This window comes from Loxodonta africana, chromosome 22 (assembly GCF_030014295.1).
Source record: "Loxodonta africana isolate mLoxAfr1 chromosome 22, mLoxAfr1.hap2, whole genome shotgun sequence".
Classification (NCBI taxonomy): domain Eukaryota; kingdom Metazoa; phylum Chordata; class Mammalia; order Proboscidea; family Elephantidae; genus Loxodonta; species Loxodonta africana.
The window spans coordinates 56,697,227-56,985,584 of NC_087363.1; the positions used below are offsets into that span (position 1 = coordinate 56,697,227).

General features: G+C 42.8%; 1 protein-coding gene across 2 annotated transcripts; it reads left to right on the top strand.

Annotated features, from left to right (window-relative positions):
- The first annotated feature begins 27,808 nt into the window (after nt 1-27,808).
- Nucleotides 27,809-169,641, top strand: SHQ1 (SHQ1, H/ACA ribonucleoprotein assembly factor). Of its 2 annotated transcripts, XM_003409997.4 has the most exons (11): nt 27,812-28,114; nt 31,653-31,717; nt 33,423-33,545; nt 34,298-34,458; nt 43,118-43,230; nt 48,746-48,873; nt 59,834-59,988; nt 62,426-62,479; nt 64,803-64,926; nt 86,490-86,610; nt 162,132-169,633. In XM_003409997.4, the coding sequence occupies exons 1-11, from the start codon at nt 27,972-27,974 to the stop codon at nt 162,676-162,678; spliced, it is 1,734 nt and encodes a 577-aa protein (XP_003410045.1). In that variant the 5' UTR covers nt 27,812-27,971; the 3' UTR covers nt 162,679-169,633. The 2 variants fall into 2 exon arrangements, with proteins under 2 accessions (XP_064131082.1, XP_003410045.1); XM_064275012.1 differs by lacking the exon at nt 33,423-33,545 and having other exon boundaries at nt 27,809-28,114; nt 162,132-169,641.
- The last annotated feature ends 118,717 nt before the right edge of the window (nt 169,642-288,358 follow it).

Sequence of the window (288,358 nt, forward strand, 5' to 3'; positions counted from 1 at the left end):
AATGAAAACACTTCCTATGAGAACCTTTGGGACACAGTAAAAGCAGTGCTCAGAGGCCAATTTATATCAATCAATGCACACATACAAAAAGACGAAAGGGGCAAAATCAAAGAATTATCCCTACAACTTGAACAAATAGAGAGCAACAAAAGAAACCCACAGGCACCAGAAGAAAACAAATAATAAAAATTTGAGCTATATTAAATGAAATAGAAAACAGAAAAACAATTGAAAGAATTGATAAGACCAAAGGTTGGTTTTTGAAAAAATCAACAAAATTGATAAACCACTGGCCAAACTGACAAAAGAAAAACAGGAGAGGAAGCAAATAACCCGAATAAGAAATGAGAGGGACGATACTACAACAGACCCAACTGACATTAAAAGAATCATATCAGATTACTATGAAAAACTATACTCAAACAAATTTGAAGACCTAGAAGAAATGGATGAATTCCTAGAAACACACTACCTACATAAACTAACACAAACAGAGGTAGAACAACTAAATAGACCCATAACAAAAGAAGAGATTGAAAAGGTAATCAAAAAACTCCCAACAAATAAAAGCCCTGGTCGGGAAGGCTTCACTGCAGAGTTCTACCAAACTTTCAGAGAAGAGTTAACACCACTGCTACTAAAGGTATTTCAGAGCATAGAAAAGGACGGAATACTACCAAAGGCATTCTATGAAGCCACCATATCCCTGATACCAAAACCAGGTAAAGACACCACAAGAAAAGAAAATTATAGACCGATACCCCTCACGAAAGTAGATGCAAAAATCCTCAACAAAATTCTAGCCAACAGAATTCAACAACATATCAAAAAAAGCAATTCACCATGACCAAGTGGGATTCATACCAGGTATGCAGGGATGGTTCAACATTAGAAAAACAATTAACATAGTCCACCACATAAATAAAACAGAAGACAAGAATCACATGATTTTATCAATTGATGTAGAAAAGGCATTTGACAAAGTTCAACACTCATTCATGATAAAAACTCTCAGCAAAATAGGAATAGAAGGAAAATTCGTCAACATAATAAGGGCATTTATACAAAGCCAACAGCCAACATTACCCTAAATGGAGAGAGCCTGAAAACATTTCCATTGAGATCGGGAACCAGACAAGGATGCCCTTTATCACCACTCTTATTCAACATTGTGCTGGAAGTCCTAGCCAGAGCAATCAGGCTAGATAAAGAAATAAAGGGCATCCAGACTGGCAAGGAGGAAGTAAAAGTATCTCTATTTGCAGATGACATGATCTTATACATAGAAAACCCTAAGGACTCCTCCGGAAAACTACTGAAACTAATAGGAAAGTTCAGCAGAGTATCGGGATACAAGATAAACATACAGAAAATCAGTTGGTTTCCTCTACACCAACAAAAAGAACATTGAAGAGGAAGTCACCAAATCAATGCCGTTTACAGTAGCCCCCAAGAAGATAAAATACTTAGGAATAAATCCAACCAGAGATGTAAAAGACTTATACAAAGAAAACTACAGTACACTTCTGTAAGAAACCAAAAGAGACTTATGTAAGTGGAAGAACATACCTTGCTCGTGGATAGGAAGACTTAACATTACAAAAATAAATGTCTATTCTACCAAAAGCGATCTATACATTTAATGCAATTCCAATCCAAATCCCAACGACATTCTTTAATGAGATGGAGAAACAAATCACCACCTTCGTATGGAAGGGAAAGGGGCCCCGGATAAATAAGGCATTACTGAAACAGAAGAACAAAGTGGGAGGCCTTACTTTACCTGATTTTAGAACCTATTATACCGCCACAGCAGTCAAACCACCTGGTACTAGTACAGCAACAGATACATGGACCAATGGAACAGAATTGAGAATCCAGACATAAATCCATCCTCATATGAGAAGTTGATATTTGACAAAGGCCCCAAAACAGTTAAATGGGGAAAAGACAGTCTTTTTAACAAATGGTGCTGGCATAACTGGATATACATCTGCAAAAAAATGAAACAAGACCCATACCTCACTCCATGCACAAAAACTAACTCAAAATGGATGAAAGACCTAAATATAAAATCTAAAACAATAAAGATCGTGAAAGAAAAAATAGGGACAACATTAGGAGCCCTAATACATGGCATAGGCAGTATACAAAACATTATAAAGAATGTAGAAGAAAAACTAGATAACTGGGAGCTCCTAAACATCAAACACCTATGCTCATCCAAAGACTTCACCAACAGAGTAAAAAGATTACCTACAGTCTGGGAAAAAGTTTTTAGCTATGACATTTTCTGATCAGCTTCTGATCTCTAAAATCTACAGGATACTGCAAAAACTCAACTGCAAAAAGACAAATAACCCAATTAAAAAATGGGCAAAAGATATGAATAGACACTTCACTAAAGAAGACATTCAGGTAGCTAACAGATATATGAGGAGATGTTCACGATCATTAGCCATTAGAGAAATGCAGATCAAAACTACAGTGAGATTTCATCTCGCTCCAACAAGGCTGGCATTAATCTAAAACACACAAAATAATAAATGTTGGAGAGGCTGTGGAGAGATTGGAACACTTATACACTGCTGGTGGGAATGTAAAATGGTACAACCACTTTGGAAATCAATTTGGCGCTTCCTTAAAAAGCTAGAAATAGAACTACCATATGATCCAGCAATCCTGCTCCTGGGAATATATCCTAGAGAAATAAGACCCTTTACACGAACACACACATGCACACCCATGTTTATTGCAGCACTGTTTATAATAGCAAAAAGATGGAAGCAACCATGGTACCCACCAACGGATGAATGGATAAATAAATTATGGTATATTCACAAAATGGAATACTATGCATCGATAAAGAACAGTGAGGAGTCTGTGAAACATTTTCTAACATGGAGGAACCTGGAAGGCATTATGCTGAGTGAAATTAGTCAGTTGCAAAAGGACAAATATTGTATAAGACCACTATTATAAGAACTTGAGAAATAGTTTAAACTGAGAAGAAAACATTCTTTCGTGGTTACGAGAGGGGGGAGGGAGGGAGGGTGGGAGGGGGCATTCACTACTTAGATAGTAGATAAGAACTACTTTAGGTGAAGGGAAAGACAGCACACAATACAGGGGAGGTGAGCACAATTGGACTAAACCAAAAGCAAAGAAGTTTCCTGAATAAACTGAATGCTTCGAAGTCCAACGTAGCAGGGGCAGGGGTCTAAGGACCATGGTTTCAGGGACATCTAAGTCAATTGGCATAATAAAATCTGTTAAGAAAACATTCTGCATCCCGCTTTGAAGAGTGGCATCTGGAGTCTTAAATGCTGGCAAGCAGCCATCTAAGATGCATCATTTGGTCTCAACCCACCTGGATCAAAGGAGAATGAAGAACACCAAGGACACAAGGTAATTATGAGCCCAAGAGACAGAAAGGGCCACATGAACCAGAGACTACATCATCCTGAGACCAGAAGAACCAGACAGTGCCCGGCTACAACCTATGACTGCCCTGAGAGGGAACACAGCAGAGAACCCCTGAGGGAGCAGAGGAACAGTGGGATGCAGACCCCAAATTCTCATAAGACCAGATTTAATGGTCTAACTGAGACAAGAAGGACCCCGGTGGTCATGGCCCCCAGATCTTCTGTTGGCCCAGGACAGGAACCATTCCCAAAGCCAACTCTTCAGACATGGATTGGATTGGACAATGGGTTTGTAGAGGGATGCTGGTGAGGATTGAGCTTCTTGGATCAGGTGGACACTTGAGACTATATTGGCATCTCCTCCTTGGAGGGGAGATGAGAGGGTGGAGTGGGCTAGAAGCTGGCAAAATGGACACGAAAAGAGAGAGTAGAGGGAGAGAGCGGGCTGTCTCATTAGGGGGAGAGTAATTGGGAGTGTGTAGCAAGGTGTATATGAGTTTTTGTGTGAGACACTGACTTGATTTGTAAACTTTCACTTAAAGCACAATAAAAATTATAAAAAAAAAATTAAGAAAACTTAAGAGTGTGGGTGGATATACAGTGTTTACTGTAAAACTTTTTTAAACTTTATGTTTGAAAATTTTTATAATAAAATATTGGGGGGTGGGCCCTCAATGAGATATCCACCAGAATAGCTAAAATTAAAAAGACAGATAGTACCTAGCATTGGTGAGATTGTGAAGCAACTTAAATGCTCCTACAGTACGAGTGGGTGAGTAAATTGTGGTCCAGCCACTTTGGAAAGCTGTTTGTCCGAATCTACTAAAGCTAACCATGTGCATACCCTATGACCAGCCATTCTACTCCTAGATATAATATATATTTAATAGAAATGATACTTAGTTATACCAAAAAACACAGAGAAGTAAGTTTGTAGCAGTTTGATTCATAATAGCTAAATACTGGAAGCTACCTAAATGCACAACAGCAGTAGAATGGATACGTGGTGGTATATTCAGGCAGTGGAATACTACCTATCAATAAGATTAAATAGTTTACTGCTACATGCAACAATATGAGTGACTCTCACTAAGCTAATATTGAAGGAAAGAAAGTAGACACAAAAGACTACGAAGTATCTGCTTCTATTTATATAAAGTTCAAAAACTTAAGCCAAACTAATTGATAGTATTAGAGTTAGGATTGTGGTCTCCTCCAGGGAGGAGGAAGAGGTTTAAAGAAGGGCCTCTGGGAGCAGTAATGCCCTCTTTCTTCAACTGGGTGGTGGTTACATGGGCGGGTTCACTTTGTGAGGATTTGTCAAGCTGTATACTTATGATTTGTGTGCTATCCTAAATTTAAAAAAGATTTCCATTTTTAAAACATTTGAGGATAATTACTGAGTCTAGGAGCTCGTGGTAATTTAAAAAGAAACCTAGCATTATTACCCAAGGTGGGAGGAAAGAACTTCCAGTTATGAAGGGACCTTAGACTAGAGGACACCTGCACTCCACCTTCCTACTGGGACCTTAGGAGGTGGCAGCTTCACAGGTATGCCCTGCACTCCACAGAGCGGGAACAGGAAGTAGAGGTGGACAGCTGAGGACCTCAGAGAGAAGCAGCCCCGAGGCAGCCTCACTGAACTTTCCTTGGCCTCAGAGTGGATCAAAGCACGGTCAACAATGCTATGCCCTCAGGAGAGCACTCAGTTTGCTGAGAGATGGAGCCTATCACATCCACATCCAGTATTCGCAGGGTCCGGGGCAAGAATACAAGTGGAGGTCCACTTTGTGTTTAAATATACATATGTTAAATGTATATACTTTGTATATAAATATAGTTTAAATATTTAGAAGTTATAAATCAAACTAACGACTATCAAATAACATATGTTCTATCCTCCTACTTGACAAATATGCGTTTAGAAGAATCTAGAAGGCCAGAATGAACTGCAGGCATTCTATGCTTGTATGTGGAGGTGGTAAAGAGCCAGTCTTCAGTCCCTGGCCTTGAGCATGTCCCCATTTCCCAAAACCCCTGGCACATGCATGGACAACCCTGCCCACATATCCAAGCTTCATCCGTGCCCTGCTAACAGCTGCCCCTGGGCCACCAAGCAGGTCTGAGAGTAGTACATACACCAGAGGTCATCCTGCTAACAGCTGCCCCTGGGCCACCCTGCAGGCCTAAGTGTACATACACCAGAGGTCATCCTGCTAACAGCTGCCCCTGGGCCACCAAGCAGGTCTGAGAGTACATACACCAGAGGTCATCCTGCTAACAGCTGCCCCTGGGCCACCAAGCAGGTCTGAGAGTACATACACCAGAGGTCATCCTGCTAACAGCTGCCCCTGGGCCACCAAGCAGGTCTGAGAGTACATACACCAGAGGTCATCCTGCTAACAGCTGCCCCTGGGCCACCAAGCAGGTCTGAGAGTACATACACCAGAGGTCATCCTGCTAACAGCTGCCCCTGGGCCACCAAGCAGGTCTGAGAGTACATACACCAGAGGTCATCCTGCTAACAGCTGCCCCTGGGCCACCAAGCAGGTCTGAGAGTACATACACCAGAGGTCATCCTGCTAACAGCTGCCCCTGGGCCACCCTGCAGGCCGAAGTGTACACACACCAGAGGTCATCCTGCTAACAGCTGCCCCTGGGCCACCCTGCAGGCCGAAGTGTACACACACCAGAGGTCATCCTGCTAACAGCTGCCCCTGGGCCACCCTGCAGGCCGAAGTGTACACACACCAGAGGTCATCCTGCTAACAGCTGCCCCTGGGCCACCCTGCAGGCCGAAGTGTACACACACCAGAGGTCATCCTGCTAACAGCTGCCCCTGGGCCACCCTGCAGGCCGAAGTGTACACACACCAGAGGTCATCCTGCTAACAGCTGCCCCTGGGCCACCCTGCAGGCCGAAGTGTACACACACCAGAGGTCATCCTGCTAACAGCTGCCCCTGGGCCACCCTGCAGGCCGAAGTGTACACACACCAGAGGTCATCCTGCTAACAGCTGCCCCTGGGCCACCCTGCAGGCCGAAGTGTACACACACCAGAGGTCATCCTGCTAACAGCTGCCCCTGGGCCACCCTGCAGGCCGAAGTGTACACACACCAGAGGTCATCCTGCTAACAGCTGCCCCTGGGCCACCCTGCAGGCCGAAGTGTACACACACCAGAGGTCATCCTGCTAACAGCTGCCCCTGGGCCACCCTGCAGGCCGAAGTGTACACACACCAGAGGTCATCCTGCTAACAGCTGCCCCTGGGCCACCCTGCAGGCCGAAGTGTACACACACCAGAGGTCATCCTGCTAACAGCTGCCCCTGGGCCACCCTGCAGGCCGAAGTGTACACACACCAGAGGTCATCCTGCTAACAGCTGCCCCTGGGCCACCCTGCAGGCCGAAGTGTACACACACCAGAGGTCATCCTGCTAACAGCTGCCCCTGGGCCACCCTGCAGGCCGAAGTGTACACACACCAGAGGTCATCCTGCTAACAGCTGCCCCTGGGCCACCCTGCAGGCCGAAGTGTACACACACCAGAGGTCATCCTGCTAACAGCTGCCCCTGGGCCACCCTGCAGGCCGAAGTGTACACACACCAGAGGTCATCCTGCTAACAGCTGCCCCTGGGCCACCCTGCAGGCCGAAGTGTACACACACCAGAGGTCATCCTGCTAACAGCTGCCCCTGGGCCACCCTGCAGGCCGAAGTGTACACACACCAGAGGTCATCCTGCTAACAGCTGCCCCTGGGCCACCCTGCAGGCCGAAGTGTACACACACCAGAGGTCATCCTGCTAACAGCTGCCCCTGGGCCACCCTGCAGGCCGAAGTGTACACACACCAGAGGTCATCCTGCTAACAGCTGCCCCTGGGCCACCCTGCAGGCCGAAGTGTACACACACCAGAGGTCATCCTGCTAACAGCTGCCCCTGGGCCACCCTGCAGGCCGACGTGTACACACACCAGAGGTCATCCTGCTAACAGCTGCCCCTGGGCCACCCTGCAGGCCGAAGTGTACACACACCAGAGGTCATCCTGCTAACAGCTGCCCCTGGGCCACCCTGCAGGCCGAAGTGTACACACACCAGAGGTCATCCTGCTAACAGCTGCCCCTGGGCCACCCTGCAGGCCGAAGTGTACACACACCAGAGGTCATCCTGCTAACAGCTGCCCCTGGGCCACCCTGCAGGCCGACGTGTACACACACCAGAGGTCATCCTGCTAACAGCTGCCCCTGGGCCACCCTGCAGGCCGACGTGTACACACACCAGAGGTCATCCTGCTAACAGCTGCCCCTGGGCCACCCTGCAGGCCGAAGTGTACACACACCAGAGGTCATCCTGCTAACAGCTGCCCCTGGGCCACCCTGCAGGCCGAAGTGTACACACACCAGAGGTCATCCTGCTAACAGCTGCCCCTGGGCCACCCTGCAGGCCGAAGTGTACACACACCAGAGGTCATCCTGCTAACAGCTGCCCCTGGGCCACCCTGCAGGCCGAAGTGTACACACACCAGAGGTCATCCTGCTAACAGCTGCCCCTGGGCCACCCTGCAGGCCGAAGTGTACACACACCAGAGGTCATCCTGCTAACAGCTGCCCCTGGGCCACCCTGCAGGCCGACGTGTACACACACCAGAGGTCATCCTGCTAACAGCTGCCCCTGGGCCACCCTGCAGGCCGAAGTGTACACACACCAGAGGTCATCCTGCTAACAGCTGCCCCTGGGCCACCCTGCAGGCCGAAGTGTACACACACCAGAGGTCATCCTGCTAACAGCTGCCCCTGGGCCACCCTGCAGGCCGAAGTGTACACACACCAGAGGTCATCCTGCTAACAGCTGCCCCTGGGCCACCCTGCAGGCCGAAGTGTACACACACCAGAGGTCATCCTGCTAACAGCTGCCCCTGGGCCACCCTGCAGGCCGAAGTGTACACACACCAGAGGTCATCCTGCTAACAGCTGCCCCTGGGCCACCCTGCAGGCCGAAGTGTACACACACCAGAGGTCATCCTGCTAACAGCTGCCCCTGGGCCACCCTGCAGGCCGAAGTGTACACACACCAGAGGTCATCCTGCTAACAGCTGCCCCTGGGCCACCCTGCAGGCCGACGTGTACACACACCAGAGGTCATCCTGCTAACAGCTGCCCCTGGGCCACCCTGCAGGCCGAAGTGTACACACACCAGAGGTCATCCTGCTAACAGCTGCCCCTGGGCCACCCTGCAGGCCGACGTGTACACACACCAGAGGTCATCCTGCTAACAGCTGCCCCTGGGCCACCCTGCAGGCCGAAGTGTACACACACCAGAGGTCATCCTGCTAACAGCTGCCCCTGGGCCACCCTGCAGGCCGAAGTGTACACACACCAGAGGTCATCCTGCTAACAGCTGCCCCTGGGCCACCCTGCAGGCCGAAGTGTACACACACCAGAGGTCATCCTGCTAACAGCTGCCCCTGGGCCACCCTGCAGGCCGAAGTGTACACACACCAGAGGTCATCCTGCTAACAGCTGCCCCTGGGCCACCCTGCAGGCCGACGTGTACACACACCAGAGGCAGTTCACCTTCAGGAGGACCACTCAGGGAAGAGGCATGCACCAACCCTGGAAATAGGCTCAGGATCATTTAGCTAGGGAATTATGGAGTCTTGGCTACCCAGAGTGTGTTCTAGAAGGGGGAGGGACATAGGCTATGGGCGAGCACTTTACCTTGGCACCACCTGAGGAGGGCCACAGCCAAAAAAAAAAAAAAAAAACAGTTACCATTGAGTCAATTCTGAGTTATGGTGACCCTGTGTGTGTTAGAGTAGAACTGTGCTCCATAGGGTTTCTAATGGCTGATTTTTGGAAGTAGATTGCCAGGCCTTTCTTCAGAGGTGCCTCTGGGTGGAATTGAACCTCCAACCTTTTGATTAGTAATGAAATGAAGAGCATTAACTGCACTACCCAGGGACTCCAGGGCCAGAGCAGGGCCCTATAAAAACATGAGGTCCAGCAGAGAATCCCCCTCAATAGAGTATAAGGCTAGTATAAGTCCTTGAACTCTTAAGGGAATGCCTCAGCAGAAATTAGAATGAACTATATAGCTACCAGGTCCCTGAGTGGCACAAATGATTTACTTGATTACCAACCAAAAGGTTGATGATTCAAACCCTCCCAGTGGTACTGAGAAAGAAAGTCCTGGCAATTTGCTTACATAAAGATTACAGCCATGAAAACCCTATGGAACTCAGTTCTACTCTGTAACACATGGGGTTGCCATGAGTGGAAATGGACGTGACAGCAATAGGCTTGGTTTTAATAGCTACAGAATGTGAATTTGAATGTCTCTGTAGACACTAACATGGAAAGGTGATCATGTCTGAGGACCACACAGGACAGACATTTCTGCAGGTGCCTGTGTCACAGAGAGGACCCCCAAGGAGCAGATGTCCTATCTGGCTCACTCCATCCTCTTCAATGCTGTGATTCTTTGAAAACTTCCTAAAAGTGAAATGACACCTTGGGGAGAATCAGGGGGGAAGAAACTTAACCTCTTGAAGTTATCCCGAAGAGACTGAAGACAAACTTTGAAGTGACTGAGTTTACCGTGAACCGTCTTGCAAACTGCAACTGGAGAGAGAAATTAAGTTCAGAAGTGGAAAAAATCAAAGTTACTTTTTTTGCACATGAGTTTTGTGGATTGGAAGTTCATACCTAATGTAGATCCTAACTGTACTAGTGAAGTACTCTGTGCTTTCAAGATCCATCTGTGTTGTAGGACTCTGTGACTCACAACTTACGCCCATCTCATCACAGGGATTGGGAGAGAACTCCTGAATTTGGGGCTAAATAGGATATGCTGGTGGAATGGGAGATGGGAAGATGATGGAGAAGGAAAGAAGAAAGTAGACTACAATTCTGTGTACTATAGACAGGTCACCCAAAGCTTACCTTCAGCTAGAAATTCTCCAAGTGTACTAAAATATGATTTTGATATTAAAATATATGAATTCTATCAATTTTTCCAGAACATATATGTTAACTAAAACTAGGCACCCTGAGAATTTTTTATTTGGAAATGAGCAATATGAAACAAGATAATGTTGAAGGAATACATGCCCTGCTCTGGGTTATAATGCACTAGTTAGCTCTAATAATTAAAACAGTACGGTATTGGCACACTGGAGTAGCTTGATGAAATGCAGTATTAAAACTTGGAAAAGATTCTGGCCAATTTTAGCCTGTTTTGTTCAGTAAAAATGCTTTTCAGATCAGCGTGGAACTATAGCTTTGGGGCAAATTTTAGATGGACTGAAAATTGAATTTAAACAAAAAACCATAAGGCAACAGAAAGGTAATAGAAGTAAACAGTTTCATAATTTTAGTTTGAAGATTGTTTTTCTAAGCATAGCAACTGTCAATGTTGCTTTTAATGGCAAGTAAATTGGATGTAACTCAATTATCTAATTATTGGGATTAGGTAAGTTATGGTGTTTCGATTCAATAAAATGTTACTGATAAGATTTTTCATGACAACATTATATTTAAAAATAAGCTATCAAAAAAAAAAAAACTTAAAATTTCTACATGTGACCTAAGCAATCCTTACTAATTTTCAAAGTGAAGGGAAACAGGTTTATTCTTAATAGCTAAACAATAGAGCCTGTTGCTGTTGAGTTGATTCCAACTCATAGCAACCCTATAGGACAAAGTAAATTGCCCTATAGGGTTTAAGGAAGCGGACTGCCACATCTTTCTCTCACGGAGCAGATGGTGGATTCGAACCGCTGACCTTTTGGTTAGCAGCTGAGCACTTAACCACTGTGCCACCGGGGCTCCTTCACTGCTCCATAGAATGAAATACTATTCAGCAATTAAAAAGGAATGAAGCATTGATATGTGGTAAAACATGGATGAATCTCAAAAACATTGTGCTACTGAAAGAAGCCAGACACAAAATACCACATACTGTATGATTCCATTTCCAAATGTTATATGAATCACTGAATGATTCCAGAAAAGGCAAATCAACAGAGAAAGAAAGTAGATTATTGGTTGCCCAAGACTGGGGGTTGGAACAAGAGCTGTAAATGGGCAGAAAAATTTTATTGGGATGATGGAAATGTTCTAAAACTGGATTATGGTGCCAATTGCCCAATTTAAAACTAAAATTCCCTGAATTGTACACATAAAATGGAGTAAATTTTATGAAATGTAAATTATACCACAATAAACCAAACCCAAACCCATTGCTAGCTAGTTGATTTCGACTCATAGTGACCCTATAGGATAGAGTAGAATTGTCCCATAGAGTTTCCAAGGAGTGGCTGGTGGATTCAAACTGCCAGCCTTTTGGCTAGCAGCTGAGCACTTAACTGCTGTGCCACCAGGGCTCCTATATCTCAATAAAGTTGTTTAAAAATTCTTAATGGAGAACTTGGAAGTTCAGGGATTGAAAGTTTTAGAGGAGCTTTTTTTTTTTAATGAAAGGAGAAAGGGAGGAAAGCGTGATTAATGATTTTAAAACAATAAAAAAATAAAACCGTGGCTATTGAGTCAAATCTGACTCATAGCAACCCTACAGGACAGAGTAGAACTGCCCCATAAGACTTCCAAGGAGCAGCTAGAGGATCTGAACTGTCAACCTTCTGATTAGCAGCCAAGTTCTTAACCATTGTACCACCAGCTCCACAACTATAAAATAAGAGAACTGGCTTTAAATATTACCGTGTCTGTAGGGGTATTTAGCATGGATAGACCGTAGTATTTTTGATGCCAGGGGAGGAAATTTATCTAGATTTAAACCCAAAACAGTGATCCTGCTTCAAACCACCCCATAGCCTTGAGTACTAACTTCTGTTACCAACGAGTTGCGTGACTCTCCCCAAATTACTTCATCTCTCTAGGTTTCATTTTATCTGTAAAAGTGGATTGTACTAGATGGTTTTTATAGTTCTGCTCAGCTGTAGAATTATTTTCCTTGGCATTCAACACCCTTAACAATTTACTCCAGACTTCTTTCCAATCCTGTTGCTTGTTTCTTTAGTTCTTTTATCTTTCACATCAGATAAGGTGACCTGGTTCTACCCTGCTTATCTGCATTTTTTTTCCCCAGAGCCTTTGCTCAGGCCCCAGACTTTCTTATCAGAAAGGAGACTTTTTCTGATTGTTCCCACCCCCAAACATCTCTCCATCTCTGGATCTCTCTAACATTTATTTGCATGCTCTTTGTCTTCACTGCTGTTCCACTTATCCATTACCACATGACGAACCTCCCCAAAACCTAGTGTTTTAAAACAGCAACTGTTTTATTATGCTCACAATTTTGTGAGTTAGGAATTAGGGCAGGCATGGTGGGGGTGGCTTGTCTCGCCTTTGACATAACTGAGGCCTCAGATGGGGTGGCCCACATCACTAGAGATGTGTGGGATGGTGCCATGTGTCTGAAGCCTTGGTTCTGTCTGTCAGCCAGATTTCTCTAATCTTCTCAGTGTGGTATGTGGTATCTGCTGGGACTTGAATACCCAAGATGGCTTCCTCACTCACCTGAATGCGCCTGGGCTGGTAGGGCTGGTACAGAAGAGGTTGACTAAGCATCTCTGTCTTTACACACAGCATCTCTATGTGGCTAGGCTGGGCTTCCCACACAGCATGATGGGGTCAGGGAAGGTGGACTTTTTACTTGGTAGCTGGCTTCCCTCAGAGCAAGTGTTCAAGAGTCTGCAGTAGAAGCTTCAAGGTCTTTTATGACCTGGCATTCAGAAGTCACACAGCATCGCTTCTGCTGCTTTCTACTGGCTTCAGGGGGTCAGCCCAGATCCAGTGTGGGAAGGGACTAACCAAGAGTGTGATTACTAAGAGTAATGGCTCATTGTGGGAGGGGACATCATTGGAAACTGGTGATCACACTGCCAATCCTTCTGCGTTTTATTTTCATGACTAATGTCTAAAGTATTTGAAGTTTGTAATTATTTCTTTCTTCTCTTATCTCCACTCTTCTTTCCGTCTTCCACAGCATCAGTGACAGAAACATGCTTTGTAGACAGTGGGCTGGACACAGAATAAACTCAGGGTGTCCCAATCCTGGCTCTCTCGCTCCATAGCCATGTGACTTGGGGCAATCTCTCAGCCTCTCTAAGTCCAAGTTTCCTCATCTGTAAAACAGGGATAATAGCACTTTCTTTAAAGAATGAATATGGGGATGAAATATTGATTTGGCTTGTGAATCACTCAGCAAAATGTTTCATATACAATAAGCAACCAATAAATAACCAGCTATTAGTGTTGATTGATTGTATGCTGACAGTTTTTGATTTAGGGGAAATGTTGTCCAGAGGAGAGGGAGGGACACAAGCATTATTTTCCAGAATTAAAAAATAAAAGTATTCCTTGGACTGTTTTGAAAGAGGCAACCAGATCTACAATGTCTGTTCAAGCACAAGGCAGTCTCAAGCTGGAGACTTCTGATGCCATGAAGATACGTTTGAATATTCTCCTTGTCTCTTCATGGTTATCTAAAGCAAGGATATACCTAAGTGGCAATGAGTAATGATTTAAAAAAAATCACAATCAAAAGGCTGCTAAATACTGAAATGGCCATGAAAAACAAGATTAAATAAACAAAACTCGTAACAAAAAAATTGATATGAAACAAAATGTCAGTGTTGGAAAAATAAGTATAAGTAGTTGAACGGGCTTCAGCAGAGCTTCCAGACTAAGACAGACTAGAAAGAAAGGTCTAGCGATCTACTTCCAGAAATCAACCACTGAAAACCCTATTGAAGTAGTGAAAATGTTTTTTCTTTAGTGTTTTAATATTAGGGAGAATATATTGTCTCACTTGTTTTAATATACCCGTATAAGCTGTGATTAATCTTTAGTCTTTGGAAAATGGTGCAGGCTCTGTTCAAAATGTAGTTGAGCAGCGTGTTCTGCTCTTAAACATAACGAACACCCTAATACCTTACAACATGTTTTCCCTTATTCAAAATAGGCGATTGAGAGCTTGACATGACTAAAGCCATAATGATGCTCTAAGGAATCTCTAAACGTTTTTTAATTGCACCAGCTGCACTGGTATCCTCCAAAGGGGTGTGGAGCTATCTCAGCTCCGGTGGCCTTGATGTCTCCTTTCTTTGTTCTCTTGAGAAGTGGCCTTCAGCCTGCAAACTGACAAGAAGGTTTGCTTTCTTGCTCTCTATCTCAGCCACAGTGGACTTGGCAAAAGAGCCCCACTAGCCGAGAGATTCTTATGAGAGTCTTTTAGCCTGTTATAAATATACTGATTAGAGTCCAAGGTGCCTGCCATGTTTATCTTTAGTTTAATAAAGAGTTTTTGTAGTTGTTTTGTGATGTATAAGACCATCTGTGGACTACGTGCTCAAAACATTAGGTAACCCTGATCTTTCCTGTATAAAACCCTCCCATCAACCCTTTAGGGCAGACAGAATTTGGGAGAAATTTAACCCCCTCTGTCTCTTGAATACCGGTATTCAATAAAGCCTTCTTACTGCTTACCTCCTCCTGTCTCAGTATTGGCCTTGTGGCAGGCGGCTCCAACCCGCAATTTACGGTAACACTATGGGTCATAATAGTCAGGTCCTGTTGTGCATGGTGTTGCCATGAGTTGGGGGACAACTTGACAGCAGCCAACAACAACAACTCAAAGGATGAATGAACACTTACAAAGAATACACAAAAACCAGATTGGAGAATGGAGGAAAGCAAACGGAAAATATCAAAAGAAGACTCCAAAGCTATGTTTTCATCATGTATGATTGATAATAAGAATGTAATTACTACCTGCATTTTAAACACTAGGGCATCTTATTGAAAGGATTTGTCCTTATTTAGGGAAAAGTGACTGATACCAACTTTTCTGGGAAAACAACATAAAACAAACCAGTTACGCTATTTTAAATTTACAGAGGAGCACTGGTAATGAGTTTATAGTACATATAATCAACAAGAAGTAGCTTTATCTTTCAAATTGCAGCCAGCCTATTTTTTTCCTACTCAGAGCTTATAGAGTTGCAATTCTTGAGCTTTTGTTGAAGTTTTTTTTTACAAGATTGGTTTGCTGCTGGTTGGCTGTCATAATCAGAAGGCATTCAGGAAGACAGAGAGCCCCGGGGATGTGTTTTTAAAATATGGGCAAAATCATGCTTTAAGATGCCTTGGTGAAGACATACCAGGAAATGATGCTGTTGAAAAATCAAGAAGGAGGCTGTAGAGTTAAGTCTGGGAATTTCAATATTGAAAAGAAGGTCAATATTCCAGCCTATTTGAAGGGCAGACCTGTGGAATTTGATGGTACCTTAGATTGGGGTTCCTGAGAACAGAAGCTAAGAAGGAGATCAGACAATTTGGGAAGATGCTCCTGAGAGCATCCTGTAAGAAGAGACGAGGCGGGACTGGGCGGAGGGAGAAGCTGGCCCACAATGCAATGGCAACTGAGGCCTCTGTCAATTCTACAGGGAGCTCTGGAGTCGGGGTGGTTGTCAGAGTTATTCCATATTGAGGCAATGGGCCAGGCTTTGGTATCCAGCATTAGACCCCAAGATGGGGGTAACACTGAGCAAGGCAGTTCTCTGTAGCGGAGGGCAATTCTCTGTGGGGAACACACCTGTGGGGCAACAGCACGTGATATCCCCAGCATTGAGGGGTCATCCAGGGCTTCCGATGTTGTCCAGTTATCTGCAGACCTCCTTTTAATTGAGATATACTTTATATACAGCAAAGTGCCCAAATCTTAAATATTACACCTATATAATTTCCTTGGATCAAGATATAGACCAAGATTTTCAGCAACCCAGCAGGATTCCTCATGCCCCTCCCCATCCCTGGTCAATAATCATCCCTATAAAAATCACTATTCTTACATCAATGACCATAGATTGGTTTCACTTATTTTTGACTTTCGTATAGATGGAAACATTTAGAGTGTATTCTTTTGGGTGTGGCTCTTTGACTTAATGTGCTTGAGTGATTAATTTATGTTGTTGTATATAGTAGTAGTTCATTCTTTTTATTGCTGTGTAGCATTCATTAAATGAATATACTACAATTAACTTGTCCATTCTATTTGTGATAAGTATTTGGACTGTATCCAGTTTTCGCTATTATGAATAATGTGTCTATGAACATTCTTGTACTTGTCTTTTGGTGGACTTCACCACTTATTTCTGTTATATATCAAGGAGAGAAATTGCAGGATGTTAGGGCACATATAAGGAGACCTGGTGGTGTAGTGGTTAAGTGCTCAGCTGCTAACCGAAAGGTCAGCAGTTCAAACTCACCAGCTGCTCCATGGGAGAAAGATGTGGCAGTCTGCTCTTATAAAGATTTACAGCCTTAGAAATCCTAGGGGGCAATTTTGCTCTGTCTTTTAGGGTCACTATGAGCCAGAATCGACTCAACAGTAATGGGTAAGTAAAAAAATAGGGAATATATATGTTTAGCTTTAGTAGATACTGCCAAACAGTTGTTCGGGGCGGTTGTACCAATGTATAACTCCATCACAATCTCTGAAGATAAGAGTGGGGCGTTTAAATCATTTCTGCAGGAAAGAATAAGAACATGTTCACTCTTAATCAAGAAACTGATTAGTTTGGCTAAGGATGACTAGACTATAAGTCCTTTTAAAAAAGTTACATAAAAAGTTGAGTCAATAAAACAAACTCTAACAGCACTGAAAAGAGAAATAGAGAGTTCCACAAATCCTGGTGGTGTAGTGGTTAAGAGCTATGGCTGCTCACCAAAAGGTCAGCAGTTCAAATCCACCATGTGCTCCTTGGAAACTCTATGGGGCACTTCTATTCGAGTCGACAAATCGACTCAATGGCAACGGGGTAAATGGGGGTGATTTCAATACACCACTCTTGATGAAGGACAGAGCATCTAAAAAGAAACTCAACAAAGATACAGAAGATCTAAAAGCCAGAATCAACCAACTTTGACTTCATAGACATATATAGAACACTCCAGCCAACCGTTGCAAAGTATACATTCTTTTCCAACACACACGGGACATTCTCCAGAACAGGCCACATTTTAGGCCACAAAGTAACTCTCAATAAAATCCAAAACACTGAAGTAATAGAAGGCATTCTCTCTGATCACAGCACCATAAAAGGAGAAATCGATAGCAGGGAGAGCAAGAAAAAAAAAAAATCAAATACATGGAAACTGAATAACACCTTGCTTAAATACGACTGGGTAATAGAAGAAATCGAAGAGGAATCAAAAAATTCCTAGAATCAAATGAAAATGAAAACAGTTCATACCAAAAGCTTTGGGACACAGGAAAGGCAGTGCTCAGAGGTCAATTTATAGCAATAAACACATCAAAAAAGAACAGGCCGAAATCAAAATGCTAGCTTTACAACTCAAACAAACAGAGGACAGCAAAAGAAGCTTGCAGGCACCAGTAGAAAGGAAACAATAAAGATTAAAATAGACATAAATAACATAGAGAACAGAAAAACAATATGGAGAATTAACAAGACCAAAAGTTGGTTCTTTGGAAAGATCAACAAAATCGACAGAGTATTGGCCAAACTGACAGAAGAAAAACAGGAGAGGAAGCAAATAACCCAAATAAGAAATGAAACAGGGGACATGACAACAGACCCAACTGAAATAAAAAGGATCATAACAAAATACTATGAAAAATTACACTCCAACAAATTTGAGAACCTAGAAGAAATGGACAAATTTCTAGAAACACACTACGTACCTAAACTAACACAAACTGAGATAGAAAATCTGAACAGATGCATAACAAGAGAAGAGATTGACAAGGTAATAAAAATGCTCCCAACAACAACAACAAAAAGCCCTGGCCCAGATGGCTTCACTGGAGAATCTTACCAAACATTCAGAGAAGAGCTCATATCAGTACTATTCAAACTATTTTAGAACATAGAAAAGGAAGGAATACTCCCCCCTATTTGTTCTATGAAGCCAACATAACCCTGATACCAAAGCCAGGCAAGATACCGAAAAAAAAGGAAAACTACAGGCTAATATCTCTCATGAATATAGATGCAAAAATTCTCACCAATAGAATTCAGCATCATATTTAAAATACACTGTGAACCAAGTGGGATTCACACAAGGATGGTTCCTTACTAGAAAATCAGTCAACATATTCCATCACATAAATAGAACAAAGGAAAAAAATTACATGATCATCTCAGTGGTTGCACAAAAGGCATTTCATAAAGCCAACACCCATTCCTGGACAAAAACTCTCAATAAAACAGGAATAGAAGGGAAATTCCTCAACATAATAAAGGACGTCTATATTTTTTTATACAAAACCAACTCATAGCGACTCAGTGACTCTGTAGGACAGGGTAAAACTGCCCCATAGGGTTTCCAAAGAGCAGCTGGTGGATTCCAGCTGCCAACCTTTTTGGTTAGCAGGGGAGCTTTAACCACTATGTCACGAGGGCTCCAAATGAGTCAGAATCGACTTGACGCAAAGGATTCTGTACACAAAATCGACAGCCAACATAATTCTCAGTGGAGAGAGGCCGAAAGCATTCCCCCTGAAAACAGGAATAAGACAGATATGCCCTTTATCACTACTCCTATTTAACATTGTGCTGGAAAGTCTTAGCTATAGAAATAAGGCAAGAAAAAGAAATAAATGGCATCTAAGTTTGAAAGGAAGAAGTAAAATTATTCCTATTTGCAGTCTACTGTACCCCAAACGAGTCAGTCATGGTTATAGGCCTGGGGAAGGTGGTAATTATTTCCTGGAGGCACTCATCAACCTAGGGCAGTGGTTCTCAACCCTAGGTGATTTTACCCCCAGGGGACAATTGGCAATGTCTGGGAATATTCATGGTTGTCACAACAGGGGGCTGGTATTGGCATCAAGTGAATAGATGGCAGAGATGCTGTAAACTATTGAATACCCTGCAATGCACAGGACAGCCGCCCACAACCAAGAATTGTTGTTGTTCTTACTAGGTGCCATTGAGTCACTTCTGACTCATAGTAAAGCTATGTAGGGCAGAACCAAACTGCCCAGTCCCAGCAATTGTCCAGACCAAAATACTGGAGGTGAAAAAACTCTGGGCTAGTGCAATCCTCTGAAGAAGGGGGCAGCAGTGAGCCACCAACAACACTCATTGCCTCTGACAGTGGTTCCCTGGCTCTGTAAAGGGCATCTAAGAAATATCAAACGGGACCTTCTGCAGATGCCTTGTGAAGTAAGCTTGGAATGCTGTTTGGTTAGCATTACTAGGTAATCCTGCACTTTATCTGATGGAATGGGACTTCCATCTTACAACATATGTGGCTAAGTTCTTAGTTATACCGCACAGTGATGCCATCATAAACTTTACTGGGGTCAACTGTTGCCATGTTGGATTTTCTTTAGAGCTTTACTGAGCTTGGTTAAAATCGGATATGGACTAAATCCTACCGAAATACCATTACTGCGCTATGTTACTCTCAACACTGTGCTCTTTAAAAAGCTTGGTTCTAACAACTATAATTTGAATGGGCTGAAGGATCGGAGCAAAAAACAAAAATAGCTGTGCTTATATATAACCAGTAATCAGTTGCCATTGAGTTGACTCTGACTCATGGTGACCTCATAAGTGTCAGAGTAGAACTGTGCTCCAGATGGTTTTCAATGGCTGAGTTTTCAGAAATAGGTTGCCAGGCCTTTTTTTGAAGTGCCTCTGAGTAGACTTGAATCTCCAGCCTTTTAGTTAGCAGCAGAACATGTTAACCATTGCCACCACCCAGGGACTAGGCGCTTAAATATGAAGGGATTTAAAAGACATGGGAGATATCTCTAGTGTAGAACTCACGGTCTACCTAGTCTATATTCTGTTAGGACCATCCTTTAAACCTCTTCTACAATCTAGTGTTGCTGTTGTTAGGTGCTTTCGAGTTGGTTCTGACTCATAGTGACCCTATGCACAACAGAATGAAACACTGCCCGGTCCTGAGCCAACCTTACAATCGTTGTTATGCTTGAGCTCATTGTTGCAGCCACTGTGTCAGTCCACCTCGTTGAGGTTCTTCCTCTTTTCCGCTGACCCCGTACTCTGCCAAGCACAATGTCCTTCTCCAGGGACTGATCCCTCCTGACAACCTGTTCAAAGTATGTAAGACGCTGTCTTGCCATCCTTGCTTCTGAGGAGCATTCTGGTTGTACTTCTAAGACAGATTTGTTCGTTATTTTGGCAGTCCATGGTATATTCAACATTCTTCGCCCCAATTCGAAGGCGTCAATTCTTCTTCGGTCTTCCTTATTCATTGTCCAGCTTTCACATGCATATGATGCGATTGAAAATACCATGGCTTGGGTCAGGCACACCTTAGTCTTCAGGGTGACATCTTTGCTCTTCAAGACTTTAAAGAAGTCCTTTGCATCAGATTTACCCAATGCAACGCGTCTTTTGATTTCTTGACTGCTGCTTCCATGGCTGTTGATTGTGGATCCAAGTAAAATGAAATCCTTGACAACTTCAATCTTTTCTCCGTTTATCATGATGTTGCTCATTGGTCCAGTTGTGAGGATTTTTGTTTTCTTTATGTTGAGGTGCAATCCATACTGAAGGCTGTGGTCTTTGATCTTCATTAGTAAGTGCTTCAAGTCCTCTTCACTTACAGCAAGCAAGATTGTGTCATCTGCATAACGCAGGTTGTTAATGAGTCTTCTTTCATCCTGATGCCCCGTTCTTCTTCATATAGTCCAGCTTCTTGTATTATTTGCTCAGCAAATAGATAGAGTTGAATAGGTATGGTGAAAGAATACAACCCTGACACACACCTTTCCTGACTTTAAACCACGCTGTATCCCCTTGTTCTGTCAGAACAACTGCCTCTTGATCTATGTAAAGGTTTCTCATGAGCACAATTAAGCGTTCTGGAATTCCCACTCTTTGCAATGTTATCCATAGTTTGTTATGATCCACACAGTGGAATGCCTTTGCATAGTCAATAAAACACAGGTAAACATCCTTCTCCTATTCTCTGCTTTTAACCAGGATCCATCTGACAGCAGCAATGATATCCCTGATTCCGCGTCCTCTTCTGAAACCAGCCTGAATTTCTGGTGGTTCCCTGTTGATGTACTGCTGCAGCTGTTTTTGAATGATCTTCAGCAAAATTTCGCTTGTGTGATATTAATGATATTGTTCTATAATTTCCACATTCGGTTGGATCACCTTTCTTGGGAATAGGCATAAATATGGATCTCTTCCAGTCAGTTGGCCAGGAAGCTGTCTTCCATATTTCTTGGCATAGATGAGTAAGCACCTCTGGCGCTGCATCTGTTTGTTGAAACATCTCAATTGATATTCCATCAATTCCTGGAGCCTTGTTTTTTGCCACTGCCTTCAGAGCAGCTTGGACTTCTTCCTTCAGTACCCTCGGTTCCTGATCATATGCCACCTCTTGAAATGGTTGAACATCCACCTCTTGAAATGGTTGAACATCAACTAATTCTTTTTGGTACAATGACTCTGTATATTCCTTCCATCTTCTTTTGATGCTTCCTGAGTTGTTTAACATTTTCTCCATGGAATCCTTCGCTATTGCAACTTGAGGCTTGAATTTTTTCTTCAGTTCTTTCAGCTTGAGAAACGCTGAGCATGTTCTTCCCTTTTGGTTTTCCATCTCCAGCTCTCTGCACATGTCATTATAATACTTTGTTTTCTCGAGCCGCCCTTTTTTGTCTTCCGTTCAGTTCTTTTACTTCATCAATTCTTCCTTTTGCTTTAGCCACTCTACATCTGAGAGCAAGTTTCAGAGTCTCCTCTTTCCTGTCTTTTCAATGACCTCTTGCTTTCTTCATGGATGATGTTCTTGATGTCATTCCACAACTCATCTGATCTTCAGTCACCAGTGCTCAATGCATCAAATCCATTATTGAGATGGTCTCTAAATTCAGGTGGGATATACTCAAGGTCACATTTTGGCCCTTGTGGACTTGCTCTAATTTTCTTCAGTTTCAGCTTGAACTTGCATACGAGCAACTTGGTCTGTTCCACAGTCAGCCCCTGGCCTTGTTCCGACTGATGATATTGAGCTTTTCCATCGCCTCTTTCCACGGATGTAGTCAATTTGATTTCTGTGTGTTCCATCTGGCGAGGTCCATGTGTATAGTCGCTGTTTATGTTGGTGAAAGAAGGTATTTGCAATGAAGAAGTTGTTGGTCTTGCAAAATTCTATCGTTCGATCTCCAGCATTGTTTCTATCACCAAGGCCATAATTTCCAACTACTGATCCTTCTTCTTTGTTTCCAACTTTCACATTCCAATCACCAGTAATTATCAATGCATCTTGATTGCATGTTCGATCGATTTCAGACTGCAGCAGCTGATAAAAATCTTCTATTCTTCATCTTTGGCCCTAGTGATTGGTGCATAAATTTGAATAATAGTCGTATTAACTGGTCTTCCTTGTAGGCATATGGATATTATCCTATCACTGACAGCATTGTACTTCACCACAGATCTTGAAACGCTCCTCTTCAAGTTGTCATTCCCAGCATAGTAGACTATATGATTGTCAGATTCAAAATGGCCAATACTAGTCCATCTCAGTTCACTAATGCCTAGGATATCAATGTTTATGTGTTCCATTTTATTTTTGATGATTTCCAATGTTCCTAGATTCATACTTCGTACATTCCAGGTTATGATTATTAACAGATGTTTGCAGCTGTTTCTTCTCATTTTGAGTTGTGCCACATCAGCAAATGAAGGTCCCGAAAGCTTTACTCCATGCACGTCATTAAGGTCGACTCTACTTTGAGGAGGCAGCTCTTCCCCAGTCATCTTTTGAGTGCCTTCCAACCTGGGGGGCTTATCTTCCAGCACTATATCAGACAATGTTCCGCTGCTATTCATAAGGTTTTCACTGGCTAATGCTTTTCAGAAGTAGACTGTCGGTCCTTCTTCCTAGTCTGTCTCAGTCTGGAAGCTCAGCTGAAACCTGTCCTCCATGGGTGACCCTGCTGGTATCTGAATACTGGTGGCATAGCTTCCAGCATCACAGCAACACACAAGCCCCCATAATATGACAAACTGACAGACATGTGGGGGATAATCTAGTACCTCTCTGTAAATTATCCATTAATTCATACAAGCCCTCCTAGAAGCAGTTTATGACTTGGAATTGTAAAACTGTCAGGGTATCTAGTCCTACTGTATTTACTATTGTCATAATAAAAGGGTAATTTCTTTCAAACTTCAAAATGTGTCATCTAGTTTGTATTCTAACTCCACGTATTTTTATTCTAGTTTTGTGATTTATATCAATGCTTCTACTATTAGTTTTATTTTTTCTCAAAACAAATTATCATCTCATTCAGATTTTTTTTAGTTATGATAGTAATAAGAAGGGTCATCATATGAACCACAGCCTCCACCAGCCTGAGCTCAGAAGAACTAGATGGTACCCGGCTACCACCACCGACTGTTGTGACAGGGATCACAATAGAGTTTCCCAGACAGGGTGGGAGAAAAATGTAGAACAAAATTCAAATACACACAAAAAAGAGCAGACTTACCTGTCTGACAGAGTCTGGAGGAACTCCTGAAACTATGGCCCCCAACGCCCTACTAACTCAGAACTGAAGACACTCCCAAAGCCCACTTCTTAGCCAAAGATTAGACAGGCTTATAAAACAATAACAGACGTGAGGAACGTGCTTCTTAGTTCAATCTATTATTCAAGACCAAATGGGCAACTCCTGCCCAAAAGCAAGATGAGAAGGCAGGAGGGGATAGGAAAACTGGATGAATGGACATGGGGATCCTGGAGTGGACAGTGGAAGAGTGCTGTCACATTGCCAGGATTGCAACTGACGCCACAAAACAATATGCATATAAATTTTTTAATGAGAAATAAAAGAAGGGTTAACTTTGGATAAAATACTTATGACAGAGAATGTTATCAGATGGAAATATGGTAATGCTATATTACATGAAAATGAAGAAAATATACAGTATGATTCCATTTGTGCTTAAAAATCTTTCTATATTTTTATGAATAGAATAAAATAAAAGCCTGAAAGGATGTACAATAATATAACAATAGTGCTTAAGGTGTAGTCTTTAAACTCTGTGTAAGATCTTAAAAAAAAAAAATCTTAGCACCCCCATAAATGGTTCAGAGAATGAACAGGGCTTAGAAACCGCCAATTCAGCAAGTTACTTCCAACACAGCTTAAAACTGTTAAGATCACACCATTCTAATTGTGTATACGCATGCCACCTTCTGGAAATGAGCAGTATTTCACCATTTAAAACACCAAAAATCCAAACCCGTTGACCCTATTGGATAGAGTAGAACTGCCCCATAGGGTTTCCAAGGACTGGTTGGTAGATTTGAACTGCCTACCTTTTGGTTGGCAGCTGAGCTCTTAACCACTGCTCCACTAGGGCTTCTTTCTAACAATAGAACTCTGAAATAAGGCTGAAATTGAAATGTTTATAAAAGCTAGACTTTTAATTTAACATTTATTTTGAACCTTGAAGGTCACAGTCAAGTTTGCCAGACTGGAAGAGGGGCTAATTTGATATAATATACTCGTCATCAATAAGTTAGTGACAGGAAAAACCTATTTTTAAAACACTGAAAGGTCATTCAAAAGTAAACCTTAAGGAAATGGAAGAACAAAAAAATAGTTACTGCAAACTTTGAATGACTCAATCGAAGATGAAAAATTTTGTGAAAGTTTCATTCTGTTCTCCCTCCAAACCAAGATTATCATGAAATGTTGAAATAATATTTTTATTCTAAAGTCATGTCTATATCCAGAAACACGAACACATTTGGATTTATGAATCAATATAGCTGTGTCTCAAAAAACATACCAAAGTCAAAAAAGCACATTGCAAAATTACATTTATAGTGTGATAATACACCCATGCATGTGAAACCGTAAGGTAACAGGGTATATAGAAATGTATGCCTAACTATGAAGAGGCCTGCAAAGATAGCGAAAGGGGTTATTCTTGGGGAAGCAGAAGGGAGGAACAAAGTCGGATGGCAGTCAAAGAAAATTATCGTTACCTGTAATATTCAATTTTTTTTGAAGGAGAATGAATTTATAATGTGTTATTTAACGTTAATTAAAAATACAAAAATAAAGAGAACTCTTGTTTGCAAGGAGCCCTGGTGGCCCAATGGTTAAGGGCTCGGCTGCTAACTGAAAGTTTGGTGGTTCAAACCCATCAGCCGTTCCATGGGAGAAAGATGTGGGAGTCTGCTTCCATAAAGATTACAGCCTTGGAAACTATGCAGTTCTGCTCTGTCCTGTAGGGTTGCTGTGAGTTGGAATGGACTCCATGGCAATGGGTATTGTCTGAAAAAAATTTTAAAAACCAACCCTGTTTTATGGTTGCAATTATCAGTATTTTGTGATGCAGCAGATGCAATATATATTCCTTACAAATAACAGTAGCACTGAACCATGTTGTCTGTTCCAAACACATAATAAAATATCTAAGACGTGCATAGCTCTAGTCTGTAAAGTGCTTTCGGTTTCATTGCTGAGAGTATAACTCCAATCTTAGTTAATTCTCTGGCATTAATAATTTAAAAATATCAAGGCTTGTGACCTATAGGAATGAGGTCCCATGGTAGATGTAAAGGTTCTAGAGAAGCTAATTTGGAATGATTTAGCCAGAGGCCTACCTCAAGGGACCTTTTGAGGGCCTTACTGATTCCGGGTTTGCATCAATTCGTTCTCAGTAGTGGGTTCCATTATTTACAAAGATCTGTATGATCTAAAGCAGGCGGATTTGGGCTGGAATATCTCAGAATGTGAAACAAAGAGGGTAGTATTAGAGGGAGTCTACTCCATAGTAGTTCGAACCTTAGCTCGGAATTTTGATTCCCACTGCACTATTACTAGCTTTGTGATCCTATACAAGCCAGGGGGTTATATGATAATACTGTCAGGAGGAGTAAATTAGTTCATTCTAATCAGTTTGGTTTAGTGCTGGCACACACTAAACATTCAATTGATGTCTGTTCCCCTCAATAATTTTTCCACATTCTAATTAATTTCAAGATTGTTTCTTCAGAATCATAAAAAATTGGAAGTTTAAAATGCTTTTACGGTTATCTCATTCACTGTGCTAGGAGATGTTTTCACCCCTTTTCATTGATATTTAAAACCAGGAAACAAGCACAATAACTGGAATATTCTAGTTACTTATTGGGGGAAAGTTGTTGTTAGGTGTGATGGAATAAATTTCAACTGATATCGACCCCATGTGACAGAGCAGAACTGCCCCGTAGGGCTTCCTAGCCAAGTGATCTTCAGGTACGCATCACCAGGTCTTTTCTGCAAAGCCGCTGGACGGGCTTGAACTTCCCACTCTTCAGTTAGCGTCCGAGCACATTGCGCCACTAGGGCTCCACTGGGAGAATAACAACAAATTAGAGAGACAGAGGGAGAGAGAGAAGGGGAAAAGTAAGACCAAGCAAAAGGGAATATGTAGCGGGAAAAGAACGTTGAAGAGATGAGTGGGAGAGGAGTTGGAAGAGTACGAGGAGCACAGAGAAAAGGGAGAAAACGCAGGCAAGAGAAGTAAGGAAAATAGAGACAGAAAAGAGGGCCTCTGGCAAAGAGAGAAAACGGACGGGGTGAAGACTACAGAGGGAGTGCAATTCATCGATGCAGGCACTAACGCGGTTTAAGAGTAAAAAGTTCTGGGTTCTGATCATTGTAAAACGCACATAGGTTGCTTAACTTCTCTGAGTCCTGTGCCCCCTCCCCCGGAGCTTCTTGTGCAGATTAAATGCAATCAGTGGGATGAAGGCTTTGTAAAAGAGAAAACTATTTACATAAGGGATTAAGAAGAACAGATGAAGCGACAGATAAAGACAGAGAGGGGTGGAAATAAAAAAAAAGAGAAGGAAGAGAGAACGAAGGGACTGTTGACAAGGCAGGCGAGAACTAAGGAAAACCACAGTAACGACGTTACTGCGGTGGCTGCTCCGCCCCATCGAGCGTTGACAGCTTGCCAGGAACGTTGTTAAAGCTTTACATGCATCGTTTTATACTATCCTCACAGCATTTCTACTGGGCTGGATTCTAGTATTCTCATTTTATAGAAGAGATAGCTGAAGTATCGAGAGGTTATATAACTTTCCAAAGGTATTACAGCTGGGAAGTGGCGGAGAAAGCATTTAAATACAGGTCTGTATAACTGCAAAGCTAATACTGTTAAAGTTCATCTCCAAAGCGGACTCTTGTTCTAGTTCCTCCACAAAGTTTACCCTCGGTTCAACTACGGCGCCCAAGTCCCACTCGCCACGCCCTTCTCTTCCGGGCCGTTCTGAAAGCTCCACCTCTTCATTAATAGCGTCCCGTCTCCATGGAGATTGGTGCGCGGTGGGACTTCCTGCCTCACGCGCTAGCACTTCCGCTTCGAGCCGGAAGCGCCTTGAATAACGGGCAACACTCGTGCGCGTAAAGGGTTCTCTTGATTTTGAGTGGCGAGAACGTCGTAGGCAACGGCGGCAGCGTGAGTGTGCCCGACACGGACACCTGCACCCTGAGCAGTGATGCTGACCCCCGCATTCGACCTCAGCCAGGACCCTGACTTCCTGACCGTTGCCATCCGCGTGCCCTATGCTCGGGTCTCCGAGTTTGACGTCTACTTCGAGGGGGTCGACTTCAAGTTCTACGCCAAGCCGTACTTTCTCAGGTGAGTTCTGGGTGTCTGGCCGTAGGGAGAACGAATTGGGGGGCTCATTCGTTCATCATTGGAAAATTGCGTATCGAGGGAGCATGGAAAAGGGAGGGAGGTGTGGGACGTAGCTCTTGGATTATTCCAGGATTTCCGCAGCTGCTTTTGGGGCTGAGGAAGTGGCTTCTTTAAGGCGTGCGTGGTTGTAGATGCTGCAAAATCTCTTTCCCTTCTTAAGTCCCCACATTAAAGAGATTTCGGATCCACTTTAAAACGTGGTATTTGGGACCCTGCCTCCTTTCCAGCTTTGGACCTGTCACCCTAGTTCTCGTCTCTCTCTGCCATGTTCCCTTATCTTCTCTGCCCGTTTGTCCTCCTGCGTCTCGTACGGCGACGGCGCTCGCTGAGGTGCTCGATGACTTCCCTATCATCTGACCTCGGTCTTTTTGACTTTCTTGAGTCCACGTTCTGTTTACATTTGTCTCCGTGCAGAACCGTAACAATGAGAGTGGTGATAGCTGACACTGATCACCTTCTGTGTGGTGGGCAGGAATGCGCTAAGAGATTTGATGGTGGTACTTGGAGATGGGCACTACTACTAGGCCCATGAACGGAGAGCATGCCAGATTATTATTTCTAAAACATAGTCAATTTCTTGTTCCCTCTTTTCCGACTAGGTAATATCCATTCTCCCAAGCTTTCTCATTCGCGTGTGGCTCTAGTTTACCTTTCCTCCCCAAATAATTGTGTAACACAAATCTTCGCCTCCAGTCAGGCTGGCTCTTTCACTGGTCCTGAACATGTTTGACTCGGTTTTTCACTAGGTCCTAACTTTAATCAGCGTGGTAGCATAGTGGTTAAGTGCTGTGGATGCTAAACAAGAAGTCGGCGGTTTGAATCCACCAGGCGCTCCTTGGGCACTCTATGGGGACAATTCTGCTTTGTCCTATAGGGTCCCTGTGAGTTGGAATCAACTCGACGAGAATGAGTTTTTTTTTTTTAACAAGCCTACTTGAATATACCGCACTCGCCTATTTTTTTATTCATTCCTTCAATGTATTTATTGAGCACACAGTATATGACAGGCTGTTCTTGGTATTGGGGATATAGCAGTGAACAAGACAAAGTCCTCCCTCCTGTAATGTAAATTCTAGTTGTGAGAGAAAAACATGTAGCTACAAATTGTGGTAAATGTATGAAGAGAAAGAAGAGAGTGTACCCATAGAGAATAAAAGGGGCCTGTGTTTCCGTAACCACTCCGTGGGAGAAAGGTGTAGCCTATGGGGCAGTTCTGCTCTGTTTTACAGCATGGCTATGAGTCAAAATCGACTCCAGAGCAACAGGTTTGGTTTGGTTTGTTTTTGTTTTTTTTTAAAGTGGTCACCTTTTTCTGAAGAGGTGATATTTAAGCCGAGACATGAAGAAGGGGAAGAAGGTGATGATAGTGGTAGCAAACATTTATTGATATTTTACTCTAGGCTAGTACTTTATGTGGATTATCGCATTTGATTTTAGGACAGTTGTACAAAGTTGGTTCTGTTATTTGTGCTACAGATGAGGGATCAAAGGCTTAGAGAGTTCTTAAGCATAGTCCTTGGTATCATAGAGACTGGATTCCTTCTTTCTGTAAAATAGAATTGTAAAATGAAATAGGATTGTAAAGTTAGATAAAAATTTAAAAATAAATCCACCTGGCTTAAATCTGTGAGTTTTAATAAAGACAAAGATACATGTGAAACAATTCAAAGAGCATTCTTTGTGCGGATTCATCCATCCCTTGGGTAGCAGAGGCTTGGAGGTGGGCACACCTGGGCCTGAGCACACTTAGCAGTTCTGTGACTTTGACCAAGTTGTTGTCATTGTTGGGTGCTGTCCAGTTGATTTTCCACTCCTAGCAACCCCACGGGAAACCCCAGTGGCGTAGTGGTTAAATCCTACAGCTGCTAACCAAAGGGTTGGCAGTTCGAATCCACCAGGCGCTACTTGGAAACTCTATGGGGCAGTTCTGCCCTGTCCTATAGGGTCACTATGAGTCGGAATCGACTTGATGGCACTGCGTTTTTTTTTTAGCAACCCCACAGAGCCCTGGTGGTGCAGTGGTTAAGAGCTACGGCTGTGACAGAGTAGAACTGCTTCATAGGGTTTCCAAGGCTGTAAATCTTTACCGAAATGGGTGGTCACATCTTTCTCCCTCAGAGCCGCTGGGTGGATTCGAACCACCAACCGTTGGCTAGCAGCCGAGTGCTTAACTGTTGCACTACTAGGGTTCCTTTTGGGCAAGTCATTTAGTCACAATTTCTTAATCTGTAAAGTAGGACTTAAGGAGTGTTTTTACATACAAGGAATGTGAATCTTGACGAAGTGAATTAACTTGCCTAGAGAAGGTTACACAGCTGATAAATGGCAGAACTGGGCCTCAGTTCAGATTCTGACTCAGAGTTCCTGCTTGGAGCCATCATCCCAAACTCATTTATCCATAAAATGCTCCCAAATGGATCTTGGTTTAGAACATACATTGTCATTCAAGGAACTGTTAGAATCAAAGGGGGTTAAGTTGGGAAGCACTGGGCCTTTTGGGGTCCGCCATGTTTTGAATTGTTGGAGTAGAAAGCAAGCAGGAGAGGAACAGGAAGAAAGCAGGCTAAAATTCAAAGTTTGGAATGGAATGGAGTGGACCTGATCTGCCGTGCTGGTGAGTTTAAGTTATCTAGTCCACGTCAGGCAGCCATAGAAGCTTTTTGGGGCCTCAGTGGAAGACCGAAAGCAGTAGAATCAGTTCATTTCCTTTTGTATGAAAGGGAAAAATCCCATATGAGTAATCATGAGAATTGAGAAAAAAAAAACTTTTGTTTCTGTTTTTTTTTTTTCTTTTTTAAACTAATAATTTGCCTGATACAGGCAATTGGTTTTATTTCTTCTTTGTTTCCCATTTTTTCACTTTTTATTTTATTTTTCTATTTTTGAAGCCAGTTAGTAAACTTTTGTTTGAGTATTTGCTGTGTTAGGTGCCAGGTGTACAAGTAAACCACTTGTTCATTAGAAGGGGTAAAGTACTATAACAATACCGATAACTAACATTTATCGTGTCTTTTCTTTTTAACTATCTGTTTTATTGGTGACTAGGGAGTATTCAAGGTTGCTAGGTGGCAAAAACGGTTTGTGATCGGCTGCTAGCTTAAAAGGTGGCACTTTGCACCTACCCAGTGGTTCTGCAGAGGAAAAGGTGTGGTGATCTGCTTCCATTAAGATTATAGCCAAGAAAACCCTGTGGAGCAGTTCTACTCTGTAACAGGTGGGGTCACTGTGAGTTGGAATTGACTCATCGTCAACTAACAACAGCATGGGAGTATTCAGAGAGAAAGATGGCGCTGTCTCTGATTTCCTTGGCCTGGGAAAGGAATCGGAGTTGTTTAGTTTGTAAAATGTGGAAGGAATACTGAGGAATTTTCTTAAAATGGTTGATAGATTCGCGTAGGTAAATGTATGCTGTCATTGATGATCACTTATGCTGCTTTGTAATTTAAGGACATCATAAGACCTTCCTTTACATCTGCAGATTAACCCTTCCTGGAAGAGTTGTAGAAAATGGAAGTGAGCAAGGATCCTATGATGCAGACAAAGGTATTGTGTTTGGAATGTTTTATGTTTTTTTCTTTGAATTCTTCATGTTGGATGAACTATATCATAATATTTCAGGAAATGATGGGGACCTTTAGATGTATTTCAAGTACAATCTGTCCCTGTCGCATTTTTCTGTTTTTTAATGTTGAGTGTCTGTTATCTGTGGATTTCTTAACAGTTATTATTTCCTCAGGCTTTTAAAATATTTCACAGTATCCTTCAAAGCAAAGTTAAATTAGTTAAATACTCTGGTTCTGTTTTTTCCAGATGTTTTATTTCCTACTTCCCCTACGTTTAGTAGATGTTTAAAAGTAAAAGTTGGAATGTGAAAGGCAATTGATTATAAAATTTGTGGTTGATTTATAAACTATTGAAAGGAATTTTCCTTTTATAATTTCAAACTTAAATTTTCATAACCTGCGAGAGGAACTGTCCGTAGATGGCACTTAAAGGCTGATTGAATTTTCTTCTCATGATTGATAAGCCCCTCATTTTTCCTGGCCATGGAGAAGTTTATTTTGCCTTTATGGAAGCCCTGGATTTTCCATTGCCGCTAGATCCAGAATAAGAATACCTTGCGTACTCTTTCTGGAATTTATTCAGTGAACGCTTATTGACCTCAGTGAACTAGGGTAAGGGAGGGAGGGTGGGAGGAGTTAAATGACAAAGTTTTAACCTGTAACACAATGTAGTTAATGTGATAGTGAAGTAGAATGAAACTGTCTTGCTGGGTAGTAAATATGCTTTTCATTCAGGTAGGTTGCATACTGAAAGTTATTAAATTTTAAAAGTACACAGGGGCTTAGGAAGATTGAATATGTGGAAATACTTAGGTCGATTTGTGTTTGATATATTAGAATGCACTTCAGTACACTGAGTGAGAGAAAATGTTTTAAAATGTAAGAGTAGTAAATAATGCAGTATGTCCAGAGGGGAGCCTAGGTGAGGTGGATAAACCTAGTCAAGGAAGGAAAAGACAAGCATAGGTAGAATTGGTTTTAAATCTGCCTTAGACAGACTTTGGGAATATATCGCTTGAGATACCGAAGAAATTTTACTAAGCCGTGATTGCTTTGCTTAAGATTTTGTATATTTTTCAAATTGGCTGTTATTCTCTGTTGGATTATTGTGTTGTTGCTGTGTGCTGTCTAGTTGATTCCAATTCATAGTGACCCTATATGACAGAGTAGAACTGCCCCATAAGGTTTCCTAGGCTGTAATCTTTTCAGGGAGTGGCTGGTAGATTCGGACCACCTACCTTTTGGATAGCAGCCTAACCGCTGTGCCACCAAACGTCCTCTCTATTGGGTTAGGTATCCTGATTAGTTTTTTTTTTTGGAGTCCAGAAATATATTTTATTAGTAGCTGTTAGTTCTAAGCTATTACCTTTCAAGCCATTGATTTTTAGAAGTTTTGACTTGGACTCTTAATATTACCAATTGGTTACGGTGATACAACATAAATCATTCCGCAGCCTGAACAGATTAATTTCTTATAGAGGTGGGAGCTGGATCAGTGTTTCTGAAAAACCCAGTTTGAACTTTTTTCTATCTTAATTTTTATTTACTAAATCTGTAATAAACGGATAATTTTGGAGCTTTATGAATTAGAATTATGTCTTACCAAAACATGTATTTCTTAGATATATTTGTGAAACCTTTGACTATTTTAATCTATCTGAACATAAAACAAACTTATCTTTAAGGAATTTTTACCATTCAATTGCCCAAAGAAACTCCTGGTCAGCATTTTGAGGGGCTGAACATGCTGACTGCTCTTCTCGCGCCCAGAAAATCTAGGACTGTGAAACCACTTGTGGAAGAAATTGGTATGTTCATTGCAGTTGGGGGGAAATAAAGGTAAAAAGAAATATTTGGAAAGCTATGTGTTTGTAGGGAAAAGGAATACAGTAAATTGGAAATTGGAGAAAATTCTTAATGTGACAAAATCAGGTGGTAGACGCGTGAAAATATTTCATTTGGTGATACATAACTTAAAGGCATAAAGAATCCTATTGAACCAGCAGGTCAATCACATTTTTTGACCAATTGGAACAGCATCTCTGCCTTTGGCAAAATATTAATCTCTCGAGCTAAGATCAGAAATATAACGTCTGATGAGTTAAATAAAGTGACCACCACCTAGATCAAGAAATGCAATGTTTCCAACACACTGGAATTTTGCCCTGTGTCTTCTCCCAGTTATTTCTTCCTTCCTCCTCTCCAAGGGCATCACTTTCCTCAGCTTTGCCTGCTTTTGAATTGTATGTATAATTTTTACATATGTGTTCTTTTTTGTCTTATTTCTCTGAGATTTATCCATATGGTTGCTGAGGTCTAGTTGCTTTCTTTGTTATAGAGTATTCCATTGTTCGAATATACCACTTTTATTTATACATCCTACAGCTGATAGACATTTGGGTTGTTTCCATTGTTGGGCTGTTACAGATAGTGGTGCTGTGAATCTTCTTGTTCTTGACCTTTGGTGCACATGTGCCTGCATTTTTTTTCTACACTACTTCTTAAGTAGTAGCTAGGAAATCTAATACTATTAAAAAAAATTAGTATTGAACATGTTTAGGTGCTTCTGAGATTTCTGAGGAAGGCGTAGAAGATGACGATGAAGAATTTGACTGGGAGATTGAACAGTCCCCCTATGAGGAGGTATCAGAAGGTGCTTTGAATCCACAGTGCTGCTATGGATTTGGCAACTTACGATCAGGAGTGTTTCAGCGGTTACAGGTACGTTGTCTTTCTAAAAGACCTCGGTCTCTGGCTATTTAAATTTCAGTTCTGCTTACACTTCGAGGTTTGTTACTCTGATCTTTTGTTTTTAACGTTTATCTCTGAACGTCCTTTCCTCTACAGTGAAAATAATGCTAGACACCTCTAATTGTTGTGACTATTTGCTCTTGGTGGAGGTTGAGTAGCATCTCCTGTTAAAACCTGCTTAATTCTCAGTTGGGCTAAAAATGAATGACGTTGCCTTTTCTCTGTTCTTCAGACAGCTTAGGAAATTACAGTACATTTTAGGCTATGTAGGGAGATCGAAATGAATGAAATGGATAGGAGAGATTTTACATTATTTTGTACATATGTCATTTCATCGAAGACACATCCCTTGAAATGTTGTATGAGCAAAGTGTTTGCTCAGCTGCTGACTTGGAGCCTTACCGTTTTTCCCTTCAGAAACAGCGATAAACAGCTCCTTTCACTTCATCCTTAACTGGGTAGGGAGCCCTGGTGGTGCAGTCGGTTTTAGTTTAACTGAATAGAGAATATTAAACTTGTTTCCAAAAGACCTGTTGCCATTGAGTCTATTCCTACCCACAGCAACCCTAAAGGACAGAGTAGAACGGCCCCACCATGGTTTTGAAGGAGCAGCTGGTGGATTTGAACTGCCGACCTTTTGGTTAGCAGCTGAACTCTTAACCACTGTGCTACCAGGGCTCCAATTCAGAATGTGGTATAGTAAGACATTTGTGACTCCACCAAGGAAAAATAAAGGTCCCAAAGCCTGGTCCAACTTCTGCCCCTGTTTAGATTTGTGATGCCAGGTCAATTATTTCACCACTGTTATGTTTCTTCTCATCTTTATAATGGGGATAAATTTACTCATCTACTTCTTAAGATGGTTTTGAAAATTTAATGAGATACTGCATGTAAAAACTCCTGGAAAAGTATAAGATGCTATAAAGACCCCTGCCCTGGAAAAATACAAAGTGCTCTCAAAATTCTTCAAAGGGAACAAAATTGGGATTCCGTAGGAGCAGATAATGCTGATGAAATACTTCCCTCAAAAGCCTTAGATGTTTTTCTGCTGAATTATGGTCTCCCCATATTCTCTCCCGAATCACAGTCCCTGGTGATCTCTGAGGTAGTTAGAATGGAGTCAGCTTTGTCTACAGCAGCCACTTTAGTGAACGGACCTCAGTTGTTTGGCCAAGAGCTCGTTTGTGGTCAGTTCGTTTTGGGCTTGCCGGGTCTAAAGCTGTAAACACAGGACAGTAAATGTCACACAGGCTAAGTACAGATTGTACATTCAGATTAAAAGTGTTTCCGGAGGCAAGGGAATTTGGTTTCTTAATTGCTGCTGGTTTGGGGGGAAGTTCCTTTTGAGGGTTTCTGACTGGTTACTGATAAGATGCACAGTGCCATAAGGTGAGCCAAGCCAAGTTCCTGTTAGGTGGAAAGTTCTTGCATTTCTATGGAAAGTGCTCACTAAATATGTAATATAGCTTTTTAAAAAGGTTATTATGAAATATTCTCTGTATCTTTTTGCATATCTTAACTAATACACCAAATACCTAGATAGCTGTCAGTTGGCTTAAAACCTAAAACGTTACCAGTATAGTCGAAGCCCCCGTGTGTCCTTTCCTGATTGCTTCTGTCTCTTTCCCCATCAGAAACGAACCACTGAATTTAATGTTTGTTATTCCTGAGCATTGAGCTGGATTGTCTAAAATCATTAAACTGTTCTTTAAAATTTAAACGAATGAGGTTTGCCTTTCTAAAACAATCTGAACGCATATTGCCCTTAATGTAGAAAAAAGTAAAGCTGTATCTCTGAGAAACTCTAAGGGGTCGTGCAACTAGTAATACCGGTAGTAAGTAGTGCCGGTTCCCAACCCCATGTGTAATTCCGGGATCACAAAACGTTCTGAAAATGAAAAGTTTTTTCATATTAATTTGCTGGCCAAACCTGATCTAAACTGATATGGGTCTTTTTTTTTTTAATCCCACTTAGCTTGCATATTAAAAAATTGTGCTGTGGAAATATTAATATGTTTGAATATGGGGCACTGCCCCAGGCTTCTGAGAGGTTAAATAAAATATGGGTACCACATTACTTTCCTAAACTCTCCAAGGTCTGGATTGTGAAGCTCCTTTGGCTCTAAGGGGTTTGGTTAGTGATGTGGCCCTGCAGGGTTTGCAGCAACAGCAGCTAACAGTTCCGGAGTATAACACCGTGCCGGGCACTGTGCGTGCATCAGCTCGGCCTGCCTATTTCCTTATGGCATCGTTACTGTTACCACTGCACATTTTCCCAGGAGACGAACCAGTACCCATGTCTAGTCTTTGAAGAAAATTGCATTTTTTTTGGTATGAATTAAATTTGAGGACTACAGTGTCCTTCATGACAGCTAGGAAATTATCAGGACTTACGAAACTCATGTGTAAACCAAGATGCTGAGAATGAAAGGGTGCCCTCTTTGGGGTATGAGATATCGTCACAAAAAAAACTTGCATAATTGATATTACTTGTAGAGTTCGTTACAACTACTGTATTGTGACAGTCATACCATGTGACTAGAAACTGGCCATTAACATGACAAGATTAACAATACCATTCTCCTGTGCCCCTGGGTAGTACAGACGGTTAACGCCCGTGACTGCTAACTGAAAGGCTGGAGGTTTGGAGCCACCCACAGGTGCCTTGGAAGAAAGCCTTGGTGATCTATTTAGAAAAATTCAGCCACTGAAAACCTTATGGAGCACAGTTCCGCTTTGACACGCATGGGGTTGCCATGAGTTGACTCAAAGGCAACTAGTAAGAAGAAATTGTAACAATTATTGTATAAGTAAGAGCTTTGGGAAGTGCTCTTCTAATTTAAAATAATGTGTTTAAAAAGCATCAACATTTTCTCAAACTGATGTTTTTCCACAGATATAGAGTTTCTGTAGCTCTGCCTTTGGACAAGATAATATCCATAACGTTTCTTTGACTACTCATACTTCATTAGTATTTTTGTAGCCTCTTTTTTCCCCCAAATGAAAAATAGCTTTAAATTATCTGATAATAAAAGCAATACATAGTCATTATAAAAATATATAGAAAAAAGAAGGTAAAACTCTTTCATAATTCTAATTCATAGTTATCTTAATTAAATAATTTAACTCTTTGTGGCCTTTCATACCTTTTTCAACCTTTTATGCAGGATTTGCTTCAGTAACTTTAGTATTTTATACTGATGATGAGGAGAAAATAAAAGTATTTTTGCGGAAACAAATTCCCTTTCAGCCCCCTTCTTCCCTCCTACCCTTCCCCCCCCCCCCCCCCCGCCCCGCACACTCTCTTCCTTTCCTTTCTGAAATTGCTGCCAGGGTGCCTCTGGAACCCTGCCGTGGCTGCGCAGAGCAGGGCTTTCCAGCAGACTCCTGGTGGCCATGGCAGCCAGCAGCAACAGTCCTGGAGCATCTGGGAGCCCAGCCAGCAGGCTCCTGGGACCACTGCCGCCAGCAGCCACAGGACATCTGGCTTGCTGGCCCTCTGCTCCCTTCATTGCACCAGGAGGCTGTTGTTTCCGGGAGACCCACTGACCAGATACACACAGGGTTCTTCATCTTCTCTCTGGACAGTCGCTGCCTTATCTGGGCCTTCTTGTTGTTGTTGCTGCTGTTGTTAGCTGCCGCGAAGTCAGCCTTGTCTCCTGGCAACGCCACGCACAACAGAACATAATGCTGCCTGGTCCTGTGCAGTCCCCATGATTGGTTGTGGATTGGACTGTTGTAATTCATACGGTTTCACTGGCTGGTTTTCAGAAGTCGATCCCCAGGCCTTTCTTCCTGGTCCGTCTTAGTCGAAAAGCTCCGCAGAAACCTGTTCAGCAGCAGAGCAACACACAAGCCTCCACTGACAGACAGATGGTGGCTGTGTATGCGGTGCCTTGTCCAGGAATCGAACTTGGGTCTCCTGCGTGTTGTTGTTGGGTGCCGGTGAGTTGATTCTGACTCACAGTGAGCCTATAGGACAGAGTAGGACTGCCTCATAGGGTTTCCTTGGCTGTAGTCTTTATAGGAACAGATTGCCAGGTCTTTTCTCCTGTGGAGCGGCTGGTGGGTTCGAACCACCAACTTTCTAGTTAGCAGCTCAGCCCTTAACCATTGTGCCACCAAGGCTTCTTCTCTTCTGCGTGGGAGGTGAAAATTCTGCTACCAAACCACCGTTGCCTGCCTAAACTTGCGTAAACCTGATTGAAATCCTGCCTGACTTTTACTTGAGGATGCCCATCTTCAAACAGCTCTAATAACTAGTAGCCGAAGCAGTGCTTTAAAAAGAAATCACTCTCTTCTTGCTATGGAAGTTTAGCATTTCTCTTCCTTCCCTTTAGTTAGTTGATGCCTTAGACAGAGTTCTACACCCCAGGCTAGCTTTGCTTTTCAGTTTGTTCCAGTTTCACTTTAGGGTCCACTTTGAACAGGGTGTTGCATATGGCTCTGCCTAGCACAAGCCTGGAGGGTGAGGCGGTACTCCCATTCTGCTTTGTACAAGTTGCACAACTCTACACGAAGGCTCTGAGTGTGGAGGCAGGGAGGGAGAGGAGGCAGAAAGGAAGGATAGCTGCGTTCTTACTGTTTTATTTCTCATTCCTGTAGAGCAGCAGCATTGTCTGTGTGTTTAGTATTGGATCTCCAGCTCCCAGAATAGTGCCTAGCACATAGTAGGCCCTCAGCCATTATTTGCTGAGTGAATGATTTAGTACTGAAGGCCGGGCACAGTGCTGGGGATGCAATGGGGAAGGAGATGGCGGAGACCCCTGCCCTCATGGAAACCATGTTCTGTTGGGGAGACAGACAGATGGTAATCGTGTAAACAAAATAATTGAGACAGTGACAAGGGAAGGAAAACGAGGGTGATGTGAGAGACCAGGGGTACCCCTTTGGCTGGGAGGCCCAGAGGAGGTTCTTAGAGGAGGTGGTATTTGCACTGAATCCTAAGCGATGAGAGGGTACTGCCAGTGCAGAGGCTCAGAGTTGGGACTGAATTGGCGTGTTCAAGAAATGGAAAGAAGTCTGGTATGTGGTGCGAGTGTATTTGAGCCAGAAGGAGAAGGACAAGGACTAGTTCATGCAGGGCTTTTATTTTGTGTGTGTGTGTTTGTGTGTCTGATTGGTTTTATTAGCATAAACCCCAAACCAAACCCCTTGTCATCGAGTTGATTCCAACTCATAGCGACCCTCTAGGACAGAGTAGAACTGCCCCATAAGGTTTCCAGACTGCCATATTTCTCCTGTGGCGTGGCTGGTGGGTTTGAATTGCCAGCCTTTTGGCTGGCAGCTGAGCGCTTAACCACTGTGTCACTAGGAGTCCTTCACCATCTGCAACCTGTACCAAACCTATTGCCGTTGAGTCAGTGCTGACTCATGGCGACCCTCTAGGACAGAGTAGAACTGCCCCATAGGGTTTTCAAGGCTGTAATCTTTAGGGAAGAAGACCAGAGCTCCTTTTTATTAGCATAAAGGTTTTTTTTTTTTTTTTTAATTGTGGTAAATATTTAGGTAACAAGACATTTGCCATTTCAATAATCTTCACATGTATAGTTCAGTGACATTAAATATGTTCATCATGTTCAGACGTCACCATGAGCAGGTGAGGAAGTGGGGCAAGAAGGGAAGAGTCCAGTTTGCATTGCACAGGGAGGGGATGCTGCTGGTGGACTGTACGGGAACTCTGAAAGTATTTCCCCATGGAAACATGCTGCCTGCTTGTTAAGCTCTTTGTATCATCGATAGCCCATTTCAAGTGTGTTATGGATTGAATACCTTGTGGATTGCCCTGAGACTCTTAACTACTATCAATGGTAGTATTTCTATAGGAAAATACATTCTAAGTCTCTAAAAAGTAAATTGCAAAGGAACTTTTGGAATGCAAATTTTTATGCATCTGGGAACAGACAGTAATCTAGTTTTTGCCCAGAATGTTTGTTCTTAGAAGTGTTAAGATGTTTTGAATGTTTCAGTGACGTCCAAAAAGGCCTCTGGATGCTTTCACTGTATTAGAATGCGTTTAGATGAAATATTGCCAATACAGTAAAACCTGCAAAAGCTGGAACCCATGTAAGGTGGAAACCTGTCAGAAAGGAAAACCAAAATATTTTCCTCTGAAATGAGTGATGCAAAAGTGGTAAGACTGCACCTGTCAAAGATGAGAAACTTGTGAAACCTGGGAAGACAAAGACAGTCCCATCGATTTTGGCTCTCGTAGGTTTCACTGTGTTACTTGATGTCATGGAATGAATTCTGCTTCCCTCTCACCCGGCCAAAAATGTGTGTATCAGTGTCTCAGTTTGCCTGGGCCATGATTCTCAGTATTGTGTGATTTTCCTGTGTGTTGTGAATCCTGCCTCTCTGATGTTAATGAGGGAGGATGGGCAGCGGTTGTGCTAGTGAGGCAGTTCTCAACCTACAAGATTGGATTGTGTCTTGAGGCAATCTCTTGAGATAGAAAAGAGAGAAGCCAGCAGAGAGACAGGGGAGCTCAGATCACCAAGAAAGCAGTGCCGGGAGCAGAGCGTGTCCTTTGGACTCAGGGCCCCTGTGCAGAGAAGCTCCTAGTCCAGGGCAAGACTGATGAGAAGGCCGACAGAGAAAGAAAGGCTTCCCCTGGAGCTGACACCCTGAATTTGGACTTTTAGCCTACTTTCTCTTTGTTAAAGCCATCCACTTGTGGTATTTCTGTTACAGCCTCACTGGATGCCGAAGACACGTGAACTGTATTGATCCTGGTTGGAATGAGAGGATTTTTTTCATGATGCAGGAATTTTGATTATGTGGAGCATCTGTACCCCAGTGTCTCCCTTCCTAACTCAGCATAGCTCACTTGTAGCAGCCTTGCCTTCAGCAGCCCTGCTGGCATAGTGGTTAAGAGCTCATCTGCTAACCAAGAGGTCGGCAGTTTGAATTCACCAGCTGGGAACCCCATGGGGCAGTCCTAGGGCAGTCCTGCTCTGTCCTGTAGGGTCAGTATGAGTCAGAATCGACTTGATGGCAGTCGTTTTTTTTTGTTGTTGTTGTTGCTGTTACTAGGCGTGAAACGAGGCAGCGGTGGTTCAGTCGTAGAATTCTCGCCTTCCTTGCCAGAGACCTGGATTCAGTTCCTGGCCGTGCATCTCATGCGCAGCCACCACTCGTCTGTCAGTGGTAGTTTATGTTGCTAGATGCTGAGCGGATTCCACTGGTGCTTCAAGATAGACTAGGAAGAAAGGCCTGGCAATCTACATCCAAAAATCAGCCAGTGAAAACCCTATGGAAATGAATTTGTCATGAGTCAGGGCCTACTCTGATGGCAGTTATCAGCAGTTAGACATGAGCTTGAATTCTTTTACGGATCTGTCCTACCAGTTTGTCTCCAAAACTCAACCAAGTTATTCCCCTTGATTTCTTTTCAGTTAATATCCTTTAAGCTTCTTCTAGTTTTTTACTTGCCTTGCTTGGGTGTTGATGGTAGAAGCTGGAGCTGACGAAAGAAAAGAAAAAATAAAAGGTATAGTTTTAGGAATTTTTTTACATTGTGTAAGGTTTCTTTACTTCATAATTCTGATTAAAAAAAGATTATGTAGTTTTCTAGACAGTTTTCCTAACAGGTATATTGTATATGATTTGGCTTAGGAAACATGGTACATATCAAAATGCATATCCCTTGGTGAACACAGTTTCAGTAGAGTTGAGTATTAAATGCCAAAACCAAAAAACCAAGCCCATTGCTATCGAGTTGATTCCGACTCATAGCGACCCTATAGGACAGAGTAGAACTGCCTCCTAGAGTTTCCGAGGAGCGCCTGGTGGATTTGAACTGCCAACCTTTTGGTCAGCAGTCGTAGCACTTAACCACTATGCCACCAGAGTTTCCGAATATTAAATAGATTGTTTTACAATTTTCAAATGGGAAGTCATATACATCAAAATTGCCCTTGAAAATCCTTAAATCTGCTCATAAAGTAAAATGTACATGGTTTCATATATGTAGTCTTATACGGTAATTCTTATTTGAGGAGCCCTGGTGGTGCAGTGGTTAAGAGCTTGGCTGCTAACCAAAAGGTTTACAGTTCAAATCCACCAGCTGCTCCTTGGAAACCCTCTGGGACAGTTCTCTGTCCCGTGGGGTCTCTATGAGTCAGAATCAACTTGACTGCAAGGAGTTTGGCTTTTTGTTTTTTTTTTTGGATAGAAAGAAGAAACAAAAGGAAAGCCTATATATGGATGTCTGATATTCAAACCATTCTGTCTTTAATAACTTTCAAATATCCAGGGGTAAGTGGGAAGTAGATGGAGAATTAGATGCCCCTGCCTGCTGGGTTTTGGATTTGGGTGGGCCTGCTTGTAGGGGTTTATTCTAGTTTGTCTTTGATGTTAAACTTTTAGAGCCTTAATATGTGCTAATCGGTTTGCTTGTTATACAGATTAAATGAGGTGATTTATGTGAAAGTTTCCAGCAGGGCCTGGCAAGTAATAGGTGCTTACCAAACATTGGCTGGATTTGAATCTAAATGTCCTAGCTAGTATCATGGCTTACTGATCAATTAGATTCTCCCTGTCTTTTTGGCGTTTTGGACAAAATTTGTTTTTTAAATACTAAAGTAGGAGCTAATGATGATTCCTTTTTTTTTCTGGGTCTTCTCAGGATGAATTGAGTGAAGTTATTGATATTGGGGACCCAGACTCTACTCCTGCAGCTGAACGAAGGCAGAAACGCCAGGCTGCTGAGCTGGCCAAATTTGATCCTGACCATTACCTGTGAGTATTGAGTGTTTTCAGGATTAAATAATTGGCTTGAACTTTCTTTTTTAAAAAATTAAGTGTCGTTTTAACTATTCTATGTATGTGCTTTTTGAACTCTAGGAATTAATGATGGCTCAAAGCTCACCTGACATTCTGATGAGCCCATAGCCATTGTATCTGTGTGATATTGCGAACTGTCGCTTCACAGTTGCCCTTCCGAGCAACAGAACTCTTTAAGCATATTTCTTTGAATTTATACTTGCTAGGCTGAAAAACAGAACACTAAGCTCATGAGAGTGTTCGCACTTTTCTTTAGTAGACTTTCTGTCCTGATTAACGATTAAATGAAAATGTTTCAGTTTCTTCAAGAATTTAAATCTGTGTGTACTGTGTTTCCTGGCTGCTCCTGGGTCTTCCTGACACGTAGAACTAACACTAGCACCTGTAATCAAGGATTTGTTTCAAACGTGGTAGAGTTTCAATAAAATATAAGTTTAAGTTCTGTTGTATTTTCTATATGTTCCTGCATTAATTGTGTCACTAGCGGTGATGCGTCTCTACATAGAGAGAGATTAGTAACTGCTGTCAAGTTGACTCCGACTCATGGCGACCTTACATACAACAGAACAAAACGCTGTCCAGTCCTGTATCATCCTGACGATTACCGACGTGTTCGAGTCCATTTTGCTGGCTGTTGCGCCAGTCTGTCTCACCAAGGCTTTCCCTCACCCTCACTGGCCCTCTGCTTCACAGACGTGATGTCCTTCTCCAGAGACCGATCCTGCTTGATGATGTGTCCAAAGCCAGCAAGTCGGACAGTGTTCTGTTGTGATGCATAAGGTTCCCACTGGCTAAATATCTGACGTAGATCACCAGGCCTTTCTTCCTAGTCTTCCTTAGTCTGGAAGCTCCGCTGAAACCTGTCCACCATGGGTGACCCTGCTGGTACTTGAAACACTGGTGGCATAGCTTCCAGTATCACAGCAACACTCAAGCCACCACAGTACGACAAACTGACAGATGGGTGGTGTGGAATATATCTCTGCTAGGCTTATATTTGCTTAAGAGGCTTAACTAATTAACGAACAGGTAAATAATCACTTGAGGAGAGACTGATGTCTCTCATGGGCCATGATCACATGTTGATGTAGGATCTCAATTATTGTTCTTTCCAAGCTCTGGGCCAACCATTTCTCCTCTGTTAGGTGCAGCCATAACAGTCATATCGCTTCATATTTGTACGGTGCTTTCTGCTTATCAGGTGCTCTCATGTGATTATTTAATTTCGTTTCCACAGCAGAGGAGAAAAGGAAGCTAAGGGACTTGCCCAACTTCACACCACTACTGAGGGGCTTGGCCAGGACTTTGAAAATTTTCCTCATCTGTTATCGTCTGTGTCCTTTCCACTAGTACTGTTTAACTGCAGTTGCTCTTGTGATTAACATTCCGTCTTCTGTGACACAGTAGGATACTAATTGGAATGTCAGCAACATGTCCTGTGATGTGCAGTTGCCTTGAGTGATTGTGGTGATAAATGGTGGGACTGTTGAACATCCTAAGGGAAGCTGGCTAAGAGCAGGGTATGTTATACTTCGGAGGACATCTGAGAGATTCAACTCCATTTATATTGCCATTTCTAATTAGCTTTATCTCTCCAATTGTGGTTTTAAAGGTCCACTGAAGAGTAATTTGAAGAAACCCATTTAAAATCACGCTGAATACTTAAAGTGGAAATTTCCTTGTCAGCAGATTTCTCAGGCAAGCATAAAAACAAAAGGAGCTTTACAAGAGTGAAATTTCAAGTGGGAGGGAGCTTAATTAGGAGAACTACCTATCTCTTCTCTTTTAAAACCAGAAGAATATCTGTATGGCCTGAGAGAATTAGGAAATTGGAATTTATAGTCAGAAGTGTGATATTAGAAGTAGCCTTATTTTTTTCCATCTTCTTTGTTTCGTTATCTAGAACTCATTTTCTTTAATGGTATGTATGACGTGTTCTTTCCATTTCTGAAGGATTGGTTTTTCTTACGTGAGGGGTTTACATTTAGTCATGGGCTCCATCGGGAAAGCGGAGTCATGAGGTGCAGGTTCTGAGTGACTTTTTCTGGTAGCCGAAGACTTTGGCTATTTGTAATTTTCGTGTTACTCATTATTTATATTAGCTGACTGACTCACCCAAATGTGTTAATATTAAATGAAGTGCCAGTAAAGTTCTTCTGAATTTTCAATGAAAAAATTTTTTTTAGCTCAAAGCTTTTTTGTTGTTAATGGCTAATACAGTGGAGGAAAAAGGCTTATGTTAAATTCTCTGTAATCTACAATGCATGTGATAAATTGTATGTGTGATATATGTACATATATAAGTGGAATAGCTATATGTAATACATAATACATGATGTATTACATTAATGCAATATATGACATATTTTTAAGTTATTTAATTTCTTACTAGTCAGGATGTCTCCTCATACTGTCAGGTTTTTTTTTTTTTTTTTTTTTTGGACTTAAAAAAAAACTAATATGAATGTTAGCCTAAGCAGGACACAGTTAGGGAGGTAAATTATATAGAAAATTTATACATTTCAAATGGCCAATGAGAAACATCACAGTCTGCCCTCAAGGATTGTTATTATTATGTTTAAAATCCTCTAATGTAAAATAAATTATTTTTGTTGGGGGGGCGGCGGCAATATATTCTGCAGCCCAGCAGAGTGCTGCGCATATAATAGATGATTCATAAACTTTTGTTATTTTTTGATTGTCCATTTCTTGGCTATTTATAATTCCTTTTGGGCATTATTTTTTACACCAGAATATGTTGAAGGGATCTTGAAACATCCCGTAATAATCATTCCTCTTTTGCTTATGATAACCAAGATTTCATATTTCTCTTATTGAGGGTTTTTTTTTTTTTTCCTTTCCAAGCAAATTGTTTTTTTAAATGGTTGTTGTGTTTTTTTTTTTTTAACCCCAGCCATTTCATAAAATCTCACGTATTTCTTTGGGAGGAAATAGGAGAAGAATTTAGTCAATGTTCTAAATTATCTGTGAAGTAAGAAAAGTGACAAAAATGATAATATAACATTGAGGGTACCATTTTAAAATGTGATTTTGCGTTTCTGTAAATTCGTAAAAGAAGGTGGTATACTGATAAAGCCTTTGGATTTACCGAGGTGATCATCTCAGGAATGCAAGTAGTAATTAGGGAGATAGGAAGAGGATCATATACTTACATCCAAGGTGACTCTCTATTCAAAACACCAAGCTTAGGAAAAGGCAATAGATAAACTTTCATTTATTGATCTTTTCATTTATGCATTTATTTGTTCAATAAGTATTTCTTTGAATGAATTGTGTGCCAGGCAGTGTTGCGTTGCAGGCACCAAGGATACTGTGGTGAAAACAATAAGGTCTCTTCACTTATGGAGCTTATGTTCTAGTGGGGGAAATAGACCGTATCTCTACTGTGATGATTGCTATGAAGAAAGAGCAGGCGAAGGATGTAGAGAGTGACTGGGCATCCCGCTGACTCCTCTGTTTTGCCATGTCCAGAATTGAACTGAGTCATCTTTCCTGTACAGTCTTCCTGAATTTTCTAATTTGGTTGAATGGCTATTTTTCACTACAGTCACCCAGGTTAGAAGCTGGGGGTTTGCCTTTGACTTCTGCTTTCTTATCCCACACATATGTTATGGATTGAATTGTGTCCCCCAAAATGTGTGTCGACTAGGCCATGATTCCCAGTGTGGTTGTCATCTGTTTTGTGATCTGATTACATATGTGTTATAAGTCCTATTATAAATCCTAGCCTCTGTGATGTTAATGAGGCAGGATTAGGTTGTATCTTGAGTCAATCTCTTTTGAGATATAAAAGAGAAGTGAGCAGAGAGGAGAGGGACTTCATGCCATCAAGAAAGAAGTGCCTGGAGCGGAGCACGTCCTTTGGACCCAAGGTCTCTGCACTGAGAAGCTCCTAGACCAAGGGAAGATTGATGATAAGGACCTTCCTCCAGAGCTGACAGAGAAAGCATTCCCTGGGAGCTGGTGTCCTGAATTCAGACTTCTAGCTTCCTAGACTGTGAGAAAATAAACGTTTGTTATAGCCATCCACTTGTGGAATTTCTGTTGTAGCAGCACGAGATAACTAAGACAGCATCCCATCAATCCTGAAGTTGTACCGTTTCTCTCTTTATTATTTCCTTCACTCTGTTTCTCTTCCTTATCTTTGTTTGGCATATTGCAGCTGTCACCTAATTGCCTAATTGGTATCTCTACCTCCAGCCGGGGCTTCTTCAACCCATCAGCCATAAAACTCCTGCTGTGATGTCTTACGTATGGAAAATGAAAATTTGCGTACATCCTTACTTGGTTCTCCTTTTACTTACAGCGTAGCTCCTAACTCCTTAGCATAGCATTGAACGTTTTCTGTGATCTGGACCCTGCTTGCCTCTGTCACCACTCTTCTTTCAGTCTCTGCGTACATTTTATTTTTAATTTACTTATTTTTTTATTGTGCTTTAGGTGAACGTTTACAGCTCAAGTTAGTTTCTCATACAAAAATTTATACACACATTGTTATGTGACCCTAGTTCTTATCCCTATAATGTGACCAAACATTTCTCCTTTCCACCCTGGCTTTCCTGTGTCCATTCAAACAGCTCCTATCCCCCTCTGCCTTCTCATCTTGCCTCTGGACAGGAGCTGCCCATTTAGTCTCACGTATCTGTTTGAACTAAGAAGCACACTCTTCATGACTATCGTTTTATGTTTTATAGTCTGAAGAGTTCGCTTCGGGAATGGTTTTAACTGTGGGTTAACAGAGAGTTAGGGGACCATATCTTCTGGGGTTCCTCTAGTCTTAGTCAGACCATTAAGTCTGGTTCTTTTCCTAGAATTAGAGTTCTGCACCCCACTTTTCACCTGTGCCAGGGATTCTCTGTTGTGTTCCCTGTCAGGGTGATCATTGGTGGCAGCTGGGCACAATCTAGTTCTTCTGGTTTCAGGCTGATGGAGTCTCTGGTTTATGTGGCCCCTTTTGTCTCTTGAGCTAATATTTTCCTTGTATTTTTGGCGTTTTTCATTCTGCTTTGACAAGGCTTGAATTTTTTCAATTCTTTCAACTTAAATGCCAAGTGTGTTCTTCCCTTTTGGCTGTCTGACTCCAGGTCTTTACACATTTCATTATAATGTTTTACTTTGTCTTCTCGAGCTGCCCTTTGAAATCTTCTCTTTAGCTCCTATACTTTATCATTGCTTCCATTCACTTTAGGTACTCTACTCTCTTATGTATCTTCTGTTTAAAGAGATCAGACATGCCAAATATTCCTCTAGTCAGATGCTTAGTTTTTGTTTTATTATGATTAGTAACCATGAAGAAAGTAAATTCAGTGCTCAGCCTTTCCTTGAAATGTACTTTGAATTAAGAGCCTTATTTGTAGTGTTATTGTGATGAGTTGAGGTGAAATTTTAAAAAATGAAAACCAGCCTAGTCCTATATAAGAAGCCCATTCAATTTTTTTTTCCCCCCCAGAGCTGACTTTTTTGAAGATGAGGCAATTGAACAGGTTTTGAAGTATAAACCTTGGTGGACTGATACATATTCAAAAATGGTGGCTTCTTTGGGAAAGAGCCAGGAGCAAGAAAATCATGCTGCACTAGGTAAGAAATTAAAAATTAGGCTCATTTGTTTAATTCTAAAATCTCACGGACACGGTTACCAAGCTTACCCCTCCCTATTTTGTAAGCATACTTACATGCTTCATCACAATGAGTCAAAACCGACTTGACAGCAACAGGTATTTAGTAAGCATATAGTTGTAATTGCCTCATAAAGTGGTTTGCTAATTTTGGAAATGGGGTCTTCACTCCTGATTGGAAATTGCCACTCAGTAATAGACGGATTTTTCCTGGAAAATTCTTTTGAAGTACTTTTCCCTTTTGAATCATTGGGGTCCTTTTTAATTTTTTAGTAAATTTAGGGAAATTAACACATAGACATTTGTAGTTATTGAGTCATCTTCTTGGAAGATCTGAACGTTCCTCTGTGGTAAGGGTGTTTAAGTATTAGTAATGTGGGAAAAGGTCCAGTTCTCTTTGTCTGTTAAATGAATTTGCCTGTTGAATGAATTTGATTTGTCTTCCCCACAAACGGTTTTATGAGGAAGCAGGAATCTTCAGAGCCTTACTTACCTTAGAGAGAACAGGTGGACCAACTTTTACCAATGAAAGCTGAGCTGGGACTTTTATGAGCCACAAGAGATGGCTGAGCCCTGTTTAACGTTAAACCAAATGTTATCCACAAAGAGTCCTTTCTTAGATGGTCGTTTTATTACCACCTTCTCTGAGTGGATGGCTGATGTATTAAGTCTATAAATTAAAAACATAACAGTTTCAGATAGATGAAGAATAGAAGACCTACATTTTCTGTCACACCGATTTAGCTTTATATACTAATAAAACTTTAATGTTTAAGTGAAAGAAATACACACACACTCACGCACACATCTGTACATATACACGTATACATACTTTCTGAGGGATATTATGCAGAATATAGGATCTCCTCACCACTGTTGACAACCAGTGTTAACAAATTGGACGTACTTTTTAATGCCTGTTGTTGTTAGCAGCCGTTGAGGTGGCCCCTGACTGATGGGAATCCCATGGACAACAGAACAAAACGCTGCCTGGTCCTGTGTCATCCCCATGATTGGTTACAAATGGGACCATTGTGATTTGTAGGATTTTTGTTGGCTGATTTTTGGAAGTAAGATACCCACATCTAAATATTTGCTTAAGAAATTTATACACATAAGCTCATATATGTTTTGCCGTTACCTTGCTTTTTTCAGTTTGTAGTATATCTTTCAGAGCTTCCATATCAGCACTTACAGACCTCCCCGAGTCTTTCATGGCTGTCTAGTATTTTGTTGGATATCTGCATCATAGCCGATGGATATTTGGGCTGTTTACTATTGGTGGACATTTGGATTGCTTACAGTTCTCTGTTACAGGTAATGTCGTGGCCTTTGACCACTCAGTCTGAAGTAACTGCAGGGACTCTATCACATCATACTATTTTGATTCTCTGCATAGCAAGTAATCACTCTTTCAAATGTTTCTTGTTTATTTATTAATTTTTGTTATTTCTCACCGTAAGAGGGAAAACATATTTTTTTTTCTTGTGCTTTAAGTGAAAGTCTACAATTCAAGTCAGTTTCTCATAGAAAAACTTACACACACATTGTTACATGACCCTAGTTGGTCTCCCTACAACCTGACCACACATTCCTTCTCTCCACCCTGTATTTCCCTTGTCCATTCAACCAGCTCCTGTCCCCCTCTGCCTTCTCATCTTGCCTCCAAACAGGAGCTGCCCACATAGTTGCATGTATCTACGTGAGCTAAGAAGTGCACCCCTCACCAGTATCATTTTATGTCTTATAGTCCAGTTGAATCTTTGTCTGAAGAGTTGGCTTACAGAATGGTTTTAGTTTGGGGCTAACAGAGAGTCGGGGGGCCACGACCTCTGGGGTCCCTCCAGTCTTAGTCAGATCATTAAGTCTGGTCTTTTTACTAGAATATGAGGTCTGCATCCCACTTTTCTCCTGCTCCATCAGGGATTCTCCGTTGTGTAAGAGGGAAAACATCTTAAAGGCAGAGAATTTAGCTTGTTATCTGCCATATTTTCAGTGTCTAACATAGTGCCTGTTACATAATAGGTGCTCAATAAATATTTGTAGACCAGATACTGTAGTACACATTTTTGTGGTTACTTTTGAGTAGTCTAGATCATCCAAAATGAATAAATAGATAAATCAACTCTAATGGACAGCAGAAAATCATTTATGATGACTCTTCTTACATTTATGGTTCTCACCGGAATGTGGATTTCATATTTGATTTGTGTTCAAGAATCTTTCAGAGACTTCACACATTATATAGAGAAATTTTCAGGTGTAGGAGGATTGTTAACACAACTTAGAGAGCTGCCTGTTTATGCCATGTGGATCTGCTTAAAAATTTGTTCAAACTTAAGTCATCAAGGATATCAACTGGTCTGAGTGAGTTTCCTGAATTTTAGGACAGTATCTTAACACGGTGGTGTGGGAGGAAATTGGTGGTTGCATAGTTGAGTTTTCCATCCACAAGAGTGAGCTAGTTGCCCTACAAATCAAGAGAAGGCATTACCTTTAATTTAAATTCTACCTTGCTCTACTTGGATAAATTGTAGGTGGTTCTTATTCCTGTTTTTTTTGTGTTAGCAGCGCTTTCCGTTAGTTCTTCATACATCCCTGTTAACAGGAAATAGAGCCAGTCTGTCGTTTTAAGCACCGGCCCTCCTGACCTTTCATCTGACCTGTGGCATGTATCCAGACTGATGCTTCAGGAGCAGTCGTAGTCTGCTGAGCTATTTTAGTGATTCATTCTAAAAACCAGCTTTAAAAATAGCAGGGGTGTGTGATCTGAGGTAGAACAGAAACTCTTCTAAATATGCCAAATATAGGGGTAAGTATAGGATACTTGGAAAACACTGGTGGCATAGTGGTTTAGAGCTACAGCTGCTAAGCAGAAGCTGGCAGTTCGAATTCACCAGGTGCTCCTTGGGAACTCTATGAGGCAGTTCTCCTGTGTCCTATAGGGTCGCTATGAGTTGGAATCGACTCAGTGGCAACAGGTTTGTTTTGGTTATAGGATACTGGAAACCCTTTTGGCGTAGTAGTTAAGAGCTATGGCTGCTAACCAAAAGGTCAGCAGTTCGAATCTGCCAGGAGCTCCTTGGAAACTCTATGGGGTAGTTCTCCTCTGTCCTATAGGGTCGCTATGAGTTGGAATCGACTTGACGGCAGTGGGTTTGGGGTTTTTTTGGTTTATAGGATACTAGCTAAAAATGGGGCTCCGAGTTTAACTTCCTGCTCCACCACAGACTAGTGTGTGATCTTGAAAGTCCTCTGGGTTGCTGTAGAAGTCCTATAATACCTGTCTTATGGAGTTGTCGTGAGGATTGAATGAGACAATGTACTTAAAATCCTTAGCAGATTGTAAAATCAGCGGTAGGAGAGCCAGGCATCAAATGACTTCCCTGTGAAATTACAATTTTTACATATTTACCAAAGTTTCTAAGTGAAAGTTTTGAATGAGATTTTTCTTTCCTTTTTTTTTTTTTTTTTCTTTTCTTGTTCAAATATTTGAGACGGTAAGAATTGGAGGAATAAATTAAAGTATGTTGAAGGATAAAATATGTGTTTCCAGGATAAAATATGAGAGAAAAGAAATAAACCTTGAAGTTGGCCATTTAGCCCAGGAGCAGGATACTCCTATTTTTCTTTGTTTTTCCTTGCCTCCCGGGCCCCCTTCTCATCTGTTTCATAGCAGCCGGGCGTTCGCTCATTAATACTCCTTCAGTCAGATGTGGCTAGCCAGATACAGGAGTGCAGGTGAAGGATGGATTTTGATTCCTCTTCTGTCATAAACTATTAGCCTGGTTTACTTTGAATTCCAGATACTTCTTAGGTGGTGAACTTTTGTCCCTATCTTTGCCTTGGATATGATTCTTGTCATTTTCATTGTAGCCCTGAGTTATAACACTAAGACTTTTATTAACATCTTCAGCTTTATAATGATCCCAACTTTCCTCCCCAGAGGCTTGTAAATGGAAGTGCTAAATGCTCTGTTCCCACTGAGCCCTATCTTCACAGGGATGGGCTCACCACATTTCCCATATTGTCTTTCAGTGGTTAATCTCAGCCCAAGAGTCTTGGCACATTACTACTTGCTCTGACACCACATAGCATTTATAGTCAGTGAACTTGCAAGCAGGGGCATCCTGTTCAGCACCAATGAGCCCCTCCGTGTTTGTAGAGATAGCTGTCTGTGTCAGCTTTGGAAGTTGTAGCACTGCAGGGCTGCCCATTCAGACTAAAGGCTTGAGTGCCCCGTGCTTTCGTCGGGTTCCTTTGATGTGCATCCAGTAAGGGTACAGTGGAATAGACAGCTTTGCATTATTCTGAGAGGAGCCAGGTTGTGAATGATTTAGTTTTTGCCCTAGAGAAGGCAGGGATGTTTGGGAGTGGAATTTAGAGAGGAAGGGAGAATTTATTTATTTGTTTGAATTTTTTTTTAGTTGTGCTTTAAGTGAAAGTTTACAATTCACATCAGTTTCTCATACAAAAACTTATACACACATTGTTATGTGACCCTATTGTTCTCCCTGTAACGTGACAGCACGTTCCTCCTCTCCACCGTGTATTTCCCGTGTCCATTCAATCAGCTCCTGTCCCCCTCTGCCTTCTCACCTTGCCACCAAACAGGAGCTGCCCACTTAGTCTCATGTATCTACCTAAGCTACAAAGCACACTCCTCCCCAATATCATTTTATGTCTCATAGTCCAGTCTAATCTTTGTCTGAAGTGTTAGCTTTAGGTATGCTTATAGTTTTGAGCTAACAGAGAGTCCGGGGGCCATGTCCTCTGGGGTCCCTCTACTCTGAGTCAGATCATTACATCTGGTCTGTTTACTAGAATTTGAGTTCTGCACCCTACTTTTCTCCTGCTCCATCAGGGACTCTCTGTTGTGTTCTCTGTCAGGACAGTCATTGCTGGCAGCTGGGTACCATCTAGTTCTTCTGGTCTCAGGCTGATGGGAGGATTTAAAAGTAGCAAAACTAGAAAATAGTCAGGAGAGAAAGAGACCTCTGACTGACATCTTTGCATTCTGATGGGGGCCCCTTTGCAGTTCTCAAAGGTATTGACAGGGTTTTTAATGTTGGGCCATGGTCCTGGGCCAATTGCTTCAACCTGAGGGCAACAGTTTCTTTCCCAAATGAATGGAGTGTTCAGCTGGCTTTTGTTTCACTGTAGATTATTTTTAGAAGTATAATTAACTGAAATGTTGTGAATTACATAGCGAAGCTGCTTTGTAGTGTAGCTAAGTCATACAAATGGTTGACAAATGTTACTTATGGTGGCAGTCACCCAAGTATTACTGGCACTGCATCTGTAGCTTTTTCCAGTACTGCTGCTCGGTGAGACCTGGATTGTATGCAGACCTTCCCAAGTCGCCCTTTGGGTGCTGTGATTTACGACTCTAATAAAAAAGGCCATGGAGAACTCCGGCATTTGGTTTCTCTAGTGTTTTCCTGGATGGTTGTTGTTTGTCATTCCCTGGTTTCTTTGCTTGAATACAGATTTTAAATATGTTTGTGTATTATGAATGAATGAGGTAGGCCAAAATAGTGCTTAAAAACCCTCAGAAAAAGGTGGTGGTACGTTAAGGACAGGCTGGGGGCACCTTGCCTGCATGAATGCAGAAGAGTACATTCAGGGAGGCTTTCCTTATGTCCACAGTCACTGAACGTTACCTGTAATAGGTGGTGTCACTTACCAGGCGGTAATGTAGCATCAGGACCTGCAGTTCTCAGATCAACCTTTACAAATCATTAAACTTACACAGGTATGATTACTCAGGAATGGAGGCGTAAACACGAGTTGAAGTGTTGTTAAATGGTTATAGGCACACTTACTTGACGACTCACAGTTATGTGGAAGCAGAGATCTTTATTAGTCAACTAGGATGTAAAGCTTTTTCTCTTGTGAGATAATATCATCGTGAACACCTGGCGCTATCCTATTAGCTAAATTAATGAACATCTCAAAAACTATACCTGAGGGAACAGTCTGTCTCTAAACCTTCTTGCTAAATACAAGAGGGTCTTAAAATACTTTGCCAGGTGTACTTTCTTCATGCAATGAATAGGTTCTTGAACGAAAACCCCCCAAAAAAACCCAGACCCATTGCTGTCAAGTTGATTCTGACTCATAGCAACCCTATTAAATGCATTCTTATAGCTATTTGTGGTTTACATAAATATTGTTTGTACAAATACATTTTTTTTACATAGGATTTCTAATGAAAAATGGTTATATAAATATATTTCAAAAACCTGTGTTTTACACTAATATATTCTAATGAAGTAAGGAACATTGCTTCTAGTAATTTAAAATAAGTGTATTTGAGGCTTTTTCCCTGAGGACAGGCAACAAAACTGCTGGAAGCCTTAAAACAAACAGAAGCCACGTTAAATTCAAGGCTTGTAAGAGAGGACAGAAATGAGTTTGGAAAGGGATCCATCACGTGTGAGTAATCATACCCGCTTCCTTCTGGCTTTTGCCAGGTTGTGATGAGCAGAAGGAAACCCTGGTGGCATAGTGGTTAAGTGCTACATCTGCTAACCAAAGGGTCGGCAGTTCGAATCCACCAGGTGCTCCTTGGAAACTCTATGGGGCAGTTCTACGCTGTTCTGTAGGGTCGCCATGAGTCAGAATCGACTTGACGGCACTGGGTTTGGTTTTTGTTTTTATTTTTTTGATGAGCAGAAGGGCAGAGACGGGAAGGAACTGGGTAGCTAGCTATGAAGAGAGTGGTCTGGGAATGTTCAAAAGGCAGTAGGATACTTTTTGGTCTCTGAAAAGGTGGCAGAGACAGCCTGTTGTCTCCTTTCCTTTTAGTAAGAGGCCTTCCTGCATTATAGCTGGGTATGTGACCACTCTGCTAGTGACCCCAGTTCCTTCCCTTGCTTGTAACTGGGTGTGGTCATGTGACTAAGTCCTGGCTGATGGGCAGTGATACGTACAATTTCTGAATCAGTTCTTTAAGAAAGAAGGTGCTTGTTATCCTCTTCTTATTTTCTGCTTTCCATTTAGTTGGAAAATGGTAAACCCCTTGCTGCAGCTCTCTTGGAGCCAGAGATGGTGGTCATGTGATGGGGATGCTGGTGCCCTACCAGCACTGGGTCATTCCAGGGTCAGGATGGTAGTATGAGAGAGAGACTCATGTCTTACTTAAGTCACTGTATTTTGGGCTCTTTGTGATAGCAGCTTAGCCTGTCATTACCTATATGTGATCAGCAGTTCTAAAAGCTAGAGAGAAAGAGTTGAAAGGTATTTTGACTTTACTTTGATCTGAAGCACCAAAACTGGAAGCTGAATGTTCCTCATACTGTGCTTAAACATTTTTTTAAGTGAATTTGAAAGTACTTCTCTCACAGGGCATGGAAGGAAGATCGTTCGTTTGAGAGGTAATGGATTGAAAACACTTTGACCTTAGAGGTAACTTTATATATCTAGATGTTTGTTCCTTTAAAAATTGTGCTAGGTAGTGGGCCATGTTTTACTTATAATAGCTAAGAACTAAGCACATCTATGTTTTTAGCTGTTACTTTCTGTAAATCTTCCCCTAAGACAAGATGTATTTAACTTCGTATGTACAAAACCCATTGCCGTCAATTCCGATTCATAGTGACGCTATAGGAGAGCGTAGAACCACTCCATAGGGTTTCCAAGGAGTGGCTGGTGGATTCGAACTGCCCACCTCTTGGTTAGCAGCCGAGCTCTTAACCACTGCGATAATAATGATTATGCTTTGTTAACGTAAGATAATACATAATTGAATAAAGCCAGTTGCTGTCAAGTTGATTCCCACTCGTGACAGCTCCACGTGTCAGAGTAGAGCTGAGCTCTATGGGGTTTTCCAGTGGCTGATTTTTCGGAAATAGATCATCAGGCCTTTGTTCTGAGGCGTCCCTGGGGGAACTTGAACCACCAGCCTTTCAGCAAACAGCTGAGCATGTTAACTGTTTGTACCACGCACAGACTTGAATAGAAAAACATATCCCATGGTCCTTTATCATCTATAACTCTAAGACTTTATGTGGAGAGAGCAGTTCGTGATGGTGTGTAAATCGTAGGCATCCGTGGAAACCTAGAAGGAACTGCAGTTCTATACTTGCTCGCCTTACCAGTGATGACCTAAAGTGTTCTGTTTTATCACTGGCTTTATTAAGTATTTCAGCTTGTGTTTTAGTCTGAGTAGCCAACATTTGATAAGATGGTTGATAGGAGGAAAAAATAACTTTTCTCTTTTATATCAGTAAGTACTTGAAAAATGGAAATGGGGAAAATACTATATTTGCAAGAGTGACAAAAACTGAAAATACATCGAAATAATGTTTAATAACAAAAAGCACCAGATCTGTTTGACAAAGGTGGTGGTACAGTCCAGTGGAAAAAGATGGATTACTTAATAAACTGTGCCGGCACAATTAACTATTCATCTGGAATTAACCGAAATCTTAAAACATATGACAAAATTACTTCCAGATGGATTAAAAACCTCATGTAAGAAATGAAACAGTAAATCTTAAAGAGAACCTAACAGACTTCATGTACAATCCAAGGATAGGGGCAACCTTAACCATGGCTATAAAGCCAGACTCTGTAGAATTGTTGTATGTTTGTTGTATATATTGCCACCAAAAAAAAAAAAAGGCCAAGGAGACGGTGGAGGAAGAAAAGTAAAAAAGAAAAGATGGACATGTTTGGCTGCATAAAAAGTAAATACTTCAATGGCAAAAAATGCTGTAAACGAAGTCAATAGAAAAGTGGTAGATGCGTAGAGACAACTTGGGTTCCTATCTCTAATATACAAAGAGTTCTTACAAATTTGACAAGATAGCCACCCAATAAAAAAGAACGGGCAAAACAAAATGAAAATGGCCATTCACAGGAGAGCAAATCCCCATGGCCAGGAAGCATATGAAATAATGCTGAAGATTTAGCAGTTAGAAAAATACGAATTGAAATAACAATGATGTGTCACTGTGTTAGTTTTCTGTTGTTTCATAACAAATTCCCTTAAATTTAGCACCTTAACACAACATACAGTTATGTTCTGACAGTTTTTGTGGGCCAGGAGTCTAGGCATGGCTTAGCTGGGTCCTCTGTTCAGGGTCTCACCTAATCTAGGTGTTGGCAGCTGTGTTCTCTTCTAGGCTTCTGGGTCCTCTTCCAAGCTCCCATGATTGTAGGCAGAATTCTGTTCGTTGTGGCTATAGAACTAAGGTCTGTGCTTTCTTCCTTAGTCAGCTGGTGGTGCTTAGATCTTAGGGGCCCCACAGTTCCCTACAATGGCCTTCTCACAGGCCCTGTTATAGTAAACAGCTTATTTCTTCAAAACCAACAGGCCAGTCTCTGGCTCTAGTCAGCTAATAACGTAACGTAATTGTGGGAGTGATGATTCTGTCACCTTTGCCCTATTCTGTTAGAAGCAAGTCACAGGTTCCACCCAACACAATGACATAATGTAACGGGGGCCATCTTAGAATTCTGCCTGCTACAGCCATGTTACATCCATTGCACTGGGAAACGATTGGAAAAAAAAAAAAAAAACCTGTTACATTTATTGCTGGAGGGGGTGGAAGGTATGTGTAAGAAGGGGAAGGTCTATGCTGTGAGTTTGGTTTTGGTTTTTTATGCATGACTGTTAGAAGGGAGAGTTACTGCTGCCTTTAAGTAACCCGAAACCAAACCCACCGCTGTTGAGTCGATTCTGGCTCATAGTGACCCTATAGGACAGAGTAGAACTGTCCCATATGGTTTCCAAGGAGCGGGTGGTAGATTTGAACTGCCGACCTATTGGTTAGCAGCCGAGCTCTGGTTACACTGCGCCACCAGGACCCCAGCTTGTAAGTAAAGTATCTTTTAAAAACACATAGACTTTTTGATACAATGAGTCTACTCTTGAGAATCTGTTTTATGGAAATCAAGCCTATAATATCCAAGGGTATAAGACAAAGACATTTATTGCAGCATTATTAGCAGTGGCAGAAAACTGTAAGCAAGGTGAATGCTCATCAGTGGGGGAATGGTTGGATAGAACAAGGTACACCGTGGAATATTATACTCCCTTAGAAAAATTAGCTAAGTACTAATTGACTTGGAGGGATTGGCAAGAGATATTACTGAGTGAAATAGGCTAGATGCAGAAAAGTGACCTAATTCTTACGGGAGAAAAGGTATCAACTCCCTTATGTATACATTCGTGTGTCTATATTTGATTACATGAATGTGGCAAAAGTGCGGAATGACGTATACTAAGTTTTTAACGTGGGGGAGGCTGTTGATGAAGATGAAGGTGGAGAGAGGGTGCCAAGGAAAAGCAGGCTGTACTGAAATGTGGGGGAGGCTGCTGATGAAGATGAAGGCGGGGAGAGGGTACCAAGGAAAAGCAGACTGTATTGAAAAGACGCATCTTCTTCCCACTAGTCTAATACGCACAATGTGGCTACTTCATGCATTTATGTGCAACTTTGTGTACGTGTATGTAATGTTAAAAAAATAAAGAACATGCCCTTAAAATTGATCAGTATATCAGGACATTCCTATTTCTTTGTATGGAAATTTTTAAATGGATGATGAGTGTTTTCAGAGTTCTCTACTTAGCTCTTATACTTTTTTTGTTGTCAAAATGTATCATCTTAATTTTAAAGTCAATAATTGGTATTTAGATGTCTTAAATATAAAACGCTAGCAAAAAAAAAAGGCAGTTGGGAAATAAGGAAAAAATGTTGTTTAGAAATTTTTCCTTTGTACAGCGAGTACATAGTCCTTAACATAACTAAGCGTGAAGTCTAGTTAAAAAGTCGTTTACATATGTAGAGTTAAATAGAAATAACTCTTATTTCAGTTTCTATAATCAAAGTTCTATTTTTGACAAGCTTTTCCACATTGGGGTTTTACAAAACTGAATGAAACATCTAATGTTTATAAGCATTTTCTTCTAGTGTCTTTTTCTGAAGATGAGAAATACCAGCTACGAAAATTTGTCAATAAATCTTACCTGCTGGATAAGAGAGCCCAGCGTCAAGTGTACTACAGTTTGATTGATATCCTTCTGGCCTATTGCTACGAGACTCGTGTCACCGAAGGGGAGAAGAATGTAAGCACATCTGTGTCTGTGCATGTTGGCATGCGTTACAGTGCTAAGGAAACTCAGTTAGAGCACCCGCTGTCTTCCTGAGAGTCCAACCTGTTAGGATTAGTCATTTAGGAGATGCTGCAGGCAGAAGGGTGGGTGTGTGTTGGTGGTGGACAGGACCATGAAAGGATAGTGCTTATTTGGTCGTCTTCTTTTCTCTCTTGACATTAGTCTGTACCAAGTAGCAGAGTGGGGAAGTTTAAGAAATTAAGGCTGAGAGTAGAGAACCAAGATCCTGAACTCTCATCTCTGTTTGTGGGGCACTGGCTAAGCATTTGGCTGCTAACCAAAAGGTTGGCGGATTGAACCTACCAGCTTCTCTGAGGGAGAGAGGCGTGGTGGTCTGTTTCTGTAAAGATTGGAAACCCTTCAGGGATAGTTCTGCCCTGTCCTATGAGGTCATTAGGGGTCGAGTTGACTCGATGGCGGTGATTTTCATGTCTTTTAGGAGCTGACTAGCCAAAGAGGAGGGCTGTTGTTACATGACCCCTGTCATTGGCAAGGCCGTAAATTTTACCATACCCATCTGTACTCTTTCTTCAAGCTGTCAGTTAGCAAATTCGAGATATACTAGCGTCTTACAAAAAAAGAAATCTTCGCGTTTATCTTCAAGTGAGCTGCTATTCACGTAGTGTGTGTGCTTCTGAAAAATTGTATGTAAATCATATTTTTAAAACTACTTAATCACATTTTTTTGCTATCTAAAGGATTCTTATATAAATCATCTGTAAATTATCATTTTTTAAATAATACAGATTTTGTAGTATCCCTTCTTAAACCACACTTGATTTTATAAACCAAGAGCTAAATTTCTTTCTCACCTATATCATGGATCATATATAAACTAAAAACCAAGTCCATTGCTGTTGAGTCAATTCCTACTCATAGCCACCCAGTAGTAAAGAGTAGGACTGCTCCATAGGGTTTCTAAGGCTGTAATCTTTACAGAAGCAGACAACCCCATCTTTCTTCAATGGAGTGGTTGGTGGATTTGAACTACCAAACTTTCAGTTCGCAGCTGAGTTCTTAACCACCGAGCCACCAGGGCTCCTTGATTGTATATAAAAAGGCTGGGAAACCAAGTACTGTATTTTTGTGCAAATAACATTTTACTACATTTGTTTGCCAGCCCTGCCCTCCCCTCACTAAGTATTTTCATAAGTGCCGCTATGCCATTTTTTTTTAACTTGTTGCTATGAAAAATTAGCTTAGTGTGCTTAGAAAATACCTCGTGGGAGGAGGGCATGGTTGACAAACGTAGAAGGCACACATTATTTGTGGAAAAATATGGCAGTCTTTCTAGTTCATGTGTGCCCATACTTGTTTATAATTGTCCTTGCTCAAGAAATTATTTTTTACCTGAGCATATTTTTCCTCTTTTTAAAATTATACAAATAATTAATGTTGTAAAGGAAAATGCACACATGAAGAAAACAATTAAAATTCTTTGAAATGTCAGCCATCAGAAATGACACCTATTATAAGGTGATGTATCTCTTTCCAGTCTTCTTTTAATGGACACATGTATGTGTATATGTGTATTTACATTGGAGCAGGACACATATATATATATATTAGATAATTTGCTTTCCTCACTCAACATCATAACATTAGCATATCATTAGAATTAGAATTCGATATGTGCCATATTTCTTGTTGTCACGATTCTGAAAATTTCTAAGGTGATTCTTGAGGTTTGCATTTGACTCCAAAATGAATATTAATATCTAATATTATCAAGGGCATAATATAACTGAAAATGCTTTTTTCCACTCATCTTTTAAAGATGCTACAATTGGAGAAAAATTTTTTTTCACAAATAAGATGCTTCATATTATTGCTTGGAGAAAATGGGTGTTCAATTATACTTGATAAAACTTACCGTTTGATTCTTGTATTTGCATATTTGAGATCAAGAAGTCTTGCAGCTTTGAGACCATCTCTAGAATTTGCTTATTCTTACAAGCATTTTCTGCAAGACCAAATTTTTGAGCAACGACTTAAGTGCCAGAGACGCACTTCCATACTATCTTTGATTCTTTTGGTAGGTTGCTTACGGAATGTTTGGGAGACACGTAACTTATCTGAGAAGGACAGAAATTGAATAATCTTCACTTTGCTTTAAAAGTTCCACAGCCCCTAGTTATTTGCTCTTTTGTTCTGGCACTCTTATCAGCGAAAAAGCTGTATTTTATGAAATTCCAAGGAGAGTAGGCTGCAACTTGCTTCTGCTAGCCTCTCCATTGGTGAAGCGATTATTTTTCTGCAGTCGTGAACTCCTCTTAGTCCTTACATATGTCAGTACCACTCAGACACTGTTGGAGTAAATAGATATATTTGTTTTCTTTTTAAGTGGCATTACCTCTAATGTGGCGGTACTCTTTTCTCCAAAACAAAGGTTGAATCTGCATGGAATATCAGAAAATTGAGTCCAACACTGTGCTGGTTCGAGGTATGCTTTTCAGTTGCAATTGTTTAGATTTTGTTCACCCAGTTATTCTTCCGTCATTGTTAGTTCATTTTGGGTAGTTCAAGCAATTCCTTGACTTTTTAATTTTTTAAGTAGAAGCTTTATTATGTAAGTTTGTTTTATTATGTAAGTTTGTTTTTCGTCTTTTTAATGAAATTCTGATTCGATTTGTTACCCTAATCATAGTGTGCTGATGAAGCCAGGCTGGGTATTTTGGAAGGTGAGGAGAGGGACACAGTTTGTAGAAAGAATGGGGGCGTGGTTTGTTGGGGAGGAGTGGGGGATGGAGTCTTAGGCCTGTTTGTAAGTTGGCCATATATTGGGTCTCAGAGCTCAAAGATGGGAATCAAACCCAAGCAATATTACTACTTGCTGCCACTTATTTGTCTCCAAGGACCGTGCAAAACATTTTGCATATATTGCCTTATCTGTTACCTTTGATACATTCTTGAGGCCTTATTGGTATTTTATATGTTAGATCACATAGCTTAAATAACTTGTCCTACGTCCTGTGGTTAGTATGGTTAGATCTGATGATGCTCTTCATGTAATTGTTTTTATATCTGTTTTCTGGAATACAGTTGTGCAGATCTCACCAAAAATATCAAAGGATGGTGTCTTTAAATTTACTAGGTTTGAACAAGCTTGCACATCAAAACAGTAATTGAAAGTTGTTGTTATTAGCTGCTATCAAGTCAGCTTCCAACTCATGGTGACCCCATGCACAGTGGAGCAAAGTGCTCCCCAGTCTAGCGCCATCCCCACGATCGATTGCGGATTAGACCATTGTGATCCATTGGGTTTTCACTGGCTTTCATTTTTGAACGTAGATCACCAGGCCTTTCTTCCTAGTCCATCTTAGTCTGGAAGTTCCACTGAAATCTATTTGAAATCATACAACATAAAAACTTAGGGAAAAAAAAACCCAATTTAAACAGTTACTAATTGTGTCATCAACTAAGACAACTACATTTTCTTTCCAATTTAAATTTTGTATACGGTATGTTTTACGTTGTGAAATTGAGGTTGTTTCATGGCATCACTTTGTCCAAATAATAGTAAAATGTAAAGGAACTGAAAGAATTACTTCATCAGTAAGAATCTTGCTGCACTGAAAATGGTCCATGGACCCAACAGCCTGTCCGGCAGCCTTGGCTGAGGGCTTGTTAGAAAGACAGGTTCTGGGTCCCACCCCAGACCCACTGAGTCAGAGTTAGAGTCAGAGTCAGTGGAGACCCCCCGGGAGGGACATAGAGGTGGAGAAGCCTGTTCTCTGGGCCTCATTTGGGTTCTGCAGATTGCTGTGATGAGCACATAATATGTGAACAGGTTTTTGTAATAATCGCATCAATTACTGAGGCTGAACCATAGATCAGTATTTATGATTTTACTTTGAAAAATTTGTATCGCCTTTGAGATAATTTAGAATTACCAGACACGTTAATAGCTCGTGTTATACTTGGGTAAATATTTTTTTAAAAAAAGTTTGTAATTCTTTTTGGATATAAACTGTTTTTGGCTAAATATGCAATATTCTTAATCAGATCTCTCATTATGTTAAGGATGAATATACATGGGAATTATGCTGTTCCTTTAGTTTTAATTTTATTTTCAAGGTTTATGTATCAGTTATATTTTTCATACTTTGCTTATCAAAACGCCAATTAAAAACAATTTTGTAGAAGATTGCCTTTCTCTAGGATTTTCAGTAAGTTTTCAATTGGCTATCAGTTTGGTGTACCAGTCAAGATAAAATACTTTTTTTTTTTCCTAAGGAAATCAGTAGGGCAAAAAAAAGAGTCTTTTTGATAAATGAAAGTAAATTACTCAAGTAAATATCATGTATTACTCATGTCCGTAACAAAAAAGGCGGTGACTGTACTTCAGGAAAGAGCTGTACATCCTTCATCTGCAGTGTCTTGAATATTCCTAAACGATACAAACATGAAACATACATCACCTGAAAATGTCCTTTATGTTCATCTGTATTTTGTTAATGCCGTGTTTTAGGTTCCCATTTGTGGTTCTTAAAAGACTTTTTAAAACTTTCTTGCTACATATGTGATATTTTAAGAAGCATTTGTAATATGCTGCTGTAGTTTGAGAAATTACAAAGACTACAATGAATATATTACGGTAAGGTGTACAAGAAGTGTCTCATTTCGTGGTTTTATCTTCTCCGTGGCTTCCTGATGACCCAAATTGATCATTTTTAATTGAAAATAGTTTCATATTTCCTTGTGTGTTTTTTGGTTGTATGATACATTTTGTGGAAATGATTATGTTTTCAAATGGTACTTCACAGGCTTGTACTAACATTCACGAAATCCTGGTGTCCTTTGGAAGAAGAGTTGTGTGCTACCCACTTTATCGCCATTTCAAGCTGGTGTTGAAAGCCCACAGAGATACTGTAAAGATACTACAACTAGGTAAGAGAATGCTGTGCTTACAAACTTGAGAGTGAAAAAGTTGTAAGTTTTTAGGCTGTGAAAATGTAATGATGATTTTTGCTTTTCTTTATATATAAGTGAAAATTTTCCAAAATCCAAGCTCCACCTTGACCTTCAGATATATAATAATCCCTCTGTGTAGATATATGATCACCTAGAGAGGTGTGGTTTTCTTTTCTGAGAGGAGTGGGAAGGATATGTGGTGATGGTACACAGAGTATCTGTAACCATTTTGTAGTGTGGTGTATTGTATCATTCAGTATTTCTTGAATGCCTATAGTTTTCTACGTGCTATACTAGGACTGTCTGGTGGCATAATGGTTACGGCTATGGCTGCTAACAAAAGGCCAGCAGTTCGAATCCACCAGGCAGTCCCTGGAGACCCTATGGTGGAGTTCTCCTCTGTCCTATAGGGTCCCATGGGTTGGAATTGATTCCATGGCAAAGGGTTTGGTTTGCTTTTTTGTTGGTATACTAGGACTGTGGGTATAATAATAAATGAGATAATAAACTCCATGCCCCTATGAAGTTACAGTTTTATGGGGTGGGGGACAGATAATAAGTAAGCAATTCCAACATAGATTGAAAAGTGGAATGCCGGAATTAAGAGATTTCTCAGGGATCATTCAGGAGGAGACACCTAACCTAGGCTTGGGATGTCGGGAAAGGCTTTCCAAAGAAAAGTGCAGCTACGCTCAGAACTTTTGACTCTTGCTAAATCCAACCTGGAATCGCAAAAACTTGCTAACTTTAAAGATGTGGAAAATTCCAGGCTCTGAGAAAAACTCCAAAGTGCACATAACAATGTTACTGGAGTAAGTATATAATTTCCAAGATGATGGCTTTGATGGGGACAACATCCATTTGTATGAATTAGTTCCGGCACATTTATTTAAAAGTCACTTGCAATACTTTCTGGTCATTTCTTATATTCTCCCTTGGGAGAGTCTCATCATTGTTTTGTCCTTAGATAAATGTGCTGCTGGGGCTTAGTTTTTAGATTGCAGGGTAAGAATGGGAAAAAAAGGGAGTTCTTCCTCCTTCTGCATCCAGGTGACTCCTTTGGTTCAAAGGAGAGAATCACATCTCTAATGTTTTGTCCTACCTAAGAGGTACACCTAATTTTGTCCTCTCTGTAACCTGTACAGCCTTCTTGCCCTGGGTGAAAAGTCATGTTTGAAGTAGGTTCTATTAAAGTAAACAGTAGTTATGAAAATGAATCATAGTTAAATGAATGATACTATTTTATTCATCAAGCTGGCTGGACTAGCTCTGTTTTATTTCGAAGGAGTGTTGATTATGGGGTAGCGGAACGTCAGCCATTGAGAAATCTGTTGTCTTTAACAGTGGGAAGCAAACTGCTCTGTTTCTTCCCGTGTTATTTCTTCTTGCCTTCCACCAAGATGTTTCTTGGATTGCTAAAATTACCTTGAAAAATCAATCTACTGTAAATGACTGATTGTTGAGCTTGAAGAGTAATCAGTTACACATTACAATTAATTTCTTGTTGAAGTCATGCTGGGTTATCTGGGCATTATTCACAGATTTAAAGAGTGAGACCGTAGTTTGCTATTGTCCCGTTACATCATGGCTTCCAGAAGGAAAACTGTGACAGAGCACACGTGCGGGCACGGGCATGTGTACACACATGCGCACACATACATGCGTGCGCATGTGTGTACATAAGACTACTTGTTACGTTTTATTTTGGGAAGTAATCTAGTCCCCTAGATTTTTATTTGAAGAGTAATCACTTCTGTGATTGCAAAAGTAAATTGGATTGCCTTGATTTACACTGTAATCAGTTACTCAGTTTTATTTAGTAGGTCAGAAATGAATTTAAACTTATTTTTTCATCATTATCAGTCTTACAAGAAATAGTCTTATCAGCTGTGCTGTGATAGCAACAGAAACTTTGAATTACACACTGGAGGCCTCTCTGCTGAAGATGAACCTGAGTGCTCTGTCAGGCGTATGCAGTATGTTCTGTGGCTGATTTGGGTTGTGGCGAGTAGGTGCTGAAACAGAGGGCTGGAATTCATGCCATGAGCTATGGGGATGACAAGCTCTGGGTGAGGCTTGTAACCTGTGTTTGTGCTGCTGGGTGGTACAGGGATGCCATTTGTGCCACTGAAAAGTCACGTTTGCTTGGGCACCCCATAGTTTTAGTGGGGATAACTCTGATTTGGCATTTAATGTTTTCCAAGAATGAGTTGTGCCTTCTTATAATTCAAAATGCAACTGCAGCGGTCGCACTTTTTATTTGAAAGGTCGGTATAGCGCTTCCATAGTTGAAAGCCATGAATAGCTCTTTCCCCAAAAGAAAGAATTGATCTTACATGGAATCAGCTTCCAAACCAATGTAGGAACGCTTCTGAACCTATGAACTATTTTATTACTGATTGACTAAGACTTGAATTTTCAAAAAACCATGAATTTGCTTTACAGTAGCCTTTACAAGGATTGTTTAGTAGGCTTTTGGCTATTTTAAATTTTGTATTCCTTCTCCCACTCTCTCCCTTCTTCCAAAGACTGTGCATTTATCTCTCACTGTTGGTATATCCAAACTCCTTCAAGGCCAGGAAACCCTGCTTGGCCTCCTTAAGTACTGTTTTCATGCTTTTAACCAGGGCCTTGTGCAGGGAGCTGCAGTCCCTGGGTCAGGAATCTTGGGGCACGTGATTGTCCCCCCCTTTTTCCCCAGTCTCTCCTTGTTCTGCTCTCCTGGGAACAGTGGGTAGAATCCTTCATGGAAGCGTCCCTTAGCTGATACTCATTAATTGGGTAGTTAATTAATTAATGAAAAAGGGATAAAGAGAGAGCAGCTTTTCTAGTATGTCTTCAGAAGTTTTATTCTATTTAGAGGAGACATAGTTTAATACTTGATTATACGTTATTTATATGATGTACCAAGTCTTTATTTGTACTAATAGCTACACCACGTTAATCTTTATAAAGGCACTCCACACTCTACTAACATATTCTTGCTCTACTGCTGACTGTATTGTAATAATGTAACTATTATAATGAAAGGGCTAAGCATGATGAAGTGGAAGGGAAAAAAGTTAATTTTTCTCCCAGTTCCCCCTTTGAGCTCATTCCGTGGATGCTTTCTTTAACTGCTTCTGGAAAGGGGTAGTAGCCAGGTTTCTATAATTTTATTTATTTTTTCAGATTACAAAAAGTTATCTCACCACTTTTAGTCCCCTTTGTACATCATTAAAAAAAAAAAAAAAAACAACTTCCATTCTCTAGCTAGGGCGTACCTCAGGTAGGGAAGGCAGCAGTGGGTTGGAGAGAGGGCCCTTTTTGCTGTTGTAGTAAGTACCGCTTGCTTCCAGAGAACTCCCTCCATTTAGCCACCACAGACGGCTCCCTCCAGCTTCTGCAAGGGGAGACTTTTAACAGGTGTGGGCCAGACATCAGTCTCTGTACCCCCGGGTGTGCAGGGTACACTCTCCGAGGGCCTCTAAAACCTGCTTTCTCTTGGTAAGGTGACAGGAGAGTGCCTCGCCCTCCCCGTGGAGGGTGGTAGGAAACCCCACAGCACTCCAACCACTTTATCTAAAGAGATTTCTCTAGACCTCTTGACCCTCAAGCTCCTGGGCTAAGGAATTTTTAGTTACTCTCTCTTGAAGTTCGGTGTGGGGAGCTTAGCATCACTTCTTAGAAGATGGGATACTTGATACGTATTTTGTTCTTTGTGGACCTCACTGGAAATGGGTCAGAGAGAGTCCTATTATAATAGGCTATCTAGTCACACACAGCTGTCCTGGACTGACCACTTTGTGTGTGTCAGCACTAGGCTCAGTTCTTCAGGCATACCGCCTCATTTCATCCTTACTGCAATCCAGAGAAGTCGGTGTTATTACCTGATTTTACAGATAGCAGGTAGGCTCAAAGAAGCTAATTCTCTTGCCCAGGGTCACACAGTTAGGTGGTTCATGGAGCCTGGATTTGACTGCAAGTCTTTCTGACTTAAAGCCTGTGCCATTTATAGCTATAGAAATAGTTGCAAATGGAATTATAGGAAGCCTGTGATTTGCTTGAAAATAACCTAGAGTAGGCTGGGGGAAAGTGCATAGGGTTCAGATGAAACAAGGTTGGCCATGAGGTGAAAGCTGCGGAAGCTGAGTAATGAAAACGTGGGAGAACCATACTGTTCTGTTTTTGTACATGTTGTAAAAACACTGTAAAAAGTTTTACTTAAAAAAATGTTTTTAAAGTCTGGGCTTGTCACAACTGTGCTATATCTCTGTTTTAAATTTCAATTTACTCACCATCTTGGGGAAAACATTGTAATTTTTATTCTGACAATTGTATAAAACATTTTTTTATGGGGGAATAAAAGCACAGACGTTTGAAGTTAGTTTTTTTGTTTTCCCGTTAAGGCTAATGGGAACCTGCCTGTCTATGAACATTCAAAGCCTGTAACCCAAGAAACAGCCTTCTGGAGACTAGTTATTGTCACCAGTTAAAAGCTAGTTTTACTTTAGGTAATTAATAGCCCTACATATCAGGCATTAGCTGACTCAATAATCAATATTTCAGAAATGACTGCTTCACCAACCTCTTCCGTAGATATGACACGATCGATGGGACAGAAGACAGCCAAGTGCAGGGCTTGGGCTGGTCTTTTTCTTTAAGAAAAATGGCTGTTCAGGAATCTGAGGCATGGCAAGTGTATAGTGTGAGCTCTCAGTTCTGGGGAAACCGTGAAGATGAATTTGTTTTTAGCGTTTGCATTCTTTTTATTGCAGAGTCTGTTCAGCAATTGCGTCGTCTTATTGGATCATAGAGGAGAGTATCCAAAACTTGAAAAGCGAAATCACTAGGATTTTCCAGTGTTGACAAACTAATTTTTATATAAGGAGCCCTGGTGGTGCTAACTGAAAGGTTGACAGTTCAAATCCACCAGCCACTCTGCGGGAGAAAGATGTGGCAGCCTGTTTCCGTAAAGGTTACAGCCTTGGAAACCCTATGGGGGCACTTCTCTGTCTTGCAGGGTTGCTGTGATTCGGAATCAACTCAGGGGCATACGGTTTTGTAGTAGTTTTTGTGTGTTCCTGATTCTGGACATTTTAAAAAAATGTTAGGCTTTTTAATTTCTACTCCTTAAGTACATTATATAAACTATTTTGAGATTTATTCAAGAAGCATCTGTCAAGCACCTGCTATGTCAAAGCTGAGCTGGGCCCTGGAGGCACCATAGTGGATAGGGGAACTGTGACTCATGCTATCAGGGAGCTTACAATTTTAACGGGGGCCACGAGTGTTACACGGTTACCCAGTGTTATTTTACGTTTAAATTGTGGCAAATACTTAGGTAACAAAACATTGCCAGTTCAGCAGTCCTCACATGGACAGTTCAGTGATAATAGATACGTTTACCGTGTTGGTTAATCATCACCATTAACCTTTCTATCCAGGTTATTTTTGTTGTTGTTGCTTTTGTAATAAGCCTCTCAAAGGAGAAATATAGAGAGTGAAAATACGGAACCAGAGAAACTTATGCTTAAGTCATTTGAGGTCTGTAACCTCTTACAAGAGGAGAGGTTCTGCCTTATTTGACTTCCCCTTCTCCGCTCCTACTACAGCTCCCAGAGCTCTAAAGTTCACTATTAATTTAGTCAGTCAACAGGTATTTTTTTCAGTACCTACTAAAAAGCTATTATGTGCAAAGCACTCTGTAGCTATCAAGAGCAGTAGAAAGAATTAGACCTGTGTACTCTACTTGGGGAGCGTATACACTTGAAGGGGAGCCAAGATGTCCATCAGTAACACAAAATACGTAGATATTGTAAGTACTGTGCAAGAATGATGGAGCCCTGGTGGTGCTGTGGTTAAGCGTTCAGCTGCTAACCAAAAGGGTTGGCAGTTCGAATTCACCAGCCACTCCTTGGAAACCATATGGGGCAGTTCTGCTCTGTCCTATAGGGTCGCTATAAGTCAGAATCAACTCAACGGCAACGGGTATTTTTCCCTTTTTTGGTGCAAGAATGTACATTGGGTAGTTCAAAAAAGGGAGAGATGATGCTTCACTAGAAGAGGTTCAGGGAAAGCTTCGTGAAGGATGTGATTTGAATTTGGCTTTCAAAGATGGGTGGAGAGCTATGGCTGCTAACAAAAAGGTCAGCAGTTCGAATCCACCAGGTGCTACGTGGAAACCATATGGGGCCGTTCTACTCTGTCCTATAGTGTCACTATGAATTGGAAGCGACTCAACGGCCATCAGCTTTTCTTTAATATTATCAATGAATTCCCTGCTCTCTACCCAGGAGATGAAAGTTCTTACATTCCATTTCCTTCCTTATATTCTAAGTTGTTCTTGAATTCTTTATTTCCTAGTTAATTCCCCATAGCAGTTAAAATGTTTCTAAGAATTGAACAATCGTAGTGCTTTCAGGAATTCAGGTCGACTTTTTTTTTTATTAACTTTTATTGAGCTTCAAGTGAACGTTTACAAATCCAATCAGCCTGTCACATATAAGTTTATATACACCTTACTCCGTACTGCCACTTGCTCTCCCCCTAATGAGTCAGCCCTTCCAGTCTCTCCTTTCGTGACAATTTTGCCAGCTTCCAACTCTCTCTATCCTCCCATCCCCCCTCCAGACAGGAGATGCCAACACAGTCTCAAGTGTCCACCTGATATAATTAGCTCACTCTTCATCAGCATCTCTCTCCTACCCACTGTCCAGTCCCTTTCATGTCTGATGAGTTGTCTTCGGGAATGGTTCTTGTCCTGTGCCAACAGAAGGTTTGGGGACCATGACCGCCGGGATTCCTCTAGTCTCAGTCAGGCCATTAAGTCTGGCCTTTTTATGAGAATTTGGGGTCTGCATCCCACTGATCTCCTGCTCCCTCAGGAGTTCTCTGTTGTGCTCCCTGGCAGGGCAGTCATCGATTGTGGCTGGGCACCAACTAGTTCTTCTGGTCTCAGGATGATGTAGGTCTCTGGTTCATGTGGCCCTTTCTGTCTCTTGGGCTCTTAGTTATCGTGTGACCTTGGTGTTCTTCATTCTCCTTTGATCCAGGTGGGTTGAGACCAATTAATGCATCTTAGATGGCTGCTTGTTTCAGGTTGACTTTTGAAGTGCTGTTTGTACCTGTTTTAGCTGATCACTTACATTCCAACCAATCCAGGAAAGGAGAGGGCATCAGAGATAGCAGGAGCTGCTCCTGGAGAGCTCGTGCGGCAGCCAGACCGGGTAGGGAGAGTCAGACACTGCTGAGCCAGGCCTCGGCTGCCCCTTTCCAGCTTCTCCTTCTACGAGGCAAAGCAAATTCTTGCCTGTTCTCTAGAGCCCAAGTCTGTGTTCTTAACCTCTTAAATTGGCACATTCTTCCCATTTATGTGTTTTATTTATCCCCTGAGCATTTGAGATTTATACATATCACTCCATAGGGAAGGATATTGTATATGAGTATAAACATTAAAAAAAAAAAAAATTTTTTTTTTTTTTTTAAACATTAAAGGGGAAAAAATCAAGTTCTAATCATCTGTATAGAGTTCCCTTTCCTCCTGGTAATCCTGGTAATCATTAAATATTGTCATTCATTAAAACTTTCAGGTTGCTGTCATGGTAATCTCTGGGTTACCAGTAACCAGTTTACATCGAATTGATCCTGACTCACGGCAACCCCGTGAGTGTCAGAGCAGAACTGTGCTCCACAGGGTTTTCAATAACTGATTTTTCAGAAGTAGGTTGCCAGGCCTTTCTTCTGAGGCACCTGTGGGTTGACTTGAACTTCCAACCTTTGGGTTAGCAGCTGAGTGCGTTAACCATTTGCACCACCCAGGCACTCCAATTTTAGGTTGCATTTATGTAAACAATTTGTGTTCTTGAAATTACACTGTAGGGGGCAGCATTTCCTATATGGTTACAAAGAATAAATTGCCTTTTAATACCACAAATGATTAACAGCTACTGCTGCCAGAAAAAAAAAAAAATCGCTTAAAATGTTTTTGAAAGTTAGTGTTCTTGGAAGATTTGAGTTATATAACAAGCTTACCTGTAGGTGATGTCTCAGCATCAGTGGGCCTTTGAAGTAACTACATACATATGTAGTTTACGTCTGCATTGCATTTTCCGCACTATTTGTTTTAGAGAGGTTTTGTAAATTTCTGCTGTTTCTGAGCTGAACAATGTAGAAAACCCAGAAGGTTAGTTACATTGTTTGTATTATAGCTTTAAGAGAAAAACAGAAACAAAAGCAGAAAAACTTCTATAGCTAGTGCCTCTTTCAGTGAATTTAGAGTTAGTTTTGAGGTTATTTTTATGAATCTGAATATTTATTTGACCCCAGTGAACCAAGGTCTTGTTGCATATTAATAATGAGACCTGGGTGAAGTACATTGAGTAATAACTTATATGTTGTCTGGAAACTTATGTGGATATTTATTACATTTATGCAATTTAGAGCTGAGGAAATTCATATTGAAAAATAACAAGTGGCAAGCGTTTATTCAACAGACATGAATCAGATCCCTTTTCTCCAAGGCATTATAACAGAACCATTGAGAGTTGTAAGGATAAACATGACTTGGTCTTAGCTCTCAAGGTGTTTATTATGTAACAGGGAAGATGAGACAAAAGACAAAATACAAAAAGAAGGGACAAAAGAGGAAATACCTTACCTTCTGCTCCTGTGCCAGATCCCTTCTGTGTGGATGGCCCAGGAGCTAAGAATGCTTTTTGTTTTTTTAAATGGCTAGAAAAAGAAATCAAAAATATTTGGTGTCACATGAAAATCATATGAAATTTGACTTTTAGTGTCCATAAGTGATATTAGAACACAGTCATGCTCGCTCACGTCTTACTGTCTGTGGCTACTTCTGTGCTGTAATGGCAGAGTTGGGTGGTTCTAACAGAGATCATATGGCCTGCAAAGCTGAAAACATTTACTGTTCTGCTCTTTACAAAAGAAATCTGCTGACCCTTGCCTTAAGATGTGAAGGCAGCGGTGGTTCAGTGGTAGAATTCTCGCCTTCCGTGTAGGAGACTCAGGTTTGACTCCTGGCCAGGGCATCTCGTGCACAGCCACCACCCATCTGTCAGTGGAGGCTTGCGTGTTGCCGTGGTGCCAGACAGGTTTCAGAGGAGCCTCCAGACTAAGATGGACTAGGAAGAAAGGCCTGGCAGTCTACTTCCAAAAATCAGCCAGTGAAAACCCTATGGGTCATGATGGTCTGACCCACAATTGACCATGAGGATGGCGTGTGTGTGTGTGTGGTCTTTATGGGTTGGGGGCCAACTTGATGACAGCGAACAACAACGGCCTTAGGTATATGCGCAAGGGTTGGAGGCCCGCTTTCATAGTGGGCCAAGGTGTTTAGCTGCCTTTCATCCCAAATAGTGGCCAGTGTTGAAGTGGGTAATTTCAGCTCTTTTCTCCCTCCTCCCTTCAGGATGAGATGTTGCTAATCTAGTTGATTCACATTACAGTAGGCTCCTCTGCATTAGGAGGAAAAAAACAAAAACCAAACCCTTTGCCGGCGAGTCGATTCCAACTCATAGCGACCCAGTAGGACAGAGTAGAGCTGCCCCATAGGGTTTCCAAGGAGAGGCTGGTGGGTTTGAACTGCTGACCTTCTGGTTAGCAGTTGAGCTTTTAGCCCCTGTGCCACCAGGAGGAGCAAACTGAAATGCTGACCTGGCCAAGCAGGTGAATGAATGCAGATGGCAGGGTTTAAGGAGCTAGGGAGTAGTAAGGCCTACGTGAACTGAGAGCACAAGTAGCTTGTCACTGCCGTGTGTATATGCAAAATTGCTGATTTAAAGGCCTTTTTAAAATAATGATCTTTAATGTAAAATTTTTCAAAAGTTAAAACATGAACAATGCAGTAAAAGGTTGTAACTAATACAGCAAGAGCCACAGCATGTGAGAGCCCAAGTCAGCCTGTGTGGGCCACCAGTTCTCAGTCTCCATTCTGTAACAAGTAAGTGCCTGTCTTTCGCACACCCTCTTGGACCTGCCAGTTTCTAGCTGCAGTGAGGATTTGCCCCAGACTCTGTTCCTTCTGTCCCAGCCTGAGACCACGGGTCTCAACCCTGTGCAGATTCTAAGATTCAGTTGAGAAAGGAGGTAGGAGATGGCTCTCGATCTCTAATGTAGCTGTGAGCAGAAAGCTTTGACTATGTTTTGAATTTGTGTTGTTGCTCTTCTCGGCCAGACCCTGATCCGGGAGGAGGGAGACGAGCCATAGGATTCTAGCACCCACCTTACTCTGACCCCAGTAGGGTGCTTCTGGGGGGCGGTGAGGGTAGCCTAATGAGTGAGGCAGTAGTAGTTACCATGTAAAGAATGTGTAGGAGTTAGAAAAGGTATGGAGGAAGGGTGTTCCCTGAGGAAGTAGAAGGTACAAAAAATCACAGAGGAAAATAAAAGGGCCATATGTCTAAGAAATGGTAAATACTCTGGTTTTTCTGGAGGCTGGGTATGTGAAGGAGAATCGTAGGAAGCCATGTGGGGGTGCCGAACTGTGGAGAACCTGCGGTGGCTTGTTACAAAAATTGAGTCTTATTCAGTTAGGAACCACTTAAGGGCTGGTGTTGAGGTCTGTGATAGGCTCATGAAATCAGATGACCCTGACAGTAGCCAATAGGATAGATTCATCGAAGAGGATAAGATGAGAGGCTGGGAGAAGAGAGAAGTTATTCTTGCCTGGAGCCAAGTCAGGGGACGGGTAATAGTGTGAAGGAGACCAGGAGCTGTGGGTGGCAGAACTTCCCAGGCAGTGGAGCAGGAGCAAGTAAGGGAGTCCTGGTGCCTTTAATGATGTTAGGCCCTCTTGTCCTCCTTCCTTATAACGAGAACGAGAATCGGATCGTCAGGAACACTTTAGAGTTTATCAAGTGCTTACAGGTTCATTGTCTCATTTAACTCCCACAGCAACTGAAGAATTGCCTCTCATTTTACATGTGTGGACAGATTCAGATTAAGTTCTGACGGACTAAGAAATGACTGGAGGAGCAGGTGGGCTCTGGGCTGCATGACTGGTCCACAGTGGAACACTGATAATTGTTACAGTTTTTGCTTTGTGGAGAAATTGGCATAGGACAGCAGAAGATTATTTATGTGTAGTTTTTATAGTGATCTTTCCTCGATATTTTAGAATTTGGGACCAGAATCCCAATATCTTAATTTCATGGTAAAAATTTTCATGTAGCTGTTTATAGAATTCAAACTTGTGTTTAGATAAAGATAGCTAATCATTTTTATTAAATTGTATTTACTGTGTATTGATTAAGTCCCTGGGTGGCACAAATGGCTAACCAATTGATTACTAGCCAAAAGGTTGATGGTTCAAAGCCACCCAGAGGTGCCTTGAAAGACAGGCCTGGCGATCTGCTTCTAAAAGGTCACAGGCTTGAAAACCGTGTGGAACAGTTCTACTCTGCACACATAGGGTTGCCATGAGTAGGAATCAACTTGATGGCAACTAACAACGGCAACAAGAACACTACCCAAAAGATCGGTGGTTCCAACTTACCCAGAAGTACCATGGAAGAAAGGCTTGGCAATCTGCTTCCCTAAAGATGACAGCCAAGAAAATCCTAGGGAACAGTTCTACTCTGTAACACATGGGGTCACTGTGAGTCGGAAATGACTTGACGGCAGTGAGTATACATTGGCTAAAATGTAAAGAAGCACGTTCAGTTCTGTCAGTATGCAAATCCTTTAGCAGTAAGCAAACTCTTTCAGTGTAATACAGTGAGAATTTCAAACGGGTTTGGTTTCTTTCCTTCTGCCTTGACATACTTAATCGGTATTTCCAATCACCAAAAGGGACTCATAAGTCAGGTAGGACTGTTTTATCCTTTTATGAGTCATTTGAGGTATCCAGTTGTCTGCCTGCCTACCTACTTGTATTTCTTCTTTCTGACTTCATACACAGCTTCAGCCTTCCCAATCAGAAACTAAACTAATTCCAAAGAATCCATCGGCACTCAATATTAAGTGTTATCTGTTGGAGCCCTGGTGGTGCAGAGGCTAAGAGCTCAGCTGCCGACCAAAAGGTCGGCAGTTTGAACCCACCATGTGCTCCTTGGAAACCCTGTGGGACAGTTCTGCTCTATGAGTTGGAATTGACTGGGCGGCAGCCGGTTAGATTTGGTTTTGGTTACTGGAAAACAAAAGAAGGGTCTTAATCAAAACAAAACAAAAAAGCTTTATTTTAAATTGAACTGCCTGACACTGAGACACATGTGTATTCTTAAGGCGGACTATTTGAATTAAAATTTTACCCACAGAATTGAGACTTTTAGATGCTTACAGATGTTAAAAAGTCCCTCAGATTTAGACTGCAGTTGTTTTCAAGAGCTTTTCCCAGGCACCTTCAGCTTCTTAACCTTTCTACTTTTGTACTTACTGTATAGATGAATGATTTTTATGTTCTGCCTTGACCTTGGATGCCTCACTTCTGAACTGTCTAAAGAAATCGAAATTAGTCATGCTGCCATTAAGTAATTTTGATGACATCCGGCCATGTGTTTCTAAACTGAAACAACTACTGTTTTGACAAGTGACTTGAGGAGGAGACAGTTAATGTCAAGGATGTCCTTCCAAACCAGCATATCTTACAGGGATTGTTAGGGCAGAAGAGGCAAAAAGCAGCCTTGGGTTAAACTTATTATTTGACCTTTTGATGAACGATGATGTAAGAAAGTTGGTACAGCCGTGTTCTTGTCAGGGAAGGGATGTAATGAGGGAAGGAGCGAATAAACTGTGTATTCCACGTTTGTCACGACACAATAGCTTCAGGTAAATCTGCAGATCACAGTATTATAACTAGTACATATTAACTGTGCAATTTGGGTGTTTTTTTAAATAATTTTTATTGTGCTTTAAGTGAAAGTTTACAAATCAAGTCAGTCTGTCACATATAAACTTATATACACCTTACTCCATACTCCCACTTACTCTCCCCCTAATGAGTCAGCCCGCTCCCGCCTTCCAGTCTCTCCTTTTGTGACCGTTTTGCCAGTTTCTAACCCTCTCTACCCTCCCATCTCCCCTCTAGACAGGAGATGCCAACACAGTCTCAAGTGTCCACCTGATACAAGTAGCTCACTCCTCATCAGCATCTCTCTCCAACCCACTGTCCAGTCCCTTCCATGTCTGATGAGTTGTCTTTGGGCATGGTTCCTGTCCTGGGCCAACAGAAGGTTTGGGGACCATGACTGCCGGGATTCCTCTAGTCTCAGTCAGACCATTAAGTCTTCTGGTCTTCTGAGAATTTGGGGTGTGCATCCCACTGTTCTCCTGCTCCCTCAGGGGTTCTCTGTTGTGCTCCCTGTCAGGACAGTCATCAGTTGTGGCCGGGCACCATCTAGTTCTTCTGGTCTCAGGATGATGTAAGTCTCTAGTTCATGTGGCCCTTTCTGTCTCTTGGGCTCATAATTATCGTGTGACCTTGGTGTTCTTCATTCTCCTTTGCTCCAGGTGGGTTGAGACCAATTGATGCATCTTAGATGGCCGCTTGTTAGCATTTAAGACCCCAGACGCCACCCTTCAAAGTGGGATGCAGAATGTTTTCTTAATAGAATTTATTTTGCCAATTGACGTAGATGTCCCCTGAAGCCATAGTCCCCAAGCCCCTACCCTTGCTCCGCTGACCTTTGAAGCATTCAGTTTATCCAGGAAACTCTTTGCTTTTGGTCCTGACTGGGTGTTTTTAAAGTTAGGTTCTGTGTACTCTGGATTGTACATTAACAGCCAGACTTTATTGAATGGGACCACACGATTTGCTAGACATTGTTCTAGACCAGAGAAAAAAGATGAAAAGTCATGTCCTTCCCCTCCACGTTCACCACACAGGTGATAAATACTGACACTGTATTTATTGCGTAGTGACTAAGAGTCAGACATGCTTGCTTTCAGGTCCTGACTGTTGCTTACTAGCTGTGATCTTGGCCATGTTCTTCATATCCCTCAGTTTCCCTTAGTTTCTTCATTTATGAAGTGAGGAATAGAATAAGTAATGCATCGGGTTAAATTATGTAATGTACATAAAGCCCTTGGTGTAGAGTAAGAGGGCAGCTACTAACTACCATAATGGAAGGGTGTGGCAGGCAGATGAAGGAACCCTAAACCAGCTTGGGGGAAAGTTGGGGTCTGGCCGCTAGAGGAAGTAATGCCTGATTTGAGATTTGGATGGTCAGTTAGGGGTTGGATTGAGGGTCGTGCATTGCAGGCAGTGGGAACATCTACAAAATATGTTTGCTTTGTGTTAATTTTATTTTGACTATGTAGATAATTACATATATGGAAAAACAAGAAAGAATATTTTAAAAATTGGTATAGTGCTATAAATTTGGGCTCAAAATAGTAACTCTTACTGCTTCGAGTGTGTGTTTCTTATTACAGCTCAGAAATGTAGAAGGTTAAATGGCATCTGAGAAATGTGAGAGTGAGAAAATTACGTGGATTGAGAAACTTCCATGATGATAAATTTAATGTATATGTTTGTGCTGATTGTTAGGGGCTTGTCTTTATGCTACTTCTTAACCGGCCCTTGTATTGATGCAAACTACCACACTTTGATTCTCTAAATTTTGGTTAATTTGACACAGTTTTTCTATCTTATCCTCTTTTATGGACAAATGATCTGTGGAAAATTAATGTTAAAATAATTCATAAGCTATCCCTCCTGATAATATGATCTCATCAAAGTTCTAGAATTCTAGCCAGATATCTGCTAAATTGTGTATTTTAAGATAGCAGTGTTGGCTTATATTTTGAGATGATTTTACAAGGGCAAGTAGTGCTGTCTTTCAGGTATTTTGAAAAACAGCCTCTTTTCACTTTACCTGTTTTTGACTTCTTCTCTTGTGTAGCTCAGAACTCTAAAGGGCAGAACTAGACACCCAGAGAACCACAGCGATGTAGCAGCTATAATGAACCAGTAGTTGAATAGGAATTTAGCTCCTGTAGTATAGAATTAGCAACTTATATTATTTTCCTATACTGGCTTTTAGCCAGCAAAAACTTCCAATATCCTGATAATCTCCTAGAGATGGGAGCCATTTCTTAAGTTCTTCCAACCATGATTTGGTCTGTCAGTGAGAGATTGTTGCCAAACTTGGCTTGCTAATAGGAAAATTTCAAATACAGCAAGTCACCAGGTTATGGACGTCACACTTACAGACAACTTGCACTTGCTGTTTAATGTTACATAAATTTGCGCTCACTTTCAAACGATCGAACCAGCCCCTACTTGCAACATACTCTTCATCTCAATCACCTTCACTTGCTGAACATGCAGGTTTTAAATGATCAAAAATGCTTCCAGCCTTTTCTTGTGCTAAACAGAACCCACTGCCATCAAGTCAATTCTGACTCAGAGTGACTCTATAGGATAGAGCAGGACTGCCTCCATAGAGTTTCCAAGGCTGCAAATCTTAACAGAAGCAGACTGCTACATCTTTCTCCCACGGAGTGGGCTGGTGTGTTCAAACCATTGACCTTTCGGTTAGCAGCCGAGTGCTTTAACCACTGTACCACCAGGGCTTCTCTTGCACTAAAGTAAGCCTAAATAATGAACCATATGCACCTGTTCCGATTTACCTACAAATTCAACTTAAAGGCATACTTAGGAACAGATCTTATTCCTAACCTGGGGACTCCCTGTAGCCAGTTGATGCTAATTTAGAACAGCTCAATCTTGTCTTTGTTTTAGGATATATTAACCCACGATGACACATCTGTCCAGAAGAGGAAAGCACATTGTTCTTAGTTTACCTTCCCTTTAAAGGAAAGCTAGGTCCCTGGTTGGTGCAAGTGGTTTATGATCAGGTGCTAACGTTAAAAGTTAGTGGTTTGAACCCACCCAGCAGCACAGCACAAGAAAGCCCTGGTGATCCGCTTCCATAAAGATTATAGCCAAGAAAACCGCGGAGCAGTTCTACTCTTTAACACACGGAGTTGCCGCGAGTTGGAATCAACTCAGTGGCAGCAGAATTAAAGGGAAGCTGGAGAATGAGTAGGTATCTGAGCAACCAGAGGTTGTGTTAAATATTGTTTACTGTCCACTTACTTGTTCCTGTCATTTATATTTTCTTTATGTTGTCATTAGACAGTCATTTTCCCTGAGGTGAAGTATTCATGGCACTTGTCATTTAGAATGCCAGGATACTTATACTGCCTTCATGAGTGAATGAGAGAGCTTGGTCTCAGAGGCCTTTCCTCCACGGATAGGGTTGGCTAAGTGAGGACCAAGTAGATCATAGAGAATCCCTAACTCTTTGAGGGCTGAATGTCTTGGAGAGGCTCTAACCTGTTAGTGCATTCTTGCAGTGAAATAGTTACCGTGGTTACTGTGGAAGGTGCCTTCTTTTTTCCCTACTTTGGACCAGGCAGTGAAATGCTTGAAATTGGTCATTTTCCTGCAGTGCCTTTGAGCAGAAATAATTTTCTTGGATTTAGACTGTAGTAGTGTTTTATGCCCCTGTGATGTGTGAAGAGCCCTCAACTGGATGCAGCCTTACAGGAGCTCGGTCCTTTGAGTGCTCGGAGGCTTCTGGCCACTGGCCATGTATCGGCCTGGAAGAGGGCCAGCTTTCTCCTTCACTGATAGCTGTAGATGAGTGGTTGACAACCTGATAGAAAGAGCAGTCAGTTCAAAAGAGACTGGGGAAAAAAAAAAATTCATGCTTCACGAGTGTCCTGGCTGTGATGTTGTGGCCATCTATGGTGGTTCACTCAGAACAAAAGAGATCAGATATGACCTCAGGGTAACAATACATATTGTTGGGGAGGGATAGTTTTAATGTACTTTTTGTTGTAGCTTCTTAGCTGCGAGTAACCTGGTTATCGTTTTCCTTATTTGTCACACAGCATACGGTGAAAATAGTTGGAATAAGATGTATAATTAAATCATAGCTTTTGAAGAGAGCTCGTAGCTTTTCCTTTCAAAACTGTCTTGCATGTGGTTTTTAGGATTAATTGATATAAAGATTGCTTTTCAGTTGTTCAAAAAATACAGTTTTATATGTGAACTAAAATTTGTTGCATTCAGTTGTCAAAATTTAAGGGCTGGCTGTGTAGACGAGCATGTCTACTTTTTGTCAAACAAAAACAATGTTTATGGTAGACTGTTTTGAAAATGGAGAAAATCGCAAAGAAGAATAACCAGTTGTAATCCCACATGTAATGCCTGGCATATGTCGTACACGCACATGTGTGTTCAATCAGTGTAGAGACAAATACCATTAATATCATTCAGGTGTATAATGTTTAATTTTTTTAATCGTGTATTTGTCTTTTTTTAAGAAAATGAATCAAAACATGCAAATACAATATAATTCCTTTTAATTTAAAAAATTTATTTACCTTTTGGCATTTTTATTACTATTATGATGATTCTTTTGTGATAGCTGAAAGTGTTGAATTTGCTTATGGCCCTTAGCGACAGGGCAACCTCACTTTTAGGCATGCCTGTTAAATGACTGTATATAAATTCATTAGGAAGTAGTTGCTCTGGACCCTCACATATGAATGTGACCTTAATTAACTCTATGCAGTTCTTCATAAAAATCTCTGGGGTAGGGTCTTCTGTCCCTACTGTCCACGTCTGAGTGTAGGCCTTCCCCTCGGTTCTGGCTGATTGCATAGTCTCCTCCTCGTTGCAATCTGACTCTTACCAAGCTCACCTGCTCCCTCTCCCACCTTCCCCACATGAACCATCCGCTCCAGCCATGGGGCTTTGCCGTTGTTCCCAAACCTACCATTTTTAAGGCCCACCTCTGCACCTTTTCATACTGTTCTCCTGTCTGACATACGTACCTTGTTCACTCACTGATTTATTTGCTTTGAGGCGCAGCTCCAAATCCTGCATTTTCTATTAGCCTGACCTGCTTATATTAATAAGGTACGTGGTCATGGGAGACAGTATTCTGGGGCATCACCCTGTGGAGAAGCTTATAGGTAGTTACACATGAATAGACTGTTTTTCTTGTAAAGACCTGTGGTTGACTGTTAAAACTTTAAGTTGATAGTTGTCATACAACTACACTCCTTCTCCCTCTACAAAAACATGGCGAGAGGGAGAAAAAATAAATTGGCATATGTTTGCCCTGACAATTTTCTGCTCTGTTGCAATTGTTGTTGTTGTTAGGTGCCGTTGAGTCAGTTCTGACTCATAGCGACCCTGTGCACTGTAGAACGAAACACTGCCTGGCCCTGCACCATCCTCACAATTGTTTCTATGCTAGAGCCCACTGTTGCAGCCGCTGTGTCAGTCCATCTCGTTGAGGGGCTTCCTCTTTTTCGCTCACCCTCTACTTTACCAAGGACGATGTCCTTCTCCAGGGACTGATCCCTCTTTATAACACATCCAGGGTATGTGAGATGTTAGCCTTGCCATCCTTGCTGTTGCAATTAGAATTGTTCAGAAAACTCTTGCAGGTTAGTGTTAGTTCTCCCCTGATTTTCTGTTTTTGGATAACCTGGCTAACTTGGTTTCATCAATTTTGTGAGTTTTCATTTTATTTCCTCCTCCTGTCGTCAAACTCTGCCTTCAACCTTAACCAAAACCGGTGGCTGTTGAGTCGATTCTGACTCATGGCCACCCTGTGTATATCAGAGTAAGACTGTGCTCCATAGATTTTTCAGTGGCTGGTTTTTCAGAAGTAGATCGTCTGGGCTTTCTTCTGAGGTGTCTCTGGGTAGACTCAAACCTCTTTCTGTTAGCAGCCGAGAGCATTAACGGTTGGTACCACGCAGGGACTCTGGCCTTCAATATCACTTATGTTGTAATTAAAATATGCCTGTGGGTGAGAGCACCAGCAGTAATCATTTGACATAGTTTCATCTGGGCCACTTTGTTAAGTCACAGTTCTGACCTTAACTTAAGCAAAATGTAGTGACATCTTATAGTTTTTAGACATTCTAAGTATTATTTTTTTCTCTTTAACCAATTTATAATGACCAATCTAGTAGTAGAACTTTTATTGTCAGCTATTCCCAACCGCATATGAGGAAGCAACATAAATAGTTAAAAATTTTTAAAAAGGCATGGCCCCTGTTTTCTTTGACTTACTGCCTACTTAGCTCTTGAACACTAAGTGTTGTGATACGGGCACGCACAGTGGGTAGCCGCTGGAGCCAGTAAGACTGGAATTTAGGTTCTAGCCCCTCAACTCTGTGGCATTGTGAGCAGGTTCCTTGAGCCTCAGGCTCTCCTGTGAAATGAGCAGGGGGTTATGAGGAGGATCAGCAGAGTTTCCTGCCCACTCCCTTCGTTTGCCAGGTTTAGAGAAGGACTTCCAGGACTAGGGAACTCAGCCCAGGGCTCCCTGAAGAAGGGCCTTGAAGGCTGGCTAAGATTTCATTAGGTGGAGCGGAGAAGAAAAGGTATTTCAGGTGAAGGGGACCAGTTGCACAAAGGCATGGAAACAAGCCCGTAGGGAGCCCTAAGAGCTTAAGCAGAGTGGAGCTTGACAAAGCAATGCATAGAAACTGAGGCTGGTACTTGTGTGTCAGAAGGGTTAGAGGGGAGAGGGTTGAGTCAGACAAGGAAGAAGATTCTCATACTCTAGCATGAGATGACAGAAGTCTGAGTGAGGGTAGACACTCAGGTAGTGGTACAGAAAGGGCAGATACAAGGGGCATTTTCAAGGAGCAGTCATCAGAACTTGGTGTTTGAGGCTATGAGGCTGTGAGATGAAAGGCATTGCAAGGCTTTATGCTGGGTGATTACCATGTCATCCATTCGTTCTTAAAATACTTAAATTGAAAAGCTGCTGCTGTTAAGGTTCCGGTCTGGGTACTGGTGGTTAACCACCAAATAAACCAAAAACCAAACCTGTCCCCATCAAGTCAATTCCGACAGATAGTGACCCTATAGGACAGAAAAGAACTCTCCCCATAGGGTTTCCAAGGAACAGCTGTGGATTCGAACTGCTGAGATTTTCCTTAACAGCCGAGCTCTTAACCACTGTGCCACCAAGGCTCCAACCACCCAATGAAACAGAAGAATTCTTGCTCTTTCTGAAGCTTACTTTCTAGTGTTAATAGTGTTAATTTAGTGGAGCAATTTTGGGATCTTGAGACGTCATTATCTAGTTTATGATTCTTTTATCGTATCATCTCAAAGTCAAGTGAGAAGTGTCAATGAAAGCGTATCCAGCATCTTCTTGAAGCCAGTGTACAGTATTTTCATGTTTCAGGGCTGTAAAGATTAGAATGAAACTGTTAAACTGAAAATGCTATATTTCACAGATCCAAGGAAGTAGCACTACTGTAGATGTGGTCATTTGCCTCATAGTTAGACTTTGGTTGAGATTAAAATTAGGTTTATTTAACAGCCAGGAAGAAGTAATTTCGGTTAAACAAGATGTTACTACTTGGTGGTTTTTTTTTTTTTCAAGTGACTGTATTTGTTGGCTTATTTTTGAAGTAATGGTCTGATATTTTAAAGTTTTCAATCTGAATTTTCTTCATTTTTTTAAGGTGTAAAAATTTGTTAGCACTAGATAATTTCTAATGAACAATGTTGACATAGAAATAAGGAAGTTGGAAAACTAAAACATCTAATTTTCTGTTTTTTTTTTTATTGTGGTAAAATATATATAACACAAAATTTGCCATTTTAACCATTTTTAAGTGTACAATTCAGTGACATAAATCACATTCACCATGTTGTGCTACCGTCATTACTATTTTTAAAAGTTTCCCATCACGTCGATCACAAACTCACACCCTTTAAGCAGTAATGTCTCATTGTACCTCCCCGCAGCCCCTGGTAACCACTTTGGTCTCTATGCATTTGCCTATTCTAGATATTTAAGTGAGATTATATAATATTGGTCCTTTTGTGTCTGGCTTATTTCACTCAGCATGTATTCAAGGCTCATCACTGTCATAGCGTCTATCAGAACTTCATTTCTGGCTGCATAATTTTCCATTGTGTGGACACACCACGTTGTGTTTATCCATTCACCTGTTTATGGATGCTTGGGCTGTTTCCACCTTTTGGTGATGTAAATAGTGCTGCAGTAAACACTGGTGTACAAGTCTCTATTTAAGCCTCTGCTTTCAAGCATTTTGGGTGTATACCCAGGAGTGAAATTGCTGGGTCATGTGATAATCTGTTTAACTTTCTGAGGAAGCACCAAACTAAACTGGTTTCTCTCACGGTATTTTAAAAGCTTGAATTACCAAAACATTATCTAATTAAAATTATGCATTTAAATATTCTTAAAATCCTTTTAGTTTGCAAACCTTCCCTCCCTTATGTTTAATGTGACTGCTTGTGTTTCATAGAGTTTTTGTGGTAACCACAATTAATCAGCTATAGTATTAGTTTAGAGTATAAGGATTTTTCAGAGTTCTTCAGGGAAACAGTAAAGGGTTTTGGACCTAGTAGAACCGATATGTTTTCATGTAATAAAGGATTATTTAAAAAACCCTAAAACAAAGATTAAAACTTTGAGCTGCTTTAAATATATTACCACTCAAGTGTATGAATTTCTCAGTTTAGAAAAATTAGATTCTCTTTTCTTGATGATAACTTGATGTTTTTAAATTTCCTTCAGGTAAAAGTGCAGTTTTAAAATGTCTCCTGGATATTCACAAAATTTTTCAGGAAAACGACCCAGCTTACATTCTAAATGATCTCTACATCTCAGACTACTGTGTGTGGATTCAGAAAGCCAAGTAAGTTTTGAGTTACTTACGAATTTTTACACATCATATTTCTGGAACACTTACTCACCCAGCAGAAAGAAAGTAAAATAACCTGGGGAATAAATTTCAATGAGAAGGAAACCCACATAGCTACCAAACGCTAAGAAGTAACTTGATCAACATGAGGAGCATGCTGTATTTGCTTTGGGAGGGAGGTGCAGATGGGGAAAATTAATTTTACTAGAAAAAATTGGTATAATTTTTTATACCAATTGCTATAAAAAATTGGTATTGAAACAAACAGTCGTGAGTATTCTTTGCCAGTGCTCTGCCTGTCCGATGTGGCGTCTCAAGACTGGGTATCTGCACTTGTGTTTGTAATTTATTTATAGTGTGGGCATGAGTGTCTCTATGTGTATGAACATCATAGGACACAAACCGAATCAGAACAAGAGCTGAGCATTTGTTGGCTAACCACTGGCTCAGAGTCCATTATTCAAAGTATCAAAAGCAGAATCTTCAGAGCATGCTAGCATGATTTTTGGTGACACATAGATCCAGGAGCCTGTGACCCAACTCACAGATGAGCTCTTTGCATTTAGTATGTAAATTTAAAAAAATGATTTATCATTGTCTTACTCAGGGAAACAGTAGATTAACTATCAAGTTTAAAAATGCAGTGAATTTTTACTTCGTGGAGGAGTTCTATCGACCTGAATCTTAGTAGACATGGCCAAATGATCCCTTTCAGTAACAAGAGACTAGGAATTGAGAACACAGAAACACAGTTCTTTACTGGAATGATTCTTAGCTGCTGTTGTAGAAAATGGTGGTGGCGTAGTATCAATCGAAGAAAAATACTCATGACATTTTTACTGTTACCATGATTGGTAAATTGATACTTTGGGACGGCTTTTAATGCCTGTTTTGAGTGAACCACGTAAGAGAATTAATTTTTTGTTTCTGTTCATGGAGAAGCAATTATACTGCAGAGCAAAATAAGGAAAAACTTAAGGGATATACCTGTTGTATGGCAAATTCTTAGGGACTGTTAAAGATAATTGATAATAACATACAGCAGGTGGTGTCAGCATTTGTATTGGAAATCTAGACTCAGCCAGATGGAAAATTGCCTCTTTAACCCCTGAAGTCATAATGGCATGTCCTCACTTCATTTGATCCTCCTGCTAATTGAGTTTATCAAATACCCTGGTGCCATTCTCTGTTGTTACTTTCATTTTCATAATAAAATTAAATTGAAATAGTCTATTTGTGTGGGTTTAGGTTTTTCTTTTTTAAGGGCAAAGGTTTTTATAAACATGTAGTGAGCATTGAGGTTTGTGCTAGGATCCCATTTCCATGAGTGTTTTGATTCTCTAATTGTGACATTCTTTATTAACTACCGAGGAGATCAGAATTCTTTTTTTTTTTGCTGTGAAATATTAATGAATGTAATTTTTTTTGGAGTTTTAAAAAATTGTACTTTAGGTGAAGGTTTACAGAGCAAATTAGTTTCTCATTAAACAATGCACATAGTGTTTTATGACATTGATTGCCAACCCCATAACATGTCGACACTCTCCACTTCTCAACCTTGGAATCTCCATTTCTATTCATTCAGCTTTCCTGTCCCCTCCTGCCTTCTTGTCCTTGCCCCTAGGCTGGTGTGCCCATTTGGTCTCATATACATGGTTGAGCTATGTTTATTATTGTTTTATGGGCCTGTGTAATCTTCGGCTGAAGAATGAACCTCAGGAGTGACTTCAGTACTGACTTAAAAGGGTGTCCAGAGGCCATACTTTTGGGATTTCTCCAGTCTCTGTCAGACCAGTAAGTCTGGTCTTTTTTTGTGAGTTAGAATTTTGTTCTGCGATTTTCTCCATCTCTGTCTGGGACCCTCTATTGTGATCCCTGTCAGAGCCGTCCGTGGTGGCAGCTGGGCACCGTCTAGTTGTGCTGGACTCAGTCTGGTGGAGGCTGTGGTAGTTGTGATCCGTTAGTCCTTTGGACTAATCTTTCTCTTATGTCTTTGGTTTTCTTCATTCTCCTGTGCTCCAGACAGGGTTAGACCAGTGAATTATCACTAAATGGCTGTTCACAGGCTTTTAAGACCCCAGACGCTACTCACCAAAGTACGGTATAGAACATTTTCTTTATAAACTGTGTTATGCCAGTTGAGCTAGATGTCCCCCAAGGAGAAGATCAGATTTCATTAAAGGAGGTGGGTATGTGCCCTCAAGTTGATGTGGGATTATCAAACTTTCTCTTTCAAAAAAAATTTTCCCTTGGTTTTAAGTTGTGAGAAATGAAATGAAATTCATAGGTTCTTAATAATTGTGATAATAGTAATTTTTTAATAGGGATAATGTATTGGGCAGTAAGGTAAGAGAAAGAAACCTGCAGGAACGATCTTTGCATTACTTTGGAAAAGTTGTTTTTCAACTTTACCAGTTTGAATATATCGTTCCTTTTCCTAAGTAGTGGTGGTGTTTTCACTTTATATCTTAAATTTAACTCTTGTCTAGCCCAGCTATTTTTTCCCTTACTTTTTTTTTTATAATTAAAAACATCATATGGGGAAGAAATGAACCAGAGAGTAAGGAATAAGAAATTAGTTATGAAAATCACGGACATACGCGGCAGTACAATCAAAGCATAACCAAGAAGGTTCACGGTAAAAATAATAGTAAACTCAGTCATGCCTGAAAAAATAAAAGTGAAATTAGAAAATTTAATAAAAATTAGATAAATGAACAAATGTTTTATTTCAGAGCTTCAATGAAGACTGCGTAAAATTCTATTTAAAATACCAGACAGGTACTACATTCTGACTAGCACAAAGAACAGATAGTTCCTTTGGCAAAAACTTACTGGAATGTGGATAGAAAGTCATTCTTATATGGAATTAATGAAGTTAGGGCAACAGTTAACATAAATTTTGCCTTGGAACCAGAGAGTCATTTTCCTCGTGATAATTGTGTCTCATAGAGTGCATTTGCAAACCGTAATAATCTGAAGCTCCTGAATTCTATTCTGAGTTATAGACTCTGAGTTACTTTTCTGAAAGAGTGTTCTCTTCCTTCCCTCACCGTGAGCCTCACTGGATATTTGGAGTATGGTAGCGGATGTTCGCTGGGGTGCAGCATGAGGAAGCGAGTGGCTTGAGGTCATATGAGGTGTGTCTGCGGGAGCCTCAAGTCTTCTGGTTTCAGATGTCATGTTTTTCTACATGCGCCACCTAGACCTAGACAACCAGTTGTCTTCATCCATGGTATGTGGAAGAAAAGCAGAAAACAAAGCCCTCCCATCAGAGAGCTTTTCCTGTAGGAACAGGATTTAATGAATCATTTGTCTTCCCCCTGGATGCTCCCATAGCACTTGGTTTAGAGATCATTTGGGCTTGCTCATCCCCTGCCTCATATTGTAGTGATTTAGGTATGCATCCCCCTCTGAAATTTTAAGATCCATGAGAATGAGCGCCAATTTGTGCCCATTAAAGTTCCTTCCGAGCACAATAAATGTTAGCTGAATTGGATGGTATTTATTAGAGCCAATTAAAGGTGCCTTTCTCATTTCATTAAAAAATAGAGGAAATTGTGTTTGTGTGTGTATAGCACTTTGAAATGTATGAATAGGCTGTAAGTTAATTTTTATTGAAATGGTCAGCTACATTCAACATAAGATTGCTTTCTTTTCCTAATTTCCTCCTGGTGGGCTGCCATTGTCAGTAGCAGTGATAGCTCTGATCCCCTGAAGGGTCAGCAGTGCACACCCCTTTATCTAAGCTGGGATGGAAAAGAATGAACTGCAGCTGGTTTTAGCTCTGCCCCTTAACCACAGGACCTCAGCAAGTCGGTTCATCACTTCATCTAATACAACTAGTATTTTCTTTATTTTCCAATGCGTTTGTTTATTTTTATTGTGGTAAATATATATGTCACAAATCCTTTGCCTTTTCAACATTCTTCACATGTACAATTCAGTGATTCCAATGTACTTTTAAACCAACCGAAATAATACTGCACGTGCTATTTTGTAACCCACATTATTCTTGAAATGTTGCTGTCGGTAGTTGCTATCGAGTTGGCTGTGATTCACGGTGACCTTATGTGTAACAGAGGCAAAGATTTCCTGGTCCCGCACCCTCTTCATGGTGGTTGGTACATTTGAGTCTATTGTTGTGGCTGTCGTATCAATCCATCTTACTGAGAGTTTTCATTGGCTCTCGCCTTTACCAAACATGATGTCCTTTTCTTGCAATTGGCCTTTCCTTGCAATCGGCCTTTCCTAATGACGTGTCCAAAGTAAATGAGTTGAAGTCTCACCATCCTTGCTTCTAAGGCACATTCAGGTTGTATTTCTTTTAACTAATTTGGTTGGGGTTTTTTTGGCAGTCCGTGGTGTATTCATTATACTTATAATACCTAAAAACCAAACCCATTGCTGTAGAGTGAGTTCCCACTCATTGCGACTCTATAGGACAGAGTAGAATTGCCCCATAGGGTTTCTAAGGAAAGGCTGGTGGATTTGAACTGCCGACCTTTTGGTTAGGAGCCAAACTCTTAACCACTTCGCTACCAGGGCTCCGTATACTTAGAGTAAAAAACATAGTTCCCTATAAATCATTTCCCTTTGTAACAGAATATCCATAGCATAGTATTTTTTGACAACTGATTTATTTATAAAAGGAGTACATGCCTACTGAAGAAAATTTGGTACTATATAGTTTAAATGCATGGTACATTTTTTTTTTTATTAACTTTTATTAAGCCTCAAGTGAACGTTTACAAATCCAGTCTGTCACATATAAGTTTACATACATCTCACTCCCTACTCCCACTTGCTCTCCCCCTCTTGAGTCAGCCCTTTCAGTCTCTCCTTTCGTGACAATTTTGCCGGCTTCCCTCTCTATCCTCCCATCCCCCCTCCAGACAAGAGTTGCCAACACAATCTCAAGTGTCTACCTGATATAAATTAGCTCACTCTTCATCAGCGTCTCTCTCTCACCCGCTGACCAGTCCCTTTCATGTCTGATGAGTTGTCTTCGGGGATGGTTCCTGTCCTGTGCCAACAGAAGGTCTGGGGAGCATGGCCGCCGGGATTCCTCCAGTCTCAGTCAGACCATTAAGTTTGGTCTTTTTATGAGAATTTGGGGTCTGTATCCCACTGATCTCCTGCTCTCTCAGGGGTCCTCTGCTGTACTCCCTGTCAGGGCAGTCATCGATTGTGGCCGGGCACCAACTAGTTCTTCTGGTCTCAGGATGATGTAGGTCTCTGGTTCATGTGGCCCTTTCTGTCTCTTGGGCTCTTAGTTGTCGTGTGGCCTTGGTGTTCTTCATTTTCCTTTGCTCCAGGTGGGTTGAGACCAATTGATGCATCTTAGATGGCCGCTTGTTAGCATTTAAGACCCCAGACGCCACATTTCAAAGTGGGATGCAGAATGATTTCATAATAGAATTATTTTGCCAATTGACTTAGAAGTCCCCGCAAACCATGTTCCCCAGACCCCCGCCCTTGCTCCGCTGACCTTTGAAGCATTCATTTTATCCCGGAAACTTCTTTGCTTTTGGTCCAGTCCAATTGAGCGGACCTTCCATGTATTGAGTGTTGTCTTTCCCTTCACCTAAAGCAGTTCTTATCTACTGATTAATCAATAAAAAACCCTCTCCCACCCTCCCTCCCTCCCCGCCTCGTAACCACAAAAGTATGTGTTCTTCTCAGGTTTGCTGTTTCTCAAATCTTATAATAGTGGTCTTATACAATATTTGTCCTTTTGCCTCTGACTAATTTCGCTCAGCATAATGCCTTCCAGGTTCCTCCATGTTATGAAATGTTTCACCGATTCGTCACTGTTCTTTATCGATGCGTAGTATTCCATTGTGTGAATATACCACCATTTATTTACCCATTCATCCGTTGATGGACACCTTGGTTGCTTCCAACTTTTTGCTATTGTAAACAGAGCTGCAATAAACATGGGTGTGCATATATCTGTTTGTATGAAGGCTCTTGTATCTCTAGGGTATATTCCGAGGAGTGGGATTTCTGGGTTGTATGGTAGTTCTATTTCTAACTGTTTAAGATAACGCCAGATAGATTTCCAAAGTGGTTGTACCATTTGACATTCCCACAGCAGTGTATAAGAGTTCCAATCTCTCCTCAGCCTCTCCAACGTTTATTATTTTGTGTTTTTTGGATTAATGCCAGCCTTGTTGGAGTGAGATGGAATCTCATTGTAGTTTTAATTTGCATTTCTCTAATGGCTAATGATCGAGAGCATTTTCTCATGTATCTGTTAGCTGCCTGAATATCTTCTTTAGTGAAGTGTGTGTTCATAGCCTTTGCCCACTTCTTGATTGAGTTGTTTGTCTTTTTGTGGTTGAGTTTTAACAGAATCATATAGATTTTAGAGATCAGGCGCTGGTCTGAGATGTCATAGCTGAAAATTCTTTGCCAGTCTGTAGGTGGTCTTTTTACTATTTTGGTGAAGTCTTTAGATGAGCATAGGTGTTTGATTTTTAGGAGCTCGCAGTTATCTGGTTTCTCTTCATCATTTTTGGTAATGGCATGGTACATTTTTAAATGACGTTTGTATTCTTTTATGTACAACAAAGGAACAAGTAGGGTATTAATTGTGTTTTTGCTAAATGGAAAAAAATTGACGTTTCTCTTTTTTTTTATTTTAATTTTTCTAAATTTTTATTGTGCTTTAAGTGAAAGTTTACAAATCAAGTCAGTCTTTCATATAAAATCTTATACATATCTCGCTGTGTACTCCTAGCTGCTCTCCCCCTAATGAGACAGCGCTCTCCTCCTCTCCACCCTGGATTCCCATGTCCATTCAGCCAGCTTCTGTCCCCTTCTGGCTTCTCATCTCCCTTCTTGATGTTTCCCTTTCTAAACAATAAAATTAACATGTAAAACTATGGCTGTTTTTGATAAAAAATCTGAGCTTGTTAAGGTACTAAATTACACTTTTCTCCTGTTTTTTGAGGTAGATAGTAGTTATGGGGAAAAAGAAAATATGTATCTTTTGAAATGCTGAACCTTTGTTCATTTAACTGATAAATAGCTAAGTCTGATTACTACTCTTGCACTTTCATTTTTCATTGTTTTTAAGCATACTTTTCTCCCCTAAATGTAATCTTATTTTATGACCTTTGACCACTAATGTAGGAAATATATGTCATTGCTGCTGTTAGTTGCTGTCGAGTTGGTTCTGACTCATAGAACTCCGTGTACAACAGGGCAAAACACTGCCCGGTCCTGCCCCATCCTCACAATTGTTACGCTTGAGCCCGTTGTTGGAACAACCACTGTGTGTAGAGAGAAACACCTCCATCACTAAATAGTTACATGCCATTTGACAAACGCGGGATCTCAGTTTCCTCCCTTGTACATGAACCCCAAGCCGTTTCAGCACTGAAATCTTAAAAAAAAACAAATACTTTAGACCTCGTCATTGGTTTATGCTGCTCCGCTTGCTGCCTGTGTGAATGTGCTTTGATGGGGGGATAGGTTATGCTCCTGAGAACGGCACAGGTACGTGCATCCCTTCTTTTTGGGTCTCTCATGTTCCTGGTTCGTCTGTCAAAGGGGTGGGGGGTGGCTCATGTGCAGAGGTGCAACATCAGCATTGAACAGAAAAGTGGAATAATTCATTGTTTCAACCAGTAATTACTGAGCCCTACTTTGGGCCAGTTCTGCTCTGTCTTATAGGGTCGCTGTGAGTTGGAATCGACTTGAAGGCAGTGGGTTTTTACTATGGGCCAGGCCCTGAAGCGGGTTTTGGTGGTACAGTGGTGAACCAGAGAGACACGACCCTCTTAGAGCTGATCTTCTAGCAGGGGGGTACAGGTGGAAGTGCAGTATTACGCTGTAGCCTGTAGCCTGACAGCGGCTGCAGTGGACGTACCTAGGAAGATCCAGAACCTAGTCTGGGGTACGGGAGAAAGGGTTTAAGGTGAGAACTGCAAGATCAGTAAGAGTTGGTCACATGGAGGTAGCAAAACCAGGGTGAGGAATACTTCAGACAGTGGGGACAAGAGAAAATGGCCTTTCGAAGAGCTCAAAAGTTCAGGATGGATGGGTCAAAATACGGGAATGGGGAGGAGAGAATGAGGTCGAAGAGGTTTGTGGGGGCGGGCCTCGCAGATCTGTGGCCGTATAAAGCTGTGTGGACTTTGTCTTAGGAGAGTGTGGAGCAGCTGAAGAGTTTGAAGCTGTGGAGTGGCTGTGTGAGTGATGTGATGAGATTTACATTCTGGGAAGATCTACCTGGTCACATTATAAGGAATGAATTGGGGTGCGGGCAGAGCTCAAGACTGAAGGGCTATTTGGGAGGAGCCCTGGTGGCACAGTGGTTAAGCACTGAGCTGCTAACCAAAAGGTCAGCAGTTCAAACCTATCGGCCGCTCCATAGGAGAAAGATGTGGCAGTCTGCTTCTGTAAAGATTATAGCCTTGGGAGCCCTATGGGGCAGTTCTACTCTGTTCTGCAGGGTCGCTATGAGTTGTAGTCGACTTGACGGCAATGGGTTTGGTTTATTGTTTGGTGATCCAGGCGAAAGGCAATTGGACTGTAGCCTGAGCAAGGGTATGGAGAGTGGGGAAGGAGACTAGAGGTCAGACTTGAGTGGTATATAGCCGGAACTAGGATAAAACCAAAACCAAACCCACTGCCATCAAGTCGATTCCGACTTTAGTGACCCTAGAGAACAGAGTAGAACTGCCCCGTAGAGTTTCCAAGGAGCGCCTGGCGGATTCGAACTGTCTACCTCTTGGTTAGCAGTCATAGATAGCACTTATCCACTGCGCCACCAGGGTTTCCGGAACTAGGATAGGACTTAGTAATTGATTGGATGAGGGGGAGAGTGAGAAGGGGGAGAATCTAAGGTGAGGTCCAGGTTTTGGCTTTACAGTTACCTGGGCCTTGGTGGTGCATTTGCTGAGATTAAAAACGAATGGATGTAGTTCGGGAGAGAAGGGAGAGGGACAGAAGATGAGTTCAGTTTCGGCAATGTTTATTCGAGGCCTCTAAGGAATATCCATAAAGAGGTGGCCAGGGACATTTGGATCACAGCTGAGGAGGATGTATGGAGAAGACTTTGGACAAAGAAGCTGTATGAATTAATAGCAAAACATAAAACATGCTATCTAACTGCATAGTGCTGATTGTAGTTGTTAGGTGCTGTTGAGTTGGTTCCAACTCATAGTGACCCTATGTACAACAGAACGAAATACTGCCCATCCTGCGCCATCCTCACAATTGTTGTTATGTTTGAGCCCATTGTTGCAGCCACTGTGTCAGTCCATCTCATTGAGGGTCATCCTTTCTTTTGCTGGATCTCTACCAAGTATGATATCCTCCTCCAGGGACTGGTGCCTCCTGATAACACGTCCAAAGAATGTGAGATGTAGTCCTGCCATCCTCCCTTCTAAGGAGCATTCTGGCTGTACTTCTTCCAAGACAGATTTGTTTGGTCTCCTGGCAGTCTATGGTGTATTTGATATTCTTCACCACCACCATAATTCAGAGGCATCAATTCTTCTTCAGCCTTCCTTATTCATTGTCCAGCTTTCACATGCATATGAAGTGATTGAAAATACCATGGCTTGGGTCAGGCGCACCTTAGTTCTCAAAGTGACACCATTGCTTTTCAGCACTTTAAAGAGGTCTTTTGTAGCACATTTGCCCGATGCAGTATGTTGTTTGATTTCTTGACTAGTTTCCAAGGGCGTGGATTGTGGATCCAAGTAAAATGAAATCCTGGACAATTTCAATATATTCTGTTTATCAAGGGCGTTGATTGTGGATCCAAGTAAAATGAAATCCTGGACAATTTCAATATATTCTGTTTATCATGATATTGCTTATTGGTCCAGTTGCGAGAATTTTTCTTTATGCTGAGGTATAACCCATACTGAAGGCTGTGGTCTTTGATCTTCATTGGTAAGTGCTTCAAGTCCCTTTTCCCTTTCAGCAAGCAAGATTGTGTCATCTGCATATTGCAGGTTGTTAATGAGTCTTCCTCCAATCTTGATGCCGTGTTCTTCCTCATATAGTCCAGTTTCTTGGATTATTTGCTCAGCGTACAGATTACATAAGTATGGTGAAAGGATACAACCCTGGTGCACACCTTCCCTGATTTTAAACCACACGGCATCGCCTAGTTTTGTTCGGACGGCTGCCTCTGCATCTAGGTACAGATTCCTCAGGAGCAAAATTAAGTGTTCTGAAATTCCCATTCTTCGAAGTATTACCGGTTGTTTTTTCATGTGATCCACAGTCAAATGCCTTTGCCTAGTCAATAAAACACAGGCAGACATCTTTCTGGTATTACCTGCTTTCAGCTAAGACCCATCTGACATCAGCAGTGATATCCCTCATTCCATGTCCTCTTCTGAATCAGGCTTGAATTTCTGGCAGTTCCCTGTCAATGTACTGCTGCAACTACTTTTGAACAAGCTGCAAAATGTTACTTGCATGTGATATTAGTGATATTATTTGATAATTTCTGCATTCTTTTGGATCACCGTATGTGCTGCATTCCACATATGAATATAATAGTAATCACAAGTGGATGTATCGGGAAAATAACATCATGCAGAGAAGTAGACAAATAAAACCTGTATGCAACATGGTAAGCAGATTTCCTGGTTGTGACTCTGATATGTTGGAAGGGCAAGAATGAATTTGAGGTTTTTTTACATTTGGATCACACTTTACCTATCCTTATGCAGTTGTTGTTGTTAGTTGCCATCGAGTTGCTTCAGCTCATGGCAACCTTGTATATAACAGAACAAAATGTTGCTTGGTCCTGTGCCACCTACCTATCCTCTCAGTACAAGTTTCCCTCAAGTCAGTGCCGACTCATGGCAGTCGTGCGTGTATCAGAGAGAACTGTGCTCCATAGGGTTTTCAGTGGCTGATTTTTCAGGAGCCAATCCCTAGGCCTTTCTTCTGAGGCATCTCTAGGTGGACTGAAGCCTCCAACTTTTTTGGTTAGCAGCTAAGTGCATTAACTGTTGTACCACCCAGAGACTACCTATCCTTATAAAAAAAACCCATTGCCATTGAGTCGATTCCTACTCATGGTGACCCTGTAGGACAAAGCAGAACTGCCCCATAGGATATCCAAGGAAGCAGACAGCCACATCTTTTTCCCGGGAGCGGCTGGTGGGTTCAAACTGCCAAGCTTTCAGTTAGCAGCCAAGTGCTTAACCACTGCGCCACCAAGCCTCCTTTCCTATTCTTATACCCATTGCCATCGAGTCGATTTTTACTTGTAGTGACCTTATAGGGCAGAGCAGAACTGCCCTATAGGGTTTCCAAGGAGCACCTGGTGAATTCAAACTGCCGACCTTTTGGTTAGCAGCTTAAGATAACCACTACGCCACCAGGGTTTCCTCTGTTTGAATAAAAGCATCTACAGCTAGCCTGGGGTCATGATATTTTATTAATGAGGCCAGATACGAATTTCTCATTTCTCCATTCTGCATCCTGGAGACTGTGTCAGTACTCTTGACTTAGAGATCAGTTGGTTACATAAGAGAAACCCACTCAGACTTTTACAGTAAAAAGGAGGGCTGTCTTAGGAGACTTCAGGGTACCTCTGGAATCCAGAGCCTGGGAGTACAGCTGGATTCACCAGCTCAAGTCACAAGCAAGTGAGGCCGTCAGCTTGCTCCCTGGTCTCTCGTGTTGCTTCTGCAGGTCAGCGCCACTCTTCTCTCTGTGCATGTCCAGGAGGGTGGCTGCCCCACAGCTCCTGCCTTTACCTAGCCTTAGTTTCTTTAGAGATGGACTAGCATCCCTCACTTGGCCCAGCCTGGGCCTTTGTCTTTTCTGGTCTAGTTGGCTTTGCTAAGCATAGGATGGGGGTGCCCCCTAATGGAACACACATGGCCCCAGGGCCTGCTTTGTTAAGCGGGTGAGTGGCATATGTCAGAGAAGAGTGCACATGGGCCACGCAGACACCTCAGGAGAACGCTTCTGTAGTTCTACAGCTGTGGGAGAGCTCATGACACCTCCCATCGCCTGTGTCAACACCAACAGTCATAATAAATCTAAATACTGAAGGTGATTTCAGGCGTCTGTTAAATTCAGCCTACAAGTAAATGATAATCAGGCCCTCTAGGTGGTTTTGTTTTTTTAATTTTATTTTACTTTTGTATCTTTTGTATGAGAAGTTACTACTCTGACAAATGGTGAATGTCAAACCTTATGCTGTTAATGATTAGCATATAGAAATTTCAAGAAACAATTGTGCATAATTGTTTTGTATCTTTTGTATGAGAAGTTACTACTCTGACAAATGGTGAATGTCAAGCCTTACATTAGCTGTTAATGATTAACATATAGAAATTTCAAGAAACAATTGTGCATAATTTCAAGCAAGTTAAGCCTCTCTTGAATTGAAATGCTTTGTAAGGTGCTTATTCTGGCATGTCAAGTTGCTCTTTAGTTTCACTGTTTATTTTTAATTAAATCCACAAATTCACCCTGGATGGAAGTGAGTTTTATCTCCATAAGAAAAGATTAGTACATGCCAGTATCCATTCACTTGCGTCCTTTCAGTGTGGTTTCATATAGAAAGGATTTACTTACTGGTTCTTTACCTTATCACCAGTAGTTCAGCGGTGCCCACTAGGGACTGGTGCTCTTCATTAGACTTCTCTTACAAGAAATGTGCCAATAAATCATAGGATTACAGATGTTCCTACTGATTGAGGACGAAAATAACCCTTTGTAAAGATGTGAATGCTTCCCGTAACTACGCTTGTTGAGAAAACTGGCAAAGAATTATATAATTGAGTGTTAAAGTTTCGCAGGGTTTTTTTGTGTGTGTGCTTTAGATGAATGTTTATAGAACAAATTAGTTTCTCATTAAACAATTAACACACATATTGTTTTGTGACATTGGTTGCCAACCCTGCATGTGTCAACAGTGTCCCTTTCTCGACTTTGGGTTCCCCATTTCCATTCGTCCTGCTTTCCTGTTTCCTCCTGTCTTCTTATCCTTGCCCCTGAGCTGGTGTGCCCACGTAATCTTGTATGTGTGGCAGAGCTACATTGATAATTGTTAGTTTTATGGGCCTTTCTAATCTTGGGCTGAAGGGTAATCCTCAGAAATAACTTCAGTACTGAGTTAAAAGGGTATTCAAGGGCCATACTCTGAGGGTTTTTCCAGTCTCTGTCAGACCAGTAAGTCTGTTTTTTTTTTTTTTTTTTTTTTGTGAGTTAGAATCTTGTTCTACATTTTTCTCTAGCGCTGTCTGGGATTCTTTACTGTGATCTCTATGAGAGCAGGTGCTGGTGGCAGCCAGGCACTGTCTAGTTGTGCTGGACTCACTCTGGTGGAGGTGGTGGTACTTGTGATGTTAGCCCTTTGGATTAATCTTTCCCATATGCCTTTGGTTTTTTTCATTCTCCCTTGCTCCAGATGGGGTGGGGCTGGCAGGCTACTTGCAAGCTTTTAAGACGCCAGACTCTACTCACCAAAGTAGGATGTAGAACATTTTCTTTATAAACTATGTAACGACAATTGAATTAGATGTTCCCCGAGACCGTGGCCAACAGCCCTCAGCCCAATTATTTGGTCCCTCAGGGAGTTTGGATGTGTCTGTGAAGCTTCCATGACCTTGCCTTGGACAAGTTGTGCTGACTTCCCCAGTATTGTGTACTGTCTTACCTTTCATAAAGTTACCACTTATCTATTGTCTAGTTAGTGTTTTTTCCATCTCCACTCCTCCCCTCCTAGTTGTTCTTTTTTGTTTGCTTTGTTTCATTTGTAATTTCTATCCTACTTTTCTTTGGTTTTTTAAAAATTAAACTTCTTATTTTATAATAGTTTTAGAGTTTTTTTTTTCAGAGTTACAGAAAAATTGCAAAGAGAGTACAGAGTTCCCATATACCCCACACCCAGTTTCCTCTTTTATTGACATCTTACGTTTGTATGGTGCATTTGTATTGTACATTTGTCACAATGAATCAATATTGACCTATTATTATTAACTAATGTCCATAGTTTCACATTTCCTTAATTTTTACTTGTGTCTTTTTTCCGTTCCAGGATCCCATCCAGGAGACCACATTTTGTTTTTTACTAAGAACCCAAATCAGTAATCCTCAGTTTCTTGAGTCTTTTAATTATCCAAGAGCTTAAATGCTATTGAAAGGCAGTGAAATATTATCGAGATACGAAGATACCTTTCTGAGGAGCATAATATAGACAAACATTCTAAACATCATGAAGCTAGACTGTGAAAAAATAGGTTTGGCATATTTGAGAGTTTTTATGAAATTTGGAAACATAATTCACTTATCGTTTACTTATACCGTGGGCATCATGATTATGATATATTAATAAAAATGGAGAAGGTTCATAAAAATAAATTGGGCAAGGCTTTATATTTTCATACTAATTTTTTTACAGTGGAGGAGGTTAGAAGAAAAGTGCGAATAACAATTCTTTTAAAAAGATAAACTTTTTCTGAGGTGAATAAGTAGCTCAAAAACAGAAAGGATCATGCTTTTATCGAAGAGTATTGTGTTTATCCAGCCCATCTTACAGCTGTGGCTGGGTGGTTACGTTTGCCTCTCTTCTTTCTCGTTTTGGTCCCTGGTACGTGGCCCTAGATTTCTTAGGTCCTGGGTTTTGGCTTTCTGGAGTCATAGCTTTTTACAGGGTGGTATGAGCTACTATGTCAGCAAATTGGTATTTTCTCTGCACCTCCTTGTTCTAATGTATTTTTTGTACCTCAGAGCTCTGCTTCTCTTTAGAGGAGACCCCCAGGATCAAGTGGGTTCCGGTGATGATGGATTTAGTCAGGGTTTTTAAGCCAGCGTTCTCTTACTTCACATAGAATTTCCACAGTGCTTGGGTTGTCTGAACATCTTATTCAGAGAAGAGGCTTACGTTGATAAATGTGGCGTGTGTGTGGTTATCGTACTTAGAAAGTGCTCTGTTTAAGGCGAGCTTTGTCAAGAGCGCCCTTTGAATGGAGTCATGAAGCTTTTTTCTTTTAAACTGACAACTTCAAGTACAATTTTCCTTTTCTTCTGCCTGTTATGATTGAAACCCAATCCTTATTATAACATAATTATCTCAACTGAAGCCAGCAGGGAGTCGCTGCCTTCATGTAAGGGGTGTGAAGTCCCCTAAATAAACAGAGGATTAATTACATTCGCGGCATGCTGCGAAGGTGATGAGATTGATTGTGATCATTTGACTTGTCTCATTTCCTGCTCTGACTACTTTCTTGAATAAATAGAAGCTGTGAAAATAATAAATAGAGCTACAGAGCTGTACTGGGCGTGGGGTGGGAATGGTGTTGGAAAGGACCTCCTTGAGGTATATTTCCAGATTTTAAGCGATTTACATCATATTTATTTTAGATAATTTTATCATTGATTATTCTTTGACAGTTCTCAGCTTTCCAGTAAATAGTTTGTGCTTCAGAAAATACAGATATTAGCAGTGTGTTGACAGAATTTGACGATTTGTATTTTAATGAACGCGTATCAGCAAGTTTCTGATCCATTTTTAGATGCTTTCATTTAGCGTGACCTTTTGTTTAAACCTAACCAAATTTTAGTTTACACCTAAACTAGGGAAAATGTTGGCTGTTACGTTTGCTGGGTCTTTTTCTCAGAGGAGCTTTACGCTTTTGTTTAAACTTCAGATGACAAATTAGTGCTTTCACAATTCAGATCACGTTTTCAATTGTTTATTTTATGTTTGTTTTGCCTCCTTTTCCTGGAAAGTTTTATAATATTCTAAAATTGTGATTTTTGAATTACACATTTATTCTCTAAATCTTCTACTGCGGTAGCCTGCACAGCAAGGTGCACCCACCCCAGGGAGCACATAAAACCACCTTTTGGAGTGCAGAGACTATAATAGACCTTCTGTCGATGGTTAATTTTTAACAAAGAAATTAAGCTTCGCTAATATTTAACATATAGGTTGACGGGAAAAGTCGTATTTTGTGAGTGTGTATCAAACATGTTACAGTGATGGAATGTGTGATCGGAAGTTTAGCGGCTACACAGCTTCATGGAGCAGCCAACCTTAACTCCCAAGAGAAGCACATTTATTCCCAAGGCCTGAATTATGCCACGGAAGGGTTGTCTCTGAGGAAATTTGGGTTTGGGTTCAGAGACTCTAGTCAGTCTCTGCCGGCTGCCTAAACTAGGTCAAGGACATAGAAATTCAAGTGCTGGAACTTGAGATGTTATGCCAGACGTAAAATGTTCACTTCCTTCTTCCAGTTGTATCTCCCGTCTGCCTAGGGAAAAGAAAGAAGCCTTCTTCTGAATGCAGGGCTTTTGTCATGATGGCAGTACGTATTTCTTTGGTACAGTCGACTTGGCTTTATTCTTTGTTTGAGTGATTCTTAGGTTTTTATTTACAGTGTTAAAGAACAAAAGCGAACTATCGTATTGAGGAAAAAAGAATGAAATTTGAAATGCACAACATATGTTTGGGGCGGAGTATGTATAGGTTGAATCTAAAGATGTATGATCCCATGAGGAATGATTTTGCGATTTCATTGTTAATTACTGATTTCACGAAAAAGAGGACCTAAAGAAATCTGGACTGTGAAAGTCCTAGAGGGTGAAGGTCTTATTCAACTTGGTACCCCTGTGCTTAATAAAGTACCTGCCGTGTATTAGGTGCTCCAACTCCGCACTCCAAAAGGTGGTTTTATGTGCTCCCTGGGGTGGGCGCACCTTGCTGTGCAGGCTACCGCAGTAGAAGATTTAGAGAATAAATGTACAACTCAAAAATCACAATTTTAGAATATTACAAAACTTGCCAGGAAAAAGGAGGCAAAACAAACATAAAATAAAAACTGAAAACGTGATCTGGGTTATGAACATACTAATTTGTCATCTGAAGTTTAAACAGAAGCGTAAAGCTCCTGTGAGAAAAAGACACCGCAAATGTAACAGCCAACATTTTCCTTAGTTTAGGAGTGAACTAAAATTTAGTTAGGTTTAAACAAAAGGCCATGCTAAATGAAAACATCTAATAAATGCTTGTTGAACTGAAAATTTTCCTTTTAATTCAGTAAAAAATTTCAGTGGAAAGAAATGGTTTTACCCTCTCGTTACACAATGCTAACCCTATCCCTTATAGGACTTTTGATGTATGCCCTACTCTTCTTTTCCTAGTCTCGGAACAAGGGTATGTGTGCTTATATATGCACATGCTGTGTATCCAGATAAATAACAAAGGAAACATGGAACCTGAGAAAGTCAAACCAGGTTGGGGGTGTGTAAGAGACAGAGGGAGAGGTGTGTATGGATATTTGGATAGTTGTTAGGTGCTGTCAAGTCACTTCCGACTCATAACCACCCTATGTACAACAGAACTAAACACTGCCTAGTCCTGCACCACCCTCACAATCGTTGTTACACTTGAGCCCGTTGTTGCAGCTACTGTGTCAATCCATTTCACTGAGGGTCTTCCTCTTTTTCACTGACATTCCACTTTACCAAGCATGATGTCCTTCTCCAGGGGCTGGTTCCTCCTGGTAACATGTCCAAAGTGTGTGAGATATAATCTCACCATCCTTGCTTCTAAGGAGCATTCTCATTGTACTTCTTCCGAGACAGATTTGTTCATCCTTCTGGCAGACTGTGCTGTATTCAATATTCTTTGCCGACGCCATGATTTTAAGGCGTCTATGCCTCGGTCTTCCTTATTCATCGTTCAGCTTTCGCATGCATATGAGGCAATTGAAAACACCATGGCTTGGGTCAGGCACTCCTTAGTCTTCAAGGTGATGCCTTTGCTTTTCAACACTTTGAAGAGGTCTTTTGAGCAGAATTGCCCAGTGCAATGAGTCTTTTGATTTCTTGACTGCTGCTTGCATGGGCATTGATTGTGGCTTCAAGCCAGATGAAATCCCTGACAATTTTAATCTTTTTAGTATGTATCGTGATGTTGCCTATCAGTGCAGTTGTGAGGATTTTTGTTTTCTTTATGTTGAGATGTAATCCATATTGAAGGCTATGGTCTTTGATCTTCATCAGTAAGTGCTTTAGTCCTCTTCAAGTGAGGTTGTGGCATCTGTATAACACAGGTTGTTAATGAGACTTCCTCCAATCCTGATGCCCTGTTCTTCTTCATATAGCTTCTCTGATTATTTGCTCAGCATACAGATTGAATAAGTATGGTAGAAGGATAACACCCTGACACACACCTTTCCTGACTTTAAACCATGCAGTATCCTCTCATTCTGTTCGGACGACTGTCTCTTAATCTATGTACAGGTTCCTCGTGAGCACAATTAAGTATTCTGGAATTCCCATTCTTTATAGTATTATCCTTAATTTGTTATGATCCACACAGTCGAATGCCTTTGCATAGTTAGTAAAACACAGATAAACATCTTTCTGGTACTACCTGCTTTCAGCCAGGATCCATCTGACACCAGCAATGATACCCCTGGTTCCACGTCCTCTTCTGAATCCGACTTGAATTTCTGGCAGTTCCTTGTTGATAATACTGCTGCAGCCGCTTTTGAATGAAATTCAGCATAATTTTACTTGTGTGTGATATTAATAATATTGTTTGATAATTTCCTCATTTGGTTGGGTCACCTTTCTTGGGAATAGGCATAAGTACGGATCTCTTCCAATTGGTTGGTCCGGTAGCTGTCTTCCAAATTTCTTGGCATAGATTAGTGAGTACTTCCAGTGCTGTACCCCTTTGTAGAATGTTACAGGGTGAAAAACATCACGAAGTTTAGTAAAGCAAAAAGGAAGTTTTATTCGGCATATATTCAAAAAGGCAAAAGTGGGACGCAAACAAGCATGCTGCTAGAGCGATGTCTGTCTGAATCTGAGGGAATATTACAGAACAGACAAAAGTGGGAAAACGGACAAGCATGCTGCCACAGCCATGTCTGTCCAAGTCCAGAGAATATTACAGAATAGGCAAGAATGGGAAAATGGACAAGCATCCTGCCACAGCCTTGTCTGCCCGAGTCCAGAGAATGTTACAGAGTCATCAGAATATATTAACACTACAAAATGGGCAAAACCATTGAAATCCTCACCTTTTCACAGATTGGCTAGAAACGGTGATCTTACATTCTGGATCATCTTTTTTAGTGATCACTGGTGCAGGTTTCAGTAGCCAAAAGCCAAGAGGGTCTTCATGGGCCCCACAAATTTTCTGTTCACTAAATGCTAATAGAAAAATGTAAGAGTGGAAAGTCTTTTGTGTTCTGGCTTATGTGAAAGGTTCCCTAAAAGATATTTTCCAAGATTATTCTATCTCTTGTCTTTATCTCAGGGCTCAGTTGATGTGTCCTTGTGAGTCCTTGTGAGCTCATCTCCAGCTGGGTCACATTCTCTAGGCTCAAGGACAGAATAATGAGTCCAATATTATTTCCTAAATCAAGAAGCATCTCATCTGATATTCTGTCAGTTCCTGGAGCCTTGTTTTTTGCTAGTGTCTTCAGTGCATCTTCTACTTGTTCCTTCAGTACCGTTGGTTCCTAATCATATACTACCTCCTGAAATGGTTAAAAGTTGACCAGTTCTTTTTGGAGTAGTGACTCAGTGTATTCCTTCCATCTTCTTCTGATGCTTCCTGTGTCGTTTAATATTTTCCCAGTAGAATCCTTCAGTATTGCAGCTCGAAGCTTGAATTTTCTCTTCAGTTCGTTCAGCTTGATAAATGCTGTGCCTATTCTTCCCTTTTGGTTTTCTGTCTCCAGGTCTTTGTACATGTCATTATAATACTTTACTTTGTCTTCTCGAGCCGCCCTTTGAAATCTTCTGTTCAGTTCTTTGACTTCATCATTTCTTCCTTTTGCTTTAGCTACTCGTCATTCAAGAGCAAGCTTCAGAGTCTCTTCTGGCATCCATTTTGGTCTTTTCTTTCTTTCCTGTCTTTTTAATGACCACTCGCTTTCTTCATGTATGATGTCCTTGATGTTGTTCTACAACTCATCTAGTCTTCGGTCATTAGTGCTCAGTGCATCAAATCTGTTCTTGAGATGATCTTAAAATTCAGGTGGTATATACTCAAGGTCGTACTTTGGCTCTCACGGACTTGTTCTAATTTTCTTCCGTTTCAACTTGAACTTGCGTATGAGCAATGGATGGTCTGTTCCGCAGTCAGCCCCTGGCCTTGTTCTAACTGATGATATTGAGCTTTTCCAGCCTGTCTTCCCACAGATGTAGCCACTTTGATTCCTGTGCATTCCATCTGGTGAAGTCCACTTGTATAGTCAGCGTTTATATTGGTGAAAAAAGATATTTGCAGTGAAGAAGCCGTTGGTCTTACAGAATTCTGTTCTGTAATCTCCGGCATTGTTTCTATCACTGAGGTCATTTTTTCCATAGTTTGGATAGTTGGATGGATAGATGTTTAGATCACTTGCATGTCACCTACTGAGTGCTGAGTAGTATTGGTGCTGAGTGTGATGTTGGGGCTGCCAAGCAGCTTCCCAGGTAAGTTGGACTCAAAATTGACCATCTTAGGACGTACTGTTGCCATGTCTAGAGATAAAGAGCGTGAGCTGGTTGAGAAGGAAGTAGGTGCTCCAACCTTCAATTGTAGGCCGTTTCCCCAGGCCAGCATCTTTTCCAAATTATATACCTGAGCAGAAGGCTAATTAAGTGATCTGAAGGATACCATGTGTGGCCATTCGTTTCAGTTCCATTTCTTATTGATGGATACCTATGAATAACAGAGTTTTTTAGATGAAACCATGTTTATCTGAAATATGTATACTTAAAAGCATTTCCTTTGCATGTCGTTTGGTTTGTAAAATGATTTTAGATTCTGATGGAATCCAAAATGTATTGAGCAGTGGGGGAGTATCATACTCAGTTATGGAGGTAAGGTCAGGGTCAAGATTTCAGCCACCTAGGAGCCCACTCTCTAAAAAAAAGAAAAAGGGGGCTAATTGGAAATTGTTGTTTAGGAGGTAACAATACTGTTCTGTCGTGAAAAATCACAACTGGAAAGCTAAATGGAAAAGAAACATGTATATAACTGTATTTACTGAACTGGCTCATTCACATTAAAAATATATATGTTCATAGAACAAAAATCCTAGAAGGAAGAGTGTTAATAAAGGTTCTCTCTGGTTTGTGAAATCATGGGCAACTTTTTTATTTTTTACTTTTTTTTTGTACTTTTTACAGTATACATATATTTTAATTTTTTCCCCAGATACGCATTTTAAGAAATTACAAGGGTGATATAAATGCTGTTATAATTTTTTTCTGAAGTGTAGCAGAATATCGTAGAAGTGAATAAAGTAAAAGGTGTTCACTCACTCACAGCCCAGCCAATTGAATAAATGAGTGAAAAAAGAAAGCCCCAAATGAGATGAGATAAACATAATAATTAGATAATTCATCAATACTAATTTGAGTTTGTGCAGATATGGATTTAGCATTTAAATCAAGGAGTAATGGGACACTAGGGCCAATGGAGGTTGAGTGGTAGAGTTCTTGCTTTCCATGTGAAAGACTGAGGTTTGACTGGAGGCCAGCGCACCTCATGCGTAGTCACCGCCCGTCTGTCGGTGGAGGCTTGTGCGTTGCTATGATACTGAACAGCTTTCAGTGGAGCCTCCAGACTAAGACGTACTAAGAAGAAAGGTCTGGAGATCTACTTCCGAAAATCAGCCAATGAAAATCCTTTCTATTGCAATGGTTAGGTCTGTAACTGATTATGGGGATGATGCAGGGCTGAGCAGCTCTTCATTACCTTGTGCATGGGGTCACATGAGCCGGAAGCTGACTTGGCGGCAGCTAACAACAAACCAAACCCACTACCATCGAGTCGATTTCGTTCAGATTTATAGTTTCTCTCATTGTGTTGGTGCATCATTTTATTTTTTCTATAAACAGTGAATCCTGTCATTGTTTTGGTACACATTTTATTATTTCTGTAAGTCTCTAACGTGTGTGTGTTCTCTGAGTTTTACAACACATCAAGCTACAGATAGAATGCGCCTCTTCTATCGTAGTATATTTGTCCCTCTTTTCATTGACCTGAAGTCCTGGTGGCACAGAGGTTAAGAGCTCAGTTGCTAAGCAAAAGATCAACTGTTTGAACCCACCGGATGCTCCTTGGAAACCCTATGGGGCAGTTCTGTTCTGTCCTATAGGGTCAGTATGAGTCAGGATCAACTGGAAGGCAGTGGTTTGGTTTTTTGGTTTCTTTGAACTGCTGGTATCTTGTGATGGATGAGATAATCACTTTACATCACAGATTGAGAATTTTGAGGTGTACTTTAAATGACAAAGTCAAGTGTGGACAACCTTGTTCTGCCAACCTTGTTTTCTCCAGACTCTTTCCTGGCCTGTAACCCCAGGCCACGTATACACTCAGAGTTGTCCTCTGGGAATGTTATTTTTGATACCCTACTAGAGCTCAAAGACATTTTTTTTTTGCGCAAAGAATGAAACGGCTCACATACAGTATTATGCACTCTTGTACTATTGCAAGGAAAGCTTGCCAGCCAATTTAGATTTTATTTCTATCCTTAGAATAGAATGCTTCAGGAAAATAAGGGTTTAGTTCTTCCTGGAAGAAATTGACTTCGGTTTCAACTTGTTACTTGGAATTACAGTTATCAGCACCTGTCCTGTCTACCTGTTTTAATGGGCACAACACTTCTAGGGACTTCACTTACGCTGTATTAGCCAAAGCTCCCTGAATAAAAATATTGGCAAAAGATCCGCACTGTATTACATTCTGGATTAATCATTAAAACCAAGCTTTCGAAACTCAAGAAATTGTTTGTCTTTTCTTACTGTAGGACTAAGGCAGCAGAGCTACACATTCTTACTTTTCGGAAGCTTTATTATAATCCATGATTTCAGGTTGAAATCCCAAATCTAAATTTTCACGTGATAAATCCTAGACTCATCTTCCCTTTTTATCAGAGATCTAACTTTGTTCCAGGTTTGTATGAGAACAGTTTTGTTGTTGTTTTTAAACAAAAACCACACAGGTCTTCCCATCATTTGTGTGGCTCATCCAAGTAACACTTTTTCAAAGATCACCCAAGAGTATAAGATGGGCTCTTCTCTCAGGCCTGTGTGTGAGAGAGAACACAAGGTACTTATTTTATATCTTTCGAGGTCTTGTTATCCTAAGTGGTAGTAGTGACAGTTTTAAAATTGTGACTGCTTTAGCCTTGAGCATTCATTATTCAGCAAAGATTTAGGAGTGCTTACTATGTGCAAGGAGGCCTAGGGCACTGTGATTAAGAGCTTGGTTGCTAACCAAAAGGTCACTGGTTCAAATCTACCAGCCACTCTTTGGAAACCCTATGGAGCAGTTCTACTTTGTCCTATAGGGTTGCTACAAGTCCTGTGCTAAGGTGTGGGGGCCTGCAATGGGAAACAAAACTTAGAAATGGCCCCTACCCTCATGGAACTTAGGGTCTAATAGAACAGAGAGATTAATCAAGTAATCACATACACAAAAAGTACAATTAAACCATGGAAAGTGCTGTAAAAGAAAAGATTCATGCTGCTATGAGGGCATGTGACAGCTGACCCAGTCTGGTGTGAGGGAAGGTAGGGGGAGTGTGTCAGGGGAGGCTTCCTGAGGAAATGTTAGCTTGGAGTAGTGAAGCAGGAATTACCTTAGGAGAGGGATATAGCAGGCCTTCTGGGTTACCATGTGCAAAGGCCCTGTGGCAGGAGGGAATTTCGCATGTGCTCAAGGAATTGAAAGAAAGCCAGGCTGGCTGAAACACAGAGAATGGGTGTGTGTGTGTGTGGGATGGGATGGGGAAGGGTGAAGATGAAGCTGGTGATTTAGGCAGCGCTCAGGCTATACAAAGGGAGCTCTGGTGGTACAGTGGCTGAAGTGCTCAGCTGCTAACCAGTAGGTTGTTGGTTTGAACCCACCAGCTGCTCTGCGGGAGAAAGATGTAGTATCTGCTTCTGTAAAGATTTATAGCCTTGGAAGCCCTATGGGGCAGTTCTACTCTGTCCTGTAGGGTTGCTATGAGTCAGAATTGACCTGACGGCATTGGTTTTTTTCAGGCTGTACAATACTTTACAAGTAACGTTAAGAATTTTTAGAAACTAATTTGCTCTGTAAACCTTCATCTAAAGCACAGTTAAAAAAAAAATTTTTTTTATCTCAATTTTAAGAGCAATGTGAAGCCAGTAAAGGACTGTAAGCGTATGATGAGATTTGCGTTTTGAAAAGATCACCGGGGCTGTGGTGGGATGAGCTTGGTAGACCAGTTTGTAAAACTGTTACTTGTGGGAGGAGTGTACCCTGGACTTGGATGGAAGGATTTGGGAGCTAAAATGGATTTGGGAAGTGTTAGGGATTAAATTATGCCCGCAAAGACTGTGTTGTAAATTTTAACCCCTATACCTGTGGATGTAATCCCATTCGGGAATAGGGTTTTCTTTGTTATGCTAATGAGGTCATATCAGTACAGGGTGTGTTTTAAACCAATTACTTTTGAAATATAAAAGAGCAGATTAAGCATTAATGGGGGAAATATAGATGCCAAGTGGAAATCTCCAAGAACACCAAGAAGAAGCTGAGGCAAGGATTTTCCCCCAGCCCAGACAAAGAGAGCCTTCCTCTAGGTCTGGCGCCCTGAATTCACATTTCTAGCCTCCTGAACTCTGAGAACATAAGTTTCTGTTCGTTAAAGCCACCCACTTGAGGTATTTCTGTTAAAATAGTGCTTAGAAACTAAGACAGGGTGAAAGGGAGATGGCCCTATGGAAGATGATACATGGGTTTGTGGCTTGAACAGCTGGATGAATGATGAGACCTAATTTTAGAAAAATTATTCTAAGGCCTGTTCGCTTCTTTTTTAGAGAAATTTTCTGTCTACTTAGCCTCTTAGCCTCTGTTTGGGTGCTCTGCACTTCAGTTCATAGTTCTAGGTAATGGCTACTTTTCTTTCTTTGCCTCTGTTACTGTTTCCTTTATTATTTCATGGAACAATTTGGTTATCTACTGAGGGTTGTCTTTCGGATGTGCTTTTTTTTTTTTCCGTATGTTGATACAGCTTAGTTATTTTCTTAAAATATCTTACGAAATATACATTCAAGAATATAGAAACATGTATGTACAGTTTAAGGTAATAAACTGAACATGTATGTGCCCACTACTGATCTTAGGTAGAATATTACCTGTTTCTTAGAAGCATCCAATGAGACCAACCCCAATTTTATTTCACACCTCTCTCTGGTAACCACAATCCTGGATTTTGTGCTAATTATTACCTTGTTTTTCCTATGGCTTTCCCATCTGTGTATGTATCCCAAGTTTACTTTTTAGTTCTGCTTGCTTCTAAACTTTATGTAATTGGACTCATACCGTATGCATTCTTCTGTTACTTGCTTCTTTCACTTAATATCATTACTCCTTTTTTTAGGTTTATTTATAATGACATATAGAGGTATAGTTTGTTCTTTTTTTCTGCTGTGTACCGTTCCATTGTCTGCACATGCTAATATTCGTTTATCTGTTGTTCTGTAGATTGTACTGTTGATGAATGATTTCCAGTTTGGGCTGTGAGGAACATGCTGTCCTGAATGTTACTGTACACATTTCATGGTGCACTTAACATAGGAGTGGGATTGCTGGGGTTTAGGGGATGGTTGTAGGTTAAACTTCCCTCAGTAATGCCAGACCGTATGCCAAGGTGGTTGTACCAGTTCATTTCAGTGTATCCTCCCACCAGCACTATGTGGTAATTTCTGTTGTTCACCTTTATGCCAACACATTGTGTTACTCAGATTTTAAGATTTGACAGTCTGAAGGGGTGTGAAATACATCCTGTTATTTTAATTTGCATTTTCCTGTTTACTAATGAAGTCAAGCATCTTTTAATATATTTATGAGCCGTTGGGGTTTCCTCTTCTGTGAAATGGGTGTTTGTTGCCCATTTTTTAATAGGACTGTCTTTTTCTTTTTAATTGGTAGGATTCTTTTAGTATTCTGGTAACAGTACTTTATTGGTTAAATATGTTGTGAACATTTTCATCCCATTTGTAGTTTGCCTTTTAGTCTTGTAGTGTTGCTATAAGCAGAATTTTAGAATTTAATGTTGTAGAACTTATCAGTATGTTCCTTTATGGTTTGATGTCATGGGTTGAATTGTGTCCCCCTAAAGTATCTGTCAACTTGGCCAGGTCATGATTGGCTTGTGTGATTGTATGATTGTTTACTATTTTACCTTCTCATGTGATTTTGCTATGTGTTGTAAATCCTGCCACTATGATGTAATAAGATGGATTAGTGGCAGTTATATTGATGAGGTCTACAAGGTTAGATAGTGTCTTAAGCCAATCTCTTTGAGATACAAAATGAGAATCGAGCAGAGACAGGGGGACCTCACACCACCAAGAAAGCAGCTTCGGGAGTGGAGCCTGTCCTTTGGACCCGAGGTTGCTGCGGTGAGATGCCCCCAGACCAAGGGAAGACTGATGCCAGCGGCTTTCCTCCAGAGCCAGCAGAGAGAAGCCTTCCCCTGGAGCCAGCGCCCTGAATTCGGACTTCTAGCTTACTGGACTGTAAGAGAATAAACTTCTCTTTATTAAAGCCGTCCACTTGTGGTATTTCTGTTACAGTAGCACTAGATAACTAAGACAGGTGTGCTTTTTCTTTCTTGTTTCAGAAAGTTTTTATGATTTGATTGTCATAAAGATATTCTATAGTATCTTTTAAAAGTTTTATTCTTTTGCCTTTAGCAGTTAAGTCTTTAATCTACCTAGAACTGATTTTTGAATATGATATGAGATGGGGAATCCAGTGTCATTTTTTCCCATATGGAGAACCTTTTCCTTGCTTCATTTATTAAATAGTCCATCCTTTCCCCACAGATCCTGCGGTGCGCACTCTTTCAGAAATCAAATTCACAAGATACGTGGATCTGTTTCTGGGCTCTTTATTCGGTTCCACTGATTTACTTGTCTATCATCTGCCAATACCATACTGCCTTAATTACTATAGCTTTATATCTTCTTAGAATCAACTTGTCAAGTTCTATGAAAAACATTTGATTGGAATTGCTTTGAATTACTTTGAATCTATTAATCAGTTTGGAGAGACTAAAACATTAGTCACTTTTTCTGGTAACATAGTTTGACTATATTTAGCTTTTCTTTAATGTTTTTCAAGAAAATTTTGTGATATTTTCCATAAAGAAGTTGCACATCTTTTGTTAGATTTATTCCTTTATATGTTGTGTTGCTATTGTAGGTAGTATCTTAAAAAAAAAGAAAAATACATTCGAACTGCTTGTTCAGGTATATAGAAATGCAGCCGACTTTTTAATATTGATTCTGTATTCACCTACTTGGTGGAGTCTTTTCATTTTTCTGTATAGGCAGTAGTAACTGCAAATGATGACAGTTTGGTTTCTTATTTGCCGATTTTTTATATCCTTTTTTTCTCTCATCGTGCTACACTAGCTAGGCTCTCCATAGCCCTGTCTTGTTCTTTAAGGAAATGCTTTCAAAGGTTCACCATTAAATATGGTGTTTGCTGCAGGTTGTTTTAGATAGCCTTTATCAAGTTAAGAATGTTTCCTGTTATTCTTAGTTTGCAAAACGTTTTTGATCCCAAATGATTATTGAATTTTATTGTGTATTTGTTTCTTCATCTTTTAAGATGATTTTAAGGGTTTTCTCCTTTAATCTGTTAATGTAAATGAATGGTTAAAAAAAAAAACAAAAAACCTGCCGTTGAGTAGATTCCAACTCACAGTAACTCTATGGGACAGGGTAAAACTGCCCTACAGGGTTTCCAAGGAGTGCCTGGTGGATTCGAACTGCCGACGTTGTGGTTAGCAGCCTGAGCTTTTAACCACTGCGCCACCAGAACTCCAAATCAATGATATTTATGAAATTTCTAGTTTAAATTGGGCCAGACATTCCTGGGATAAATCCATATTGATTATGACGTATTGTTTAAATATGATTCTGGATTTGGCTTGCAAATTTTGTGTGTGTGTGTAAGTATAAGAGAGAGATTGGCATATAATTTTTCTTTCTTGTACTGCCCTTTTTTGATTTCGTTATCAAGCCTGATAAAATGAAGTGGGAAATATTGCCTTTTCTGTTTTCTGAAATAGTTCATGCAAGATCAAAATGCTCTGTTCCTTGAATTTTCAATAGAACTCATTCTAAAAGTTGTGCTGGCTTGTTTTCTTTGTGGGAAAATTTTAAACTATGGATTCAAATTTTCTAATAGTTATGGGACTGTTCTGGTTCTTGTCTTCTCCTTGGGTCAGTTTCCATAGGCTATATTATTTTAGGAATTTGCATCTAAATTTTCAAGTTTTTTTGATGTAAAGATGTTCTTAATATTCCCTTATCTGATTTCTTCTCCACAGCATCTGTAATTGTTTTATTTTACATTTCTAGTATTTGTGCTTTCTTTTTGTTTTTTCTTGATTAATCTTGCAAGAGAATATATTTGATTTGTTTTTCCAAAGGGCCAATATTTGCCTCATGATCCTCTCTATTTTTGTTTGTTTTCTATTTCAATTGCTTTCTATTATTTTCTGTATTTTATTCCTTCTGCATTTGGAGAGTTTGTTATGCTGATCTTTTATCACTTATTATGTAGGTGCATAACTCTTTAACTTTGAGCCTTTCTTCATTTAAGGCTATAAATTTCCCTCCATGTACTGCTTTGTATACTTCTCATAAGTTTTGAAATGCAGTACTGAATCTTCATTGTTATTCTATTCTAAATATTTTTTATTTTACTCATGAAATGTTTAGAAGTATGTTTCCCCTTTTTCAGATATATGAATTTTTATTGTAATCTTTTTGCTATTGATTTCAAACTTAATTATATTGCTGAGAGATTATACCATTCTTTTGAAATTTGTTAAGATTGATTTTATGCCTAGCATGTGGTCAGTTTTCATAAATTTTCTGTTTTAAACTTGAAAGTAATGTGTGTTCTTTAATTGTTAGCTGCTGTGTTCCATGTCCTTCCAGTGGATAAAACTTGTCACTTGGGCTGTTTAAGTCTTCTATATCCTTATTGATTTATTTCCTCTATCTCATCTGTCAGTTTTTTTTAATTGAAAGAGGTGTGTGAAAATCTTCCACTGTGTTCACAGTCTTTATCAATTTCTTCCTGCAAACCTTTTGATTTTTACTTTATATTCTGAGGCATGTTATTCAATGTTACAGTTTATAATTGTTATAGCTTCCTGGTGAATTGAGCCTTTTATTATGTAGTGACTTTCTTTATCACTAATAAGACTTTTTTTTGCCTTATAGTCTATTAGTCTATTACGTCTGGATTTAAGATAGCCACCCTCGCTTTCTTTTGGGATTTGCCTGGTATATCTTCTTTCTGTCGTTTGAGGGTTTAATTTTTTTGTGAATATTACTTTAATAAATTTTGGCAACCTGTTTCCAGTAAATTCAAAGATAATTACAAAATCTTATACCTTTTTGCATGTGAAAAACATACTCTGAGCATATGGTGTAAAGCTGTGATAAATTAGTAATTTAGGGCAGTGAGTTAGTTATCTACTGCTGCTGTAACAAATACCCAAGTGGATGGCTTTAACAAAGAGAAATTTATTCTTTCGCAGTCTAATAGGTTACAAGTCCAAATTCAGGGCATCAGCTCCAGGCGAAGGCTTTCTCTCTCTGTCAGCTCTGGAGGAAGGTCCTTCTCCTCCATCTTCCCCTGGTTGAGGAGCTTCTCAGGTGCAGGGACCCCGTGTCCAAAGGACGTGCTCTGCTCCTCCTGCTGCTTTTTTTGGTGTGAGGTCCCCAACTCTTTGTTTACTTCCCATTCCTTTTATCTCTTGAGAGATAAAAGGTGGTGCAGGCCACACCCCAGGAAACTCTTTACTTTGGATCAGGGAGGTGACCTGAGTAAGGGTGATATTACAATTCCACCCTTATCCTCTCTACATAAGATTACAATCACAAAATGGAAGACAACCACACAATACTGGGAATCACAGCCTAACCAATTTGATACACAGATTTTTGGGGAGATATAATTCAATCCATGACATTCCACCCTTTTGTTGTTGTTGTTGTTAGGTGCCATCGAGTCTGTTCTGACTCATAGCGACCCTATGCACAACAGAACGAAACACTGCCTGGTCCTGCGCCATCCTTACAGTCGTTGTTATGCTCGAGCTCATTGTTGCAGCCACTGTGTCAATCCACCTTGTTGAGGGTCTTCTTCTTTTCCGCTGACCCTGTACTCTGCCAAGCATGATGTCTTTCTCTAGGGACTCATCCCTCCTGACAACATGTCCGAAGTATGTAAGACGCAGTCTCGCCATCCTTGCCTCTAAGGAGCATTCTGGCCGCACTTCTTCCAAAACAGATTTGTTCATTCTTTCGGCAGTCCATGGTATATTCAATATTCTTCGCCAACACCACAATTCAAAGGCGTCAACTCTTCTTCGGTCTTCCTTATTCATTGTCCAGCTTTCACATGCATATGATGCGATTGAAAATACCATGGCTTGGGTCAGGCGCACCTTAGTCTTCAGGGTGACATCTTCGCTCTTCAACACTTTGAAGAGGTCCTTTGCAGCAGATTTACCCAATGCAATGCGTCTTTTGATTTCTTGACTGCTGCTTCCATGGCTGCTGATTGTGGATGCAAGTAAAATGAAATCCTTGACAACTTCAATCTTTTCTCCGTTTATCATGATGTTGCTCATTGGTCCAGTGGTGAGGATTTTTGTTTTCTTTATGTTGAGGTGTAATCCACACTGGAGGCTGTGGTCTTTGATCTTCATTAGTAAGTGCTTCAAGTCCTCTTCACTTTCAGCAAGCAAGGTTGTGTCATCTGCATAACGCAGGTTGTTAATGAGTCTTCCTCCAATCCTGATGCCCCGTTCTTCTTCATATAGTCCAGCTTCTCGTATTATTTGTTCAGCATACAGATTGAATAGGTATGGTGAAAGAATACAACCCTGACGCACACCTTTCCTGACTTTAACCCAATCAGTTTAATTCCAATTAAATCCCAATTCCACCTTTTGGCGCCCCCAAAATCACATCCTTGCAATAGGCAAAACATATTTACCCCATCATGTCATAGCAAAAGTCCTAACTCCAAGTCCAAAATGCAAAAGTTCCCCTTTATCTGTGAAATCTAGAATACAAGTTATCTGCCTCCAAAGATACAGTGGCAGAACAGGCACAAGCTAGACATTTCCATTACAAATGGGAAAAACTGGAGGAAAAAAAGGGATAACAGGTACCAAGCAAGTCAGTAGAACACATTACATTAGCTCTCAAGCTTTGAAAATAATCTTCTGTTCTCTGAGACAATTTACAGTGTCCCTGCCCTCCAGACTCTAGGTATTGGCCACACTCTTCAGATTCTGAGTGGAGGCCCCTCGACCCTGGGCTTCCGCTCAGCCTTCCAGGTCCACTGGAACAGCAACTCTGCTCCCTTGGCTTTAGGCACACCATTCTTCTAGTCCATCTGAGTGGCACCTCCACCCTTAGAAACACCGGGGGCCATGGCACCACCCTTTGAAACCCGAGGTCATGGCCATATCTTTTCAGACTGAGGCAGCTTGGCTTCTTGTGTTGTCTCTTTAGCCTCTGCTTCCTAGTTTCTTGTCTCCTGGCTCCTCGGGCCTCATGACCCCATCTGCCCTGCTGGGGCAAATGTTCCAAAGCTCTGTAGCTCCACCGATAAGTGCCCGGAGGCACCCACTCCACCAGGAAGCCTCCTGCACACAGTCACTCAGCTCTCTGGCTCTGTGGGTTGGCAAGCCTAGTTCCACCAATAAGTGCGAGCTCAGGGTATGGCCTGAAGGCTTAGTGGAGTAGGGGTCTTGAACTGGGAGCTGGAGTTGGGTAGGATCTGACTAGGAAAAAAGGGGGATGATGTACTGGGCAGGCACACAACTTTAACCCACAAGTTAAAGCAATTGTGGGTGTGGAGCATTGAGAAACCAGTCCCGCTTGTGTAGCAGGTATGTGTTGGGATATGTAGAATACGTTAGGGAATTTGGAGATGGAAATAAGTCTGCAGAATGTGAAAGATGCAAACTAGTGGCCCTTGGGTCACATTTGGCTCTCACTGGGTCTTCAAAAACTTTGAATTCGTTGTCAACACTTAAAAATAAGATGGTTTTATGTAAAAGTCTGAATTTACAACTGCTCTTGAAATAACGGAAGTTCTGGCAGTTGCTGGGCCCACATCTCACATGGTAACAATTGTCTAGAGCTGGGACCAACTGTCTCCATTATGCAGGACAAGTGCTCTCCAGTCTGCTACATACTGTCCCCCCAAACCCTGTGCCCTCGATACTCACTCCATCTGTTTGGCTTCTGAGGGCAGCAGGGCTCGTAACCTTGGCCTAATAGGTTCGGGCTCTGATCCTGGATCAGAGGATTGTGTGCTTTCTTCCTGCCAAACTGCAGCTCCATGCAAGCAGAAGCTATGTTTTCCTTGTGCACAGCTGTATTGCTTATCGTTGTTAGGTGCCATCGAGTCAGTTCCAACTCATAGTGACCCTCTGAAACACTGCCAGGTCCTATGCCATCCCTCACAATCGTTGATGTGTTTGAGACCATTGTTGTAGTCACTGTGTCAATCCATCTCATTGAGGGTCTTTCTCTTTTTTACTGACCCTCTACTGTACCAAGCATGATGTCCTTCTTCAGGGACTGGTCCCTCCTGATAACATGTCCAAAGAACTTGAGATGAAGTCTTGGCCAACTTCACTTGTAAGGAGCTTTCTGGCTGTACTTCTTCCATGACAAATTTGTTCGTTCTTCTGGCAGTCCATGATCTATTCAATATTCTTTGCCAACACAATAATATAGTTCGAAGGCATCAGTTCTTCTTCAGTCTTCCTTATTCAAGCACTTACTAATGAAGATCAAAGACTGCAACCTTCAGTATGGATTGCATCTCAACATAAGGGGAAACAAAAGTCCTCCCAACTGGACCAGTGAGCAACAGCACGATAAGCGGAGAAAAGATCAAAGTTGTCAAATATTTCATTTTCTTTGGATTCAAAATCAGCGCTCATGGAAACAGCAGTCCTGAAATCAAATAACATTGGGCAAATCTGCTGCAAAAGACCTCTTTAAAGTGTTTAAAAAAAAAAAAGCGAAGATGTCACCTCGAGTACTAAGGTGCACCTGCCCCAAGCCATGGTATTTTCTGTCACCTGGTATGCATATGAAAGCTGAACAATGAATGAAAAAGACTGAAGAAGGATTGATGCTATATTGCTATAAAATGCCCAGCAAATACTGGGCACTCAATAAATGTGGACTGAATGACTAAAAAAGGGGGGAGGGGCAGGATGCCCTTGGCACCTGAATGATAGCAGTGACCGCATGATTGTGGAGTCAATTTTCGAAGCTGCAGCAGGCCTCTAGAATGCTTAGGGGAAAGCAGAATGAGGCACACATCAATCAACCTGCTGGCTCGTTTGGAACCTTGTCCTAAAGGCAAAATGTGGATGACCATTAAGCAGCAGGTCGGCCACTTATAAAGCAGAGAGCAGTCCTAATGTGTCTGTGTACCCACTGCTCAAACATTGCTCTGTGTGCAGCCCCACTTACGGACGTGGATTACAACCCTGTTGTTGTTTTCCCGTTCGGACACACAGTAAACAGCAATAGGAATAGCAAAGGCATAAGTGAGGCTGATGGCACATACTTATTTGCCTCACTCAGCAGGACAGCAGCATGACAAAGATCACAGCCAGAGCTCCAGGCTCGGTGTTTTTTAGCAAAAACCTGTAAACCCTAGTTGCTTTTAACTAGGGAGATGGTCTTTCTTTCTGGCTGCAGATGGATGGCAGCTCTCCAGCACGCTTTAGCCTGTGTTCCTGTTTTGCTTATTTATTTATTTCCCTTTGTTCTGCAGTTGGTATTCCTCTAGGCTCCTTCTGCATGCACCTTGCCATCGGGAGCGCTAGGAAAGAAGAAAGGCAAACTGCCTCTCCCCTCAGGCTCTGGCTTTGGAAAATCAAAGCTGAGCAAGGCAGCTCCTCTCTGCCTGCAGCAGGGTCAGTGATTCGTGTAATGTTCTCCCTGTCAGCTCATCTCGGCTGATTTCTGGTGTTTTTGAGCAAGGGAATGAAGCGTTGTGTTGTTGCGGCTGCCTTTTGAAGCAGATGGAATCTGCAGCTGTGATCAAAGCCAGGTGCCACACTCCCTGCCAACAGCACACCCTGCTTTTCTGTAAACTGCTCATTGCAGGGCTGGGTTTGTCTCTGTGGAGCAAGGTGGCTCCAAGAAAAACCCCGCCCAGATGCCTTGACAAGGAGTGAAAGGAGAAAAGCATGTGGGAAGCCTTCAGAGAACATGGTTGGAATCAAACCATAATTAGGCTTTGGCATCTCGTTCTTGTAGGAACATGAAATGCTATTCAGCCAACAGGTTTGGTTCTAACAACCATCTATCGCTGTGGAGGTTTAAGTTATACCGTCTGTTCCTTTATCCAAGAAAATAATATCCCTGAGCTACTTTTTTATTCTTATTTTTAGTAATCAGTAATTTTCATAGATAGTAATTCAGGTCTGATTGGGACATTTTGGCAGCTCTTCAGTTCTAATTATAGATGAATTATAAATCTTGAGGATAAAGTGAACATAGAATTTTAAAAAGATGTCCAACAACCTAGTTGAGTCCTAACTTTTGAGGGTCACAATCACTTCATTAAAATATGGGGTAGACAAACTGAACTCTCATTCTGATACAACTCTTCTAGGAGACTTCATTTGCATAAATGTTTGTCAAGGATGGGGTCACATGACATGGGACATTTCCAGTGGTTCTGCTAACAAGATGTCATCTTCCAGCATTTTGTCCAACTTTCCTGTACTTAATAAACTCTTTAAATATGCAGATGGTGTCATTGCTTCAGAGCGGGAGCCACTGTGACATAATGGGTCTGCCAGTCTGGAGCTCTGGCTTTGCCCTGGGTTCACCCTCTGGCCTTGGGCAAGTGTGAAATGCCTCTGAGCACTGGGGAAATATGGGGAGTCCTGTCTGCTTAGCCCTTGTTGCTGGCTGATGAAAGGCTCAGACCATGCATACGGAAGCAATTTGAAAACCCTCAAGTCTGGTGCAAATGTGAGTAGTACTACTACTCTGGGTTTGTGGCTAGCCCTGTGGTCTTAGCTATGTCATTTAAATTCTCTAGATCTAGGTTTCTTCTTCCTTTAGGGTTTTAGATTAGATCTGTGTGGTCCCATTTGGCAACCATGGCCACGTATGGCTATTTTAATTAAAATTAAAATTGAAATTCAATTTCTGAGTCACACTGGCGACATTTCAAGTGCTCAGTAGCCACTGTTGGCTAGCTGATACCATTATTGGACAGCAAAGACAGAGAAAGTTTCTATTATTATGTAAAGTTCTCCTGGCACCCCTGGGCTCAATGATCTGTCAGGTTTCTTCAACAAAGTGGCTTGTTCAGTCCCTAAAGGAGAGCTGTGCTTTTAACCCTCCCTGGCATTTCCATTCCAGAGACTTTCCTGTGCTGAAATGTTTACTTCTTGTTTCCCCAGTGGCTGAGCCTGAGGCCTGCCTATGGCATCTTTTATAACCTGTTTCTTAGAAGAGATATATTAGTTGTAGATGATACATTCTCAAGCCCTCAAATAGTTTTATCTAGTTTATACTTGTAATTCAAACAATTCTGGCTTGGCCAGAATTTTTCTTCTCTCTTACTAGACCAACTCAACAGCAGTGGGTTTGGTTTGCTTACTAAACCTTCAGGCCAGTCTTGCTTTTCAGAAACAAGGTGACCCGTTTTCATTTTCCAGGGACATGGGCAGCATAGGTTGGGTGTCAGGCTCAGGCACTGATGAAGTAGTGTGAACTTAGGATCTAGGGGCCCAGATTAGCCCACAGAGGTAGGTGGAAGGTACAAGAAGCGGTTGTCTAGGCGTGGATGCATGATCTGGAGACTTGAAATAGCCACGTGGGAAGTGCTGTCCACATGGTCTTTAAGACTGGGAGCAGGGGGTAGATGTGACCATTGTGCGCTAAGGTTGATGGGCCAAAGGTTCAAGCCAGAAAGAGTTGGAATAGGCTAAAAGCAAGATTAAAGCTAGGACCTGGAGTTTTGGCTATTCAGTGTATGTGGTTCCTATTGTCACCTTTCAATGAGACCTTCTCTAAACACTCATAAAAATTTGAACACCCTCTGCCCCAAACACTCTTTGACCTCCTTTTCAGCTTTATTTTAAGCATAACTCTTAGACCATCTAGCACACTGTATACTTAGTTTTTGTTTCTTGTCTTTCTTTTCCTGCACAAAAATAACAAGCTCCCTGAGGACAGGATTCTCGTCTTTTTTGTTCAGTGCCTGGGCACATGGTAGGCTTTCGATACATTTTTATTGGAGGGATGAATGAATGAATGAAAATGCAGATCTGGAGGTAAAGACTACTCGTGGAAGGCTAGTGGCATAGATGAGATAAGGAAGTAATTGGTGGAGATCAGGGTGGGGAGGTGAGTTATAGGGTGCAAAAGAACAGAAAAACATTCAGGAGCAGGCATCTCGACCCTGACCTCAGGACAGGTCTCTGTAGAAGTTGAAGATTGTGCAAAAGATGTCACTGTATGGGCAGAAAGCCCATCTTCGCAGTGTCTGGGTCATGAGATAAAACAATTCTGAGAAGGGACCTCAGGATCAAGCTGGCTGTCTTAGGCTGAGTTCTCTAGAGGAGAGCCAGTGGAGCGTGTATACATATATACACACACACACACACACACACACGTATATATATATATAAATACATAGAAAAAAAATTTTTTTTTTTTTAAATTCAAGGAAACAGGTCATGCAGAGGCTGGCAAGATCCAAATCTGTGGGTCAGGTATCAGGCTGGAGGCTTCTTCTGACTCACGTGGTTGCAGGGGCTGATGAACCCAAACTGGCCAGATGGCAGGCTCCTAGCTCACGGGCTGTGGGAGCTGGCGAATCCCAAAATCTGCAGATAAAACTGCATGCTGCTGGTTCACATGCATGCCAGAGCTGATGAACCCCAAAGTCTGCAGATCAGACAGGAGGCTGCTGGCTCACTTCTCAAGAATAAGAGATTAGAGGGTGACAAGTCGGATGCAGGATCTAGACAGAGTGAGCCTTGCCAGAACATCTGTGTATATCAGATGCAGGTTACACCCTCGAGGAAACTCCCTTTTCAACTGATTGGCTGCTAACATCAGATCACGAAATGAAGGATGACTACCACACAACCTTAACTGTTACTGTCCACCTCTTGTCAACTTGGTACCTGTATTCATCTCCTTAAACCATACACAATCTCTAAGTAAAGACAATTACAAAGTCAGTCATACTTGTGCCTAACATGGTATAACTCCACTCTTATGATATAACTAACATGCATAAAACTGAAAATGCACCAACCCCATTTACATCTTATATATGCACACATAAAAACATATAATAAAACAAGGAAGAAATACTCATAACAATTAGTCCTTGTGTCTGCACCTGGTCATGTGGTTGTAACTGGTGTTTAGAACTGCCTTTTTCCACCACTCATTCCATATACCTTTTGCCCTCAGCAAGCACCTCAGCTGGTCATGGTTCTTTGCCTGGTGGGGTGACCTAAACCTTCATTCCTGAAAGGCCCAGGCCATTAGTGGTCATGTCAGAATTGGGTTGCTGTAGTTTTCTATTGACTTCAATCACAGGGCTTGGCAGTAGTAAGAGATGCCCTAAGGACTATCTCCTGTATTCCAGGCATACACTGCTTTACCTCCGTTATGTAATATCAGTCCAATTTCCTCTTGGTAATCAGGATCAGTCACAGCAGCCAATATGGTAATTTCCTTCTTTGCCTGATCCAGAGGCATGAGGAGCCCAAAGTGGCCTGGTGGCATTCTTAACTTCCCAGTTCAATGAAATCAGTGTTGTATGCCCTCTTGGGAGCATTTCTCCCTTTGGAGCTAAGAGCATAGGGTCACAGAGACAGGAAGCAAAAATTTTGTGAGTAGGTCACTAGAGGTAATAGTGAGTAGTGACAGTCCCATTTCCACCCTTTGATTCCTGGACCCATGAATCCTGGCTGTGGGAGAAACAGCACCATATATTGGACACTGGTTTAGAGCATATACAACCTCCTGGAGAACATTGTCCCAACCCTGCAAGGTATTGCCATCTAGCTGGCACTGTGATTGTGTCTTTAGAAGACCATTCCATTGTTCTATCAAGCCAGCTGCTTCAGGAAGATGGGGAACATGGTACGACCAATGAATTCCATGAGCATGGGCCCCTTGCTGCACTTCATTTGCAGTGAAGTGAGTCCCTTGATCCGAAGCAATGCTGTGTGGGATACCATGATGGTGGGTAGGACATTCTGTAAGTCCACGGATAGTAGTTTTGGCAGAAGCATTGCATACAGGGAAGGCAAATCCACATCCAGAGTAAGAGTCTGTTTTTGAAGAACAGAATGATGCCCTTTCCATGATGAAAGCGGTCCAGTGTAATCAGTCTGCCATCAGGTTGCTGGCTCATCACCTCGAGGAATGGTGCCATATCAGGGACTCAGTTTTGGTCTCTGTTGCTGGTAGATTGGGCACTCACCAGTAGTTGTAGCCAAGTCGGCCTTGGTGAGTGGAAGTCCATGTTGCCGAGCCCATGCACAACCTCCATCCCTGCCACCATGGCCACTTTTTTTATGAGCCCATTGGGCAGTGACAGAAGTGGCCAGGAAAAGAGGATGGCTGATTTCCACAGAACATGTCATCCTATCCACTTGATTGTTAAAATCCTCCTCTACTGAGGTCACCCTTTGGTGAGCGTTCACAAGTGACACAAATACCCTCACTTCTTTGGCCCATTTAGAGAGGTCTGTCCACATACCTCTTCCTCATACCTCCTTGTCTCCAGTTTTCCAATCATGTTCCTTCCGTGTCCCTGACCATCCAGCCAAACCATTGGCCACAACCCATGAATCAGCATACAGTCTCACATCTGGCCATTTCTTTTTCCAAGCAAAGTGAAGGTCTACCTGTGGGGAGGATTTCCCTTTACCACTGTCCTTCAGGGAGGTCCCAGAAAGAGGCTGTAAGTGATGCCACTGTCCACCTTCAAGTGGTGCCTGGATATCGCGCAGAATTATCTGTAAACCAGGCACGAGCTTTCTCTTCCCCACTCAGCCGATCATAAGGAACTCCACATGAGGTCGTACTTGCAGACTGGGAGAGAGAAGGTAAAGTGACAGGAGCGGAGACCATGGGCATTTGGGCTGCTTCTTCATTGAACTTGTGCCTTCAGATCCTGCTCAAGCCCGACTTTGTATATACCACTTCCATTTAATAATGCAGTGCTGCTGTGCACGTCTGACCTTATGACTCTGTGGGTCAGACAACACCCAGTTCATGATGGGCAACTCAGGTCACATGGTGACTTGATGGCCTGTGGTTGAATGTTCAGTCTCTACTAAGGCCCAGTAAAAAACTAAAAGCTGTTTCTTAAAAGGAGAGTAATTATCTGCAGAGGATGACAGGGCTTTGCTCCAAAATCCTAAGGGCCTGTGCTGTGTTTCACCGATGGGGGCCTGCCAAAGCCCGCAAACAGCACGCTGCCAAAGGCTTCAAACAGTATCGCCAGACAGCATCTGCCACTGAAGCTGCGAGCACCACTGGGTCAGCCAGATCATGTGGCCCAGGTGGCAGAGCTGCTTGCACGGCAGCTTAACCCTGTTGCAGAGGCTCCTCTGGTCCTGGGCCCCCCTCAAAACACGCAGCTGTTCAAGCCACTTGAAAAATAGGCCAGAGTAGCACACCCAGATGAGGGCTATGTTGCCTCCAAAATCCAAAGAGGCCCACTAGGTGTTTGGCCTCCTTTTTGGTTGTAGGAGGGGCCAGATGCAGCAATTTATCCTTCACTTTAGAAGGAGTGTCTTGACATGCGCCACATCACCGGACACCTAGAAATTTCACTGAAATGAAAGGTGCCTCAATTTTTGTCAGGTTAATTTCTCACTGTCTAGCATGCAAATGTCTCGCCAATAAATGTGGAGTCTTTGATACTTCTTCCTTGCTAGGTCCAGTCAGCAAAATGTCACCAATGTAATGGACCAGTGTGACATTCTGGGGAAGGGAAAGGCAATCAGCGCTCCTGCAGACTAAATTATGACATGGGGCTGGAGAGTTGATGTAGCTCTGAGGTGGGCAACTGAAGGTGTGTTGTTGGCCTTGCCAGCTGAAGGCAAACTGCTTCTGGTGGTCATTCGAAACAGGTGTGGAGAAAAAGGCGTTAGCCAGCTCTGTAGCTGCACACCAGGTACCAGGAGATGTATTAATTTGCTCAAGCAGTGAAACCACATCTGGAACAGCAGCTGCAGTTGGATCACCACCTGCTTAAATTGTCAATAACCCACTGCCATTCTCCAAGATCTGTTTTTTGCACAGGCAAAATAAGCAAGTTGAATGGGGATGTGGTGGGAATCACAGCTCCTGTGTTCTTCAAATCCTTGATGGCACTAATCTCTGTAATCTCCAGAAATGCAGCATTGATTTTAGTTTACTATTTTCCTAGGTAGGGACAGTTCTAGTGGCTTCCACTTGGCCTTTCCTACCGTAATAGCCCTTACTGCACATGTCCAAATCCAGTGTTGGGGTTCTGTCAGGTGTTGGGTGTATCTATTCCAATTTTACATTCTGGAATTGGGGAAATCACTAAGGATGAGTCCAAGGACCCACTGGACCCACTGTGTGACAGAACTGAGCTATGAATTCTTTAATAACTTGACCTCCGTATGACCCAATCTGACTGGTGGGCCACAGTGACGTTTTAGGTCTCCTGGAATTAGTGTCAGGTCAGAGCCAGTGTACAGTAACCCCCAAAAAGTCGGATTGTATTTTTTTTTCCCAGTGAAAAGCCACTCTTCTAAAAGGCCATAGATCCCTTTGGGGAAGGCTAGGAGAAAGATTAACAGTATAAATTTTTGGTAGTGTAGTGAGGTGCTTCCTGAAGGGGACCTGGCCTCCTTTTCATTCAAGGGTTGTAGATCTGTAAACTGGCTCAAGTCTGGGAATTGATTGAGGGGTTGTGACTCTGTTCGGGTGATTTTAGTTAGATTGCTATTCACTTGATCTAGAATTCTTCCTCTTATACAGATCAAGTAAATATTTAGTAGGTTTCCCATCTGTTTTACTCCTGGGGACACCGTGACTAAGCAGCGAACGCCATAGGTCCATACAAGTCAGACCATTTTGATTACTGCTTTGACTGCTGTGTTACGGTAACCATGCCCACTTTGGTGATGAAGTGCTGCCGCTTGGCGCCTACCACTCTGGGGTCCAATCAGCTCCATTGTAGTTAGGTGTCTTAATTCAGTTAGGGCACTTTCCACTGGCAAATCTGACTTACATAAAATAACAATCATAGCAGTCTTCAAGAATGCTAGAGTTCCCTTCACAAATTTGTTCCTCACAGTTGTGGTGAAAGGTGTGTCTGTGGGTCTAATCTGATAAATCCAGTCTAACATGCCAGTTTCCCTAAGCCTTTGGATACTTTCTTCTACAGTATACCGTTCATCTTGATTAAAAAAAAAAAAGGCCCCGCTTAATCCATGCTGCAGTGAACGAACCAAGTTTTAGATCTTTTTCTAGCCTCTCAAGCTGAAACGCTGAATTAAGAATATGTGCTTAGTGGGCCCATATCAGTAAACTCAGACTGATCCAACTTTATGTTTCTCACTATTTCCCCACACCCTTAATAACCATTCCCACACATATTCCCCTGGTTCCTGTTTGTATGTGTTACAAAAATCAAGTAGTTCTCATGGGTCACACTTTGTACTTTGCCTCTTCAGGCTTGCTAGGACTTAAGTCTAGGTATAGGTCTAAAAGCAAAAATGGGTGGTGGCGATGGGTTCTAGGGACATTCATCAATGTATTATAAGGCATCTGCCTCAAGCAATGCCCAAGGCAATGCCCCAGATACCACCCCAGGCGAAATCTCAGACAAAATCTCTTCAAACACAGTTGAGTTAATCTGATCAGATGGCAGTGGAAGGGATAACTGTCTTACCGGGGAGGGTGGCTTAGCAGACATAGGTGGAGTAATCTCTTCAGATGGGTAAAAAGACTGGTTCTACTGGAAGGAGTGATTCAACGGAATTTAGGGCCTCAGCGTCCCCAGCTTTCCTGATTATCTGCCCATATGTCCCCATCCCAAGTTTTAGGATTCCCTATCCTCCCAGTCAATGCCCTCACTGTAGATACCATCTGAGGTTGGGAATTCATTTGGTGTTGTAATTCAGCCTCTCATGATTAGATGCTCCGTTTGGTTTTCGACAATATCAGGTCTGTTACTACAAGAAATAAGGCTTTCTTTCAGAGAACAAGTGGCAACATTCACGTCTTTTATGTGGCTCTTGAGCTGTGACTGTGAAGCCTTGAGCTCATCCCTTTCTTTCATCATTTTGTCCAGCAAAAGTAGGACCAACCAACCAGCTTCCTTATGCTTCTCATTCTGATAAAATTGTAGGAAAGTATCAAATATGCAGCCACCCAGAACACTGCCTCTCACAAATATATGATCCATCAATGGTGATATTTTGCATAATTCTGTTGCCACCTCATGGCATGGATTGGCGGTGCCCCCTTTACCACTGGAGGCAGTCATCAGTGCCTTTAAGGTTAGCCAGACTTGAGAAACCAATTCAAAAAATTCATCCTTGTGATTTTGTCCCTCTAGAACTACTCTCAGTACCAAATGTCTTAGACTGGGTTCTCTAGAGGAACAAAACCAGTAAAGCATGTGTATGTGTGTGTATATATATAAAGAAAGAGAGAGAGACAGAGATTTAATTCAAGGAAATGGCTCACACAGTCGTGGAGGCTAGCAAGTCCCAAATCTGTGAGTCAGTCATCAGGCTGGAGGCTTCTCCTGACTCACATGATTGCAGGGGGTGATGAACCCAAATTGGCCAGATGGTAGGCCATTGGCTCACAGGCTGTGGGAGCTGGCAAGTCCCAAAATCTGTAGATCATACTTCACACTGCTGGCTCACACCCCAGGAACTGGAGGTCAGAGGGTGACGAGTCTGATGCAAGATGCAGACAGAGCAAGCATTTCCAGAACATCTGGAGATATTGGATGCAGACCACACCCCAAAGAAACTCCCTTTCCAACTGATTGGCTGTTCAAGTCAGATCACCAAATGGAAAATGACTACATCATTACATAACTGCCAAACTACATCCTTACATAACTGCCAAACTACATCCTTACATAACTGCCAAACCCCTGTGAATCATGGCCTGTCAAGTTGACCCACAACCTTAACCATCACATTGGCGCAGAAGAGAGGCCAAGGAGGGAAATCCTGAGCTAAAGAATCATGAGAATAGCTCCTTGGATCCTTTTACCTCTTCCCAATATTGGGGAGTGAACGTGGGGTGGAGATTCATATTCGTGCTCTGGGTGCAAGAGGGATGGGGCAGAGGCTGGCTGCCCCTTGCAGAATTTGTGAAGTAGTATCAAATGCTTAGATCTCAGAGGTGAGCCAGGAATGGAAGAGAACCTCACTACTACCTTCCCTCCTAGATGTCTGATCAGATTGAGAGGCAGCAATATTGAGAGGCAAAAAAGGGGTAAGGTGATAATAATCACTTCAACATCATCACCAGCACTTCTCAGACTTCACTGTGCATGTGAATCCCCTGGGGATCTCGTTAGAATGCAGATTCACAGGTCTGCAGGCAGGCTCTCAGATACTCTACATTTCTAACAAGCACGCAGGTGATATTTCTGCTGCTGGTCCTGTGATTACACAGAGTGGCAAACTTTATGGTTAATTAAGGAGAGAACCCAAAGTTCGGTGGTGGTGCTCGTGTCGTTTAGTCAGCTCTGACTCGTGGCAACCTTATGTAACAGAACAAAACATCGCCCTGTCCCGCACCATCTTCAAGGTTGTTGGCATGTTTGCATCCATTGATGCAGCTGTTGTGTCAGTCAGCCCTACTGAGGGTTTCATTTCTTTTCGCTGACCCTCTGCCTTACCAACCATGATGTCCTTTTCTAGCGAACTGGTCTTTGCGGATGACATGTCCAAACTTTCTGAATAGCCTAGGGATGTCATTTAAGGATGTTCTGATAAACAAATGCTTTTCACTTCAGTTCAGATAGTTTTTGAGAGAGCACAAGCAAGCATTAAGAAAACTTGCCTTTCCTAGTTTTGATTTTCTATAGGTGAACACTTATCAAAACTGTGATCAAGCCTGGCTTTCAAATCCAGGCTTCCTAAGACAGTCATTGACTACTCCAGGCCTCAACAGATGAGTAGGTGGATTTCCTACATTTCAGAGATGGCTGCAGACAGTAGGCTGAGGTATGTATGCTGAGCCACATATCGAGCTGGTCCTATCAGAGACCTGAATCAGGACTCGGGTAGGTCTGTTCTTGTGGTAGCACCAGGTGACAGTGTCTGACTAGCTCATAAGTGGCTCTCTGTGGTTTTTTACAAAAATTACTGTCCTGGAAGATTTACTGGGAAAAAAGGGAAGCTTCAAAACCATGGCCATTTTGGAATTTGTTCTAATAGTCAAGGCCTCTTATAAATAGTTGATCTTATGTGCATCTTTCCTTTCTACCACATTCCAAGATAGAACAAATTAGTCCTTATGGAATGTAGTCAGTAATATGTCCCTGCAGCCTGAGGGTGTAGCCATGTACGTAAATATTCTGGAAACCCAGACTCTAATTACACAGTTCCCGTGTCACTACAGTTTTCTTCCCTACTAGTCCTGTCAGTTTAGATTATCCTTAACCAGAAAGCTTTCTCCACCCCTTTCCCCTCTCCCCAGCACCATCCTATGCCTGAAATGGCTACCCCTCCTCAGTGGCCTCATGGCCAGTACTCAGTTACCTTATGTTGTTATTGTTAGGTGCCATCAAGTTGGTTCTGACTCATAGCAACGCTGTGTACAACAGGACGAAACACTGCCTGGTCCTGCATCATCCTCACAAGCGTTGCTGTGTTTGAGCCCATTCTTGCAACCACTGTGTCAGTCCATCTCGTTGAAGGTTTTCCTCTTTTTCACTGACCCTCTACTTTACCAAGCATGACATCCTTCTCCAGGGACTGATCCTTCCTGATAACATGTCCAAAGTACATGAGATGAAGTCTTGCCACCCTCGCTTCTAAGGAGCATTCTGGCTGTACATCTTCCAAAACAGATTTGTTTGTTCTTCTGGCAATCCATGGTATATCCAGTATTCTTCACCAGCACCGTAATTCAAAGGCATCAATTCTTCAGTCTTCCTTATTCATTGTCCAGCTTTCACATGCATATGAGGTGATTGAAAACGCCATGGCTTGGGGCAGGTGCACCTCAGTCCTCATGCTTTTTAACACTTTAATGAGATCTTGTGCAGCAGATTTGTCCAATGCAGTACAGCATTTGATTACCTTACAGGCAAACTAAAGATTGGTGTAGGAACCTGCACAATGAAGTATGTTCCCTGGAAAAGAATTTGATATTTGAAATTAAAAAAAAAAAGGCACTGAAATAGTCAATGTGGGAAAAATTAGGACCTTGGTGGACTTCTTACCCTCATTTTAAGATTCTTTTAAAATTACATGTGGGAAGGGACCTTCTTGTCAGTATCTGGGCTCCTAAAAACTCTAAGGTGGCCTTGCCCAGGGCATCCTCTGCTCATCCTTCTCAGAGACATCTTTCACTGTGCTATCATGACTTGTTCCTGGCCCAGCACAGGCGGAAAGGATACGATCCTTGAGATCAGTTTGTTTTGTATTCACCGTAACACCAGCTAAACCCAGCACACAACTGGTAATCAATAAGTATTTGTTGAAAGACTCGCGTTGGACCTCTGGCGCCTGTGCTGGAAGCTGAAGCTCAGCCTAATTGCTTGTGGCTCTGGTCCACAACCGCTCCACCACAATCCTGAAATCCAGAGAGCTCCGAAAACAAAAAGTATTTTCAAAGCAACTGGCAGCAAAACCTGGCCGACCTAAACATGAGGCTCTTTACAATCTACTTGGCATGATTAATCATACAATTTGCTACAGAAATATTAATTAGTGTATTTGATTACAGGACACTGCAGGTGGTGGTAGGTAGTATGTGGCAGTTGTCCAGAATTACCTTTCTAAAATGCAAAAGAAAGAAATCAGAATTTTGAAACTCATCTAGGCTGAAGGGTTTCAGATAAGGCATTGTTGATCTATAGCGGAATCCAGTGATCTTCTGTAGAAATTTGATTTGAGGAAATTGAGGGTTTAGAAGAGAATTAGCAAGAGGCATAAATGGTTATCGTCTCTGGCTGAAGAGAGTAGGTTTAAGTGAGATCCAGTAATGACATCGTTCCTGAGGGTCAGACTGTAAGGTAAGGCCCACAGGTTAGCCTGGAGGATGCTGAGAGCAGTGTCCTTTTTATCAGTAAAAAACAAAAACCAAACTCAGTGCCGTCAAGTCAATTCCGAAGACGCACAGCGACCCTGTAGGACAGAGTAGAACTGCCCCGTAGAGTTTCCAAGGAGCGCCTGGCAGCTTCGAACTGCTGACCCTTTGGTTAGCAGCCGTAGCACTTAACCACTATGCCACCAGGGCTTCCTTTTTATCAACGGGAAGCTTAAGTAATGAAAACAAATCATTTTAAAATTTCATTATAAATTTTAAGAAAATGTTTACTTTGAATCTTTATCTACACATACATGGATCAGCAGGCACACGGGTGAAGTTTATTAGAAAAGATCTCTTGAATTTCAGATATTTGAAAAGTGTGATCATAATATCCAAATCAACTGTTGTTTCACAGAGAACTGTGTTGGTAAACCATGCTTTTCTGCTTAAAAAGAAAAAAAGAGGTGCCAGGAATCCAAGCAAAACAACCCCAAGCAGGTGACATCTGTCCCTCAAAAAGTTCCCAACCTGTTCTTTGCATCGGCAATACCAATAGCCATAATAATAATGATGCCGATGAAGTACCTGCAAACTCGATAAAGGCATCTTTTTCCCCCAGGGGAAGATTTTCTTTTGTTATTAATTGTAGTTGCAGATGAAGAATGGGGTCTTATAAAACCCATTGCTTTTTTTTTTTTTTTTACTATCCGTGTTGAATAAGTAAGCTTTACTCTATAGGACATAATTAGATAAAATTGCTCACCTTGAGCAAAATATTCATACCAGTGGTACAAAGATTCCCAGGCTTGTTTTCAGGTTTTTGGTAGATAAAATATTAAAACCTAATATTAGAGGCTTGGAAACAGTTTTTAAAGTAAAAATAATAGTTATCCTTATTTCACGTTTAGTTCAGAAAGTACTAAGTTTGGTCTGTGGGTCATATGTCCTTGGGTAGGGGTCGGGGGGATGATTTTAAAAAAGATATTTGAAATGACACGCAGATAGTGTTTCAACTAATACCTCAGGAATAACCTATATACCAATGAACTCTGTACTTGTGCAGAGAAAAACTCTTTCTATGAGTAGCATGCACTCTGAAACAGATGACTAATGGATCTTTCTCTAGGCATGTTTTGAGGTTCTCTTTGTCTGTGTCAGAACGTGCCATACCTTTTAAAAGGAAGTTTGAGGTGAAGGTTGTAGTATTAGAAGACCTGACATTTTGCTAAGGAGGAATCAGAGATGTCCCTGTGATCCGCCCACCCTGGGGGCTCTTTCCTCCTCTGTGTGGCTCCACCCCCTTTCCAGAGTGTTCAGAAGCCCTGAGATGCCTTTTCCAGGACTCATATTCTTTTTGTTGTTGTTGTTAATTTTTATTGAAGTATGCCCAGATTATGAGTATACAAAGAGTAAGTTTTCATAAAGTGTAACGCCTGTGTAACCATCACCCAGATCAGGAAATCTTGCCTTGCAGGTACCCCAGAAGCCCCTCGGTGCACCCTCAGTCGCCACCCCCCCTCACTCCCTGACTAGCGCTCTCCATTGGTTTTGTCTGTTTTTGAACTTCTATTACTAGAGAAATACAGTGTATACTCTTGTGTGTTGCTTCATTCAGCATTATTTTTATGAGAATTCTGACTCAACATCAATTCTTAAAGGTTTCTTAGGACATCATTGAAAAGATTGACATGAGCTCATTAAGTCCTAAAAAGGAATACAGCTAGCATAAAAACGGTGTGGAGGCAGCATCTAACCTCTGACTTCCACAAGGGGAAAGGAGAATCAAGATCAACAGCCCAACTGATTCCTTTGAGGCAGAGGTCAGACACATTCCTCTCTCGGCCATCTTTACCAACTCTGACACCAACCATCCCAACCACAGCACCTTCTACATCTCTGCTGGGTTCGGTAATTCATTGCAGTGTCCAAAGAGGACCCAGACCATACTCACAGTTATGGGGTTTGTTAGAAAAGTAACAGAATTCAGGCTCAAGAACACTCAGGATACAGTTTATCCATCAGGATATCCTCTCCCCAGCTATGCTCACAGGCATGCCTCTCCCTGGCCCTCAGTCTCTGCCCAAAGGCACTCAGTTTTCTCTCTCCATGGGTCAGGAAGCCCACTGCGCCACCTCCTGCTGCCAGGTCTCTGATGCTGGGTCTCTCCTGCTGGTCTCTCCTTCCTTGGTGGTAGTGAGTTCCACTCTCTCTGCTCTGCAATTGACTCTCTCTCTCTTTTTTTTTTTTTAATTTTTTATTATACTTTACATGAAGATTCACAGAACAAACTAGTTTCTCATTAAACAGTATACACATTGTTCTATGACGTTGGTTAATAACCCCACGACATGTCAGTACTCTCCCTTCTCAACCTTGGGTTCCCTATTACCAGCTTTCCTATTCCCTCCTGCCTCCTAGTCCCTGTCCCTGAGCTGGTGTTCCCCTTTAGTCTCGTTTTGTTTTATGGGGCTGGGCCAATCTTTGGCTGAAGGGTGAGCCTCAGGAGTGACTTCATTACTGAGCTGAAAGGGTGTCCGGGGGCCATACTCTCAGGGTTTCTCTAGTCTCTTTCAGGTCAGCAAGTCTGGCCTTTCTTTTTGAGTTAGAATTTTGTTCTACATTTCTCTGCACCTCTGTCCAGGACCCTCTATTGTGATCTCTGTCAGAGTGGTCAGTGGTGGTAGCTGGGCAATATCTAGTTGTACCGGACTCAGTCTGGTGGAGGCTGTGGTAGATGTGGTCCATTAGTCCTTGGACTAATCTTTCCCTTGTATCTTTAGTTTTCTTCATTCTTCTTTGCTCCCGAAGGGGTGAGACCAGTGGACTATTCTAGATGGCTGCTCACAAGTTTTTAAGACCCCAGATGCTACTCACCAAAGTAGCATGTAGAACATATTCTTTATAAACTCTGTTATGCCAGTTGAGCTAGATGTTCCCCGAGGCCATGGTCCCCACAGCCCTCAGTCCAGCAATTTGATCCCTCAGGGAGTCTGAATGTGCCTATGGAGCTTCCATGACCTTGTCTTAGACAAGATGTGCGGGCTTCCCCAGTATTGTGTACTTTCTTACCCTTCACCAAAGTTACCACTTACCTATTGTCTATTTAGTGTTTTGGAATTGGCTCTCTTTTAAGGCAAAATTGTCCAATCTCCTTAGTGGGTCATAATTACCATATCACGTAGTCCTGCCCAATTACCTGGGTGGGAGTTACAAGTTGACTAGAAAGGCCACACAGAAAAGTAATTAATCGCACCATGGCTAATAATGTAGCTACCTGAGTAGCATGAAATGAGGAAATTGAAGAGGGTTGGATTTTGAATAGATTATACACCAGCGGGTTTGCTTGTTTTATGTATATATATTTACTAGTTGCTGTCGAGTCTTTTCCAAGTCATTGTGACCCCATGTGTGTCAGTGGAACTGTACTCCACAGGGTTTTCAATGACTGATTTTTCGGAAATAGCCCACTAGGCCTTTCTTCTGAGGTACATCTGTGTGGACTCAAACCATCAATCTTTTGGTTGCAGCTGAGTGTGTTAGCTGTTTGCACCACCCAGGGACTCTGAATAGATGATAGGTAGGCCTATGTTCTGAGCACTCTTCTCTTTGCCATTGCTGATGCCTCCTGTGGCACAGCCATCAGGACTCCTGGCAACTGACACCAAAAAAAAAAAAAAAAACCTATTGCCGTCGAGTTGATTCCAACTCATAGTGACCCTCTAGGACAGAGTAGAACTGCCCCATAGAGTTTCCAAGGAGCACCTGGTGGATGCAAACTGCCGACCTTTTGGTTAGCAGCTGTAGCTCTTAACCACTAGCCACCGGGCAATTGACACAGCTTTCCCCCTTCAACAAGGATGGAACCCAGTTAATTTACATTCAGGAAGGTTGCAAAGATTGGATCCTTGAGTGAACCTCCTAGGCTCAGTTTCCCTACCTGAGGGGAGATACTTAAATAGCTACCCGTATTAAATCAGTGAGCTGTCCTGATTGGTACTTCATGGAGTTGTTATATACAAGAATATAGGAAACTGCAGCAAGTCTGCCCCAGGAGATGGCTACTTAGCATTGTGGCAGGTCCTCCCTTCTCTCTTGCTGTGAAGATACCTAAAAAGGAGGGTCTTAAAAGCTGCAGGCAGCCATCCAGGGCACAACAGTTGGTCTCTATTCGCCTGGAACAACAGAGGATGAAGGACAGTCAGGAATAGGAGGGTGATATGGAATGTGTGGGTACTTACCTCCATGAACAACTGCCTCTGTTGCCATGAGACCAGAAGTACAGGATGGTGCCCAGCTACCATTACTGAACATTTTAATCGAAGATTCCATGGAAGAATCCTAATCAAAAGGGAGAAAATGCAGAACAAAATTTTGAAATCTCATAAACTCCAGACTTACTGGATTCATTAAGGGTGAGTGAACTCCTGAAACTATTGCCCTGAAATAATCTTTAAACCTCAAACTAGAAATATTTCCTGAGGTCTTCTTAAAACCAAATAATAGTTTAGCTTAACTAGTAAACAACATCTGCCTTGAGCAGTGTGCTCTTTTAAGAATTATCTATATGGGATCAAATTGACAACAGCAACTCGAAAGATTAGATAGGAGCCTTAGGGGGCAGTGAATTTAAGTTAATGGATGAGGAACAATTCAGAAAAGGAGGGTGAGAATGGTTACACAACTCGAAGAATGTAATCAATGTCACTAAATGGTACATGTAGAAACTTGAATTGGTTGGTGTATGTTTTGTTGTGTATATTAACAACAACAAATAAATAAAATTATATATGAAAAAGATATAATTATTAAAATGAGCAAAAATTTACATACACATACACACGTATTTAAAAAGAGATACCAAAGAAGCTGTCCGTACCATAATTGTGTCATAATCATGTCCTATTATATTGTCCCTGTTTTCTCCCTAGGAAAGCAGAGGTTCCAGACTTTCTTTAGAGAGCATATTAACCATGGCTTAGAGTGAGTGGGAAGAGAGGCAAAGGTTATAGAACATGTCAGCCATTTAATAATTCCAGAAAAGTCAAACCAGTGAACAGCTAGTACATTGCTTTCATTAATTTTGTAGAATTGGATTGGCATTAAGAAACCATAGAATGGTTCTGGGTTAACTGATTCATGCCACCGTAATAAGCATTTAAGAAGCCATTTCATTGTGTGTCATAACGGTGATTGACTAAATATTCTGAACTGTCAAGTTTTTGACTGCATCATAATGTAGAGAGCTACATGTTTCAGCTTCTGTGTATCATAATATAGTAAACATACCAACACTTGAGTATTTTCCTGTCTCAATATTGTGAAAGCAACAGTCTGCAAACTTTGTATTGTGTAGCTGTTATGGATTGAATTTTGTCTCCCCAAAGAATGTGTGTCAGCTTGGCTAGTTCCTGATTCCCAGTATTGTATAATTGTCCGCCATTTTGTCATCCATTGTGTTGTAAATTCTACCTCTATGATATTAATGAGGTGGAATTACCAGCAGTTATGTTAATGAGGCAGAACTCAATCCACAGGGTTAGGTTGTGTTTTAAGTCAATCTCTTTTGAGATATAAAAGAGAAAAGCCAGCAGAGAGACGGGGGGCCTCGTACTACTAAGAAAGCAGCAGTCAGAGCAGAATGTGCCCTTTGGACCTGAGGTCTGTGCACCTGAGAAGCTCCTAGACCTTCCCCCCAAGCTGACAGAGAAAGCCTTCCCCTGGAGCTGGCACCCTGAATTTGGGCTTCTAGCCTGCTAGACTGTGAGATAATAAGTTTCTGTTTGGTAAAGCCATTCATTTGTAGTGTATCTATTATAGCAACACTAGCTAACTAAGACTGTAACCAAGGAAGAATTTAAAATTTAGAGCAAGCACACAGAGAAGTAAACATGTTAAACCACTTGAGCTAGTCTTTTATTTTCAGAGTATGCCGGGAAGTTTAGACGCGATCATTTTAATTCTGCTTTCAAGATGGGAAAGTGTACACAGAAGTGCAAATTTGAAATTTAGCCAGGACTTTCCCTTCTTTTGACCTCAAAACCATCATTTTCCATCTGAGATACAACAATTGGTCTCTACTCGTCTGGAAGAAAAGAAAAAGTAGGAAACCCAAAGACTCACAAAAGAAGCTAGTCTATAGGACTAATAGTCTACATGAACCATGGCCTTATCTACCCTGAAACCAGAAGAATTAGATGGTGCCTGGCCACCACTACTGATTATTTTAATCAGGACCAAAATTGATGGACCCTGATACGATGGGAGAAAAATGTGGAACAGAACCTCAGATTCCTACAAAAAAAAACAACCAAAAACCCCACTCCTACTGAACTGGTCAAGACTAGAGAACCCCTGAAGACTATTGCTCTAAGATACTCTTCAAACCTTGAACCAAAACTAACCCCTGAGGTTACCTTGTACCTGAATAAGAAATTGGCTCAAAAAATACCACCTGTAAGTACTGTGTGCCTTTAAAAAGGAGACTAAATGGTCAACCATTGCTTTAAAACAAGGATGAGAATGTAAGGAGGCAGGGAAACTAATGGAAATGGAACAAACAAAACAGAAATAATGAAGACTATAACCAATGTCACTGAGCAACTTGTATAGAAATTGTTGAATGGAAACATAAACTGCTGTGTAAACCTTAATTATTTAAAACAAAAAACAAACCAAAAAAAAAAAAAAGACCCTATTATGCAAAGTTTATAATAGCAAATCTTGGTTTAAGAAGTCGAAGGGCAAGGTGCAGAGTGCCTGAGCTGATGTTCGATGGAATCCAGAAGGGACTACAGGTGAATGGAGTTACAGACCCCTCTGTCTTCGGGATGAGAATGTGGACCAGCCTGGTCAGTTTACCTTGTATATTATGCTAGGCAAATGTCATTTTCTGTGTGTTCCATGATGTGATACAGCTTGGAAGCACTGCTTTAAATAGACTGCTCTTTCAAGGTCTCTCTGAGATGGCATTCTAGCTGAGGAGGAGCCAGCCTGTGAAGATTTGGGGGAAGAGCATCCCAGGAAGAGGGAACAAGTGCAAAGGCCTGGAAGCAATAATGAGTTAGTGTGTCCTAGGGACAGTGAGAAGGCAGTGGAGCTGGCGGTCAGTGACCTAGACACGAATGGTAGGTGACTCCACCGAAGAGCCAGATCTTATGCAGCGTCTTCCTCCATAGGGAGTTTGGATTTTATTCTGAGTGTTCTGGAAGCCATCGCAGATTTTTAAAACAGGGAGTATCATGATGATGATGCAGAAATGTAGAACAATAGCATTTCAGACTCAGAAATTAGAAACAAAGTAATCCATTCCCCTCGTTATAGAAAGAAAATTCTGTGCCTTGTTGCTCACATTTTAGTGGTGGTGTTTTTTCATTTGTGAAACCAAGGACTTGGATGAGATGCCCTCTAATTTCTGCCCAGCTCTAAAGATCTTGATCCCAGCGTACCCTCCCTTCTCCCACTGCTCTGCTAGTAAAGTCTTCTCCGTCTTTTTGATTGATCTCCACTTAGTTTAATTGAATCCAAAGAGCCATTTCATCAGAACGGTTAATCAGTCAAAATACTACACCCTTATCATTAAACAACACTGTTTGCCCTTTCACGTCGATGAAATGTAGAAATGTTGTTAGAGTTGAAGGCTGACATACCCAAGTGTTGTGCTTCATGGAACAGTGATAGAGAAGACAGTGAGTCTCACCTTAGACCTGAAGTCCACATTTCTCCGCAGCCTTTTCTGTCCTACAAAGGTTATTCTTGTTGGTTTGTTTGATCACTTACGCAGCTATTTGGTTTCAGTCATAAATTATTTCCTGCTTTGTGCCAGAAATTATTTAAAACGTTTCTCTGTGTGCGTGTGTATGTGTGTAAAACAAGGCAGCATAATAAAAGGTAGGGGTAAAAGAAAAAAAGATAAAAACAAAATGAAAAGGGAGGCAAGAACGAACTACAAGTACATTCTATAATGCTGGGTGGGTCACAGATTTAAATTCTCCAGCAGCCACTGTGGAAAGGGAAACCTTGTGGGTTGCACAGTTCCAAGAGTTTCATGAGGCTGTTTTTTGTTGTCGTTTGTTTTTTAATTTTATTGTGCTTTTGGTGAAAGTTTACAGTGCTAATTAGTTTGTCATTCAAAAATTTGTACACAAATTGCTGTGTGACATTGGTCGCAATCAGCACAATGTATTTCAACCTCGGGCTCCCGGTGTTGTCCATTCATTCAGTTTTTCCTGTCCCTGCCTTCTTAGTGTTTGCTTTTGGGCAGGTGTTGCCCGTTTGGTCTGGTATACTTAATGGAACTAAGAAGCACTTTCCTCATGTGTGTTAACTTTATAGGCCTGTATAATCTTTGGCTGGAAGGTGGACTTCAGGAGTGGCTTAGTTCTGAGTTAGCAGGGTGTTCGGGGCCCATAGCCTTGGGGGTTCCTCCAGTCTGTCAGACCAGTAAGTCTGGTCATGTTTTGTGAATTTGAATTTTGTTCTACATTTTTCTTCAGCTCTGTCCGGGACTCTTAATTGTGATCCCTGTCACAGTGGTTGATCGTGGTATCCGGGCACCATCTAGTTCTGAGTTGAGGCTGGTAGAGGCTGTGGTTCATGTGGTCCATTAGTCCTTTGGACAAATATTTTCCTCGTGCCTTTGATTTTCTTCATTCTCCTTTGCTCCGGATGGGATGGAACCAATAGATATATCTACGGTGGCCACTCGCAAGCTTTTAAGAACCCAAACGCTGCTCACCAATGTAGGATGTAGAATGTTTTCCTTATGAAATATGCCAGTTGACCTAGATGTCCCCCGAGACTACAGTCCAACAGTCCTCAGCCCCATAATTCGGTCCCTCAAGGTGTTTGAATGTGTCTAGGAAGCTTCTTTGGCTTTGCCTCAGTCAGGTTGTACTGACTTTCCTAATATTGTGTGTTATCCTTCCCTACACCAAAGTTACGACTCGGCTATCTAGTTAGTGATTTCCCCTCCCCATCCTTTCCCTCCCTCGTAACCATCCAAGATTGTTTTCTTCTGTGCGTAAACCTTTTTTTGGGTTTTTATAATAGTGGTCTCATACAATATTTGTTCTTTTTGATTGACTTATTTCACTCAGCATAATGCCTTCCAGATTCATCTATGTTATGAGATGTTTTGTGGATGCATCATCCTTCTTTATTGTTGTATAGTATTCCATTGTGTGTGTGTACCATAGTTTGTTTATCCATTCATCTGTTGCGCACTTAGGTTGTTTCCGTCATTTTGCTACTGTGAATAACGCAGCAATGAGCATGGGTGTGCATATGTCTATTTGTGTGACAGCTCTTATTTCTCTAGGATATATTCCTAGAAGTGGAATTACTGGATCATATGGTATTTCTATTTCTAGCTTTTTGAAGAGGCAGCATACCATTTTTCATAGTGACTGTACCACTTTACATTCCCATCAGCAGAGCATAAGAGTTCCAATCTCCCTGCAACCTCTCCAACATTAGTTATTTTCTGTTTTTTTTTTTTTTTTTTTAATCAGCACCAGTAATGTTGGGGCAAGATGGTATTTCACTGTAGTTTTCATTTGCATTTCTCTAAGGGCTAATGATCTCAAGCATTTCCTCATGTATCTTATAGCAGCCTGAATATCTTCTTTGGTGAAGTATCTGTTCACATCCTTTGCCCATTTTTTAACTGGATTATTTGTCTTTTTGCTCTTGAGATCATGGGACTGTTTTTAAAACCAGTCTTGAAACCCCTCCAGCTTTTGGGATTACAGTGAAGCACACTTCAGTGAAAGCAGTTCTGCTGTCATGTGGAGGGGAGTACAAAGAGATGTGACAAATTTATGAGGGCCACATTTCTATCTCTGCTAATTTGATTTGGCCCAGGGTCCATGTAAGACTCTTTCAAAAATGGAATGGATTGCATGGCTTGTAAACAGCTCTCTGAACATTGTACCTTTCTTAACCTGTTTATCACCCCTACTTTTCCACTTCTCAGATGGATGTTGCTAATAAGACAAATGATAGCTTCTCTAGATTTGGGTAAACTTTCACCTACAGAGTCGTTCTCTTATAGTATGTAGCACTGCCATAGCAACCTTGCTTTTTTTTTTTTTTTTAAATATAAAATCAAGTACTTTGCTCTAAAATTGTGAGAAAGAGAGGTGTACAGGCTGTTCTACAAAGTCACTGCTGGTCCGCTAGCCAGTCTCCTTGCCCAAAGCTCAGCTGCTTTTGCTCCTGCTGTACAGGAAGGGAGTTTTGATATGTGACTCTTCGTCATCTAGTGCTGCTGTAATAGAAATACCACAGGTGGATGGATGTTTTTAACAAACAGACATTTATTCTCTCACAGTCTAGTAGGCTAGAAGTCCAAGTTCAGGGCACGAGGAGAAGGCTTTCTCTCTGTGGGCTCTGGGGAAAGGTCCTTGTCATCAATCTTCCCCTGGTTTAGGAGCTTCTCAGGCTCAGGGAGCCCTGTGCATACTTTCTTGCTGGTATGAGGTCCCCGTCTCTCTGTTTGCTTTTCTCTTTTAAATCTCAAAAGAGATTGACCCAAGGTACAACCTAATCTTATAGATTGGTTCTGCCTCACTAACATAACTACTTCTACTCCTGCCTCATTAACATCATAGAGGCAGGATTTACAGCACATAGGAAAATCACATCAGATGACAAAACGGTAGACAGTCACACGATACTGGGAATCATGGCCTAGCTAAGTTGACACACATTTTTGGGGACACAGTTCAATCCATAACAGTGACTTTTTAGACATGGGGCCCAGCATTTAATCGTTTGAAGATTGAAATAAATGATTCTATATATAGTTGTATACCAAAAGAAAGCCCTATGTAACTTTACTAACATATTATAGTAAGAAGTATTTTGCTTGGGACCTCTAGAGTTTCTTTCTGATAACTTCTTTGGGGGCCTCCATGGCTCACTTTCTTTCTAAACAAACCAAGAACAAACCCGTTGCCATCGAGTCGATTCTGACTCATAGTGACCCTATTAGACAGAGTAGAACTGCCCCATAGAGTTTCCAAGGAGCCCCTGGTGGATTTGAACTGCTGACCTTTTGTTTAGCAGCCATAACTCTTAACCACTACATCACCAAGGTTTCCTTCTCCCTTTTAGCAGTAGGGATAGTAATAGTACGTATCTCAGGGTTGCTGTGAGTACTGAATGAGTTAACCCATGTAAAATACTTAGAACCTGTCTGGAGTCAGTATTCAGGGCATGTGAGCTATTACTACTGACTGAGGCTGAAGAGGAAGTTTTGTCCCATTACATAGCATCGAAGAAGTGGTTGAGTCTTTAAAGTAGCTGTTGCTATACTAATTTGACTGTGTTATTCAAGGAAATTTAAAGATTTTATCCCTCTTTCCCTCCTTTTTTTGATCTGTAGTCTGATGTTTTTATTGGTTGCCATTGAGTCAACTCTAACTCATGGTGACACACAACTCACGGTGTGTGCAGAGTAGAACTGCTCCGTAAGGATTTTAAGTTTCTGACCTTTCAGAAGCAGATGGCCAGGCCTGTCTTCCAGGGTGAGTTCAAACCACCAGTCTTTCAGTTAGTAGTCAAGCACTTAAGCATTTGCGCCCTGCAGGGAACCTGTAGTCCTCTGTATCGTATATATCAATGAACCAATGAACATTCATTTTTATTCCCTACTTAAGGACTGGAAAAAAAAAAAAAAAACCCATTGCCATAAAGTCAATCCCAACTCCTGGAAAGCCCCATGTGTTGTAGAGTAGAACTTCTCCGAAGGGTTTTCCTGGCTGTAACCTTACAGAAACGTATCACCAGGACTTTTCTTCTGTAGTGTCACTGGATGGGTTTAAACTTCCAACCTTTAGATTAGTAGTCGAGCACATACTCTTTGCCCTACCCAGGGACCTACAAGGACTAGAGCTCATAAACTTAAAAAAGAAAAGAGGAAATGGCATAATTGTAGAATTGTTGGAATTGTCCTTCTAAGAGCATTTATTTATTAATCCAATTGTAAAACACAACTGGCTTAATTTTTGTTAAAAGGGTAGGTCTCTTTTGTGATTTTTATCTTGATATCTTTATAACATTTCAAGAAGAGAAGAGTTATTTTCTGCGGGGGGTCTTCTACGGAACGGTCAATATCATTTCCTTAAAGAATGGTTTGACACTGCCTGTTGCGGAGCTTCGGTTCCCTCACACTGCATTTGCCTACGCTCCGTTACATGCCAGCCAAGTTGGCTTTGCCACAGGAGTTAAGTAGCATTGAAATTTTCTACTGTTTCTTTCAAAGATTAAAAAATTCCTATTACTGTCATAACAACTGCCTTGGCACAGGCAAAAGAGAACAGCCTTCTGAGCTTGGAAACCGTGGGATTAAGATCTAATTCCAACTCTTCCAGTTTAAGTCACACAAACTTAGACACTTCCTCAAAGCAGCCAATCATAACAACTTCATTTATAAAATGAAAGTGTCAGAAGAGGTAATTTCTGTGTTCCTTAGAAGAATAAACCTCCGGTGGGTCTCTTTAGGCCAACCACCTGTATGTGTCATGCAGGGTTCTTATTTCTGAATAGTCATTTTTTGGGTTTCTGCGCTTATCACAAAGAGAAGTGATGGTAGCCAAAACACAAAAATAGTTTTTTTTTTAATGATCAAGCCATGTAATAAATTTAGTCTCCATTCTAGCATATTGTTTCCTTCCTGGCATCCCCCTGCTCATCCTGACAGTGTTGTTGTTTGGCCTCTTGTTAATTGTTTACATCATACCAAAACCCCCAAACCAAACCTGTCACCCTAGAGCCAATTCCAACTCATAGCCATCTTATAAGACAGAGTAGAGCTGCCCATAGGGTTTCCAAGGCTGTAATCTTTACGGGGGCAGTCTGCCATGTATCTTTCTCCTGGAGAACCGCTGGTAGGTTGGAACCGCCAACCCTTCAGTTAGTAGCCGAGCACTTAACCACTGCGCCACCAGGTCTCCTTGATACTGTACGGTGCAAATTGCAATATGAAATGGCAAAAATAAAAAAAGCTGCAGGATTTCATGAAGGCAGTGAAAGTAATATGGGAGCCATGCTTGGATCACACACACAGCCTCTGACAGTGAGGCCTGGAAGAGTGAGACCAGTTAACAATAAAAGAAAATTGTACATTAATGACAGTAGCCATAGGACAAAAGTCCTTGTTTTGCATATTAAAGGACTTATTTAAGCATCACATGATGAGAGGCCGTTGAGAAAACCGATGATGCCCTTGATTTCTGTCTAAAATTACCCTCTGTGGTTCTGCCTCAAAAGTCGAGTTTGAAGTGGTGAATGTCATATGGTGCTATAATATAATTTTCTTAGAACAATTATAGTTACAACTAATGTTTGGGTCCTCCGTTATTTTAAGAAATAGTATATAGTTGAAGTTATAACCTAAATATAATTAACAATGTCAAATTTACTGTAAACTTATTTTTGTAGTTTGTGGTTTTGTTTCAACGTGAAGCCTTACCCTTTTGTCATTATTTACTGTTAAGTTTTACCTCCATTTTAAGTTGATTTACTTTAAGTGAGCTTTTTTTGGTCTTCATTATCCTCCATTAACCCCTGCTACCTATTTATTATAGCTATAGAGGATTTTCAGAAAATTGCTCCACTGATTTCCATGGAGTGTTGTTGTTGGCTGTCATTGAGTTGGCTTCAACTCATGGTGACCACCTGTATAACAGAACGAAACATTGCCCAGTCCTACACCATGTTCACAATCTTTGGTATGTTTGAACCCAGTCTGACAGTATTCTGTTCTGATCCATAAGGTTTTCATTGGCTAATTTTTGAAAGTAGATTACCAGGCCTTTCTTACTTGTCTGTCTTAGTCTGGAAGCCCTGCTGAAATCTGTCCACCATGGGTGACCCTGCTGGTATTTGAAATACTGGTGGCATAGCTTCCCAGCATCATAGTGACACTGAAACCACCACAATATGACAGACTGGCAGACAGGTGGTGAGTCCATGGACTGGCTGTTTTTTCATAACACAGGCCCACAAAATGGCGTAAGGTTTAGTTGGAAATTGAGAGAAAGGTTATTTCATTGGCCCAAACTAATATGCTTTAAATAACTCTTACCTTGCCATCTGTTCTGTATTAATACAGTAGTTTCTTGCTCAAAGAGATAGAATCTTTCCTTTAATGACTAGCTTAGAAATGGTTTACATTGTTAGGGAATAACAGCCGACAATCCTGTGTTCATGTGTGCATCAACTGGAGTTTGGTTTTCGTGGTAGCTCTCAGAGAAGATTCAAGATATGAGTTTCACTCACAACTTCTACTCAAAGCTATAATGCTGCCTTTTAGATCAGGCAGCATTAAATGTGTTTTGAGCAGAGGATCCTTAAGTTTGGGACTGGTACTTTCCAGTAGAGAGGAGTGATGACTCTGTCATTATCATTAGTGCCCTTTAAGAAGAAAGTTTGTTCCCAGATTGAACCTGAGACTGTGCGTGTGTGTTGGGGTGGGGGTTATCCTTTGGGATTAAAAGGCCAAGTTAGCCAGTATACTCCATTGTCCAATTTGGAATGTTTCTTGAATTGCCTCACTGGAGCCCTCTCTTACACAACCAATTGGTGGCTCTAGTGTCAGTATGTCATGCCTTGCTGGTGAGCAGGTTTTGGCAGAGGAAATGAAACCTAGTCAGTTACTACGAGATTTATAGTAGACCTGTTATTGCAGGAAGTGGTGAAAAGTTGATTCATAGTTTGAGACAAAACTCTACAGCAAGAAACAGGATGTGTGCTTTCTCTTTATACCCAGCTTTCTTTTTCCTGTATTTCAGGGCTCCCTGTGCACGTTGTTTTGGCTGTTTCATAAGGTTATAGATCCCCTTCTCTCTTTTTTTTTTTAACCTAGTCACCAAGTTTTTAATAATTGAGGAAATTTTATATCAGCTTAGCCATGTTAAAGCCGTGTACTTTCAGCTGTCACTATTACTCTTTCACAGTAGTTGTATTTATGTTGACTTGTCAGAACGTAGTCTTTAATTTTAAAAAATCCTCTAAAAAGGATATTGTCTCACATATATAAACAGAATGAAAGGATTTTTTTTTCTTTCTAAATTACACGGTAGGATTGTAGTTTCAATAACATTGTAAGAAAAACCTGTTTGAGTATCATTTTATTAAAATATGACATTAGTATGATCTTAGTGTCATGTCTCTTAAATGCTGAGTTCTCTTCAATCTACAATTAATACATTCTTAATAGGTAGAAGTTCTTCACTTCTGTAGAACTGTAAGTACAGTGGGTAAACTCAGCATTATATGTTCTTGAGTATATCAAACGGTACCTGGTTTTTGTAAGAGCTCTTGTAAAATAATAATGTCATTCGACAAGGCTTTTTGGTATGATCTCACCTGGTTGGTTTTCAGTATGGCAATGAAAAACTACTAACTTACCCTAAGTGCTTTCTGAAATGGTAAGGTCATGTCTTAGCTATCTAGTGCTGCTATATAACAGAGATACCACAAGTGGATGGATTTAACAAACAGAAATTTATTCTCCCACAGTATAGGAGGCTAGAAGTCCAAATTCAGGGCACCAGCTCCAGGGAAAGGCTTTCTCTCTGTCTCGGCTCTAGGGGAAGATCCTTGTCATCAATTTTCCTGTGGGCCTAGGAGTTTGTCAGCACAGGGACCCCAGGTCCAAAGAACATGCTCTGCTCCTGGCTCGTCTTTCTCGGTGGTATGAGGTCCCTCTCCTATCTGCTTGCTTCTTTCTTTTATATCTCAAAAGAGTTTGAGTCAAGATAGAACCTAATCCTGTAGACTATATTCAGCCTCATTAACATAACTACCTCTAATCCTGCCTCATTAATATCATAGAGGTTAGGATTTACAACACATAGGATAATTACACCAGATCACAAAATGGAGGATAGCCACACAATACTGGGAATCATGGCCTAGCCAACTTGACACATTTTGGGGGGACACAGTTCAACCCATAACAGGCCATTACAGAAGTAGTAGATTCTAGAATTTACAAGGAGAGACAGACTTAGAACCAACTCCGATTGTACCAGTGGTTGAAAGAACAAAAATGCTACTTTTTCATGGCTTAAATTTTTTTCCCCAAAGGAATAATTTCCCTTTTTTTTGCAAACAGTGATTGCTGAGTTATCTGTGTAAAATGAATGAATAAAAATAAATCCAGCTTTCATTCCTCAGACTATTGAGCCACATTCTACACCAATGATATCTTGGAAAATTTTAAGCACTTTTTTTTCTTAGCATTTTTTGAGGGGAGAGTTCAGAGTGTGTCTTCTGTAAGCTTCTGGTTTTTCTCAGAACTTTATTATTAATTTCATAAACTAGCCAAGTGGTTTTGGAAACTAGCCAACTAGAAGTGGGATAATATGAAATAGAAATAGATTCACTTGATGAAGGTGGTGCAGTTAATAAGGACCACTTTAGACACAGTGTAATGCTAAAAGTGAGTGTCATGGATTGAATTATGTCCCCCAAAAATGTGTGTATTAACTTGGTTAGGCCATAATTCCCAGTATTCTGTGGCTGCCCTCTGTTTCGAGATGGTAATTTTATGTTAAAAGGGTTAGGGTGGGGTTGTACCACCACCCTTACCCAGGTCATATTCCTGATCCAATGTAAAGGGAGTTTCCCTGGGGTGTGGCCTGCACCACCTTTTATCTCTCAAGAGATAAAAGGAAAGGGAAGCAAGCAGAGAGCTGGGGGCCTCATATCACCAAGAAAGCAGCACCAGGAGCAGAGTGTTTCCTTTGGACCTGGGGTCCCTACAGCTGAGAAGCTCCTTGACCAGGGGAAGATTGAGGACAAGGACCTTCCTCCAGAGCCAACAGAGAGAAAGCCTTCCCCTGGAGCTGATGCACCAAATTTGGACTTTTAGCCTACTTTACTATGAGGAAATAATTTTCTCTTTGTTAAAGCCATCCACTTGTGGTATTTCTGTTACAGCAGCACTAGATGACTAAGACAGTGAGAAACAAACATTTCCCTGAAGGATAAAATTTACGTCAGCTGGTAATAGACATGATTTCCTGTTGGAGTCACACGGTTCATCCCTGTCACTTTCTACTCTCAAAGGAGGATTACCTTTTGCAGCTGACTTTTTTCCTAAGTCCCACCATATGTGGGTATACGCTTTCTGAAAAGAGGATTGCCAGCGAGAGGCTATGAAATTCCAAGTTTACACTGTTATAGAAGACAGAGCACAATTCATTTATAGTAGACAACAACGAAGATCTAAGTGGGTTCAGCTTGAGAATCAATGTGTTTAATATACTCAGTAATACAAAAATAATGCAATTTTTTCCCCTCTTATTCCAAATCTCTATAATTAAAGGTTACATCTATACTTCATTTAAGGTTGTTAAGCTAAAGATATTAGTCACAGCTACTCTGGAAATTTCTGGGCCTTGTAGAAGTCAGAACTTGCTCGCTTGGAAGATGAGCAAACTGAGGAGCAGTGAGGAACGTGTTCTGAAGAGCCTGGGTATTTAAGGGAGGTCCTGTGGCGGGATCTACCTGTCTGTCGGTTTGTCGTACTGTGGTGCCTTGTGTATTGTTGTGATGCTGGAAGTTCTGCCACCTGTATTTCACATACCAGCAGTGTCATCCACGGTGGACAGGTTTCAGCAGAGCTTCCAGAGTAAGACAGATTAGGAAGTAAGGCCTGGTGAACTATTTCCGAAAGTTAGCCAAGGAGAGCCTTCTGAATCACCATGGAACGTTGTCTGGACCTGCTTGCTTTGATCATCAGGAGGGATCAGTTGCTGGAGGACGACGTCACGTTTGGTAAAGCAGAGGGCCAGCGAGGGTCAGGGAGACCCTTGGAGAGATGGATTGGCACAGTAGGGACTATGATGGACTCAAACATGCTGGCGATCGTGAGGGTGACACAGGACTAGGCAGCGTTTCATTCTGTTGTATATAAAGTCACCGTGCGTCGGGGTCAGCTTGACGGCGGCAGCCATCGCTGTCTGTGGTGGGATAGGAAGAGGACTGCGATTCCGGCCTTGACTACCACTTAAAAGCTGGATGAGTTTCAGCAGACCTTTTAAGTCCTCTCAGTTTCTGTTTCCTCATCTGTAATGTAATCAAAACCAAACCAACCCGTTGCCTGTGACATAAGGGTAGTAATAAAACTGACTCACGGAGTTGTGTTAGGAACAAGTGCGGTCATGTTTGTGGGACATCATCTTTCCTATATTGTAGAAGCGTTTGTTGTGGTTATTAAAAATGTGACACGCATGGTCAGGAAGTAAAAGCTTTTATTTTAACATTTTTATTCTAACAATTTACAAAGAGTTCCCCAGTTTATGTCTCTTTATCCCTTAAAGCTGTGTGTCACTGCCCAAAGAGGAACCCCTTCAGCGACAAGTATGGTGGTGAACATATTCCTCAGGTGACTGGGCCTTGGGCCAGAGATGTTTTAAACTGATCCACCAACTCCAGATCCTTTACCTGGTAGTCAGTATTTCAAAATACGTGGTGGCGGCAAATGGACACGAAAAAAGAGAGTGGAGGGAAGGAGTGTGCTGTCTTACTGGGGGAGAACAATTAGGAGTACATAGCAAGGTGTATATAAATTTTTGTTGAGAGACTGACTTGATTTGTAAACTTTCACTTAAAGCAGAATACAAATTAAAATAAGAACAAAATGCATGGTGGTCTACCTTGGACATGATGCAAATTATATTGCATCTATCTTATTCTCTAACTATGCTTTTTAAAATGTCCCAATGTGATAAAAGTTCATCCTGGGTTTTATAGCCCATTGATGAATCATTAATTAACTCTAGCTGACCTTAGTTTTCCACTGTACCCTAGCCAACCCCCTTTTCTGAACTCCGAAAACTGCTTCACTGAAATTGAGTTTTCTTAAGAGAAAGGTAACCCATCAGCGATGGCTGCTGTCCCTGTCTGATTCACCCCACTGTGCCTCTGCTGCGCCCTGAAACACTTACTGTGGTGGTGCTTCCATGTCCAGAATTGTACTTGTGAAGAAGCAGCAGGAGAATAGCATCCCCATACAGAGGTCAGCCATTGGAGGTTTGAGTCCACCCAGAGGTGCATTGGAACAAAGGCCTGGTGATAGACTTTTGAAAAGTCAGCAGAAAAAAACCCTATAGAGTACTGTTGTACAATGACACACAGGGAGTAGCCGTGAGTTGGAATCAGCTGGCAACTGGCTGTTATTATTGTTTCCTTGTTTATTTTTTATTGTGCTTTAAGTTAAAGCTTACAGTTCAAATTAGTTTCTCATAAAAAATTTATACACCCATTGTTATGTAACCCTAGTTACTCTATCTGTAATGTGACAACATACTCCTCCTTGCCACCCCGTATTTCCCATGTCCATTCAACCAGCTCCTGTCCCTCTCTGTCTTCTCGTCTCACCTCCAGAAAGGAGCTGCCCATTTAGTCTCATGTATCTACTTGAGCTGAGAAGCACACCCTTCACAAGTACCATTTTGTGTCTTATAGTCCAGTCTAATCTTTGTCTGAAGAGTTAGCTTCAGGAATGGCTTTAATTTTGGGCTGACAGAGAGTCCAAGGGCCATGTCTTCTGGGGTTCCTCCAGTCTCAGTCAGACCATGAAGTTTGGTCATTTTACTAGAATTTGAGTTCTCCACCCCACTTTTCTCCTGCTCCACCAAGGACTCTCTGTTGTATTCCCTGTCAGGGCCGTCATTGGTGGTAGCCAGGCACCATCTAGTTCTTCTGGTCTCAGGCTGATGGAGTCTCTGGTTTACGTGGCCCTTTCTGTCTCTTGGGCTCATATTTTCCTTGTGTCTTTGGTGTCCTTCATTCTCCTTTGCTCCAGGTGGGTTGGGACCAATTGGTGCATCTTAGATGGCTGCTTGCTAGCGTTTAAGACCCCAGATGCCACTCACCAAAGTGGGATGCAGAACATTTTCTTAATAAACTTTGTTACGCCAGTTGACCTAGATGTCCCTGAAACAATGGTCCCCAGACCCCCACGTCTGCTACTCTGCCCCTCAAAGTGTTTGGTTGTATTCAGGAAGCGTCTTAGCTTTTGGTTTAGTCCAGTTGTGCTGACTTCCCCTATATTGTGTGTTGTCCTTACCTTCACCTAAGATAATTCTTGTCTATTATCTAGTTACTAAATTCCCCCTTCCTTTCCTCCCCAGCCTCATAACTATGAAATAATGTTTTCTTCTGTGTTTAAACCTTTTCTTGAGTTCTTATAATAGTGGTCTCATACGATATTTGTCCTTCTGTGACTAATTTCACTCAGCATAATACTTTCCACATTCATCCATGTTATGAGATGTTTCTCAGATTCATCGTTGTTCTTTATCATTGAGTAGTATTCCATTTTGTAAGTATAACAATTTGTTTACCCGTTCATCTGTTGATGGGCACCTAGGTTGTTTCCATCTTTTCGTATTGTAAACAATGCTGCAATGAACACGGGTGTGCATATATCCGTGTGAGGGCTCTTATTTCTCTAGGATATATTCCAAAGAGTGGGATTGCTGGATCATACGGTAGTTCTATTTCTAGCTTTTTAATGAAGCACCAAATCAATTTTCGAAGTGGTTGTACCATTTTACATTCCCACCAGCAGTGTATAAGTGTTCCAGTCTCTCCCCAGCCTCTCCAACATTTACTATTTTGTGTTTTTTGGATTAATGCCAGCCTTGTTGGGGTGAGATGGTATCTCATTGTAGTTTTGATTTGCATTTCTCTAATGGCTAATGATTGTGAGCATTTCCTCATGTTAGCTGCCTTCTTTGGTTAAGTGCCTGCTCATATCCTTTGCCCGTTTTGAAATTGGGTTATTTTGTTGTTGTTGTTAAGGTTTTACAGTATCTTGTAGATTTTAGGGATTAGACACTGATTGGATTTGTCATAGCCAAAAATTTTTCCTCAGCCTGTAGGTTGTATTTTTACTCTTTTGGTGAAGTCTTTTGATGAGCATAAGAATTTGATTTTTAGGAGCTCCTAGTTATCTAGTTTTTCTTCTGGTGTTTGTGCATCGTTAGTAATGTTTCGTATTCTGTTTATGGGATGTATTAGGGTTCCTTATATTGTCCCTATTTTTTCTTCCATGATCTTTATTGTTTTAGATTTTATATTTAGGTCTTTGATCCATTTTGAGTTAGTTTTTGTGCATTGTGTGAGGTATGGGTCTTTTTTCATTTTTTTGAGGATGGATATCCAGTTATGCCAGCACCATTTGTTAAAGAGACTGTCTTTTCCCCAATTAACTGACTTTGGGCCTTTGTCAAATGTCAGCTGCTCATAGGTGGATGAATTTACGTCTGGATTCTCAATTCTGTTCCGTTGGTCTACGTATCTGTTGTTGTAACAGTACCAGGCTGTTTTGACTGCTATGGCAGTATAATACGTTCTAAAATCAGGTAATGTGAGGCGTCCCACTTTGTTCTTCTTCAGTAATGATTTACTTATCTGGGGCCTCTTCCCTTTTCATATGAAGTTGGTGATTTGTTTCTCCATCTCATTAAAAACTGCCATTGGTATTTGGATCGGGTTTGCATTGTATCTGTAGATCGCTTTGGATGGAACAGACATTTTCACAATGTTGAATCTTCCTATGCATGAGCAAAGTATGTTTTTCCACTTATATAGGTCTTTTTTGGTTTCTTGCAGTAGCGTCTTGTAGTTTTCTTTGTATAGGTCTTTTACATGTCTGGTTAGATTTATTCCTAAGTATTTTATCTTCTTGGGGGCTATTGTAAATGGTATTGATTTGATGATTTCCTCCCTGAAGTTCTTTTTGTTGGTATAAAGGGATCCAACTGATTTTTCTGTGTCTATCTTGTATCCTGATACTTTGTTGAACTCTTCTGTTAGTTCCAGTAGTTTTCTTGTGGATTCTTTGGATTTTTCTGTGTATAAGATCATGTCATCTGCAAATAGGGATACTTTTACTTCTCCCTTACCAATTTGGATGCCCTTTATTTCTTTTTCTATTTCTAACTTCTCTGGCAAGGACCTCCAGCACGATGTTGATTAAGAGTGGTGATAAAGGGCACCCTTGTCTGGTTCCCGTTCTCAAGAGGAATGCTTTCAGACTCTCTCCATTTAGGATGATGTTGGCTATTGGCTTTGTATAAATGCCCTTTATTATGTTGAGGAATTTTCCTTCTGTTCCTATTTTGCTGAGTTTTTATCATGAATGGGTGTTGGACTTTGTCAAATGCCTTTTCACATCAGTTGATAAGATCATGTGGCTCTTGTCTTTTGTTTTATTTGTATGATGGATTACATTGATTGTTTTTCTGATGTTGAACCATCCCTGCATATGGTATGAATCCCACTTGGTCATGGTGAATTATTTTTTTGATATATTGTTGAATTCTGTTGGCTAGAATTTTGTTGAGGATTTTTGTATCTAAGTTCATGAGGGATATAGGTCTGTAATTTTCTTTTTTTGTGGTGTCTTTACCTAGTTTTGGTATCAGAGTTATGCTGGCTTCATAGAATGAGTTTGGGAGTATTCCGTCCTTTTCTATGCTCTGAAATACCTTTAGTAGTAGTGGTATTAACTCTTCTCTGAAAGTTTGGTAGAACTCTCCAGTGAAGCTGTCAGGGCCAGGGTTTTTTTTAACTGAAAGTTTTTAAAATACCTTTTCAATCTCTTCTTTTGTTATAGATATATTTAGTTGTTCTACCTCTGTTAGTTTAGGTAGGTAGCATGTTCCTAGAAATTTGTCCATTTCTCTAGGTTTTCAAATTTGTTAAAGTACAGTTTTTCATATTATTTGTTATGATTCTTTTCATTGCAGGTGGGTCTGTTGTGATATAGCCCATCTCATTTCTTATTCAGGTTATTTGCTTCATCTCCTGTTTTTCTTTTGTCAGTTTGGCCAATGGTTTATCTATTTTGTTGATCTTTTCAAAAAACCCAGCTTTTGGTCTTGTTAACTCTTTCAGTTGTTTTTCTATTCTCTATTTCATTTAATTCTGCTCTAATTTTTTTTATTTCCTTTCTTCTGGTGCCCAAGGGCTTCTTTTGCTCCTCTCTTTCTGTTTGTCGTAGTGTGAGGTTAATACTTTGATTTTGGCCTTTTCTTCTTTTTGGATGTATGCATTTATTGCTATAAATTGACCTCTGAGCACTGGTTTTGCTGTGTGCCAGAGGTTCTGGTAGGATGTGTTTATGTTCTTATTTGATTCTGTGAATTTCTTTATTCTGTCCTTAATTTCTTCTGTAACCCAGTAGTTTTTGAGCAAGCTGTTGTTCAATTTCCATTTTCTTTTTTTTCCTTTTTCTGTTATTGGTTTCTATTTTTATGGTTTTACGGTCAGAAAAGATACTCTGTAATATTTTGATGCTTTGGATTCTGTTAAGGCTTGCTTTATGGCCTAATATGTGGTCTATTCTGGAGAATGTTCCATGTGCGTTGGAAAAGAAAGTATATTTGGCTATTGTTGGGTAGAGTGTTGTGTGTATGTCTGTGAGGTCAAGTTGGTTGATTGTGGCATTTAGATCTTCCATGTCTTTATCGAGCTTCTTTCTGGATGTTCTGTCCTTCACTGAAAGTGGTGTGTTGAAGTCTCCTACTGTTACTGTGGAGCTGTCTATTTCTCTTTTCAGTGCTGCTACAGATTGTTTTATATATTCTGGAGCCCGGTCATTGGGTGCGTAAATATTTAATATGGTTATGTCCTCCTGGTGTTATTGACCCTTTAGTCATTATATAGTGTCCTTTCTTATCCTTTGTGGTGGATTTTACTTTAAAGTCTACTTTGCCAGAAATAAATATTCCCCATTCCTGCTCTTTTTTGGTTGTTGTTCACTTGATATATTTTTTCCATCCTTTGAGTTTCAGTATGTTTGTATCTTTAAGTCTAACATGTGTCTCTTGTAGGCAGCATACAGATGGATTGTGTTTTTTTAATCCATTTTGCCACTCTCTCTCTGTATCGGTGCATTTAGTTCATTTACATTCAGCATAATTATTGATAGGTTTATGAGCTTAGTGCTGTCATTTTGATGTCTCTTTTTTGTGTGTTGTTGACAGTTTCTTTGTTCCACTTTATTTTCTGTGCTGAGTCATTTTTCTTTATGTATTTTCTTTTCATCTTTTTCATTGTTGTTGATTTTGTATTTTCCTGAGTATGTTTTTCTTGTTTTTTATTTTGATGTGAGGATTGTTAGTTTCCTTTGTGGTTACCTGAATATTTACCGCTATTTTTCTAGGTTTAAACCAATCTTTTATTTCTTTATATCGCCTTGACTTCCTTTCCATATGAAAGATCTGTGACTGCATTTTTTAGTCTATCTTTTTTGTTTTAATGTTGTCATCTTTTACATATTGATGTCTCTGTTTCCCTATTTTCAGTGTTCCAGCTTTGATTTATTTTTGTGACTTCCCTATCTGAGTTGATATCTGGTTGTTCTGTCCTGTGTTCTAGTCTTGGGTTGCTACCTGATATTATTGATTTTCTAACCAGAGAACTCCCTTTAGTATTTCTTGTAATTTTTTTTTTTTTTGGCTTTTGCAAATTCCCTAAACTTCTCTTCATCTGGAAATGCCCTAATTTTGCCATCATATTTGAGAGACAGTTTTGCTGGATATATAATTCTTGGCAGGCTATTTTTACCCCAAGGCTTTATGTATGTCATCCCATTGCCCTCTTGCCTGCATGGTTTCTGCTGAGTAGTCAGAGTTTAGTCTTATTGACTCTTCTTTGTAGATGACTTTTTGTTTATACCTAGTTACTCTTAAAATTCTCTCTCTTTCTTTGGTTTTGGCAAGTTTGATTGTAGTATGTCTTGGTGACTTTCTTTTGGGATGTACCTTGTATGGGGTTCAATGAGCGTCTTGGATAGACATCTCATTTTTCACAGTATCTAGGAAGTTTTCTGCCAGCAAATCTTCAACAATTATGTCTGTATTTTCTGTTATTCCCCCCCTGTTGTGGTACTCCGATCACTTGTAGGTTATCCCTCTTGATAGAGTCCCACATAATTTTTTAAATTCTTTTATCTGATTTTTCCTCAAATAAGTTGGTGTCAATTGCTTCATCTTCAGTCTCACTAATTCTGATTTCCATTGCCTCAGTTCTATTTCTGCAATTTTTTATTGAGTTGTCTAATTCTGTAATTTTATAGTTAATACTCTGGATTTCTGTTTGCTGCCTCTCTGTGGATTCTTGCAGCCTGTTAAATTTGTCATTATGTTCTTCTCTAATCTTCTTACATTCCTCTATTGCTTTGTCTGTGGGCTGCTTGGCTTGTTCTGTGTTTTGCCTGATCTCTTGAAGAGTTGTATATATTAATCTTTTGTTTTCTCCCTCTGGTGATTCCAGGAAGTTCTCTTCCTCTGGAAGATTACTTGATTCTTTGTTTTGGGAGCTTGCTGAAGCCATCATATTGTGCCTCTTTATGTGATTTCATATTGACTGTTGTCTCTGAGCAATCAATAGATTATTTATTTAATGTTTGCTTATTGTGTCCTAGTTTCTTATTTTGTTTTGATATGCCCAAATAGGCTGCTTGTTTGAGCTAGTTTGATTATTGGTGCCTTTAACCTCTCATATCCTGTCACCAGCTGGTTAGAGCTATTACTAGGTATGTGAGCCCAGGAGTCCATTTACTTTTCTTGTATGGATTCAGCTCAGGTGTCCAGGTAGTCAGTCACCAAGTGTGTGGTTCAGACTCTCTCCTATAGTCCTAGATGGGCAGGGGTGATTGGTATAGGCACAGGTTTCTGGCTTCAGTAGGGAGTCATGTGCTGAGCAAGGCAGAGGGCTGATAGCTGCCCCAGAGTGTCTGGGAGGAAAGCATGTGCCTGTTCCCTAGAGCACATAGGTGAGTGGGTTTTGCACCTGGACTGTGGGCACCCAATGCTGTTGGCTCTAAGGACTGGGAGGCACCACTTGTTCTTAGACCCATGTTGTGGATGGCTAGGTGTCATGGGTGGAGCCACCAGTCCTCAGGCCCCTGATGTGGGTAGGTGAGGACCCTGCTTAATAGGCAGAGTGATGTCTAATGTCAGGAATCATATATATAGCTGACACATTTGAAGTTAGGCTTCAGGTATATACCCTGTTGTACTGTGTTAATGAGGACTATGCTATTGTGATGGGCCCACACAGGTCCGTGCAGGGGTGAAAGGCATTCAAAGTCTGTGGACCCCTTATGCCTGTGCCTAGGCAAAGGAGTTGTGCCTGCCCTTAGCTCCCAGCTTAGGGGAGCTGACAGGTAATTTTTTCCTGTTTGTTAATTTGTTCCCTTTCCAAAGCTGGGAGAATGGCTCAGGGTGCATGACAGGTCCTATTTCTGGCCCAGGGGACGAAGCAATCTCTGAAGCCAGCCCAGGCCCCAGTGCAGAGCAGGAGTGGGTAGGTAAATGGGAGAGAGATTTTTCCCAAAGGGGTATTTTTTGATCCGTGCATTATGTTAGATGCATGTACTTATCTTTTGCCAATTGAGCACTGCTTCTTACTGGTTGTGGAGGGTTGAGCAGACTCCACCATTTAGCCTCTCCCAGTGTGGAAAACACGTCCAAAGCACCACTGCTTGCCTCACCGGACACGCCAGCTGATCTGGCCTGCAGGGTACCAGTTCCTGCCGGGTCAGGTCTGGCAACTTCTTGCTGCTTCTGAACCATCTCTCCCTCTCCCTGCTGCTCAGTCCAGCTCCCCAACTTTGCCTTTGATGTTTAGGGCTCCTAGACTCTCATATATAATCAATTAACCTGCTTTTTCGGGTCTTTGTTATAAAAAGGACCACAAGAAGCATCTGACTACTCTGCCATCTTGGCCCCGCCTCTTGTTTTTGTTTTTTACAGACTATTCTTATTCTAAATATCTTGAGGAAAAAAGGTCTCAGATACATCTAAGCACTTAGATGAAAAATACCATCTTTGTTTGGTAGTTCCCATTGCACCATCCATTCATATCAGCTCAGTTGAAATGAAGTCTCATTTTCCCAATATTATGGAATGGACTATGCCTGCACTTTGACAAATGGCAATTTATCTTGTGAATTCAGTTTGTCTCAAAGCTGCTACGCATTTTGCATAGTCACTGAATCTTAGAAGTTTGGGAAAACTAGAAGCCATACCTTAGCCCTGGTGGCACAGTGGTAAAGAGCTCGGCTGCTAACCAAAATGTCAGCAGTTGAAATCCACCAGCCGCGCCTTGGAAACTCTATGGGGGAGTTCTAATCTGACCTGTAGGGTCGCTGTGAGTTGGAATTGACTCAGTGGCAACAGCTTTGGTTTGCTTTTTTCCAGAAGCCATGTCAGGAGTCCCTGGGTGGTGCAGAGGGTTAAATGCTTGACTGCTAGTCTGAAGGTTGGTGGTTTGAAACTACTCAGAGGCGCCTTGGAAGCCAGGCCTGGTAATCTGCTTCTGGAAGGTCACAGCCTTAAAAACCCTATACAGCAGCTCTACTCTGCACACACGGGGCCACCATGAGTTGGAACTGACTCAGCAACAACAGAAGCCGCGTTAACATGCTTACATTTTCACTCACTGCTGCATTTTTTCAGTTGTCACATCAGAAGATTTTCCTTTCTAGAACAGTATAGAGATGGTGTTTGGAGACCTCAGTATGGTTTATGCTGCCTTTTTAAAAAACAAAAACAAAACAACTAAATGTATTCAATAGTGGAAAGGTTTACCTATTCAATGCAGTGTCATGTTACAAATCTAGCAGGTAATTCAGAGAAAACTATCCTCTGAAATAATTGGCAATGGCTGTCTGATAAAAAGGAAAAGCATTTTGTGCTGCACACTAACAGTGCTTTTTTCTTTTTCATACGTTAAAATTTTTGAACAGGTATTACATTTATGTGAGTTAAATACAAAACGGTGTGGGGTGCAGTCTCCTTCTCTCCACTCTCTTCTGTCATCCCCCATCTTTCCAGTGTCTGCTGATAAGTACACAAGCAAATACAAATATTTGTTTTTATTTCTTCCCTTTTTTTTTTAATTCCATAAGAAGCAACATATACATATACTGTGTTTGTTGTTGCTGTCATTAAGCAGTATATCTGGATTAGCCCGTGGAGAGCTTCATTCTTGATACAGCTGTATTCTTTTGTATAAATATGCCCTAACGTATTTAAGCAGTCCCATACTGACAGACATTTAGTTATTTCCAACGTTTTTGGTTTTAAAAGCAATGCTTTAATAAATAACCTTGTGCATAAGTCATATAGCAAGCATATGTGCTAACCAGTTGCCACCGAGTCGATTCTGACTCATGGCGATCCCATGTGTGACAGAGAACTGTGCTCCATAGGATTTTCAGTGGCTGATTTTTTTACAAGGAGATTACCAGGCTTTTTTTCCAAGGTGCCGCTGGAGGGACTGAACCACCAACCTTTCGCTTAGCAGTCTGGTGCAGTAACTGTTTGCACCTCGCAGGAATTTACAAGCATATCTGCTACGTGTGCTAAAGTTCTAGAAGAGGGATTGCTGGGTCAAGGGTATGTACATTTTCAGTTGTGAAAGTTATTGCCAAAATCTCCTTTGTAGGAGTTGTACCTATTTAACCTCCCACAAACAATGTATGAAAGCACCTTTTTTTTTTCTGCACAGCTTTGTTAACAGAGTTATCAAATGTTTGTTTTCTTGCTAATCTGATAGGTGAAAAATACATCATAGTATGATTTTAATTTGCATTTCTCTTATTTGGCTGAAGTTGAGTATCTTTTCCTATATTTAAAGGTGGTTTTTGTATTTCCTTTTGTGAGAATTGTCTGCTTGCATCATGGGCCCATTTTTCTGTTGGATTGTTATTTTCTTATCTATTTTTAGGAAGTCCGTTAGGGAGATTAGGCCTTGGTCTGTGATATGAGTTGCAAATATTTTTAACAATTTTACATTTGTCTTCTGATCTTACTTACAATGATTTTTTGCCCTACAGAACCAGCTCATTTTTTTTTTTTTTTTTCAGTTGGATTTGTTAGCCTTTTGTGGCTTCTGAATTTTGAGTCATTGTTGCAAAGGCCTTCCTCATTCTAGGCTCACAAAGAAATTCTCCAGTGTTTCCTCATAGTACTCTAATGGCCTCCCTTTTTACATTTGATTCATTTGGATTTTATTCTGTTATAGCATATAAAGTATGGGTCCAACTTTATTTTTTAAAGTAGTGTACCCTGTTGTCATCAGGCCATTTAATGAATAGTCCTAACTTTAAAAATATATATGTATATATTTTTTTCAAGGTCCAAAAAATTGGCAGCTCTTGCAGAAGCCTTAAAGAAGGAGTCCCTTACAAAGGCCCAGCTGGGATTAGAACTGGAAGAACTGGAAACGGCAGCCCTTCTTGTCCAGGAGGAAGAAACGGCATTAAAAGCAGCCTGCTCAGTTTCCAGGCAGCAGACACCTTGCTCCAGTCCTGAGGAAAGTGATTCAGAGGAATCGGACAGTACCTCATCCTCCTCAACCCAAGACTCGGATTCAGAGCAAGATGAGCTCCGAGAGAACGAATCCAAGCCAGGAGGTTCTTTGCAGGGTCCCCTTCTCGAAGAAGGCAGTGCCCTGCTTATTGATGGTGGTGGGGTATGCAGAAACATGACCCTCCTGAAGTCTGAGGGCAGTCAGGGGAAGCCACTTGCCCCTTCTTGTGCTCTGGGAAGGTCTGGGCCTCTGATAGAAGAGCTGGGAGACCAACTGAAAACCGCAGTCCAGGTTTCTGAAGCTGAGGGCTCGGTGGCTGGGAACGACAGCAGTGTGCAGGAAAAAGATGACTGGCAGGCACCAATTAATTGATTCCAAGTGGTCTTATTCATTGTCAAGAATCGTGTCAGATTTGGTTGCGTCCATGAATCAGAATTCCTCATTTTCACCCTGTACATTTTTTTAGGATATATAACATTGTTTTTCAGTGAGCTAATGCTTATACCCTTTGCTTTCCTTGTTGCAGCTTTAAAAATAAAGTTTTGAAGTGTTTTTACCAAAGTAAAACAAAGTATGTACAAAAGTAATTAATGTTCGAGGTGAAAATAATAGTTCTACTGCCAGAATCTCTAGAATGTGGAGTCCATTAATATTTTAAATAGCTTTACTGGGAGGTACTTGACTGCACATACTTCAGTGGTACAGTTTGGTAAGCGTTGACATGGGTACACCAAGTGACACTGTCATCACAATCAAGATCATGAATTTACCCGTCATCCCCAGTGTCCTTGTGCTCTTTTGTAACCTCTCCCTCCTGCCCTCCCCACGTGTCACCCACCCCCATTTCCCATGCAAACACCAATCTGCTTTCTGTCACTACACTTTAGGTTGCATTTTCTAGAATTTTATGTAAGTTCAATTATGTAATATATACTCTTTTTTTGTGAGGCTTAATCTACTCAGTGTAATTATTTTGAGAGTCCTCCATGTGGTAGCATGTATCAAGAGGGTTTTTGTTTGTTTTTTAATTGCTGAATAGTATCTCATAGAATAGGTTTATCCATTCGCTTATTGATGGACATCTGGGTGGTTTCCAGTTTTGGGCTCTTCCAAATAAAGCTGTTTTCAACATTTGTATACAACTCTTTGTGTTAACATATGCTTTCATTTCCCTCAGGTAAATGTCTGGGAGTGAAATAACTGACTCGTACAGTAGGTGTACGTTTGACTTTTTAAGAAACTGTCAAACTGTTTTCCAGAGTGGTTGTACCATTTTATGTTGCCACTAGGAGTGCATGAGGGTCCCAGTTCCTCTTCTTTCTTCTCATCACTTGGTATGGCCAGTCTTTTTCATTTTTACCATTCTAAGAAGCACACAGTGGTGTCTCACTGTGGTTTTAATTTGCATTTCTCTGAGACTGATGATGTTGAGCATCTTTTCGTAAGCTTATTTGTCATCCCCACATCTCTGATGAAATGGCTATTCAAATCTTTTGCCCGTTTTTCAGGCTGAGTTGTTTCTCATTTTTGAGTTTTGAGAGTTCTTTATCAATTCTGGGTACAAGTCCATTATAACATGTTTTGCAAATATTCTCTTCTACCTTGTGGCTCCTTTTTATGCCCTTAACAGTATCTTTCAAAGAGCAGAAGTTTTTTAATTTGATGAAGTCCAGTTTATCAGGTTTTTCTTTTTATAGACTGTGCTTTTGGTGGTGTATCTTAAAAAGCTTTACCTAATCCAAGGTTACAAAGGTTTTCCCCTATTTTTCTTCTAGAAGTTTTATAGTTTTTGGCTTTACAATTAGGTCTGTGATCAATTTTGAGTTAATTTTTTAATAAAATGTGAGATAGAGGTCAAGATTCATTTTCTTTCCCATATGGGTGTTCAGCTGTTCTGATGTTATTTTTGAAAAAACTGCCCTTTCTGCATTGAGCCTTTATCAAAACCCAATAGACTATATTTTTGTGGGTTTGTTTTTAGACTCTTTATTCTGTTGTTTTGGGCTATGTGCCCATCCTTTTTCCCTTCTGAGTATATAGATCAGTTTGGGGAGAAATGACACCTTAACAATATTGAGTTTTCCAACCCATGTATGTCCTAGTTCTCCATTTATTTAGATCTTTAATTTCTCTCAGCAGTTGTTCGTAGTTTTCAATATATATGTATTTTATATCTTTTTTATTAAATATTTCATATTGTTTGATGGTGTTCTGTAAATAGCACTTTTGTAAATGGCTGTCATCCATATCTCTGGTCTTTTTCCTCTGGCTGCTTTTAAAGTATTATCTGAATCACCAGTGCTAAACAATTTCATTATGATGTGCCTAGGCGTAATTTTCTTCATATTTCTTGTGATTGGGGTTTGTTGAGATTCTTGAGTCTGAAGGGTTTATAGTTCTATAGAATTTGCAGAGTATTAAGCCATCCATTATTTTTTCTGTTCCCCCCTCTCATTTTGGAGACTCTATATGTATCACTGTCCTGCAGCTCACTGATGCTTTTTTTTTATATTTTTCCCTGCATGTTTTGTGTAGTTTCTATTGCCATGCCTTCAGGTTCACTGATCTTTTCTTCTGTAGTATCCAGTCATCTTTCATTCATTCTATCCAGTGTATTTTTCATCTCAGACATTGTAGTTTTCATCTCTAGACATTAGACTTGTTTTTTTTGTTCTATTTTAAAAATATATCTTCTATGCATCAACTTAAGTTTTTGAACATATGGAATACAGTTATTCTAACTTTTAACATTCACTGATTCTGACATCCAGATCAGCTCTGGATCGGTACCAACTGAGTTTTCTCTCCATCATGAGCACGTTTTTCTGCTTCTTTATATGCCGTGTAATCTTTGACTGGATGGATGCCAAGCATTGTGAATTTTACTTTGTTGGGTACTGGATATCTATTCCTATAAAAATTCTTTTGTTTGGAGATGCAGTGAAGTTGTTTGGAAATAGTTTGATCCTTTTGGGCCTTGCTTCTGTAATTTGTCAGCAGGTCTGCAGGAGTGCTCCATCTATAGGAATTATTCCCTAATACTGAGGCATGGTCTTCTGAGTACTCTACCCAGTGCCTGTGAACTAAGAGTTTCTGCAGTCTGGCTGACAGTAATAGGTGCTGTTCTTGGCCCTGTGTGAGTGCTGAGTGCTGTTCCCACTAGCCCTTTCAGGCACTTCTTTCCCTGGCCTCAGATAGTTCCTCACTACATGCCTTGATCAGTAAGTACTCTCTTGAATACTCAAGGGGGACCCTCTGTTTATCTCTGGGATTCTCTGTGCAGCTCTCACCTCTCTGTTTCTCTGTCCTGTGAACTCTAGCTGCCTGGGTTTCCCTAAATCCTCAGTTCTGTCTCCTGAACTCTAGGAGGCCCCTGGGTTCTACCTGGGCTGTCCCTCCCTGCACAGCCTGGAAAGCCTTTCAAGGCAGTAAGCTGGACAGTCATAGGCACACCTTGTTTCCCATCCCTTAGCATCCCTGTCTTTTGTAACCTGATGTCCAGGGTCTTGAAAGCCATTGTTTCACGTGTTGCTTCTTTTCTGGTGTGTCAGGTGGGAGGATAAATCTGGCCCTATGATGCCATCTTGATCAGAAGCATAAATCTCCCATTGATATTTTAAATATAAATTTTTGTACTTGAGTGTAAGGTCCCAGGGGGCAGGGTGTGTGTCTTGTTACCACTGAATCTTGGTTCCCATGGTCTCAGTGCTTCATAAATATTTGTTGAATGAAAGAACATGAAATAAACCAATTTGCCTTGGGAAGGAAATGAAATGAAACCGGTATGTATTAATTTCAGTAGCATTTTTATGTCAAGAAAGGCTATGATCCCTTTTACTTTGGGCTTATAAAGCTTGTGAGTATTTCTATTTCCAATATAAACTCCAGCTTGTATAAGCATGATAGTTAGGATGACTCTACCATTTGACATGCATGTTAACGCTTGAGCACTACATCAGCATTGTCAGAATGTGTTCAAGACTTTCTCAGGCTCCCCGGAGAGCTTCAGAATCCCTACAACCATTGAAAGTTCGTGTCTCCTCAGTACTACGTTACCTGAAGCCAGTTTGAAAAAGCATTATCTGTTACTCCTCTCATTTACACTGATATTGGTGGACTGATCTTGGGTGGAAAAACCTGTTACTCCCTTCCTCAAAGAACGAGCAAACATGATTCTTCCCGGACATCCTCAAAACAAAGGAGCTCATTAAACAATGCTCATGTACATTACAGACAACATGAGTGACCCCTTGAATTTCAGACTCCACGTCCACAGCGTTTCCCTTACCCTCTTTGTTCACAGGGGGCTAAAGCTTTGTTATATCACATTACCTTGTTTAAGATGGATGAAGAACACTATACCGTGTCTGTAACCCAAAACATGTCCAAAGGTGCTGCCTTTTATTTTTTTTAAACTGGACACCTGCCAAGCAACTTTAGGGATCGCCTGTACCACATGAAGGAGCCCTGGTGGCACAATGGTTAAGTGCTTGGTTGCTAACTGGAAGTTTAGAGGTTTGAACCCACCAGCCGCTCCACGGGAGAAAAGACCTGGTAATTTGATCCAGTAAAGATTTTAGCCTAAGAAACCCTATGGAGCCATTCTGTTCTGTCTTACAGGGTAACTATGAGTCATAATAGACTCGATGGCACACAAAAACAACATAACCATATGAGTTTCCTAAGCACCCTGGGCGATGGGAGAAACATAAGTTGGGGAAAGCACAGGGAGGAGACCTGAGTGATGCCTAGTCAGAGCACAGTGGGAAGAACCAAGGCTTTAGGGTTGACGACACACAGAGTTGAGTTCAAATCGGCACAGTTGGGACCAGCACACAGGCACGCCAACCTTTGAACTTTTTTCTTCATCTTATGCACGGGACCAGAACTACTTTCCTGCTTGTGTTACAGGATTATGAAACTGTCCAAAACACTTTATAAACTGGAAACCATTACGCCACATAAGGCTCTATTATTATTGTCTTGCTTCCCAGAACCTAACAGGGAACTACCTGGCAACAGGTCGCTGGGGGAGCTGTGAGTCAGCCCCGCTAATAGTTTCAGAGGCATGCTAGTGTTAAAAGTCTGTACAGTTCAGCAGATTAGATAGAAATATTAATTATATCAGTGAATCACAGCATTGCCTCATCTTCTGGGTTTGCATAATCATTGACCTATTTTTCTCTTGTCCCCTCTCTCCTCTCCCGTTATCCTTGAAGAATAATGCAGGGCCCGACTGTGGGCAGGTCGCATTTAGGTGCCTGTAACTAGGCTGCTATCATCTTTCACGGGCACAAGATTAATTTACAGATGAGACAGGGCTGCTGTCTACCACATTCTAAATGGGTAGAACAGCTGGGGGATGGTTTTCACACCTGCTAATGGTTGTGCGGATCAAATTCTGTTACCAAGAGTTGAGGGGAGGAGAGACAAGGCCAAGTTTTCTCAGGTATAAGATTTTATAAAAATTAGTATTTTAAATCAGAGAGGCTGCTGGATATCTATCTTGTTATGGAGAGATTTTTATATGTTGTAACTGGAACTTGACCTAGTTAGTCAATGATGCCAAAACAGAATCCTCTAAGAGAAAACAGAAATGAGTTAATGACTTAACAACTTAATCTAGGAACAAAAGTATAAAAAATACACCAAATTTCAGGGGATATCTAAGTCAACTGGCATAATAAAATCTATTAAGAAAACATTCTGCATCCCACTTTGGAGAGTGGCATCTGGGGTCTTAAACACTAGCAAGCGGCCATCTAAGATGCATCAATTGGTCTCAACCCACCTGGAGCAAAGGAGAATGAAGAACACCAAGGACACAAGGTAATTACCAGCCCAAGAGGTAGAAGGGGCCACACAAACCAGAGACTCCATCAGCCTGAGACCAGAAGAACTAGATAGTGCCCAGCTACAACCGATGACTGCCCTGACTGGGAACACAACAGAGAACCCCTGAGGGAGCAGGAGAGCAGTGGGATGCAGACCCCAAATTCTCGTAAAAAGGCCAGACTTAATGGTGTGACTGAGACTAGAAGAACCACGGTGGTCATGACCCCTAGACCCTCTGTTAGCCCAAGACAGGAACCATTCCCAAAGCCAACTCTTCAGACAGGGATTGGACTGGACAATGGGATAGAAAAAGATGCTGGTGAAGAATGAGCTTCTTGAATCAATCTGGAGGGGAGATGAGAGGGCAGAAGGGGTCCGAAGCTGGTGGAATGGACACAAAAAGAGAGTGGAGGAAAGAAGCGAGCTATCTCGTTAGGGGGAGAGCAATTAGGAGCATATAGCAAGGTGTATATAAGTTTTTGTATAAGAGACTGACTTGATTTGTAAACTTCCACTTAAAGCACAATCAAAAAAAATACACCAAAGCCTCCAAACTTACTAGGTTTAAAAATGCAGAATGCCCCCCTGTATAAAATCGTCTGTATGGACTGACTGACATTCCACATCAGGTAACTTCAAGTGAAGCTTCATACACACAAACCTTCCTGAGTGTTTAGTCAGGCATCTCCATGAAAGCAAATCAGATATTGCAAATGTTTCCTTAACATCATTCCATCTCAGTCCCCGAGGGAATTTTTGTTTGTGGCCGGCTCCCTTTCCCGCCAGTTTTCTGAAAGTGTTATATATAGTTTCAATCCATACCAAGTGAAGGAAGCATTGATTAGACTTGATTTAAGGCAGCGAGTGATAAATGCAGCTGGGAAATTGATTGATGCCTCTCAAGTGACTAGGGCACAGCCATCCACAGTTGACACAACTCTTGTCTCAAGGCTGGAGAAAACAAACAGGGAAACACATGTCAGACAGATAAATGACTCCGCTGTCTGGGGCTTTCTGCGGAGGCCATTTGTTTCCGAGATAAGGAAGACTGCTCTCCAAAGTCACCAAGAGATAAGCTAGAGGAAAAGGATGAATGTGGAATCAAGACGCCTCAGCACTTGAAAAAATAAAAAGGAAGAAGGGGTTTTTACCTCCGGGAGCAATCTTGTATGTGGGTCTGCTGTCGTTTTGCCTCAGTCATGCTGGGAGCAGCGGTTTGGCCGGGCAGGCCTAGTCCTAGCGAGGACCACGTGCGGAAGGCTCCGTGTCTCCGGTATTTTAAGTGTTGGCAGTGGCATGCTGTTATCGTTGATGGTGTTTCCAGGGAGGCATTTCCCTGGAGTGAGCGAGCTCTCAGGGGAAGGGGCAGCAGAACAGGGCTGACTGAAGACCCACTTCCAGCCACCTGGCCTGAAGTACCCCTGGCTCCAGTAGTTTGGCCACCCGCCCAGAAGCCCTGTGAAAACAGGAGCCCCATCGCAAACCAGTGTCTCTCTTGAGCCTGGCCCACAATACATGCTTAAGTATTCGTTGTATGTATGTTTTGAACACATAGTTTGTGTTTTGTGTTTTCCCTCCTTGATGTTTGCTCCTGCCTTGCTTTCTTTCCTCCCTTTGAGTTAGCTTGCCTGAGTTTACATTTCACCCACCCTTAAGGCCGCCGTTCAGACACCACTTCCTCCAGGAGGTCACCCTTCATTCCTCCTGGCTGGAAACATTTGTATCTTCTGAACTCCTGTAACAATTTATAACATTCTCCAGGGTCCTTGTTCCCGTCTCTGCTGCTGGGTGCACACGTTTCCTACCTCCTCTCCCAGAGCACAAGCTCCATTATCTGTCTCAACTCTGAGTCCTGCACAATACCTACCACAATGGTCTGTCCACAGAACGCTTTCAAATGCCACCTGTCGGAAGGAAAACCAAACCAAGCAAATAACCAACAAAGGAGACAACTGAACAACTTAAATGAATAAGTGCCCTCAAACTATCTAGGGATCCCCACTGAGCACAGCAAGACCAAGTGCCTTTTTGTGTTTTCTTGGTTCCGTGAGTCTTAGTTCTCTTGTGTATCTCCTTCTCCGCCAGCCTGGGCTCCTCGTGTCCTGGCCCAATTGTGCACATATGTTCTGTTTTTCCCTGTTGCTGTCCCTCCCCAACCCGGAGCCCCAGGTGTTCTCAACTCACTGCCTTCTCGGCTCGGATCAGCTGGCAGGTGGAAGGTCTGCTGGGAGGGACCCCCAAAGCCCCACTGGGGGCAGTGCCCCCTGATGTGGCAGGCATCACCCAGTCCTGATGGAAGAGCCTTGAATCCAAGGCATCAGAGCAGGGAAGAGTGATTCCAACCAGGCTATTTCTTAGGGCAGCGAATGCCAGAGTTCTATATTCAGATTTCTATAAAACTGAAATTAGAAACAAAACAGAATCCTGGGGAAAGGTGCAGAGGGCTACTGTCATAAGGCTGTCAACCTGTGATTTTGCACGTACAGCTTTACCAAACCAGCCACCTTCTACCGAAACCATCACTTCAAAAAGCCTGTTAAGATCAAAAATAAAAAGACATTACTTCAGAATAAAAATCCTCTGGATTGAACACATTTAGCTTCAAAAAAACCTCTGTCACCTGAGAACCACAGTTACCTTTTCAGCACCTGTGTTTCCTGTCTTTTTTTCCTATGTGTGTGTATACATAAAAAAAACATATATATATATATATTTACGCACACCGATTTTTTAAAGCAAAATTGGAATCCCGCGCTACATAAGTTTTATGCCCCTTTTTTCTCCTTACATGAGGTCATGAATATTGTCCCATGTCACTGAAAAGCCTCCCAGAATATGGCTTCTCCTAGCTGCATTAATTTTTTTTTTTTTAGCTGCATTTGTGTAGTTTTATCGTAATAGAAGTACAGATTCTCAGAGGTAAATTTGATGTATCAGGATTTTCCTGTGTTGTGTGTTTGCTAAGCACAGACGCCTAGGTTCTAGGTTCTGTAGGTTCCTCTGCTCAGCAACTCTTCCTCAGCTGCACATTAGCGGCTGGTTTGGTTTTAAAGTCAGTTTACCCTTGAGTGGAAACCCTGGTGGCACAGGGGTTAAGTGCTATGGCTGCTAACCAAAGCATCGGCAGTTCAAATCTGCCAGGTGCTCCTTGTAAACTCTGTGGGGCAGTTCTCCTCTGTCCTGTAGGGTCGCTATGAAGTTAAGCGCTCGGTTGGTAGTCAAAAGGTCTGCAGTTCAAACCCACCAGCTGCTCTGCAGGAGAAAGATGTGGCAGTCTGGAAACCCTGAGGGGCAGTTCTACTCTGTCCTGTAGGGTCGCTATGAGTTGAAATTGACTCGATGGCAGTGGGTTTTATACCTTGAGTTGGAGAAGAGACAGGGTTTTAAAATCCCTGGGTAGTGCAAACAGTTAATGTGCTCAGTTGCTAACTGAAGGGTTGGCAGTTCAAATCCACTCAGGAGTGCTTCAGAAGAAAGGCCCAGTGGTCTACTTAAAAAAATCAGCCACCGAAAGCCCTATAGAGCACAGCTCTACCCTGACGCACATCAGGCCACCATGAGTTGGAGCCGACTTGATGGCACCTGGTTTTTTGAGCCACACCTTCTACCAAGCACTGTGCTGGGCTGTCTTGCCCTAAGATGTCAGTCAGGAACATGTCTCCCCTTCAGTCCTCCTAGAGGCACAGATGCTACCACTGGAGGAGGCTTTGGGTGTGTTGAGACCCTGTGGCTCTCCCCTTAGCTGACTGGATCTGGACTGACCTTGACCCAAGGACAGACTGTGAGGTCAGCTGGTCTGGAGAGCCTGGCCCCATTAATCCAGGGGCTTGCACCTCTGAGTACACACTTGGACCGTCTGACAAAGTTCTAAAAAGGACTAATGCCCAGCCCCCTCTCCTAACATGGGACCAGAGTCTCTGGGGGTGTCTAAACGGGCAAGAGCTGGGATCATCCAACTGGTACTTTCAGAAATCCGAAGTGGGAAATGCAGACAGGGTCAGGCCCTTCCTTGGCAGGAGATGTTGAAGGTGAGGGGATACACTGAGAGAAGTCTCCAAGTAGACCTGGAGTGAGTCTTTAGCAAATGCAATTTAGGAAGGAGAAGAAATGTGAGTTATGTAGTGGAGAAAAGACAGAGGAGGGTGAGGACACCACCTGGTTGTGGAAAAAAGGAGCAGATAGGCACAAAAGGATGCAGACACAGAAGTGAAGTCATATCAATCTCTGAAGTGACAATTCAGACATTTCTACCCTGATGTCCTAAGAGCAGCCTCAGATCCCTATTCTACCCTTTCAGCTTGACTCTATGCCTGTGCTTCCACTTGGAGTTCAGAAGACACCCATTTCTCTTTTTGATGATTAGCTCAGAGGCCTTTCTTGCAAGTACCAAGAAACCTGACACAACTAATGAGGATTTATTAGCTCATGAGCTGAAAAGTCTACTAATAAAGTGGATTTCAGGAGAGGCTTGACCCAGCTGCTCAATAATGTGACCATAGCCCCTGTTTCTTGTGGTTTCCCTACTGTACCATCCTTAATGTTGATTTCATCCCAGTTTGGACACCTTTCATGTCCCAAGATGGTTGCCAGCAGCCCCTAGAGCTACCTACTTTCTTGTTAACATCCATTAGAAAAGAGATTATCTGTGTCCCAGCAGTCCCAGGAAATATCCTCAGATTTACTCTGGATCAGTTTAGATAAAAACACTGAATCATTCAGTTTGCCAGTGTCATATGGCCACCCTTGGAGCTAGGGGCAAAGTCAGGGCTGCTTTGCTAGGTGGGGGAACAATACCAGGAAAGCAACTGTATCAGCTTAGTAGGGCTGCCATAACAAATTACCTCAAATTGGGTGGCTTAAAGCAACAGAAATTTCCTTTCTCACAGTTCTGGAGGCTAGAAGTTCTGGATGCTCTGAGGGAAATTCAGTTTCATGCCTCTCTTAGCTTCTGGTAGCAGCTGGCACTCCTTGGTTGATAGCAGTATCACTCCAGTCTCTGTGACTGTTGTCACATGGCCTTCTTCCTGTGTGTGCGTATGTCTCCAGGTGGCCTTCATATAAGGGCACTAGTTATTGGGTTGAGGACCCACCCTAATCCAGCAAGACCTCCTCTTAACTAATTACATCTGCAAAAAACCCTATTTCCAAATAACGTCACATTCACAGGTTTCAGGTGGGCATGAATTGTGGAGGAATGCCACTCAACCTAGTATAGCAATGAAAATCGCTTGCCACCCTTTTCACCAACCCCCCTGGGGTAGTCATGGGGGTGCACCACTCAGCTCTCCCTTCCCCAGAAAACTCCTGCGAGGAGTGAGGGGGCTGACAGCCTTTAGATGCCACACCTCTGCTCCATGACCTGCCAGAGGGTTCAACACAACTCACCCCTAGGCTGCCCCCAGCTAGTGACTGGCCTTTGTAAGGCACTAGAGCTGGGCCATCCTGCCCAACGTGGGACCCCTCTAGCAGGTGGTCTTTGCTCTGGGGCTCCCCATTGGCCCTCTGGGACTTCCTCAGAGCGGCACTACAGGCTGGGACTCTCCCTACTCAATCCTCCTTCCGGCCTTGCTCTCCCCACTCCTGTGTCCTCTCCCTTTATCCTTCACAGGCGAGTTGTTGTTATCTGCTGTCCAGTTGGCCCCCAACATATGGCGACCCCATGCACAACAGAATAAAATGCTGCTAGGTCCTGTACCATCCCCATGGTTGGTTGTGGATTAGAGTGTTGTGACCCACAGATATTGCTACTGGCTGATTTTCAGAAGTCGATCACTGGGCCTTTCTCCCTAGTTTGTCTCAGTCTGGAAGTTCTGCTGAAACCTGTGAAGCATCAGAGCAACACGTGAGCCTCCACTGACAGACAGTGGTGGCTGCGCACGAGATGAGTTGAGGTACACTGGCCGGGAATTGAACCAGGTTTCTCGAGCGGAAGGTGGGAATTCTATCATTGAACCACCCACTTCTAATTCCATTTTGGCATCTGCTTCACAGAGGACTGAACTGACACACCCTCGGTCTCTGAGCTACCCTGAGTGAGCCTCTGAGTTTCACCAAGGAGCTCAGCTCAAACATACCTTGTCACACAAATACCTGTGAGGAAAAGATTAGGCCCTTCATATAGGACACCAAGGTTCAAGAGGTTAGGTAACTTGCCTGACACCACATTGCACAAAGGTCAGCCCTGGATTGCAAACCCAGATCTTTGACTTGGAAGCTGTGCTCTCACCAGCTTTATGTGCTGTCCCTTGTAGAAGTCTGGACACCCAAGGTCACCTGTCTCCTGAAGAGAAAAAAAAAATTTTTTTTTGAAGAGAGGAGAGGGTGAATCCCAAGGTGTGGCCACTCCAGTGGGCTTTTCTGGAATCACTTCCCCCATGCAGGGCAAAGGAGGGGGTTGTTGATGGGTCAGTCCAGGGCCAAGATGGCCACGGTCCACCCTACCGGGCAGGGGACAGGCTAAGGGCAACTACTTCCCCGTGGAGCGTGGAGACTTGACAGGGGACACTTCCACATGAATGGCATTGTTGGTGCATAAATCATCTTGGCACGGCCTTTAAGAAAAAAAAAAAGAGTCAGATGTTGTTTGAGAGGCCCAGAAACCGCAGCTAAGGGAGCAGGCCGGCGGCGCTGGGGCGGGGCTGAGCGCCTAGCTTCACTGCGCCCGAGATAAATGAGAGCGCCTGTTCTGCGTTACGCAAGTCCACCCCCTCTAAGACGCGGCATTGTCCACTGACTTGTCTAATTATGTGTCTTAGAGCCACATCACTCTCCCCAGAGCAGCGGGGGTCCTTCTGGCGGAAGGAGGACGATGATTGCTCCATCTGTTCCTCTGGTGCCATAGGGCGGTGCGAGCCGCGCGCGGGCGGCGCCAGGAGGGCGTGCGGGCGTGGAAAGGAACGGGAGGGCGCGCGCGCGAGCGGGGCAGGGTGACTGCCGCGGACAGGTGCCGCGAGAAAGGGGATCCCAGTTGCAGGTGCAGATGCCAGGCTCGCCAAGGTTGTAGAATATGCTTAATTACAGTCAACCAGAGGGTTGTTTTATTTAAGAACTCTAGGAGGCGGGTTCAGCTGACGTTTCGAGCAGAGTTGGAGAGGGTAGCAAGCTGGAAGCTGCTCCTTCATGGGAGGGATCTGCTTCTCAGAATTTCCTGCTATGTGAAAAGAATTACCTGGAATAAGGAGAGACTTTAAGTTTTTTTTTTTTTTAAGATAGAAGTCAAGACCCCCTGCCCCACCACCCCCATCCCCAACTGATGAAATTGTTGTTTGGCCTGAAGCAGATACCTAATTCATAAACATATTCCTCCCAGTAACAGTGTTTCTGTGTGGACACCTGGTTCTCAGTACACACTGAGTAATCACCTGGAGAGGAGGGCACAGAGGTGATCAAAAATAGGGCTTTTGGAACCAAATGCCACTAATAGCGTCCATGCTTCCTGTCCCTTACAGTTTGCAAAGTGCGTTCCTCTGTGCTGCCCCATTTTCCACAGTGGCAGGCAGCGGTGGTCCCCTTTTAAAGGTGAAGAGCCCGAGGGGCACTTCGGTTTTCACAGGGCGGGCACACAGGCAGTGGGAGCAGAGGACTCAGTCTCCCAAAGGCAGGCTGACCCAAATGGGTGGAGCAGAGGGAGGTTAGAGGGGAAAGGAGCCTGTTGGTGGAGGGATGTGCCCTGTGAGCTGGAGCGCATGGGCAACCAGATTTTTCAGGCTGGCCAGGACAGATGGGGCAAGGGTGAGCAAAGTTACTGGCTTGGTGGTGGTGGGGGAGGTGGGGAGACCTATAAAGTTACCTCCACTTGTGGGTCCTACCTCAGCACGGTATCATACACAAAAAAGCAAGCAAGCAAGAAAATCAGTCTAGTGTCCACAGAAATTGAAAAGCCATTGCGTATTTACTGTAGTCCCTGGGGCATCTAAGCAAATACTGTAAAACCTTCTTTCTTGCCCTCTCTCATTCTTACTCTTACTCTCTGTCTTTCTCTTATCATACCACTGTCCCCAAATCTCACCTTGTCCCCTCCAAACTTCCCTACATTTCTCTTTCAGAATTTGCCTCACAGGTTTCTTCCCTCCTTCCCTTCTCCTCCCTCTCGGTGGCTCTGATTTTGATCCTACAGTACCTGACCTGCCCTTCCTGAAAGAAATATAAAAGTTACCCACCCTGTAGCTCCTCCCACTAAGAGAGTACAGGGCAGGGGTCAGCAAACTTTGGCCTGTGGGCCAAACCCCGCCAGCTGCCTATTTTTGTACAGCCTGCAATCTGAGAAATTTTTTTTTTTTTTTTTTTACATTTTTAAATGATTGAAAAAAAAATTGTGGAAATGTGCGTTCTCTCTTGTTACATAAGTGCCTACATAATATCCTTGGTTTTGCCTCTTGGACCACAAACCCTACAATATTTCTCATCTGGCCCTTTACAGAAAATGTTTGCCCACTCCTGCTTCCAGGGAAGAGGGTTATGGAGACTCATGCAGTAGAATTTCGGGTGCCTGGCCCTGGCCTTCTGGGGTTTTCTGTGCTCTCCTGGGCTTTGGGGGAAGCTGGAGTCAGAGGGATGAGGCCCCCATACACATATGCTAGTCTGGGAGGGCAGTCCATGGGTGAGAGGGGCTGCTTTTGAAGCAAACCCACTGGAAGTTGTCATGGGGGCCAGCAGGGGCATATTTGTTTTCCCAGAGTTGGGAAGACTTGCACCTGATCACTCAGGGACTGGGAGCACAGGAGTTCTGTTACAGGTTCCCCTTTATAAAACCTGTGGCCCTTTTGTGATCCTGGGAAAACAAACGAAGACGGAGACTAGTCAGGGTGCAGTAACCTGGGAGATTTCATTATCCAGAGACAGGCGGCCTGGCAGCTCCAGTCTGCCTCAGTGGAGGATATCTTTGAACAAGAAGTAACTGGCTCACCAGAAACACCTTCCCAGAGCGGAGGTAACATGCTCGTCCCACGTGCCAGGACCACCTATATTGCCTTTTGGCTTGGGAGGCTGCCTCCTGTTTTCTTTTTTGAGCATTAATTTATTTATTTATAATATTTTTATTGTGCTTTAAGTGAAAGTTTACAAATCAAGTCAGCCTCTCATACGAAACCTTATATACACCTTGCTATATAGTCCTGGAAACCTGGTAGCGTAGTGGTTAAGTGCTACGGCTGCTAACCAAAGGGTCGGCAGTTCAAATCCACCAGGTGCTCCTTGAAACTCTTTGGGGCAGTTCTACTCTGTCCTATAGGGTTGCTATGAGTCGGAATCAACTCGATGGCACTGAGTTACTGGGATATAGTCCTAGTTGCTCTCCCTCTAATGAGACAGTACACTCCTTCTCTCCACCCTGTATTTCCAAGTCCATTCAGCCAGCTTCTGTCCCCCTCGGCCTTCACATCTCCCCTCCAGACAGGAGCTGCCCATGTAGTCTCATGTGTCTACTTTATCCAAGAATCCCAATCCTCACCAGTATCATATTCTGTCTTATAGCCCAGTCCAATCCCTGTCTGAAGAGTTGGCTTTGGGAATGGTTCCTGTCTTGGGCTAACAGAAGGTCTGGGGACCATGACCTCCGGGGTCCCTCCAGTCTCAGTCAGACCATTAAGTCTGGTCTTTTTATGAGAATTTGGGGTCTGCATCCCACTGCTTTCCTGCTCCTTCAGGGGTTCTCTGTCGTGTTCCCTGTCATGGCAGTCATCACTTATAGCCGGGCACCATCTAGTTCTTCTGGTTTCAGGCTGATACAGCCTCTGATTTATGTGGACCATTATTTATTTTTTGATAGATTTTATTTTTCAAAGTATTTTTAGGTTTAGAGAAAAATTGAGCAGAAGGTACAGGGAGTTTCCATATGCACCTTTACCCCCATTATTGTTGTTGTTGGGTGCTGTCAGGTCGATTCCGACTCATACTGACCCCATGTGACGGAGGAGAACTGCCTCATGGATGCATGGAAGCTATTAGTGGCATTTGGTCCCAAGAGGACTATTTCCAGAGCTGTAATCTCTAGGGTCACTATGAGTTGGAACCAACTTGATGGAACCTAACAACAACAATCTTTACAGAAGCAGATCACCAAGTCCTCCTCCCATGGAGCCACTGGATGAGTTGAAGCTACCAACCTTTAGGTTAGCGGCCGAGAGCTTGACTGTCATACCACCAACACAGCTTTATAAACAGCTTGCATTCCTATGGTACATTTCTTAGACTGATGAAGAAATACGGAGACATTATTATTAACTAAAGTCCGTAGTTTGGGATTGGGATTTGCAGTATACTAGCCCTGTGACCTTGAGGATTTTGCTACACTTGCCTGGGCCTCAATTTCTTCATCTGTAGAATGAGGGTATGTTATGGATTGAATTGTGTCCCTCCCAAATTATGTGTTGTAAATCCTAACCCCTAACCCCTATACCTGTGGTTGGGAACCCTAGTGGCATAGTGGTTAAGAGCCATGGCTGCTAAGCAATTAGACTGGCAGTTCGAATTCACCAGGGGCTCCTTGGAAACTCTGTGGGGCAGTTCTACTCTGTCTTATAGGGTTGCTATGAATCAGAATTGACTCAATGGCAATGGGTTTTATACCTGTGTTTATAATCCCATTCGGGAATGGGATTTCTTTATGTTAATGAGGCAATAGCAGAGTAAGATGTGTCTTGAGTCAATCTCTTTCAAGATAGAAAAGGAGAAGATTAAAAGACCAGAGATGGGGGAAGAGGGACACCCTGCCACATGAAGATCACCAAGGATCCAAGGACTAGAAGCTGAAGAGACAAGGACCTTCCCCCATAGCCAACAGAAAGAAAGCCTTCCCCTAGAGCTGGCTCCCTGAATTTGAACTTCTAGCCTCCTAACTCTGAGAAAATAAATTTGTTTGTTAAAGCCACCCACTTGTGGTATTTTTGTTACAGCAGCACTAGATGACCAAGACAGGATGTAAGCTAGTTAAGAGAGAGAAATACACAAGGAATGTTAAGGCCCCAGCACAAATTTAGGCTCACAGTTGGAGCTTGATCCCTTTCACTTTTCCTTCCACAAAAGGAAGCAAGATCACACTCATTTCCAGTGATCCCATCCAATAGAATGTAAACTCCAGGAGAATTTGCGTTTTTAGTCTTTTTGTTTTTTACACTGTCTCTCCTGTGCCAGAAGAGCGCCTGGCACATGGTAGGCACTCAGCGCATATTTCCTGAACTGCGTTCTGTGTTTCCATGGCCTGCAGTTCTGTGAGATGACACTTGTGGTGACTTCCCTAGGGCCGGTTAGATTAGGGGCGGAGGGGAAACAGGAGCCAGCTTTGCAGGGCGGGGAGGCACCATCCGGTCCTGTCTCCTGCAGCCGCCCTCCAGGTGTCCTGACTGGCCATGGGGCTTCCAGGGTTGATCACAACTTCTCTCCTGCTGCCAGGGGCGGAGTATCCAATAGCCAAGGTCAGCATGGTGCTTACCTTGCTTATCAGATCATCTGCAGTGAATAATTTCACTTCTTTTTTTTTTTTTACCACATCAAAGATTCTACTTCTAGGTATGGCTGGCACCTGTCTCCCTCCCAGCCCCAGAGCAACTTGCAACAAAACCGAAGCCTCTTTTCAAATTTACAATCCCTGGCAGGGACCGATGACCCAGTAAGCAAGGTAAACACGAACTTACTTGTATTTACTTACTAATCTGTAGTGAACAATTTCACATGGTTTTAACCACATCAGAGATGTGAAATTGTTCAGTACACATGATCTGATAAGCACCGTAATCCGCCCCTACTTGCTGCTCAGTTTAGCAGGACCGCTTGGGAGTTGCTGGAGATAGCGGGCCTAATGTCCTGAGAGGAGATTTGTTGGAGAGGGAACTAGCAGTAGGCTCAGCAATCCCCTCCCTCTCATTCCCTCCTTCCAAGCTTGTCCTGGCCTCTCCCCCACCCCCACCCCCACCCCCACCCCACCCCACCCCCACCCCCACCCCCACCCCACCCCCACCCCACCCCACCCCCACCCCCACCCCCACCTGCCTGCACTGCAGGTCTGCTTAGAAAGGATCCCTCTCTGATGTCAAGTATCAGTAGGACTCTGAGGAGGGCGGGATCAACACATGTGAGGGATCGAAACACTGATCACCTGTGGTGGCCCCGCCTCTGTTTACTCGTGAATTTGAACAGGATATGTGAGTTAGATATATAAACCAATATATATATATATCCTGTTAGATATATATATATATATCCTGTTAGATGTATACATCCACACCACACATCATGGATGGCTAAGACCCATAGCTATCCGTGATGTAACTTCTTTTTAAATGTGACTGTAATATTAGCGACTGAACATAAAATCAGCATGAGATGAACTGGATTATAAAAGTTTTAGTGGGTGACTGTAGCAAGAGTTAGACTTGACAGCCCATCCCCACCTCTTGCTTATTAGAAAGAAATACTATACTCCCAAGAGACCCGCTGAGATAAGGAGTTTCATTTACACTGGAGGGGACCACAGAAACATGTCCACCAAGGTGTTAAAGTGGTGGGGGCCTCATGGCTTAAACAACCTTGAGTGAGGGTGCCCTTGTGACCCCGTGGGAACTTTATTTCTGGCCAGCACCTTTGTGCCCTGGAGCCAGTATCAGTTTCACTTAGTGCCCTGCCAGTTCCCTTCCACTATGGTTCTCACTTTTCCTTGTGTCCTGTCTGCTTGGTATCTATGGGTCTTTGCTTTGGACAACTGGCACCCCTGTTTTGTTGATGCCCTAAGCACATGCTTACTTTGCTTACTGGGTAATCTGTCCCTGTCTCTGAGATGTGAATTATTCATCAACAAACCCAGCCCCCATCGGTCCCTAACCAGTGTTACTGGCATTTCCCTGGGCCCAGAAGCTGCCCAAGATGCCTCCCGCCCAGGCCTGCACACATGGCTTCCTTGGAATGAAGATGGAGCTGCCGGGAGCATTTCCCCTAATTGGAGAGATGATAGAGCCAACGAGAGGTTCTAAAGTGTGTATATGAAATTAATTTGCTCCTTAAAGTGGCATGAAAACAAAGTCTAAGGGATGCCTGCTGTGAGAGATTTCCTGGGGTGCTCAGCTCACCAGCTGTGCCGATGACCCAGGCTAATGGTAGAAGTGGTAATCAGGGCAGTAGGTGGCTTTCGTGGGGAAGAAGAGTCTTTCAGAGGTAGGTTCACCCACTGCTCAGCTGGCGAAGCAGCTGAGAATCAGGGTTGGAAGATGGGATGGCCACCATAACTCACACATTCATCCTCCAAGGTGCTCCCTGAAAGGGAGGCAGGCAGATTCCAAAGACTTACAAAAGAGGTTAAGTTGGCTGTGAACCTAACCAGCTTCCCAAACCTCTGGCAGCATCCTAGCAATCTGTAGGCCAAGAGACTGGAGGAAGCCAAGTGGGCTGCCATCATGAAGTTTCTTATTTTCAAGGGAATGTGGCCATATATAGGAATCCCCAGGTGGCACAAATCGTTAGACTACTAGCTGAAAGGTTACAGGTTTCAAACTACCCACAGGTGCCTTGGAAGAAAGACCTGATGATCTGCTTCCAAAAGGTCACAGCCTTGAAAACTCTGTGGAGCAGTTCTACTCTGCACACACGGGGCCACGATGAGTCAGAACCGACTGGACAGCACGTAACAACAATAATATATATATGCACGTTTTAAAGAATTTTTAGAATTTGGCTTTTGAACTTACTTGTCCATGGTGGCGTAGTGGTTAAGAGCACGGCTGCTAACCAAAAGGTGGGCAGTTCGAATCCACCAGGCACTCCTTGGAAACCCTAGGGGGCAGTTCTGCTCTGTCCTATAGGGTTGCTATGAGTCGGAATCGACTCGAGGGCAGCAGATTTGGTTTTGGGTTTTGGCTATGAATAGCAACTCATTTAATTTAACGTTGGCTCTGCTTTCTCAGCAATCATGCGTACTCAAGAATTCTTGCAAAGCGAGGAAACCAACCCACAAATTGTTTTCAGATGTAATAAAATTTTTATGAAAATGAAATTTAACAATGAACAAAGTGGACCTACCGTTTTCGGACATTTAATTAAATGTCTATTCATTCCAGTTTCGCAGTTTCTATAAACATTTCGAGCAAATACCTTTTATTTTTTCCAGGTCTCCAACATGTTTGTGAGTCCCTCAAGAATCTGGCTTTGTGTGTGTGTGTGTGGTGTGTGTGTGTGTGGTGTGTGTGTGTGTGTGTTCCTAATGGATAAAATAGCATAGCTTGGGCTGGGGTGGGTGGATGGGGAGCCTGGAGGAGGGGCTTTCAGGGTCTCCAGGCATGAAGGGTTTTATTTCACGAAGGCCATACTGGCTATTTCCCTGGGTTGGAATATGAACTTGGTAGGGGTTGTGCTTAGGTAAAGACGTCTTTGACGTGCATTGAAATCAGCACATCTAGGTGAGGAGCACCTGGGTGGTGCAAAACCTAGTGGGGACTGTTAGGAAGTCCAGTGACACCCGTGACTATCACCCTCATGGAACAAGAGTGAAGAAATAAAGAGGGAAGGCTCAGTGCCTTCACCTGGCATGGGCAGCTCTCAGGGGCTTTATGTGTTCCTTCACACATCAGTTCATTCAACAAGAAGTAGCTGGGGAACCACTTTTTATGGCCAACCCAAAGTGGAGGGAGGAGAAGAACAGATGGGACTTGCGCTTTGTCACTGTCACCTGAGCCAGCTGGTCTTCTTTCCCATTAACATTTTACATCTTAACACTCAGTGCAGTGAGTATCCATCACCAGCACGAGGTTGACCTGGTTCTCTGAGTGTTAGGAAGATTTGGAGCTGCCCTGTCAGGTTATTTAGTCAGCCTAGAAGGCTATCCAGAGGCCACTTTCCCTGAAAAATAAGAAATTTCATGACCAGCAACCCTCTCAACTTCCTCCAGACTCTTGTCCTACAGATTTGCTGTGACACATTCCATGCGGGAGACCCAGGTTCGACCTCCGACCAGTGCACCTCAAGTTACTACCTGTTTGTCAGTGGAGGCTTGACTGTTGCTGACGCCAAACAGGCTTCAGTGGACCTTCTAGACTAAGACTAGGAAGAAAGGCCTGGCAACCTACTTCTGAAAATCAGCCAATAAAAACCCTATGGATGACAACAGTGCAATCCAAAAATGACTGTGGGGATGGCACAGGGCTGAGCATTTTGTTTAATTGTGCATGGGGTCGCCATGAGTAGGGAGCGACTCAGCGGCACCTAGCAACAACAAAGCAGGCTATCTAGGGGTGGGGCAAGCAGGAGAAGTGAGGAGGAACTAAAATGGAAAGAACTAGATCCTATACCCACATCTGGTATTTGTTCCCTAACTTAAGCTTCTGGCAACCATGTCCAATTCATCAGCCTAGGAAATGGAAGCTATGGAGAGTTGCAAAAATCTACCCAAAGTCACATAGCTAGAAAGTGGCTGTGTCAGGATTTGAACTCAGAGCAGTCACACTCCAAACTCTATGCTGTTTCTTCCACACCCTGGGCCGTTCCGCATTTCCTAGGAACATTGAGACCCTCCGGAGTATGTCGGTGGAATTTACGGTACGCTTCAAAAATAGATCAGTTGTTGCTTGCAAATTGATTGCCCTTTCCCTGAAGCTGAGAAGAAAGAGTGGTGAACTTGGCAAGGATGGTGGCAAGGTCTCTATGTAGGATGACGATGCCAGCAGAGGAGCCAGCCCCAAGTCACTGCCTGTCAGTGCCCTGGTGTTGGACTGAGTCAGGCTGGGGAGGATTGCTTGCCAAGCCCTGCACCTTGGGACCACGTCCACCCCTAGGGGCGCCTTTCAATAATTTGCAGAAGGGCCCTGCCTTGTTTGGGCTCCCCCAGAAACATATCCTGAGGCAAACATCAGAGTACAAGTTGTTTATCTGGGAGATGCTCCCAGGAAACCCTAATGGGGGACTAGCGAAGTGCCTTTTGTTTCCTGGGGCTGCATAGCAAGTGGGTGGCTTTAAAGAACAGGAAGTTACTTTCTCACCATGCTGGAGGCTAGGAGTCCAAATTCAGGGCTGTGAAATCTAGAGGAAGGTCCTTCTTTGTCTCTTTCAGCTTCTAGTTCTTGCCATCAAGTCGATTCCGACTCGTGGTGACTCCACGTGTGCAGAGAACTTCACAGGGTTTTCGAGGCTGTGACCAAGCAGATCACCAGACTTGCTCTGAGGTGCCTCTAAGTGGGTTTGAACTGCCGACCTTTCAGCTAGTAACTACTCGCCAAAGTGCTTGGCCTTCTGAGCCACCCAGGGACTCCTTCGGCTTCTAGCAGCTGCACATCATCCCACAATGCCTTGGTGTTCCTGGGCTTGTGGCTACATCTGCCTCCTTCTTCACATGGCCTCTTCCCCGTGTGTCTCTCCCTGTGTCTGCACTCCCCTCATCGGACACCGCTCAGAAGGGATTAGGTTTAGAACCCACCCGATTCTGCTATGACCTCATTAACAAAACAAAAGAAATCCCTATTTCCAAACAGGGTCACATCCACAGGATAGGGTTAGGACTTGCACGTATGTTTTGGAAGACACAACTCAATCCATAGCAGGAAGCCAGGGAAAGGAAGAAAAGCATCTGGGGTGTGTGGTCAAGATGTTATTGTGGATGACTAGAGTGCTGGTGGCGCAGTGGTTAAGAGCTCCGCTGCTAACCAAAAGGTCAGCAGTTTGAATCCACCAGCCATTCCTAGGAAACCCTATGGTGCACTTCTTCGTCCTATAGGGTCACTATGGGTCAGAATCGACTCAACGGCAGTAGGTTAAGGCAGCGCTCTGGGGAACAGCAGAGAACACTCCTCCAAGTCACCCTAACACCCCGGCTGCCAATGGCTGAGGGTGCTCCTGGGGGCACCTCCCACTTGCCCTGCATGCAGACTGTGTTCCATGGCCAGAAAGAAAGCCTTCCTGCGGTGTTGTTCCTGTAGAGTCACGGCTGCTGCCGAAGAGCAGTCTTCATCGTAGGTGCCCGTGAAGGGGCTATGGGCGGGGCACTGATGAAGTCTGATCCAGGGCCCCTGTAGACCACCCTGGCACCGTTACCAGGACTTCTGGCCATTCCATCCAACGGGCCAAAGTGCTGTGTCTACCCCCGCCTTCATCAGTTGCGATATGAATTTAGACATTTACTGGGATGTTGCCCTCCGACAGTCTCGTTTGTGATTTTTCTGAACAAAACCCACCACTGCTAAACGCCATCATCCCGCAACGCCTCACAGCTGCGTAACAAGTCTGGGCTCTGTTCCTGGTGCGGATGTGTTTGCCGCTTCCTTTGGCCTGTCTTCATTCTCTACCCCTCTCTCTTCCTCTCCCTCCCTCTTCGGAAGTCAATAAGGAAATCCAGGTTTCCTGGCTTCCTGCCTTCCTGTTTTGATCCTATAGACCTCCCGGGGGTTGTTTGGCAGGAGTGGGAGCTGGTGGCCTCAAAACCACACAGAGCTCATACTGACGCTTGGGAGGGTGCCAAAGGGCTGGCTGGGGGCTGGGGACATGTCCTGAAGCCGCGTCTGCAGCGCCAGCACCCCGCTTTTTCTTTTACTGTTTATTTAATTGGAGATGGTCCATGGGAGTCACAGGGAGATGAAAGCCACCCTTGGCCTCCCCCCCAACAAGGCTGGACCCTTGCTGTTGCTGACTCCTCAAACCTCAGAACTCACAGCTCCTCCTCAGAGTTCAGCTTCTGTGGCTTTTCTGGTTCTCGCCGACCGCAGGTAACAACCGAAACTAGAGTTTGGTAGAGGTGTGAAAACTTGATTCAGATCCGAAACGCCCCAAACAAAATCGTGACTGTTTTGGTTTTTGTTTCCTCCAACTATGTTGCTGCTGCTCGCGTTCCCTGTTGGGTTTTGATTCTACTTTCCAGTTACCCTTGATGGTCTTTGCCTTATAACAGTAGCAGCTCATTAAGGAGGGGCCCCTGAACCCTGTTGCTTCATTTGGCACCGCTGATCTAATGAGGTGTAAATCCCGCAGATGCCGCTCCGGGCAGCAGACATAGTAATTTATATCAATTGGTATGATTAGAGGAAGCCCTCAGTCATTCTGTGGTGTCTCGTCACAATCTGTCATCGTCTTAATCGGGCCAGCTTCACCCTGAGTTTATGCTGGGCTGAATAAATACAGTGTGTTTCTGGATTCTGCTCAAAACCCAAATATAGGAGTGAGAAATGGGGCCAAGGAGGTAAGACCATACTGCCTCACAGCAGTGAGGATGTGTGCCTTCCACTTGCCTGAGAGGCAGCCTGGCAGAGGGGTTATCGACAAGGGCTCAAAGCCAGACTCTTTGGGCGTGAGCTCCGTTCTGCCCCATACAGGCTGGTGGCCTTTGAAAAGTTATTTCACCCTTGGGTTCCTCAGTTTCCTCATCTATAACATACAGTTGTTGGGAGGATTAAATGTGTTAATATTTGTAAAGTGCTTAGAAACGCTTAGAAATACTAAATTCTAATTTATTATTTCTGCCCACTTCCAGGAAGGCTCTGGGTTCTACTGCCAAAGACACAAAAAGACTGAGAAATTAACAACCATGTTTTAAGCAAACGGCTAAAGACAGAAGCTTGTCCACTGATGTTGTTGTTAGGTGCCATTGAGTCGCTTCTGACTCACAGGGACCCTATGTACAACAGAACGAAACACTGCCCGGTCCTGTGCCGTCCTCATGATCATTGTTATGCGGGAGCCCATTGTTGCAGCCGCTGTGTCAGTCCATCTCATTGCGGGTCTTCCTCTTTTTCGCTGACCCTCTACTGCGATATTAAGCAGGACTTTTTGGTTGCAAGGAATATTTATTCATTTAACAATTATCTATTGAGCACCTACTGTGTACCAGGCACTGTGCCCACTGCCCAGCTTATAGCAGTGACTTCATGGAGCTTACATTTGAGTACAGGGATGCACCCAAAGCACAAGTAAACAAGCAAATAAATAAGGTAATTTCAGAGAGTGATAAAAACTATGGAGAAATAAATGGAATGAAGAAGAAGAGTGGAGTAGGCCAACATTAGATTGGGTAATCAGGGAAACCCTCTCTGAGGAGATGATATGACAAGAAAGGACCAGCTACTTGAGGCTATGGGAGGAGAAAGTTCCACACTGAGAGAGCAGCAAGTGCAAAGGTCCTGAAGCATGTGGGGCAACAGCAAGAAGACTGTCATGACTGGAACAGAATGAGCAAAGAAGAGAGTAGAAGGAGGCCAGTTTGGAGAGGCTAGATGAGGCCAGATCACATGGGGCCTTGCTGGCCATGGTAGAGTTCAATTTTCATTCCAAGTACCTTTGAGGGCTTTAAGCAAGCAAATTAGATACCTTGTCTGCTTCACATTTTAAAACGTTTAGAAACCCAACTCAAGGTAGCTTAAATAAAAGAAAAAAGAGTGGTTTCTCTTTTTGGGGGGGAACTTATTAAAAAACTGTGAGAGTGTCTCAGGGAAGTCATGGGCAGGAACAGAGCTGGGCCTTGTGCAATGAAGGGCTGTTTCTCCACCCTCACGATGGTTTTCTCAGCATCTTTGCATGCTGGCCCCTCTGCGCCCAGTCCACATGCATGAACATGGCTGCCAACTGCTCCTGGGTTTTATCAATGAGCTTGACTTCTATAGTTCGGACATCTTGAAGGTGATGCTTCTCTCAATTTTAACTGAGATTGGATAAAAGGGCTGTCTTGAGCCAAGAGTCATTCCTGGACCAGTCAACTGTGGCCAAGGGCAGAGTTTGGTAAGTAGACTTTACTGCCTCAGAATTGATTAGGTGTCCCTTTCCTGGGCCAATCAGGTATGGCCAGAGTGGGGCAGGATCACGCTGTGCAACCTGGGTGCTTCTGCATAAGGATGGAGGTCAGGGAAGGGGGGACTAATTCTCAGAAAGGGTGCTCAGGGCATAGGGCAGAGTAAATAGTGTGTTCAAGTTACCAGAAAACCTCGACTGTAACGGACAGTAAGCTCAGAACTTAGCTCTGAGCTTCCTAGTTAGGAGCTTCCTAGTAGCCAACACTAAAAAGAAACATAAGTGGACTTCAGATCTCTTGTTGGCTAATAAAATAACGCAGAGCAGATCATTAGGAGAGGAAAGTATTTGCTTCCATTAAAGCTAAGAGGACATTCCTGAGAGATTCTATTTGGAAGGGAAGCTGAGCACGAGGGGTAATTCATTCAACAGCTATTTAATGATTTCTCAGGTGATTTACTTTTACAAAATGTGTGGAGACTTCCTTCTGGTGAATTGTTCGAACAAAAGGGGACATTATTGAACTTGACAATGTTGAGATTGTGGTGGTAGTATATGTTCATGGGGAACCAAAGTAATGGTTCTTTCTGATGATCTCATTGTTTCTTGAAGGCTCCAGCAAAAGGTTGAAAATTTGAGTGTCTGCAGGGCCAGGATGATGAGTGTGAAATCCGTTGGGTGTAAGGAAAATGTTATAATAGCAGCTGACGATCCATTGCAGCTAGCAAGGAAGCCTTAGGAAATAGCCGCTCCTTATGGGTGGTGCAAACGGATAAAAGCGCTCGACTACCAGCAAACAGGTTGGGGGCGTAAACCCACCCAGACAGACCTGGTGATCTGCTTCTGAAAGGTCACAGCTTTGAGAACCATATGAAGCAGCTCTACTCTGCACATACGGAGCCTCCATGAATCGGAATTGACTCCATGGCAATTAACAACACTACCTTTACCTACTTGTTGCCTCTTAAGCCTAATGATTTTCCAAGAAACCAAAACAAACCAAACCCATTGCTGTCGAGTCGATTCCGACTCATAGTGACCCTATAGGACAGAGTAGAACTGCCCCATAGGGTTTCCAAGGAGCAGCTGGTGGATTCGAAATACTGACCTTTTGGTTGCAGCCGAGCTCTTAACCACTGCGCCGCCAGGGCTCCAATGATCTTCCAAGGAGAATCAGAAACTCTGGATTATTAAAATGTGAAGGCTCCCATTTTAAATGTTGACAGCTAGTTCAAATGTGTTTAAAAACATTCCAAGAGCCAAACAAAATATGGGTGAGAGGTGAATGTGGCCCACAGGCCATGTGTGTTCAGCTTCTGGTTTGGTGTCTGGTGTCTTGGTCTGCCCTCTCCTTAGCTTCATGGAACCCAATGGCTCAGCCAGGTTTTTGCCCAGCACTGGGCACATGTGCCTCAAATGCAGGTGCTCTGTGGTCTGAGGAAACCTATTGCCGTCGAGTTGATTCTGACTCATAGCGACCCCCTATAGACCAGAGTAGAACTACCCCATAGGATTTCCAAGGAGGGCATGGTGGATTAGAACTGCCAACCTTTTGGTTAGCAGTTGGAGGTCTTAACCACTATGCCACCAGGTTTTCCATGGTTTGAGGAGAGCCACAGAAACCAAGAGTGTGGCCACCCTCTTTTTTCACTGCCTTAGCCTCTATAATAATGGCAAGGGGGCAACATATGACCTCCTCTAATTTCACAAGCGGGGAAGGAGAATCAAGATCAACAGTCCAAGGCCGATTCCAATGAAGCAGAGGTCAGACACACCTCCATTCTCTGCCATCTTTACCAACTCTGACACCAACCGTCCCTCCCATGGCACTCTCTACTTCTGTGCTGGGTTTAATAATTTATCACAACGGTCACACAAAACTCACAAATAATACTCACAATTATGAGGTTTATTAGGGAAGTAACAGGTTACAATTTAGGTTCAGGAATGCTCAGAATACAGTTCTTCCATCAGGACAGCCTCTTCCCAGTCCTGCTTGCAGGCACACATCTCTCTGGCCCTTGGCTTGCTCAGGCAAGTGTTACAAACCTAAAAGTGCCAATAAGTGCCCAGAGGCACCCCACCCTGCCAGTAAGCTTCAGCCCAAAGGCACTTAGCTTTTATGCTTTGTGGGCCAGGAAGCCCACTGTGCCATCTCCTGCCAGTCTCTCCTGCCATCGCTTCTCACTGTCTTCAGTGTTACAGCTCTCTCTCTGTCTCCTGGTTCCAGGATCTCCTCAGTGCAGGGATCCCTGGTCCAAAGAATGTGCTCCTCTACTGGCTGTCCTTCCCTGGTGGTCATGGGATCCTCTCCTTCCCACCTGTGGGATGGGTCATTTCAAGCCTAGCTGGATGGCAAAACTGACCAATACCCTTGGTGGGCCACAATGACCCTATTTTCACAGTGGGTGGGAGTTACAAGACCATTACTAGAAAGACCACACAAAAGCCATCCATCCCACCACACCTCACTCTTTTAGGATCTGGGTTTAGCCCCAGGTTTCCAGTGGTGAATAAAACAGACCCATCCCTACTCTCAGGGAGTTTATATTCCAGTCAGGAAGCCAGACTACCTAATTACATAATTAGTAGTTAATCAAAGTTATAAGAAGTGCCAAGGGGGAGGCCTACAGAAGGCTGATTAGAGTATTTATGAGGGGGATCTGTAACTAGGCATAAAAATGGCGCTGTGGGGGAGATAATCATTATCAGCATTAACAGCCCAAAGCTGATTCCTTTGAGGGAAGGTCAAACATGCCTCCACCCTCCAACCTTTTTACCAATTCTGACACTAGCTGTCCCTCCCACAGCACTCTTTACTTCTCTGCTGGGTATGATAATTCGTTGCAAGGGCCACACAGAATTCACAATGCTCATAGTTATGGCGTTTATTAGGGAAGTTACAATTCAGGATCAGGGATGCTCAGTATACAGTTTTTTGATCAGGACAGCTTCTTTTCCACTGTGCCTGCAGGCGGGCTTTTTTCTGGCCCTCAGCCTCTTAGCCCCTTGATCCCTCAGCTTTGCCTCTGCCCTGCTTGGGCAAGTGTTACAAAGCTCTTTAGCTTTGCCAATAGGTGCCTGGAGGCATCTCACTCTGCCAGCAGGCCTTGTCCCGAGGACGCTCAGCTCTCTCGCTGTGAGGATCAGCACATCCGCTGTAACCGCCTTACTTGGTGGGCCAGGAAGCTCACTGTACCATCTCATGCCAGTCTCCTGGTTCTGCTGCTGCCACTTCTCTGCTGCTTCTAGCCATCTTGCACCATCTCTGGTGTCATCTCTGGTGTCTCTCTCTCTGTCTCCTAGGTCTAGGAGGTTTTCAGTGCAGGGACCCCAGGTCCACTCCCATCCCTTCTTCTTAGTAGTAGTGATGTCCTCCCTTTCTGCCTCTGGGGTGGTTCATTTTAAGCCTAGCAAGATGCCAAAACTGACCAGTCCCCTCATTAGGGTTCTCTACACCTTATTTGCATGGTCCCACCCCCCCACAAGGGTGCCATGCACCTTATTTGCATTATTAGTAAGGTGTCCAATCCCTTTGGTGGGCCACAAGCACCTTATTTCCATAGTCTAACCCAATCATTCCGTGGGAGTTACAAGACCATGGTGAAAAAGACCATATAAAAGTGATCCATTGGACCGCACTAGGTCTATGCGGTTTAGGAAAATTCCCTTGCGGAAGTGACTTGAGCTGAGATACTAAGAAGAGTAGGAGTTGGGGAAGGAGAGAACGGATGTGATTCCAGACAAAGGAAGCAACTGTGATGGCCCTGAAATGGGAAGAAACCCGACAGAGGAGGACAGTTGCCACATGGGGCTGGGGGCAGAGAAAAGAGCCAGGCCTGATTTTGTAGACCTTGTTGAAGATTTTCAGTAGTTAAAAAACTTTTTCCAAAATTTAGTAATATGGCAAAAAGGAAGATTGAAGTTTCTTTCAAGGTCGGACTAAAACAAAACAAAAAAACCAAACCTGTTGCTGTGGAATCTATTCGAACTCATGGTGACCTCGTGTGTTACAGAGTCGAACTGCTCTGTGGGGTTTCCTTGGTGTAATCTTAGTGGAAGCAGTTTGCCAGGCTTTTCTCCTGTGGACCTGCTGGGTGGGTTTACTCGGCCAACCTTTTGGTTAGTAGCCGAGTACAAACTGCTTGGGCCACCCAGGCTCCTAATGTCAGAGTAGAGCACTATTTATCAAGCCCACCCAAAGATGACTTAATTCTTTGTGGAGATTGTGCCTTTCTTTGATTTCACTGTTTTCTGCTGATTGGGCCTGATCTCTATGAAATTATGTGTAAATCTGTAGATAATTGTCCTGTGGAGATGAAAGTGATTTCTGTCTGGTAGAGAAAATAACCCTAAAGCTTAATGATTTTATTGCCCTGAAGGACATTGGTCAGTTTTGTTTCTAACTTTAAAAAATAAATACATAAATACAAATTTACTTTGGTACACCTTTCCTGAGGCACCATATAAAACCCTGTCATCAAATTCTCCTAAACCAGCCCTACCACACTGGTGGTCCTCTCATTCATGACTTAAATATATTTTTGACTCATATTTATTCTATATTTGTATAAGAGTCAGGTTTTTGTCTTCTGAACATTGTTCATTGACACAATTTTCTCCTCATTGTGATGAGGAACCATGGAGGGCTTTAAGCAGGCAACTAGCATGATCAAATTTGCATGTGGACGCCACTGTTAATGTTCTTCTGGGAAAATTAAGAGACCCAGGCTCCTATTTTTATCTTCCAGTGGGGGGGGTTCACCTCTTGGGAAAAATAACTGGTTTGGTTGAGGATCAATCTGCCGTCATTCTCGTCAAGTATAGGTTTATGACAGGATCTTCCTACAAACACAGGGGACACTAATCACTGCCGGGTCCATTTTGTTAAGGTTTAAAGCAGCGGATGATAATTTATTGTAATGAGAGCTAAACTAATGAACTCCACTTACAATTAAAATGTTTTAGAAAGCTTTCTTTTCTCCTGGGTCTCCCCAGGAGGCCCAGCTCTGACAAAAGCTGGAACCACTCTGCCACTAGGTAGATGAGTCATTGACTGTGTCAAGTGTCAGAAGACGGGCCATCTCTTTAAAGTGCTTAAAAAGAAAAAAAAAAGAGAAGGGGAAAATACCAGCATCCATTTCCATAAATTATTGAATATGAATTTAAAATCGTCTTGTTGGAGAAATGTTGAAATTGCATGTGATAATTGGAGCTTCAGAGACAAAGCGTTAGGACCACAGAGAGGAGCCTGGTCACTGTTGCTCCAGAGACTTCTGCAAGCTGGGGAGACACAGAGACCCAGGTGGGGCCTCAGGTAAGCAAGCCAACACTTGGTGCACCCACAGTCATGCTGGAACCTTACCTGTATTACCTTCTTTCATGTTCTTAAGGGGACCATTATCACCTGGCCTCAGGTGAGGAAACTGAGGCTCTGAGAGGAGAGGTGGTGTTCCAGAGATCACACAGCTCATAGGTGGCTGAGGGGAGCTTTGAATCCAGGTGTTTTGGATTTAACATGCCAGAATGCCTTCTTGTGAGTTGCAAACATTCTTCCATTCCATTGTTTTTTTTCTCAGCATTTATACACAAATAAAATCATCTAAACCGGTATGACAGAAAGAGCATGACCCTGCAGAATTAATGCTCAGCTCTAGGCACTTGACAGAGAGTTGGGAAATTATGATTCTTCCCTCTGTCTTTCATTTCTTGTCTTCCATAAATATATTTTGCTCAAGTATCATCTACTTAGTAAAACCTACCAAGACCACCCTATTTAAAATTGCAAGCTGCCCACCGCCCTGAGCCTTCTTGGCTGTTAGCCTATTCTAGTTTTTCTTTTTTTCTATAGTACTTACCTTCTAACAAAAGGATCCCTAGTGGCCCAGTGGTTATGTGCTCGGCTGCTAATTGAAGATTGGTGGTTCAAACCCGTCAGCCGCTCCACCAGAGAAAGATGTGGCAGTCTGGTTCAGTAAAAATTACAGCCTTGGAAACCCTGTGGGGCAGTTGGGTCACTATGAGTCAGAATCGACTTGATGGCAGTGGGTTTCGTATCTTCTAACATACTATGTAATTTACTTACTATCTTTATTATTTATTGCTTGTCTCCCCCTAATAGAATGTAAAGACCAAGAAGGCAAGAATCTCTATTTTTCTGTTTTGTTCTCTGATATAGTTCAAGTGCCTACAACGATGCCTGAAATGTGTTAGGTGCTTAATAAATATTTGTTAAATGAATGAATGAATACCTTTTATCTGGCCATTTAGAGTTTAATGAAAATCAACAAGAAAGGCAAACCAATATCATCGTGTGTGCCGTTTGAGCCTTTTCACATGTTCTCCTTTAATCCCTATAACCTAGCAGCTATTATTACCACCATTTTACAGATGAGGAAACTGAGGCCCAGAAAAGTAGAATAACCTGCCCAAAGTTACACAGCTAGGGCTTTTAAAGTCATCTTTGTTGAGTTATAAATTTCATGTAATAAAATGCACCCATGTTCAGTGTACAGTTTTGACAAATGGATACACCCATATCACCATCACCTCAGCCAAGATACAGATCTTTCCATCTCCCCAGTGGTCCCCTTGTGCCACTTAGTAGTCAATACCCTCCAGCTCCCTGCAACCACTCTGGTGTCTGCCTGTCCTAGTTGTTGTTCTTAGCTGCTGTTGACTCAGCCCCTGACTCATGGGAACCCTAGGCACAATGGAACAAAAACTGCCTGGTCCTGCCCATCCCCATGATTGTTTACAGACCAGACCATTGTGATCCATAACGTTTTCATTAGCTGATTTTTTAAAGTAGACCTCCAGGCCTTTCTTCCTAGTCTGTCTTGGCTAACTCCACTGAAATCCATTCAGCATTATAGCAATACAGAAGCCCCCACTGACAGACAGGTCGGGGCTGTGCATGAGGTGTACTGGCTGGGAATTGAACTCAGGTCTCCCACATGCAAGGTGGGAATTCTACCACTGAACCACTGATGCCTCAGTGCCTTTTCTAGAATATTACGTAGAATAGAATTGCTCTATATTCTGTGCCTGGCTCCCTTTGTACAGCATAATTATTTGAGATTCATCCGTGTGCATCAATAGTTCATTCTTTTTATTACCAAGTATTATTCTATTATATGGATATACCACAATTTATTTATCCATTCACCTGTTGGTAGACATATGAGTTGTCTCCAGTTTTTGGCTATTACGAATAAAACTGCCATGAACATTCATGTACGAGTTGTGTGTGGACGTATGTTTTATTTCTCTTGGGTAAATACCTAGGAGTAGAATTGCTGGGTTTTCTGAAGTGATGTACCATTTTACATTCCCATCAGCAACATGGAGCCTTGGTGGTGCAGTGGTTAAGTATTTGGCTGCTAGGTAAAAGGTCAGCAGTTCGAATCCTTGGAAACGGATTTCCACCTGCTCCTTGGAAACTCTATGTGGCAGTTCTACCCTGTCTTTTCAGGTTGCTAGGAGTTGGATTCACTCCACAACAATGGGTCTTTGGTTTTTTATCAGCAATGTATGAGAATTCCAGTTGTTCCACATCCTCACCGATGTTTAGTGTGGTCAGCCTTCTCATTTTAGGCGCTGAAGTGGGAGTGCAGTGTTATCTCGTTGCGGCTTAAATTTTCATTTCCTAAATGACTAATGGTACTGAACATTTTTCATGTGATCCTTGGCCATTCGTATATCTTCTCTGGAGAAGTGGCCTTTCAAATCTTTTGCTCATTTTTAGTTGGATTGTTTATCTTATTGAGGTTCAAGAGTCCCTTATGTATTATTTATATTAAAAAAATCCTTTATCAGGTACATGCAATGTGAATATTTTCTCCCAACCTGTGGCTTTCCTGAAAGTCGTCTCAGAACCAGTTTTGAACCAAGATCTGTCTGCCCTTCATTCCTTTCCATTTTCCCACGTACGGTCAATCTTGAGGAATACCAGCCTCCAGGGGTAAGAGAACAATCATGAAAAATAACCAAAATACCCAGAGGAAAAACAAAATCCCAGCCTGTGTTTGTACAGAGGGCTCAGAAACAAATTACCCTAATGGGAGGCTGAGGGAGGCAGAGGGGGAGTTAATCACTAACCCAGGCTCAGTGTTGTTTTAATTACGCATAATAAGAATAATGAAATTATGCACCTCTCAGGATTTATGGCTTAGCTATTTATATGGCGCCAAGAGGGTTTCAGGGGCAAATCTAAGTGTTTGAATCCCAGGGACTTTTTCTGTCTCACTGTACTATTCTTCTTCAACTTCAGAGGGAGGACTGTGATGGCAGGGTGGGGTAGGGGGGCAAAGAAGCACTGGGGTGGGGGTGGGGGTGGGGGGAGGGGGAGGGAGAGGAGTCCTGGGTGTGTGACCTGGGCAGATATTTCTGCTCTCTGGACCTCGTTCTCCTCAAACAGCAAAGATTTGAGGCAGTCATGTGCTAGTAAATGTTCAATGTTTACTAAACGGCTCTCCAAAAAAAAAGTGACTATATATACATATATATACATGTACATATTTACTTGTATAAATTTATTATATAGTTTAGTGATATAAAAGATGTATAGTACACAATTTAAGGAGCCCTGGTGGTGCAACGAGCCCTGGTGGCACACTGGCTAAGAGTTTGGCAGCTAACCAAAAGCTCGGCAGTTCAAATCCACCAGCCGTTCCTTGGAAACCCTATGGGACAGCTTATTTGTGGCAGTGACCAATTTCCACGGTGTAAATACTCCTACTTTGGCCTATTGTAAGCTGCCCACCTGACATCACTGGATGTGGATTTGGGAAGAGATGCACCGTAGTTCACCGTTATATGGCACGCTCAGTCTGTATAGACATGATAGATATAACCTCAAGGGATATATAATAGTAAACTGTAGTAAAATACGTAGGAGATGGTGGTTTTGAGTATTTATTACTTTTATTTTTTTCATATATTTAATTAATGAAAGTTTCTGTAATTTAATTTCTATTAATGGCTGTGTTTAACAACCAGCTTGCAAGTTTCCTGAGAATTTTATAATCGGCTCTCATGTGAACATGAGCTGGCTGCGGCACACCACTGGCTTGGTGACATTCTTCACGAGATCTGACCCAGTGCCTCTGCCAGGGGAAATTCCCAAGAAGGACCCACATTCCAGACACTTCGTCACCGGGTCACTGTCCGTTGCAGCCAGGGCCAGGCTAGCCTCCTCCCCAGAAGGAGCCAGTGTCTGGTGGTGCGTGGTTTCTGGTCTGCTGGGGCGAGAAGGAGAAACAGTGGGGACAAAGTAGTACTTAGTGCAGGGACAGTGCTGGGGGGTCTTTTCTTGGGATCTCCAGGGTATGTCAGGGCTAGAGGCGGGTCAGGTGGGGACGGGAGGGGAAAAGGGAGAGATATAGAGATTGAGATCCTGCAAGTCTGACAGCCCACGCTCTCCGAGAGGGAGACGTGACAGTGCCCTTGGCTCTTTTGCCCCTGCCATGACCAGGACCCCATGCCACTGGAGCAGCATCATTCTGAATGGGCAGTGGAGCAAAGTGGTCAAGGTCATGGGCATCCCAGCAGGATTCCTGGACTTCAAGTCCCAGCTGCACCATTTACTAGCTGTGTGATGTTAGGCAAACTACTGACCCTCTCTGGGCACCATTGTTTCCATCTAAAGACTGCAAATAATGCTAGTACCTACCTCCTAGGCTGCTACGAGGAATAAATGAAATCCATCTTCCTATCTAAATCTACATACATACAGTATAATTAGAATATATATATCGCTCTCAGTGCCTGGCACACATTGTAAGTGATAAGTGTTAGTTAAAAAAAAAAAAAAATTAAAAAAAAAATTTTTTTTTTTACTGTAGCTATAACTACAGTCTGTTTCCCTCTCGGGAGTATGTGCCTTTGAAAGGGTGGGTCCTTTGTCTCCTATGTCTTCAAACCACCAGATCCTAGCACTGTATTAGGAACTTAATACCAAAACCAACACTTGTTCTGTCGAGTCAATGCTGACTCATAGTGACCCTGTAGGACAGAGTAGAACTGCCCCATAGGGTTTCCAAGGCTGTCATCTTTAGGGAAGCAGACTGCCACATCTTTATCTCATGGAGTGGCTTGTGGGTTCAAACTGCCGACCTTTTGATTAGCAGCCAAGCTCTTAACCACTGTGCCATGAGGGCTCCTTGGAACTTAATAGATGTCTAATAATTGTGTTGAATTAAATTGAATTAAAAATAAATGCCAAAGGGTACCTCAGTGATCAAGCGGTCAGGAAACAAGAATATTAATTCTTACATGGAATCATCCAATTATTTAATTATTCATTTAACATGCTTTTTAGCAGTTTTATTGAAATATAATCCATGTACCATACACCCACTTTAAGTTTACTATTGAGTGGTCTTTAGTGTGTTCACAGAGTTATGCAACCGTCAGCATGATCAATTTTAGGACACTTTCATCAGCCCTAAAAGAAACCCTGTACCCATTAACAGTCACTCTCCGTTTCTCCCTAATCCTACCAGCCCTAAACCAAAACCAAACCAAACCCACTGCCTTCGAGTCAATTCTGACTCAGCGATCCTATAGGACAGAGTAGAACTGTCCCGTAGGTTTTCCAAGGAGCAGCTGATGGATCCAAACTGCGAACCTTTTGGTTAGCAGCTGAGCTTTTAACCACTGTGCCACCAGGGCTCTCCTCCCATCCCTAGAAAATTGGTCATCTAGTTTCTGTCTCTACAGATTTGCCCGTTCTGGACATTTCATATGAATGGAATCGTACAGTATGTGGTCTTTCATGACTGGTCTTTGTTACTTAGCATACTTTTTTCAAGGTCCATCCACATTGTAGCATGTATTGGTACAACAAATAATTTTTAAGCAGCTGCTGAATACTGTGGTTAAAGCAGGCAGAGAACCTGCCATTAAAAAAATGTATAGTCAGAAAACACGTCCACACAAAGAACTCTCGTGATTGTTCATATCAGCTTTGCTTGTAATAGCCCAGAAGGTGAAACAACCCTAACGCCTATTAACTGGTGAACGGATACACAACTGTGTTACATCCATACCGTAGAATACTCCACAGCATAAAGAGGAGTGAAATATAAATGCACACAACATGGATAAACTTCAGAATCATTATGCTGTGTGTAAGAAGTCCAACACAGGAGACTTATGATTGATTCCATTTCCATGAAATTCTAAAAAAAGCAAAACTACAGTGACAGAAAGCAAAGTAGTGGTTGGCTGGGGTGAGGGGCAGGGAAGGGGGTTGTCTTAGTCATCTAGTGCTGCTGTAACAGAAATACCTCAAGTGGATGGCTTTAACAAAGGGAGATTTATTTCCTCACAGTAAAGCAGGCTAAAAGTCCAAATTCAAGGCGTCAGCTCCAAGGGAAGGCTTTCTCTCTCTGTTGGCTTTGGAAGAAGGTTCTTGTCCTCAATCTTCCCCTGGTTGAGGAGCTTCTCAGGCGCAGGGACCCCGGGTTCAAAGGACGCAGTCTGTTCCTGGTGCTAGTTTTTTGGTGGTATGAGGTTCCCAATTCTCTGCTTGCTTCCCTTTTATCTCTTGAGAGATGAAGGGTGGTGCAGGCCACACCCCAGGGAAACTCCCTTTACATCGGATCAGGGATGAGACCTGGGTAAGGGTGGTGTTACAGTCCCACCCTAATCCTCTTTAACGTAAAATTACAATCACAAAATGGAGGACAACCACAGAATACTGGGTATCATGGCCTAACCAAGTTGATACACACATTTTTTGGGGGACATAATTCAATCCACGACAGGGTTCAATTGAGAAAGGAGCTTGGAACTCATAGGGTGAAGAAATTGTTGTATATCTTGATTGTAATAAGTACATAATGTAACAATTACCAAAATTCATCAAATTCTATATGGAAAATGAATGAATTTTATTGTGCCTCAAAAAAAAAAAAAAGAATGACAAAAAATCAAAACTTACAAGCTATTTCTTAACTGGTACTTACTAGGGGCTAGATATTACTAAAATTACCGGTATTATGTCTCTTAATTCTCCCATCAACCTAATAAGGTAGATACTATCGTCTATCGGGTCACTATGAGTTGGGATCGACTCGACGGCGCTGGGTACTGGGTACCATCTATCATAACTTCCATTGTACAGAAGAGAATGTTGGGGCATGAGGAGGTTGTTCTTTTGTCAGGCACGTTTGGAATCTATTCAGACTTCTGCTAACTGTTCTCTAATTTTCCTGTGAAGACGTGGTAGTACAGTGGTTAAGAGCTACAGCTGCTAGCCAAAAGGTTGGCAGTTGAAATCCACCAGCCACTCCTTGGAAACCCTATAGGGCAGTTCTACTCTGTTCTATAGGGTCATTATAAGTTGGGATTGACTTGACTGCAACGGGCTTTTTTAAAATTTCCCTGTGGAAGTCACATGGAAGACTATCTCCTAGGGAGTCTCAAAGATACTGAGCAGACGTATGCCACTGTCCTCCTTAGCTACAAGACACCCACAGGAGACCCATGTGGGTGGTTGGGGAGGCCACCAGCTGCAGGCACTCAAAGAAAACACACAGTGGCTCCCTAAATGTGTTTGTCTTTTGGGGGACAGTTTCTTTTCTTTTTCAGATGTTTTTATTTATTTTGTTGTTGAGAGCATACACAGCAAAACATACACCAATTCAGCAGTTTCTACATGTACCATTTAGTGACATTGATCACATTCTTTGAGTCGTGCAGTCATTCTCACTCTCCTGTTCTGAGTTGTTGCTCATCCATTAACATAAATTCACTGCCCCCTGAGGTTCTATCTAATCTTTCACGTTACTGTTGTCAATTTGATCTCATATAGATAGTTCTTTTTTTTGGTATTCATTTTTTATTGTTCTTTAGGTGAAAGTTTACAGCCCAAGCTAGTTTCTCATTCAAAAACTTATATACATAATATTTTGTGACATTGGTTGCAATCCCCACAATGTGACAGCACTCTTCCCTACCCACCCAGGGTTTCCATGTCCATTTGTTGACTTTTTCTGTCTGTTGCTCCAGATGTCTGCTAGTTTGTTGTACTATGGGAGTTGTGAGAAACTGATCAAAGTTCAACCATTTCAGGAGGTAGCATATGATCAAGAACCGATGGTACTGAAGGAAGAAGTCCAAGCTGCACTGAAAGCCCTGATGAAAAATGAGGCTCCAGTAATTGTGGAATACCAATCAAGACGTTTCAATAAATGGATTCAGGGCTGGAAGTGCTCATTCATCTATGTCAAGAATTTTGGAAAACAGCTACCTGGCCAACTGACTGGAAGAGATCCATTGTATGTCTATTCCAAAGAAAGGTGATACAACCGAATGTGGAAATTATTGATCAATATAATTTTTTTGTGTGTGTGCTATATGATTTTATTTCTTATTTTTCGAAGTGCAGGAAAAACTAATTTATGCTAGTAAAAAAAAAGGTCAGAAAATTAGAATTGATTGGGATGAGGTACAAGGGAGCTCCTGGGGGGTGAAAATTTCTTTATCTTGGTCTGGATGTTGGTTCCATGGTGTATATATATGTATTATTCATTGATCTGCATTTAGATAGTTCTTTAAAGAGTATAATGCTCAAGGCAGACATTCTTTACTACTTAAACTAAGCTATTGTTTAGTTGAAAGAAAACTTCGGGGAATATATTTGGCTTAAGGTTCAAAGATTATCTCAGGGAGTAGTTTCCAGAGTTCATCCAACCCTCATGGCTTCAGGAAGTATGGAGTTCATGAAAATTTGATATTCTGTTCTGCATTTTTCTGCTTTTGATCAGGATTCTTCCATAGAATCTTTGATTTAAATGTTCAGTGATGGTTAGCACCATCCAGTTCTTTTGGTCTCCTGACAAAAGAGGCAATTGTTTATGGAGGCAATTAGCAACACATTCCATATTCTCCTTCTATTCCTGACTCTTATTCTTCCTCTGTTGCTCCAGGCAAATAAAGACCAACTATTGCATGGCTTGTAAGCTTTTAAGACCCCAGGCACTATGCAATGAACTAGGAGGGAAACAGAAGCACTAAACATGGTATTAGGCCAATTAACTGGGATGTCCCATGAAACCATGACCCTAAACCTCCAAACCATGAAACCAAATCCCATGAGGTTTTTTGGTCGTACATAAGCAGCCTAAGCAGCTACTCTCTCTCTCTCTTTTTTTTTTTTGTCTTTGTTGTAAGTATCACATAACTTTTGCCAATTCAGCTTTTTACAGGTGTACAATTTATTGAGAGAAATTACAATAATTGGCTGTGCAACCCTACCCTTATTCAATTTTTCCATCACCTTTAGCCCCTCCATTCCCTTCCTCCCTGTCCCTCATAACCACTATTAAACTTTTTTCTCTATACATTTGCCTTTTCTTGTCTTTTTATATAAATGAGGTCATACTATATTTATCCTTTTGTGATTGACTTATTTCACTCAGCGTAGTATCTTCCAGTTCCACCTATATTGTAGCATGTATCAAGACTTCATTTCTCTTACTAGTTGAGCAGCATTCCGTTGTATGTATGGACCACATTTTGTTTATCCATTCATCTGTTGATGGGCGTTTAGGTTGTTACTACCTTCTAGCTATTGTGAATAGTATTGCAACGAACATCAGTGTACAAGTCTTTATTTGTGTCTCTGGTTTCAAAGCTTTTGAGTATATACCTAGGAGTGGAATTGCTAGGTCATATGGGAGTTCAATTTTTAGTTTTTTGAGGAATCACCACACTGTTTTCCACAATGGCTATACCATTTTGCATTCCCACCAGCAATGGGTAGAGGCTCTGATTTTCCCACATCCTCACCAACATTTGTTATTTTTCGTTTTTTAGCCATCCTAGTGGAAGCAAAATTGTATCTCGTTGTGGTTTTGATCTGCATCTCTCTGATGGCTAATGACGCTGAGCATCTTTTCATGTGCTTGGTGGCCAGCTGAATGTCCTGTTTGGTGAAATATCTATTCAAGTCCTCTGCCCATTTTATGATTGGGTTATTTGTCTTTTTGTTGTTAAGTTGTTGATGTTTCATGTATATTTTGGTTATTAGATTCTTGTTGGATATACGGTTTCTGAAGATATTCTCCCAGTTGGTAGCTTGCCTTTTCACTTTATTGTAAAGTCTTTAGATGAACAAAAGTTTTTAATTTTTACGAGGTCCTATTTTTATTTATTTATTTTGTCTTTTGCTGTTCATGCTTTTGCTATTATATGAGATAATCCACTGTTGAAAGCTAGGCCTGACAACATTGCTTCTGCTTTTCGTCTAAGAATTTGTGGCTTCAGTTTGCACATTTAGGTCCTTAATTCATTTTGAATTTGTTTTTGTGTATGGTGTGAATGATGGATCCTGTTCCAATTTTTTCTGCATGTGAAAATCCAATTTTCCCAGCACCATTTATTGAAGAGATGATTCTTTCCCCAATGAATGGACTTAACGCCTTGTCAAAAATCATTTGGTCAATGTGTCTGTTGTTATACGAGCACCAGGATGTTTTGATTACTTTGTTCTTCTCTTTCAACATGTCTTAGTTATTCGGGGCCTCTTGCCGTTCATATAAAGTTGAGGGTTGGTTTTTCCATTTCTGTGATAAAGGCTGTTGGAACTTTGCTTGGGATTGCATTGAATCTACAGATTGCTTTGGGTAGTATTGACATTTTAGCAATATTTAGTCTTCCAATCCATGAACATGTGACATTTTTCCATTTATTTAAGTCTTCTTTAAGCTCTTTCATTAGTGTTTTATGGTTTTCATTGTATAAGTCCTTCACATCCCTCTTTAGATTATTTCTAGATATTTTATCTTCTTAGATGCTATTATAAATGGAGTTGTTTTTCTAATTTCCTTTTCAGATTTCTCATTGGTGTATAGAAATCCAACTGATTTTTGTTTGTTGAACAACGTACCCTACAACTTTGCTAAATTCCTCTATGAGCTGAAGAAGTCTTCTTGTGGACTCTTTGGAATTTTCTGTATATAAGATCATACCATCTGGAAGTGAGACAATTTTACTTCTTCTTTTCCAATCTGTATACTTTTTATTTCTTTTTCTTGTCTTACTGCTCTGGCTAGGACTTCTAATACAGTATTGAATAGAAGTAGTGAGAACTTGTCTTGTTCTTGATTTCAAGGGGCAAGCTCTGAGTCTTTCTCCATTAAGTTGGCTTTTCATATATGCCTTGAATCATATTGAAAAGTTTCCCTTCCATTCCAATCTTCTTTAGGGTTTTCATCAAGAAACGGTGTTGGATTTTATCAAATGCATATCAAATTTTATCAGTCTGCATCCATAGAAATGATCATGTGTTTCTTTTCCTTTGTTTTATGGATGTAGTATATTACCTTGATTGATTTTCTAATGTGAACCATCCCTGCATTCCTGTGAAAGGAAGAAATGATGAAGTAAAAGAGCTGAACAGAAGATTTCAAAGGGCTGCTCCGGAAGACAAAGTGAAGTATTATAATGAAATATGCAAGACCAGGAGTTAGGAAACCAAAAGGGAAGAACACACTTGGCATTTCTCAAGCTGAAAGAACTGAAGAGAAAATTTAAGCCTCAAGTTTCAATACTGAAGAAGTCTATGGACAAAAAATTGAATGATGAAGGAAGCATCAATAGAAGAAGAAGGAATACAGAGAGTTGCTCTACCAAAAAGAATTGATTGGAATTCAACCATTTCAGGAGGCAGCATATAATCAAGAACCGATGATACGGAAGGAAGAACTCCAAGCTGCACTGAAGGCATTGGTGAAAAACAAGTCTCCAGGAATTGACAGAATAACAACTGATATGTTTCAACAAATGGACACAATGCTGGAAGCACTCAGTTTTCTATGCCAGGAAATTTGGAAGACAGCTACCTGGCCAACCAACTGGAATAAATCCATATTCATGCCCATTTCAAAGAAAGGTGATCCAACAGAATGCAGAAATTATTGAACAGTATCATTAATATCATATAAAGGTAAAATTATGCTAAAGATAATTCGAGAATGGTTGCAGCAGTACACTGACAGGGAACTGCCAGAAATTCAAGCCAGATTCAGAAGAAGACATGGAACAAGGGATTTCACTGTTTATGTCAGATGGACCTTGGCTGAAAGCAGAGAATACCAGAAAAATATTTACCTGTGTTTTATTGACTATGCAATGGCATTCAACTGTGGGGATCATAACAAATGATGGATAACATTGCGAAGAATGGGAATTCCAGAACACTGCATTGATCTCATGTGGAAACTGTACATAGACCAAGAGGCAGTCATTCAAATAGAACAAGGGGATACTGCCTGGTTTAAAATTAGGAAAGGTGTATGTCAGGGTGCCCTTTTACTATACTTATTCAATCTGTATGCCAAACAAATAATCTGAGAAGCTGGAGTATATGAAGAACTTGGCATCAGGATTGGAGGAAGACTTATTAACAACTTCCGATATGCAGATGACACAATCTTGTTGAAAGTGAAGAGGACATGAAGCACTTACTGATGAAGATCAAAGACTATAGCCTTTAGTATGGATTACACCTAAACAAAAATTTTCACAATTGGATCAGTAAGCAAAACCAGGATAAACAGAGAAAATACTGAAGTTGTTACGGATTTCATTTTACTTAGATCCATAATCAATACCCAGTCAAGAAATCAAACAATGTATTGCATTGGGCAAATCTCCTGCAAAGACCCCTTTAAAGTGTTAAATAGCAAAGATGTCACCTTGAGGACTAAGGTGCACCTGACCCAAGCCATGGTATTTTCAATCATGTAATAAGCATATGAAAGCTGGACAAGTAATAAGAAAGACTGAAGGAGAATTGATGCATTTGAATTATGGTGTTGGCAAAGAATATCGAATATACCATGGACTGCCAGAAGAACGAACAGATCTGTATTGGAAGAAATACAGCCAGAGTGTTCCTTAGAAGCAAGGATAGCTAGACTTCATCTCGTGTTCTTTGGACATGTTACCAGGAAGGACCAATCTGTGGAGAAGAACGTCATGCTTGGTAAAGTAGAGGGTCAACAAAAAAGAGGAAGACCCTTAACGAGATGGATTAACATGGTAGCTGCAACAATGGGCTCAAACACAGCAACAATTGTGAGGGTGGTGCAGGACTAAGCAGTGTTTTGTTCTGTGGTACGTAGGGTCTCTATGAGTTGGAACCGACTCAATGACACCTAACAACAACAACATTTATAACATTCTTTGGTAAGTTGGAGGAGCCTTGGTGGTGCAGTGGTTAAGTGCTGAACTGCTAACTGTAAAGTTGGTGGTTGGAACTCACCAGCCATTCTGTGGGAGAAAGCTGTGCCAGTCTGCTTCTATAAGGTTTTACAGCCTTGGAAATCTTATGAGACAGTTCTACTCTGTCCTATAAAGTTGCAGTGAGTCAGAATCTACTTGACAGCTATGGGTTTGGGTTTAGGGTAAGTTGGTACCAATATAATGTCAGTAACATACAAGAAATTCTATATCGATACCATTACTCTCCCCCCCTTTGTCGTTGTTATCGCTAATTATGTCTTTATATTTCATTTGCCCTATAACATAATTTTATCCTTGCTTTTTATATATTTGTTGTTAAAAAACATGAAGGACAAAGCATTTATAATTATTAAGCATGAATATTTTATTACTAGCCCTTATACTTGTCCATGCATTTCCCTTTATTGGGGTCATTCTTTTTATGTATAGCCTTGTGTTACTTTTTACTGTCTTTTCCTTTCCTTCTATAGAACTCCCATTAGTATTTTTTGTGGGGCTGGTCTGGTGGATATGAATTCTCTCAGCTTCTGTTTGTCTGGGAATTTTTTTTTCCTTTTAAAAAAATTTTTAATTGTGCTTTAGATGAAGGTTTACAGAGCAAATTAGTTTCTCATTAACAATTAATACACATATTGTTTTGTGACATTGGCTGCCAACCCCACAGTGTCAACACTCTCCCCTTCACAACCTTGGGTTTCCCATTACCAGCTTTCCTATCACCTCCTGCCTTCTTGTCCTTGATCCTGGGCTGGTATGCCCATTTAGTCTCATTTTGCTTTATTAAAAAAAAAACCCCCTGCTGTCAAGTCGATTCTGACTCATAGCGACCCCATAGGATAGAGTAGAACTGCCCCATAGAGTTTCCAAGGAGCACCTGGTGGATTCGAACTGCCTACCTTTTGGTTACCAGCTGTAGCACTTAACCACTACGCCACTAGGATTTCCTTTGTTTGATAGGCCTGTCTAATCTTTGGCTGAAGGGTGAACCTCAGGAGTGACTTCAATACTGAGTAAAAACTGTGTCCGGGAATCATGTCTGAGAATGTTTTAATTTCACCTCATTCTTGAAGGATAGTTTCGCTGGGTATAGTATTCTTGGTTGTCAGTTTTTTCTTTCAGCACTTTAAATATATGATTCAGTTGCCTTCTGGCCTCAAATGTTTCTGAGGATAAATTGGCACTTAATCTTTTTGGGGATCAGTTGTATGTGACTGTTTGCTTCTCTCTGACTGCTTTCAGGATTCTCTCTTTATTTTTTGAGAGCCTACCTATGATGTGTCTTGGTGTAGATCTCTTTAGCTTTATCTTGCTCGGGGTTCTTTGAGCTTCTTGGATTTGTAAATTCATGTCCTTCACTAGATTGGGGAAATTTTGTGTCATTATTTTTTCAAATGTTCTTTCTGTTCCTTTCTCTGTCTTACCTCCTTCTGGAATTCCTGTGATGCGTATTTTGGTTTTCTTGATGTTGTCCCATAATTCCATTAAACCGTGCTCAGATTTCTTGAACTTCTGTTCTTGTTGCTTTTCAGCATCTGTAATTTTAACTGCTTTACCCTCTAATTTGCTGATTCTTTCTTCTGCCTGATTAAGTCTGTTGGTAACACTTCTATCATGTTTCTTATTTCAGTTATTGTCCCTTTCAGTTGCAATATCTCTTTTTTTAGATCCTCATTTTGTTCTTACATTGTTTTCCTTACTTCTTTTAGCTCTTTGTGTATGTTTTCCTTTAGTTCTTTAATTATGCTTACTATTGTTGTAACATAGTCTTTTTTTTTTTTTTTTTTTTGCCCCTTTGGTCATCCCTAGATGCGCTTTCCCTCCCTTTGTTATGTTCATTTGGATGGGCCATTGTTTCTCTGTTCTTTGTGCATCTTGTGATTTTTTGTTGGGGCATTAGTATTTTTGAGGGTGTTAACTTTCTCGGTTTTCCTCAGTATTTGATGTTTTTTGCCTGCACAGCTTTTTGCAAAAATCTCTTTGATGGGCAGAGCCTTAGGCCTTTGCTGGCTGTTTCCTCTCCCTCTCTGTGATAGCTCCTTCTCCTTCCCCGGTTTAATTAGTATTTGAAAATTCCAGAACTCAATTTTCAACTTTCAGTCTTTCCCAAACACACCAGGGACATGCTGCAGTCTGTCCACCAGTGGCACCAGCACTCTGGTGCAAAATGGTGTACTAATCAAACTGTCCACCAGGGGGTGCAGTCCCCTCTCTCTGCTTCTGCAACTACTTTTATAGTTGGAAAACCCACACTCAGCAAGCCCTTTCCGGGGCTGGGTGTTGCCCTTTAGTTATGCCTGAGACTTCCTTCCCTGTTCTGTGGGGGCTACTTATATCTGGGCTGGGATTCAGGGGAAGCACTGGCAGACTTTCCTCCATTTCAGGAGAAGGGACTGTCACTCCCCAGAAAGACCTCTGAGAGATTTGTCTTGTTGGTTTCAGAGCCAGTGGCCCTGTGATGGTTGGGGGAGCAGTCTCCACTTAGGTGACCACCTTCTGATTCTACTGTAGGGAACCTTTTGTAGGAGTTTGTATCAGTTCAGCAATCCACAGCTACCAGCTGGGGGAGGGGATGTCATAGTCCAAATTGTCCCCTAGGGAAGTCTGCCTTGTTCCTATTAGAGTTTGCCCTGTAGTATGTTGGCTGTGGGTGTAGCCTCCCCTCAAGATACCTGCTTCCTACCACACAGCAGCCTCAGTCAACAGTCCTCATCACTGACTGGAAGGGAGAGCAGACAGACCTAAACTGATCCCCAGCAAGGTCTGTCCTGTTGGTTTCAGAGGCCTGAGCTATGAGTTGGACAGGGAGGCAGGTAGAGTGCTGACCATGGGGGCAGACTCCACTATGGGGGCATTCTGTAGCTGTTTGCAACAGCTTGGCCACCAACAAGTACCATGTAGGGAAGGGGGTGCCATACTTTGGTCAGATCCCCATGGAGGCCTATCTTGTTGCTATCAGAGCCTCCCCTATGGTATGTCAGCTGTTGGGGTAGCCTCCATTAAAGATGCCTGCTTCCTAGCACATAGCAACCTCAGTCAGCAGTCCTTAACACTGACTGGAAGGGGGGTAAACCTCCCCAGGAGGTCTGTCCTATTGATTTCAGAGGCCTGAGCGATGGGGTGCTCAGGGAGGCAGGTAGAGTGTTGGCTCTGACAGCAGACTCCATTGCACAGGCCTTCTGTAGCAATTCATAGTAGGCTTGCAGCCAACAGTGTCTGGGTGGGGGAGGTGCTGGCACACTCCAAACAGATCCTTGGGAGGTGTGCCTTGTTGATATTTAGTGCAGAAGCTTGATGTTCTGTCATTTCGTACAGGCAGGGGCAGTTAGAGGTGTGGGCTCCTTTGCTGGGGCCCCTTCCCTAATTCACAGATGAAGGGAAGGGCAGGGATGGTGGGAGAAGCAATTTTCCTACCATATGTGACTTGTTGTTGATCCTTTGATTCTTGCCTGTCTGCAGTTCCCTGCTGACTTCCTGTGCCTCCCAATTCAGAGTCTCTCAAAGCTGAGCCTGTTTCCCTGTTGTATTTCTTGTATTTGTGGAGAAGGGTCAGAACAATGGTCTCTTTATGGCATCACCTTCCCACAATTCCAGCTTCTTTATTGAGTATTCTCCAAATGGTCAAACAGTTAATGTTCTCAGCTGCTAAAACAAAGGTTAGAGGTTTGAGTCTACCCAGAGGCACCTTGGAAGAAAATCTTGACAATCTACTTCCAAAAAATCAGCCATTGAAAACCCTAAGGAGGCCATGGTCTCATGGGACAATCCAGTCAATTGGTATAACATAGTTCCTAAAGTTTATTTTCTCCCTCCCATTTTGGTGAGTAGTGTCTGGGGTCTTAAAAGCTTATGAATAGTTCCTAAAGTTTATTTTTTCCCTCCCATTTTGGCGAGTAGCATCTGGGGTCTTAAAAGCTTATGAACAGCTATCTAAGACACAACTATTGGGCCTTATTCATCTGGAACAAAAGAGACAGAAGGAACTGGACAACAGGATTAATTGTCTACATGAACCACTGCCTCCTCTACCTTGAGATCAGATGAACTAGATGGTGCCCAGCTACCACTACTGAACATTCTGATCAGGAAGACAATAGATGAATCCTGATAAAAAGGGAGACAAATGTGGACCAGAACTTCAAATTCTTAAAGAATCCAGACTCTCTGGACCTATGGAGGCTGGAGGAGTCCCTGGCTCTGAGTCGTTTTTCAAACCTTGAATTGAAATTATCCCCTGAAGTCACCTTTAAACTAAGTAACAGTTTAGCCCAAAGAGTAAAGATTTTCACCCTTAAGTACTGTGTTTAAAAAAAAAAAAAACCTCTATATAAGCCCTAAGAGTCAATAGCTATTTTAAAGCATAGATTGAAAAGATTGGGGGCAGGGATATTAAGTAAATGGAAGTGAAAGAAGTAGAAGATAAATAATGAGAATGTTGACACAGTATAAAGAATGTAACCAATGTCACTGATCATTGTGTCTAGAAACTGGAATGGGAGCGGGTTTTGCTGTGTATATTTTCACCAAAAATAAAATTAAATTGAAAAAAAAGAAAACCCTGTACAGCCGTTCTACTCTGACACACGCGGGGTCGCCAAGTGTCAGAGTCCACTGGACTGTAACTGGTTTCTTTACTGAGGTGGCATTGCACTGGTGGTTAAGAATAGTGCTCAGATGCTAGTCCTGGCTCTGCCTTTGAATTCTGCCACTGTCACTTGGAAGTTTTGTGACTGGGCAAGTTAATTCATTGGTTTAAGCCCCGATTTTCTCATTTGCCAAATGGGGAGAAAATTACTGGCTTCAGGAGTTTGGGTAACTATAAAATGAGACCTCTGAGCTTGCTGTGTCCTCTCCCTGAACCTCATCCTTCCTTCTTCCCCTTCTCTCCTCCCCTTACTCAAAGTATTCTCTTCACCTTGGATCCTGCAGGGTGGGGGGAAGGTGCAAATTCATAGGTCCCACTTGGCCCTGGAGCCCTGGTGGTACAGGGGTTAAGAGTTTGGCTGCTCACCCAAAAGGTCGGCAGTAAGAATCCACCAGCCACTCCTTGGAAACCCTATGGGGCAGTTTTTACTCCATCCTATAGGATCACTGCAGCCATTTTTGAATGATCTTCAGCAGAATTTTGCTTGTGTATGATATTAATGATATTGTTCTATAATTTCCACATTCGGTTGGATCACCTTTTTTGGGAATAGGCATGAATATGGATTTTTTCCAGTCACTTGGCCAGGAAGCTGTCTTCCATATTTCTTGGCATAGACGAGTGAGCACCTCCAGCACTGCATCTGTTTGTTGAAACATCTCAATTGATATTCCATCAATTCCTGGAGCCTTGTTTTTCGCCAGTGCCTTCAGAGCAGCTTAGACTTCTTCCTTCAGTACCATCGGTTCCTGATCACATGCCACCTCTTGAAATGGTTGAACATTGACTAATTCTTTTTGGTATAAAGACTCTGTGTATTCCTTCCATCTTCTTTTGATGCTTCCTGTGTCGTTTAATATTTTCCCCCATGGAATCCTTCACTGTCGCAACTTGAGGCTTGAATTTTTTCTTCAGTTCTTTCAGCTTGAGAAATGCTGAGCTTGTTCTTCCCTTTTGGTTTTCCATCTCCAGCTCTTTGCACATGTAATTATAATACTTTACTTTGTCTTCTTGAGAGGCCCCTTGAAATCTTCTGTTCAGTTCTTTTACTTCATCAATTCTTCCTTTTGCTTTAGCTGCTCGACATTCGAGAGCAAGTTTCAGAGTCTCCTCTGACATCCATCTTGGTCTTTTCTTTCTTTCCTGTCTTTTCAGTGACCTCTTGCTTTCTTCATGTATCATGTCCTTGATGTCATTCCACAACTCGTCTGGTCTTCAGTCACTAGTGTTCAATGCGTCAAATCTGTTCTTGAGATGGTCTCTAAATTCAGGTGGGATATACTCAAGGTCATATTTTGGCCCTCGTGGACTTGCTCTGATTTCCTTCAGTTTCAGCTTGAACTTGCATATGAGCAGTTGATGGTCTGTTCCACAGTCAATCCCTGGCCTTGTTCTGACTGATGATATTGAGCTTTTCCATCACCTCTTTCCACAGATGTAGCCAATTTGATTTCTGTGTGTTCCATCTGGCGAGGTCCATGTGTATAGTCGCCGTTTATGTTGGTGAAAGAAGGTATTTGCAGTGAAGAAGTCGTTGGTCTTGCAAAATTCTATCATTCGATCTCCGGCATTGTTTCTATCACCAAGGCCATATTTTCCAACTACTGATCTTCTTTGTTTCCAACTTTTGCATTCCAATTGCCAGTAATTATCAATGCATCTTGATTGCATGTTCGATCAATTTTAGACTGCAGCAGCTGATAAAAACTTTCTATTTCTTCATCTTTGGCACTAGTGGTTGGTGCGTAAATTTGCATAATAGTTGTATTAACTGGTCTTCCTTGTAGGCGTATGGATATTGTCCTATCACTGACAGCGTTGTACTTCAGGATAGATCTTGAAACGTTCTTTTTGACGATGAATGCAACACCAAAAACAGCTGCAGGAGTACATCAACAGAGAACTACCAGAAATTCAGGCCGGTTTCAGAAGAGGACGTGGAACCAGGGATATCATTGCTGATGTCAGATGGATCCTGGCTAAAAGCAAAGAATGCCAGAAGGGTGTTTACCTGTGTTTTATTGACTATGCAAAGGCATTCAACTGTGTGGATCATGAAAAATTATGGATAAAACGTTGGAAAGAATGGGAATTCCAGAATACTTAATCATGCTCATGAGGAACCTTTACATAGATCAAGAAGCAGTTGTTTGGACAAAACAAGGGGATACTGATTGGTTTAAAGTCAGGAAAGGTGTGCATTAGGGCTGTATTCTTTCACCATACCTATTCAATCTGTATGCTGAGCAAATAATCCAAGAAGCTGGACTATACGAAGAAGAACGGGGCATCAGGATTGGAGGAAGACTCATTAACAACCTGTGTTATGCAGATGATATAACCTTGCTTGCTGAAACTGAACAGGACTTGAAGCACTTACTAATGAAGATCAAAGACCACAACCTTCAGTATGGATTGCGCCTCAACACAAAGAAAACAAAAATCCTCACAACTGGACCAATGAACAACATCATGATAAACAGAGAAAAGATTGAAGTTGTCAAGGATTTCATTTTATTTGGATCCATAATCAACAGCCATGGAAGCAGCAGTCAAGAAATCAAAAGATGCATTGCATTGGATAAATCTGCTACAAAGGACCTCTTTAAAGTGTTGAATAGCAAAGATGTCACCTTGAAGATTCAGGTGCGCCTGACCCAAGCCATGGTATTTCCAATCGCATCATGTGCATGTGAAAGCTGGACAGTGGATAAGGAAGACTGAAGAAGAATTGACGTCTTTGAATTGTGGTGTTGGCGAAGAATATTGAATGTACCATGGACTGCCAAAGAACGAACAAATCTGTCTTAGAAGAAGTACAGCCAGAATGCTCCTTAGAGGCAAGGATGGCGAAACTGCATCTTACATACTTTGGACATGTTGTCAGGAGGGATCAGTCCCTGGAGAAGGACATCACGCTTGGCAGAGTACAGGGTCAGTGGAAAAGAGGAAGACCCTTAATGAGGTGGATTAACACAGTGGCTACAACAATGAGCTCAAGCATAACAACGACTGTAAGGATGGCTCAGGACCGGGCAGTGTTTTGTTCTGTTGTGCATAGGGTCGCTATGAGTTGTAACCAACTTGACGGCACCTAACAACAACACAGGGTCGCTATGAATTGGAATTGACTCCACAGCAATGGGTTTGGTTTGGTACTTGGCCCTACTGAATTGGAAACTGAAACTCTGGGGCTGGGCAGCCTGCTATGTTTTCATCAATCCCACCAGAGGAGCCTGATGCCATTAAGACTGAGAAGTACAGTCTTAGCTAACTCCTTTGTATCCTAAATCTCTGCTTGGCGATTACCTGCCCAAAAAGGGCTTTTCTGGCTCACCAGGCCAGGTTAGAGGTCTCTTTGTTCTGCCCAAAACAGTACTTAAATTTTGTTTTTTCAAGTATTCACCACACTTTTAATTATTTATTTTAACATTGGCAGAAAAAGTGACTAAATAAGTGGTAATTTATCAAACAGTAGTTTGCTATTACAGTTAAGGAACCCTGGAGGCGCAGTGGTTAAGAGCTCAGTTGCTAACCAAAAAGTCTGCAGTTCAAATCCACTAGCTGCTCCTTGGAAACCCTATGGGGCAGTTCTACTCTGTCCTGTGGGGTCACTGTGAATTGAAATCAACTCGACGGCAACTTTATTATTATAGTTAAGAGTGTACACCCTGAGACAAGACCTCAGGCCTTAGCATGCAAATCCTGGCTCTTCCACCTACTTACTGTGTGACCTTCGTCACCTCTCTGTGCCTTTGTGTTCTCAGTGGTAGAACAAGGATAATGACAAAAACTACCACATATGAGTTAATACATGCCAAGTGCTTAGCTCTGGCAGCTCACATCTTGCGCACTCAGTAATGTAAGGCTTTTAGCAGCTAAGTGCTAAGCACTTTACAGACTTTCTTACTTTAGTCCTCTGACCCTTCTCGATGAGGGAGGCATTGCTGTAGCCCGTTTCACAGATGAGAACGAGGAGACTCAGAGAGCTAAGTAGCTTGCTTAAAGTCCTCACACAGGAAGGAAATAGCCAAGCTAGGATTGAGACATTTAGGATTGAGACATTTGGTTCCAAAGCCTAGGTGTGTTCTCTCTCTTCCACAGGACAAAGCATCCACAGGTGGTTTTAGGGCCACATCCCCCCAGATCCACATAAACCTTGGTCATCGCAGCCACGCCATTGCCTACGTTCTGTAGCCTCCTTAGATTGATTCAGGGGCCAAGCGTTGGCTTTAGTTTCTAAAAACACAAAAAAAGGAAGGTGCAGCCTCTCTGAGCCTTGCCTACAGCACCTGTGGGAAGTCAGCCCAGGTGGACAGAATTAGTTTGATTTGTGTCTCATTTCCTGGGATCAATGTTTGGCAGTGTCTTCCCCTCCTTATGTGGCTGGATGGGAATTAAAAACAAACATGTCTCGATGCAATGACTAACAGCAGAATCACATGGTAACTTCGGAATAGACCTTCCCCTGGAGCTGGCTGACATCATGAACGGACTGGGTGTGTGAGTGTGGGTCCATCAGGGACGAAGCACTGCCTTCCCCGGAAGGAACTTCAGCCTCGGAGTTATGGAACTTCTAAAGCCACAGCAACTGCAGTTCATCTTGGAGTGCAGACTTTGGGAGGAGAGGGTCTCAAGGTCAGGCCAACCCCAGGAGAGGATGGCAGCCTGGCAGGTCATGACAAGAGATATTTACCTTGTGGTCAGTTATCACAGGGTCAGGTGTTCACAGGCCCCACAGCCTCAGAAACTCAATCCTGACAGGCTGTGTCCCCAAGAAGCTGACCAAAGCTGGTTGCCATCAAATCAGCCCTGACTCCTGACAACCCTATGTGTGTCAGAGCAGAACTGTGCTCCATGGGGTTTTCGGTGGCTAATTTTTCAGAAGTAGGTTTCCAGGCCTTTCTTTTGAGGCACCTCTGGGTTGACTCAAAGCTCCTCTCAGTTAGCAGCTGAGTGTGTCCACCATTTGCACCACACAGGGACTCCCGGGAGGCTGACTCCAGTCAGCACAGCCAACATTAGGAAGTGGTGTGAATAATGGTCACTTACTGGATGTCCACTGCACGCTTGGCCCTTTAGGAGTTTTGCCTCAAACACAACTCATCTCATCCTTATATTGGCCACTTTCCAGCTGAGGAAACTAAGGCACGAGAGGAGAAATGACCTGCTCAAGCTCCCACAGCCAGTAAGTGGCAGAGCTGAGATTTCAACCCAGGTCGATCTGGCACCCCAGTGAATACCAAATGATTCGTTGGCAAGGAGAAATAGAAACATCCAGAGGATGAGACCTCTGTAGCTTCCTGTAAGAAAGAAATGCAGCCAGAACTTGCAAACGGGCGAACTGTAGTCTAACCCAGCCTGCAGAACTGCTGTGTTTAGCTCAAAGAATGCTTTTTCAGTTTTTTTTTTTAATGTTTGAATTAGTTATCAACTTTGAAAAACAGTGAGTTTTTATAGAATGCAGATTACTGGCTTCTCTTGGGAAACCAGAAGACCTAGCAACAACCTAGAGCTGACAGTTGCTGTCACCTTGGATAGGCAGGGTGCCACTGTCCCCTCGATACCTGGGCTCCTGCTCTGTGAAAATTTAGATGAATTCAAGGCTATAGAAGGAGGCTGGATCCAGCCAGTGGAATTTCTTGAACATGAATATGGAATGGTACCAGTCTATCAGATCTGGGACAGACCCAGTTTTTGTAGGGACATTGGTGGCTTAGTGATAGAATTCTTGCCTTCCATGTGGGAGACTGGGGTTCAATTCCCAGCCAACGCACCTCGAGCGGAGCCGCTGCCTGTCAGTGGAGGCTTGTGTGTTGTATGCTGCTGAACAGGCTTCAGTGGGGCTTCCAGACTAAGACAGACTAGGGACAAAGGCCTGGAGACCTACTTCTGAAAACCAGCCAGTGAAAACCCCATGGGTCCCAACAGCCAGATCAGCAACTGACCTGTCAGATGGTGCAGGGCCAGGCAGCGTTCTGTTGCATTGTGCGTGGGGCCATCATGAGTCGGGGGGCCGACTTCATGGAGGCTGAGAACAAAAATATTGAAACTTATACAATTATGGAGGCCGTCTTTACAAAAAATAATATAAAATTGTGAATGTACAATTAGGTGCAGGTTGCAGAGGCTGTTGGTGTTCCACCTGTACCCACAGACCTGGGCACTTCGCGTGCTTCAGCTGCTGGAAGTAGCCTCTCTTTGCCTGAGGGCTTTATCCAAAGCCTTGTACCCACCACAAGTGCTGGAGGAATAACACCCCACCAGAAGTTTTCAACCACTCCCAGACCCCCTTGCCCCTTAGATGGGGTCACTCTGAGGTGTTGTTCAACCCCGTCTCCCAGAGGTCGCATGGAATTAAGCATATACACTCAGCATGTCAGTGCCAGGCGCTACACTAAGTTCATTCCATGTTCGCCTCATTTCACCTCACAGCAACACCAGGAGGGAGGTTCTGATGCCCCCTCCATTTTAGTCATGAGGAAACTGAGACTCTGGGTATAAGTTGCCCACCCAAGCCTCCACCCCAAGCTGCCGCGAGGTAGATGCAGAAGTCCAGTGCTGTCTCTAGAACCCACACCTTCAACCTCCTTGCTTTGCCACCTCCAGCAAAAGAAAATTTCGAACTCTAAGACTAAACCCAGGGGGATTAAGCCATAACGTTAGCACTAATTTTGAGAGCCCCAAATTAAACTAGATGCATGTTTTTGTGTATGTGTGAGTTCTCGTCAGGAAAAAAAAAAAAAAATGAGGGTATTAAAGTGTCTTGAAAAGATTCGTTTTTACATTTAAGTCTTCCTTGCCTGCCTTCTGTTACCCTCACTGACACCTGACAGCAATAACCTGTGTGGAAAAGCAGGGCTTCCGGCATTGCGTCAGGGTGTGAAGGATGAGCCATCTCTTGCAGGAAGTTCCCTGGTTTCTTTGGCTGCTTTCTGTGCCCCGCTTGCACGTCTTCAAAGTTGCCTGTGTTATTGGAGACCCGTTTGGACTAATATATTTCTCATTTTTGAACGGCATCTGTAATTCCAACATCACTACAGAGCGTGTCTGAGGAAATTGCGCCTTAAGGGTGGACAGATGGAGGAAAATCGTGTTTGCCATCGGAGCTGATCACTGTCATCGCTCATCTCCCTGTGAGCAAACTGGAGCTGCTGCTGAGGGAAGGACATGCTTTGAGTACCCGCTTTCTGGAGCCCTTCCTGGAAACTGGGGTTTCTTTAAGCAAGAGTAAAGGGTCAAGGGATGCCCATGACTCTTACACCCAAGCTACATTTGGGAACTGGGAAAAGTATAGCTGCAGACTTGCCAGGGAGAAGAGCTCATGGAAGAAAGTATGGCAGAGGGAAAGAACAGGACTTTGAATCCTGACTTTGACCTTCACATGACCTTGGACAAGTCACTTCACTTCTCTGATGCTCAGTTTCTCCATCTCTAAAATGGGAGAATTGCCTGTCTCCTGAGTTTTTTCTTTTCTTTCCTTTGTTCTCCTCTCCTTTCCCTTCCTTTTCTTTTTTCTTTTCTCCCTTCCTCCTTCCCTTTCCTTCTTTCCTTCCTCTCTTTTAGGAATAAGTAAAACAGGATATGTAGACGTGTAAAACACCTGGCACTGAGTTGATGCTCAACTATAGCCAGTGAAGCTGTACTAGTTTATGATTAAGGCTAAGGGCTCTGGATTCCAACAAAGATAAAATGTGCTAGGTTAAAGATGGCTGCAAATTCTTTGATACTCCTCCTATAAAAGGTGGGGTCTATATCCACCCCTGGAACCTGGAAAGACTTTCTGACTGCCTTGACCAATAGAACATGGTGGAAGTGACGCAGTGCTCATTGCTGAGCCCAGGCCCAGTGGCTTCCGCTTGTTCAGTCTTTGGAACTCTCTGTGGGAGCTCTGAGCTGCCATACATGGAGCGTCATTACGCTGAGAGACCACCCCAGGCACTCCAGTGACAGTGCCAGCTGATGAATACTGCAAAGTGATCTCAGTGTCAGTGCCATGTGGAGCTGATCCCTGCACAAATGGTTGTTGTTTTAAGCCATTTTAGGTTTTAGGGTGATATGTCCATGCAAGCAGCAGCCAAGAAATCAAAGGGCATTACATTGGGCAAACATGAGGCAAAAGACCTCTTTAAAGTATTAAAAAGCAAAGGTGTTATTTTGATGACTAAGGCGCTCCTGACCCAAGCATGGTCTTTTTAATTGCCTCATATACATGCAAAAGATGGATGATGAAAAAGGAAGACAGAAAAAGACTTGATACATTTGGTTATGGTGTTGGTGAAGAATATTGAATATACCGTGAACTGCCAGAAGAATAACAAGTCAGTGTTACAAGAAATACAACCAGAATGCTCCTGAGAAGCAAGGATGACAAGACTTTGTCTCACTTACTTTGGACACATCATTAGGAAAGACCGGTCACTAGAAAAGGACATCATGTGTGGTAAAGTAGAGGGCCCAACAACAATGAGGGAAACTCTCAATGATGTGGACTGACGCAACAGTCACAACAGTGGACTCAAACATGCCAGCGATCATGAAGATGGCACAGGACCAGGCAACGTCTCTTTCTGTTATACACGAGATCACCATGAGTTGGAGCCCAAACAACAACAAACAACAACAGCTACACAGCAATGCACCACCGGAACACCAGGTTTGAGTCTTTCCTTTACTGCTTACGAACTAACTGATCTTTAGACGTTACCATTCCAAGCTTCAGTTTTCTGGCCTTAAAGGGGGATAGTAACAGTTGCTGCCTCATAGGATTGTGTTATGTTGTTGTTAGGGGCCTTCAAGTGGGTTTGGACCCACAGTGACCCTATATGCAACAGAACGAAACACTGCTCAGTCCTGCTCCATCCTCACAATCATTGTTAAGCTTAAGCCCATTGTTGCAGCCACTGCGTCAATCCATCTTGTTGAAGGTCTTCCTCTTTTTTGCTGACCTTCTACTTTACCAAGCATGATGTCCTTCTCCAGGGACTGGCCCCTCCTGATAAGATGTCCAAAGTGTGGGAGATGAAGTCTCACCTTCCTTGCTTCTAATAAGCATTCTGACTATACTTCTTCCAAGACAGATTTGTTTGTTCTTCTGGCAGTCCGTGGTATATTCAATGTTCTTCACCAGCACCATAAAAGGACTGTAGAAAGGATTAAATGAGCTAGCTCAGGTGAAGTGATTGGGATAGGGCCTGGTACAGAGTAAGCACTCAAAACTGCTAACTGTTACTGTTGTTATTCCTTTCCTAGACTTGGCCGGCAGGTAAATGGATGAGGGACAAAAGGAAAGAAGCCCTCAGACCATGTACATTTGAGGGGAATGGGCAGCTGTCTGTTTCTCCCAGTTAATAGAATTGTCTTTATTGTCCTTAATCCTGTTCTCCTAAGTGTGTTTAGAGCTGGAGCAGTAATTTATTTGATTTCCTTTGAAAAAGCTGCCCTAACGAACCCACGAAGATGTCAAGGGAAATAACTCTTCCCCTGTCCTCAAGTTACATGCACCTCCCACCTCCTCTTCTCCATATGAGCTATCAGAGCACTTGTATTGGGCTGTTTGCACAACCTCCTGCTTGTTTTTCCCTCCTGCCTTTGCTCCAGGGACTTTTCTTCGAACTGGGCATGGGGCAGCCAAGTCCACACGGAGGGGAATAGTTGCTGCTGATCTTCTGGCTGTTGGTGGAGCACATGGGACATTTGCCTTTGGTCAGCAGATGTGATGGTTAAGATTGAGTGTCAACTTGGCTGGGCCATGATTCTCAGTGTTTATGTGTTATCACTCCCATGATGGGATCTGCTATGAGTAGCCAATCAATTGAAAGGGAGTTTCCATGGGGGGTGTGGCCTGTATCCGAATATTAGCAGATGTTCTGGCTTTTTGCTTGCTCTGGATTCTGTGGCTGCTTCCTTTTTTGTCTGACCTCCAGTTCCTGGGACTTGAGCTATCAGCTTGCCTGCCAGTCTTGGAATTTGTCGATCTTCACAGCCTGTGAGCAAGAGCCCTGCTCTCCAACCTGCCAGTCTTGGGTTTGCCAACCCCTGTGGCTATATGAATTGGGAGAAGCCTCTATTCTAGTCCACAGACTTGGTATGTTCCAGCCTCTACAATCACTTGAGCCATTTCCTTGATATAAATCTCTCTCTATATGTGTTTATACACTTTACTTGCTTTGCTTCTCTGGAGAACCCAGCCTAAGACAGCAGACCCTGGACGCTACCTCCTAGGTCTGTGCCTGCTCCACACAACCCATGGCTTGCTTTTACTTCTGATTATAAATAATGTGGACTGAAAGTGTTACAGTGGGCTGTGATATGTAGGAATCTGGGACTGAGGTAGAGTCAACCAGAAGAACAGGTTAGAAGAAACACTGTCAGTTTTGGGATCATTAATTAACTAATTCAACAAATATTTTTTGAGTACCCACCACGTGCTGGGTGCCAGGCTAGGCAATGAGATACACTTGGGTTTGATGTCCAGCTCCTTGACCTAAAAGTTATCCAACACCCACACAACAAAATAGGTCAAACAGAAAAGGAAGACAATACCAAGTCTTGGTGAGGTGATAAAGCATCTAGATTCTCATATGTTGCTGGCTGGAGTGTAAATTGGTACAACCACTTTGGGAAGCCATTTGACAGAATCTACTGAAGCAGGACATTTCACTCCGATACCTACCCCACGGAAATGCACGCATATGTGTACCAGAAGGGATGTTGGAGAATGTACAGAGAATGTGCTCCATTTGTAAGCACCACTACCTGGCAGCAACATAAACGTCTATCAGCTACACAGCGGATATCCATTCCATGGAATACTACGCTGCACAGATCATGAACAAACCAGTGCCGCAGGCAACAACACGGGTGAATCTCACAAACACAATGATGGGGGGAGGAAGTTATGGACAAAGGAGCCATACTGCATGATTCCATGTATGTGAATTTTTTTTTTTTTTTTTAACACAAAACAAATTTATTTTCTGGAAGTTTTAATGGGTGAGAAATCCAGCCTGGTTTAGCTGGCTCCCATATTCAGGGTCTCACCTGGCTGAAATCAAGGTGTCCGCCCAGGCTGCAGTCTCATCTGAGGCTCAGGGTCCTCTTCCAAGCTCATGCAGGTTGTTGGCAGAATTCAGTTCCTGAATTTGTTAGACTAATTGGCTCCCATAGGCCGCTGGCAGTTCTTTGTCATGTGGTCTCCATAGACAGTTAGCAACATGGCTGTTTATGTGAACTTTAAAACCGGCAAAATCAGTCTACGGTGAACATCAGAGCTGTGGTTACCCCTGGGAGTTAGTCAGGGCTGGAGCAGGAGAAGGGCTTTTGGGGGGCTGGTGACAATGTTCCAGGTCTGATCTGGGTGCTCATTACACAGTTAGGTTCACATGGCGAAGTCCATCTATTCGGTTATAATGCGTGTACTTTAATAAAAGATTACAAAAAGTTACCCAGGCTTGATCAGATTGCTTTGCCTCCTTAAGCTTGGCTTTCTCATCCATAACCCAAAAAACCAAACCCGTTGCCGACGAGTCGGTTCCAACTCATAGCAACCCTACAGGACAGAGTAGAACAGTCCCATAGGGTTTCCAAGGAGCAGCTGTGGATTTGAACTGCTGACCTTTTGGCTAGCAGCTGTAGCTCTTAACTCCTGTGCCACCAGGGCTCTTTCTCATCCATAAGGTCTGGATAGTGTCACCTTCATCATAGGTCTATTGTTAAATTGAGATTTAATGACGGGGAGCTGTGCAGTGCTCTACCTAAATCATGTTAAAGCCAAAACCAAACCAGTTGCTGTCAAGTGGATTCTGACTCATGGCGACCCCCTGTGCGCAGAGTAAAGTGCTTCATAGGGTTTTCAATGGCTGTAACCTTTCAGAAGCAGGCTGCCAGGCCTTTCTTCCAAGGCACCTCTGGGTGGGTTCGAACCACCAACCTTTTGGCTAATAACCAAGCCCTTAACGGTTTGTGCCACAGTGCTTCATAAATGATGGCTGTATTATTATAGTTGTTATTATTAATCATTTATTTTTCTTAGACTTGGATTTCTCTGAATGCCTAATTTTTAAAAAAAATCTGAGGGAAATATCATTACTCTCCAGGTGAGAAAGACATAAAAAGCAGCCTTTAAAAAAGGCCTTTATATGGCTTGTGTTATTTGGTAGAGATTGTCAAGTCACTGCAGAAAATGAAAAATAGCTCTCTCTTTTGAAAATGCTCATTTTCTTTCTGTGATGCTCAGATCCCCTCTCCTAAACATACTTGGCATTGGAACCTTCCCAGGAGAAAGTCACACCACCTGGAAGAAATTCCCCTACCGTCCTTTCTCCACACATTTAAAGGACGTGACCGAGGGTGGATTTTTCAAATCCTTGGGAGGTGAAAACATGTTGTGATAAAGTTTATACCTCTCAGCCAGCATTTTCCCTCGCTTTTCACAGGGCTGTGAGTCATGAAAGGGTTTAGTAGGGCAGGCTGTGCTCCAGCGTGGTCTAAATACGATCTTCAACCCCGTACGTCACTGCTGGGAGCACGTCTAAAGCTTTTACACTCTGGATATTACGTTACATCAATTTAGAACGTGTAATCCAGGAATTAACCATTGGCAGCTGAAAGATAGGCACAGCTGGTCACAGCTGGAAGAAGGGAAAGGCCTTGGAAGGAGGGCTGGGCTCCGGATTCTTGGAGACCCAAAGGAGGACTGAGTGCAAGACCAGAGTCCTCGCTGGCAGGGAGTTGGTTCTGGTTGTTTTCCTCGCCCTCTGCGGGAGAGGAGGCTGGAGGTGGGGGCAGGGTGTGAAGGGTTCAGGACGGAGAGGCCTAGTCATTCCGAGCATGCACTTACGTGAGCCTGAGGTCTAGGGAAGCCTAAAGTGATTTAGTCAGACAGAGGGAGAGCAAGAGAGAGCAGGATTGCTCTCCTGCCCCTGTGGGACATCAGCCTCTCACTCTTCCTTTAGAATGAAGTGCTTCAAGACGGCCTCACCTAAGTAGCTTAAAGGAATTAGGGTACCGGCTCCAGGCCCTTCCTCCCATCACAAGAGAGGGACATATCAGCATGGGGAGTACCTTTCCGTGTTTGTAGGGTGAGGAGGAATCTGAACTCTTACATTTTTGGGGGTGGTATGGCATTTCTGGGTAGTCCCTGGTTAAGCACTTGACCATTAATTGAAAGGTTGGCAGTTTGAAATCACCCAGAGGTGCCTTGGAGGAAAGGCCTGGAGATCTGCTTCTGAGAGGTCACAGCCTTGAAACCCTATGGAAAGCAGTTCTACTCTGCACACATGGGGTTTCCATGAGTCAGAATCGACTTGACAGTAACTGGTTCGGTCATTCTTTCTTTTTATGGCAGTTCTAGAGGGCAATTTTATAGTAGGAATCAAAAGTTTCTAAAATATGTAGCCCTTCTGGCCTTAGGAATGTATCCAAAGGAACTTTGACTAATGTGCAAAGATACTTAGTGATATTTCAGTTCACTAAATGTTTGGTAAGTACCTAATAAGTGACTGAGACTTAATAGGTATCAGGCACCATGCTGAGACTCACGTACATCATCTCGTAGACGGCTCAGGACAACCCCATGAGATACCACTATCACTGTCTCCACTTCACAGACAAGGAAGCTCAGGCCTTCAGGCTAAGTAGCTGCCCAAAGTTAGAGCTAATTGATGGTAGAGCAGAATTTGAACCTGATGCATCTGACTCACAAGCGTAGGCTCATAACCATTTTGTTTTGGTGCCAATTCTGTGCATGAGGTAGCATTAGGCAGACACAGCCCCAGATCTCATGGAGCTTTCAGCATTCTGGGAGAAACAGACGTGAAGTAGAATATTGCACATGTTCACTGTTGCCGAAGGAAAAGTGTGGGCACCATGGGAACCCACAGCTAGGATGCGGCCGGAATCACTGATTACCAGCCTGGCAAGAAAGGAAATAACCTAAATGTCTGACAATTAGGGTTTGGTTAAACAAGTTACATTATGTCCTCTGTTTGGAATACTAAGCAGCATTAAAATGCATATTGCAGGCTATGTTTGTTGACATCCAAAAATGTTCCTGTCACACTGGAAAAGGGAAAAGGGTGATTACAGTTAAAAAAAAAAAAAAAATCTGTTTCTGTGTGTGTATACGTCTTTGTATGTGTTTCTGCGTATGCAGTCATAGAAATAGCACATGACTAGCTGTTTTCTCTGGTTTTGGGGATTATTTATGGATAGTTATACTTTTCTTCCCATCTCTCTGACCTTCTGATTTTGGGGGGTAATGAGCGTGTATACTACATGCCTAAGTAGAATAACAAGCTATTTCTGTTTGAGGAAAAAGAGCTGCTACCTCTTCAGACACATAGATGGCTTGGTGGGACCAAAGGGTCTTACTCCTTCTTTCTCATAAAACGGAAAGGAGAGGGCTGCAGGTGAAGCAGAGTAGCTGTAGAGCTGAGGTGCTCAAAGTGTGGCCCATGGATCGTTTGTATCTGACTCGGCAGGCCTGCTTGTGGAACTGCGGCTTCCTGGGCTCTACTCTGCTATTAATAACCCACATTTATTGAACACTTGTTACGCTCCAGCCACTGTTCTAGGTGCTTTGCACTTACTAACTCATGTGATCCTCACAAGCCCTGTTACGGATGGAATTGTGTCCCCACCAGATATGTGTTGGAATCCTAACCCCTGTACATAGACCAAGAAAACAGTTGTTCAGAGAGAACAAGGGGATACTATGTGGTTTAAAATCAGAAAAGGGGTGTGTCAGGGTTGTATCCTTTCACTATACTTATTCAATCTGTATGCTGAACAAATAATCCAAGAAGCTGGACTCTATGAAGAAGAACGGGGCATCAGGATTGGAGGAAGACTCATTAACAACCTGCGTTATGCAGATGACACAACCTTACTTGCTGAAAGTGAAGAGGACTTGATGCACTTACTGAAGATGATCAAAGACTACAACCATCAGTATGGATTACACCTCAACATAAAGAGAACAAAAATCCTCACAACTGGACCAATGAGCAACATCATGATAAATGGAAAAAAGATTGAAGTTGTCAAGGATTTCTACTTGGATCCACAATCAACACCCATGGAAGCAGCAGTCAAGAAATCAAAGGACATATTGCATTGGGTGAATCTACTGCAAAAGACCTCTTTAAAGTGTTCAAAAGCTAAGATGATGTCACTTTAAGGACTAAAGTGTGCCTGACTCAAGCCACGGTATTTTCAGGAGACTCATATGCATGCAAAAGTTGGATAATGAATAAATATGGAAGACTGAAGAAGAATTGATGCCTTTGAATTATGGTGTTGATGAAGAGTGTTGAATATACCATGGACTGCCAAAAAAGCGGACAGATGTGTCTTGGAAATACAGCCAGAATGCTCCTGGGAGGCAAGGATGGCAAGACTTCATCTCACATTCTTTGGACATATTATCAGGAGGGACCAGTCCCTAGAGAAGGACATCAAACTTGGTAAAGTAGAGGGTCAGTGAAAAAGAGGAAGACCCTCACCAAGATGGATTGACACAGTGGTTGCAACAGTGGGCTCAAACATCGCAATGATTGTAAGGCTGGCACAGGACCAGGCAGTGTTTTGTTCTGTTGTACATAGCGTTGCTGTGAGCCGAACCGACTTAACAGCACCTGACAGAAACAACAACAACATAACTGTGGATGTAATCCTGTTGGGGGTGGGGGAATACAGTTTTCTTTGTTATTTTAATGAGTCCAGAGCAGTGTGGGGTGTGTCCTAAACCCAATCACATCTGAGTTATAAAAAGATTAGGTGCGTGCACACACTGGGGAAGACAGATATCATGTAAGGATTGCCAAGGAATCCAGAAATGCCTGGGGCTACTGAAAAGGAATGAATCGACACAGATGAGACCCTGATTTGGACTTTTAGCCTCCAGATCTATGAGAAAATAAATTTCTGTTCTTTAGAGCCACCCGATTGTGGTATTTGTGTTACAGCACCGCTCGATAACTAAGACAAAACCCTAAGGTATGTACATAATTATACCCACTTTACTGATGAGAAAACTGAGGTCCAGAGAGTTTAACCAGCAAGCTCCAAGCTCCAGAGCTACTAGGTGGTGGAGTGGACTCAAGTACTGGGCTCCAGACTTGAGCTCACAGCCACTACCCCCTGAGAGCGTGAAGTGAAGGATGAGGGGAGGACCTTCAGGAATCTGGATTTTATTTTATTTTATTGTGCTTTAGGTGAAAGTTTATAGCACAAATTATTTTCTCATTCAAAAATTTATACACAAATTGTTTTGTGACATTGGTTATAGTCCCCACAATGTGTCAGCACTCTCCCCCTTTCCACCCATGTCCATTCGTTTTCCTGTCCCTTCCTGCCTTCTCGTCTTTGCTTTTGCGTAGGTGTTGCCCATTTGGCCTCATATACTTGATTGAACTGAGACACACATGAATCCAAGTCTTCCCAACCCAGGGTGGCGAACCACAATAATGACCCTACCAATTAGCTGCTTTCAACCAGTGCCGCTGTGAAAGCTATAGTGATGGACACTAGATTGGGATGTGGGCGGTATGGACAGCAAAGAAAGAGAATTAGGAGGTTTGGTCCCTCTGCTTGGGGGTGGAGAGTAGAACCTGAGGATTGCCGTTGAGCAAGTGTGTGATTACCGCTTATGACTTGATGGTATTGTTATATTGATAGTGTCAAGTCGGCTCTGAAGGCAGAAACACTGTTCAGTCCTGTGCCATCTTCACGAACATTGGTATGCTCAAGTCCATTGTTGCAGCTGCCGTGTATTTTGAGTGCCTTCCAATGTAAGGGGCTCATCTTCCATCTCTGTAGGACAACATTCTATTGCGATCCATAGGTTTTCATTGGCTAAGTTTTAGAAATAGATCACCAGGCCCTTCTTCCTAGTCTGTCTTAGTCTGGAAGCTCCACTGAAACCTCTCCACCATGGGTGACCCTGCTAGTATTGAAATAGCAGTGGCCTAGCTTCCAGCATCACAGCAATGCTCAAGCCTCCACAGCAGGACAGATGGGTGGTGGGACGTGATGATGGGGCATGCTTATCAGCATATTCACTAACAATGTCACCTTTGATGTTCCCTCAGGCCCTCTGAGACAGGTAAATTAGTCAGATTTTATATTTCCATTTTGCAGATGAGGAAGCTGAGGCCCGGAAACTTTCTCGAAACCACATAGCTAGTAAGAGACAGCTGCTCTGGGACATTTGAACCCAGAATTTTCCTTCCGTTTGCATCAGTGAATGATGCCGGTGAGCAGGCACCCCCAGGTGGGGCTGGAAAAGAACCTTGAGTGGTTTTTCTGTTTAGGGAGGCATAAGTCAGTTCCATATTTCCTGGCGGGCTTCCCCATACACAGATCTTCTTGGCCACCCTGACCTGCTCTCAGCTGGGAGTCCTTTTTATCCCTTCCCTACCTCAGGACCTAATTTGACTGTTCTGATTTACCCAGTGAGTGAAAGAATTAAGAAGAAAAGATAACACTACTGGACATGAAAGAAATCATAGTCTTTCTCCAGTACTAAAGGCTTTTATAGGAGCGGGGGAAAAAAATCTGATCATGCTTGGCAGCTTTTGAAGAAATTAGAGTGTTGGAAGAATGGATGAAAGGGTGAGGAGTGTGTGCAGAGGGGCAAAGTCAGAGAGGCCTGTGTGCAGAGCTGTTGCACTCTCTGCATGACACAGGGCGGACCTCCCAGGTGAGCGAGCACCTGCTTCCTGCTACGCCCATGAAGTCTAGGGGTAACGTCGGAGTCTAAAGCTGGAAAACACAACCATTTCCCTTTCAATCTCGGCTTAAGCCACACTTCCCTAGGGAGCCTTCTCATACCTTTAAACCAGGCTGGCCTCTCCATCCATGTGCGAGTCCCCTGACCTTGACCTTTTTAACTCAGATTACACTTGTAATTCTTTGTTCAGTATCTGCCTCTTTTTTGGCTGTAAACCCCGTAAGGGCTGGTCTGCTTTGTTCACCACTTGTAACAGTTAGGAATCTCTTGGTTGCAAGTAACAGAACACCCAACCCAAACTGGATTAAACAAAAAGGGATTTTTTTTTTCGCCCAAGCGTAGAGCTAACTTCAGTTAAGGCTGAATTCAGTGGTTCTAAATAAGTCATCCAGATTTGGTCTTTCTCCCCCTCTTCGTTCTGCTTCATTCTCCAGCTTGTGTTGGTTTCATTCTCAGGCTCCTTGTGGTGCCAAGATGGCTGCCAAAGCTCTTGCCTCTGGTGCTTTCAGGAAAGAGTAAACCTCTCTTCCTGGTGACTAAAGTAAAGGCCAAGAATTAACTCCGATTGGCTTGGCCTGAGTAATGTGCCCATCTCTGAAGCAATTACCATAGGCCAGAGAGTGTGGTGCTCTGATTGCCCAGTGTTTTACACATGGATCATTGTCCACCCCAAAGTCATTCCCCCTTTCTTCCTTGCTAACAAGAACCCAACAGCTATCAAGTAGATGGGTCAGCTGCTCAGAAAAGGTGAACCTTCCTCAACCCGTGGTGCTCCTTTTCCCTTTTGCCACTGATAGGTCTAAAAGTGTGCATTGATCTGCTTCTGTCAAAAAAGAACCAAGGCAGAGAGTGCTGAGGACTTTGGGGGGAAATGTTCCATTCTGATCAGTTATATGCATGAGGGGGTGGCAGGTAGCCCTCTCCTGCCTCTTCCCATCTTTGGATATTGTTGCAGGAGGATGGGATGGCTGGAGCTTCTGCAGCTATCTTACAACCATGAGGTGAGATTTTGCTAATATATAGGGCATATTGTTGTCGTTAGGTGCCATTGAGTCAGTTGTGACTGATAGCAGCCCTATGTATAACAGAACAAAATACTGCCCTGTCCTGTGCCATCTTCACAATCAATGCTATGTTTGAGCCCATTGGTGCAGCCACTGTGTCAATCCATCTTGTTGTGGGTCTTCTTCTTTTTTGCTGACCCTCTGCTTTACCAAGCATGATGTCATTCTTCAGGGACTGGTCTCTCCTGATAACATGCCCAAAGTATGTGAAATGAAGTCTCACCATCCTTGCTTCTAAGGAGCATTCTGGCTGTACTTCTTCTAAGACAGATCTGTTCATTCTTCTGGCAGTCTGTGGTATATTCAATATTCTTCACCAGCACCATAATTCAAAGGCATCAATTCTTCTTTGGTCTTCCTTATTCATTGTCTAGCCTTTGCATGCATATGAGTCTATTGAAAATACCATGGCTTGGGTCAGGCACACATTAGTCCTCAAAGTGACATTTTTGCTTTTTAACGCTTAAAAGAGATCTTTTGCAGCAAATTTATCCAATGCAATACGTCATTTGATTTCTTGACTGCTGCTTCCATGGGCGTTGATTGTGGATCCAAGTAAAACAAAATCCTTGACGTCAACCTTTTCTCTGTTTATCATGATGTTGCTTATTGGTCCAGTTCTGAGGATTTTTGTTTGCTTTATATTGAGGTGTAATGCATATTGAAGGCTGTGTTCTTTGGTCTTCATCAGTAAGTGCTTCAAGTCCTCTTCACTTTCGGCAAGCAAGGTTGTGTCATCTGCATATCATAGGTTGTTAATGAGTCTTCCTCCAATCCCAATCTTCATATAGTCCAGCTTCTCCAATTACTTGCTCAGCATACAGATCGAATAAGTATGGTGAAAAGCTACAATGCTGACACACACGTTTCCTGATTTTAAGCTGTGCAGCATCCACTTGTTCTGTTTGAACAACTTCCTCTTGGTCTATGCACGGTTTCCTCAGGAGCACAATTAAGCGTTCTGGCATTCCCGTTCTTCACAATGTTATCCATAATTTGTTACGATCCACAGAGTTGAATGTCTTCACATAGTCAATAAAACACAAGTAAACCTCTTTCTGGTATTCTCTGCTTTCAGCCAAGATCCATCTGACATCAGCAATGCTATCCCTCACTCCACCTCCTCTTCTGAGTCTGGCTTGAATTTCTGGCAGTTCCCTGGTGATGTACTGCTACAACCGTTTTTGAATTAACTCTAGCATAATTTTACTTTCATGTGATATTAATGATATTGTTTGATAATTTCCACATTCTGTTGGATCACCTCTCTTTGGAATGGGCATGAATATGGATCTGTTCCAGTTGGTTGGCCAGATAGCTGTCTTCCAAATGTCTTGGCGTAGATGAGTGAGCACTTTCAGCACTGCATCCGTTTGTTGAAATATCTCAACTGGTATTCCGTCAATTCCTGAAGCCTTGTTTTTCGCCAGTGTCTTCAGTGCAGCTTGGACTTCTTCCTTCATTATCATCAGTTCTTGATCATATGCTGCCTCCTGAATGATTGAACGTCGACGAGTTCTTTTTGGTACAGTGACTGCATATTCCTTCCATCTTCTTTTGACGCTTCCTGTGTTGTCCAGTATTTTGCTCATAGAATCCTTCAATATTGCAACTCAAGGCTTGAATTTTTTCTTCAGTTCTTTCAGCTTGAGAAATGCCTAGCATGTCTTTCCCTTTTGGTTTTCTAACTTTAGGTCTTTGCATATTTCATTGTAATATTTTAGTTTGTCTTCTTGAGCCACCCTTTGAAATCTTCTGTTTAGTTCTTTTACTTTATCATTTCTTCCTTTCATTTTAGCTATTCTAGGTTCAAGAGCAACTTTCAGAGTCTCTTCTGACATCCATTTTGGCCTTTTTTTTTTTCCTGTCTTTTGGTTTCTTCACATATGGTATCTTTGATGTCATCTCACAGCTCATCTGGTCTTCTGCCATTCGTGTTCAATGTGTCAAATCTATATTACTTAGATGGTATCTAAATTCAGGTGGGATATGTTCAAGGTGGTATTTTGGCTCTCATGGACTTGTTTTAATTTTCTTCAGCTTCAGCTTGAACTTGCATATGAGCGATTGGTGGTCTGTTCTGCAGTTGGCCCAGCCTTGTCCACATGTATAGTCATTCTTTATGTTGTTGAAAAAAGGTATTTGCAATGAATAAGTCGCTGGTCTTGCATAATTCTATCACAAGATTTCTGGGGTTGTTTCTGTTACCAGGGCCATATTTTCCAACTAACAATTCTTTTTCATTTCCAACTTTTACTTTCCAATTATTAATCAATTGCATGTTTAATCAATTTCAGACTGCAGAAGTTAGTAAGAAAAATCTTCAATTTCTTTATCTTTGGCATTTGTGATCGGTGTGTAAATTTGAATAATAGTTATATCAACTGATCTTCCCTTTAGGCATATGGATATTATCCTATCAGTGACAGTGTTGTATTTCAGGATAGATCTTGAAATGTTCTTTTTGACAATGAGTGGAATGCCATTCCTCTTCCATTTGTCATTCCCTGTATAGTTGACCACATTCTTGTCTGATTCAAAATGGCCAATACCAGTCCATTTCAGCTCACTAATGCCTAGGATATTGATCTTTGTGTGTTCCATTTCATTTTTTATGACCTCCAATTTTCCTTGATTCATACTTCATGCATTCCATGTTCTGATTATTAATGGATGTTTGCAGCTGTTTCTTCTCATTTTAAGTTGTGCCACATCAGCAAGTGAAGGCCTCGAAAGCTCTACTCCATCCATGTCATTAAGGTCACCTCTGGCTTGAGGAGGCAGCTCTTCCTCAGTCATATTTTGAGAGCCTTCCGACCTGAGGGGCTCATCTTCTGGCACTATATCAGACAGTGCTCTGCTGCTATCCATAAGGTTTTCACTGGCCAGTTTTCTTCTGAAGTAGATCACCAGATCCTTCTTCCCAGCCTGTCTTAGTCTGGTAGCTCTGCTGAAACCTGTTCACCATAAGTGACCCTGCTGGTATTTGAAATACTGGTGGCATATCTTGCAGCGTCACAGCAACATGCAAGCCACCATAGTATGACAAACAGATGAATGGTAGGTATTGGGGATGGCAGAGTGGAAGCATGTCTGCCCCTCTTTTGGCCTATATCTGTGACTTTTTTGGAGACCTGCTGTAGGCTACTGGAGCCACTGTGCCTGAGTGTACCCAAACCAAACCAAACCCATTGCTGTTGAGTTAATTCTGACCCCTAGCGACCCTATAGGACAGAGTAGAACTGCCCCATAAGGTTTCCAAGGAGTGCCTGGTGGATTTGAACTGCCAGTCTTTTGGTTAGCAGCCATAGCTCTTAACCACTATGCCACCAGGATTTGCTCCTGAGTATACAGAGGGCTACAAATGCCTGAGAATTTATGTTACTCCCAGGACAGCCCTTACCAATCCATGACTGTCTGCTGTCGAAGTATGAAAGCCCAGCTCCCTTGCTCCCAAACTCTGAGGCATACTTTACATTCACTCTGGAGCTCCCTGCAGGATCAGGCTGAGGCTAAGACTTGGCTTGAAATCTCCCCCTTGCCTTGAGTCTACCTCTTCCCTGCCCCGCTCCCCCCACTCCCGACCAGATGCCCCTGGGAGCACTTCCTTAATCAGTCGCTTGCACACAAATCGTTATCTCCTTCTGGGGGACCTGTCGTATCACTGGGGCTGGCACATCACAGCTGCTCTGTAAATATTTGTTGCCTGAGTGAATGAATACATGAATGGATGAACAATCTGGGGAAATCACAGGCAGGTGGAATCCGAACAGGTTATTATACTAATTACAGGCTGTCTACTTTTTTTCCCTTTGCCTCTGTGAAACAGGTTGGCCCCTTGGGGAATTTCCTCCAAGCTTTTGAAGCGGACAGGGTGCCTTTTTGAGAGGTTCATATGCTTTCTAATTGGGTAGGCCATTAGAAGGTGAGGTCATCTCCCAAGGCAAGGAGAGACCTGTCACTCAGGACAAGGGGCCCTAGGGTGGGGGCACAGCCTGCCTGAACAAATGCAATGTCTGTCGTTGCTGGGCTGACTGCAGGGAATGGCCATTTTGGAATGAATCAACTAAACCTTTGACCTGAACTCCAGTTTAATTCACTCTTTCCCCTCCATTAGCTAGTTTAAGGGATGGGGAGGCAGGAGGGGAGAGAGAACATGTTTTATCTTTATGGTCTTTTTTTTTTTTTAAATTCCAAATGGGTTGCTGGGTCAAAGCCACTCTCCCTTCATGAATTATGCATTAGAAGAGTCCTTTTGTTTTTCTAATGGCTGTAGTGGAGTTCCCCTCTTAGAAAGATTTTAAAATATCAGGAATTTCAATTAAAAATTCACCTCTTGCCATATCAGTTGACATGGTTTTAATTGGGTCATTTCATAAATGAGTCTCTGTTGGTAGCATGTTCAAGCTTACTTGGGTCTTAGAAATCATCCAACCTCACTCCCTTATTTTACACATGGGAAAACAAAGATCTAGAGATGGGTAATGGCATGCCCAAGTTCACATAGTTAGTGTCTGAGGGTCAACAGGTAGTAAGGGACAGAGATGGGAATCAATTTCATCTCCTTATTTCTGGTCCAGGGAGCTCTGGTGGCACAACAGTTAAGCACTGGCTAACTGAAATGTTGGCAGTTTGGACCCACTCAGTGACACCACAGGAGAAAAGACCTAGTGATCTGAACCCATAAAGATTACAACATAGAAACACTATGGGGTAGTTCTGCTCTGTCACGTGGGTTCACTATGAGTTGAAATAGACTTGATAGCACCTAACGACAACAATATTTCAAGTCCAGTGTTCTTTTCTGCAAGGGAGCTTAGAGAGGCAATATAGTTACCATGGCTACAGAACAAATTACTCCAAAACCTGGTGGCATAAAACAACCACTTATTATGCTCATGGATTGTCGATTGGAAATTCGACAGGGCACAATGGGAATGGCTTATTTCTGCCCATGATGTCGGGCCCTCAGCTGGAAGACTCGAAGGCTTGGGCCTAGAGTCACCGGAAGGCTTGTTCACTCACCGATATGGAGGTCGATGCTCTTGGCTGAGACTTTTGCTGGGGTTTGGTCGGGACACTCATATGTGGCCTCTCCATGTGATCTGGGCTTCCTCACAACATGGAAGCTGGGTTCCAAAGGGATGAATCCTGAGAGAGAGAGAAAGAAGTGGAAGCTGTGTTGCTTTTTATGACCTGGACTCAAAAGTCATGCAGTATTACTTCCACATTCCATTAGGCCAAAGCAATTACAAAAGTCTATCCAGTCTCAAGGAGAGGAAATGTAGACCCCATATCTCAATGTAGGAATGCCAGTCACGTTGTAAAAGATCATATGGGATGTATATTGGTGTGGCCACAGGATCTGGTCCAAGAGAGTTAGAGCTATTCCGCATACACATTAAATTTTGCTGGATTGTTTATTTAACATCTATCTTTTCTACTTGATTATAGTTTCCTAAAGGACAAGGTATGTGTCTGTCTTGTTTGCTGGTATACCTCAGTGTCCAGCACAGATGGGCAAGAAATTAGTACTTTGTTTTTTAAAAAAAAAAAATAAGCTTCTGACTTTTTCTTTTCTTTTCATGATGTTGTTGAACACCACCACCTTCCTGAGAGTGTTGATTAATTGATTGGTTGGTTGATTCACTCAATCATTCACCCTGTGGGGCCACACAGGAGAGCTGCTGAGCTTAGTCTTGGGTATGGTCAGATAAGTTCTCCTGGAGGGAATAGTATATAGTAGGAGACCTGGAAGATAAATAAGAGGAAGCTAAGTGAAGAGGCAAGAGGAAAGGCACTCCAGGTGGAGGGAACAGGGTATGCAAAGATGTGGATGCCAGCAGTTCAGTACATTTGGCATGTCAAGTTTGCTGAAGAGTGGTTTCTTAGTTATCTAGTACTGCTGTAACAGAAATACCACAAGCTGGTTGCTTTAACAAACAGAAATCTATTTTCTCACAGTTTAGGAAGAGCTCTGGTGGCGTAGTGGTTAAAGCTCTGGGCTGCTGATCGAAAGGTCCGAGGTTCGAACCCACCAACCACTGCATGAGAGGAAGATGTGGCAGTCTGATTCAGTAAGGACTATAGCCTTGAAAGCCTTGTGGGGCTGTTCTACTCTGTCCTAGAGGGTTGCTATGAGTCAGAATCAACTCAGCAGCATTGGGTTTGATTTTTTTGGTTTTCTTTTTTTAGGAGGCTACAAGTCCAAAACCAGGGTACCGGCTCTAGGGGAAGGCTTTCTCTCTCTCTTGGCTCTGGGGGTAAGTCCTTGTTCCTTGGTTCCTTGGTGATCTTCATGTGGTGTGGCATCTACCTTCCCCGATCTCTGCTTCTTTTATATCTCAAAAGAGATTGGCTCATGACACACCCTACACTATTATGCCTCGTTAATATAACAACAACAACAACAAAAACCCATCACTACATAAGATTATAACCACAGGTATAGGGGTTAGGATTTACAACACATATTTTTTGGGGGACACAATTCAATCTATAACAAGTGGCAAGAAGTAAGGCTGGGGGGTTGAGCAGGGCCTGGGTTGTACCAGGCCTTAAATCCCATCTTGAGGAGGCATTTCTGAGAGCCGTGGGACACCACTAAGGGAGAGATTTGCATTAGAAGGGTCTATTGGGCTGCAGGGTAGATGATGGATTGGAGGAGGCCAGTCAGGACATTGTTGGCAGAAATCCTTGTGTGAGAGTATGAGAGCCACAATAGAGGGCAATGAGGATGATGAGAAGTGAGTGGGTACTTGAGAGGAGGACACAGTGTGTGAATGGATGAGGCGTGTGTGTGGGCGGCTAGGCCTGATACAGTGGTATCAGGCACCAAGCCAGGAAGCCCTGGGTGAGGACCAGGTTTGGTGGTGGGGCTGATGAGGAGTTCAGCTGGGGGATATATTGAGTTGGAGACACCAGGGAAACATCCAAGTAGAGGTTCCAGTAGGCCTTTGGATTCATGAGACGGAAACTCAGCAGAGCTGTCTGGATGATAAATCTAGACCTGGGACCAATAATAAAATGGAAGCCAAAGCCAGAGGAGTGGACGTGCTCACAGGGGAGGATGGGTAGGATGCGAGGAAAGTTATGGAGAAGGCAGGTTTCAAGAGGGAGGCAGTCAGTAGACAAAAATCATCTGAGAGATTAAGGAAGAAAGGAGTGAAATAGTCCATAGGATCCAACAAGAGAGAAGTCACTGGCAACTTTCATAATGACAGTCACATGAGAGATATGGGTAGAAGCAGGTGGCAGAGAATTGAAGGATAAAGAGATGGGACAAATGGTTAACACGCTCAGCTGCTAACCAAAAGGTTGGTGGCTCAAGTCCTCTCAACGGTACCTCAGAATAAAGGTCTGATAATCTACTTCCAAAAAATCAGCCATTGAAAACCATATGGAGCACAAGTCTACTCTGACACACATGGGGTCTCTATGACTTGGAATCGGTAATCGACTCAACAGTAACTGATTGGTTACCTGTAAAAATCCATTGCCGTCTTGTTGATTTTGACTCACAGTGACACTATAGGACAGAGTAGAACTACTCCCACAGGGTTTCCGAGGAGCAGCTGGTGGATTTGAGCTGCTGATCTTTTGGTCAGCAGCCGAGCTCTTAAACAGGGAGAATGAAAACTAAATGAATGAATAGCTTTCGAGCAAAGTCTTTACTCATCCCCTTCCAGTTTGGTAATTCTGGACACACTAGGATAGATTTGCCAAGAAAACTCCCAAAGAAGACGGGAGGAAATTTTTGCACCCAGCTCTCTAGTCCCAGAAAATAACCAGTGTCTTGGCTAGCCTCAGCCTGCCTCTCTGGCAGCCGACATCTGTATTTAAGTTCTTGGTTGGGGGGAGGAGGTCATAAATGTCAATCATTACAGCTTTGAGGTCATGTCTGTTGGTTTTGTCTGCACAACAGTCATCTGTCATCATTTGGCTAATAGCACCCCGAATTGGGTGGAATAGACCTCTTATCCCTGGTTCCCAGTGTGGCACAGGACCTAAGCCCACCCAATAAGACTCAGGCCTTTTGTGGGAACTCTTGGAAAAGAGAAGCACTGCTTAGACAAGGGTTGCTCCATGTGGGCAGAGCCTGCTGGCACAGAAGAAAGCAGATCCGAGACATGGAGAAAGGAAAAGGGAGTCTCGATGATAATTCTTGACCCACTGGTCTGAAACCACTTAATCCCTGGACTTCTCAGTTACATGAGCCAATAAATTCCCCATTTTAGCCTGTCAGAAAGGCCTGTGTGAGTTCTAGCACCGAGTATGGGTGGTCTCAGCAAGAACAAGGCATGCGTGGTCAGGAGTGGACTTGGTGCAGAGGAGGTTTACCGGACAGCTCACCTGCCAAGTTGCTTTTTTTTTGGAAAATTTTTTTATTGTGGTAAAATGTATGTAACAAAACATTTGCCATTTCAACCACAAATCGCTTCTTCTCTAGGAATTTCCCCTCCTTTTTGCAGCATTTCTTTCATTGTTTCCTCTTTTATTCCCTTCTTTTTGTAAATCCCTTGTTGCTCAAAAACATGATCTGAGCAGCACCTTTGCTGTGCTTGGGGCCCTCTCCCAGCCCAGAGGCCTTGTACATGCTGATTTTAACAGTAAAAACAAAGGGCGACCCTGCAACCCCTTGGGCTCCCAGTACCCAAGCTGGGAGGTGGGGAGTTTACAGGGACTCCCTCGGTGGGAGGTGTCAGTGCCTCCAGCGGCTTGCTGATAGCTAAATGCCAGGTCCCCCATCCTTGCCCCTCTGGCCCTACTGTCCTCTGTGTACAACTACTCCAACAATGCAAAATCCTGTACATTTGTTCAGAACGTGAATTCCTCACACTCGGGAACTTCTCGGCCACTGGACCACATTTTGCTGTGTGAGCAGTAGGTATCCCTTCATACTGTCAACATAGCTAGAGAGGAAAACAGAGACCCAGAAGACTCCAAGGCCGTGAGGGATTCCATGACAGAGGAAGGGAGTATCATATTCTTTACCAGCCCTGATCTTTGCTTTCTGAGGATGACTCCTACTTAAAACCTTTGATTCCACAGACCATATTTGCTACCCTGCTTCCAGTCTGATGGGCTGTCATTGTCATAGACATGTGGAGTCACACCTCCTGGGAATGGTGGGGCTCATGTGTCCTGCCTCATTTAGAATGAATGGGTTTCAGTGGTGTCTTAGTTTCCTAGTGCTGCTGTAACAGAAATACCACAAGTGGGTGGTTTTAAAGAATGGAAAAATATTTTTTCACAGTTTAGGAGGCTGGAAATCCAAATTTAGGATACTGGCTCTAGGGGAAGGCTCTCTGTCTGTGGGGTCTGGGGAAAATCCTTGTCTCGGCTTCTGTAGCCCCGGAGTTCTTCAGTTACTTGGAGATCTCCTTGTGGCATTTATCTTTCCCCTAACTGCTTGCCTGTCTGTGCCTGGAGCCCTGGTGGTACAGTGGTTAAGAGTCTGGCTGCTAACCAAAAGGTTGGCAGTTGAAATCCACCAGCCAGTCCTTGGAAACCTTATGAGGCTGTTCTACTCTGTCCTATAGAGTTGCTTTAAGTCAGAATCAGCTCGACTGCAAGGGGTTTGGTTTTTTGATATTCTCTCTGTGTCTAATCTGCTCTTTTTATATCTCAAAAGTCATTGGATTTAAGACACACCTACACTGAAATGGCCTCATTAACAAAACAAAGAAGACCCTATTCCCAAATGGAATTACATCCATAGGTATGGTGATGGTTGTTTGCCCTGAGTTGATTTCCACTCATAGTGACCCCATATGACAGAATAGAACTGCCCCATAGGGCTTTCTAGGCTGTAATCTTTAAAGGAGCAGATTGACAGGTCTTTCTCCTGCAGAGCTGCTGGGTGGGTTTGATCCACCAACCTTTTGGTTAGCAGCCAAGTGCTTAACCATTGTGCTATGAAGGCTCCCTTCCACAGGTATAAGGGTTAGTATTATAACACATATTTTGGGTGACATAATCCAATCCATAGCAGGTGGGTCCATTGCACACTTCCTCAATTATTCCTCCCTCCCTCCCTGCCTCCACCCTTCCTCCCTCCCCCTCCTACCCTGTCTCCCCCCTGCCTTCTACTCCTTTACCTTACTCTCCCTCCTTCCATTCTCCCTCCAGCTGCCATCTTCCTTCCTTCCTCCTGCCCTCTCCCTCTTCTTCCCACATCCTCATCCCTTCCTCCCTCCCCCACCCCTCTTTCCCACCTTCTTCACTCCCTTGTCTATTTGATTCTTCCAACCTATCTGTCTTCCCTTCCTTTCTTTTTCCCACATCCCTCTTCCTCCCCCAGGACTTTCATCCTGATGTCTCAGTGAAAGCAGAATCTAGGGAATAATACAGAAAAGCAGCCAGACTTGGCCAATAAATCCTCTAATGTGGTGAGAGTCTCATTTTCTCCATGCCCATCGCAGTTTAAGAGTTTAAGGAACGTCTTTGGGACACTTGCGGTGTATTCTATGGGGCCTTAACTCAAGAGACAGGGAGCCTATCCCTTCTTCCTTTCCTTTATTTAATAAACGTTTTTGAGGGTCTATTCTGGGCCAGGTCAAGTGTTCAGGATGGTAAATAGAAACATGGGCATGACCCCCGTTCTGAGGAGCTCACAGTCGAGTGGGAGAAACAAGTTTTCACCAGAGAATCACACTTAAATATATTCTCATCATCTCGATGAGTGCTCTGACTTTCTATGAGGCTCTAAAGAGAGGAACTGACCCTGAGTGGGGAGAGGGGGGTGTGGAGACTTCTGAAGGAATGATTTGAAAGATGAGTTTTCTAGGCAAAGAGAAGAGGGAAGAGTTCTCCAAGCAGAGGAAACAGAATATGAAAAGGTCCTGGGTTGAGAGGAAGAAGGGCACCTTCATGGAGTGCAAGAATGATGGCTGGAGCAGAGAATGGAGAAGATGAAGCCAGAGAGGTTGGCAGGGGCCAGATGTACAGAGCCCTTACCTGAGGTAAGGGTTCGGGTCTTTACTCCAAAAGCAAGGGAATGCCATCAAAGTATTTTACCCGAGAGTAGAGGTGGTGTAATCAGTTTGGCGTTTGCCAAGCTCCAGCCTGGCAGTTAGTGCAGTCATTGTTGGGATGGGCAGTTCTTTAGTTGAGCCTTTTCTAGCCTCCTGGGGTGACCTGGGTGGACTGAAAAAGGGAAGTTTAAGTAGGATGTAGGATTGGTCCTAGGGCCTGGATTGGGGCTAGGTTACTATTCTGGGGTGTTAGGGAGGGCATATTCCTGCCCTGGGGACCTCTTGTGTGGGTCAGAGGATCCTATGACATAAGGGAAGCAGAAGCAGCATTGTTGAGTATGGATGAGAGCCCTTAACCTGGAGTCAGACAGGCTTGCCTTTGCCATTTATCAGCTATGAGGCTCTGGGCAGATTCACAGCTCTACTGAGCCTCAGTTTCCTCATCTGTAAAATAGGGATAATGTAATAAACTGTTGTTTTTGTCTACTTACCACTCTTCTTTCAGAAAGAAATGCCATTCTGTATGGTCCTGGAGCCCTGGTGGTGCAGTGTTAAGCATTCGGCTACTAACCAAAAGGCCAGCAGTTTTGAATGAACCAGCCACTCCTTGGAAACCCTATGGGGTAATTCTACTCTGATAGGGTCGCTATGAGTTGGAATCGACTCAACGGCAATGTATTTTTTTTTTTTTTAATATGGCTCTGGTGGTACTGGGAATCACCATTCCCAGTCTCCCTATCCACAGTGATTGGTTTATGGGAATGACTCAAGCAGGGCCAAATCAGAGTTCTTCCATGTGATATGACATTAGGCTGTTGGAAGAGAGAGTCTCTCTTGCTTTTAGATCATGAGCTATAAGAGCATAGACTTGGACTGCTGGTGACCAATATTCCTGAAAAAACAAAAACGTGGAGATAAGTGGGGGAAGGAAGAAAGAAAGAGGAAAAGAGAGAGAGAAACCTGAGATTCTAGACACAACAATGCCTGAAGTCCAGAACACCCCTGTACTTCTCAGTTAAGGAGCCTATAAATTTCTAAATGCCCATTTTGGCTTAAGGCAGTTTGAGTTGGGTTTTGTCACCCACAATGAATGTGTTCTGATCAATGCATCATGTCATGGGGTTATTGTGAGGGTTAATTGAAGTAAAGCACTAAAAGTAAATATAAAGTGCTCAGTAATCACAAGCAAGGATTAATGTTTTGTTAATAATTCTTAGCTATTAAATACATGACTACAAGGTGTTTCTTATTACTCCTGGGCCAGGGCCTCATGTTGCCCCTTTCACACAAAGGGCCATGAAATACCATAATGGTCCTACATGAAAGCACCAGACAGTGATCGAGTACCTCTTTCCTGCCTCCCCTATCTCCCCATAAAACTGGTCACTCTTGTGTCCCCTGGGACTCTCTTGAAGTGACAGTGGCAAACAGAGAATATGATGACCTGAACAACATGACTGTGTTTAGATCTAATTCGAGAACATTCTCCTATCCCACAGGAGCTGGATTTTCCATTTTCTTTTCTGCGAGGATAGTAGTTATTTCTTGCTTAACTTATCAGCTTAAAACAACAAAGATTTCTTATCTCATATCTTCTGTGGATCAAGGATACAGAGTGAGGACTTAAGGACACAGGTGTTTTTGTTGGGCTGTTCTGGCTCATGGTCTCTCCTGAGGTTATAGTTAAGATATTGGACAGGGCTGCATTAAACTGAAGTCTTGCCTAGGGCTGGAAGATTCCTTTCTAATATGGCTCAGTCATATTGCTCCTGGCAGGAGGCTTCAGTTCCTTACCACATAGACCTCTCCATAGGGCTGTTTGAGTTTCCTCGCAACATGGCAGTTGGCTTCCCCCAGAGTGAGTGATCCAAGTGAGAGAAAGGGGGAAGCTGCAATGTCTTTAATGACCTAACCTTGGAAGTCATACTCCAGAATTTCTACAATATGCTATTGATTATACAAGTCATCCCTATTCGGTGTGGGCAGGGACTAACACAAGGGTGTGCCTACCAGGAGGCCCAGGGGTCACTGGCTACCATCTTGGAGACTGGCTGCCACACTTGTGAGTGGGGTAGTGATATTCTTAAGTATATTTAAAGTCAGCATTTTCTTCTTAGTTTGGTGGGAATTCTCTTCCCTGGGAGACTTTTTGATGCTCAGGGAAACATGGCATCTCTGAGATTCCAAAGACACCCCTTCCAACAACTTGTGCTTGAAAGAGCTTTTTCAGAGCTCAAAGAGAACTCCTTAAATAAACTAGTGAAATGACTAAGCTAATTTGCTGGTCTGTAATTTTCTGGCACATCTGGAGATTTCCTAATAAATGCTAGCTTCAGGTTTCTTTTTTTTTCAGGTTGGCAAGATGCCAGCATTATAGCCCTCTCCTGAGTGACAAACAAGGAACTTATAACACATCTTAGAGGATTGAGAGCGTTGATACATTGGCGGGGAAAGAGCAATAGATTTGGAGTCTGGATGCTTAGTTTTGAGCGATAGCTCTGCCTTTTACCCAGCATCATACTTTGAGTGAAACACTTTCCTCTCTGTGCCTCAGTCTCTCTCTCTCTGGGAAAAAGTGGTGATAATTCTGGCCTTTCCAAACTTAAAGAGCTACAACTAGGTTTTAATGAGATACATTTCCGAAAGGGTGGTCCATGGAATGTTAGCGCCATGGATGTTAACCCCCAAAGACTCCCATGATGAAGTAAACAAATTCCAATAGTTGGGAGATGGCCCTAGATGGCAGCATAGTCAGACACATCATGGTGTATCCCTACAGCAAAGTCCCGAGAAACCAGCTGAAACAGATAAAGATGACAATCTTGGAACCCTGAGCAGCAAAGAGAAGGATGAAGAATTAGATTGAACACCGAATGGAATGAGAAACTGAATGAAAAGAGCAAATGAGATTTATAGATCACAGGTGTCTTCCCAGCTGGCCCAGCGCAACACAGCCACCTTGAAACAAAGTGAGCAGCGTCCTGGGTGAAGAGCACAGTAAGGCAACTTCACGAAATTCCCAAGAGTAGACAGAGATACTGTATGGACAAACCCAGAATGAAGCAAGGGGAGCAGATCATGAACTGGATCAAAAGAGGGAAAGTGCAGGAAGGTGGGCAAGAGCTCTAGGAATTCAGGTGACCAAAGAACAGGGAGGGAACCAGAAAACAGGGACAAAACTACTCTCATTGGCGGTCCCCGATCATCTAGGTAGGTGGCACCCAAATAGAAGAGGATCCATAGAGTGGCAGCTGGAGATCCCCTACCTGACTGGACTCCAGACAAACCCCCATCTCACATTTAGTTTTGCCCAGGTCTTGATCAGCAGCTATACTCTATGGGGAGTGCCCTGATGCCCATGCCAGTGACCAGGGGAGCACGCCTTCCCCCTCCCCCGCCCTCCCAGTGACCAGCATTGTGTCCTCCTGCTCTGTTTGCTTGGCAACTGGCAGCACAAGTCCCCCCACACCCCACCTGCAACTGGTAAAGTGTGCCCACCCTGTCCATGCCTTCTCCAACCCACCTGGCTGGCAGTTGGAGGTGCACACTCCTGCACCACCAGGCCAGCAATTGGCTCCAGCATCACCCACCCAGTGACCAGTAGTGTGAGCCCCCCTGCCTGGCAATTGGCAGTGTGAGCTCCCATGCCATCTGCCTAGTGACTAGTGACCTGTATACCCCTTCCCCGACCACCTATCAACCAGCATTAAGCCCCCACAGTGCCCATAGCCCAGCAACTGGTGAGAACACTCTCTGCACCCATGCCTGGTGACCAGCTGGACGGATATATCACCTTATCAGCAATATCTGTCACATCCTGACATGTGCCATCTGCACCTATGCCAAATAACTAGCAAGAGATCCTAGTGCCCTCATTTAATATCTGCCCAGCTGTGATGTCACACATTCCACACCCAAAGAGTTTCTGTAGGGCAACCGCAGATGCACTGAAACCCCTTGATCCCCCATCACCTGCTGAGACACCAATTTTTGCACTCACAGAGGGCCTATCCCATCCATTTGGCTAGCGCACCCTTAAAGTGGCTACAGAGACATTCTGCCTGTCCTCCAGAAGATGCACTAACTGCTAGCATCAACCCAGAAGGACCCCTCAGCCTCACAAGGGCTGTGGAGGGACACTGACCACCCAACACTTGTCACCCAAAAGCGGGAAGAACCTCCTTTCCCACATCCACTCAGCCTGGTAAAGGAAGACATACAAGCCTAACCACAGAGGACTTGCATGTGGGTGTGACCCACCATGCCAACTAGTGAAAGAAATTACACCCAGGTAACAGACACCATCAAAGTCACACATAGACCAGAACCACAAAACAACAACAATTAAAGTAACACAAAGGAAGAAAGACATTCTAAAGAGAAAGAGAAAAAACAAAGCAACAGGTACACCAAAACAAAACAGAAAATCAGCACAAAACAAACATACATATAATAAAAATAATAATAAAAAAAAAACTATTGCTGTTGAGTCGATTCCAACTCATAGTGACCCTATAGGACAAAGTAGAACTGCCCCACAGGGTTTCCAAGGAGCAGCTGGTAGATTCAAACTGCCATCCTTCTGGTTAACAGGCGAATGCTTAACCACTGTGCCACAAATAGGCAAATTAACACCTTAATGCCTCAGAGACAGCAGACAATAACAAGTCACATGAAGAAACCAGATAAGATGGCTCAAGCAAGTGAGCTAAATAAAGGGACAGAACACCTTCCTGATGAAGAAATGGTAATAGAACTACCTGGTAAAGAATTCAAAAGACTTATATTTAAGCATCTCAAAGAGATCAAGGAAAACACAGACAAAACCCTGGAAGAATTCAGGAAAACAATACAAGAACAAAATGACAAACTAAATAGACAATTAAAAATGATACAAAAAAAAAAAAAAAGAAAATTGTATTTTGCCAAAAAAAAAAAAAAAACTAGAAATCCAGAAGATTAACAATAAAATATCAGAAATAGATAACTCAATGGAAGGTCACAGAACTAGAATTGAATCAATGAAAGAATCAGCAAAATAGGGGACGATTCCCTTGATACTAACTTGTTTGAAGAACAATCAGAAAAAAGGATGAAGAAAGCCTATGAATTATGTGGGACACCATCAAGAGGAATGGAAACGCTGGTGGCTTAGTGGTTAAGAGCCAGCTGCTAACCAAAAGGTTGGTCAGTTTGAATCTGCCAGGTGCTCCTTGGAAACACTATGGGACAGTTCTACCCTGTCCTTTAGGGTTGCTATGAGTCAGAATCAACTTGACAGCAATGGGTTTGGTTTTTGGGTTTTGGTATCAAGAATAGCTTATGCACAATAGGAATTCCAGAAGAGGAGGAGAAAAAAAAAAAAGAATACAGAGAATTTTTGAAGATATATTGGCAGAAACCTCCCCAAATATCATGAAGGACAAGAAGATTTCCATCCAAGAAGCTCAATAAATCCCTTACAGAATAGAACCCTCAAAGGAAATTCACCAAGACATATTATAATCAAACTTTCCAAAACCAAAGACAAAGGAAGAATTCTGAAAGCAGCATGAGAAAAATTAAATATCACTTACAAAATCTCAAAAACCATACCTACTCCCGCTGAGTCAATTCCAACTCATAGCGACCCTACAGGACAGAGTAGAACTTCCCCATAGGATTTTCAAGGCTATAAATCTTTATGGAAAAAGTCTACCACATCTTTCTCCCATCACTTACAAAGGGACACCGATAAGACTAAATTCTGATTTCTTGGCAGAAACTATGCAGGCAAGAAGGCAATGAGATGACATATATAAATACTGAAAGAAAAGAATTGCCAACGGAGAATCATATATCCACCCAGATTGTCTTTCAAATATTATGGTGAAACTAGGACATTCCTAAATAAGCAGAAATCAAGAGAATTTGTAAAAAACCAGACTAGCGTTACAGAAAATATTAAAGGGAGTTGTTCAGACACAGAGCCAACATCAGACAACAACCTGAGATAAAAATATACAACAGCATCACCCAAAGACTTCACAAAACTAAAATAAAGCTGCAAAATTGATTACAGGGAACCAGAGATATTAAACTGTAAACGAAGACAACTTCAAACTAAAAACGAGGAATAAATGGTACAGTTATAGAACTTCCATATGGAGAGGAAGTCAAGAGGACATCAAGAAGTAACAGACTGTTTTAAACTTAGGAAAATAAAGGTAAATTTCAGAGCCACTACAAAGAAAATTAATAAATTTATTCACCGAAAATAACGAAGAAAATCAAAAAGTAACACAAAGACAACAATGAAGCATACGAAAAGAAAATCCATATACAAAAAGAACTCAGCACAGAGAATTTAGCAGAACAAAGAAACTGTTAACACCACAAAAAAAAAGCGTAATGAAATGGCAGCAGTGAATTAATTCATACCTATCGATAATCACACTTAACATAAATGGATTAAATGCACCAGTCAGAAGACAGACAGTGGCAGAATGGATTAAAAAAACGTGAGCCATCAATATGTTCTTTACAAGAAACACACCTTAGACACAAAGTCGTAAATAGGTTAAAAATCGAAGGATAGAAAAACATAATATCAAACAAACAGTAGCCAAAAGACAATAGGAGTGGCAATAATAATCTCTGATAAAATAGACTTTAAGTCAAAATCCATTGTAAGAGACAAAGAAGGGCATTATACAATGATTAAAGGGTCAATTCACCAAGAAGATATAACAATAATAAATATTTATGTACCCAATGATAGAGCTCCAAAATACATAAAAGAAATTCTAACAGAATTGGAAAGAGAAATACAGTTTTACAATAATAGTAGAAAACTTTAGCATACCACTTTAATGATGGGCAGAACAACTAGAAAGAAACTCAACAAAGATACAGATATAACACAGTCAACCAACTCAGCTCCGTAGACGTATACGGAACACACCACCCAACAGCAGCACATTATACATTCTTCTCCAACGCACATGGATTGTTCTCCAGAGTAGACCATATTTTAGGCCACAAAGCAAGCTTCAATAAGTTCAAAACCATCGAAATAATACAAAGCATCTTCTCCGACCACAACTCTATAAAGCTAGAAATCAATAACAGAAAGAACAAGCAAAAAATTAAATAGATGGAAACTGGATAACACCTTGCCTAAAAACTATTGGTTAATAGAAGAAATTTAAAAATTCTTATAATTAAATGAGAATGAGAACACCTGGCTCCCCCCCCCCGCCCCTTCCCTGTGACCACTGCCAACTTCCACCCAGGACAGCACATGGAACAGCCACAGTGTCACATCAGTGGGAGGAGACAGGCATTCTGTTGTCATTCTCTGCCCCCAGTGGGGACCTGGGTACAGGTGCAGGAAGGGCAAGGGTCAGGTGCACATTCCATGGAGCCTCAGGGTGGGACAAGGTGGCACCTGAGCTAGCATTACCACAGCGTGTTTGGCAGGCAGCTTGGTGGGGGCTTCTCATCTACCCTCGATGCATCCTGGCGTGGAGATTGCAATCAATGGTGGTCACCTGTCTGCCATGGGTTGGGGCATTGGGCTCATGGGAAGGGGACTTTGACTTTCCCACCGTGAGCCAGGGCTGCATACTTTGATTTTGCATTAGGTCTGGCAAATTACGTGGCCAGTTCTGATTGCAAGTCTTCCGGGATCCATTAATACAGAAGGCAGTAGAGCGAAGGGTCAGAATGCAGACTTGGGAGCTGGAATACCTGTTTTTTGGTCATGACCCTACCACTTATCAGCATTGTGACCTTGGGCAATTTGCCTAACATTTCTGTGCCTCTATTTCCTCTTTTTTGATATAATGACAATGTCATCCCTACCTCATAGGTTGTTGTGAGGATTCAATGAGGTAGTACACGCAAAGCGTGTGGCATAGTGCCCAGCACATAGTAACTGTGAGCTAGTATTATGTTTATGTATTTAGTGCTTATTTCACCAAAAGATAGCATTATGGATTAAATTGTGCCCTCCAGAAATATTTATTGAAATCTTGGCCCCTGTACCTGTTAATATGATAATGTTTGGAAATAGGGTTTTCTTTGTTATGTTAATTAGGTCAGACCTAGGCAGGGTGGGTTCTAAATCTAGTCACTTCTGAGTTATAACAAGTGCAGAATGGACACAGAGACACAAATGGAGGAAGGTAGACAATGGCAGCTACTAGAGGCTGAAATAGATAAGGAAGAACCTCTCCCTAGAGCCACGCCCTGAATTCTAGCTTGCAGAACTAGGACATAAATTTCTGTCCTTTAGAGCCACCCACTTGTGGTATCCTGTTACATAGTACCAGGAAATGAAGGCAGACTGCACTGTTTCTGGGGCAGGGAGGTTATCTGTCCTGTCCAGGCTGTAATCTTGGTGCCCAGTGCCATGCCTAAATCAGACAAAGTACTTGTTGAATGAAGGGATCTCCAAGAGGGGGCTTCCCAAACCTACCTGACCATGGAATCCCCACTCACCCCCTCTTTCCTAGAGCATCTTGCAGGATCTGTGATACACGGACCGCATGTTTGGGGATCGTGGAGCAGAGCACCCACTAGTGCAGGAGGCAGGTATCCAACAGCATTGCCAGGCCCTTCCCCCTCCTCTATGTTCTCTGGGTAAGAGTCCTGTTGGTGCAATGGTTAAGCACTTGGCTGCTAACCAAAGGTCGGCAGTTCAAACCCACCCAGTGTCTTCATAGGAGAAAGACTTGGCAATCTGCTTCTGTAAAGATTACAGCCTAGAAAACCCTATGTGGGCAGTTCCACTCTGTCATATAGATTTGCTATGAGTCAGAATCTACTCAACGGCATCTGCCAACAACAACAACAATACGTCCTCTGGGGCTCTGTGTCTCATCTCTGCTCCCCTAGCGTCTCCTGACATAGGGAGAGAGCATGCAGACACCCCAGGGACTCTCTCCCGGCTCCTTTCTGGGCCCATCTGTCCTGCTGGCAACTCTTCTCCAGACCCCACAGGCCAAGCCAGACGCCATTACTCACCCCTCCTCCCTGAGCCGCTCATCCTTAATTGGGCCAATCTGTCCCCTTGACACTCGGCTCTGGTTCCTTTTTCTTCACAAAGGCGTCTCCTGTCAGTTGACAGATTCTCAACTGTCATGGGCACATTTTTCAATTTGTGCTCTTCTAATGATCTCCTGACCAGGTTTCTGCCCTTTTAAAAGTTTTTTAATGCTATAATTTTCAAAGGATTTCCTTGCCCCCACAATTCTGCTACAGTTTTACTCGCCAGCTCTCTTGCAAGTGCTTTACAGCTTCTCTGCAGTGGAGCCATGTAGCTTTCTGGGGCCCTTTAAGGAAACCTGAGGTATTCGGCTACGTGGAGGACCACGATGTTGGCAGCGGTTCCTCCAAAGAGCTGGTCTGCAGACAAAGACTTGGGGGCAGTCGTTTATTTGGGAGGCGATCCTAGGAAGCAAGAATAAAGGAAGCAGAGAGAGTGAGACCGGGAAGGGAGAAAAGACACTAAGGAGTGCCTTATTTTGCTGGTTGCCCCCTGGGAAACTTGCAAAGAACCTCAGATGTAGAATGATCTTGGCGGGGAGCACCAAGCATTCATTCACTGACTTGGTCCTCCCTTGTTTTAGGGTTGTCCCTGGGAGAATTAACTTCTTTATACTTCTAGGTTGGGGCTGTGCAACTAAGCAGACTCCCCTGGCTTTGGGAAAAAAAAACACAGCTAGTGCTTGAGGCAGGACTCTGGGAATATCTGTGGAAGTGTCCATCAGAGTATCCCTGATATCATACGGGCCACAGGGATGTGACTGGGTGGCGCTCCTTCCAAAGGGCCTGTTGATGTTAGTTGCTATCCAGCTGGTCCCAGGCTCATGACATCCCCATGCACAATGGAAGGAAATGCCGCCTGGACCTATGCCGTCCCCATGATAGATTGCAGATCAGACCATTGTATTCCATAGGATTTTCACTGGGTGATTTTTGGAAGTTGATCACCAGGCTTTTCTTCCTAGCCTATCTTAGTCTGGAAGCTCTGCTGAAATCTGTTCAGCCTCATAGCGACATACAAGCCTCCACTGACGGATGGGTGGAGGCTGCACTGAAGTGCACTGGCTGGGAATGTAATAGAAGGCAGGAATTCTACCACTGAACTGCCATTGTTCCATCAAAGGGACTGTCAGGTCCTAGAAAGAAAGGGATGTTCAGTTGGGCAGCACTACAATGTGTTTCTGTCTGTGGTAATCTGTCTGTTGTGAGAAAGGGTGTTGACGTTACCCTTTAACATGAAGGACTGGTCTCCCCGGGACTTTCCAGGCCCACGACTGCCTCTGGGTGGTATCCTAAATGCACTGACAGGTCTGAAGATGATGAGATACAGATATCAATTAGATTGGTTTTCTTCCTTAATGACACCCTGGATGGATCCCATAGGTTTCTGTTCACTTTGGATATAGGAAGGTCCAGTTTAAAATGCTAGCTTCCTCTCCTCCCTCGGCCCAGCTCAGGTTTGCCTTTTGGCCTGAGGCATCTGAAATGAGGAGGGAGCCTGGTCTGCTCTAAGGATACCTCTTCTTCCTCACCTTCCCTTCTCCTCAGGCCACTCCAGGGAGTACCCCTGACTCTGTAACACCACCCTGGGGACAACTTCACACAGCAGACAGTGTGAATGGTGTTCCCCAGGTCGCAGCAACCCTTCCTTTGGGAGAGGGGGGAGGGACTGGAGAAGAGGAGACAATTCATTTTCACTCAGCAGGAACTGTGGCTAACCAAGCCTTCAAACGGTTCCTTCCAGTTCGAACCTCTGCTGAGAATTTGCGGTTCTAACAAGTTCCTTGCTGAGAATTTGCATTTCCATCCCAGATATTCCGAATCAGAATCTACATTTTAACAAGATTCCCAGGTGATTCTTATGTACAACTTCCTGGGAGCTTGTTAGAAATGCAAATTCTCAACAGGGGTTTGAACCTGAACCAACTTTGGCTAACACTGGCTGGCCCCATCCCCTCTGTGTAAAAAAAAAAACTAAACTAAACCCATTGCCATCAACTCATAGCGACCCTACAGGACAGAGTAGAACTACCCCATAGGGTTTCCAAGCAGCAGCTGGTGGATTCAAACTGACGACCTTTTAGTTAGCAGCCAAGCTCTTAACCACTGCACCACCAGGGCTCCATTTCCTTTATGTGGTGAGGTCCAAATGCTGGCTTTCAAATGGGCTGGGTTTGTGAGTTTTTGAAGTGTGTTTGTGTGTCTGGGTGAAGGTGGAGTGAGGGCGGGGGGCTCCTCCTCCATGCACAGTTCCCTGAGGTGGGAGAACCGCTCTGGCTTGACCTTCTCCTACTTCCCCTTCAAGCACAACATCTCATGGTCATTTACTCCTGAGGTCTTCTTGCCTGGGGGCCACCTTACTGGTTGGCACTCAAGACTGGTGAGCTCCTCACTCAGAGAAATTCCTTGTCCTTGTCCTTCTGTGTGGTGGGAGGTCAGGCCTCACTTCTCCCCCACCTCACTTTCTCTCCTGCCTCTTCTTGAATAGACCCAGAGGGCAGGTTTGAAAATCCTATTGTTGATGGGAGGCCAGCCAGGAAGTGAGATGCTCCCCTGCTTGCAGGCACCCCAGTCTCAACAAGTTTACTCGCCTGGAGCCTTCCTGCCTTGACTCAGAGAAAGGAGCACTCCCTTTCCCTGGAAGTCACAAGCCTGCTCAGATCCCTGTTTACATAGGTTGAGCCAGGCCAATGGGGCCACCTCCTTATATGCCCCAGACGCTCTCATGGCCTCTTAGTGGCCCCCCATAGAAAAGGGATTCTTACTTGGGTCTGTGACCTTGATAGGAAACAGATATATTTTTTGTATTTGTTAACCTCTAGGTATCTGTAGCAGAGCCCCAGTGACTCAGCGGTTGAAGTGCTTGGATGCTAACCAAGAGGTTGCAGGTTTGAACCCACTTGCCACTCTGGAGGAGAAAGATGTGGCAGTCTGCTTGGGTGAGGGTTTACAGCCTTGGAAACCCTGTGGGGCAGTTCTACTCTGTCCTATAGGGCTGCTATGAGTGGGAATCGACTCGACAGCAGTGGGTTTTGGGGGGTTAGCTTTCTCTGGCTAGGAGCCTGGGTGTCGCAATCCATTTGCTATCGGCTGCTAACCCAAAAGTTAGTGGTTTGAACCCACCCAGAATCTCCCTGTGAGAAAGTCCTGGCAGACTGCTTCTGTAAAGACTACAGCCTGGAAAACCCCATGGAGCAGTTCCACTCTGTAAAACACGGGGTTGCCATGAGTCAGGGGCGACTCGACTGCGGTTAATAATGACAACAATCTCTAGCTGAAAGTTTGCATTTCTTTCTGTTAAAGCATGAGTAGTTTCTTTCTATGACTGCCACCCATCAAAATCAGAGATACTTCATATCATACTACGGTTGTTGCAGATATCTCAAAATGACATTTTATGCTGGTCTCTCTGTAAAAAATTACAGTAGTAATTAAGCCTGCTGTTAGATCTTGTTATTTAACGTGTTCATAAAGAAGCACAAGGGTGACTGTATCATAATTTAATATTTTGATACCTGTATAACTGGTTTTCTCTGTAATCCTATGTATTCATTTTGTGCGTTTCAAACTATTCTTTGGAAAAGGGGTCCATTGTTTCACCAGGTGGCAAAGGGACCACAGCACAAGAGAAGGCTAAAGACTGCTTTAGAACTTGTGGGTTCTTAGTGCCCAATGGCTAGCTTTGGGGCTTTGGCCACATTGCTGGGACAAGAGGAAAGGTCATCTCCAATACCCTGTTACGCACAGGCACGCTGGCCCTAGGTCACGGTTTGCCTGGACAGCCCCTGTTTGCTCTAGCTGTCATGACTTAATTATTTATAGCATCTCCTTTTACTTTTAAAATCACCCCCGACTGGAGCAGGTGGCCTGGTCACTGGAGTAGGTGGCCTGGTCATTCATACCTGTTTGTAGTAGGAACCCGAAATCTCTTCAGGGCTGCCATGCCTAAAATCTCACCATTAGCCATCCATTCTTCTGCGTTAAGCATTGCTGTAAGTTATTCTTTTGAATGGAAAGAGAGTGGTATGTGTCTGTGTGTGTCTGTGTCTGTACATGTGTATATATGCGTGTAGTGGGCGAAAACGGTAACTCTTAGTTTGAATTGGTTTATCAGATTGCGTTCCTGGATGGTGGGCTGGACCTGATACAGGTAGAATATGAGAAATTTGGAACGGGTTCAATGAAAGGAGGGTGTTTGAGGGAGACAGAGGCTGGAGAAACGTGCTATCACCAAGGGAGAGAGACTTGGGTCCCTCCCAGCCACCCCGAGGACTCACAGGAAGAGCCCTCACACTAAGTTGGCCTCAGTTGCCCAGACTCAAAGCCAACAGGTGAATCCTGTGACCTTTAGCCCTGAGCAGACACCTAAGTTTGCCTCTGAACTTGGTTTCATCTTGATGGTGAAGAAAGCCCAAGAACATGTGAGCCCCATAAAAGAGCCAGCATTTCTCCCTAATCCCCCCCTGCAAAGCCCTCATCCTGCTCACAGCAGGATCCTTTCAATCGAAAGGCTCGTGTTACCCCAAGAGCCACAAGGGAGCATTGACAGAGAGAGGTGGCATCCTAAGAGGGCCGAGTACCAAATCCCAAAGAGACCACTTCAGGGTTTGAATGATTTACTCACCACACTGACCTTCCTGGGCTCCAATACTGGCTCCTCTATTCCGTAGCTTCCTCAGATGAGCTTGTCTCTTTGGGCCTCAGTTTTCTCATCTGTACAATGGGGATTAACAATAGTACCTATTTCTGGCAGTTAGAGTCCCAACAGGAGGCCAATTTCACGCTCAAATTAGGATCATTCCAGGAAGATACAGCTAAAGGGAGCATGTGCCAGAAATAGGAGGAGTGGGTCATGTAGGGAGGACTACCTCGAGAGTGTCAGCAAGCTTTGATAGTGGGGTAGGTCCAGCATGTGGTGACTCCACAGGAAGGGAGCTGGGGGATAAATACCCCAGTCTTACCCTCTTCCCTTCCTCTGACTTCCTGCCAGGGCTCTTCATCAGGAAGCCAGAGGGCAAGGGGGCACGTTGACATGGCCCTCACAGGTCAGCCCCCTGGGCACAGGGTAGGGCAGAGAAGGACAGGGAATAATCTGGAGGGCAAATGGCAGACTACCCTCACACAATCCCAGGGCCACACTGCTGAGCAGTATCTCATTCGATCCTCATACTAGCCCAGCTCCTAGTTTACGGCCTGGTCTACAAAAGGCTCACTAAATAGCTACAGACTGAATGAATGAACTTCTTTACCTGCTGGTAGGAAAGCCTGGCAGCTCTGTCCATGCTGAGCCATAGAGAGAAGCACTGGATTCCAAGAGCAGCCTAAATGCTGCTCCCATGGCTGGCCACGAAGAAGGTGTTGAACAGAACTGTAGACTTGCTCGGTGTGGAACAGAAATGCCTTAGGATCTTGCAATGTGAACTCTTGGGACTCCACAGACCATCAAAAACACAGCAAGCTTCTGTTCAAGGCACTCCCCTCTACTGATCTGAAGAAGGGCTGGAAACCTCAAGGCATGTGAATCCCAGAAGCAGCACGCAGAACCGGGCCCTCTGGGGCCTTCAGAGGAGCCTAGACTCAATCTCCTTTGAGTACAAGTGGGGAGTAGCTCGCAAGGCCTGTTGCAGTTCAGCTTTCTTTTCCTTTTCCTTTTTTACTCTTAACTGCTTTTAAAATTATCGAGCTAACATAAGTTCATCGTAAAAAAAAAAGTCAGAAATTACAAATAAGCAGAAAAGAGACTATAAAAAACAATCACTGAGATACAATCGCTGTTAATATTTTGATGCATATCCTTCTAGATAATTTTCTGTTCTGGCTTTCTTTTTGTCAGGATCCTGTTATTCCTAACCAGAGCCAATAATTGCTAACATGTTTTAAGCACTCTTATTCTGTGTAGGCACAGTGAAAGCACTTTACATGCATTAGCTCATTTAATTTTCATTTCTTATGGAGGAAGAAGTCCCTGGCTGGTGCAAATGGTTAAGCACTGGGATATTAACAGAAAGGCTGGCGTTTCATACCAACCCAGAGGCACCTCAAAAGAAAGGCCTGGCAATCTGCTTTGTATAGGTCACAGACATGAAACCCCTAAGGGGCAATTGTACTCTACAGCACATGGGTCACCATGAATCAAAATTGCCTGGACAGCAACTGGTTATTATTATTATTATTTTTTAATATGGAGGCAGAGAGAGGTTAAGTGACTTGCCCAAGGTCGCACAGTAAGTGAAGGAGCTGGGACTTGAACCTAGGAAGTCTGACTCCAGAGCCCTCATTCTTGTACTGAGTGACTGTAAACCAAGTAAGAAATAGCTCATTTTCCAAGAAGCCTGCTGTTCCTGTCTCTTAAATGGTGTGGGACCAGCTAATGCACTCTTTTTCACCGTAAACCAAGCCAAACCCATTGCCATTGGGTCGATTCCTACTCATAGCCACCCTACAGGACAGAATAGAACTGTCCCGTAGGATTTCCAGGGAGCAGCTGGTGGATTCAAATTGCTGACCTTTTTAATTAGCAGATGAGTGCTTAACCACTGAGCCACCAGTGCTAATCACTGCAGCAAACAGCTAAAAGATATTTCAGCTCCCAAAGCAGGATATGAACATTGAACTACAGCGCCCCCTGGCTTACATAGCAATCCCGACCTGCTCACTTGAGGGCCAGGCTGGCCAACAGAAATTCAAGACAAAACTTTATTAGGCGTTGGGGATAAAGGGCAGAATAGGTATAGCTTCTGCCCTTCAGGAATTCCTTCGTGATCAGGAATTTCCAGAAAGTGTGTCAATATAAGGACAATGGTGAGAAGGTCAGGTTCATGTCCCTCCCCTCCCCTTCAGGTCCCCTACGCTGATACCACCTCGAACCCCATTGCCTGGCCCAAGTGCCAAGATTTCCTTTGGCCCTTCCTCCCACGGAAACTTATTTTGTCTTCCTTCCCCTTCCCTCACTTCGCTATCAGATGGCCAACTAGCTAGTCTGAGAACCTCACTCAAAGTCAGGGGTTAATGACTCTTGAATTTTAACAAGAGCTTTCAGCACTGTAAACCAGGAATCTCAAATAGAATTGGCCATGGGGTCAGGCAGATAATGTAAATGAACTAAGCCAACCAGGATTTGCACATTAAACATGTAAGAATATTCTTTACTACCACAAAGATATATACTCTCACCTATTTTTTTCTGAAACACATTATCCTCTTGGTCTATCTTTCTACTTTTCCCCTCATTTTACATAAAGAATAAATACAGATAAATATTTCTCTACTAGAAGAAAACACAGGTGCACTGGTGGTTTAGCAGTAGAATTCTCTCCTCTCCCACAGGAGACCCAGGTTCGATTCCTGGCCAGTGCACCTCAAGTGTAGCCGCCATCCATCAGTGGAGGCTTGTGTGTTGCTGTGATGCTGAACATGTTTCAAAGGAGCTTCTAGACTAAGACAGACTAGGAAGAAGGTCCTGGAGATCTACTTCTGAAAAACCAGCCAATGAAAACTCTATGGTTTTCAATCCCATTGTATATGAGGTCGCCATGATTTGGGTGCTGACTTGGCCACTAAACACCAGAAGAATAAAACCCATAATGATAAATGGTACCTGTTATGTGGGAAGACTAAAGGGGCTGGTAGTGACTTAGGTTGGGCTCCCCTAGAAGTAGATCCTGAGACTAGGGTGTGAAGGCAGGTAATTTGTTTAGAAGGTGATCCTGGGAAGTGTGGGAACGGAATGGGATCCAGGACAGGGAAGGGAAAGAAAGGGGTAAAGTGTGTGTTATGGGGCCAGTTACTACTGTGGACAACTGGAAGTCAAACTGGGAGCCAGTGTAAAAGGTGTGCTTCAGAGTATCCCATCCTAGGGATGAGGAGCTGGACTGTTTATACATCATCTCTCATGGGCAGTGGCTGCTGTGAGTGGTAGTGCTTTAAATCTCTGGCTTTTCTGGCCTGCCGTGCTTGTGGCAGAGCAGCCTTTAGGGCTAGAGAAAATCCTTGGGCAAAGGAACACAGGTTCTGGGGGTTGGCAGTCAGGCAGTTGAACAAGGAAATGGTAAAACCAGAGGGCACGAGCAACATCTGCCACAGGCACTGACCCCAGTCAACTGGAGCTGGAGTGCCTCACCAAAAGGGGGTGATGTCTGTTTAGTGTCAGCTGAAATTTGCCAAGTAGGAACGTGGGCCTAGGGCTGCCAGACCTTCTCATTTCTCAAGAGGAGCTGGAAGTTTAGATTTTTAAGTGAAATTTCTCAATTTATAAATGTTGACAACAAATGCAAATTAAAAAAAAAAATACACTGTGTGGGCCAAGTAAAACATGTCTCTGGGCTGGATCTGGTCTGCAGGCAGCCAGATTATGAAATCTGATCCACTCCAATGGTTGATCTTGGCTCCAGACTGTTTTTGCTCAAGGCAAACCCCAAGATGAATTCTGATAAGGGAAGGCACATGTATTAGTTAGGGAGTAGACTCAAAAGGTGTCATAAAGAGAACCCCAATTACAGTCTTAGAAACAAGATTGGCAAGTACTTCTTTCTCATGTAACCATCTGGAGGTAGGCTCTGCTGCATGAGGTTGTCCAGAGACCTAGTTTCCTTCTGTCTTGTTGCTCAGAGTGTCGTCTTCTTCCACGTGGTCAAAGCTGGCTCACCAACTCCATGTCCACATTCTAGCCAGTAGGAAGGGGAAAGAGAAGCTCAATGGGTTTAAGGGTCAGGTTGGTAATTGCACAGCTCACTTCATCTCACATCCCATTGGTAAAAACTTGGTCACATGGTCATACCTCTCTGCAAGAGATGCTGGGAAATGTAGTTTCTTTCTCTCTCGCACTCATCCAAACCATAAATCAAACCCATTGCACGTTGAGTCAATTCCATCTCATAGAGACCCTATAAGACAGAGTAGTACTGCCCCATAGGGTTTGCAACTAGTGGCTGGTGGATCTGAACTGCTGACTTTTTGGTTAGCAGCCAAGTTCTTAACCACTGCACCGCCAGGGTTCCCTCTCTCTCTAAAAAAAAAAAAAAAAGTTGCCGTCCAGTCGAGTCCGACTCATGGCGACCCTATAGGACAAAGTAGAACTGCCCCCATAGAGTTTCCAAGGAGTGCCTGGTGGATTTGAACTGCCAACCTTTTGGTTAGCAGCTGTAGCACTTAACCACTACACCACCAGGGTTTCCCCTCTCTCTCTAGTCGGTCATATATTCAGGTTAAACTTGGTGTGTGTGTTGGGGGGTCCTATCACTATAGAATCGGGGGAAGACAGATGTTAGAGGACAATGAGAAGCCTCTGTCACAGTGGAGGAAAATCTGGAAAGGATGATAAGATCCAAGTCAGAGGTGAAATGGACCTGAGAAGAATTTTTTTCTCAGGAGAATGAAGCGAGCTTGGCTTTCTCATTAGCTCTCTTCCTGTTGAACTGGTTATCATGACATTCATTAGAGAAACCTTAATAGAAGATCAGCCTAAACCTTGCAAAAGCCAGTTACAATGGGAAAGAAGTAAACATAATGAGCACCTACTGTATACAAGGCACTTTCACATATTTCATCTTATGTATTCTTCATAATCAACCTGAGAAGTAGGTATTATTATTCTCCCATTTTTCAAAAGAGACATTGAGGACCGGAGAAGTAGATTGACATTGAAATGCTCTAACCAGGTGTAGGGCGTGGGTTTGCCATACAGGTTTGTTCCATCAGAGCAGTGAAGGGCTTTGGCCAGAATTTGGAATGAGGCCTGCACGACTGCAAAACTCACCTTCTTTCCACCACAATCCTATCTCCTTATGCAAGTTGCTTCCCCAGAGACAGCAGACACCAAATCTACTGGGTTGTTGAGAGGGTAAACAGACTGTGATGAAAGACTCTCCTCTCCTAATATGAGTGCCTTATTGTTGTTATTCTTCATGCCCTGACAGAGTATTTACAGCCTTTACTGTTCCTCTGCTTCTCTCTGGTGCATTAAGGAAAATCAGAACACACAGCCCTAGCGGAAAGTTACAACTGGGATCTGAGTTAATGAAGAGCTGAAGACTCAGCAAGTGGCACTTGGTTGGACTATTAACCTGGACAAGGCCATTAACTCTTCTGTAATTAATTGGCTTGTTCCATCCGTGACACACTGTTGCCCCAGAAATACCCACAGGGGTGAGCCCCACTTTAAACAAGCCCATACTATAAAAACTGAGACTTGTTGAAAAGATAAACGGGAGACAATTGTTTAATTAACCACAAGAGATGTTGTTTTGCAAAATGGAATTTCTGTATTAGCAAGTTTCTGTGTAACACTTAAAATTTGATTCAGGAAGAAAAGGAGGATAACAAAGATGTGTCAGTTCCTTTCTGGTCCATCTGGGAATGTTCTGGAATAAATTAGATTTCAAGAACTCTGTAAATGATGTGTCAGAGGAAGCTAGCAAAATCCAAATGGGGTAGGGGGGATTTGTAGTGGATACGTTTGGGGTGGCTGCCAAACTCCTGTCTCTCCTTTAGAGACTGTAATCACCCACAACCCGACCTGAAGAAAGAGGCAGTCTAAGCAGCCATACCTATGCCATTTGACCCCCGAGTCCCACTCCCACCAGGCCATTGCTGACTGGATCCTGACCAATTTGTTTCTGGCCCAGAAACCACCATAGGTTCAATCCATGGGCCATCCAGCTTCTGCCTTTTAAACACATGAACTAAGAGACACGTAATTCCAATCAGACAGTGATAGGCCCTTGAACTGCAAGATCATGTACAGCCAGGTAGAAGCAGCGACTTTATCTTGGTTTCCTATTGCTGGGTGTCCGTGGGATTGCCTTAGAATAAACATGGTCAAGGTCCCCACTCAATGGAGATTTCAAACTGGTCCCAACTTATGCACCTTTGTCAGAAATGAGACTTTATCTTTATGCCAACTTCTATGTTCAGGTCTCAGTGGGGTTGCAGTGGGCCTGTCTGTCCTGGGAGGCTTTTGTCTTGGCTGTTGAATGGGAGAAGGGTGTTATGCATGGCACACATTACTGCAAATTGGTTGATTGATACAGTTTGGTGGTTCTTGCCAGGCAAGAGAGATGCCTTGATGTTGACTCAAGGAATTCCCAGCTCCTTGCAGCCAACCTGTGGAGGCTGGAGTCTCCATTCTCCCTCCTGAATCACCTTTGAGATCCCTCCCCAGCCCAAGCCCAAGCTGTCTTTGGTCCAGAAACTTCAGATAAGTCCAGAAATCTTCCTGGCGGGCCTTGGACCAGGGCTTTTGGCCATCTTAGCTATATGTCACATGTATATCATAAATATTGTTATTAGTTGCCATCAAGTCAATTCTGACTTATGGCAACCCCATGTGTGCAGAGTAGAACTGTTCCATAGGGTTTCAAACGCTGTGACCTTTTGGAATCAGACCACCAGACCTGTCTTCTGAAGGTCCTTCTGGGTTGGTTTGAACTGCCTACATTTCAGCTAGTAGTTGAGTGTGCTTAGCTGTTTGCCTCACCCAGGGACTCTGGACCAGGGCTTTTGAAACTATAACTGAGTATATGCTGTTTTTTCTTTGCTTCCCTATGGAGTAATGGACTCAATTCTTGCTGAGCAAGGTGGTGCTGAAGGGGGGAAAAGAGGTCCTTAGGATACTGCCAAGAAATTTAGTAAGCAAAGAACATTGGGGCAAACTCACCAGCAGTGCTTCCAAATATCACCCCATCCCACTAGCTAGGGTGGCTTTCTATTCCTTGCAATGACATGTGGCCTGGAATGGCTCTGCTGCCTTCATGTAACATACCAACAAAATAGACTTCCCTTGCTTGTCCCTCCCTTCCCTCCTGAATTTCTACAGAAAGTAGAAATCTTACTTGGCTGCTCAGCGTCTTGGTAACATCGTATCCAGATTTACCGTGTGGCCCAAAATCCATTATGCTTGGTGTTTAGCTACTGTGCTTTGCATATTCATAGGTCTCTATAGAAACAATCATTATTCCAATGTCATGAGACTTTCTTATGAGAGCAGGTTGGCCATCCCCTTGTTCTCTTCACCTGATCCCTTCCTCCTTTTTAATCCCATCTGGTTGAGCAACTTGACCTGCCAGTCATTTCCCTTTCAGTTAACAGCAGCCATTGTCCAGGCGCTACTGGTGTTCTCTATATGCCAGCCACTGTTCAGAGTGATTTACAGACACTGTGCCATTTAATCTTCAAAAAACTTCTATGTGTTAGCTACTAATGACTACTCCCATTTTGTTGTTGTTGTCAGGTGCTGTCGAGTCAGTTCTGACTCGTAGCGACCCCACATACAACAGAACAAAACACTGCTTGGTCCTGCGTCATCCTCATAATTGTTGTTATGTTTGAGCCCATTGTTGCTGCCGATGTGTCAGTCCATCTTGTTGAGGGTCTCCCTCTCTTTCACTGGCCCTCTACTTTACCAAGCATGATGTCCTTCTCCAGGAAATGGTCCCAACTGATAACATGTCCAAAGTATATAAGACAAAGTCTCCACAACCTTACTTCTACTTCTTCCAAGACAAATTTGTTTGTTCTTCTGGCTGCCCATGGTATATTCAATATTCTTCAACAACATCATAATTCAAATGCATCAATTCTCTTTCAGTCTTCCTTATTTGTTGTCCAGCTTTCACATGCACATAAGGCAATCGAAAATACCGTGGCTTGGGTCAGGTACACCTTAGTCTTCAAGGTGACGTCTTTGCTTTTTAACACTTTAAAGAGGTCTTTTGCAGCAGATCCACCCAATGCAATGCGTCTTTTGATTTCTTGACTGCTGCTTCCATGGGTGTTGATTATGCATCCAAGTAAAATGAAATCCTTGACAACTTCAATCTTTTCTCTGTTTATCACAATGTTGTTTATTGGTCCAGTTGTGAGGATTTTTGTTTTCTATATGTTGAAGTGTAATCCATACTGAAGGCTGTAGTCTTTGACCTTCACCAGTAAGTGATTCAAGTTTTCTTCACTTTCAGCAAGCAAGATTGTATCATCTGCATATTGTAGGTTGTTGATGAGCCTTCCTCCAATCCTGATGCTGCATTCTTCTTCATATAGTCCAGTTTATTGGATTATTTGCTCAGCATACAGATTGAATAAATATGCTGAAAGTATACAACCCTGACACACACCTTTCTTGACTTTACACAATGCAGTATCCCCTTGTTCTGTTCGAATGACTTCTTCTTGGTCTATGTACAGGTTCCTCATGAGCACAATTATGTGTTCTGGAATTCCCATTCTTCACAATGTTATCCGTAATTTATTATGATCCACACAGTCCAACGCCTTTGCATAGTCAATAAAACACACGTAAACATCTTTCTGGTATTCTCTGCTTTCAGCCAGGATCCATCTGACATCAACAATGACATGCCTTGCTCCACATCCTCTTCTAAATCCACCTTGAATTTCTGGCAGTTCCCTGTTGATATACTGCTGCAACTGCTTTTGAATGATCTTCAGCTGAATTTTACTGGTGTGTAATATTAATGATTATTGTTCAATAATTTCCGAATTCTGTTGGATCATCTTTCTTTCCAATGGGTGCAAATGTGGATCTCTTCCAATCAGCTGGCCAGGTAGCTGTCTTCCAAATTTCTTGACACTGATGGGTGAGTACCTCCAGTGCTGCAACCGTTTGTTGAAGCATCTCAATTGGTATTCTGTCAATTCCTGGAGACTTGTTTTTGCCAATGCTTTCAGTGTAGCCTGGACCTCTTCCTTCAGTACCATGGGTTCTTGGTCGTATACTGCCTCCTGAAATGGTTCAATGTCTACTAATTCTTTTTGGTACAGTGGCTTTGTGTATTTCTTTCATCTTTTTTTGCTTCTTGAGTCATTCGGTATTTTACCTATAGAATCCTTCTCTATTGCAACTTAAGGCTTGAATTTTTTCCTCAGTTCTTTCGGCTTGAGAAATGCCAAGCGAATTCTTCCCTTTTGGCCTTCTATCTTCAGGTCTTTGCACATTTCATTATAATACTTACTTTGTCTTCTTGAGATGCCCTTTGAAATCTTCTGTTCAGCTTTTTCATTTTTTCTTCCTTTGCTTTAGCTACTCTACATTCAAGAGCAACTTTCAGAGTCTTTTCTGACATCCATTTTGGTCTTTTCTGTCTTTCCTGTCTTTTTAATGACATCTTGCTTTCTTCATGTGTGATGTCCTTGATGTCATTCTACAACTCATCTGGTCTTTGATCATTAGTGTTCATTGCATCAAATCTATTCTTGAGATGGTCTCTAAATTTAGGTGGGATGTACTCAAAGTCATACTTTGGCTCCCGTGGATTTGTTATAATTTTCTTCAACTTCGTCTTGAACTTGCATATGAGCAATTGATGGTCTGCTCTGCAATAAGCCCCTGGCCTTGTTCTGACTGATGATGTTGAGCTTTCCATTGTCTCTTTCCACAGACGTAGTCAATTTAATTCCTATGTATTCCATCTGGTAAGGTCCACATGTATAGTTGCTATTTCTGGTGTTAAAAAAAATGTATTTGCAATGAAGAAGTCAGTGGTCTTGCAAAATTCTATCATGTGATCTCTGGCATCATTTCTACCACCAAAGCCATATTTTCTGACTACCAAACCTTCTTTTTTGTTTCCAAGTTTCACTTTACAATTGCCAGTAATTATCAATGATGATTGCATGTTTGATCAATTTCAGACTGCAGGAGTTGGTAAAAATCTTCAATTTCTTCATCTCTGGCCTTAGTGGTTTGTGTGTAAATTTGAATTTTGAATTTGAATTTTGCTAGTTGTATTTGAATTTGAATTTTGCTAGTTGTATTTACTGGCTTTCTTTGTAGGTATATGGGTATTTCCTACCATGACAGTGTTGTATTTCAGGATAGATCTTGAAATGTTCTTTTTGACAGTGAATGTGACACTATTCCTCTTCAATTTGTTATTCCCAACATAGTAGACGATATCATTGTCCAATTTCAAATGGCCAGTACCAGTCCATTGCAGCTCACTAATGCCTAGGATATTGATCTTTATGCGTTCTGTTTCATTTTTTATGACTTTCAATTTTCCTAGATTCATGCTTCAGACATTCTACATTCCAATTATTAATGGATGTTTGCAGCTACTTCTTCTCATTTTGAGTTGTACCACATCAGCAAATGAAAGTCCCAAAAGCTTGACTCCACCCAACAGCATTAGGGTTGACTCTGCTTTGAGGACACAGCTCTTCCTCAGTCATATTTCGAGTGCCTTCCAACCTGAGGGGTTCATCTTTCCATCACTATATCAGACAATGTTCCACTGTTATTCATAAGATTTTCACTGGCCAATTTTTTCAGAAGTAGACTGCCAGATCCTTTTTCCTACTCTATCTTAGTCTGGAAGCTCTGCTGAAACCTTCTGCCAAGGGTGATCCTACTGATATTTGAATACTTGTGGCAAACTTCCAGTATCACAGCAATACACAAGCCTCTACAGGATGACAAACTGACATATGGTGGATCCCCATTTAAAAAAAAAAAGCAATCCCCACTTTACAGATGCAGAAATTGAGAGGTTAGGACAGGTAAGATCACTGCACTCATTTCCTAGGGCTGCTGTGACAAAGTACCAGAAACTGAGTGGCTTATAGGAACAGAAATTTATTGTCTCACAGATCTGGAGGCTAGAAGTCCAAATTCAGGGTATCTGTAGGGCCATGCTGTCTCTGAAGGTTCTAGGGGAAGATCCTTTCTTGTCTCTCTTGGCTTCTGGTTGTCCCAGGTATTCCTTGGTTCATAGCTGCAGCATAACTCCGTCCTTGCATGGCTGTCTCCCCTCTGTCTGTCCCTCTGTCTCTCCTTCCCTTTCATAAGGACACCATTCAGTTGGGACTAGGACCCACCTTACTCCAGTATGATTGCACGTTAACTGACCTTAACATCTTGAAGGGTGACAGTGGTGGTTCAGTAGTAGAATTCTCACCTTCCATGTGGAAGACCTGGGTTCAATTCCCAGCCAATGCACCTCACGAGCAGCCACCGCCTGTCTGTCGCTGGGGGCTTGCGTATTGCTATGATGCTGAATAGGTTTCAGCAGAGCTTCTGGACAAAGAAGAAAGAACTGGCAATCTACTTCTGGAAATCAGCCAACTAAACCATATATATCACAAAAATCCAATCTGCAACTGATCATGGGGATGGTGCAGGACTGGGCAGTGTTTCATTCCATTGTGCTTGGGGTCTCCACGAGTCGGTAGCTGTTGTGATGGTTAAGGTTGTGTGTCAGCTTGGCTGGTCATGATTCTCAGTGGTTTGGCAGTTATGAAATGATGTAATTACTTCCATGATAAGATCTGGTAGAATTTAATCTCATACATGATGAGATCTCCTATGAGCAGCCAGTAAGCTGAAAGGGAGTTTCCTTGGGGGTATAGCCTATATCCAATATATATGGACTTTCTGGCAAAGCTTGTTGGCTTTTGCTCTGCTGTGCATCCTGCCTTTGGCTCGTCATCATCTGAACTCTGGTTCTTGGGACTTGAGCCAGCAGCCTGCCGTCTTACCTGCTGATCTTGGATTCCTCAGCCTCTGCAGCCCGTGAGCCAGCAGCCTGCTATCTGATCTGCCGATCCTGGGTTCGCCAGCTTCTGCAGCTACATGAGTCAGGAGAAGCCACCAGCCTGGGGCTGCCTGACCCATGGACGTGGAACTTGCCAGCCTCTACAACCGTGTGAGCCCTTCCCTTGATATGAGCCTTTTTTTTTTTTTTGTCTCTTTCTCTCTCTGTATAATGCTCACACAATTCACCGGTTTTGCTTCTCTAAAGAACTCAGCTTAAGGCAGCTGTTGTTACATTTTCAAAGGCCCTCTTTCCAAACAAGGCCACATTCACAGGTACCAGGGGTAAAAAAAAAAAAAGGACCTCAGCATATCCTTTTTGGGGACACAATTCTATCCGTAACTGTCACTTCCCTGACTCCTTTGCCCTAGATTTTTTTCTCTCTGCTTCACCACCGCTCCAATGTCGCTGGGCTTCCTCTGGGGGGAGAGGCCCAGGTGTCCTGCCTGGCAGCAAGGCCTGCGGAGCTTGGCTTTTCTCTTTCCTCCTTCCTAGCCAGCGCAGCTGCCAACCTGGAACACGGCCCTTTCCAAGAAAGCTCAGGAGAGAAGCCAAATGTTGACTCACCTGCCAGACACAGGGATGCTGCAGCCAAGACGCCTCCGGGCCTGTGCAGGAGGGTTGGCAGGACGGGCCCATGTGGGCCCCAAGCCGAGGCTCTGTGGGGCAGCTTCAAAGCGCCAGGCCTTCTTTCCCAAGTGCCTCAGGTTCCAGGGGCTAAAGAGATCCAGCTGCACTCCCCCCGCTCCCCCCTGCTTCCTCCTGCTCCCTCCTTTAGCCCTGGAAGTTTCTGAAGCAGCCTGTCTCTTCCACACTCCCTTTGTACAAGAGGCAGAATTCTCAGATGGCCCCCATAATTTTCTGCCCACCCCACCCCCCGCCCCGGTGTGCACACCTGCATAATCCCTGGGACTGTGAATATGACTATAGGGCACAGTTGATATTAAGGACCAAACCTAAAAACCAAGCTCATTGCCATTGAGTTGATTCCAACTCATAGCGACCCTGTAGGACAGAGTAGAACTGCCTCACTCCAAGGCTGTAAATCTTTACAGGAACACACTGCCACATCTTTCTTTCATGTGGCGGATGGTGGGTTCAAACCGCAGACTTTTCAGTTAGCAGCTGAGTGCTTAACTACTGCACCACCAGCAACATTATGCAAGCAGCCCTGCCCGAATCAAACCACCATCGCCACCGCTACCAGTTGCTGTCCTGTCAACTCCAGCTCATAATGACTCCACGTGTGTCAGAGGAGAACTGTGCTCCACAGGGTTTTCAATGGCTGATTTTTCAGAAGTAGATTGCCAGGTCTGTCTTCTGATGCACATTTGGGTGGACTTGAACCTCCAACCTTTTCATTAGTAGCCAAGGGCTTTAACTGTTTGCACCACCCAGGGCTCTGACCTAATCACAGGAGCCCTTGAAAGGCAGAGATTTCTCTGGTTGGCTGTAGAAGAGGAACTCAGAGATTCGGAGCACGAGAAGGATTCGATGCACCATTATTGGCTTGGAGATGGAGGGAGCTACATGGCAAGCAACATGAGCGGCCTCCAGGAGCTGAGAGCAGCCTTCAGCTGACAGCCAGCAAGCAAACGGGGCTTCAGACCTCCAACAGCATGGAACTGAATCCTGCCAACAATGAGAATGAGCTTGGAAGTGGATTCTCCCCCAGAACCTTCAGACCAGGCCTCAGTCCAACTCACATCTTGTCTTCAGCCTGCTGATACCGTGAGCAGAGAGGTCAGCTCAATCTGCTCGGATTTCCAACCTACGGAACTATGAGCTAATAAACAGGTATGTTTTAAACTTCTAAATTTGTGGCAATTCGTTATGCAGTGATAGAAAACTAAAACACGTTGGCTACTTAATTGTTGATGTTAGGTGCCATCGAGTTGATTTAAATGCATAGCGACCCCATGTGACAGGATAGAACTGCCACATAGGATTTTCTGGGCTGTAACCTTTACAGAAGCAGATTGCCAGGTCTTTCTCCTACGGAGCCACTTTGGTGGGTTTGAACTGCTGACCTTTCAGTTAGCAGCCGGTTGATTAACCATTGTACCACCAGGATTCCTTGGATATCTAACAGGTCTAATCCAACATGTCCAGCTCCTCACAGCCTCACCATTTGGTTAATGGTAACTTGCTTTTTCTTGGCTCAGGTCAAAAATCTTAAAGTCAGCCTTGACTCGCCCCTTTCTTGTAAATCCTTTGTCCAATCCATCGCAAATTCTTCTGACTCTCTCTTCAGACTTTGGCCACTTCTCCCCATCTCCACTGCCCTGCCTCATCTTCTCTGTGCCCTGAGAGCGAGGCCTGGGTCTTTGCACCTCCCAGGCAGGAGAAGAGGGCATCCTGGGCTCTAACTGGCTGCCCTGCTCTTTAGCTTCCATCTCCAATCTCTTGGAGTGGGCTGATAAGTAGAAATGCAGACATGAAGCACAGGCAGTGGCGGGGTGGGAGTGGGGGTGGGGGTGGGGGGGTCCCAGGTGGGGGCCTAACAGGGAAAAGGGAGCATGTGTGTTCCAGCTACCCTTGGACTGGCTGGCCTGCATGTTTCCACGTATAACACGGTTGTCACCTGGGAGGTGTTCTCAAGCTTGCTTCAGAATCAATTATGCTCAGAATTCATGCTTTGGAATCCTTTCAGGGGCTCAGGAGTTTTATTTATTGTTCAAAGTTTTGAGCCAAGAGTGAAAAATTGTTGTTGATGATGACAGCCGAAGTCCCAGGGGGTCTAGAAGGATTGACAGGCAACAAATCTCCTAGAGTGGTTAGGATTTAAAGTGTTCAAGGCAGCCAGAGTGTGAGTCCAGCTCCATCTTTCCTAGCTGGGTCTTCTAAGGCCTCAGTTTCCCCAGTGAGGATTAAATTAGATAATATGTTTGTTTGTTTGTTTTTGGTCAAACATTAAGCACAGTACCTAGCTAGCATACGTTAAATTCTCATTACCTGGTGGGCTGTTTTTTGCTGATCTGCTGTCTGTAATTTACTTCTAAAACTTGTTAGGTGCTGTTGGGTCGATTCTGATTCATAGTGGCCCCCTGTGACAGAGGAGAACTGCCCTATAGGGTTGTCCAGGCTGTAATCTTTATGGGAACAGATTGCCAGGTCTTTTCTCCTGAGGGGCCACTAGGTGGGTTAGGAGCTGCCAAACTTTCGGTTAGCAGTCGAGTACTTAACCGTACCGTTGCAACGCCAGGGTTCCTTCTTCTAAAACTAGAGCATTGATAATATGCTGTGTGTGTGTGAGAGAGAGACAGAGAGACCGAGAGACAGAGAAAGAGAGAAGGTGCTTTCATCTATATTGTACGGGCAGTTCGTTAACATTTGGAAAGATCAGAGACCCACACTCCAAAGGCAGTTACCCTAAGTGCTTCAGTTATCTTTGTGTTAGCACCAATGGGTTTGTTATTTAGCATAATGGATTTCAAAAATAGTTTTTGTTGATGAAAACAGTAGCCTTCGAAAAGGCTAAACAGCTAGAAGAAACATATCATGGTGCGTCGGCCTTGCCTGAATTTTGCAAACAAACCTAGGAAGACCGATTCCTTATTCTTTTGGAAAGGCACAGGGCTTCAAAGTCCAGCCAGTCCTGGACTAGACATTGAATGGTTATTTTATCACCTGACTGACTACCAGTTGCGTTTAAGTCAGTTCTGACTCATAGCAACCCCATGTGTGTCCAGGTAGAACTGTGTTCCACAGCATTTTCAAGAGCTGATTTTTCTGAAGTAGATCACCAGGCCTTTCTTCCAAGGTACCTCTGGGTAGACTCAAACCTTTCAGTTAGTAGCTGAGTGTTTTAATTGTTTGCACCACCCAAGGACTCCACTGACTACCAACAATATTGTCACATCTGCCTTGAATGAACTTTTTGCAAAAGAGTTGATCGAAGTATCTAGAAGGACTGAGAGCTTCAGTGTCCCCAGCTCACAGTATGGGTTGAGTGGGTGTTTACACGCCTGCTTGCTAATCACTGTTTCCTTGTGTGGCGGATTTCAGAATTGGACCTGAGATGTGCCCTCTTTGTAACACACCACCTGATTAGGAGGCCAGGGGAGGAGGCCTGCAGCCTTCTTGAGCCCCTGGCTACTGGAGAATGGGGAAACCATAACCCAACACCATATAATATAAATAGCCAAATTGCTTGGGTCAGTTTGCAACACTTGCTTTCAGATTAGTTAAAGAATTGCAGCTGATTAAAAGAAGAAGTGATTTTCTCTAACTTAGCAAAGACATGTTATGACAGGAACTCAGGAATTGTGAGAATAAACTTTTGTTTAGAATGTCCTAGTGTGGAATTCTGGCACTGTTATAAAGTAGGTGAAACTTAGAAGGGGTGTGAGTGTGTGTGTGTGTGTGTGTGTGTGTGTGTGTGTGTAGGAGCAGGGGAGCAGTTAGAGGACACATGAGAAGAGAAAGACGAGTGGGGAATTCTGGTATCGTTTTCCCTCCAGAAAAGCCATGGGACTTTTCAGAAGAGGCATGGTTGAACGGGATGAGCCAGAGCCTGCTCCTCAGACTGGGATTGGAATGCTACCTCTCTCTGCTTCTAACCAAGTGACATTGGGCAAGTTTCTTAGCCTCTCTGAGTCTGTTTCATCATCTATAAAATGGGTGTAATAATGCTTTCTGTTCAATTGTGATTAAGACTAATGAAACCCATTAGCAAAATGTCTGGCCTATGGTGTTGTTGTTAGGGGCTATCGAGTCAGCCCTTGAGTCACGAGAGAACAAAATGCTGCCTAGTCCTGTGCCATCCCAATGATCATTTGCCCATTGAACCATCATAATTCATAGGATTTTCATTAGCTGAATTTCAGAAGTAGATAGCTAGGTCTTTCTTCCTTGTCCGTCTTAGTCTGAAAGGTCCACTGAAACCTGTTCAGCGTCATAGCAACGCACACAGCAACCCTCACTGACGGATGGGCGATGGCTGTGCATGAGGCACGTTGCCTGGAAATCAAAGCCAGGTCTCCCTCATGGAAGGTAAGAATTTTACCACTCAACCGCCAATGCCTGCCGGCCCATAATAGGTCTTCAATTACTAACTGCCATCTCAGAATAGTTATAGAATGTCAGAGGCTGTGTGCACTGTGTCCAGGTTACAGCAGCAAATAAGATACAAGAATTTCCTGAGGTTACAACCTAGCAGTGATTTTGAACTTCCTAAAGGAGATGCCCTGGTGGCTCTTTGGGCAAAAGACCTGGCAATCTGCTCCCATAAAGAGTGAACCAAAAAAACCCAAATCCGTCGCATCAATTCTGACTCATAAGGACCCTACAGGACAGAGTAGAACTGCCCCATAGGGTTTCCAAGGAGCACCTGGTGGATTCTAACTGGTGACCTTTCGGTTAGCAGCTGTAGATCTTAACCACTATGCCTCGGTGGTTTCCCTCATAAAGATTACAGCCTGGAAAACCCTATGGGGCTGTTCTCCTTTGTCACATGGAGTAGCTACGAGTCCTTGACAGCACCTAACAGCAATAAAGGAGACGCATCAGAATCCCCATGTGCGTTTGCTACAAATGCAGGTCCCCAGTACTGCCTCAGGCCTCCTGAGGCACAGGATCATTGGGTGGGGCCCCAAACCTGTGGTAGTTCTAATGGGCAACCAGGCTGGGAATCAGTGGCTTGAACACTATAATTCTCTGCAGGCCTCCAGCATAGCCATGAATTTGGCAAAGCTTTAGTTTCCCTTCAAAGACTCTTTGGTCATGAGTTTGTGGGCGGCAGTGCCTACTTCACACCCTGAAGCACCCCACTGCAATGGCGGCCAGGGAGAGTTATCCCTTGTTTTGCTTATTTTATAAGCAGAGCTCTTACATCATTATCAGAAACTTCAAAGACTTGGCTGAGCACCACATTAACAGGCTATAACTTGAGTTATGCAGTCTTCAGTAGCTAAGCCCTCTCAACCCCTCTTCAGTCAGTACTTCAGAACAATGTAGATCTAGTCTGGATAATGCTATGATCTGCATGGGACTCTGGAGCCATTTTTTTTCTGCTCCTCCCCCTGCTTAAAACTATGTAGTGTGCTTTTTTTATTACAACATAATACGTATTCACAGTAGAAATTGGAGGAATATAGCATTGGCACAAGGAGCCCTGATAGCACAAAGATTAAGCATGCAGCTGCTAATTAAAAGGTCAGTGGCTTGAAACTACCAGCAGCTCCACAGGAGGAAAGACCTAGCGATCTGCTCCTATAAAGATTATGCCTTACGAAACCTATGGACCAGTTCTGCTCTGTCCTATAGGGTCTGTGTGGGTCAGAATTCACTCGATGGCACCCAGCAACAACAATGTTGCCCGATTAGGGCCTGTGCCCAGGAGCAGTAGAAGCCATGAAACGTACTCCAAGTCAGAAAGAGTGAGAAAGTTTATCGAGGAGGTGTCCACCAACAGACAGTCCAACAGCAATGCAGCCTGTCTCTGCGGAGTCCCAAAAAGCATTTTTACGTTAGAGCTTATATATGATTTTTTTTACAACGGTTAGAAGTGTCTTTGTAGCCTGCAGATGGCATGGCCAGATGAGTTATTCATTACAAGGTCATTACAAGAGACCATTTGTCAGACTAAAGAGATACATGCCGGACATCTCCTTATCAGGATAAAGATACACATGCCAGACATCTGGGCTGTAATCTTCCTGTGGGGGGTCGTAAGTCACAGGTGGCCGGACAGAGCAAACCAAAGTCATTAACAGAGGTACGTAGAAAGGAGAAGACAGGCAAAAAAGAAGAAAAAAGCTCATAGGTTCATCATGGCGATAGTTATGTCAAGCTCTCATTCGCCCACTTTGAAAAGGAGAAAACATTCTGAAGAGTATTAGGGTCACAGCAACAACAGCAGCACTGACACAGAAAAGAAAGTAAAAAGATACTGGCAACTCAACCCCCTGAAATAATCACCATTCATATTTCTGTTATATTTCCTTCCAGTCTTTTTTCTATGTACACCAATACATATATTATTTCTTTCTCCAAAAATTCAGGGTAGTACTGTAAATGCTGTTTTTTGACCTGCTCTTTTCATTTAATAACACGCTTTAAAGTTAAATGTATACAATATTTTTTCATGCCATTAAGTATTCCTCTAACCTGTTGCCGTCAAGTCTATTCTGACTCATAGAGACCCTATAGGATTTCCAAGGAGCAGCTGGTGGATTCAAACTGCCAACCTTTTGGTCAGCAGCCAAGCTCTTAGCCACTGCACCACCAGGGCTCTTAAGTATTCCTCTACAACAGTGGTTTTCAACCTTGGCTCCACAATTAGGGTTCCTTGGAAGTGCCTGGGGATTACCTGAAGTGGGGAAGGAGCTGGAAGGAGGGACGGGATAAAAGGATGGGCTCCAGGACCAGAGTCTTGCTTCAGTCACAGCAGCCTGTATTTGGCTGTAACTTGAGGTGTCATGTAGGATTTCATTGCAAAAGGATTCAGAAGCTTAAAAAACTTGGAAACCATTGTACTAAATCATCATTTGCCCCTGGGTAGAGTAAATGGTTAACGCTCTCAGCTGCTAACAGAAAGGTTGGAGGTTTGAGTCCACCCAGAGGTGCCTCAGAAGAAAGGTCTGCAGACATACTCCCGAAAAATCAGCCACTGAAAGCTCTATGGAGCGCACTTCTACTGCGACACACATGAGGTCACCGTGAGTCAGAGCTGACTCAATGGCAAGTGGGTTAGATTAAATCATCATTAAAAAAAATTTTTTTTGGCCTAATTTCTTTCCTACTTTCTTTCCATCTTTTTCTTAGTTAAATGGAAGTGACCACTTAAAAGTTATAAAAGAAATGTGTGCTAATTGTAAAAAACAAAAAAACCCACCTCTTTTACTATGTATTTTTTTAAACAGGCAAATGATATACGTTCTTTGTAAAAACAGATTTGATGGAAAAACCATCTTCACCTTCCAACCCAGATTCTGAGGGATGGCACCACCTCATTACCCAACTCCAGAGCGCTTTGTTCACAAAGAATACCCGGTTAAGACGTGGCTACCACCCCAGGCTCTTCTCTGCATACATTTTGCCTTAGGTCAAGTTACCCCAGAAGCAAACCTCTGATTCATTTGCAAATGGTTTATTTGGGAGGTAAGGTGACCAACTGTCCTGGTTTGCCCGGGACTGAAGGTTTTTCCAGAATGGCAGAGGAGCTGGTCAACCTATACTGAAACCACTGAGACAGTAAGGGAAGGAAGCTGATAATGAGCAGGTTAGCCTTGGGGAAACTGGTGCCCAAGCCTGCTGTGGAACATCTGGGAGCCTCTGGGTGTTGCAAATGGTTAATGTACTTGGCTGCTAACCAAAAGGTTGAAGCTCCCAATCCACCCAGAAGGGCCTTGGAAGAAAGACTTGGTGATCTAAAAAAAAAAAAAATCAGCTGTTGAAAACCCTGTGGGACCCAGTTCTACCCTGATACACATGGGGTCTGCATGAGTCGGAGTTGACTCAAAGGCAATGATAGAACACCTCACAGAGTTGTCCCACCCAAGGGGCTTTTACCTACCAATGAGGGTCCTTCACTGGTTGAGGGTTGCTGTCAAGAGTGAAAAGTGCTGCTCTCAGACTCCAGACACGCCCCCCTGGTGGGCGGAGCAGGCCCCGGGCGCCACGGGAAGCCCTCAGGCAGAGACACAGGAGTCATATGCCAAGGTGGTAGGGGCAGAGCACCAGTAGCATCTGTGCACATATTTTTGAAAAATAAAAACAGGATCACTCCATTCTTGGTTCACCGGCACCTTGATTTATAGAAGGTGTCTAAAGGAAAGTCATTATAGACCACAAATCTAATGCTGCAGTCATGCTAAGGAACTGGGCTTGGAATTGCCCTGAGGTTAATAATATCACAAGGCTTATCATGTAAATGACTAGCATTGTAACCAGATGAAATTTTTTAAAAAAACAACAAAACCTCATAAGACCTCCCTGCTGGATTCAGCTCAAAACTGTCTGCTGAACCATTAGAAACAACTAACAAGAAAAGTCTGGTGATTCCAGTTCTTCAGCGCTGCGGTCAGCCCAGCTCTCGGCAGGAGCCCACGTGATAATCCCCGGCCTGACAGCCCTGACCGTGCCCTTGTCATTGCGGCAGCCGGAAGCTGCCGGGTGCACAAGGCGCCAGGTGTGTGTGCAACCAAATCCCCTTTGCATCGAGCAATGCCTTCCTCCACCCTCTGTGCTCAGCAGCTTCTTGATTGCTCTGTCTAAACACAGGGAGGGAAGGATAAGTTCCTTTTGTCACCCGTCTCCATGGTTATTTTGCACGTGATGGTCTTTTTGGAGTTCTTGGCAACAACACCTGCAGTGGGTTTGGCTATTACTTTCCTGTCTGCAAAAGAAACACAGGGTTGGGAATTATTCTTCCGGAGAGCCCTGGGCTGTTTCCCAGCACAGTGTGTGAGGTGCATTTCTCTGCCAGTGGTTGTAGAAGGGAGCTACCGTGCCAACAGTGATGGCTCAAAGGGGGGATGCTGTTAAAAATTTGAACATTGATTGGCTATTTGGTGATATTAAGGAATCATTGTTAAAAATGTTTTCTATTTTCCCCTTGAATCTTTTTTTTTAAGTAGACTTATTTTTAGAGCAGTTGCAGATTTACAGAAAAATCATACCCATGCTCCCCATACACGTTATTTCTCCTAGGATTTACGTATTACATTTTTTACAATACATTATTATTAACTAAAGTCTATAGTGTTTTTTTTTTTTTTTTATTGGGGTTCACTCTTTGTGATGTACAGTCCTGTGAAGTTTTGACAGAGGCATAATGTCCCACGTCCACCATTACAGCATCCTACAGAGTAGCTCTATTGTCCTAAGAGTCCCCGTGCTCCACCCATTCATCCCCTTCCCCTCCCCCTGAACCATTTATCTTTTCATTGTCTCTGTACTTTTGCCTTTTCCAGAATGCCATGTATCTGGAATCATACAGTATGGAGTTTTTTTGGACTGGCCTCTTTCACTTAGCATTATGCATTTAAGGTTTCTCCTTTTCTTTTTTGTGGGGGGAGCTTGATAGCTCATTTCTTTTTATTACTGAATAATACTCCATTGTCTGGATGTACCACAGTTTGTTTATCCGTTCACCTGTTGAAGCATATCTTGGTTGCTTCCAACTTTTGGCAATTAGGAATAGAACAGCTATGAATATTCATGGGTAGGATTTTTTGGGGGACAGGTTTGCAACTCATTCGTGTACACACTCTTGGAAGTGCAATTGCTGGATCACATGGTAAGCCTATGTTTAGCTTTGTAAGAAACTGCCTGTCTTCCAAAGTGGCTCTATCATTTTGCATTCCTACCGGCAATGTATGATTGTCAAGTTTTTTGAAAAGTTATGATCATGGTACTGTGTTCTAAAAAGGAGAGAATTCAATTCATTAAAAACACATACTGGGATGTTTCCAGATGAAGTGATAGGATCTCTGAGACTTGCTTCAACATATATGGACAGGGGACGGACGAAGCGGATGGGCATGAGTCGGCAATGAGGGTTGGTGCATGGGGGCTTCAGGGGCCTGTTCTGTCTACTTTTGCACACACTTGAAGTTTTCCATAATGCAAAAAAAATTTTTTTTTTTTTGTTAAAAAAACACAAAGGATGGCAGCTGGTCACTGAATCTGCATCTCTGTGTTTTCAAAAGTCCTGATAAGAACCCAGTGAATGGATGTGGCTGCAGGATAAACTCTATGACTCCTTGCAGCAGAGTTGTATGCCAGGACATTCTAACCTGTGGACGGCGATGATGGAGGTGGAGGTGAGTGCGTGTGGGGATGAGGGAGTTGCAGATTTATCGCAGGGGGGCTCTAAAAGGTCTCGAACAGAACCCCCATCTGTGACTTGGCAGGCTGGTGTTTTGATATATTGACCACGCCCCCACTCCCAAACTCCCCAGTTTCTGAAACCAAGCAATTTGCCTGTATTGTCTAGGGGAAGAAATGATTCTACAAAATCCAGGGAATAAAAGACTTAAGGTTTTAACATTTTGAATTTTGAGAGCTACTGGCCAAATAAGAAAAAGACCTCATTCGTTGCAGTCATTTCTTTTTCTCCCTCCCACCCCCAAATAATGACAGTTACCATTAATTGATTTATTATGTGCCAGGCACTCTTCTAAACATTCTGCATGTCATCTCTTTGTTAATCCTCCAAGAACCCTATGAGATCATTGATTTTACAGACGCGGAAACTGAGGGACAAAATGGTTAAGCAACTTGTCCAGAGTCACATAACTACCCTGACTCTAGAGTCTGGGTGCTTAGCCATTCCCCATAGACTGAGGGACGAGCCCAGGGTCCCCCATGCCTGGGTCAGTGTGGGAGCAGTCAGATGGAATGACAGATCAAGGAGTCTAGGCAAAAAGGGCCTAAGAGTCCCAGTGTGGACCAGAGAGCATTAGAGGCAACGGAAGCCTCAGGAGAGCTGTCGCCTCCCATGCCTGGGCATTCCTGGACCCCCAGAACTTGGACTCAACCTGGGGGAGAGTCAGAAATCTCCTAAATGAGAGCGATATTGCTTCTGCTGCCTTGAATATCTAGGATCTGATAAAGGAATTAATTTTAGTTGTCAAAAAAAAAAACAGAGAAATGTTCATTCATGATTGAGGTTGCAGCCTGGGATTCTACAAGCCTAACCATGAGGTATGGTTTCTGTGGCTGTGATTAATAAGACGTTCTGAAGGAATCAGGGTTGTGGTTAAGCTACTAGATTTTCAAGTCACGCTAACCTGGGTTTGAAACCTAAATTTGCCAACTTGGTTGCTATGTGGCTTCGGTTACAAAATAGGTGCCCCTATATACACTCCCCTTGAGCCTCCATGTCTTATCAACTATACAGAGGAGAGAGTACTAACTGTACCTCTACCGTGCCGGGTGGTGTAAGGATGAAATGAAATAATGCATGCCAAATGCCCAACTCATTGCCTGGCCGGCGGCAGCTTATCATATACTGTAACCTGTTTGTTGACATCTTAATTCTTTGGTGGTATAAATGGGAAATGTTTTCATTGTTTCCAATAACTTTCCCTAAACCAACTATGTAACATTTTCCATTGGGACACACATCCTTCATAGTAGTTCAGCTGGATTCTAGAATTTACCAGTTTCTTACTAAAACCATTACTGTGGTTTTTCAGACTCTGTCCTGTTCATTTTAAAACTTCAGTCTCAGATTGAAAGCCCTTCTGCTCTTTCTTGCCCCAGGTCGGGCTTCAACTATGATTCTAGGGGTCTGGAGGAGAAGCAAAGGTGTTCAGCTCTTTTACGCCTCCCTCTCTGCCTCCCCTCCTTGGGCTGGCAGCTGGCGGAAGAGGAGTGGCCGGAAGGAGAGGAAAGTCCTCACCTCTGACTGGACCTGATAAAGTTGCAGATGTCTCTCTGGTTGGCTAGAGTTGTTGCTGCTCCAGGGTTCTGTGGGCTTCGTGTGGTTGGTTGAAGGCTCTGTTAGCACCTTGCAATGAGACTCAGTCCCTAGCATTTCCCTGGGCACAGTTGGTCCCCTCCTGGATCTGGCCATGCCTTCCAGCTGACCCCTCCATAATCCTCTGCATGGGGATCTTTTGGTCTCTGTGGTGAGGTGGTCCTTGCTCATTTACCTTCCATGGCCAACTTCAGGACCTATGGGCATGTATGGGATCTACTTTCTGTCTCTCTTGAGAACTAGGAACGTGGGTGGGGGTGCTCCTGGCCCTCTCTCTTCCAGCGCACTCCCACACCACACAGCCCTCCCCAGTTCTATTATCCTCTTTTCTGGTCATTTAAGGGAATGTCTGTAGGTCCTCCAATTAGGAAATGAAATCCCACAATCCCACTCTGCCTTACCTTCAGGTACCCTGAGTCACCGAGAGGTATTCTCTTACATCTCCCCCTTCTGTCCTTGGAGGTGGGAGCACATAGCCTTGCCAAGGGGAGGAAAGGAAAGGGCCTCACTTTACAAATGCTACACTGCCCCCAAAGGGACTCTTCATCTCTCCACAGTGCTACCAGTGGTGTTGGCGGTGATGGTGGTGGAGGTGATGGTGATAAAGGCAGTCGTGGTAGAGATGGTGGTGATGATGGAAGTGGTGGTGATAGAGGTAGAAATGGTAGTGACAATGGAGGTGGTGATTCTCTTAGACAGTTACTCCAAAATAAACCCTGAAGTGATGTGTCTGGTCCTTTTGACTCTGAGATGTCAGGTCTCTGAATTTGGAAGATGGGGCTCTAATAGCCTTTGTCCTCAGCTTTGGGCTTTAGCAGAAATTTCAGAACAGGGAAAACCCCACTCAACCATTAACATTATCCTGTTACATTATCTGTGTTGCTACCAATAAAAACAGTTCTTTTTAAAGTGGCACTGGAATTACGGTAGCTTCTTGTCATTTCCTCATCTAGTTGAAGCTAAAAGTGCAACCACTAAGATGTAAGGGTCTGTCAAAGTGGTTGAGATTAAAAAGGGTTCTTTGTATCGGAAAACTTGGGAACCAGTGCCCTGATCATTCTAGTTACAAGGTGTTCTTGTGCTGGGCGAGGGGTTCTGCTGAGCTTAGGGTATAGATCATGATGCCTGAGAGAGCCAGATCAATGAACAATAAGAGGCTGAACTGGGACCCTGGTCTCATGAACGCCAGTCTGGGCAACAGAGCGAACCCAGCTGGAGGTGGTTAGCTGGATGAGGGTGGAAGTCAGGTTCCTAGTTGTCTTTACTAGTCCACTGTGATCACTTCATATCTTTCTGTACAGCTGGGACTTCCTGTAGGCCAAGGTTTCTCAACCTCAACACTATTAACACTTTGGGCTAGACAAGTCTTTGTTGTAGGGTTTACCCTGTGCATCACAGGGTGCATAGCACCTCCCTGGCCTCCACCCACTAGCTGCCAGTAACCCCCCCTCCCCTGAGTTGTAGCAGCTAAAAATGTCTCCAGACATTGCCAAATGTTCCCGGGCTAGAGGGGTGGAATCTCCCCCAGCAGGAAATTACTGTTATAGACTCTGCCATGTGGCCAAAGCTGATCTTTCTTCTGGGAAAGTGTGGATACTGATGCAGCAGGTATATTTTTGAGCCGTGTTCTAGTTCCATATCAAATTTAACTTTCTTTCTCTTCCCCTTTCCTATAACTCACATCTATACACGCCTTTTTGAGCCTTTATCCTTCCTGATGACATCTGTGGGAAAACTCTGTAAGTTTAAACTTAGCCAATTCAGGATTCTTTTATTCTTTTCCTCCTCTGTATTGATTAAAGATTTAGAGGCTTAAATACTATCATAGCCTTGATTAAGGAGGAGTGGGAAATGATTTCCATTCTTTGCTGTTACCTTCTGAAATGTATAATCCTTCCCAATAGTTCCTTGCCTGTGACACCAATGACTTCTGTGTAGTCCAAACCAATGATCATGTCTGTTTTTTTAGTTGATTGTTGATAGCATTTGACACAATTGAGTTCTCCCTCTTGCTTTAATGACTTTATTCTTCTGACTTCTGTGGCTGCAGAAACTCTGGGTTTTCTTCTTGCCTTACTGGCTGCTGCTTCTTTGCCTCTGTGGCTAAATCTCCCCACTCTCCTACTATCTCCAAATATTAGAGTGCCCTGGGGCTCATTCCAGGGTCCCTTTTCTTATCTATATCAACATCCTCTTTAGATCCATGGCTTCAGCTACCATGCTTTTCCCATGACTGCCAAATCTCTCTCCAGGAGTGACCTTGCCTTAGAACACCATGCCCTTAGAATTGACTGCCCATTTGACAGTTGTGCTTGGGTATCTTATTGATGGATTCCCTGGGTGATAGAAATAGTTAAAGCACTTGACTGCTAACTGTAAGGTTGGAGGTTTGAGTCCACACAGAAGCACCTTGGAAGAAAGGCCTGGCAATCCACTTCCAAAAAATCAGCCATTGAAGATCCTATGGAGCACAGTTCTACTCTGGCACACATGGGGTCGCCATCATTTGGAATTGACTTATTGGCAAATGGATGGTTATCTTACTGATGCCTCAAAGTTAGCATGGTCAAAATGACTCTTGTTTTCTTTCCTCTGTTTCCCAGTCTTTTCCATCTCAGAAAATGGTACACCATCAGCTCAGTTCTTCAAGCCAAAATTGAGCGGTGTCTGACCCTTGCCTATAGGAATCAACCTTAGGCTGTTGATCTTGATTCTCCTCTCCCTTGTGAAGTTGGAGAAGCTCAGACACTGCCTCCACGCCGTTTTTGCGGTTGGTGTCAGAAGTGGGATTCTTCACAATGGCTCCAGACTCATGAAAGCATGGAACTTTGTAAGAAAAAAACAAAGGGGCTTGGGAAGTAAAACTTTTGATTCTTGGATGGTTGCTTTGGTTGTTGTTACCTATAATGGCTGAAAAACTGTGCTTGGAGTGACCTGGCACAAAAGCCAGGCCAGATAAGCATGATGACTGATAAGGGGCCAGTGTGTTCTGGTTCCACCCAGCCAGAGGCCCAAGGCCATGTGCATATGAATGGAAAGATAGTTAAGGTGTAGAGAAGACTAAACCGGAATGTTTTTAAAGGGTTATGTGTTTAGGATTATGCATTCATCTGAATGTACTACGGATATTGAATATTTCTCCTACCTAATGTTGTAAAGCAGACCTCAATGTATGGTAGAACTTAATACTGGGTATTATAAAATACAGAGAGTGTGTTACTCTGCCTTCAGCCAGCACTTGATTGGATATGCTAAAAGGCGAACTAGGTTTTGCCTGGGAGAAATAGACTTTTTGTTTCAAGCTAGCAGCCCTGTGCATTCAGTGGGTGCTTAGGTAAAAAACCTGAGCGCCACCCAGATTTGCATTTGGAAAGACATACAGAACCACCCAGAAGGGCCGAGAACAGATTTGCATTTGAAGGAAGAACTTACAGGAAAAAGGAAGCTGTTTTGCTTTTTGAATTTCAAGCAAGCCAAAAGTCAGTGTCCACCTGAAGGAGTCCCCTCCAAGGACTGGAAGTGAAAGGGAGCCAGTGATGGCTTGTAGTGACCACCTGGATCCATTCAATGAGTGGGACTAGGGGAAGTACAGCAGTGAATAGACGGGCTGAGTTTGGACATGTTCCATTGGCTCCTGTTGACCCAGCCCATGGAGGCTAGGGATGAGAGTGAGAGGAAGGGCTGAATGATCAGAAGTAAAGGGAGTTGTACACGGACTCCTATGTTTTTACCGGTGGAACCTGTTGACTTAGCCCAAGGGGGCTAGGGATGAGAGTGTGCAAAGGGGCTGTCTGAAGTGCCAGGAGGTATGTGTGATCTCTTGAGCCTGAAGCTGTTACCCATTTTGACCTCGCTTAGATGGCTAGGGATTAGCTGACTAGAGCCTGACTGAATGAAGAAAAAGATGTTTGACACGGTGAGCTGCTGCAGTGTGATGGCTTGCTCTGGACTGGACTTTGCTTGTGGATGCTGATGTTCAAAGTTCCAACTGGAGCTGAAGATTCTTCAAGACCAAAAGAACCAGCTTGTCTCCTCAGAGTACTGGTTTGATGGAAAAAAAAAAAAAGTTTGATAGGGGTGGGCAATTTAAACATCAGGTATCTAAAATGGGGGGTGGGAGTGGAAATAAAGGCATGTGGTGGCTGGCTTACATGCTTTCGCGAGTGTGCTTACATTAAATGAGGGGGACCAGGGAGGATCCCCACTGATGGGTCTGGGGAAGAGAGGGTGGAGTAAGATGCTGATAGGCTTATGATTCAGCTGTGAGTGCTTATTGTTACCTGGGTTTATCGTGATTTTATAAACTAACTGTAGAAGCTTTAAGTATAAAAGCGTTGACTAAGGGAGAGGCACTGCTGGATTAGAGTACAGTGGCCAAACCTGAAGTCCCTTAAAGGTTTTGCTCTGCTGCTACCTTGTGAGGCTCAGAGAAGGGGAATAATCTTCCCTCAGTTGAATTTTGTCAGCGGTCAGATAGGGAGAAGACAAGATGACTTTTGAAGAACCTGACCAGGTAAGATGGAAACCCAGAGCAGACCTGAACGGCTGGTACCTGAGTAATCTCACTGCTACCAGACCTCCAGGTCTTGCTCAGCAGGACACTGAGTCACGGGTCAGGCAAAAGTGAAGGAAGAAAAACTTTATTTGGTTGGCCAAGCAAAGGAGCTCACTGGGGCCTGTGTGGCCAAGATGTCTCCTCAGCAGACGCAGGGGTTTATACATAAGAAGGAAACAGACTAGGGGTAGGCTCTTCTTCAGGACGTGTTCAGGGGTGTGGTCCATCAGGATTGGTGGGCAACTCCTGTATTAATGCTACGTCATAGGATCGGTGCAGTCGCACTGGGGCCGTGGTGGAGGGGAAATGGCAGCTTAGCCATCGGGCGGTTTCCTGCCTCATCACCCTTTGGATTCTTTGCCCTATCGTTAATGGCTGTTTTGGACTGGTAAAATGATTGGAAAAATGATTGGAAGGCGGACATTATCCGTCAAATATGAAAGAACCATGGCTGGAAAAGCCAGGAGGTGGCTAGTGGTGGAATTAATTACTTTTGTGTGTGGCCTCTCTTGCCATGGTCTTGTAACTCCCACCCATGTGGCTTTGTGATAGGGTAATTGTGGCCTACCAAGGGAACTGGTCAATTTTGCCTTAAAAGAGAGCCAATTCCAGAGCAGAGAGGAGGAGCCCACCATCAAGGAAGGAGATACTCGGCAGCAGGAGACAGCATGGTAGACTTCCCAGCCCATGGAGAGAGAAAGCTGAGTGCCTTTGGGCAGAGACTGAGGGGCAAGGAGAGGTGTGTCTGCGAGTGTGGCTGGGAAGAGGCTGTCCTGATGGAAGAACTGTATCCTGAGTGCTCCTGAGCCTGAATTGTAACTGTTACTTCCTTCATAAACCCCATAATCGTATGATCTGTGAGTTCTGTGTGGCCATTGCAATGAATTATTGAACCCAGCAGAGAAGTAGAGAGTGCTGTGGGAGGGATGGTTGGTGGCAGAATTGGTAAAGATTGCAGAGAGAGGAAGCATATTTGACCCCCTCATCATAGGAACCAGCCTTGGGCTGTTGATCTTGATTCACGGTCCCGCTCGTGAAGTTGGAGGTCGAACACTGTCCCATGCCATTTTTACAAGCAGTTATCTTAATGAGTTGCTTCTCTATTTCTCTTCCCCAACACATACTCCATCTAGCAATAAGTTCTTTCGCTCTCCTTCCAAAACACTACATAAATCAATTCACTGAATTTTCACTGCTGCCACCTTGGTCTAGCTGGCCACTGTCTTTTGCTGGCGCAACCGCAATAGCCACCCCCTTGCTCTCCCCACCCTACAATTCATTCATAACACAGCATCCAAAATAAGCTTTAAATATATATATAAATCATCCAATCATGTCACTCCCCTGCTTAAATGTTTCGATGGCTCCTGATCATACTTTGAATGAAATTCCAACAGCTTACCCTGGCTTTCAGGCCCTCCCTGATTTAGCCCTTGCCTGCCTGTCTATCTTCACCCTCTAGCACTCCCCTTTGCTCCACTCAACTCCAGCCACATTGGCTGTTTTAATGACCTATTATTCCAAAAACATTGTCCTGAAACATAATGGCTTGAAACAGCAACCATGGTTACTTCTCATGACTCTGTGGATTGGCTGGGCTCAGTTGGGAGGTTCATTTGCAGTCGACTATGGTTTTTTTTTTTATGGTGTCAGTGGGGGTTACTTATTTGGCTGGGAGCTTAACTAAGGCTCTCTCACATGACTGGGTCCTCAGCTGGGATGCCTGGAACAGCTGGGCCAGCCATGGTCTCTCCAGCAGGGGAGCTGGACCCCTTTACATGTGGCTCAGGGCTCCAAGAGAGTGAAGTTGGTAACTGGGTATTGTGAAACTTCCTAAGGCTTAGGCCCAGAACTGACACACCGTTACTTTCTCTGCATTCTTTTTGTCAAAGCAAGTCACAGATCCATGGGGAGATAAATAGATATTTGTGGCCCTCTGGAATCTACAGTCCTAGCCCTTTCTCCATTACTTGTGAGTGACTAGCTCATCCCCTGTTGGGGCCTCTGTCCCTGCTGCCCTCTGCATGGAGTGCCCTTCTCCCTGGATTGGCTATGGCTGGCACCTTCTTGTCACTCAAATCTGAGCTTCACTGCCATTTCTTAAGAGGTGATCACCCAATCAAAGTAACCCCTAGTCACTCTCTGTCATGTTGTTGTTAGGTGTCGTTGAGTAGTTCCGACTCGTAGCGACCCTGTGTACAATAGAAGGAGACACTGCCCAGTCCTGCAACTCCCTCACAATTGTTGCTATGCTTGAGCCCATTGTTGCAGCCACTGTGCCAGTCCATCTCATCTAGGGTCTTCCTCTTTTTTGCTGACCCTCTGCTTTTAAGCATGAGATCCTTCTCCAGGGACTAGTCCCTCCTGATAACATGTCCAAAGTATCCAAGACAAAGTCTCACCATCCTCGCTTCTAAGGAGCATTCTTAGGTACGTCTTCCAAGACAGATTTGTTCATTCTGTCAGTTCAAGGTATAGTCAACGTTCTTCACCAACACCATAATTCAAATGCATCAATTCTTCTTCAGTCTTCCTTATTCATTGCCCAGCTTTCACTTACATATGAGGTGATTGAAAATACCATGGCTTGGGTCAGGCACACCTTAGTCTTCAAAGTGACATCTTCGCTTTTCAACACTTTAAAGAGGTCTTTTGCAGCAGATTTGCCCAATGCAATACCTTGTTTGATTTCCTGCCTGCTGGTTCCAGGGATTGTGGATTCAAGTAAAATGAGATCCTTGACAACTTCAATTTTCTGTTTATTATAATACTGTTATTGGTCCAGTTGTGAGGATTTTTGTTTTCTTTATGTTGAGGTGTAATCTATACTGAAGGCTGTGGTCTTTGATCTTCATCAGCAGGTGCTTCAAGTCCTCTTCACTTTCAGTAAGAAAGGTTGTGTCATCTGCATATCGCAGGTTGTTAATGAGTCTTCTCCAATCCTGATGCTGTGTTCTTCTTACAGTCCAGCTTCTCAGATTATTTGCTCAGCATACAGACTGGATAAGTATGGTGAAAGGATATGACCCTGACACACACCTTTCCCGATTTTAAACCAGGCAGTATTCCCACGTTCTGTTCAAATAGCTGCCTCTTGGACTATTACTCTATCATGTTACTCTTTAAATATTCTCTGCAGAGTATTATTACTCCCTGACTTTGTTAGTTTATTTGCTTATCATTTGTCTCTTTGCTGGAATGAAAGCTTCATGAGGGCAGGGACCTGGCTGTCTTGTTCACACTGTATTTTTGGCTCCTAGAACACTAGCACAGAATAGGCTCTCAGCCAATATGAATTGAATAAATGAATGCAAGAGGCTGTACATGAGGAGGTGAAGGCCCTTCAGAATCATGGGCCTGGGTTCTGCCCCCTGGGGAGTGGAAAGGGGTGTTCTACCTCCTCCGTGCTTTAGTTAGCTACCCCTACAACAAGGGGAGAACAGCAGTACGTGCCTCATTCTCATGGAGCACTGTAAAGACAAATAAGGTATTTATATCTAACTTATCAAACACTGGTGGTTCGGTGGTAGCATTCTCACCTTCCATGTCAGAGGCCCAGGTTCCATTCCCGGCCAGTGTACCTACCTCACACACAATCACCACCCATCTGTCAGTGAAAGCATGTGCGTTGCAATGAAGCTGAACAAGTTTCAATGAGCTTCCAGACTAAGACAGACTAGGAAGAAAGGCCTGGCAATCTACTTCTGAAAATCAGCCAGCGAAAACCCTACAGATCATAACGGTCTATTCTGCAACTAATCAGCGCGGATGGTGCAGAACTAGTCAATGTTTCCTTGTGCTGTGCATGGGGTCGCCATGAGTTGGGGGCCAACTTGATGGCAGCTAAGAACAACCACAACTTATCAAATGGCCTAGCACTTCGTAAGCCCGTGTTATTATTTTAATGTAAACTCCAATTTACTTTCTTCTTACTTCCCATCCCGGAGCTCCAAAACCAGGAGAGAAAAATTCCATGTAACTCTGGAATGCAGGAATCACATTTCACTGCAATCCTTAAAATGCTTCCACGTGGCTGCACACCTGGCTCCAGTCAAGAGCTGGTCCTTATCTTGTTCTCAGGAGAGCAGAGGGCAGGTCAGCCAAGGTCAGAGAAGGACCAGGAGGTCTAGACCCCATTCTCTGTCTTCATGGGAACATCCTGGTCCCACTGCAGGGGGGAGTTACTTTCAGATTTGAATCTCTCCAAAGGCTGCTCTGGACCCTGACTTCCTTTTCATTAAGCTGTTTGGTCCATCCCAATTGGAGCTTTTTGAAACCACGGTACTCAATTTACCACCTAATTACACTTACCTTGTTTGTTTAATGAAGCTTATATAATGATTCTGGTGAGTTTTATGAAACCTTATGTGGAGATTTTACTTTTCACTTTGTAGTGTGTGATTTTTATATGAATGTTTTATAACCTTGGGATCTTCATCATAAAGTTATAAGGAGCTTAATTGTTTTGAAACTAACCATGCCCTGAAGTGTGTACCTGTCAAATTGATTCAAATCGATCCAGCGAGTTTAAATAAAGCTTAGGCCACAGTGCATGATGGCACCTGATAGAAATTTTTCTGCAGCCCTTGGCTTGGGTAACTTAATTATGCTGCCATCTTAGTAAAATTAATTATTGGATGGTTTTTTTTTTGCATTTGTCACAGACTTAAAAGATAAGCCAGTTAAAAAAAACTCTAGGAAAAGTTAGACACATGTAAAATGTTCTATTTATAATTCTTCCTTCTGGAAGCTGCAGAGAGCTCACGTTTTAAGTGCATGCTGGTTTGAAATATATATATTTACGTGGTTTGTTTCAGAGCCTGCCAGTCAACATCGGTCTCAAGTTAAAAATGGTTGGAAATTAAGTGCTACCGATTGGTAATAAAAACACTGGAAAAACACCAGAGTCATTTGGGATGAGTTTGCTACTTTCTGATCTTTCTTAAGGGGTGATCGGAGTCCCTGGGTGACAGAATTGGCTAAGCACTTGACTACTAACCGAAAGGTTGGCAGTTTGAGTCCGCACAGAGGCGCCTCAGAAGAAAGGCCTGGTGATCTGCTTCCAAAAGGTCACAGCCATTGAAAACCCAGTGGAATACAGTTCTACTCTACACATACGGGGTTGCTGTGAGTCAGAATCGATTCGATAGCAACTGGTTTTAGGAGGGGATCATCACTACAAGCACTTGTCCATAGAGAACCTTCTCGAAGTAAGCGAACTCACAGGAGAAATCCCCATTATCTGGGACAGGATAAGTGAGTTCCATTACACGTTTCTGCCAAATGACAGGTCAACTG

Bases quoted from the DNA above. Each gene is read 5' to 3' on its own strand.
- SHQ1 (XM_003409997.4), top strand. From the start codon at position 27,972: ATGCTGACCCCCGCATTCGACCTCAGCCAGGACCCTGACTTCCTGACC. The intron at 34,459-43,117 runs GTACGTTGTCTT...GGGTCTTCTCAG, and splicing joins GAGTGTTTCAGCGGTTACAG to GATGAATTGAGTGAAGTTAT. The intron at 86,611-162,131 runs GTAAGTTTTGAG...ATTTTTTTCAAG, and splicing joins GTGTGGATTCAGAAAGCCAA to GTCCAAAAAATTGGCAGCTC.